We start from the raw sequence: 288,358 nt of genomic DNA, 5'->3' as shown, positions 1-288,358 counted from the left end.
AATGTATCATCTTAGTCATTTTTTATTAAGTTTTAGAGAGAGAGGAAAGGAGAGGGAGGGAAGCCGGGAGGAAGGGAGAGAAACACAGATGTTAAAAGAGCCCAACATTGAGAATCAAAATGGCAACTTTTCAATGCACAGGATGACACCCAACCAACTGAGCTACACCAACCAAGGTGCCATCTTAACCACTTTTAAGTGCACAGTTCAACAGTGTATATATATATATATATATATATATATATATATATATATATATATATATATATATATAAAAAAGGCTAAGTGACCGTCTGACTGTCCGTCCAGACAGTAGGTATGATAGGCACTGACCACCAGGGGGCAGACACTGAACACTGGAACTGCCAAGCAGCAGTGATTAGGCAGCAGCTGTTCTTGGGTGATGCATCCCAGAACCAGAGGGAGCCCGATTCCAGGGTGCATCCCATAACAACTGCCCTCTCACAATCCAGGACCCCTTCGGGGAGTGTTGGAGAGCCGGTTTTAGCCCAATCCCACAGGCCAGGCCAAGGGACCCCGTCTGCCAGAGGGACCCCGCTCACTCCACATATGCCCCTTGAGCCACGGTGTCACCCCAGGTGTGGCTGGCCAGGGAGGAGCCACTAGAGGTTGGCTCCAGGATGTGTTTGGCATGTCTAGCCCAGTCCTGCCCTGCTGGCCACCTTCTAATTAATTTCCTTTCAATGTGTCCAAGTCTGTGTACCAGGGCACTAGTTAAATATATTTAGAATGTGCAACCATTACTACTATCCATCTCCATAGCTCTTTTCATCTTTGTGAAACTGAACAGTGATTTTCAACAGGTACGCCACAAGAATTTTAAAAACGTTCACCACCTGACTATTTAGTTAGGGGCACTGACCTCTTTTTCCTTATATTGTCAAATTTTGAAAATGACAACAGCCAACATGATAGCTGTCCAGTGTGAGTCAAAATATACCTATTTTTTTGGTTAGATCAGCAAAAAATATATTTTTGGTGTGCTGCAGAATTTTAGTAATTAGTCTGTGTCCCAAGAGATGAAAAAGGTTGAAAACCATAGCTCTCTACCCATTAAACACTAACTCTCCATTCTCCTCTCTCCTCAGTCCCTGACAACTACCATTCTACTTTCTGTCTGCATGATTTTGACTACCCTAAGTATTTAAGTGGAATCATACAGTATTTGTAAGTTTTGTGACTGGTTTATTTCGCTTAGTAAAATATTCTCAATTTTGTAGCATGTGTCAGAACTTCCTTTTCAAGGCTGAATAATTTGCTTATCTGTTCATCTGCTGATGAACACGGGTGGCTTCCACCTTTTAGTTATTATTAATAATGTTGCTGTGAACGTAGGTGTGCAAATAGCTCTTCAAGACCCTCCTTACAATTCTTCTCATAACCAGAAGAGGAAATTACTGGATCGTAGGGTAATTCTATTTTCAATTTTTGAGGAACCTTCATACTGTTTTCCATTATCAGATGAACCATTTTACTGTCCTACCAACAAAGCACAAAGTTTCTCATGTATTCATGTTCTCACTAATGTTGTTATTTTGTGTGGGGGTTTTTATAGTAACCGTCTTAATGTGTTGGTATCTTAGTATAAGATGGAATCTCATTGTAATTCTGATTTGTTTTCCATAATGGTCAGCGATGTTTAGCAGCTTTTTACAGGCCATTTGTTTATCTTTTTTGGGTGGATGTTTTGATTTTACTTCATTGTTATCAATCTTACATAGCGATGCGTGGCTAGGGGCTTCCCTATTGGACAGTGCAGCTCCAGACCATCATGATGCTGGAAGTAATTTGGAGACCCAGTGCAATAAGGACAGTGAGCTCTGGAGGCAGATGGACCAAGCCAGATGCTCTCTAGCTCTGCAGATGGATTTAACCAATCACTTAAACTTCCTACACCTCCGTTTTCACATGTGCAAAATGGGGCTAATTCCTCCTACTTCTAAGAATGAAGTCAACAAACATGCATGTAGCCCCTGGTATGGTCTGAGTACATGGGAGAGAGAATTTCAACCAATGAGACATGCCTTCCCCGAGATCCCGGTGCTCACTGAAACTAGATGCAAATGGATTGCAGTCATTTGCCAGAGAAATGGACTTTTAGTTCTAGAAAACAAGGATCTTCAGCTGCCACCACAAGGACTCAAAAATGGAATGGTGGGCTGTGATTTGGAAATTTGGAAAATGTCGCTCCTTTGACATTCCTTACAGAGTCCGTCTTGGCTAATCACTAACAGAAAAGGAAAGCTGTTGGAACTTCCCGGTCTAGACTATAGGGCCGCTCTCCTTGGGGAGGCAGCCAAAAGCACCTGCAGAGGAAGAATCCTTTAAGAAAACCCTCTAAGTCAGTGGCTGGTAAGCCTGGGCTCGAGAGCCACATGGGGCTCTTTGGCCCCTTGAGTGTGGCTTTTCCACAAAATATCATGGCCTGGGTGAGTCTATTTTGAAGAAGTGGCGTGAGAAGAAGTTTAAGTTTTAAAAATTTGGCTCTCGCCGAAACTGGTTTGGCTCAGTGGATAGAGTGTTGGTCTACAGACTGCGGGGTCCCGGGTTCGATTCCGGTCAAGGGCATGTACATTGGTTGTGGGCACATCCCCAGTGGGGGGTGTGCAAGAGGCAGCTGGTCGATGTTTGTCTCTCATCAATATTTCTAACTAACTATCCCTCTCCCTTCTTTTCTGTAAAAAAAAATATCTATAAAATATATATTTTTTAAAATTGGCTCTCAAAAGAAATTTCAATCGTTGTACTGTAGGTATTTGGCTCTGTGGACTAATGAGCTAAGTGAGACATGACTCCGGAAGGTCCTGAGGCTGTTTGGGGGGCCTTGGCCCTCCTTCCCTCATCATGCTCAGACACCCCGGGGAAGCCCAGGTCCCCCAGGTTACCTGCAACTGCACCTGCAGGGGCGCCCACGGGCGGCGGGGGCGGCGGCGGCAGCGGCAGCGGCGGGGGCGGCGGCGGAGGCGGGGGCTGCGAGGAGCCGCCGCTCTCGGTCATCAGACAGGCGTTGCTGCCGTTGTTCTCTCTCTTGACCAGCAGCTCGGCCGCTGTGGGCAGCGGGATGGGGTGGCTGATCCCCAGCTCCTCCTCCTGGGCCTGCTGCCTTCTCAGGGCCACCTGAAAGCAGCAGATGAACCGATAAGCAGGTCGCTGTAAGCATCACTCCTGCAGCTTTGGGGGGAAATACCTGAAGCCCCGCCCTCCCCAGCGGGCAGGATCCAGCAGCTCCAGAGGGAGGGCTGAACACCTCTCATGGCCAGGCACCTGGGATGTGCAGCCAAAGCTGATAACATGGTTGAGAGCCAGTGTCTGGCCCACAGTAGGCGCTCAAAAAAAAAAAAAAAAAAAAAAAAAGTTCAGTAAATAAATTAGCATGTAAAGGAGGAAATAAGGTTGGTTAGGGAGACGGGGAGGGGGGGGGGGGGGAGTCAGCCAAGCAGAGGCGTCCCACCTGGGAAGTCAGCACTCATCATCAGAAAGGCAGGAGAATGGGGTCTCCTTAGCTCCACAAACCTGTAAAAGGCCATCGTGCGGGAACAGCCATCAGCCAGATACGGTAAGATTAAGATGAGATCCCAAGGTACTCACTGTTTTTTTAAAAATATATATTTTATTGATTTTTTACAGACAGGAAGAGAGAGGGTCAGAGAGCCAGAAACATCGATGAGAGAGGATGAGAGAGAGACATCGATCAGCTGCCTCTTGCACACCCACCACTGGGGATGTGCCCGCAACCAAGGCACATGCCCTTGACTGGAACCGAACCTGGGACCCTTCAGTCCGCAGGCTGATGCTCTATCCACTGAGCCAAACCGATTTTGGCAAGGTACTCACTGTTTTAAAAGGAGAAACAAGCCCTGGCTGGGCGGTGGCTCAGTAGGTTGGAGCATCCTCCTGTTGCACCAAAAGGTTGCATGTTCAACTCCCGGCCAGGGCACCACACCTAGCTTCCAGCTGGCACCAGGGCCTGGGCGTGTAGAGGAGGCAAACGTGTGACTCTAGGCAGAAGGCAGAATGTGGCAAACGCCCCAGGAGAGGTACACGCCAGCCCTATGTTCAGAGCCAGCCGTGGCCTCAGGTGGAAGAATCAGCCGGAGGTGGTGTTGGAACAGAGCCCTGAATATTAGAGTGAGTAGGACTTGGGCAGGTAAGGAGACAGGTAAGGGTGAAGGGGCAGAGCCAGGGAAGCGGGTGGGCAGGAGAGTCAGGCTGCTTGGGACACCCTTCAGAGCCTGGGGTGGAGGGGAGGGAGCATGTGGAGAGGTAACAGGGAAGAGGGGGAAAGGGCTGGAGAGGAGAGAGGCTGGAGGTGGCGGGAAAGAGGACAAGTGGATATTCCAGGCAGGAAAGGAGGAGATGGAAGGAGGAGATGGAAGGGACCTAACATACTTCAGGCACTCCTGCCTGGCCAGTGTGGATCAGTGGTTTGAGCATCCACCCAGGAACCAGGAGGTGGCTAGTTGGACTCCCAGTCAGGGCACATGCCCAGAAATTTCGGGGTTCCCTCCCCAGTGGGGGGTGTGCAGGAGGCAGCCAACCAATGATTCTCTCTCATCATTGATGTTTCTTTCTCCCTCTCCCTTCCTCTCTGAAATCAATTTTTAAAAAGTATTTTAAAGAAAGAAACTCCTCCTAGCCCCTCTTCAATTTATCTCCTTTTAAATAACATTGTTAAAGGTTGGGGAAAAAAGAGGTGTGAAGAAAATGAATTGTATGTAACAAAAAGGGGAGACTTTCTGTGGAAATTGACTCTTGGTGAAAGTACCTGTACCTCAGAGTCCCAAAGACAAGCCAGAGTTGAAATCAAAATGGTAAACTGGTTTGCTTTGGATTTTTATTTTTTTTAAATGGTAAACTGGGAGCACAACTACAATTTATATATTGTTTTAGGAAAATTGTAGTCCAAATTCAGAAAGCTGATTCATTTGGAAGAAATTTTTACTCATTATATGAGGAGTTTTCAACTTACAAAAGAATTCTTAAATAATTATGCTTAAATTTTGGACTTTCTATTATTAACCATGAAATTTTAACACATAATATTAAGGATCTGATCAGAAATAATAAAAATACCCACAAACCTGTGCAGTATGCCAATGCCTATACCTTGATTTACACAAATCCCATTCGTGCACAAAACATACAAAATACTCCATAAGCTAAAGACACTTTTACAAAGACCCCCCAACGGTTCTTAGGAAATGTTATTTAAACAGAGAAGGTGAGGCAACTGATTTAAAAAACAAACAAACATGCAATTATTTCAGAGTCCTAAGATCAATTTCAAACTATTTTAGGACCAAAAAAAAAAGGCTGTTACATGGTTTTTGGTTTTTAAAGGTTTCAAAAACAACACCAACCTTCTGACGTGGAAAACACCACCGAAGTTTCACATTTTCATAAAAGTAATCCTGAGTTGCCTTTGCTTTTAACATAACAAAAACAGTTAGTGCCCCTCCAATAAAGCTTGTTCAAAAGTGAGTATTTTTATTGTATTTGAGGAAAATCCCCATCCCAAGCACACTCTCCACACTATTTAAGCCAAGGACTAGATGTTCAGAATATTTTTCTACCTTCACATGCAATCAACATGTTCCTAAGGGGGGTGTGTGTGTGTGTGTGTGTGTGTGTGTTGTTTTTTTTAATGAGCTCATTGTGATGCAATTAAATGCTACACTCAGCTTACTCTTTCCATCCACTGCAGGTGAAACTAAAAATCTAGAGAGAAACCAAGAAAAAAACAACCTACATGTTCATGACTTCAGAATCCATGAAGCCAAAACAGATCCAGTTAAAACCCTTTTTAAAAATAAAAAAAAGGAAGAAAAGGTACATAAAAGTATAATCTCCAAACATTTGTGCCATCCTGTCCAACGCGCTCCACCAAGTCATTTTCCATGGAGGATATTCACACATTCCTCCCCAAAAGTAGCACCGCCCTTGGTAAATATCTTGGGTGTCGTTTCTTTTAAAATAGCCTATCTTAAAAGATTTTTTTAAAAATCTTTTTTTTTTAGCTGGGAAGAAAAAGTTTTTGCTCTCTTCTAAAAAACCCTTTTAGGCTACCAAAGACTTTTCATTTCCGTTTTCGATGTTACATCGCTGCCCTGCCTTTGCCGTTTTAAAACAAAATACTAAACCGCGAACGGCAGACAAAACTTCGAACCCTGGCGTTCCCTCCGCCGCCGCGCACAGTTTTAAAGAAACTCTTATTGATTCTTTTTGAAATCGCGCACACCGCCATCCACCGCCATTCGCGGTTCGGGTGAGTCGGGTCGGGGCCGCGGGGCCAAGATGGCTGAGGCCGCGCGGGGCCGAAAGGGCGCCAAGAGCGCGGGGGCTACGCCGGCGGCGTCCGTCGCGGAGAAGTTTCCAGAAAACACCGCTGCCCGACGGGAAATCCGGCTCGGCGGGCAGCTCTCGGTAACGTGCAGACGGTATCGCCCAGGCCGGCACCCTCGGAATTTAAGCGCAATTCTCCTCCGCTGCAGGGCGGGTCCCCGGACACCCCCAAAGCGCGCACCCTGCACCTCCGCTGGGGGCGGGGGTCCCGGGGACCTTCCCCAGGAAGGCGAACCGCCCACCCCACCCCGCAATTCTCGGCTGGAGGGCTGGGCCAGGGATCCCGATGGCTCGCGAGCGAACCCAACTTGGCTATAAAAGCGGGATCAGCGATTCTGGGGGCTCCTCGAGGGGCGAACCCCGCGATTCTCGGCTGGAGGGCTGGGTCCGGGATCGCGGGGTGCCCAAGCCGAGGGAACCCGCCAGCCGGGATCGGAGCCGCGTCCCTCCGCGCGGGGCGTCGGCGCGCGGCGGGGAGCTCGGGCGGAGCGCGCCGCAGCCGCTGCCTCCCTCCCGCACCCGGACCCCGCGCGGCTCTTTTCCAAAAAAAAAAAAAAAAGAAAAGGTTTGGGGCTCACCTGCGCGGCCATCACGCGCTGCCGCTCGGCGATCAGGTTGCACTTCTTGCACTGGCAGTCCCGCCACATGCAGAAGCGCTTGTGGCCCTTGAGCGGCGACGCGTAGCCGTGGTTCCGGCACCGCGCGCACTTGGGCAGCCGCGGCGACTTCTTGCTCCCGGCGGCCGCGCCCGACGCCCCCGAGCTGCCGCCTCCGCCGCCGCCGCCGCCGCTGCCTCCGGCGCCCGAGGCTCCCAGCAGCGCCCCGGCCACTTTGCCGCCGAAGCCCCCGGCCTTGCCCTGCGGCGGTGCCCCCGGGGCGTTCGGAGGCTCCGACGGCGCCGAGGGCTTGCTGAATGCGTCCTCGTTGGGCATGATGCTCCAAAAATAAAAATAAAAGAAGCGCAAGGAGTCTCGGGTCGCCTCTCCGCTACCAGGGAAGTGCCCAGCCGACGGCTAGGCTTCCGAGAGCGCGCGGGAGGCGTGTGCACTGGCTGCAGCGGGAGGTGCGGCGGCGAGAGGAGCGCAGTCTGTGCTCGCAATGCCCGGAGGAGTGGGGGGTTGCGCCTTTTTATATATTCTTTTGGCGCGCGCGGCGGGCGCAGGACTTTTGGATACTTTTTAAGAATGTTCTCGGGGACTGTCTGGGCGGGAGAGGACTCGGCCACGCCCCCCGCCCCCCAAGTCTGAGCGCTGTGCTCCTGCTGCTAAGTGAGCTTGCACAGTCTGCAAAAACACCAAAGGGCTGCTGCTGCACGGAGCAGCTGGGCTCCCCAGGTTGGGAACAAAGTTGTGTATCCTTTTAAGTCGTGCAAGCTGCGCGGAGGAGGTGCAGACCACCACTCCGTGGGGTCTTGTGGTTCCCTTCCCCCAAAGACACCATTCTGCAAGTTCCGTAGGGCAGACTTTGGGAGAAGCCAACTAGGAAAGTGGTTTCTTTCTTCCCTTAAGAGAATTTAGTATGAGGTTGGAAAAAAGTCTCTGCAACTTAAACCCGCAAATTTAATGTGTGGGGTTCAAGCGCACCAAAAATTGGGGCTTTCTCTTCTCCAGTTCCCCTTTCCCGTGCTTGTGTTCGTTTGCTCACAAAATTTCTACCTGCTGGCATAACTTTCAAATCTGTAGTTCCAGCCTGTGTTGCTTCTCTCACTAAGGCGCATATAGCTTCTTGCTTTTGAGACAGCTTCACTTAGGATCTGCAGGCAGGCAAAACTCAGCTTTAAAAAACAAACAAAAACCAAACAAACAACAAAAAAAACACACCTCATTTAGACATTTATCAAAATTCATTCCACACAAGATGTGTGCATTTTGCTGTACATATACTATAATCATACCTCCAAAAAGCCCTCACTCATCTTACAGCCTTCGCCCCACCCTCACGCTACCCCACCCCACCCCCACCCCCACCACCTCTCATGTTTGTATCTTCTTGTACTTGCACAGCCATCCGTCCCTAAAAGCCTGGTGATCATTTCTTCCTACACACCAGAAAAAGAGCTGCCCATATCACACGCTAGCCTTCCTTGCGTCTGAATCTCCGCAGTAGCTTCCAATATATTCCATGCACACAGCAGCTGCCCTCCCTCCCCCCAGCAGTGACTCCCTTATTGTTTTCCAAGAGGAAAAAAAAAAAAGTTAAAGACCTAAGGTTACTGCTTAAAGGACCCAGAATGATCTCCCTGTGCATTTCTCGGCCTCATATAGTTACCCACCAGTCTGGAGGAGCTCCTTGTTGGCCCTTACGCACCTCTCTGCGCAGGACTGCAATGGCCATGGTGCAGCCAGGGGGTTGCCCTTACACACTCCCCCGTGCTCTTTGCTTTTCCCCAGTGTCAGTACTCAGGTTCCATATTCTGGGATATAAATTGGGATTTTAGGGGGCTAGGTCTACAAAGGATCCTGGCCATCCCACTTTGGCTTCTCATCAAAATGACTGTGTAGTGACCCTCTCTTTCAGCAGGTTAGTATTTTCAGACTGAGCTCTGAAATCCTCTAACCTGCCTTTCCCATTCTTATTCTGAGGTCCCACTTAGAGGCTCTTTTGCTTACTGGATTTTCTCCATTACTGTTTTCTGTCTGAAATTTAGTTCCTAAAGAAGGGTCTAGCTTTACACAATACCTCACATCCTCCCCATCGGGCCAGTGAGGCTCCTCTCTGGATAGAGGCCAGGGTGCGACCATGCCTCTCATTCTGAACCCTGCTAAGTGATAGCCACTATTTTGTTCAGGAATATTCCTCCGTCTTTCGTTAAAACCAACGTGCCAATTGCTGTTATCCACAACTTACTTTTCTTTTTCTATATTTACATTTTAATGCGTTAGCTAGAGCTGAATCATTCCCAAGGCTCAGTCTGTTTTAGAAAGTGACGTAAATGCTGGACACGGAGGCTGTCAAATCACGACTACAGGGGAACCATCCCTGGAATCTGTGACGGAGGAATTTACTAGTAAGCCTACAGAAAATTTGGGACCAGGAATCTATGTGACCAAGGTATTAAAACATAAGATGTTGTGATAAAGTTAATGACCTAGTAAAGTTTTTATTCACAAACCACAGAGGAGGTACCAGACATGAGATGATCTAAAATGGAATTAAGTACACCCCAAGGATGAACAGCGAGGTCCTGGATATTCAGAGTAGTCTGACCCTGTGGTATCCTTTCTTTCCTCCCCTCTTTCCAGAAACCAAATAATATAATAAAAGGCTAATATGCAAGTAGACAGAACAACCCGTTGCTATGACACACACTGACCGCCAGGGGGAAGATGCTCAACATAGGAGCTGCCCTTGGTGGTCAGTACGCTGCCACAGGGAGAGCACTGCTCAGTCAGAAGCTGGGCTCACAGCTGGCAAGCGCAGCAGCGGTGGTGGGAGCCTCTCCTGCCTCTGCAGCAGCAGTCAGGATGTCAAACTGCCTAAGCCATCAGTTGGACATTCCCCAAGGGCTCCCGGACTATAAGAGGGCACAGGCCAGGCTGAGGGACACCCCCTTGAGCGCACAAATTTCATGCACTGGGCCTCTAGTAAAGAATAATGATGCAGATCTGTATTTATTGAGGTAGAAAGATATCCAAGACATGCTGACAAGTGGGGAATGGGGCATGATTGCTGATTCTAAAACATGGCAGGGTTAGGCAAAGATTTCTTAGATATGACACCAAAAGCCCAAGTGATAAAAGAAAAAAATTGATAAACTGATTTAATAAAAATCAAATCCTTTGTGCCACATTAATAAGGTGGCTCAGCGGCTGAGCATCGCATGTGAAGCAGGAGGTCACAGTTCAGCTCCTGGTCAGGGCATATACCAGGGTTTCAGACTCTAGCCCCAGTTGGGGGTGGAGGGGAAGAGGGTTCCAGAGGCAGCAGATCAATGATTCTCATCATTGATGTTTCTATCTCCCTCTCTGAAATCAATAAAAATATAATTTAAAAAAAAAAGAACGTGAAAAGAACCCTGGCCAGTGTTATTCAGTGATTAGCTAATTGGCCTGCACACCAAAGGATTCTGAGTCCAAATCCCAGGCAAGAGCATATACCTGGGTTGTAAGTTCGATCACCAATCTAGTTGGGAATAACTAAGAAACTGTGGGAGTGCATAATAAAAAGACAATCCAATTAAAATTTGGGCAACATTTTGAAAAGACAAGTCATCAAAGAAAATATTTGGATGGCCAATAAGCACATGAAAAAATGCTGGTTTATATTTATATAGGGAAATATTAATCAAAACAATGAGATGTCACTTCACAATCACTAGGATGGCTATAATAAAAAACAGATAATAGCAACTGTTGGATAGGATGTGGAGAAGCTAGAATTCTCATATGTTGCTGGTAGAAATGTAAATTGGCACAGCCATTTTGGAAACTTTACCATATGACCCAACAATTCCACTCCTAGATCTACCCCAGAGAAATGAAAATGTTATGTACACACAAACATTTCTACATGAATGTCCATAGGAGCATTGTTTATTTGAAACAATCCAAATGTCCAACAACAGTGGAATAAATAAGCAAAATGTGGCATATAAATACAACGGAATATTATTCACTATCAAAAGAGGTAAACTAGTGATATGTGCTCCAGCAAGATGGAACCTTGAAAACACTATGCTAAGTAAAAGCAGGTTCAAAATACCACATATCATATATTCTCATTTGCATGAAATGTCCAGAATAGAAAAATCAGTATACAGAGAAAAGTGACTTGTAGTTGCCAGGGGGTCGAGTGGGAATGCAGAGTAAGTGCAAATGGGTAGGAGAGATTTTCTTGGGATGATACAATAGTCTAAAGTGGGGTTTGGTAATGATTATAAAACTCTTTATTGCAAATAAAATTTTTGAATGATTAAAACAAGAATGTAATGGTATATGAACTATACCTCAACAAAGCTGTTTAAGATTTTGAATTAAGGACAAAAAAGATGCACAATATGTTTTCGTGTCTGAAATAGGAACTAATGTGTATTTGTATCTGCTTGAGTAGGTATTTAGTTCTCCGTAAGTCATGGGATTGTGGGTGATAATTTCCTCACGCTTTGTTTTTGTTTTTGCTTTTTCAGATCAGGTCTGTGTTCTTGCTCTCTGCCTTCTGTCTCTTCTGCCTTGGTTGTGTGGTAGGAACTGATGTCTGGGTTTGGGCCTCGCCTGCACAGCCTCAGCCCTGTGATCCAGCTCACCAGCAGTGTTAGCATTAGAATTTGGAACGCATACTCATTTCACAATAAATTATTACATGTTTTGCTTTCCAATTACTATAGCTGTGTGGTCTTATATTTTGCTTATTATCTGAGTTTTAAACCACTTTGAAGGCATTACTTTCACCATCAGATAAAAAAAATACATTATTTTTTGTGTGTGTGAGACAGTATAGCATCACAATTAAATAACCTTAGGCAAGTTTCTTAACCCCTCTGTGACTCAGTTTGCTCACCTGCAAAAGAGTCGTAATAAATACCTACCTCAAAGGATTGATAGGGAGACTAAATTAGTTAATACTCATGAAGTGCTTAGAAAAGTAGCTAGCACACAGTAATATGCCTATTATTATATTACTATTATAATATTACGATAGAAGCCTGGTGCACAAAATCATACACGGGGAGGGAGTCCCCTCAGCCCAGCCTGAACCCTCTCCATTCCAGGTACCCAGGATCGGGCCTAAACCGGCAGTTGGAGATCCCTCTCACAACCCAGGACCACTGGCTTCTAACTGTTCACCTGCCTGTCTGCCTGATCACCCCTACCTGCCCCCTCTCCCTCCGCTGGCCTGATCGCTCCTTACTGTCCCCCTGCTGGCCTCGTCATCCCCAAGTGCCCCACCAGCCAGCCTGGTCGCTCCCAACTGCCCCGCCTTTGGTCCTGGTCACCCCACGCAGCCTGCTGCTCAGCCATATGGTCGCCCCTCACTAACCCTGCTACCAGCTGAGTCACCCCACACAGCCTGTGCCGTCATCCATTTGGTTGCCATGGTCACTTAGGCTCTTATTATTACAGATTATAGATTATTATTTTCTATAATGGAAAGAAAAAACAGTAGGAAAAAAAGAGTAGTAAGGTTACATATACATATAACCTTACACTTATTGGGAAAGCTTGTGGAGAGGAGAGCTGTATTAAAAGCAACAATGATAAATTTCATCTACTTTTCATTTTGTCCAGGGAAAGCAGTCTTTGCCCCAGGATTTTATCCAACAGGTAACGGGGAAAATTCTCTGTGGATACAGGGATAAGCAAAAGTAGTTTTAAAGGTTGTAAGTACTCAAAACCCAGTGTTTATTCTTGTACTATTAATTATTGTATTATTTGTGTTCTTTTTAAAAATATATTTCACTGATTTTTTACAGAGAGGAAGGGAGAAGGATAGAGAGTCAGAAACATCGATGAGAGAGAAACAGCGATCACTTGCCTCCTGCATGCCCCCTACTGGAGATGTACCCGAAACCAAGGTGCATGCCCTTGACAGGAATCGAACCTGGGACCTTTCAGTCCGCAGGTCAATGCTCTATATCCACTGAGCCAAACCGGTTAGGGCTATTTGTGTTCTTATTGTTATTTATTATTTCATATCCTTACTTATGCTTTATCTTTTAGGTAGAGGTGACTGGTAATTTAACCTACTTTTGCCCACCCCTATGCATGAATCCACATGAAAGTCCAAATATACAGCTTGACAGAATATCAAGTGTGGAGCCGTGAATCAGCTGCCTGGACTAAGGACCTGGTGTGCAACTGTGTGTGCTCAGTGCCCCAGGGGGCGGGTGGGAGGAATCCTGGAGCATTTCACTCAGGAGGGCCGTGGGCGAGAGGGAAGGTTGAACGGTGCCCGGTGTCACCAGGTTTGAGTCTGCACAGAGGAGAAAACAGGACATTCTAGGTCGTGGGAACAAGGGACAGAAGGCTGAGCATGGGGAGTGAGCCTGGGGGTTGGGGGAGAGGGCACAGACATGCCAGTCTAGAACAGGGGAGTCAAGCCGGAGCCCAGCGGGAGATAAGGGTGGAGAGATAGTATGGCACCTTGCCTGCCAGTGAGGAATTTGGCATCTATCCTATGGGCCAATGGAGAAGGATGGAGGCTGTGACCTTGAGGTGCTTGAAGAATGAAAGTGAGGGGTCTGCCAATGACTGTGTGGCTTCAACAAGCCACTTACATGTCTCTGAGCTTTGAGCCCCTAGGAGGCGATGACGATATCATAGAACCATGCCCTCCACACAGAATATGCTCAATCATTTGTCGGCAGCTAACATCAGAGTAGCCTGGAGGAGCAGGAGAAATTTGAAAGCAGATAACGCTGGGCGGGGCTGCTCTGGAAGATGGCTTACGCCTGAGGCTGCAGCCGTGAAACTGACTTCCCAGCCATCTTCCTCTGAGTGTTCCAGTTCCCAGCAATACCCACGCAGACAGCGAGCTGGACAGCGTGGCTGGCGTGGAGGAATCCAGACAGGCCTTGCCAAGAGCCAGGCTGCCTGTGTCAGAGTCCCAGCTTTGCCACGTACAGCTATGCGCCAGCTGGGCACACCCCGTGCCCTCTATGCCTCCAGTTTTCCATCGGGAAATTGGAAATAACCTGAGAATTGTGAAGATGCAATGACATGCATATAAAGGGCTTAGATCAGTGCCTGCAAGAGACTGAGCACCACCTCACTGGGAGCTGCTGGTGTTTCGGAATCTGTAGGAGGAATTCTGAAGCACAGATTGACAATGAAGGGACGAGGAGGCAGGTTTAATAGGATTTGGGCCGTTTGCTATTTCCTCCCAAGTAAACCGTTCCCAAGGAGGACAGTAATTAGGAGCCCAGCCGGGAACGTGGAAATTAGTAACAGAACCTCTGAGAAGCAAACACCTGTCCCACACTAGCTGAGCACCTGGAGCCTGGCTCAGGCTCTTAGGAAGACAAAAGGACACCACCAAGTGTCACATCATGAGGAGGAGGAGGATGGCAGAACAATAAAGGTGAGAGTGGACGGATGGCAGGGAGGAGGCAGCACAGCCACAAGCAGGGAAGCAGGTCTGAGTTATCCAGGGCAGAGCCCTGGGGACCACCACGGTTTTGTTGTTATTGTTTCAATTTTTAAATATATATATATTTTATTGATTTTTCACAGAGAGGAAGAGAGAGGGATAGAGAGTTAGAAACATCAATCAGCTGCCTCTTGCACACCCCTTACTGGGGATGTGTTCACAACCAAGGTACATGCCTTTGACAGGAATCGAACCTGGGACCTTTCAGTGGATAGGCTGACGCTCTATCCACTGAGCAAACTGGTTTTGGCTAATTTTTGTTGTTGTTGTTGTTGTTGATGATTTTTAGAAAGGAAGGGAGAGGGAGAGAGAGAGAAACATCAATGTGAGAGAGAAGCACCAATTGGTTGCCTCCTGGATGGAACCTGAGATTGAACCTGTAACCTGGGTATGTGCCCTTACCCAGAATTGATTGTATGCCCTTCACTGTAAGGAATGACACTCCAATCACCGGAGCCACACTGGCCAAGGCTGCACCTCTGTTTTATAAGAAGGTCCAGTGATGGATTTTCACAAATAATCCCCGAGAGTTGTCAACAAAACATTAAACCTTGTCCAGTTCCTTTCTCTCTGTTCAGTAAAGATATAAGTATTCTGGGATATTTCCTAATAAAAATTGCCAAAATGTAAAAGTTTTGACATTTAAAGGAGAAAGCTTAAATTATTTAGGAAACAATAACAACTATAATACACTGAGTGGCCAGATTATTTATGATCTCTGAATGCATGATAATCTGGCCACTCAGTGTATGTGTATGTATTAGAGGCCTGGTACATAAATTTGTGCAGTGGGCCGGCCTGCCTGCTGGTCGAACTCCTGGTAGAGGGGACAATTTGCATATTAGCCTTTTATTATATAGGATATACACTGAGTGGCCAGATTATTATGCATTCAGAGATCATAATAATCTGGCCACTCAGTGTACAAGTTAAATGAAGTAATCTAGAGAAAATGCACTCTAAAGAAATTTAAAGATGTATTTTAAAGATAATGGTACACGATTTTTCAGTATTAACTGCTGTTGGCAATTACTGGCAGCATAATAACCCTTTTCCATCAATTTAAAGAAAAAGAAATTACTTGCCATCACATGTTTTTCTTACAGGATCAATTGCTTAAACTTTAAAGAAGAAAACTGGTTTAAAAATTTTATTTCTACAAAGTTAAATTGGATGGAGAAAAATTAACTACATAGATTTACTAGTTGATATTTGTGAAGAGCAAACAAATATCAAATTGCTATTTTAGATTTTATTCTACAAATGCCTTATTTTAACTGAGCATTTATAAATAAAAGTAACTAGTTTTCAAATTTGATAATCCATCCCAAATTAACATCTATTTAAATATTTTCTTATACAATTGATTCTCTGGTAAATTGAAGCTCTCCCAAGAGTTTTCCTGTGCCTTCTGCTGTAACAGACTTGAAAGAACAGGGAAAACTATGAAGAAAAAAAAAAATCCTGAAATAAAACCTCATTTAAGTGTTTCAAATGAATTGGAAGATTAAAATGTGTATCAACAAAGGTATTCATATACTAGTATACCCTACCTAATCAATAGCCATTCTCTTGCTGATATCTTGGTTTGTTAATAAAATAAAAACAAGACAAAAAGACAGATTATCAGTGCTAATAACAATGTAAATAAACCTGTATTTTTACCACAGGCCGTTTATATGAGATAGAGAGTTGGGAATAGTAAAATGAATATTTTGTGACTGATTCAAAGTTTAAAAACTGAACTCTTTGGTAGACACATAAATATCGGCTATTACGTATTTTATCAAGCCCCCCCCCCCCAAAAAAAAAGAAAGCCTTGTCAATTTTCCACTTTATCAAAGAATGGGGAAAAAACTACACTTAGTTTTAGAGATTATATTATAAAAAATAGTCACCTAATTCCTAAAGATAGAACAATGAGCTAAGAAAGCAAACAGTGAGAGTGACTGTGGTGTTCATGCCAAAAATTAGATTAACTGTACTCATTGTAATTACTAATACAGATTCTTGTAAAACCACCTGCAATTATAAAATGTCAAAAAAAGTAATTCTATTCACTCATACATTTCCGTAATACTACTGATAAATACTGCTTGAGTTGATTATACAGTTATTGTCAGAGCCGGCTGCTGAGACTTGAGGGGCCAAAACCACACCCTTAACCGAATGTGACTTCAGAAATATGATAAAGCCTGTTCCTGGCCCAAGGAAAAGAAGATGAGCTATTTCACCATAGAAAACATTAGAACAGTTCAGTTCCAGAGATGTCTCCAGTTAGTGCAGGAGTCATTACCACCTGGAAGGAATTTTGGAAAGAACACTGAGGACTGGAGCTCCGAGGGAGGCTCCCTGGAAGGCTTCCTGGAAGAGGCAAGCTTTCAGAAAAGCAGCATTTGGATTAAGGAACCGAAACATGAAGGAGTGGTGAACTGATACAAACTACACTGAGGTTTTCATCCCTGAGGTGCCCACTACCTCCATCCCTCGTCGTTCCATGCGCCTCCTCCACTGTCCTTAGTGGAAGCACTCCTCCTGCTTCAACAGGAGGGCTCAGGAGGGCTTCGAAGCCTTTCTTTGCTTCCAGGAATCTTGACTGAGACAAGCCTGGAGCATTTTTAATTAGTACTTATAAATACCACTAAAAGCTGAGAAAAACAACAAGGAAATAATCCAGAGTGCCGTGAATCGACACACCCTGGGCGGCAAGGCAAAGCATAATCTCCTATTTCTCTTCCCGGGGACCCCGAGGAGAAAGGGTCTTGGTTGGGGCTCCCCCAGCTACAGCCAGGGGTGCCCCCACAAGGTAGGGGCCATCTCTACGCAATAGCACACCTTCCCCTCCCCCACCCCCTCGCCAGACAGTGGGTCTCCCCACGTGACCATGCCAGCTCGCACACTAGTCCTAGTGGAGGTCCTGGGAGGGGCAAGGAGTCTCCCCGCCCCAGTCCAGGCCCCATTTCCTGCCTGGAAGACCCGCCCCCTCTGCAGTGATCGACAGGTAGTGTCTTTGGCCCTCTGGCTGCTCCATGTGCTGTCCGCCTGGGAATGTGCATAATTAATTCTTATGGGGGGGGGGGGGTGGCATGGTGGTGTTGAGGGTGATAGGGTTCTCCTGTCAGAGACTGGGATTGATATCCTTACATCTAGCGAGGCAGGCGTGCCAAGTAACGTACATAAATATTGCATGGGTTGTTCTTATACTCAAAAAGATTATTCCTGCCGAAACCGGTTTGCTCAGTGGATAGAGCGTCAGCCTGCGGACTCAAGGGTCTCAGGTTCGATTCCGGTCTAGGGCATGTGCCTTGGTTGCAAGCACATCCCCAATGGGGTGTGTACAAGAGGCAGCTGATGGATGATTCTCTCTCATCAATGTTTCTAACTCTCTATCCCTCTCCCTTCCTCTCTGAAAAAATCAATAAAATATATATTTTTTAAAAAAGATTATTCCTTTTTTCTTTTTAAGGCTGTTCCTTGTTTACTGAAATTCAAACTTAACTGGATGTTCTATATTTTTATTTGCTAATTTTGATGACTCTACTTCTGAGGGTCCTCAGAGACACCATTTCCCCAAGATCCCTTAGAAGCAAAAAAAAAAAAAAGACCCTGCAGACCAGAGGCACTCCTCTGTTTTTGTGTGGCCTGAAAGCTAGGAATAGGTTTTGCATTTTTAAATAGTCCAAAGGAAATAAAAAATAGAATTTTGGTGACAAATAAAATTACCTGAAATTCAAATCTTGGTGTTCATAAATAAAGTAAAAACAAACAAACAAAACACAGTATTATTGGAACACTGGTTCCTTTATGTTTGTAGCTAGCTGCTTTGGAGATGCAAAGGTAGAGTTCAGGAACTGTGACAGGGGCTAAAATATTTACTACCTGGCCCTTTAAAAAGTGTCAGGACCCTCACTGCACACTTCCATTTTTTTAAGGCCCCCAATATGATTTAAAACAAAAACAAAAACAAAATAAAACAAAGATATGTCCAAATGGGGTAATGCATTTGGAAGTATGGCTTTGTCGGAAATGGTAGTCCTGTCTTTGCCCCTCAGATTCCCTACCTGCCTCCACGCCCCTGCTGCCTGGTGGGTTAAAGGATAAACGTGACTTGGGCTCTTTCTGGCAGAGCTCATGACTGCCCCGGAGTTGGCCACCTGAAGAGTGTTCGGCTGGAAGTGTGTTAGGGGAATGTATCAAGGATGGGGAGGAGAGGAGAGTTATGTGGAGCACCCAGCCAGGAAGACAAGAAAGAGCATCCATTTCAGCCAAGCAGGAGGATAAAGTACAGATGCATGCAAGTACATGATGTATTCCTGAAATGAAGTTAAGTGTGGCTAAACCTGAGAGGCAGGGGATGGCAGGTGGATGGGGCAGGCAAATACTTTACAAAGTTCACATGTAGCTTCCCACGTGCCTAACACGGCTATAAAGTGCTTTTGTATTCATTGATTTCATTATCCTCAGGGCCCTGTCGTTGTCCCTGCTTTATAAATGAGGAATCTGCAGTACCCAGAGCTCAGGTGTCTTCCCAATCTAAAAAAATGGAGAACAGGAGGAGGTGGACCCAGGTTCACATTCTTAACCTCATTCTAAAAAGCTCAGACTGACCCTAACCAGTTTGGCTCAGTGGATAGAGCTTCAGACTGCGGACTGAAAGGTCCTAGGTTCGGTTTCAGTCGAGGGCATGTACCTTGGTGGCGGGCACATCTTCCGTAGGAGGTGTGCAGAAGGGAGCTGATCAAAGTTTCTAACTATCCCTCTCCCTTCCTCTCTGTAAAAAATCAATAAGGTTTTTTTTTTTTTTTTTTTTTTTTTTTTTTTTTTTTTTAATAAAAAGGCCAGACTGCTCATCTCTCCTCACTCAGATAGTGGCTGTGGGAATAAGTGAGTCGTGGGAGTGGAGAGGGCAGATATTCCTTGGCTCCCAGACCACCTCAGATAATTGTGTGAATGGTGATAGCAACTTAATTAGGGGGATCTACATTGAGCCCTGTTTGAGCCACAGCAAACAAAACAAATGGGCAGGTAGTCAATTACGGGTGATGCAGACTGTTAAATGTGGAAAACCAAAGAAAAGGGCGCGATGATTCCTGCTCATAAAGGGGCTGTGAGGCGTCCCAGGAGCAGGCCTTTCAGCTGGTCTTCCAGACACTCAGAAACAAGGGCTGTTTCTGCGAGAATCTTCTCCATCTTTCTGGTCCTCCCTGTTCACAGCTGTTCCCCAGCACTTGTTAGGCTCTAGCAGTTCACTAGTATTTGTCCAATGAGGGAGTCAATTTAAAAAATAGCCGAAACCGGTTTGGCTCAGTGGATAGAGTGTCGGCCTGTGGACTGAAAGATCCCAGGTTCGATTCCGGTCAAGGGCATGTACCTTGGTTGCAGGCACATCCCCAGTAGGGGGTGTGCAAGAGGCAGCTGACAAGAGGCAGCTGATCTATAGGTCTCTCTCTCATCAATGTTTTCTAACTCTCTCTCTCTTCCTCTCTGTAAAAAATCAATAAAATATATTTTAAAAATAATAAAAATAAAAATGCCCTGGCTGGAATGCGAGGCGAAGGAGGAAGAAGGGATAGGAAAGCCTACATGTTGCAAGAGTGAAAGGGCTGCCTTCGGGGTGCAGGTCGAGCATAGCGAGGAGCAACAAAAGGCCTACACTTTGGACCTGGCCAAGCTTCCATCTGGCTGTGTGACCTTGGAAAAGCCAGTTCACCTTTCTGTGCTTTGCTGCCTCATTTTAGAAATATAATAAAATAAAATAAAAGTTAGGAGATGGAACATGATGGCCTAGGGTCTCTTTCTCATCTAAAAGTCTACAATTTGCCTCCTGCCTCAGCCGGGGGAGGAGAGGTGAAGGGAAGCCAGAGATAGGAGGAAAGCAGAGATCCCGGCCGGGGCTCTCCCCTCCTCTCTGCCCTGCTCTGCCCCCTGCCCTCTCCTTGAACCCTAGGCCTTTGTGCAGCTTCCCCCAACCCTGGAAGGCCGTGAATGCAGGGGAGAGTGTGAGGGTTGGGTCGGGTCAGGGTCATAAAGAGGACCGGACAGAAGCCACAGTCACAGATACTATTCTATTTTCTAGCACAGATTATAGATCTTGGGAAGGAAGCAACTTGGGAAAATAAATGTAGGGTCAAGGTAAATTCTCCAGCAGAGAGGTGGTTTTCCATCCACTCTTAAGGCCAACTCTGCCAATATTAAGGTTCATTAGCACCTCTAATATATGATAGTGAACTATACTCATGTGTGTGCCTGATAATTTTTTATTGTGGCAATAAAAATATACTTAAAATACCATTTTAACCATTTGCAGTGTACAGGTCAGTGGCATTAAGTACACTCACACTGTTGTGTAACCATCACCACCTTCTATCTCTATTTTTAAAATTTTAAACTGAAGTATTACAAACATATGTGCAAGCATCCTGTGCTTCCCTCCATGAATTTTACATTTGCATATAGGCCAATATACAGATCATTTATTGCATTCCAGAAGGTTCTCTCTGGCCCCCTCCCAGCAATTACATGTTAAGGGTTTTTTTGTTTGCTTGTTTGCTTTGTTATTGTTGTTTTCTAAACCTCTTTGATTGGAAGAAAAAACAAACAAACACAAAAAAGCCATGGTTCTTTTGCAAACAACTTAGGTGGTTTTGCAGATTGCACAGTCAGCATCTTCATGTTTCATTCCTAAAGGTTCAAGTCCCAGTGTACTTGGGCAGGAAGGCACTGTGCTAGGACAGTGAACATGCTGTTCTGCAGAAGGTCCCCTCTCTCCATTGGACTGGAATCCCCTTGTCACGCATCCCAGGGCCAGTTCACGGGCTGAGAAGTTCTCATTGCAACGTGCTCTACATTCTCACTGCAGATGGGATCAAAGTGACAACCTTTCTGCTTAACTGAATGCAAAGGTATTTTCTACGTGCTGCCAGCTAATTTGTTGGGTAAGGCATCCCAACATATGCCCTGCCAACGATATCAACATGCCAGCTGGTACTGTAGCTGGATTAAAAATAATGGAGCCTAGCCCACCTTATCTTCTGTAGCAGAAGCTGGAAGCTCACCGAAGTTAGAATCAGTTTATGGTTGTTTTTATTAGATTTTAAATGTAAATTAAATTTAAATTTTATTAGGATAATAATAATTGACATATTATATTAGGTTCAGGTATATAACATAATGATTCTACATATGTATATATTGTGAAATAATCACCACAATGGTTCTAATTAATAGCCATGACCACATATAGTTATCCTTTTTTTTTCCTTTTTTTATGGTGATGAGGATTTTTAAGATCTAATCTCTTAGCAATCTTCAAATATACAACATCTCATCTATAATCACCACAATGTGCATTACACCCTGAGGAAGTATTTATTTTATAAAGTTTATACTTTTTACCACCTTCACCATTTCCCCCCCAATATTTAAATCAGGGCTATTTGCCTGTAGAGGAAGAAGCAGAGGATATACGGTATAATTCATTGGCCCAAGAAAGCAGCCAATAGGAAACAATGGAAAATGAATAATGAAGGAAACTTGAAAAGGAAAAACTGGAGAAGGATTCTATCAAACCGTCCTATTCAGGAAATCCAGAAAGCAAAAACAAACAAATAACCCTGCCGAGCTCCAACGTTCTTATGGAGAAAGCCCGCCTGCACTCTTCACCCCTCTCTCTCCTGATCTCAACAAAGGTCCCAGCATGCAGCAAGCAGTCAAGAACAAGGAGGCATACATATGTTATTTGCTGTTGCAAATATTGATTCTTCTTTATGGCCAAGTAATATTCTGTTGTGTATATGTACCATAGCTTTTTTTATCCACTCAGTAAATAAAGAACAAAATAAATAAAATTGAAACAGACTCATAGACACAGACAGCAGGCTAATGGTTGTCAGAGAGGGGATTTGGGGAACTGGATGAAAGAGGTGAAGGGACTAGGAAGCAAAAACTTATAGTTACAAAATAGTCACGGGGATGTAAAACACGGCACAGGAAATATAGTCAATAATATTGTAATAACTAGGGAATATAGTCAATAATATTGTAATAACTAGGTATGGTGCCAGGTGGGTACTGGAGGTATGGAGGGGACTACTATGTGAAGCACAGGATTGTTAACCACTAAACTTTATGCCTGAAATCGATTTATTGTATATATATAAAAAGCCAGCTACTGGAACGTCGTAATGACCAGAATGATCAGTCACGATGACGCCCACTGTAGCCAGCGAACTAGCCCGATTTGGGGTGGAGCCGGCTGGCCAACCTCCCTTTGCCCCTCCCCCAAGCTGCCCCGCCCCTGATCGGACTCTCCCACCCTGATCCAGGGCAGGGTGACCAGTCAACCCCCCTGCAGCCCTTCCCCTCGGCTGGCCCCATCCCAATAGGCCCACAGCCCCTGGCTGGCCCCGCCCTCATGGGCCCCAATTGGGGCCAGTGGGTCAGCCATCCTCCCACCACCTCCTCCTCCCAAGGCTTAGCCCTGATCTGCTCCAATTGGGGCTGGGTTGGCAGGACCCACACTGTACAAATTTGTGCATGGGCCTCTAGTACAAAATAAAATGGAAAATTCTACTTGATCAAAATTCAAAACTTTTGCACTTCCAAGGACACCATTAGGAAAATGAAAAAACACATCACAGACTGGGTGAAACTATGTGTATATCATGGGTTTGAAAAAGCTTGGCTTGTGAGAGCCAAGGTTTCGGGTTCGATCTCGGGTCAGGGCACATAACAAGAATCAACCAATGAATGCATAAGTGGGTAAGTGGAACATCAACCTCTCTCTTTTTCTCTCTCCTTTCCTCTTGCTCTCTTAAAAAAAAAATCAATCAATAAAAATTTTTTAAAAATATATATTTTTATTGATTTCAAAGATGAAGGGAAAGGAAGAGAGAGATATAAACATCAATGATGAGAGAGAATCATTGATCAGCTGCCTTCTGCATGCCCCCAGTTTAAGCCCACAATCCAGGCATGTGCACTGACCCGACCAGGAATCAAACCATGACCTTATGGTTCATAGGTCAATGCTCAACCTCTGAGCCAAGCCAGACAGGCTAAAAACTTTTTTTAAAAGAAAGTAAACTAAAAAAATTTAAAAAAAGAACCAGGAGGCATAAGTGGACATATCAACCAGAAAGGCCCATTTCTCACTAGAAAATGGCCAAGGTAGGGAGAGGAGGAGCAGCGGGGAGAGTCCCCAGGGAAACAGTCACTTACCAGAGTGATATGTACCAGTGCTGGTGCTTCCCAGCACAGGCACATGGGAAAAGAAGGAAATCAACCTCAGGGGAATGGTTTGTTTGTTTTTTTTTAAATCGAGGAAACACATGAATCGAGCAATGAATGTCAACTAGACATATTGTGGTGATCATTTCACAATATAGTACACAAATAGTGAATCATTATATTGTACACCTGAAACTATAATATAACATACAATAACGTAGCACAATATAATACAAAATGTTATATGCCAATTATGTGTTGATTTTTAAAAAATCAGGGGAAATAAACACTTCAGAGTTATGGGGCAGAATTGCCCAGGGACTATGAGGAAAAAGCCTTTTCTTTAAATTAACACTAGTGGTTGTGAAGTATATCTCACTGTGATTTTAATTTGCAGTTCCTTAATGATGAATCATGTTGAGCATCTTTCTATGTGCTTATTAATTATGCCTTCATCATCGTTAGGGAAATATCTAATGGGGTTGTCTTTTTATTTAAGAGTCTTAAGAGTTCTTACTCTGGATACAAGTCCTTTATCAAACACATGATAGGCAAACATTTTCACCCAGTCTGTCACTTGTCTTTTCATTTTCTTAATGGTGTCCTTGGAAGTGCAAAAGTTTTGAATTCTGACCAGGTAGAATTTATCGAATGTTTTCTGCTATGGATTGTGCTTTTAGAGTGATTGTGCTGTTAGGGTGCTCTAGCTAAGAAATCTCCGCCTCAACCAAGGAGAGTCCTGCTTCATGCAGTCGGAGAAGGGAGGCTACGTTGCTCCCTATAGGAGGTGTGATTTTATGTGTTGATGTTATTTTAAAATTAGCTTTCTGAATACTTTCTGAGGTATTGGAATCCATCGTTGATGAGAAATAATTTCAGTTTCGTCAATTCACAATGAGAATACTAATAGCTGATTTCTCAGTGCCGGGCGCTTGGCTGAATTCTTTAAATAAATGAATCTCACGTAATCCTCAGATCACACCTGTGAAGTAAGCATTGTTACTATCTTTGTGTAAAAGAAGGGGAAACTGAGGCACCGAGGGGCTCCGTGAAGAGGTAAAGTAAGGGTTGTATCTGAGGTAGCCTGAACCGAGAGGCCATTCTCCATCACTCCACAGTGGGCAACAGACATCTGTCCAGAATTCCACCGAGCCTTGTCTGCGCCAAGTACAAGCCTCCCGATTCCCAGCTACTCGCTGGGAACTACCTGCAGGATCAACCGTCGTAAGTGATTTTTAGGGGCACAGCAAAGGTCTTGCCTGGATACAAGTTTTCCTCACTAGCTCTCTCTGGTACCTGGAATTTTTGGCTTGTAGAGTCATTTGTTTTGGATTGAAGCAATTGCTCTGCAGTGTGAATGGTGAAACTGATTTCGGCGTACTTCTCTGAATGTGTGCCCACTGCAGTCTTTCTCAATGATCATGAACTCCAAGATGGCTGAGATCATGTTTCATTTTTGCATGTGTTTTGAAATTTGAGCCTAGATCTCTGGGCTCATGGTCTGTGGAGCTTTATCTGTGGGAAAGGCAACCCGGCTTGAGGGTATGCTTTTCTGCCAAACACCCCCAAGGGTGTTATTAGTTCAGAGCCACTTCTTGATACTACAATACTATCTCTGTATGGAGGTTCCCAGCCCTCACAGGTAGTATACATTCCAACTCCAAAACTCTTCAAGGACAGTTTGTGGTTACAAATCCTCATGGACAATATTTTCCTTACTCCCCATGGTCGGCAAACTGCGGCTGGTGAGCCACATGCGGCTCTTTGGCCCCTTGAGTGTGGCTCTTCCACAAAATACCATGGCCTGGGCGAGTCTATTTTGACTAAGTGGCATTAGAAGAAGTTTAAATCTAAAAATTTGGCTCTCTTGCCAAATCTGGTTTGGCTCAGTGGATAGAGCGTCGGCCTGTGGACTAGAAGGTCCCAGGTTCGATTCCGATCAAGGGCATGTACCTTGATTGTGGTCACATCCCCAGTAGGGGGTGTGTACAAGAGGCAGCTGATTGATGTCTCTCTCTCATTGATATTTCTAACTATCCCTCTCTCTTCCTCTCTGTAAAAAAATCAATAAAATATATATATTTTTTAAAAACTTGGCTCTCATAAGAAAATTCAGTCATTGTACTGTTGATGTTTAGCTCTGTTGACTAATGAGTTTGCCAACCACTGCCCTACCCTTGTACCCCAAAGCAAGACCCAAGTAGACAAGCTTTCCTGTCATCTTGGCCAAGAGGTACGATTTTCTGGTCCATGCCTTTATTCAGGTATATCCTTTCATTCTGGGCTAATCCTAGCTTTGTGTTGGGGGATCAATTCCAACTCAGTTTTCAGGAACAACCAAAAGCCTTGTGTTCTGGCCCAGTGAGAGTCTTAAAAGAGCCTTGCCCCTGGCTCACTAAGATAGGTGCAACTCACACCAGGGTACCCAAAGAGTCCATTCTCTCACCCTCTGTTTTTTAACCTCTTGTTTGTTCTTTACCTCTGGGGAAATGTCAATACTACCCAAAACAATCTATGGATTCAATACAATCACTATCAAAATACCCATGGCATTTTCCACAGAACTAGAGCAAATAATCCTAAAATTTATATGGAGCTATAAAAGATCCCAAAGCAATCTTGGGAAAGAACAAAGTTGGAGACATTACATCACCTGATTTCAAACTATACTACAAAACTATAATAATCAAAACAGCATGGTACTGGCATAAAAACAGACACACAGATCAAGGAAACACTAGAGAGCCCAGAAACAAGCCCATGCTTATATGGTCAATTAATCTGTGACAAAGGAGGCAAGAACACACAATGGGATAAAGACAGTCTCTTCAATAAATGGTGTTGGGAAAATAAGACAGACACACACTCCCCAGATAAAACTAGACCACTTTCTGAGTCCCTTGTTTTCTTGTCAGCTATGACTTTATAGTATATTTATAATATATTTTTTTCAGAATTTATAAGACTTTTGTTGTGGGAAGTGGCACCAAGTAGCTATCCTGCCATTCATTTTTGGAAATGGAAGTCAGTCAAGAACCATGTTTTTTATTAGCCTTTGCATTTTCCTCAATACTCAACACAGAATTATTATACAGAAGAGAGATGCTTAATCATAAACAATGGTTTTAGGAATGCCTGTGCTAAGCACAAAGGAAAATATATTACATGGAAATTATTTTGTGTATCATATTTTAATTTCAGACTGATGCCAGACTCATTCCCCAAGGAAGGCAGTGCCTGATAGGGGAGTTCAGTGGGGAACAGGGAAGAAATGGAGGCATGGCAAGGTTCAACAGCAAAGGGAGAAGCTCAGGAAAGCCGAGTACAGGATCCCCAGGGAAAGGGAAGGGGTTATCAGAAGACAAGTCGCTGGAGTGCAAGATCCTGGGGTTCAAGAGAGGACCTTCTATCAACCCTGTCCCAATTACTGCAACCTATTACATGGAGGGCAGTTTCTTGAGTATCACTTTCCCACTAACGAAGTCTCTAAACGTTTGATAAGAGCTGTCAGACTCTGAGTAATGCGATGTTAGTGCTACAGCCACGGACAACTGAACAAATTTCTATGGAATTTTGAATTACTACAACATAATGGACATTTTTTTTTTTTTTTTAAGATTGGCCAAATCAAAGAACATGAACTCCTTTCAGCATTCATAAATTAAAGATGGGCAGCAAAAAGGCTTAAAATCAAACTAATCAATAAAATACACTGTGTTGGGTCTTTCCTTTTTTTTTTAAAAAAATATATATATTATTGATTTTTTTTACAGAGAGGAAGAGAGAGGAATAGAGAATTAGAAACATTGATGAGAGAGAAACATTGATTCAGCTGCCTCTTGCACACCCCCTACTGGGGATGTGCCACAACCAAGATACATGCCCTTGACCAGAATTGAACCTGGGACCCTTGAGTCCGTAGGCCAACGCTCTATCCACTGAGCCAAACCAGTTAGGGTGGGGTCTTTCCTTTTGTAGCCAGAGATGTATCAATATGTTCTGCAAAAGAGCCTATAGCAGAATCCTTGCCTTTTCTGTTCATTACCACCCCTAAGGAGAACATTTCAATTTAATAAATTTAAACCAATTTATTGAGTGTAAATAAAGTTAATTTATACAATATAAAATGTATGTTAATTGAATTGCTTCCTAATGAGAGAAATTAAATATTAAACAAATAGGTTTTGTCAGATAGGGTTTGGCTTTGGAGGACCACAGACCATGGTAATATCTAGGACTTTTTTGTCACCTAAGAACCAATTTTCACTTCTCCTCCTGTGGAAATTCATGGCCTAAAGGAGAAGCAAAGAAAGAACACATGAACACACACACACATACACACACATACACACACACACACACACACACATCATAGAGCTATAATATCTGATTAAAAATATTTTTATTGATTTCAGAGAGGCAGGGAGAGGGCAATATAGAAACATAATGATGAGACAGAATCATCCATTGGCTACCTCCTGCATGCCCCACACTGGGGATCAAATCCGCAACCCGGGCACGTGCCCTGATCGGAAATTGAACCGTGATCTCCTGGTTCATAGGTGCATGTTCAACCACTGAGCTACACTTCCTTAAAATTAATCTACTTCTTTTCCTATCCCTCTTCTTTCCTCTCTTCCTCTTTTTTTCTCCATCCCTCCCTCTCTCTCTCTCTTTCTGTCCTTCTCTTCCTCTCTCAATCCTTCTCTCCGCTTCTCATTGTCTCTCTCAGCGATATATATGTCCAAAATCATCTTGGTTTAAAAGGAGGAAAGCAGAGTATATCTTATGTGATTGTCATTCCGCTATCATTCCACCCTGACAACACAGCCGTGTGGTACATATAATCACCTTCACTTCATGGATGAGGAAACTGAGACACAGAAGTTTAGGTAAAACTTGCCCAAGGTCATGAAACTATGATTGACAGGACCCAGATATGAACCCAGGGCTTCCTGACTTCAGAGCTCCCTGCTTTCCAGACAGTAGACCTCCCATAGCTCCTGATCACCAAGTACATGGTTTCAGGTGAGCTCATAAGCCACTGAGAGCACAAAATGATTCCCTAAAAGAGCCTACAAGTGCTAACGCTTACAGAGCACTTGGCCAGGCTGCAAGAAGTGTTACGCTTGCATTATTCATCTGATCTTCATAACAACCTTATGGAGCATATACGATCGCTGCTCACCTTTCATAAATTAAGAGGCTATTTAAATAAATGCTGAGAGGATAAATGCTATGCAGAACTGTGACTCCTACCCTTGTCCCCGGTGACCAGCTGTAACCACTGCATAGAGAGCCTTCTCCAATGTGGTTCCGAGGCTCTAGACAGAGTTTGTCCTCGGGGCCACATTACTGGCCCTTTCCCTTCACTTCCCTCCTGGTTTATTCTTCCCAACTCCCTTGTTCCCATTCCTCACTATAAAACTTATTCATCTTGGGCCAAGGCTGGGAAGCAATCTGCTAAACAGTTATTATGGTTTGGAATTCCTGGCATTTGCCCTTCGACAAAGAATACCTGGAGCCTGGCCAGCGTGGCTCTGTGGTTGAGCGTTGACCTAGGAACCAGGAGGTCACAGGTTGATTCCCGGTCAGGGCACATGCCCAGGGTTGTGGGCTCCATGCTCAGCAATGTGGGGCGTGCAGGAGGCAGATGATCAATGATGTTTCTCTCTTGTCGATGTTTCTATCTCCCCACCTCCCTTTCTCTCTGAAATCAATAAAAATATATATATATTTTTAAAAAGAATACTTGGAAACAAACAAGAATGAATAGGGATTCCACAAGAGGGAGGAAATGCAGGCGTGGGAGGTGTTTGGAGGCTGAATTAGGGTACTGGCTGGAAGTGGATGGCATCCTCAGGGTCCATTTTCAGAAGTGTGAGGAGGGCTCTGAGAAACCACTGCGGGATGATGTGGCACCTTGGGGCCAGCGTCAGCAAGAGCCATTCCCACCTAGACTTGAGGGAGCAAAGGAGGAATGATCCTGGGAACCCTAAAGCTTTGAGGAGGGCTGCAGGGGCTGTGCCTTCAGCAGAGACCCCAAACCAGCCTCCGGCCACTCAACAGGGAGAAACACTCAGAAAAGAAGAATCCTTGCCTTTTTCCTGCCCTCACATGCTATGAGTCCCATTGATTAATCACACCCAAATTGGAAAGAAGGAAGGAAGGAAGGAAGGAAGGAAGGAAGGAAGGAAGGAAGGAAGGAAGGAAGGAAGGAAGGAAGGAAGGAAGAAAGGGCTGAAGTTCAATTGTAGCTTTAAAAGATTAGGGGATTTGTAGACTCTCAGAGGACAGGAATCAACCCATCTTGAAATCAGGGCATGACTAAGCAGTGCAACAACAATCCAGTAGGTGGCGTAAACAGGCCATTCATTTGGAGGGACTTCCATGTCATTGTTGAGATTTGGGAAAAATTTTCGTCCCTTTTCACTCCCCTTACTTAACTTACCAAATGATCCACTGAACAATTAAAATATTTTCTTTTTATATCCCCATTACCCCAGGATTTTCAGGTCAAAATTCATGGTCTCCAGGTATTTCTATGTGCACTTACCATCTATTTTACCAAATATATGCTGCCCATTTATTTCACCAACAGAGATTAGAAGTTGTATATGATGCTAGATTTTGTATATGAAATTAGATATTTTTTAAAATCAAAGCAAGCTACTTACAATTGATATAATAACTAAGCATTTTTCAGAAAGCCAAATGCAAGTATGAGCCCACGGTATTTACTGAAAGATCAATTTACACTGAGGGGTCCCTTCTGAAACCAATTGTCATTATAGAGTTTTCTAGATGAAAGATTAAAAGATAGAATGCTCTTGCATGATTTAACATGATCATTTTCTCTTTGAATTAGATCTAAAATTTCCAAAAGCAGATGCAAGTGTTCTTACTCTCTTTGGGATCTATGAAGTTGGTTACTAAAGGAACAAATTATGAATTTATCATAGTTAGGAATATATATAGGGCTGTCCCTTTTAGGTTCACATGAGCATTTTGGAAGGCAAATTTTTTTTTAATGTTTTCATTATAAAATTGAATAATATGCCAAAACTGGTTTGGCTCAGGGGATAGAGCGTTGGCTTGCAGACTGAAGGGTCCCAGGTTCCATTCCGGTCAAGGGCATATACCTTGATTGAGGGCACATCCCCAGTGGGGGGTGTGCAGGAGGCAGCTGATTGATGTTTCTCTCTCATCGATGTTTCTAACTCTCTATCCCTCTCTCTTCCTCTCTGTAAAAAATCAATAAAATATATTTTAAAAAATAAAATTGAATAATATTATAGAAAACAGGAAAACATTCAAAAGAAGGGGAAAGGAGAAATTACCCTACCCCCAATACTCTTTTAGAAAGTCCTAGCAATTTGATGTTTGCCTTCCCTTTCTTATGCATATTTTCATTCATTCATAGAGCAGATATTACCTGACCAAAGTCTATTCTGGGATCTGGGGGTGTAATAGCAAAGAATAAGCAACACTCCTGACATCACCGAGTACACAAGAAAAACAATAAATGAGTAAGCGAAACACGGAAATGTTCAGTCCTTCACCGGCACTAGGGAGAAAGATGAACAGGTGACAAGAAGACATGAGGTGTCTTCTTTCCATCAGGTGCTCCGGGAGAGACTTGAGTCGTCAGGAGGGAGTTAGCATGTGAAGAGAGGGAAAGGAACATTCCAGGCAGTGAGACAAGCATGTGCGTGGGCCCTGCCAACAAGCTGGCTGTGTGAGGAGCCAGGAGAGGCGCTGGGAGGCTGGAGCACAGTGCGGGACAAGGAGAGAGAGAGGAGATGAGAGCCAGGCAGGGGGCCAACAATGCAGGCCTGGGCAAGAGTGTGGGACTGTATTGTGTTAATCGTTGTATATACATTTGTTAGAACACACTTGTCATCCTGATTTTCCCCTGTGATGCTATTTGCATATACTTTTCCTCAGGCCTTTTTCTAACCTTCTCATGTCAGCTAATTCATTTCATCTTCACAAAAGTCCAAAGAGTAGGCACAGGGATTAGTCCCAGGATAGAGATAAGGGAACAGACACAGAGAAGTAACATGTTCTCAGCCACACGCTAGCAAAGAGCGCACCCAGGACTCAAATGATTTGCCTTTCAAAATGCTCATTTGATAAGCCAGTGTCCATGTCCATTGGTCATGCTAATATGCATGCATACATGTCCTTTGGTTGATCTCTGACCCCCCTCCTGATCAATGTTAAACCCTTCTCTCCTAGTTGTCATTTCCTGTAGTTGTCCCCAGCCCATCACTGGTAGTGACGTCACCGAGGGAAATGGGAGGTGGGCAGCAGGAGGGACAATCATCTCCCTCGGGTCCACGCACAATGGACGGAGGAGAGCACAGCTGAGGGCCACACATATAACCACCCTTCCTTTCCCAAAAGCACTGGAAGGAGGTGACCCTTAGGGAAGACTGACACTGGCTTATACAACACAATCTCTCTTTGGAGGATTCCACAAGAAAGCTCAAAGTCTCAGCACAAAACCAAGTGCAGTGTAACCTTTTGAAGCCTTTTCCCTATTAAAGACTATTTACCCGAGTTGGCAGGTACAATTATGTTCCGGAGGTGAAAACATGGAGGGCAGAAAATGAAGGAATTGTGCACTGCTCAAATTAGATTGTTGTTCAGGCAGGAAACCCATTGCCTGTTGGGGCAGTTGAGGCCAAGGACGCCGACAGGGCCAGGAGGGAAGGAAGGGCTTTCCTGCATTTCCTGCATTTCCAGCATCCACCTCCACATTCTGTTCCCGCAGCCCTGCAGGAAGAGGGGGTTCACGGTGAGCTGGCAGCTGAGTCCCGGGTCCATTTCTGCGCCTTTGGCTTTTCTCTCTCCTTTGGGTCTGGAAATGATTCTGGTTATCAGAACACCTCAGGTGTTGGCCTGTGGAACGCCTTTGCTTTTCGGAAAGCAAGGAAATGACCAAGAATTACAAAAAGGCAAGTCAGAACCACGGCATTTAGAAAACAACCACATTAGTCTGCCAAGAGTGGCCTTTGGAGGGGGAAAATAATTGAACCGGTGACTCTGAATACTGTGCCGCTTTGCATGACTCATTAAACTGCTATTTTCAACACTTCAGTCTCAGACTGTAAGAAGCACAGAATCCTGAAGCGATCTAGACATTTGAATTCTTTTATACCTGAAAAGCCTTGCGGTTACAAATGCCTTCAGAGGTGAGCACAAGCATCAATTGAAATGCAAGACGGCCATAATGGAGCTGTATTTGATAAGCCACTCAAGCGTGACCCAGCCTCTTAAATCAGGATGCACAACTAATTGCTGCTCTTTTATTTATTATCTTTAATCCCTCATTAGATACCATTGACTTGCTACTTCCTAAGATGAGGCCATAGCATAGGTGGGAATGAATAATTTTAAAATTATGAAGCATTTTTTTTGTTTGTTTGTTTACAAACCTGGGCTCGGACAATGTAAATTCTAATCATTTCCTCCTCTTCCCAGCCCAGCAACCTCTGAACTTGAAAAGGGCATTCGTTTTTCCTTCCTTTCCCCATAGTGGGCAGAAAGTCAGGAATATGCAGTTCCTGGAGGTCACTGGTCTTTTTCTGGCCCTCACTAAGGAATTGGCATCATTCCCACAATTCCTAGGGACTCCTCATCCATACCCTAAAATCTCATTACAGGCCTATATTATATTAAAACTGGTAAAACTCTGTGCGAACTAGCACTTTCTATAGCCCTCTCCCATGCCACCTCCGACTTGTTTGATCGGGGTCTGTACCTCGCAGGAGATAAGGAGTTTTTTCACTTTGAATCGTCTGTGGTTTCGAGCTGAGCCAGCCTAATGAATCAACAGAATTTGATGTGAAGGGCATCGAGAAGCCATTTTTCTTCCTATTTTATCCCACAGCTTTCTCCATTGTTTTGATGTTGCTTAAAATTTCACTGTTAGCAATTTCATCCTTTGTCTTGATTCCCCGGTAAAATATATATTCTCTTGGGCAGCATAACACTTTAAGCATTACCAGCGGAGCCTGAATCAGTCTGTAGAAACCTGTCCTGAGAGGAGGCCACATGAGGGGATGAGAACAGGGACTGAGAGCAGCAGTGGTGGGGGAAGGACCACACGGAATGGAGAGACCTAGAGAGCAGACAGACAATCCTTAGCCCTCTCCCTGGAGGTAGCACTGGCCCTAAGGTTGGGAGAAAAGGGTTAGCATAGCTTGAAATATATATATATCTCAAGATGCCTTATTTATTTTTTATTGACTTTTTACGGAGAGGAAGGGAGAGAGGTGGAGAGTTAGAAACATAGATGAGAGAGAAACATCGATCAGCTGCCTCCTGCACACCCCCTACTGAGGATGTGCCTGCAACCAAGGTACATGCCCTTGACAGGAATGGAACCTGGGACCCCTCAGTCCGAAGGCTGACAGTCCATCTACTGAGCCAAACCGGTTTTGGCATCAAGATGCCTTATTTAAAACACACACACACACACAACAAATAAAACACACACACACACACACACACACAACTATTCCTGATTATAGAAGTCATTGACATTGTAGAAACCTCATAAAATATAAAAAAATATAAAATGCTCATAATTTTACAATCAGACATATTTAATCTTTTGCTGCAATTGCATGTAACTGATGTCATGCTTTATGCAAAGTTGTTTTTCATTCTGTCTTTTTAATTAACATTATGTTGTGAGCACTAACACATAGAGATTTTTTATAGCTATATGATATTCCATAATTTATTTAACCAGCTCCCCATCAACCTTTGTCCTTACAAATGCTGATAGCTAGCATTCACAAATCTTTCTAGGCCCTTTTCTAACTGGCTCATGTCAGTTCATTCATTCCATCGTCACAAAAGCCCAAAGAGCAGGCACAGGCATTAGTTCAAGGTTAGAGATGAGGGAACAGACACAGAGAGGTAACATTTTAAAAAATATACTTTATTGATTTTGTACAGAGAGGAAGGGAGAGAGATAGAGAGTTAGAGACATCGATGAGAGAGAGTCATTGATCAGCTGCCTCTTGCACACCCCCTACTGGGGATGTGCCCGCAACCAAGGTACATGCCCTTGATGGGAATCGAACCCGGGACCTTTCAGTCTGCAGGCCGATGCTCTATCCATTGAGCCAAACCGGTTTTGGAGAGAGGAAACATTTTCTAAGCCACACGCTAGCAAAGAGTGCACCCAGGACTCAAATTAAAATTAAGAGCCTGGCCTCTTAATCTTTCCGCACAAATCTGATTCTTTTCTTAGGTTACGTTCTCCAGGAGCAGCGTCTCTGGGCTCAGGAGCATGTTTTCCCTTTTGTTTCTGGCGTGGCTCAGTGGTTGAGCATCAATTTATGAACCAGGAAGACACAGTTGGATTCCCCGTCAGGGTATATATACTTGGATTTCAGGCTTGATCCCCAGTAGGGAGCATGCAGGAGGCAGCTGATCAATGATTTTCTCTCATCATTGATGTTTCTATCTTTCTCTCCCTCTCCCTCTCTGAAATCAATAAAAACAAACACACACATATTCAAGCAAAAAACAAGAAACAAAAACAAGAACACTTGTGTCACTGCAGCTCAATGGCTCTGTTTACATTTTGCCTCTATCGCTGAGCTGACAGGGGAAGGAGGGAGCCTGCTCAGAGGCCTTGAATTGTGGCAGTGTTGGGGATTTCTGAAAGCACATTCTGGGCCTGGCTGCCCTGTTCTTTGCGTTGCTATGGATATGAGGTGAATTATCAGCGTCGCTCCTTGTGGGTTGCCTTTTATTTTTTTTAAAACCACAGTCAGGGAGTCAATGTCAGGCGTCCTCCAGCCCTCTGTCTTCAGAGTACAGTGTGTGCGCCGGGACGCTGGCCTCAGAGAGTGCCCCGCAGCGCCAGGTGCCGGGGCCAGGGTGGTGGGGGGCAGGTGGCACCCTGAGCTGGGAAGCCTGGGTATTCCCCTGGGTAGTTGTTTATTTGTATGTTTATTTGTTTTTGACAGAAAAGATTTTTAAATGTTTCAGTGGGAGATTGGTTAACCGGATTTTGGACTACTCATTCAATGGAATGGTAAAAATGAGGTCATTGGGCATGAATCGACATGGAAAGATGCCCAAAGCATTCTTCTAGGTAGAAAAAGAAAAAAGAAAAAAGAAAAAAAAGAACAAGTTACAGAACAATGCCCATCATACAACCCCATTTTTAGCGTATGCACCGATATAGCAGAAAGAGTTCTCTAGAAACTGGGGTGGCGAGGGCTTAGGGCCTTCCGTTTTCTATCCTGTGCATGCTTATATTCCTTGAAAATTTCAGTGAACATATATATATATATTACTTTTAAAGTGACAGCTGACTCTTGAACAACATGCGTTTTGAATTGCATAGATCCATTTATACATGGATTTTTAAAATTTAATTTAATTTACTTTACATGGGTTTTTACATATAAGTACCTGTATTGTTTTTTATCTGGAGTTGGGAGTCTACAGATGTGGCAGGATGACTGTATACATAATTCTGTGCTGTTTTATACAGGGAACTTGAGTGTCTACAGATTTCGGTACCTTTGAGACCAATCCTCCATGGATATAAAGAGACAACTAAGCTTTGGGGGAGTCAAAAGTTATAAGCAGCCCTGGCTAGTTGACTCAGTGCTTGATTCCTGATCACAAGTACTATGAGTTGCAGGTTTGATTCCTGGTCCTGGGTCAGGGTGTGTTGAGGAGGCAATTAATGTATCTCTCTCACATTGATGTCTCTCTCTCTCTCTCTCTCTCTCTCTCTCTCTTTCTCTCTCTCTCTCTCACTCTTTCCCTCTCCCCTCCCCCTCCTTCCCTCCTTTTCACTCTATCTTTAAAAAATCAATGGAAAAAAATATCCTTGGGTGAGGATTAACAAACAAACAATGTTTTGACTGTGTACTGAGTCAGGGACCCTAACCTCTGCATTGTTTAAGGGTCATCTGTGATATAAAAGCAACAGAGACTTTATAGGAAGGTAGGACACTTGGAGTGTAAATTTTTAACAAACACATAAACATTTACCAATAGGGAAGATACAGAGAGAAGAAAATAGAAGCTGAGGGAATCTAGTACAATTAGTTCAACAGGACTAATGGAGCCAGTATTTGGGGAAGGAAAACCTATTTTCCCCCTGGTGTTTTCAAACATTTTAGTAATCTAATTATATAATAATCACTACACACCATTTACACACTTTAAGTGTAGATGCAAGAAAGCATGAAGTCATGTTATAAGTAAACCCAAGGCAACTCTGAAAGGAAAGGAGCAGGTGTGGACCAGCAGCTAAATGTGAACCGGGGGTCCAGGTTACTTGGGCTCCTCCCCAGGCTTGCTGTGTGATCTTGGGCAAGTCACTTGGCCTTTCTGAGCTTCAGATTCCTTATCCAGCATGGAAGTGTTCAGCCCTGGTTGCACACCAGAATCACTGGGGAGCTTTTAGAACACTCTGTGTCCTGGCTGCTCTGGGCTGGGGCCTAGGCAGGCTCCCAGGTGACTATGGTACTCGGTGAGGGCATCAACCAACCTGGGCTCAGGGAGCGTCAGTTCACTGGCCCTCTCTCTCAACCCAGGCCCTGAACCTACGAGTGGTCATTTTAGTAAGTGAATAAGTAGGTGTTTATGTAGCTCTTGGAGAAGAAAAAAGTTTGAAAGACACCCTTTGGCCTGATCACCTCTTGGTTTTGAAAAGTGGTTGCTCTTTGCTCATAATAATCAATTTCCGTGGGGCTTTTCACTCGGCATTTAGATGTAAAGAGTATGCATTTTTAAAGCTGTCCAAATGCCTATTTATGCAGCAGACCATAACTCCTCTCTGGATGGGCTGCTATGCTTTATCAAGTAAATGATACACATTTACAAAGCTGTCTGGAGCGGCATTTACCTGAGGGACTGTTATTATTGTGTTTGATTTTTTTTTTTTGAGCCCCATGGTTCATTGGGTAAATAATATTGTTTAACCAATTTTTAAATAGACGTGTCTAGCAAGATGCCATTTTATCAATCTTATCCACTCTTATACCTTTTAGAGGGCTCTTTTAGATTGTTTTTATTTTAAATTTCACATTAAGATACTTTACCAAAAATAAATAAATAAATAAATAAATAAATAAATAAATAAATAAATGGATTAAATCTTTAAAAACTGAGTCAGAAGCATGCATCTGGCTTCTGAATCCCCCTGCCCCTTTGGTCGATAAAAAGACTCTCATAACTTTACCTTCCATGGGCTCCTTCAGTTTTAGTGCTAAATTCAAGACATTTTTGCCTTTGTGGGAATGTTTCAGAATAAGGGGGACTTAATTTAGGTAGGACTGTGAAATGGAAGGATAGGACAGGGATTGTGTCAGCATGAGTCATGTGACTCCTATAAGAAATAGACTCCAGCAGAAGGAATCTGTGGCTGCTGCTTCCTGTTCTTTAGCACCTAGGGATTTAGGGACTGGATGCCCGAAACTCTGCCACAGCAGCTCCGGAAGAACCAGGTGCATCTGCCCAGCTCTGGAAACTTCACCCCAGACACTGCCATGAAATCAGACTTTCCCCAGGCCTCAGGGAGCCTTAACTGGCATATCGTCTGGGCTCGCTGTAACTGTTACACAACAATGAGAGAGGTGACCTTTGGCTTAAAGAAAATAATTTCCTCCCTAGCTCCCATTATTTAATTGCAAATTAATAGGAGGTGTTCCTAAAGGTGCCAGAGAGAGTGTATCACTTCCCCAGACTGAACGTTGGACAACATTCCATCCAACTATTTGTACCCACTTCCTTACCATCAGAGCAAGATCTTGATAAATAAATCTTTATACTTAACCCACACCTGTCCTATTAAATGGCATTGCTATAACGGTACTGATTGTGAGGTATATCAGGGCTCTGAACAGCAACTGCAGTCTGTTCACTTGGTGAGATCTGCCCGACCCCAAGGTCTAGGCTGGCCGGGAGGATCACGATTCTCAGGCCTGGTTTTACCAATTCCAGGCTATTTCATCAGTGCTCTGATGAGTGGTCTCAAAACTCCATCTCTGAACAACTGTACAAGGATTTCTGTGGGTCACCCCTAGGGGGAGCACTGCCAGTAAAGGTGTGCCCTGTGGGATTTTGGCAGATGCTCTGTTCTCTCAGACAGTGGCCTTTCTCCCTCCTCCCCAGGGGACCTGCGGAGCCTCTGCTGCCTCACTTTGTCCCCAGGGTGGTCACCACCAGCCCAGAGGCCTGCCAGTCTGAGGTGACAGTGCTCTGCCCCCAGTGTCCACAGTGGGTGTGTCCCCATCAGGGAGGTGGGCCCTCTCTGACATGGAGAGGCCTGTGCACTGCCTCATTGGAGGTGCATGTGTCTGCCCTTTGTCCCGTTAGAAAACTCCTTTCCAGAGTTCTCTGCACCACAGGGAGGTTACACCTTTCTCTGGCCTTGGCTTGTAAGGAATGCTTTTCAGCTTGAGTTTTCTCTTCCCAGATTTCTGCATGTTTCCTGTTGTTTGTGGAGCACAGGAAGAGCCAGCCTTTGCCTGACTGGCTTCTGGCCCTGGGGCCACACTGAGCACAGAGCCTCTATCCCAGGATTATGTACACACTTACTATAATAAAAGGGCTTCTTTTTGTTTGTTTGTTTACATCTGATCTCTAAACCATGTGGGATTTCCCTTTCAAATAACAAAAATGCTATTTCAGATAAACACAAACAAAAATATGTGAGCAGGAACAAAAAAGCACTAAGATTCCATGTGTAAGAAGTGTCCAGAACAGGTAACAGAGCAGACAGAAAGCAGGCCAGGGGTCTCCAGGGGCAGGAAGAGTGCGGAGTGAGTACTGTTGGTGCAGGGTTTCCCTTTGGGAAGATGGAACATCCTGCAACTAGACAGTGGTGATGCTTTCCCAGCATTGTGAGTGTCCTTCAGGCTCAGGAATGACACCATTTAAAATACAAATAATAATTTTTATTTATTTATGGAGTTGAATCCCCCCAAGGGAGAAACAAAGCATAGAATAAGAAAGAAGAATAGAGAAAAGCAAGAAGACCCAAAAATACTCCTAATAATAACAGTTAAAAAAAAAAAAACAATTGAAGAACCCCATGAAGAAAGGTAAACCATAAAAAGGAGGGAAAATAGAAGAAAAAGGTCAATGAGAGGCGGTAGCACCAGTTTTCCTGAGGGGAGAGGACGAGCAGTCTTGGCCAGCAGCTCTGGAGCTGGCCCTGCTGGGGTTTCAGGAGGCAGCTCCTCCTCTGAGGCAGGACCCTGGGCAGGCTCCAGGGAGGGCTCCTCATCCAGGGGGGTTGGGGCCTCAGTCTGGTCTGCAGGTACCTCCCAGGCCGGCCCCTGCTCCACAGCTGCCTCCAGAGATGCTGATGGAGGAGGCTGAACCTCTGGAGGTGTCAACGCCTCCAGCTCTTCCTCCGACTTCTCATCAGACGCCTTTGTCTGGACTTCAGGTGTTTCTGCAGGAGCCTCTTCTGCCTCCTGGGCCGGTGCTGGGTTGTGAGAGGAGAAAAGATCACCCACATGCCTGCATTTCCTGTGCCCCCTTTACCCCCCTCCATTCCCTAGGACAGAACACAGGCCAGAGCCTTCCAGAGAAGCCACAGCCCAGGACCCACCACAGGACGCCCTCCTCGCTGTCAGTCCAGCAGGTGGGTGGTTTGAGGTTGGGCATTGGCCCTGGCCAGTCTCTGGGGGAGCTCCCTGTGTGCCTGGCACTGAGCCCTCCCATAAGCTCACATGCACCACCCCCCCTTCTATTCCCACCTTCCCACCCTTGTGGTCCACCTCCTGGGGCTCCAGGTACTCTGGCCACATGTGGATATCCCTGACACATGCTGAGAACCTCCTGCGGAGCTTGGGCAACTTCAGGTTGGAGCTTAAATCTCTGTTCTGCCTTGGATCCCAGGTTGGAGGCCTCCAGACCTGGTTGGCTTCTGAGCAGAGGGCGATCTCCAGCCTCTCGAGGGCTCTGGTTCTCCAGATCCACAGCTGGCGAAATGCACTTTGGGCCCTTGCTGGCCCTCGGTACTATGACCCAGCTGCCCCTCAGAGGTGAAGGCGGGGCTCGGGTCTTCCTTGACTCGCTGATGTTCCTCTAGGACCTGATGACAGCTCTGCAATGACAGTGACCAGCAGCCAATTCGGAGGCCTTAAGCCCTGTCTGGCCTATTCACTGCCGCTTCTGCCCACTGGACCTTCTGCTCCCAGACCAGGCCCAGCCCTGTGTCTGCACAGACCTCCTCCCAGGGGAAATGAGGGTCACCTCCAGGGCTCAGGATAGACCTCGGGCAGAGGGTGCCACCCACACTCCATGTCCACCCAGCCAGCCTTGACCCGGGGTGTGAACGTTACTGGTCCACCAGGCTTCTGACCCCTCCTCAGCCTGTTCCTGCTCAGGCCCTTTCTATGGGAACCCCCCTTACACACACACACACACACACACACACACACACACACACACACATACACACACACACACACACCCGGAGGGGACATCAGGCTGCTCCAGTGGGTCAGAGTGGTGGCCTGACCCCCACACAACCACCATGGGCCTCCCTGTGTTACCTCTGGCTCCAACTATGTCAAGGGCGACAGGAGTCTGCGCTGAGTCCTGAACCAGCGGCGGCCAATGCGGAACCTGCTCTCATCGCTGCCTCTCTTGGGGCGTCGGGCTCGGTAAAGGGGGAGACAACAAGAAAACATGGTGTCCTCTCCAGTGCCTCTAACCGAGTGAGAGGGGAAGGGGCAGTTATAGAATGTAGCTGCCTGGTTACCGGGTTCTGTTAGGCTCCATCGTCAGGAAGTGAGGTCGTGGCTCATGTCTGAGGAGAGGCTCAGGGTAGGGGACCCACGGGCGACCTCACTTCCTGACGATGGAGACAAAGGAACCCGGTAACCAGGCACCTACATTCTATAACTGCCCCTTCCCCTCTCACTCGGTTAGAGGCACTGGAGAGGACACCATGTTTTCTTGTTGTCTCCCCGTGTCCCGAGGTCAAGGCCGAGAACGAGGCCTCAATGAGAGAGGCAGCGATGAGCGTATATTCCGACGTGCCCGCAGCTGGATCTGGACTCAGTCCAGACGATGCCTGTGGCCCTTTGCACGGAGGGAGCTAGAGGTAACTCAGGGAGGCTTAGGGCAGTTTTGTTCAAGCTGGGCCACCACTCTGATCCCACCTGAGCAGTTCTATCGTGTGTGTGTGTGTGTGTGTGTGTGTGTGTGTGTGTGTGTAAGGAGGGTTCACATAGAAAGGGCCTGAGCAGGAACATGCTGAGGAGGGGTCAGAAGCCTGGTGGACCAGTCAGGTTCACACCCCCGAGTCAAGGCTGGCTGGGTGGACGTGGAGTGTGGGTGGCGCAGTCTGCCAGAGGTTTATCCTGAGCTCTGGAGATGATCCTCATTTCCCCTGGGAGGAGGTCTGTGCAGACACAGGGCTGAGCCTGATCCAGGAGCAGAAGGTCCAGGGGCAGAAGCAGCAGCAACTAGGGCCAGGCAGGGCTTAAGGCCTCTGAATGGCTACCGGTCACTGTCATTGCAGAGCTCAACCCAGGTCACTGAGGAACATCAGCAGGTTGATGAAGACCCAGGCCCCACCTTCACCACTGAGGGGCAGCTGGGTCATAGTACTGAGGGCCAGCAAAGGCCCAAAGTGCATATGGCCGGCTTGGGGTCTGGGAAACCAGGACCCTTTAGTGCCCGAAGATGGAGTCCTCCCCAGAAGCCCATCAGGTTCCTCAGACCTCCATCCTGGAAGCTGCTCAATCAGCAAAGGCGGATCGCAGTTCGCAACTCCTTCCTGGAGTCACCCAGGTTCCGCAAGAGATTTCCAATGTGTGATGCCTACCTGCAGCACCAGGCCCCTGTGAATCACACAGGGCCAGAGGATCTGCAGCCTCAGGGGGCAGAGCCCAAGGGTGAGAAGGTGGAGAAGGTGTGGGTGGGCTAGGAGGTGGACATGGCCTAGATGCATTCAAGCTTATGGGGAGGGCTCAGTGCCAGGCACACAGGGAGCACCCACAGAGACTGGCCAGGGCCAAAGCCCAGCCTCAGACCACCCACCTGCTGGACTGTCAGCGAGGAGGGCGTCCTGTGGTGGGTCCTGGGCTGTGGCTTCTCTGGAAGGCTCTGGCCTGTGTTCTGTCCTAGGGAATGGAGGGGGGTGAAGGGGGCACAAGGAAATGCAGGCATGTGGGTGATCTTCTCTCCTCTCACAACCCAGCACTGGCCCAGGAGGCAGAGGAGGCTCCTGCAGAAACACCTGAAGTCCAGACAGAGGCGTCTGATGAGGGGTCGGATGAAGAGCTGGAGGCGTGGGCACCTCCAGGGGTCCAGCCACCTCCATCAGCCTCTCCAGTGGCAGCTGTGGAGCCGGGGCCGGCCTGGGAGGCAACTGCATACAAGACTGAGGCCTCAACCCCCCAGGATGAGGAGCCCTCCCTGGAGCCTGCCCTGGGTCTCCCCCAGTCCCTAAGCCAAGGCATCAAGAGAGGCAGCGATGAGAGCAGGTTTCGCATTGGCCGTCGCTGGTTCAGGATTCCGTGCAGATCCCTGTCACCCTTAACACAGTTGGAGCCAGAGGTAACAGAGGGAGGCCCAGGGTGGTTGTGTGGGGGCCAGGCCATCCTTCTGACCCCTACTGAGCAGCCAGATGTCCCCTCTGTGTGTGTGTGTGTGTGTGTGTGTGTGTGTGTGTGTGTAAGGGGGGTTCACATAGAAAGGGTCTGGGCAGGAACAGGCTGAGGAGGGGTCAGAAGCCTGGTGGACCTGTCATATTCGCACCCAGGTCAAGGCTGGCTGGGTGGACGTGGAGTGTGGGTGGCACCCTCTGCCCGAGGTCTATCCTGAGCCCTGGAGGTGACCCTCATTTCCCCTGGGAGGAGGTCTGTGCAGACACAGGGCTGGGCCTGGTCTGGGAGCAGAAGGTCCAGTGGGCAGAAGCAGCAGCAACTAGGGCCAGGCAGGGTTTGACGTCTTTGGACCAGTATCTGGTCACTGTCATTGCAGAGCTCAACTCAGGTCCTAGAGGGAGATCAGCAAGTGGATGAAGACCCTGGCCCCGCCTTCACCTCTGAGGGGCAGCTGGGTCATAGTACCGAGGGCCAGCAAAGGCCCAAAGTGCATTTCGCCAGCTGTGGTTCTGGAGAGCCAGGGCCCTCGCGTGGCTGGAGATTGCCTTCTACTAAGAAGCCAACCAGGTCCTGGAATCCTCCAACCTCGAATCAAAACAGAGTTTTAAGCTCCATCCTGGATCCAATTTTCAAGCCCCTTCTGGAGTTGCCCAAGCTCTCCAGGAAGTTCCCAGCATTTAACGACCTGAGGCCAAATGCCCATGGTATTTATACTGGACCAGATTACCTGGTGCCCGAAGAGGCAGAGCACAAGGGTAAGAAGGTGGGAATACAAAGGATGGGGGGGAGGTGCATGAGAGATTATGAGGAGGCCTCAGTGGCAGCCACACCGAGAGCACCCCCAGAGACTGGCCAGGGCCAAAGCCCAGCCTGAGACCACTCACCTACTGGATTCTCAGTGAGGAGGGCGTCCTGTGGTGGGTCCTGGGCTGTGGCTTCTCTGGAAGGCTCTGGCCTGTGTTCTGTCCTAGGGAATGGAGGGAAGTAAAGGGCGCACAAGGAAATGCAGGCATGTGGGTGATCTCTTCTCCTCTCACAACCCAGCACCGGAACAGGAGGCAGAGGAGGCTTCTGCAGAAACACCTGAAGTCCAGACAGAGGCGTCTGATGAGGAGTCGGATGAAGAGCTGGAGGCGTGGGCACCTCCAGAGGTCCTGCCACCTCCATCAGCATCTCTGGAGGCAGCTGTGGAGCAGGGGCCGGCCTGGGAGGTACCTGCAGACCAGACTGAGGCCCCAACCCCCCTGGAGGAGGAGCCCTCCCTGGAACCTGCCCAGGGTCCTGCCTCAGAGGAGGAGCTGCCTCCTTAAACCCCAGCAGGGCCAGCTCCAGAGCTGCTGGCCGAGAGCTACTGCCTCTCATTGACCTTTAAATTTTATTCTTTGTAGTATTTTAGGGTCTCTCTCTCTTCTTCTTCTTCTTCTTCTTTTTCTTCTTCTTCTTCTTCTTCTTTTTCTTCTTCTTCTTCTTCTTCTTCTTCTTCTTCTTCTTCTTCTTCTTCTTCTTCTTCTTCTTCTTCTTCTTCCTTATTCTATGCTTTGTTTCTCCCTTGGGGAGATTCAACTCCATAAATAAATACAAATTATTATTTGTATTTTAAATGGTGTCATTCCTGAGCCTGAAGGACACTCACGATGCTGGGAGAGCATCACCGCCGTCTAGTTGCAGGATGTTCCATCTTCCCAAAGGGAAGCACTGCACCAACAGTACTCACTCCGCACTCCTCCTGCCCCTGGAGACCCCTGGCCTGCTTTCTGTCTCCTCTCTTACCTGTTCTGGAAATTCCCTACACATGGAATCTTAGTGCCTTTTTGTGCTTGTCACATATTTTTGTTTGTGTTTATCTGAAATAGCATTTTTGTTATCTGAAAGGGAAAGCCCACATAGATTGGAGATCAGATTTAAAAAAATAAATAAACAAAAAAGAAGCCCTTTTAGTAAGTGTGTGGGTAATCCTGGGATAGAGGCTCTGTGCTCAGTGTGGCCCCAGGGCCAGAAGCCAGTGAGGCAGAGGCAGGCTCTTCCTGTGCCCAAAGCAAAAAACAAGAAAAATGCAGAAATCTGGGAAGAGAAACCTCAAGCTGCAAAGCATTCCTTACAAGCCAAGGCCAGAGAAAGGTGTAACCTCCCTGTGGTGCAGAGAACTCTGGAAAGGACTTTTCTAGCGGGACAAAGGGCAGACACATGCACCTCCAATGAGGCAGTGCACAGGCCTCTCCATGTCAGAGAGGGCCCACCTCCCTGATGGGGACACACCCACTGTGGACACTGCGGGGAGAGCACTGTCACCTCAGACTGGCAGGCCTCTGGGCTGGTGGTGACCACCCTGGGGACAAAGTGAGGCAGCAGAGGATCCGCAGGTCCCCTAGGGAGGAGGGGAAAGGCCAGTGTCTGAGAGAACAGTGTGCAGCACCTGCCCAAGTCCCACAGGGCACACCTGCACCGGCCAGTGCTCCCCCTAGGGGTGACTCACAGAAATCCTTGCACAGTTGTTCAGAGATGGAGTTTTGAGACTATCAGTCAGAGCACTTGTGAAATAGCCTGGAATTAGTAAAATCCCTAATGTCCATGGAGATGGCATGGGTTCCACCAATCCTGGTCCATGTGGAGGAGGGAAGCAGAGCAGCTGCGCAAGTGGGTGCAGGGGTCTCTGTGTGTTCAGAGATAAGGACCCAGGGGTCCTCTCATGTGAGACATGTGGACCCGATCCCTCCTGTGAGACCACATACATGTGATTTCAACACACAGACCATCATATGTGAAAATGACATGACACTGTATGTAGAGAACCCTAAAGATTCCACCAACAAACTACTAAAACTGATAACTGAATTCAGTAAAGTAGCAGGATACAAAATAAAAATCCAGAAATCAGTTGCATTTTTGTTGACCAATAATGATCAGAAAGGGAAACTGAGAAAACAATACCATTTACAATTACATATAAAAATACTTAGGGATAATTTTAACCAAGGATGTAAAAGACCTGCACTGAGAGAATTATAAGACACTGAAGAAAGAAATTGAAGAAGAGCTGGACCAGTGTGGCTCAGCAGTTGAGCATCAACATATGAATGAGGAGGTCAAGGTTCAATTCCTGGTCAGGGCATATGCTAGAGTTCTATTCCCAGTAGGGGGGCCTGGGGGAAGCATCTGATCAATAACTCTCTCTCAACATTGATGTTTCTGTCTTTTTCTCTCCCTTCCTCTCTGAAATCAATAGAAATATATTTTAAAAAGAAAGAAATTGTAGAAGATACAAGTAAATGGAAGCATATATTGTCTTTATGGATAGGAAGAATTAATGTCATTAAAATGTCCATGCTACTGAAAGAAATCTATAGATTCAACACAATTCTATCAAGATACCAATGGCATATTTCATGGAACTGAAACATATATTCCATAAAATTATATGCAACCACAAAAGACCCCAAATAGTCACACAAATCTTGAGAAAGAAGAACAAAGTTAAAGGAATCACACTACCTGAAAATAGACCATCCTACAAGTTTACAGTAATCAAAACAGCATGGTACTGACACAAAAACAGATATGTAAGTCAATGAACCACAATAGAAAACCCAGAAATAAACCCAGACTTTTATGGCCAGTTAATATTTGACAAAGGAGGTAGGAATATATAATGGAGTAAAGGCAGTCTATTCAAAAAATGGTGTTGGGAAAAATGGACAGATATGTGCAAAAAAATGAAACTAGACCACTTTCTTACACCATACACAAGAAAAAACTCAAAATGTATTAAAGATTTAGATGCAAGACTCATAAGTAAAAAATCCTAGAAGAAAACATAGGCAGTAAAATCACTGATATTTCTCATAGCAATATTTTTTCCTGATATATCTGTTTGGACAACGGAAACAAAATAGAAATTAAATAGGAGTACATCAAACTAAAAGGTGTTTTCACAGAAAAAGAAACCATCAACAAAATGAAAAGACAACCACTAAATGGGAGAACATACCTACCACTGAGACAACTGATAAGTTAATAATCAAAATTTATAAAGAACTTATACAACTTAACACCCAACAAACAGCCCAATTAAAAAATGTGCAAAGGACCTGAATGTACATTCCTCCAAAGAGGACATACAGAGGGCCAACAGACATGTGAAAAGGTGTTCAGTGTCACTAGTCATCAGAGAAATGCAAATTAAAACCACAATGAACTCCCTGGCAAAGGGCAAGGAGACACCTGATTGGTGGTGTTGCTCTCCTATCAGTCAGGGCAAAACAGATGTACAGTCCTTACTTTATTCTAGCTTGATGCCTGTGTTGGTGGCTAGAGTTATTTCATGCCTGGGGCACATAAAAACAAAAACAAACAAACAAAAAAAGACAACACACAGACCACAATGATTATTATCAATAAAACAACAAGTATTGGCAAGGATGTGTAGAAAAGGGAACCCTGGTGCACTGTTGGTGGGAATGCAGATTGGTGCAGCCACTGCGGAAAACAGTATGGAATCACTTCAAAAAATAAAAAATGGAACTGCCTTATGACCCGATTCCACATTAGGAAATTTATGCAAAGAACCCTAAAACACTAATTCCAAAGAATACACGCACCCCCACATTAATTGTAAAGTTATGTACACTAGCAAAGGCTTGGAAGCAGCCCAAGGGCCCATCAGTAGCTGAATGGATAAAAAAGCTGTGGTATGGTTTCCCAGTGGAATACTACTCGGCCACAAAAAAGAGGGAAATCTTACATTTTTGCAACAGCATGAATGTACCTGAATAAACCAGTCCAAAAAAGACAGATACCATATGATTTCATTTATGTGTATAACCTAATGAACAAAATGGAAACAGACTCACAGATAAAGAGAGCTGACTGATAGCTGCCAGGAGAGGGGCGCTGGGGAGGGTTGGGTGAAAAAGGTGGAGGGATTAAGGGAAAACAAAACTAAACGAACCTCACAGACATAGACAGCAGCATGGTGATTACCAGAGCGAAAGGCAGTGGGGCCGGTAGGAGAAGTAAAGGAAGGCTAACTGACGACAGGAAGAGATTTGACTTTGGGTGGTGAACACACAATACAATATCTGTTAAGAATTGTACACTGGAAACCTGTACAATTTTTCTAACCAACGCTACCCCAATACATTCAATAACAATAAATATAAATAAAAAAGTATTGTACTGGTTTCCAAAACCTTGAAAACAAATGGAGAAACATTTATTTACAGCGGCTCTAAAAGGTATTCGTTTCTTTGTGAAAAGAATTTCTAAGTTATTCTGTGTTCGGATTGTGCTTTCGAAAATGGAAGTGTGTTCAATAAAGCTAACAGAAAAGATAAGACCCGCGTTTTGTTTGTTTTACAAAAAGACTTCTGAACCCTCACTCCAAATAGGTGAGGGGGTCCTCAAGGAGTAAAGAGCACAGAAAACTATACTCACTGCCTACGGGTCTTGTCGAGATGATGGTGATGCCTCCTGACCAGCTCATCAAGCCTTTGCGTGCGTGTGTGTGTGTGTGTGTGTGTGTGTGTGTGTGTGTGTATGTGTCCTTCTCAGGAAAACAGCAGCACTTCCTCTGGCGGCTGTGCTTCGCCTGCGGTGTGGTGTGGTGGTGGATGAAGACCTCAGCCAGAATGTGAAGAACTCGGGTTTTGGCTTCACACAAATTACTTCTATAACATCAGGCAAGAATCTAACCTCTCTGGGTTTCCGATTTTGTATATTTAAGTGGGAATAAAAAAATGATACTTGCATCAGTTGATTCTTCAGAGGAAAATAGACAAATCAGTCCACACATTTGACTTTCTACCAGGGGTCCTCAAACTTTTTAAAGTGGGGGCCAGATCACGGTCCCTCAGAGAGCTGGAGGGTCGGACTATATGAACTACTAATTCCTACTGTAACACCTCGGCTGCGCTCACTGCCCAAAAAACCTGGCGGGCCGGATCAGACTCCTCTGCGGGCCGCATGTGGCCCGCGGGCCATAGTTTGAATGACGTTCATTGCATAGAGGAGGCAATGCTGGTGGTCCATGAGTTTCCTTATAATTCAACGCAATGCGTCATCTCTCTCTATGGAATCCCTCAGAACTGACTAAGGCATGAGTCTTGTTGAGAGCCACATGCCCAGCTTTCTGCCTCAACATCCCTACAACACAGTGGGGTCAGGAGATAACTAGATTGATTTTTGTACCTATGAAATCTTGTTTGAAAAAATTTCATTATTTGAAGACTGACTCATGCTTGGGTGTGCCCACTGCTGGCCACTAGGGGGAGCTGATATGTCAGGCTGCACAGAGGGATCCTAAAACTGGCCAAGGGCTTGGAGGAATTGGAGGGAGTGGTCTCAGTGCTAGTGGGGACCTCAGGAAGCCAACACAAGCACCCACACCCCTTAGCAAGCCCCTCACAGAGGGACCAGAGGTGCTTGGTCAGAATTCATTTAGTTGAACAAACATGTCTCCAGTGGATTTAGTTGAGTGAACTTTTCCTGGTTCACTCTCTCCTCGGGGAACCATTTAAATGTAGTGTGTGTGCTTCTCGTTGCATTTTTTTTTGGCTCAGCACTCGGACTTTCTTCCTTTGAAGCAGCACAGAACTCAGCTCAACCCTTTCTGACCTTCAGACGTGTGACTGGCCATCTTCAGACTTGTGTTAAACACCAAGTAGAAGCTGCCTCCCTGAGCAGAAAACCCTGTGGTGCCAGGAACCCTCCCTCCCTCAGTCAAGGAGGCTGGGTCACTTGCCACTTTGGTTGTGGGGAGTGAGGGGTCCTGGGAGGGCGCCGAGGCCGCAGCACAGCCTGGCTCAGCTGATCCTGGACCCAGGCACAGAGGAGATCTCCGTGACATGGAAAGCCAGCTGCATGCGCTGAGGACGCCCTGGCCTGCCCTGGGTGCTCTCCCTGACACAAATGAAACTTCTATCTTAGCTCCAGCACAGCTTCGCCGTCTGTCTGCAGCGAGAACCATGAGGCGTCTCAGCCTTCTTCTGTGAGCACAGGAGGGGCAGACGCAATGGTGAACCGCCATTCTCCAGTGCCTCACAGGTGCCAGCTCTTCCCATTGGCTTCACTTTTCTCCTATCAGCACGGCTCCCAGGCTTGATTAAGTGATGACCACAGCCTGCTCCATCTTTCCAGTAGGACGTGGAGTACATGTCCCAATATTTTGAGATTTCAGTTGACAGCTTATATCTAGAGCAAGCCAGAAGGTTTATAATGCCCTTAAGCAAGGGAGAATTCTTCTCACTTCTCTGCCAACTCCCTGGGCCCCCCCCCCCCACACACACACACATGCCACAATGTCCCTGCTCCTTGTGCTCCTCCTGGCTGGGATCAGCTATGGAAGGGGTAAGGGTTAGCCCTTTAGTAACTGCTCAGAGACAGAGCCAGATGGAACTGGAAGACCGCCGCAGAGCAATTCCATGGACTAGAGCTCAAAAATTATTGCGGGGCCTCTCCCTGTTGGCCACAGGACGAAGCCTGGGGTGAACTTTATGCTTGAAGGTCATGCTTGTCTGCTAAGAGCTTGGGGAGATTCTGACGCAACTCATGCCACTGTCCTCTTTGATCGTGCCAGCGAGGAAGCCAGCGCTGCGAAGGTCAGGTTCCCCTGCTCTCCAGTGAAGGCTCCTCAGTGAGGACTGGCTGGAGCCCTCTATTCTCCCTTCCTCAGTGGGCCTCCCCCTGACCCTCCTCCAAAGCAGCCTTCGAAACGCACCCCCAAGACTCTTAGAACTCTCCACTTCCAGCTGCTTGGGGCTACCATCCCTGTGATTCTCAGGTTACCATCTCTGTCCGCTGCTTAAGTTCACCGCCACGGGGTGCTCTGAGGCAGGCACCTCCAGGGAGGGGCTCCCCCATGGTGACACTGAGGCCTCCACCGCGGAAGAGGCTCTGCCAGATGAAACTGTCCTCACCCTTCCCCGCAGGTATTGGAGGCGTAATGGAAGGATGGCTCTTGAGCATCCTCCCAAATCCCAGTGAGAACTACTCTTGGGGGAGGACCTCACTATGATGAATTCATTGCTTGTTGTTTATAGCCAAACACTCTAGCATGTGGCTTTGCAATTCTTCTCACGAATTCAAGAGGCAGGATTTGTTTCCCAATCTCCTTGAATCCTGGCTGGCCTTGGAACTTGCTTGGGCCATAGAGATGACGAGGTGCCAGTTCTGAGCTTAAGTCTCAAGCAGCCTGGGCCAGTTGTCCTCCTTGTATCTTTGTGAGAGTTGTGAGGCCATGCTTGGGCTACTGGGCTGCAAGACCAGAATCACATGCAATGGAGCTGAATCGCTCTCAGCTCCCTGACCAAAGCCAGCCTGGAACAGCTGATAGTGGGGAGTGCTGGCCAAGGTCCGCGGAGCCATCCCACTGACCACCCAGACATGGAGTAATACATGCTTATTGCATGTCACGGAGGCTTTCAGCATCACTGTGGCCATAATCAGCTAACACACCCCTCCGCCCTAGAAATGAGAGAACGATGCACCCCTTGAAGAAATCATATGTATTAGAAGCAACTTTCACCTTCAAATAAAATGGGTTCCTGCAGGTTACGTCTTCCCTTGCATTGCTTGGAGCTGACAGCTGAATACCGTCCACTGGTCTTCAACTTAGGTGCGTTGAATAGCGTGGCAGAAACCAGAGAAGGAGCACCAGAGCCAAAAGTCACTTTTTATTGGGCATCAAACGAACACACGTGGGAGAAGCAAAGCCAAAGAAAACAGCACCTACTTATGTTTGCATGGACACCGGCTGACATGGGACTTCCCTACCCAGGTGGGGTTCAGTGGGTTGTTTGTAGCAGTTAATATCCCTCACGTTGGCATCTGGAGGAGAACTGTGCATATAGAGGTCAGAGTATGAACCCATTACTGACAGGTCATCTTTATAAAATGTATTGGCGGGTAATGGCAGTGTTAGGCTTCCCTCATTTCAATGAGGATTAGAAGCACAGGAAAAATCTAACAGCAAGTTCATGAGTCAAAGTCTCTTGTGCTCTAGCAACGGCAGGATTCCTGGCCCCCCAAGCTGGAGTCACTGAGCTCTGGCACAGAAAGGTGAACGCTGATTGTCCTGTTTAAACGTGACACAGACTGGACCACACAGCAGGGGCTTTTATGGCCGTCACCAAGCTTCTGGCTACTGGTGATACACGTGGTCATACACCCTAACGATGGCTGAATGAAGCGTGTGGGACAACTTCATTCTGTTCTCTGGTCATTCAACGCCTGCTGTCCATCGGGGTCAGCAAGCGTACTTCCAAAAAGTGAGCCTTTTAAAAACAATTTCTTTATTGATAAAGGTATTACATATGTGTCCTTATTCCCCCATTCCCTCCCACCTCCCATTCATGCCCCAACCCCACTGTTATCTGTGCCCATTGATTAGCCTTATATACATGCATGTAAGTCCTTTGGTTGATCTCTCCCCTTACACCCACCGTCCTCCACCTTCCCTGAGGTTTGATGTTCTGATGGATGTTTCTCTGTCTCTGTATCTGTTTTTGTTCATATGTTGTTCATTATCTTCCACAAATGAGTGATATCATGTGATGTTTTAAAAAATAAATAAATATAAGTGAGCCTTGTCTCTCAGAGATGAATTTGGGGGTTGAGGGGGAGGTGAAGGACATAGACAAGTGGCCTCCAGTTTCCCAGCAAAACACTGACTTCTCCACCCTCTTCTTACTCGTCTCCATTCAGCCTCTGGCCCCAGAGCTATGGACACACACGGCATGCCTCTGGGCAGCAGCTCCCTGGGGGTGGGGTGGGGTTCCCGCTCCCACGGGCCCCGTGGCTTCCCTCACAGATAGATGCCTCTGTCCCCCGACCTTGGCGTGAGCATCCGGGGGGCCGCTGGCCGGGCTGTGTACAGGGGCGCGCTGTGTGCCTCTGCCTGGGGCGGCCCGGGAACACAGAGATGGGATTCAGAGGCGGCAGCTGTGGGAGGCTCCATGCAGCACGCCCTCGCCTCGGCCCGCACTGGGCGTTCTGAACCAGAGGGTGATTCTTCAAGGACTCACGAGGGAGGGAGCCGGCGCAGAGAGAGGCCCCGTGGGATTAGCATGAAGAAGGATTTTCTTTCTTTCTAAGTACAATATGTGTGCCATTTTTCTTACATGGTGGCTGTGACTGAACCCAGCTCTGGATAAATACAGGATTATACACACTGGAGGTATTATACAAACGGCAGAAAGGCCCATTTGCCATTAAACAAGTGCACCTTTGTAAAATTCAGTTTTTAAATCGAGGAGCAAAGGGCCCACAGGAAACTGGCTAACTGGAAGGCTCAGTCACTGGAAACTGCAAACAAACAAAACCCCACAAAGCATACAAACACCAAGGATGCCAGCAGGTGCTGCGGCTGGGATAAGGGACGTCTGCTTGTCATACTGAACACGCCTTCCCCCTGAGCAGCAGTTTTCAAAGGGCGGATTCTGGACCGGCAGCAGCAGCAACATCACACCTGGGAACTTGGGGAAACGCCAGTCCTCGGGCCTCTGCCCAGGCCTCCTGAGTCAGACACGCTGTGGTCTGTGCTGTCACACCCTCCGGGGGGTTCTGGTGTGAACTCAAGTTTGAGAACTCCAAGTTTATGAGATACAATCTGCCTCAGAAGGTACATAGCACATGGCTAATCCTTCACAAAGAGATTTAGCCTTAAGGCCTCTATGGAACATATTACCTTCTCTCCCGAGCATCTAGGATGGGACTGATACAGACCCATCAGGAAAACTAAGAAAAGCATCATTCGCCCGGCCAGTGTGGCTCAGTGGTTGAGCATCACCCTATGAACTAGGACAGTGGTCGGCAAACTCATTCGTCAACAGAGCCAAGTAACAACAGTACAATGACTGAAATTTCTTTTGAGAGCCACATTTTTTAAACTTCAACTTCTAACGCCACTTCTTCAAAATAGACTCACCCATGCCGAGGTACTTTGTGGAAGAGCCACCCTCAAGGGGCCAAAGAGCCGCATGTGGCTCATGAGCCGCAGTTTGCCGACCATGGAACTAGGAAGGTACAGTTCCATTCCTGGTCAGGACACATGCCCAGGGTTGCAGGCCTGATCCCCTATAGTGGGTGTGCAGGAGGCAGCTGATCCGTGATTCTCTCATCAGTGATGTTTCTTTCACCTTCTCCGATATCAATAAAAATATCTTTTTTAAAAAGAAAAGCATTATTCAAAGACTCTTCCATGTTCTGTAAGCCACCTGGTGACAGCAGCACCCACTTTCCATACCGATAAAGAAGACCTGAGCTACGCTGTGGCAACAAACCGCTTGCAGACGTCCCTAACTTATCATGATAAAGGTTTTTGTTTCCCCCTCATATGCCTGGTAACGTATGAGGTCAGCAAGGGAATGCTCCTTGTCACTCAGGAACCCAGGCATGCGGGGACGAGGACATGCCAGGCCTAACTGCCGAAGCAGGCGAGCGGCACCCAGAAAAGGACCTGAGGGAGGACCTAGGACAGCCCGGATGACCACTGTACCAGGTCACGCCTGGGCCACAGCAGCCATCGACGCTACGCTGCGTATTAACGGTAAAGAAAAGGCAAGGCCAACGCTTTTCAGTTTCATAGTGAGTACCTCTTTGTTCCATCTGATCTTCACATCAAAAAAAATCTATACCATCCCCCCACGGTCTTTTTTGACCAAACTTTTCCATTCTTTATATTAAAAAAAAGAAAGAAATTAATATACACACAGAAAAGTGCACGAATCCTGAGGATACAGCCGGACGAGTTTCCACAAAGTGCACATGGCCGTGGACGGTCATCGGGCACTCAGCAGCCCTCAGGCTCCCTCCCGGCCATCTCCTCTCCCTTTCCTAATGGTAACGCTCTCCTGATTCCCAGCATCACGCTTCAATCATTTTTTTTTTTACACACATGCATTCCACTAGCACGTATCAGCTGGGCAGCAAGACTTCTCAGTCCTGGCAGGTGGTGTGTCAAACCCAAGCACAGTAACCAATTGCTGTGAGTGAAGACTGGCTTTCGGGGGGAGGGGGGAGGGGAGAAGGGGGAGGCAAGGGTTGAGGTAACACTATTTCGGACGGGGTTGGGCCATGAGCGCTCTGAACTCTCAGGGACTCAGTCAAATTACTGAGCATTGTCTTCATTACCTGTTCACTTGTGCACACTCCGTATTTCCTACCAGCCAGATCCGTCACAGCCAGAATCGCTGCCGCCTGACAGGTGACGAATAAGTGACCACCCGGTTGCCACCGGTCTCCCGCAGCCGACCGCTCCAGTGTGGAACACGGCTTGTTTTCTCGTTCTCCCTCTTGTACAGCCTGGCCCTTCCAGGTGGGCCTAGGGCTGGGCTAACTGGCTGGGGAACGAGGAACAGGGGAAATTGATTTTGGCCCAAATACAAGATTGGCTTATTGCTTTTACGGATATTCCTATGCAGCTTCCATTACCAGAAAATTAGGAATCTAGTTCCTATTTTCTTGCCCATTAACTGACCAAAGGTCTGCATGGAGAGACAGTGGGCAGTTGGTTTCCTAAAATGCCAGCTTCTCCCCAGATGTCTTCAAACATCAGGACAGGCACGCACCCATAAGCATGGCGCTTTGCTTTCCTCCCTTTCTATAAAACCCCTGCTAGTGTTCTGGCCCCACGTCCAGGGACATCATTAGAAATGCTGACTAACTCCATCTGTCACACTGAAGGGCTGACTGTCCTTCCCAATCTTCTCCCCCCCCCCCCTGCCCAGGAAATGGCCAGGGACTCCGGTGGGTGGGCAGGGAGTGTGTGCAGCTCAGGAACACCCTGTGGCCAACCACTCAGCCACATCCTCTGTGGTTATCATCTTCTGCGAGATGTGCCTCAAATATCCTTGTACAACCAGCTGGCTTCCAAATGACAGCCATGCTAAGTAAGCTCGGAGTTAACCTATGATTAGTAATTTCCTCATGGCACAAAGGAGAATGAAATAATCTCTGGCTGAGGCCATGGCTTAAAAAAACAAAACAAAACAAACCCCATACAGAAACTAAAAAAAAAAATCTGCGCTTTCAGTAAAAAAAGAAAATAGAAATTTGTCTTTATCCCAAAGCCAGAGAGCATCAGGCCATGGCCTTCTTCCTGTGCAGGAACACGGCTGCTTCACAAGGACTCGGGGAAGGAAAAGATTCACAGGAATATATTCCCCGAGCCGTCTACCTGCTCCACTGCTGTCACTCATGTACTGAGCCGCCCCCCCTCCCTGCCCCGTCAACACACACAGATGGATCCTGGCCTTCTAGAAAAGCCTCCTCCAGGCTCCACCCTGCCTACCTTGTTCAGAAAAGAACTTAAGGGTAGTGATCGCATCATTCAGGAGTAATAAAATTCTCAGCACGCACCGAAGGTCCCACTGAGAGTCACCAGAGATGCTCCTTAAGGATTCCGGACCTAAAGCAGCAGATCTGCAGGGTGGGGCCCAGAATCTGCATGCCCAGCAGCTCTCACCGGAGATTCCTAAGCTGCTGTGTCAGGAAGTTCACACAGAGAACCACAAGAATACAGGTATCTCTGCTGGCAGCAGGCTTCCCCCTCAAAGGAGCATTTAAAGGAAGATTACGGCTCGTCTGCTCATGATTTCCCTTGAGGGGAAAATTGCAGTTTTCCTACCTGATTCTGTCTGCAGTATTTCAGTGTTATATAAGTCAGGGATAAAACTGTGCTCCTGGGAGTATCGAAAAATTACCGGGAGGGACCCAACATGTCATTTTTACTGTGGGGACTAGTGCTAGATAGGGTTGGGGATAACTTTCTCCAGTAATAAAAATGCATTTAGTCCTAACAGCAGGATAAGTTGTCAGTTTTACTTAACATTAAAGTCTCAAAGTTCCCATTGCTCTATTCCTTCATCTTGGGGTAGACTCTGGCCTTCAGCTTCCCCCTCCTCCCCCTCCTCCTCTCCTTCTTCTTCTAAACTAGGGGTGTCGAACTCAATCAGAGAAGGGGCCAAAATCTAAAATCCAGCCTAAATTGCGGGCCGAATGGTTTACTGAACAGTCATAAACTGTCATTGTGATGGAAACGCAGCGGAGTGCAGTGATGACAGCGTGGTGCGGGCCACATTGCAAGGCCTGGTGGGACGGATTTGGCCCGCGGGCCTTGTGTTTGACACATGTGTTCTAAACCCTCACTTGAGGATATGTTTATTGATTTTAGAGAGGGTGGGGAAACATCAATGTGAGAAACGTGGACTGGTCACCTCCTGTACCCATCCCGACTGGGATCAAACCCACAACTTAGGTAAGTGCCCTGGCTGGGAATTGAACCTGCAACCCCTTGGTGCATGGGATGACCCTCCAACCTATTGAGCCACCCAGCCAGGGCTGGCCTTCTCCTTCTTCATTTCCAGGGCAAGGGAGCCTGGAAAACTGGCTTTGCCGTAAAGCTGGAAAATAAAACCAGGTCTCTCCAGCCCTCTGCCAGCCTCTCTTGGGGACCTTGCCCAAGCGTCCCCCCCCCAAACCCCTTTCTGTATGTGTGCCTCAATAAATCGCAGCTGTGCCAAAGGGGAGACTCAGGCTGGTTTATACAGTGTGCCAAGACCCCAAGATAAGCACTCAAAATGCCCACCGTGAGCAAAGCAAACACAGCACAGGCAGCAGCTGTTCCCCAAAGAAGACCTCACTGGGCGGTAAAACAAGCACTCGCTTTCTTTTTTGCGAAATTTAGCACCGGAAGTCTGAAATGGCAGCACACAGGTGTAGGAATTCAATCACCTTCCTTTCTCAAAGGCAACAGTGAAAACTCCCCGGCTCACAAGCCACCGGAGATTCAGCAGCCCTCTTTGCTCAAAAGGCATGTCAGGCGGTGAAGAGGCGGAAAACTCACGGTCCCACTTCTCCTCAGACACAGACACACTTCTCTGCGTCAGTGTGCTGTGCGACTTCAGAGGCTGAAGCAACTACCTGAATCTAAGGTTAGCCCAGATCCCCGAGCCGGCAGATCTGTCCCAGGAGGGAAAGAGATGCTCGTGACCCGGCGCCTGTGCCTCCTTCTGCCCAGAGGCCCCGGCATGAACTGAGCTGCCCGTTACTGCCCCTCGTGGGCCTGAATTGCCAGCAATGTTTCTCCAGCGCCTCCAGTGTTCTTCTCTCCACGGTGTGAACATCTGAGCTCATGAAAACAGGCTGTCCAGTGCAAGCACAGCGATGACACACACCTGTTGGAAAACTCCAGTCTCTATCCATAGTTTTATATATGTATATATATATATATATGTGTGTGTGTGTGTGTGTGTGTGTATATATTATTGATTTCAGAGAGGAGGGGAGAGGGAGGGAGGGAGGGAGAGAGGGAGGGAGGGAGAGAGAGAGAGAACACATCCGTGATGAGAGAGAATCATCAATCGGCTGCCTCCTGCAAGCCTCCAATGGGGTTCCAGCCCACAACCCAGGCACGTGCCCTTGACTAAATCAAACCTGGGACCTTTCAATTTGCAGGCCGACGCTCTATCCACTGAGCCAAACTGGCCAGGGCAATCTGGCCTTCTTCTTGAGCTCGATGATGAGTGAGCAAAAGGGAGGAAGGAAGGAGAGGAAGACAGAAAATAAAGGTTGAAGAAAAGCCTCGGCGATCTTTCTGCGATGCACCTGGCTCTCGCGGGTGACCTGGCTTAAAAACCCACCACCAGCCGAAACCGGTTTGGCTCAGTGGATAGAGCGTTGGCCTGAAGTGTCCCAGGTTTGATTCCGGTCAAGGGCATATACCTTGGTTGCGGGCACATCCCTAGTAGGGGGTGTGCAGGAGGCGTCTGGTCAATGTTTCTAGCTCTCTATCCCTCTCTTTTCCTCTCTGTAAAAAATCAATAAAACATATTAAAACACACACACACACACACACACACACACAAACAACCTCCAGCCACTCTGCCCTGACACCTCGTGTGCATTCTGGCCACCGTGCCTCGTCATCTTAAGGAGATGGGCTCGATCCCCATCACTCTTCAGAAAAGACTTGGAGTCAGTGCTGCCGGGCCATCAGCTGTCCGACATAAAAAGCCCGCCTGGCTCCGCCTCTCCTTTCCCATCATCACGGGCTTCCACCGGCCCGGCAGGTGCGGCCAGACTCAGAACAAAGGTGTGCTGGTGCCTCTGCACGTGAGCCGAGCGAGCTCCCCGGCTCCTCTGGGCGATTACCTGTCAGGTGAGCTGCTCTGCTAACGAGGTCTCACGTTTCAGACTCGTGACGTGCAACCCGAGCACTGAGCAGAGCTGAGGCGCTCTCGGGAGGCGTCTTCTGCTGTCTGGAGTCCGTCAGCTGGTGCCACCACTGCTGTCAGTCAGCAGCATCGGGCACACAACTGTCAAGAGATGAAGCAGGGACCAGCGGAGAGCTTAATGAAATTTTATTTTGAAAATATGGCAAGAGTCTAAGGCACTTCAAACATTTAAATACATATAGGGCCATGGTAAGTGTGACACGGCATCAAGGAATCCATAAATACGTGGAGAACTACGCCAGTATTTCTGAGCCAGTCCCTCTAAACACAATTCAACCTCTATCATCAGGTAAAAAGAGTTGTGCAATTATTAATAAAAATATGGTACTGTCGCATGTAGTTCCTCCTGTCTTTTATTACCACGGAATATAAAAGTTGAAAATACTGTGTCAATTTTATATAGATATCTTTTATATTAAAAAAAAAGGCATATAATACATCCACCGAGATAAAACCAACTGAAAAAAGATTTCCTTTTGTATGTGTTATACTTTTTTTTTTTTTTTTTTAAAGAGTTCCATCTTTTCATTTTAACCCAGAAACCTACCAGCCCAGGCTCAAGTTGCTGATGAGCAAAGTCATCTCAACTTGCTTTAAAATAATACAGAAAAACAAAAACATCAACAAAACCATCCTGAAATGGAATTTCTGCAGAGCTTCCCGATAGTCCCTCACCAGCACCTACAAACGCTTGAGGAGAAAGCTAACACACTGTGCGGGCGAGAACCTGACACTCGCTTCAGTGGTGGGGGCGGGCGGGGAGAAGGTGGAGAAGTTGCCTGCTCAGGTTAGGTTACAGTTTCCTACACTGTTCATAACGGGGCAGAGACTCAACAGCAACAGTGCCACCCGGGGGTCAAGTGTGCCCTCCACCGAGGGAGGATGGCTGGAAGGGAGGCGGGATGTGCCCGCCGGCGATCGCTTCCTGGCTCAGCATCCACAGTGGCAGCTCCAGTCTTCTGCCCCTTGGCCTTTTGCATTCTGGTTGCTGGTGAGCTCAGGCACAATACGCATACATTCAGTATCTGTCACCCCGGCAGGAACAGTTAGCAGCTTCGTGGTGGCATGTAAGTGGGTGGCTAGTTGTACACAATCAATCGAAAGAGCCTCGGTGGGTGGGGCCAGGAGATGCCTTCCTTCCAAGCCTCGGGGTGCCCTAGAGACCAGGAAAGGGAAGAAACGGGGGTTAGTATGCGGCCCCAGGCAGATGTGTCCTCTGTGAATAGGAATTCGGGGTCTACCATAGCTGATGAGCTGGAGATAAGAGAGGGAGCTGGAACACGGAGACACACAGGTCCACCAGCAGGAGGCGCTCAGGAGCCAGCTGAGCTCAGCAGTGCTGCGGACCAGCTGTCCTGGGAAGTCAACTCCCTGCTAAGAGTGGATTCTGGGATCACATGTTGCTATTCACATTATCTGCGGTTTACAAAAAAATGGCAGGAACGTGGCGATATGCATTTGTTGGCTCGGGATGTGCCATTTGAATAGTTCTGCTCAGAATAAGCCCTTCATGTGAGGGTGAGAGAGAAAGTGTGTCCCCTGAGGACAAGCAGGGCTCCTTTCTCCGCTGTGCTAACCATTAGCACTCCTGGCCTTCTGAGAGGGGTGAAAGCGATGGACTCTCAGGTTCCAGACTAAAACGTCCATTGCCAGAATCCTCCAAGCACCTGTGCCTCCCCCGTCACCACCCCGGGAAAGGACGACCCCCCCGCTAACCAATGCCAAACGCACAACACTGACCGGAGACTGGGCTTTGGCGAAGTTGACGTGGGCGTAGAGGAGGACGGCGATGTCCTTGTGTCCTGCTTCCAGCGCGATCGAGAGCGCCGTGCTGCCATCCTGAACGACGCAAAGAACAAGCCGGGTTGGATTTCTCAGACGTCCCGACAGCCAGAGGGGGAGAGGCAACAAAACAGAACCCCCTCCAGTAATGGATACGGTCCCCCCCAACGCTAGCCACGGGCCCAGTCCTTTAAGAGGGAACTTTTCCGGACCGCGACGTGCTAAGCTCTGCCAGGACAAGGACAGAGGGGGCACAGTCCGCGCCCTAACGGTATCACAGTCAACAGGACCGTCACCCGTTCCGCTGTCTTCGCCTCACCGTGGTGAGTGTACATAGAGGCCTGCACCCCGTGGGCCCTGGACGATGAGGGCTGGCCATGGAGGAGTCTCATTCAACCACCGTGCCCACCAGCGGGGGACAGTAGGAGATGGTGGAAGTAGAAACGTATTTTAATTCCCCCCCCTTGTAATTACCGTATTTTTCGGACCATAAGACGCACTTTTTTCCCCCCAGAAGTGGGGGGGGGGGAAAGTCCCTGCGTCTTATGGTCCAAATATAGCCTACACATATACTTTAAAAAAAAAGTTTTTTTACTTGCCCGGCTCTGTGTGGTCTCTGTGTGCTTGCCCGGCTCTAAAATGGTTCTAAATGCTGCTGTTTACTTTACAGGGTTGATTACATGTGTTTATGACTGTGATGTTGGGTTTTAATGCACATAAAATATTTTAGGACACTATCTGTTTCAGAATCTTTTTTTCTTCATTTCCCTTCTCTAAAAACTGGTGCGTCTTATGGTCTGGAGCGTCTTATGGTCCGAAAAATACGGTACAAATGAGCGGCAGGCGTGTACCAGGGTGTGTGCTTTGACACCCTGCAGTTTGCCTAAGATCTCTTAATGTTCCTCTTGGGGCGAGCTGGCCCTGCATCCCTGACCACCCCTGCGGAATGCTGGGAGCAACACCCACGCAGAGGCACTGAGTCCTGCTGGCGTGGATCTTACGGAGCCTGGCTGTGTGGCTCAAGTGGTTAGAGTGACGTCCCGATATGCCAAGACCGCAGGTTTGATTCCTGGTCAGGGCACATACAAGAATACACCAATGAATGCATAAAGAAGTGGAATAACAAGTTGATGATTCTCATTCTCTCTCTCTCTCTCTCTCTCTCTCTCTCTCTCTCTCTCTTTCCTCTCTCTCTAAACTCAATAAAAGTAATTTTTAAAAAAGAAATGTATCTTATGGAAATATGTGGAAAACACTACATAGGGCAAAGAAAAATTATCAGCAAAATGTTTGGTTTCTACTAAAACTGCAGGGATTGAGATGGATATAAACGAGCATCAAGGCAAACAACACTATGACTGGGTTTCTGCCTAGTATTGGAATAAAGGTTCTTTCGGGTCACTGGCCACAGGAAACACTTTGCATGAGGTCTGAATCTTATGGCTCCTCCCTCCTGCTCGGCCTTCCGGGAGGCCAGCTGGGTGCCCTCCCACCCCTTTAAGGGTGAGGAAGGAGAGACCATTAGCTGGTGACCAGGATGTCTGGAAGTCACTGTGGCTCTCGGGCCTCGCATTACCATAGCCACAAGCTGTTCTTCGTCGAAAGAGAGTAGAAGCAAAAGCCAACCAACAAGAACCGAGACGCACGGAACACAGTGCTCCTGAGGGGACAGGCTGGAAACGCTCCCTCCACTCGGGCGGAGGCGAGGGAATGTGTCAGGGCTGCGGGTCCGCTCCTGTGCAGCCACCGGGCCGGCAAATCCCCGCCCTGGCTGCTCTTCCTGCTGCCTGGGGCCCACTGGGACCTGAGGTTCATTGTGTGTGAGTGTGTGTGTGTGTGTGTGTGTGTGTGTGTGTGGGCGGGGGGAGGATGGGCATTTTTCTCTCTTTCACTTTTGTGTTTCCAGTTAAGAGGAAGCTTTGGTCCCAACCAGTGCTCCACAGAGATAAACTTTTCAAAACAGAACCAACCCAGCCCCAACTCTGTGACCTCTGGGCCTTTCAACCCTGGCACCACCCAAACGTTAGTTCCTACAGGAGAGGAGCAGCCTTCCTTAGGACGTTCCCAGTCCAGGGTTATCTGGGGGTGGGGGCAGCTGAGCACCTGCGCGAGGAGATTAGACAGATGACGCCGAACCAGCCCGAGCAGGAGTGGAAGGATGTGCTGCAGGGAGCCAAGGCCGGCCAGCTCTCCTGGCAGAGGAAACCTCACTCCCGTGGGCCCTGGTGATGGGCACGCCTGCCTGTACTTCATTTCCCCGGGGAAGTGTTTCTCTGCAGTAACAACGGTTCCAGCCACCCAGGAGCCCCAACCTGTAATGGCTGGTGATCCGGGTTTCCGAATGGACCGGGGACCTGGTCCTCTCGGCGGACTTAGAAGCCGCCTGCACCTGATTCTGTCTTGTAAATCTGTTCATTCCCCTCTAACAGGCTGGTTCTCGTGCCTGCCCTGCACCTCCTTCCTTTAGTGAATTTTGGGGTGAGGTCTATTTATGGCTCTGCCTCTGTCTTCAGTGAAGGGAGTACCAGCTGGCCCCCAATAAATGCTGCCACGCTGGGCATGAGGCAAGGAGGCCTGAGTGGCGACACACATCCCCAAGGAGAACCGAGGAGGATGTGCTTCCTGGCCCCGGCCAGGCGGCACCCGCAGAGCTCCCCGCCGTGCCCCGGCGGGCTGGGCCCCCAGCCCCGGCCCCGGGGAGGCGGCCGCTCACATTGTCCTCCAGGTGGCCGTTGCAGCCGGGCTGGGCCAGCAGCAGCTTGACGATCTCCACGTGCCCATGCTCGCTGGCGCACATCAGGGCGGTGGAGCCCTCGTCGTCCTGGATGTTCACGTCCGCACCGCAGGCCAGCAGGCCCTTCACCATGTCTATCCGCCCGTGGCTGACCGCCAGCATGAGCGCCGTCTGTCCTGCCTGCACAGAGAGACGGCAGTGAGCTTCAGGAGGGCACACTGGGCTGGCAGGGTGTGGCCTATGGGGTGGGGGTTGGGGGCTGGGCTAGGGTAAGGAGCGGGGTGGGTGGGGGGGAGAGATGGAATGGGGGAGAGGCGGGAGTGTGATGACAGAGGGGGAAAAATGGATGTGAAAGCATGCGGGTGGAGGCAGGCATGGAGCAATCGGCTTCTCACGAGCGATGAGTTAACACGTGAGATCATAAAATATCCGGTCAGTTTTCCCCTTTAGCTTGGAGGTTCTATATGTCATTATATCAAGGAGCTGGAAAGTCAGCAGATGGGTAAGCACGTCCAACTACGAACACATCTGAGCTAGGGGCACCCGGCATGCAGACACCAGGCGCCTGGTCGAGGCGGGGACTCGTAGTCACCGACTACAGTTTCCATGTTCACGGCTCCAAACAGGGAGGCCAGGGATGGAGAGGTTCCCAGTGGGGAGTTCAGGCCAGTATTTCATTCAGCGTTGGGTCCTCTGGGGCTGCCAGGCAGCTAAGCAGACTCGGCGTGGGGCCAGTGAGGACTGAATGCGCAGTGGCGGTGTGCGTGTGTGCGTGTGTGTGCGTGTGTGTGCGTGTGTGTGTGTGTGTGTGTGTGTGAAGCGTGCGGGTCAGGGCTGCACTAGCGAGTGCGGACACCACCGAGCCCGGGAAGGACGTGCGCTCACCTGGCTGGCTTTGGCGTTCACGTCCCCGCAGCCAAAGAGCTCCTCCACCACCCGCATGTCCTTCTCCGCGTCCACGGCGGCCAGGGCGGCCAGCATGATGGGGGTGTAGCCCGCCTTGTTCTGGTGGTCCACGTTGCACACGTCTGCGGCGACAGGGGTCTCGTTTAGGGGTCATTCCTCTCCCAACGGGAACCGAGGGGATGGTGTTGGGAAGAACCCAGTGAAATGGCCTCAGAAAGGGTCCAAGCGCAGGAGCGACTTGGAAGGACATGCGAGGGGGTGTTTTTATATCCCGCCCCTCCCTGCCTCACCACGTGGAGGAGCAATGGGGAGGACGGCAGGATGGCCCAGGATGGAGGCACCGACCAAGCACCCTGGGGGGGAGGAGCCCCCACTCCCCACCCCGAGGCCACGCACCCGCGTCCAGGAGCAGCTTGACGATCTCGAAGTTGGAGTGGGACACGCTGTAGTGCAGGGCCGTGTTGCCGTTGCCGTCCGCCATGTTGATGACGTGGCGCAGGACCTCGGGGGACACGGCCGCGAAGGCCGCCAGGTAGTCCCCCACCATGGCCGGGACCGCCGACTTCTGGCTGGAGACGCGGAACCACTCGTGCTGCAGGGTGTTCAGGCAGAACCGCTGCCGAAATAACCAGGCCGGGCCGTGAGCGCTTCTTCTTACAGACTCTACTTACAGAGCCAAAGCCCGAGTCCACAGCACAGGCTGCAGAAACAGCAGCGAAACCCGGAGTCCCAGGGGGGAGGCCTCCACCTACACCCTGGGTCACCCCTCCTGCTTTTAGACTCCAACACAGTGTGACTTCCCTAAGGGGCAAAGAGCCCTATCCGGGAGTTCACCTTCCGGCTCTGCTTCTCATGACCCTGGGGAAGACACACTCATCCTGTGCCTCAGTGTCCCCATCTGCAAAATGGGGACAGTAAGCATACCTTCCCCTCCACGGTGTGTGTGGTGGAATGATGGAGGCAATGCATGCAAAGCTCTCAGGCCTGGCTCTAGTGATTACGGAACTATGAGCGTCATGGAGTCACGCTGGCCGTGCAAACGATCCTCACAGGAACTGGGTCAGAAGACATTACTCAGCCCACACTTAATTATGCCGCTCAACTCCTTCCACATCTCCGCAGCACGAGGCCGGGAGACCATAAGCACGCAGCCAGCTCAGTTCCCACGCCAACGTTAAGGTCACGTTCAGCCCCGGAAAGGGAGGAAAAAGCAGACCTGGGACAAATTGCATTTCCCGTGAGGATCATCTGCTTTGGCTCATCAGCCCCACCAGCCTCCCCACTTAGGGTGTGGACACACGGCGTGTTCTTCATGGCTGACCAGGCCAAACCGGCCCCGCATGAAGTTCAAGAGGCACAGCCAGTGCTGGCGATGGGGATAACTACACTTTTTTTTCATGGGCCCTCTTTTGTACGAGTGTACCATCCATCTGTGCTTTGCTTCTCTTTACAAGATTAAAAATGTGTCAAAGAATGGTGGAAAGTGTATGTCAAAAGCAACAGAACCCAAGAAAAGTCCTCTTTCTATCGGAAGGTTGAAATTGCAGAGTTTCGGTCTCTACCTTCTTGCCGCTGGTTATTAAGTTTTAGCCCCTGCAGCCATATTTTTGGTCACTCATTGAAAGGAGTCCTGGCCAAGAAAGAATTCTTCTATTTCTTTTTTTCTGCTCCCTCTTTTCTTTCCCTCCCCCTCCTCCATCTTTTGCATATTCAGATTTCTATTTCTTTGGAGTTATAACACGGAGGGAAGGGGAATTATGACATCTGGTTGTCCTAACTCTTGTTACAGCTAAATATCCAGGGTCCTATAGGGTTATATGGCCCCTGACATTGTGACCATTGATATGTCCACTACTTTTCACGGAACAATACTTGAAACACTTTGTGCACTAGACCAATATTCAATGAACAAACATGTACCCATCACAGAATGGCAGTCTGGGGTCGTAGACATGTGAAGACTTTCCCTGAAGACCACATGGCCTCGTATGTTGAGGCAGATTAAAGAAAAAAATATATATTATGGCTAAAAAAAATCAGGGGCCTGAAGGCACCAGTTTTAAGTTTAGTATAAACCTAGTGGGAAATAGGAACACACTGTGGCGATGTTTCATGGTTCGCTATTTGTGACCAAGGTTCAGACCAGCATTTAGTGCATCACGAATAGAATTCAGCATGTCACCGTCTCCCCTCAGCCAAGAATTTTATGGAGCATTTCCTTCCGTAAACATCGCTGCCACGCTCCTTTCAGCACACCGACTGAGCGTCAGGACTTGGCTGGCTCTGATGAAGTTAAGTCTCAATAGCAGCACACACAAATATGCGACGACACCATCTTTCTATCTTCCTTCCTTCCTTTCTTTTTTTAATTTTTTTATTTAAATACCATATACTGAGATTACGTAATTTAGTTTGGATAAAAACAAAACAAAAAAACATGAACCAGTACTGAAGTCGGGTATAAGCAGCACTAACCAGTAGCTGCCACTCTAGACAAGACATAATCTCTGGGCCTCGGTGAAAGCAGGATGAACCAGCACGGAGGGGCCTCCTGGGCACACGCCCACGCACTTCTCACGCCTGGGACGGTCGCCGCCAGCTCTTCCTCAGACTGTGTCTGTCCTACAAGAAGGGACTCTAGTGGCCTCTCCAGGGTTAGATAATTCCTCAAATCCCTCTAGCCCTAACCTTTTGGTTTTACAACTCTCTAATGCCGTGAGGCTTATCCATCGACTCTCTCGCTAGCTGCTGACAAAGTTAACCAGCAATCAAACTTCCTATTAAATCTAATGCTAAAACGCAAAGGTTCAGCTGCGCATTACTATCTAAAACAACACACACACACACACACACACACACACACACACACACACACACACAAAAACGTTTTCTCAGCGCACTGAATAGAGCTGTCAACACGAGGGCTGGCCTGACCGATGAAAGAAGCCACACATCGACTTCACCAACGCCTGAGAGGGCGACAGACTTGGCAACGGGCCGGATTCGCCACGGCCACGGGGACGGCCCTGCCCTGGGCCGTGCCCCTCGCGCTCACTACGGCAACCGCCAGCCTCTCTGCTGTTTGCTTCTGGATCCCTCAGCTCGCGAGATGACGACAGGGCAGTTCATTCCTAAGTTTAAAAATAGTGGCAGCCTGCATTCCACACCAGAACATAATATGCAGTTTCATAATTAAAAGGAATGTGGGCCTTGGCCCAGATACCGTTTTTTTCTTTTTCTTTTTTTTTTTTTTAAACCCACACACATATGCTAATGTTAAAAAAAAAAAAAAAAGTCCCGGGTGCTGCTCCCTGGATCACAAGGTTTCGTAAGCAGAAGCAGAGCACGCAGAAAGGTGCGGAGGGACTGCCATCAGCCCTGCCCTCCATGTGCAAGGATGCACCACCCCTGAGAAAAGGGCGGGGTCGGGGAGGATAGCTGAGGCTGGGCCTCCGGGAACGGCTCACAGTGACCCAGGGAGCGGGGCAGCAGGATGCTCGCCCTGCCCACACAGCCTAGAAATAGTCTGGAGGCAAGCGCGCTGGCAACAACAGCTCGGGGGCAGGCCACAGCTGCGTGGCCGCGGCGGCCGCTCGGCACTCTGCACAGACTGGGGGCCGTGAGTGTGGGTGAGACTCACCATGTCCTTGCTGGTCAAAGCTCTGGGGTCATTTATGTTGTTTTTCAGTAAGTAGCACGCGGATAACATCTTTTCACTTAATTCATACCTGAAAGGGGGCGGAAGGGGATAAAAAGAAAGGAGCTAGTGATTGGTCTAAAAGAAAGGCATTTTTATCTCAAGCTCTGTGACACTCTAGAATAGGGGTGTCGAACTCAATCAGAGAAGGGGCCAAAATCTAAAATCCAGCCTAAATTGCGGGCCGAATGGTTTACTGAACAGTCATAAACTGTCATTGTGATGGAAACGCAGCGGAGTGCAGTGATGACAGCGCGGTGCGGGCCACATTGCAAGGCCTGGCGGGCCGGATTTGGCCCGCGGGCCTTGTGTTTGACACATGTGCTCTAGAAGACAAGAGGCCCCGCACCGGGCCAAGCTCGGTGGTCCGTACAAGGTGCTTCCCTGGAGGTGGCCAAGAGCTGGTGCTGTGATATGGAGCTGACACCTCCAACCAGAGGTCACCAGAGACCACGGCTGTTCATGAGAGCAGCGCTAGGCCTCACCAGTTTGGATTTTACGACATTATTGTGGAAGAACATTGGGATATTTTCCACCCTTTTTGTTCTGAGTTCTTAAAAGTATTTTTTTATTCTTATGGAGTTGAAGAGGTCTGAACGACCACATACCCATTTCGCTGACCAGTAAACCACACGTCTGAACTCACATTTGATGACCCAGGGAATCGTTTGTTGAACCCACATGAAGTGCGAACTTAAAAATCAGAGAACGTAAGATGTATATGTACATTATATCTCAATAAAGCTGTTAAAAAATCAGATGGCAAGACATCCAGCCATTTGAAAATACTTGGAAAGATAAAACTAAAAATACTTACCTTGTCTTAATACAGTTAAACTTCCATTTGCCAAATTAAAAAAAAAAAAAAGGCAAGCTTTCTAAAATGTTCTATTTATTACATCACATAGTGAAAAACCACACTGAAATTTCCATCTGTTCGTTCTCTCTTGTTTTATAGGCACTGATGCTGTATTTACTAAGTCTTCAAAATTGACTACATTTTATGTGCGTGTTTCAGCCAACCAGTGTTTGCTTGATATTTCAGCTGCTGTTTATGCTATTTCCAAAAACCACTCTTGTAGTGTTCCCAACCACTCAATGCACAACCAAAAATAGACGTGTGACTGGTGACATCATCTTTACAGCAAATGTGATCTTTGGTTGAGGCCAAAAAACTGTCCCTCGCACTCATGACGATCCTGTAATAACAGTACTGAGAAGTGTATCAAGATAAATGACTAATGGTAAAATCTAAAACCTTAAAAGAAATGTGCTGGGCACAAAAAACTCCTAACATGCCTTTACATACGAGGTGAGTTGTTCAAACAATGGAACCCTTGGAGGCGCTTAGCAGCTCTGTGGACGGTGGCTCCAAGTACACCATTAGATAACAAATACTTAAAAGTTGAAGGAAATAAAGGTGACCAAGTACATCTTTGCCACTGTAAGAGATGTAGGAGTGATCACCTTCTTCTACACTCGCACTTATCAATATCACGACAAGATGTATGCTTCTTTGCCCTAACCGATTTGGCTCAGTGGACAGAGCGTCGGCCCGAGGACTGAAGGGTCCCAGGTTCGATTCTGGTCAAGGGCATGTGCCTTGGTTGCGGGCACAACCCCAGTAGGGGGTGTGCAGGAGGCAGCTGATTGATATTTCTTTCCCATCAATGTTTCTGACTCTCTATCCCTCTCTCTTCCTCTCTGTAAAAAAGCAGTAAAATATATTTAAAAAAAGAAAAGGAAAAAGAGGTATGCATCTCCGAGGAACAGACCAAGTTTAGCTTTCCTTTGGAGATTGGAGAGATTAATAAGCAAATAAACACCATTGCAAAATCTCCTAGATGGCCCACTCTATTGCCAGGTACATTAAACGTGGGAAGAGGGAAGGGAAGGGAGGGGAGGGGAATGTACCACACCTCTCTCTGATTTCCACCTTCTCAGGTTCACATTCTTGAACCTGCACTTCATCTTCCACCCTGGCGGACTTGCAACCTTCCACATTAACTGCTTGGTGCCCTGCCGCCATTCCCCGAGTGTCTTCGTCCTCCTCGTCCTCCTCCTCGTCCTCAGGAGGGTACTCAATGACATCACACTCGTCATCTGACTCGGAAGAAGAGCTTTCCTCTGAGCTGGAATCATCACTGGAAGTGGTCTCATACCTAGGTGGCAATTGGGAGTTCAGGAGATGCAAGGTGTGCCCATCAAAACCCAGTGACAGAAATGTCTACAAAGGGAACGCTGAGGACTGACTCCAGAAACCTCACCAGAGGTTTTAGTCCCCACACCAAGCACGTCAGACTTGCAGTCAGTGGGCTGCATGCCTTGTTTATTTCATATGCTTGCCCTTTGCTGAGCAGTCCGAAGTAAGGTCTATTTAAAATCCTCGTAGTTCTTGCCGAAACCGGTTTGGCTCAGTGGACAGAGCGTCGGTCTGCGGACTGAAAGGTCCCGGGTTCGATTCCGGTCAAGGGCATGTACATTGGTTGCGGGCACAACCCCAGTAGGGGGTGTGCAAGAGGCATCTGGTAGATGTTTCTCTCTCATTGATGTTTCTAGCTATCTATCCCTCTCCCTTCCTCTCTGTGGAAAATCAATAAAACATATTTAAAAATAAATAAATAAAATAAAAGCCTGTTAGTTCTGAATGGGTTCTGACTTAAGAGGGATAACCTGCATTGTCAACTGGTACACACACACACACACACACACACACACACACACACCAGAGGCCCAATGCACGAAATCTGTGCAAGGAGCTTGGCACCTCACAGCCGCGGTGGCTGCCTCGGCCCTTGCAGCCTTGACTTTGTCCAGGAGGTCGTTCAGCTGTCCAGTCTAATTAGCATAGTATACTTTTATTATTAGAGAGAGAGAAAGAGAGAGAGAGAGAGAGAGAGAGAGAGAGAGAGAGAGAGAGGACCTCTTGCTTAGTATAAATCACAGGAAACTATCATATAAGAACTAGGTCTGCAGTTGTTCATTTTTTTCTATCCTTTCAGTATAGATTGATTTCATGGTTGGAAGACCCGACAGGCTTAGCTAATGACTTGTGCCAATTAGAAGAGAAGGAAGAAGCAAGTAGTAAACATTCTATAGAGGAAGTGAAGAACTGACGGCAGACTGCTTTGTTCTTCAGGGGCAAGGCCCTACGTACGACTTTGTCTGCCAAGGCGGAGTGCCGAGCGAAAACCACCCGTGTGGAAGGAGTGGGCCTCTCTCCTTGGCCACAGAGTGACGCTCTCCGCCTCTTCCTGTTAGTGTCTGAGTTCTGATACAGGTAAGTACACGCTGTCCAAACATGCAGGGAACCTGCTGCTTTTTTATTTATTTATTTTTTTCAGATCAAAGGTGAGAAGATGTAAATGGCTCAGCTTCATCAGGTATCCTTTCAAGAGTGACAGATCCTTAAAGATAGCAAGAGGGGGAGAGGGAAGAAGCCCCAGTGCCCCTTGCTTAGGAGGGAGTCTTCCGTCACCAAGACATGGCAGCATCCCAGGCTGGGCGCCTCTGAATATAACGTGAGTGTAGGCAGGAGGCAAAAGAGACAGAAAAACCACGTGTAAATGCCGGCACCACCATCTTTCCTTACCCTCCATTAATGCCGACAAACTGGAGGTTCTTCTTCGCTCCATTTGAATCTTTGCTGCCATCTTTCTTCTTCATGATGGACTTCAGTGTACTTTCGTTATTTGCACACACTGTGAAAACATAAATCAAGGCGGTAAAAATGAACCTAACTCATACCCATACAAGTTCAGGGAATAGGTAATCTTCATGTACATTTAGTCTCCCCCCCCCCAATCATTCATGTAAATATAGATCTCGGCATGTATACGTATATGAGAAACGTGCACAAAGTCATTGGAAAATTGTGTGCATGCAAAAAAATTTTTTTTTCAAAGTTCCATTTAATAACATTCTTTATGGAGAAGAAAAATCATTAGTACTCCCAGACATAACAAAAGCAGCAACTAGCGTGCGCATCAGACTTCACTGTTTATAAAGTGATGTCGTGTCTCATTTGATCTTCAAAAGCCATGTAGGCACTAACATAAGGGCTGTTATTATAACTTTCCTTCAGCTGAAATAACCTGGGGGGAAATAGATGCCTTCCAGACTGTGAAAGAGGGGAAACGCTGTTTAAAATATTTTCTGTTTCCTAAAATCAGGCGAATTTTCTTAAAGGGACCACAGAGCTCTTTCTCCTCCAGCTCTTCTAGGTCCGCCCCCAGGAGCGTGAGTTTATCAGGCACAGGCGCCTCAGGCTGGGACGGGCTGGGCTGGGCGGGAGGAAGGTTACCGTAGAGGCCAGCAGCTATCTGGTCGTCAGTCAGGTTCACAGCCGACAGCGTGCTTTCCTGAGCGGGAAAGGCTTCCTGGCTGCAGACGGGCTCTCCTCCTGTGCACCCCTCCTCCCGTCCCTGTCGGGGTGTCTGCGTGTTCAACGGTCCTCCTGACTGTAGGCCTCCACACCTACAGGTGTATTCCACATTACTTCCTGTCAGGAAGGAGAAGGGGGAAGAAGTGTGTGATTCTGGAACCAAACAAAATGGGCTAAGTCACACATGTCAAACACAAGGCCCGCGGGCCAAATCCGGCCCACCAGGCCTTGCAATGTGGCCCGCACCGCGCTGTCATCACTGCACTCCGCTGCGTTCCATCACAATGACGCGCGGTGACATAGGAGGCTTGTGATCTCGCCGGCCGCCTCGTACTTGCTATCTATTACGCATGCGCATAGATAACAAGTCACACGAGATTCAGGAGGCGTGACCTATAGTCCGGCATCCGATGTGGTTGTGCGGGTGGCAGAGCAGAGGAGAGAGTGAGTGTGGGGGCATAAAAAATACACAGCAGAAGCTGCCAGTTCCTGGCATAAAGTGCAGGCATAAAAATCGCAACAGAATCTGCTATCTGTACCCAGCCAGGCATTTATTGACTGACTTTTTTTTTCTCCACTCCATCTGCCAAATCAAGCTATCCCTGTGCAGTTTTCAACTTTTTCCTTCTAACGCAGATTTCCAATAAACTACATCTTTTACTGCCAATATTGATCCCAAAATGTCCAGGAAAAGAAAAGTTGATGGTGAAGGCAGACAATTTAATGACAAATGGGAAAATGAATACATGTTTGTGCTTAGAGAGGGCAAACCAGTGTGTATATTGTGTTATGAGACAGTGTCGGTGATGAAAGAGTACAATATATATACGTCGTCATTTTGACACCAAACATAATGTTAAGTATGGCAAATATACTTTGGAAGAAAAGCATAAAATTGTTAAAGAACTAAAAGGCAAACTACAATCACAGCAGCAAATGTTTACAAAGGCTACAGCGAAAAATGATGCTGCAGTGAAAGCAAGCTTTATAGTGGCTGAAGAAATTGCCCGTACTTCAAGGTGTTTTTCAGAGGGTGCCTTTTTGAAGCAATGCATGCTAAAAGTGTGTGAGCAAGTATGACCAGACCAGATACAGAGTTTTCAAAATGTCAGTTTGTCAAGAAACACCATTGCAGATAGAGTTCAAGAACTCTCAGGAAATCTATCATCACAGCTGGCCGAACAGGCATGCAGTTATCTCGCTTTTTCACTTGCTATCGATGAAAGCACAGACAACACTGATACAGAGCAGCTGTCCATCTTTATACGTGCTACGAAGACCGACCTCTCTGTCACTGAGGAACTTTTGGATGTAGCTGCCATGCATGGGACGACGACTGGTAGAGATATATTTGAGGCTGTGGAAAAATCTATAAATAATTTTAAATTACCCTGGGAAAAGTTGGTGGGGCTAACTACCGATGGCGCACCTTCAATGTGCGGAGAAAAGAAAGGCTTGGTTGGACTAATGAAGGAAAGAATGCAAAAAAGTCACTGCCACACACCCTTGATTACTTATCATTGCATTATCCACCAAGAGGCTATGTGTGGAAAAGTTCTGGACATGAATGACATAATGACCACAGTCATTAAAACTATTAACTTTATACGGGCACGTGGCCTGAATCATTGCCAGTTCCAGCAGTTTTTACAGGAGGTGGGTGCAGAGCATGGAGACGTGCCATACCACACAGAAGTAAGATGGCTGAGCAAGAGCGCAGTCCTCAAAAGATTTTTTGAGCTCAGAGAACAAATTGCTCTTTTCATGGAAAGTAAAGGAAAGCCCTTGCCTGAACTGTCGGATCCCGCCTGGTTATGTGATTTTGCTATGATGTGTGACATATGCGAGCATCTCGCCCAACTGAATCTGAAGCTGCAGGGACGCAAACAAGTCATCACGAAGATGTCTGACATGATCACAGCATTCCAGCGTAAACTTCAACTATGGAAGTCCCAACTGGAACAGGACAATCTTGCCCACTTTCCCGTTTGTTTGAGTATCTCAACCACTATTTCTGGTACTTTTCCTTGCAGTCGGCTGGCTACCAAAGTGAGCCGTTTACTAAGTGAATTTGAGCGGCGCTTCTCTGACTTTAGAACACAGCACTCAGGCTTTGACATCTTTGCCAATCCTTTTACAGTTGATGTCAACAATGTGCCCCATCACCTTCAGATGGAGATAATCGAGCTTCAGTCTGACAGTGGCCTGAAATCAAGGTTTCAGGATGTTGAAATTGAGGACTTCTACCCTCTACTGCCCCCTGACTCAATGCCAGAGCTCCGACTTCATGCTGCCCGTATTCTATCCATGTTCGGGAGCACCTATCTTTGTGAACAGATATTTTCAATAATGAATCTGAACAAAAACAAGCACAGATCACGCATTACCGATGACAACCTCCATGCTGTTTTGCGGGTTGCTACAGCCCAAGAAATAAAACCGAACATTGACTCATTGATCCGGGGAAAACGGTGTCAGACATCTAGCCAGAAAACAAAACAATGAGCATTTTAGGTACATTCCAATATTACTGTTTTGCTTGATACCAATATTACTGTTTTGCTTGATAGCATGTGAGTTGGTTAACAGCACTGTTAAGGAAAAGATTGTTCCACTCATTTTAAATTCACATTTCTGGTTAACATTGTCAGTTTATGACTGTTCAGTAAACCATTCGGCCTGCGATTTAGGCTGGATTTTAGATTTTGGCCCCTTCTCTGATTGAGTTCGACACCCCTGGTAAGTGGTCGAAAATAAAAAGATCCTTGTAACTCATCGTTTTCTTAAGTGCTTCCCTCCAACCCCCCCCCCCCCCCCCCCGCAATTTCTTTTTGCATAGTAAGTAAAACTACTATCCAAGCCACCCAAATGCAAGCCTCCAAGGCCTTCTTGATTCTTAATCTTTTCCTTTATTAGCATATCTGAAGCTTGTCCTTCTCTCTGCAAGCTGCTACACCTCGCCTTAAGCTGGGCCACCAGCATAGCATCCTGAGGGTCCCACTTCCTCCTTTTCCCCTCCCGCCTGCTGCTGCTCAGCTCACATCCCATCGTCACCTCAGCTAAAACAGAACCTAAAAAGTTCCCCATCGCTCAGGAAACACAGAGCCAGATATTCTAGATCATCTGCAACCTGGCACCAAGGTACCCCTCCGAGTTTACTGCCCTCTGCGCCTGTGGTCTTCTCTGGGACGGGGTCTGCATCCCAGCAGATGGAACTACTTCCCATACACTCTGGAGAGCTCCTCTTCCCCACCTCCACATGGCCAAGCCCTCCCATCATGTCCTCTTCGGAGCCTTCCCTCACCTCCCTGAAGAAAAATATTATAATTTGCCTTTCTCTGAACTCTCACAGCCCATCCTTCATACCCTTACAGGATCTATAACACAAGATTCTAAGTGATTTGTGTGACTGCCTTAGACTCCCCTCTAATCTGTAAATATTTTAAGGACATCAAACAGTTCTAATCAACTTTGTTTCTCTCATCACCTCTACCAGATTGCTTTTGTGCATGTTAGGTACTTCATATTTGTTCACCGACTGAAGCAGGAAAATGGGATGAAGTATTATGCAATTAATGTATATAGGTATGTCACAGTGTTTTCAATATGGCCAACATGGGAAGATATTTACAATATATGGTTAGATGAGAAAAGCAGGTATTAAAATCCTCTGTATGGCATAATCCTATTAAAACATGTTAATATATCTACACACAAAAACAGAAAAGTTATCCGAAAGCTATGATGATTTTAACTTTTCCTTGCACTTGCCTTTATTTTTTCCTATAGTGAACACTGATTCACTGTGCTCAAAATCACTTTTATCAAATGATTTAGCAATTTCATCTCTAGAAACTTTATACTGAAGATGTACAAAAAAAAAATATAGAAGGATAATCCCTATTTCCATGGGTAAAGGAATAAAAAGAGGTGACTATCACAGAGTGCCAGTAAGAAACAGATGTGGTGAGTCTGGTACATTTATCAAAGAAATTTCCCGCAGCCATTCAGAGTGTTGATGTAGGTGGACATTTATTAACATAGAAAGATGAGCATAATGTGTTAATGAGTTTTAAAAATAGCTGTAAAGATTAAGATTACATGAAAATAAAACTAATAAAAAATTAATAAAAATAGGTTATATAAAATAGTATAAAGAAAAAAACCCATTTTGGTAAATAATTATATTTATATGAACGCATATTAGAAAAAGTCTGGAAGGATACACAACAAACCTATTTAACACTGCTTTTATAAGGCTAAAGAATTATGGGTTTTATAATCTTTTCTTCTTTGTGTCTCTATTTTCTAAACTATGCATTAGAAACATAAGCTACTAATACAACCACAAAATTAAAATCTATACACAATAACGTCGCATGATAAGAATTTGATCACAACATTCTTGAAAAGAAAAGCTTTGAAATCCCTTACCTTAGATCCTTAGGAGAAATTTAAGTACAAGGAGAAATATAAGTACTGATTGCATTTTGAGGCAATCGGAAGAAAAAGAAACATGATAAATCTGATCTTGTCAAACTCCATTGTCCATAGGTTCACCTGGGGTATTTGTTACAATGCTGATGCCCAGGCACTTGCTGCCAGAAAATCATTCTATTGGGCATTTCTTATCCCCTCTCTCTCCCCAACCTACACACACACACACACACACACTGACCCATTATTCCCAAGAGATTTTAATGCAGATGGCCCACTTTGGAAACTACTAGTTTAAAACAATACTGTAATAAAAAAAATAAATAAATAAATAAATAAAAGGTAGAGGGAGTAAAAATGTTCAATGTGAGAAATTATGAATTCTGAAGGCCAGGAAGATTCAGTGACTTGAAGTCCCATTTTGTAATTCTGTGAACAGCACTTTGTCCCCTAATCAAAGACACAATGGTCCCTCCTCTAGCTCTGAAGGTACCTCCTGATAATTCCTTCACAAACCCACCTCCCTCCTCGGCACCCACATACAATATTGAATGCAGCTCTCCAAATATTATTTAGTGCCCCATAACCTGATGTGTCTCCCAGCGGCAAATATGTCTAAAACGCCTTTGACTTATTTTAAGCAAATAAACAAAACAGGGGATTTATCATCATTTATCTTCATCCCTCCTCCAAGTACATTCATCATTACTTTGAAATTACTACAGTAACCTCTAAAGTCTCCATGGTAAATCTCCAAGGTCAGAACATTTCTTTCTAGAGAAACACCTTCAATAAGCATGTTCATAATTAAAAACAGCGATTTTTAACATGCAAATATACAGTAATCATTACTATTATTATTATGGAAATCTTAAACATTAAAAAGTAGATGGTGTAAGAAATCCCTGTGTTCATTTAGCGCTGGAGCAGCAGCTGGAAAGGCGCCAGAGACATTGAGGGAGAAACAGAACTGTCTGGCTTTGGGGGGAGGGTTGGGAGGGCAGCTTTGTCCCAGACAGAACCACTGGCACAAGCCATTGTTCCTTTGCCGAGCCCTCCCCCTACAGAGCTGGCAGGAGGGCACCATGTCCGAGTCTCTTTTAACCTGCCTAACACTGTTAACCCTGTCTTGGTGAGACCATGCCCCACCCAACTTGTGGGCCCACCAAGCCAGTTCCAGTGGCTTTTCCATACAAATTGGCCTGTCTTGGTTCATATGCTACAGACTTTCTTAACATCTCTCAAGGGTTCACAACCCCCCCCATAAAGCAGCATCTGGCTCTGGAGTGCCCCAAAGCTCTTGCTAAATAGCTCCAGGCCTGGCATGCTGGCAGCCAGCCTCAGTTCATGGTTTGGCCTTACCTGGGCACCTCCAAGCCTAGCACATGTAGTAGCCATCTGCAGATCGCTTTGTAGCTCATGCCAGATGGTTCCAGGCAGGGCACAGGAAGCGGCTGACCTTGGCCTGCGCCTCTTGGGAGACCGGAGACAGCACTCCTGGTGGACAGCTCCAGACCATGCTGAAGTACCACTCTACCACCTCCATGAGCGACACATTCAAGGGGCAGACTCCAAAAGGGAGGACTAGTTGGGAGCCAGAGCTCAGCTGAAGTGAGCCCTTCTCTGTGGCATGCCAGCAGCAATCAAGGCTCAACTACAACGGGAGAATGCATACAGCCCACATGAGGTGGGGAGTTGTGGGACACAAGTGGCGTTCCTACTTAGGGTGACCAAGAAGGCTACCCCATTGGGCATATAGTTCCCATAAGACTCTTAGCTGGTTCCTCAACAGTAAAACTTTACAGGCCAGAGGGGATTAGCACGAAATATTCAAAGTGATGAAAAGCAAGGACCTACAACCAAGATTACTCTACCCAGCAAAGCTATCATTTAGAACGGGACAGATAAAGAACAGCTCAGTCAAGAAAAAGGTAAAGGAGTTCACCACTACCAAACTAATATTACATGAAATATTAAAGGGTCTTCTTTAAGAAGAAAAAGGATAAAAATATGAATAAAATGACAATACCACCCTATCAACAATTACTTTAAATGCAAATGGATTAAATGCTCCAATCCAAAGATATATGGTGGCTGAATGGATAACAAAACAAGATCCTTACATATGCTGCCTACAAGAGACCCACTTCAGTATAAAAACTCAAAGTAAAGAGATAGAACTAGATATTTCATAAAAATGGATACAAACAAACAAACAAACAAACAAAAGCTGAGGTAGCAATACTTAGACCAGACAAAACATACTTTAAAACAAAGGCTATAACAAGAGACAACAAAGGATCTAGCAAGTCCACTGCTGGGTATTTATCCAAAGAATCCCCAAACACTAAATCGAAAAGACATCTATATGTTCTCTGAAGCATTATTTACAATAGCCAAGATAGGGAAGCAGACTAAGTTTCCAACAATAGGTGAATGGATAAAGAAGTTGTGCATATATATAATGAAATAGGACTCAGTCATAAAAATAAAAAAATAAAAAAATTAAAAAAAAAAGGAAAAAAGGAAAGAAATCTTGCCATTTGCAATAACATGAATACACCTAGAGGGCATTGTACTGTCCAAACAAATGAAGGCAAATGCCATATGATTTCACTTATATATGGAACCTAAACAAAGTATATAAGCAGAAACATTAGATCCGAAGAACACATTGTCATTTCCCAGATAGGAGAGGATTTGGGTGGGGCTAGGTGAAAAAGTGAAGGGATTAGGAAGTACAAATTGGGAGTTACAGCATAGTTTAGTGGATGTAAAGTATAGTGTAGGGAACATAGTCAATAATACTGTAACAATTATGTATGGGGTTAGATGTGTACTAGATTTATTGAGGGTGATCATACTTCATAAGATACATAATAAATGTCTAATCACTGGTTTGTACATCTAAAACTAATATAATATTGTACATCAAACTGCAATTGAAAAATAAAAAAAATGATTAAAAAAAAAAGAAAGGAGTCCTTGTGTTCACATCACCAGCTCCAACAATGATCAGAGCTATATGTCTCATCTTTACTTCCTCCACCCACTCAGAATTATTCTGAAGCAAGAGCTAGAGAGCCTATCACTTTGCATCCATAAATATTTTAGTATATAATCCTAAGACAAAAAGAAAATGCTAGAACTATCAAACCTAAAAATAAATAAATAAATAAATAAATAAATAATAAATAAATAAAAAATAGGATAATATCTTAAAATTACCACATTATCTGGTCAGTATTCAAATCTGTCCAATAGTCTCTTGAAAATTTCTAATAGTGTTTAAATCAGAATACCAGTCCTATACTTCCATTGGCTGCTATGTTTTTTAAGTCTTTTAATCCACTGGTTCTCTTTCCTTTTAAATACAGCTTTCAAAAAATGTTTTAAAATTGAAGTATTTATATACAATAGAATGAAAAAATTTAAGTGTAGAGTTGGTGAGTTTTGGTAAATGCCCATGTAACCACTCCCCAAATTAAAACACAGAACTTCCAACCACCCAGTAAACCCACAAGTCCTCATCTTACACAGCTTAGCTTTGTAAACTAGGGCTTTTTAAGGCTTCTCCAATCAAGATCCAACTGCTCAAGCAGGCATTTGAGGATACTTCTTGATGAGTGTGGATAAATTCTTCTTGCCTGTGGGATTTTTTTTCTTCCTGTTCAGCTACTACCGTCTACTCATTCAGAGTGGTCTAGTGACTTAATGACTCCCATTTTGGTGACCTTCTCTACTAGATTGTTCTACAGGCTTGCAATTTCAGCTGCCTTTGCCAGTAAATTCTATCCATACTCTAATCAAGACTTGGCCCCAATTCTTTTCTCCTCTATGGCTTTTTCCTATGACACCATTCCACTGACACCTCCTTTTCCCTCCTCCTTGTCCTGACTAAAATATATCCTGCCCTGTTTTCTCTGTTTCATGTGAGTCTCCTCCTGGAGAATGTAAGCTTGAGTCCCTGGGTGCCATGTTCATATCTGATGTGCTCTTCGGTGCTTAAAAATAGCCCTGCACAACAGAAAGCCTTTGGTAAGCGCCTATGTTAATTCAACGGAAAGTCCCGAGGATTCTGTTTGGGCTGACGAGTGAGGCAAAGAACAACATTAAATATTAAACTAATTCTCATTCACTGAAATCAGAGGGGACTTGTCACCTTTGTTGACAGAAAATGTGTTTCAGATGGTACTGACACTCTGGCTGATCTTAAAGGGCCACAAACAGCAGTGTGGACTCGTAAGACCCATCGTAGCTATAGGGCACATGTAAGATCATGCATGCACTAGCATGAAGCTGTGACAGTTGACGACTGTGTTTAAGTAAAACTCAGGGAAAGTGCAGCGGAGAAAGCCAGAAATAAAGCGGCCAAGAAAACTCAACGGCCTCAACCTCAGCGCCTTTTAAAATCACCAGAGTTGGAGGTGGCACTTTAAAAAATACAGATGCAATGAACTATCCGCAGGTGGGCCTAAAGATCAGTTAGTTTGTTTTTAACAGGCCCCCCCCAAGTGGTTCCAATGAGCATCCAGGGCTGAGAAACAAAACTCGACTGCTAACCACAAGAGTTTATAGACTTCCATCTGGTTTCAATCCATTAACTTGGGTCATGTGAATTCTTAGGAATTACTGGTAATTTAGTAATTTACAGGCTTGGACCCCAAATGGTAGGAACCCCTGACAAGCAGTAAATACTACCCAAGCCATACGGGCAAAACAACAAACAGGAGTAACACGAAGCCCCCTCAGAATTCTGGCCTAGATGCTCCAAACTCCCACCAGGTGGCAATGGTTTTCACCTGGGGAGTGAGTGAGCTGGGGGGTGGGCAACTTTGGTCATGAATTCAAAATTGGCACCAAGGCCAATAAAGCACAAGCCTCATTTTATGACTTGACCAGATGTGATGACTAAGAGAGCAAGTGACGAAAATAGGATTTTTTCCCCCCTCGAAAATAAGAACCACTTGGAAACATTAACTCTCATTCTCAAGTGTACTTAGTGATTAATATATGGATAGTGATGCAAACTATCATGAAAAATAAGCAACCTGAAAACATTTTTTTAAACTTTATTTAGAAATGTTAAAAGCAAATTTATATGGTAAGAAAAATCATTCAATGAGAAATAGAACTGGAGGAGTTTTAAAGAGATCACCTTCTCCAGTTTCCTCCGAGATGTTTATTTACACAGAATGGGTATCTGTGTGGAAAGAGCAGTGCTTCTCCATCTGTTAATTTTTTATTTTTTTTTAATTTTACTAAAATAGATTTTAAAAGTTGCTCTGTTCACACATTCCAGCTCTTCTGGCATGTTAACTCATATTTTTATTTACAATGTTGAGTGCTTCCTGAAAACATAACTAGGGACAACTAACCATGTTACGGTGCCAATTTTGAGCCAGACACTGTGATATGATTTTTAAGGAACACTTAGCTTACTTGTCAAGAAGAGCTAGGACTGAAATTTCTGAATCATTACGGAGGCCGCTCAATGATTTAGGTATTTTCACAAAGTATAAGAATTCAAAGGGATTTGAAATAGTACTTCTAGTTTTTTCAAGAAGGAAAGAGCTTGCACATGAATTCACCCTTGTCAGCCCACATGTGGGTTTGGGGAACAGACAGAGATTATCTATGAAGGATCACCTATTTTGGGTACCTTTTATGACTTTTTTTTGGGGGGGGGGGGGGAAGGGGAGTATATAGCTTTGGTGGAGAAGGGACAGAAGGGACAATCCCTTCCCATTTCCAGGATCACCTCTCAAGCACTGGCTGAATGCCACTACAGGTGGTCACCAACATAAACAGTCAACTAGGACTGGCGATTAAAAACTTACATGGCCAGAGCTGCAGTTTAATAATAATTTCCAGGGCCACTTTATTTTCTTGAGAAAATGCCAGACAGCTGATATGAATGTATCTAAAAGTGGGTACTCAGAAATTAAAATGTTAAAGTAGGTTAAGAATCAGATCCTTCCTCACCACAACCCCACCCACGTCTAATTACACACCATCCCAAGGCAACTCAGAAAGCCCACACTCACAAGCTGCAGTGGCTGAATCTGGGTTGAGCAGATGTGCTCTCTGTTCCTCAGACACAGAGAATGTCCTCCTCTGCTCCCGAAGCGCACCCCTCCCCTGCCTCAGAGAGCTGGATGCCAGCTGAACAGTTCCAGCACTGTGTATGTGCACACTATTTGGGGGCTAACATATACCGCCCGGGGTAGTCACTTCTCTCTTTGTTGCAGTGGCCATACTTTGCATACAGTCGACACTGACTGCATAACTATCAATGGACCGCAAAGGAGAAGGGTACGGAGCAGACTTGAGACATCTTTATTGAGATATGAGTGACTTACTGTTTAGAAGAAGAATAAACAGCAGTAGCCATCATGCCCACTCAACGATCCCCTTTGTCATTTATGAATGGACGTCAGTAATTCAAAACCATTTTGTTCTCACAAACCACTAATCTCTGTGCTATAGCCAGAAATGATCTGCACATTTTAGGATTCGTTATGAGTATATGAGTGGGCGTCAAAGTAAACCTGCATCTTTTCCCCAGGCGGCACGTGCATTTCACTAGTACCCACTGAACACGATAAAGCATCAGTTTAAAAACCAGGAGGTCACGGTTTGATTGCCACTCAGGCCTGGGTTTGCAGGCTCCCTCCCAGTAAGGGGCATGCAGGAGGCAGCCCATCAATGATTTTCTCTCATCACTGATGTTTCTATCTCTCCCTCTCTGAAATCAATAAAATATATATTTAAAAAAAAAATATATATATATACACATATGTTTTTTTTTTTTTTAAGAGGAAGGTTTTGAAATGAGTGTCAGTCAAAGGGCTCACAAACAGGGTGAACAGATTTTAAACTCTGTGAAAGATTTTTTCTCAGGACTGGAGTACTTTTTCCCAAGGTCTGAAACCGATCTGAAATTTAAATATTTCTCAGGGTCATTATCCCCTTTGAGACTCTGATGAAAATTATGCACTTCCTTCACAAAAACTCCACACACACACAAAGCTATGGATCCCAGGTTAAGAAGCCTCACTCCAAGGCTGTTTATTCCAACACTATTTCCCCTGAAATAGGGCCTGGGGTGTGCTTGTAGGGTTGGTGATGGTGGCGGTGGATGACAGTAGGAAACCCATGGATTTTGGAAACTTTCCCCAGCTGAATCTGATGGGCAGTCTGGTGAAGAGCTAGTTTCATATAAAAATTCTGCTGAAAGAGCCCCCTGCATGAAAAATCTAACGCATCCTTCTCACGACATAGAAGGACATGGGAGCCCAGGCTCCCCCTTTCCACAGGGATTCTCCCAGCTCCTGGGCAGAGGTGCCAGGAGCCAGCTGCCTACCTCATGACAGTACACACTGCAGGTGCCAGGAACACTCTGATGCTCTTATAGCATTGATTAAAAGACAATTATTATTATTATTATTATTATTATTATTATTATTATTATTTTATTTAAAAAAATAGGTACCAGGACAAGTAACTGGTGATTATTTGAACGAGGAGAAAATTAACTAGAAATGGTATTTTTGTAACTATTTATTTCCCTGCTTTTGCTTTGGCTCACATCTCTGCCTACAAAACTGCTTTCACAGTTATGGGGATGACTTCAAGTTCACAAACTTTTTAACAAACCCCAGATAATGAAGAGTGCAAATGTGGAAGCTGATTGAAAACGCAGTTCTTGTGTGTGAGTGTGAGAGAGAAATTTTCTATAGCTCATGTGGCAGGCAGTTCAGTTCCGCCATTATAGATAGCTTTGCTCGTATTTCCTCAGAGACAGTTATAATATATTTAGAGTATTTGTAACTGCATGTCATTTGTCTAGAATTTTCTCTCCTGTTTCCTCTTCCAGAGAGAAAGAAGAAAAAAGAAAAGAAATATTAATCCACTCCTCAAAACAATCCAATTGATTTATAGGAAGCATAACCATCCTTTTCCTAAAGTTTCTTTGATAACAGAAACTTATTTTCTTTTCTTTTTAAAAAAATATATTTTATTGATTTTTGTACAGAGAGGAAGGGAGAGAGATAGAGAGTTAGAAACATCGATGAGAGAGAGTCATCTATCAGCTGCCTCCTGCACATCCCCTACTGGGGATATGCCCGCAACCAAGGTACATGCCCTTGACCGGAATCGAACCCGGGACCCTTCAGTCCCTAAGCTGACGCTCTATCCATTGAGCCAAACCGGTTTCGGCAGAAACTTATTTTCTTCTTAAAAATCTTAAAATTACAATTTCCTTATTACCTATTTAAAGAATACATGCAAGTTCAATTACTAAGAATTAAGAAGTATTTTATAGAATATCTTTGGTCAGCACCAAATTCAGGAAAAAATGTCTGTGATATGTTACGTGACAAATGCATAGAATGTGCAGGATTCAACTTTTGTTTAAAAAAGTATGCCTCTAAAATACAGTCCCACTCACATACACACTTATATACACCAAGCACACACAGGTTACTCCCTGAGGGTGTGAGGGAGAGGCTGTCATTCTTTATTTATGGTCTTCTGAACTGCTATTTGTTATGAGCATGTACTCGTTATAATTTTAAGAAAATGGTAGGCATTTAGGCATAATAATGCTGCTAAAAAATAATGCTCTTTTGCATACCAACAAGTTATACCATCAACTCTACAACCGTACGCAAGTTTAAGAGAATTTTCTAGACTGGACACTAATATACTTAATTTAATTTTGGCTTCGTTTTGGGCTTTCACACAGACTCTGAGTGAGCCTGAACTGAAAATTTATTCTTCCCACTTTGTATTTTCCCATTTTTATCTATATATATATTTTTTAATTTTGGTAAAACTGTTAGATGGGGAGGCATAATATAATTGGGGGAAGAAGGCAATGGCCAGCCAGAATAATGAAGATGAAAATTTGGATTTAAAAACAGAACATCACTTGTACAATTTCTGTTTGGCAATTGGTTCTACATCCACATTTATTTCCACTTCTGGAAGTACTAAAAGCAGTAACAGCAACGACGGCCAGCACTTATTGGGCATTCATATACTCCGTGCTGCAGGCTGTTCCACATGCTTTCCTCTTACTAACTCATTAAATCTTCATTTCAACCCTGTGAGGGCACGAAGACAAGTTGTCCTAGTGGCAGAGAAAGAATTTGAACCCAATGAATATCTGGCTTTGGAGCCCAAACTTAATAGCTCCTTCGCACTGAAGTATTAGGCTGACATAACATACATAATCACTTATATGATCTTTTTGGTAGATGTCAAACCCAAATTCCCTATCATTTTATTTGGGAGAGAAAGTCTGAAATGAATACCTTCCTATAAGTCCAGTATGCCTTTTGGTACAGCAATGCATGAAACACTGTGTGTGAGCAGTGCTGTCTATTACATGGTGTGCACAGTAAACCACAGGGCATTCTGACACATCTTTAATCTTCACAGCTTGCAAGTACCGACACTCTCCCTAGACCACATGTGTCAAACACAAGGCCCGCGGGCCAAATCCGTCCCGCCAGGCCTTGCAATGTGGCCCGCACCGCGCTGTCATCACTGCGCTCCGCTGCGTTTCCATCACAATGACAGTTTATGACTGTTCAGTAAACCATTCGGCCCGCGATTTAGGCTGGATTTTAGATTTTGGCCCCTTCTCTGATTTGAGTTCGACACCCCTACCCTAGACCATGGATCAAGCTGCTTTCATTTTTCAGTTCATGTAACAAAACATTTCACATTCTGGGTTGAGTTCCTAACCAAATTCCTTCTTCATTGGAACTTTAAAAGCAAGACGCTTAAAACACAAATGTGATGTGGGGATTACAGAAATACTTTGAAGTTGTTCCTGTGTGTTCTGAGAGAGAGCTGCCACTATGACCCAACAAGTGTTACTGAATATATTTATACTCTGTTCGCCAATGCTGTGGCGCTTGTGCATTTTAGCCGATGAATTAGGTATTCCTGTGCAGGGTCACATCTAAACAGAGACGTGTGGAACACCGCTGTGACTGGAAATAGACCAAAACACACTGTCACATAGCCAGACACAACTCTCTTCCCCCTCTTGCTGCTCAGGGTGTCAGACAAAGATTACTCCAATGGCTCAGCTGAATATTTTTGGCAAGAATGTGAAATGGAAGCCCCCGTTTGGGGAGGAGGGAGGAAGGCTGGCAGGAAAACGCCTTTATAATGGATGATCTACTGTGCCATCTGTGTCTGGAGTGTATTTAAGGGTTTTATTTTGACTTCAACATCTGACATCATGATTTTTAAAAAAGAAGTGGAAACAGACATATTATTAGCTACTTAAGACTCTTGCTTCAGTCCACATATCATTTTAATCCTGTTTACTCTAAAATGACTCCCCTGGACATTTATGAGACTCCTTTGATTCTAAAAGGCAAAAACGCACACATCAGCTGTCATGGTCACGTCCGTTTTTTCTCCTACAATAAACTGTCTGTTCCCCAGCACAGTTACGAAAAGCTAATATTGATTCAGCATTGAAAGTGGAAACCTAGGGAGACATAAAAGATATTTCAGTTCATTTCAGCTACTACTCCTCTTTAGGCCAGTGGTCGGCAAACTGCGGCTCGTGAGCCACATGCAGCTCGAGAGCCGTGGTTTGCTGCTCTGTTGACTAACGCGTTTGCCGACCACTGCTGTAGTCTATAGAGAGAAACAGAAAGACTTTGAAATTCTTGTTAATGGCTTACTTACAGGTAAGTCTAAAATACTGGGCATTTTCACATAACAATTAGATTTAATGCATATTAGGGCCCTGACCGGGTAGCTCAGTTGGTTAGAGTGTCATCCCGATACATCAAGGTTGCAGGTTTGATCCCCGGTCAGGGCACATACAAGAGTCAATGAATGAATAAATAAGTGGAACAACACATCGATGTTTCTCTTTCTCCATTTTCCTCACTCTTTAAAAACCATCAATGAAAATAAGTTTAAATTTCATCTACATCACACAAATCACACGAAGCATTTACAGTCGTTCTGCATGTCGCCTTTGGCCAGAGTTGAGGATAGGCTTGCAGTGGCCTCCCGAACCTCACACTGCAGGTTAGCACGTCAACAAAGGAAACCACATTCGACATGCTACCAGCACAACCACCCGGACAACAGCAGTGGCCCTGTGCTCCCCGCATGCCAGGGATCAACACGCTGACAACCTTCTAGGATGGGAGCCCTTCCGGTCCCCCTTTTACAATGCCCTGCACAGAAGGCGGACTTTGCTTCCCCAGGTCACGCTGGCTCGTGAGACCAGGACAGCCTGAATGAAGGCCCATCCTGAGAGGGTACTAGCACACTTCGCGAGACACGCCACTTTAATAACAAGAGAAGCCATTTTAGTGAGGCTTCCAGGGAAATATTGTATGTCATGAAACCTTCCAGGCTAATTTCTCAATTATTAACTTCAATTAAAAAAAAAAAATCAGGGGGTGAGCAGGAATCCCAATGAAGAAAAGGGCAAGGATGAGGAAGACAAAAACTGTAAGCACCGATCAAAACAACACAGTGGGCTAGGGCACCCTTCTCTCCGAGTCTCGGCTTCTCAGAGAGGCCTTCCTGGGCCACCCCATCTCACACAGCCCCCACTCAGACCACCGCCCCTCACTATTCCTACACCTGGAGTTCTTTTCTTCATAGCACGTACCACCACCTGATACCGTTTAGGTCTACTGTTTATGTGCCTCCGACTGGAATGTCAGGACAGGAGCTGACACCTACGCCTGAAACAGAGCTGGAATTCAATCATTATTTGCTGGATTAATATGAATTAATGGAGTCTCCTTCCCCTCACAGGAAGTTTTAATCGACATTTTCTACCAGTATTTTTTTTTTAATCAATAATATACTGGTTAAAAAAAATAATAATACACTGGTAATTTGGGTTACAAACATGAAAGGACCTTTTGGTAAGCCTGGCCTAAATTAAATGAGCAAGTAAATAAATAAATAACCGGGAGACATCATATCAAACTAGCAGTCCCAGGAGAGAGAACCCCTAGGCCAGCCAGCATTCGTTTGCTTTTCTTCTTCTAGCCTCAGTCCTCAGGCAGAGGCCGAAGAAAGCTACCGGTCACAATGAGAAACAGCAGATTTAAACCACGGTTTTCAATCATTCTACCAAATCACCACTCCAAGGGTTCTCACCATTTTGAAATGTGTTCTAGAAACACAGTCCCCACCCTTCCTCACCCCCAGGTCCCGCTACCTACCGGCGGCTTTACCCAGACTCGTCTTGGGGAAGTCGGGGTTCCTCAGCTCCTCGGTGCTCGCAGACTTCATGACGGAATTGATGGACGACAGGGTGCTGATGAGCTGCGAGTTGAGAGAGCCAATCTGCGAGTGGGGCTCCCCAAACGCTTCCGCCAGCTCGCTGTAGTTCTCGGCCAGCAGCGTCTGCTGCTCCACCAGCAGCTTCTGGACGCGCTCGATGTAGTGATCCAGGCCGGCCACCATCCCGGAAGGAGCCTGGGGATAGGGGCCCTCCGACAACTCCCCTACGGGCTCATCCCCGACACCTACGCTCCTCCTGCTGGCCGTCAGCCCCACGGTCAACGGGGGCGGCCCGCAGGCGATGGTCCGCATCTTGAGACCCACCAGGTAGTTGTCGTGGATACTGATCTGGCCCACGCCGGACTCTTTGGTCTTCACGGCCGAGGGCCTGTCCAGCCCAGAGCCGCCCGAGAGCACCGTGCCCACTCCGACGGACCGCGTCTTGGCGGAGGGGTTCACGTCCTTGACGCGGCCTTCTCCGACCGCCACGGTCCGCGTCTCCACGCTCCCCGTGCTGGTCTGCTTGTCCGATGTGCTGAGGGAGGAGGTGTTGGTGCAGGACTCGACGAGGGCGGCCGCCTCGGTGCTGGTGGACCGGCTCGCCTGCTCCACGGCCGTGCTGGTGTGCCGGCTGGCGGTGCGGGGCACGGCCATGACGGCGGCTTCCGCCCGGGCCGCGGGCTCCGTGCTCACGCCCCGGGAGGCGCGCTCCTTGGGCGGGCAGACGATCACGTCGACGGAACAGTCCCCGCAGCCGATGGACCGCACGTCCTTGAGGTTCAGGTGGGTCTTGAGCAGCGCCAGGTCGTTCACCGATTCCTCCGTGTTGCTGCCCGTTTCGCAGACGCTGATCTCCGCCCCCGCGCCCTTGTCGCACGTCTCCACCGCCCTCCCCGTGCCCTGGTCACGCGTTTCCACCCTCTCCTTCACAATCCACCAATGCATGGGCAGCTCGGGCCCCGTGGCTTTGTCCTCACACAGGGGCCGGCAGGAGGTGCCGACGCTGCTCGTCTGCACCGAGGTCCCCACGCACGCGTCGACCGCGTCCACGTGGCGGCCCACCATCTGGTCCCGCGTCTGCACCACGGCCTCCACCATCCTGCTGAAGACCAGCGGCTGGGCCATCGTGGCTTTGTCGGTTTTCTTCCTCGACCCGGCGGCCTGCAGCTCCTGCTTGAGCTTGGTCATCTCCCGGTCGTGGGTGGTTTCCTTGAGCTGCACTTCCAGGCGGTAGATCTTCTCCTTCAGGGCCTCTATGGTCTGCTGCTGCAGCTCAATCTCCCTGTCGGCTTCGGTGGTCACCCCGAGCATGGCCTCCGTCACGCCGACCCCGGAATCCCTCGTCTCCGTGACGGGGGTCCCCACGGCGGCGTCTCTCCGGGACCCGGGGCCCCTGCGGTACAGGACCACGTCGTGCATGTTCTCGTCGGCGCCCGCGGCCACGGACCGGCGCTCCGGAGGCCGGCCCTCCCCGTTCTCCCGGAGGAGGTGGTCCGAGGGGGCCTCGTAGCTGCTGCTCTGGATCTTCCGCTCCAGGGCCTGCATGTCGGCCGTGAGCTGCCGGAACTCCCTCACCCGCTGGGTGCTCTGCTCCACGCTCTCTATCTTCTCCTCCTCCTCCTCGTCGTCGATGTGCAGCTCCCCGCCTCTCCTCGGGCCCCGGGAGAGCCGGTCCAGCTGGGACGCGTTCCCGGCGCTGTAGGACCGCTTCCTCACCCCGCTGCTGAGGTCGCCCTGGGACGCGGCCCTCTGGTTCTGGCTTTTCAGCTGCGAGGCCAACTGCCTCTTCTCCTCTTGCAACACCGAGATCTTCACCTGGAGCACGGGGATTGTCCGGACCTGCTCCTCGAGCTCCTTCAGGCGCTTCAGGGCGATGGCCATCTGCTCCCGGATGTGCTGCAGGTGCACGGGGCTCACGTTGGTCACGGGCGTGGAGATCCCCGAGCTCAGGGGGCTGTGGCGGACAGAGCTCCCCATGGAAGAGGTGGTGGCCGCGGTGGCGGGGGCATAGCCACTGTAGTCCCCGTTGCCTTGGTAGCAGCCATTCTGAAGCTGGTGCATGACCGGATTATGGTTCCCGGAACTCATGAAGGAGGAGAGCGAGCCCGTGGAGCCCATGCCTCCGAAGCTGGCCAGCCTGGGCCTCCGGAAGTCGCCCGGGGTCGCCTGCATGGCGGCCCTCTCCTGCTCCAGCCTTCTCCGGGTCTCCATCAGCGTCTTGGTGACATGGAGGTTGTGCTTCGGGAGCTGCGGGGAGGGCGGTGGCAGCTGGCGACTCTCTGGGATGGCAAGGAAAGTGGGCGAGATGTCCAGTGGGGCGGGCAGCCTTGTGACGGGAGTGGATGTCGCCTGGCCCCTGGCTAGGAGGAAGCCGGGGCACTGCTTGTTGTCATTGCTGTTGGAAGAGGACAGGGACTCAGTGGAGGTCCACACGCCCTGCTGGCCGGGCGGGGGCCTGCTCTCCGCACATGGCACCGAGGGCTTCCGCCTCTTCTGGATGTTCAGTTTCTTGATGGTGTTTCCTTTCTGTATGTCGTCCACGTACTTGAGGAAATCCAAGTCTAGTTGATAACCGTAGGGAGTCTCCACGAAATAAGGGTCTTTCTGTTCCTTGTCATGGTCCCCGTTTAGAACATCGTCTGCTTTTCCTGAGGGAGAAAGAGAAGACACTTTTTTAATGCTATGTAATACACAAAACGGCAAAAGCTAATGTGTGTGTGTGTGTGTGTGTGTGTGTGTGTTAAGCTGGTATAATTTAACCAGGTAACTGCCACCATATTTTGAATTTAAGTTAAAAAGGTCTGCTGCTTGCATTTATAGACGCTTATGGTGTACAAATGGTTATGAGTTGAGAGACCTATGTTCGAATTCTGGATCTATAACTTTACAGCTGGGTGAGCTAATAAACCTTTGGGAACCTCAGTTACCTCTCATCCTGCACCACCACCCCACCCCCCCAAAGAAAAAAAATGAAAATGCTAGCATTTAACTCATAAAGCTGTTAAAACAATATAATGAGATAATGATTTTAAAGAGCCAAGAACATAGCCATTCCTTACTAAATAATTTTATTTTTTAAAAGAATCATTAAAAGACTTAAAAGCATTTCCAAGTAGATAATTTTTTGTTGTTGTATACAGCCCCTTGAAGTATGATAGCAGTCACTAACACTCCTATTTCATAAAGTACACTCTGAGGCACAAAAGGCAAAAAATAAAACACAACACACAAAACCCTTAGCATAACTGACCTAGTGCAGATTATGCGGCCTTACTGAACGGTGGCCCAGGGGTCCCAGTGCCCGATCACCTGCACAGGATCACAGCGGGCCTTGACTCCTTCCTCCCTGAGAGGGCTGAGGGAGGAGTGCCAGCAGCAGGGGTGCAAGAACGCAGAGCACACACTTCAACTCTGCCTTGTGTTTTTCCCCGTTTTAAAAACAAAGGCAAACCCTGTGCCAGCCAGAGGAAATAGTTTCTTCCAACTCTGACTTACTTCTTCTGGACAAAACCTCCACTGTCCCAAGAATACCTTGTTTTGTAGCTGTGGTGTAGGCAAACAGATGCAAAGGAGGATGGAAACAAGGGCAAGCCTCCGTCCAAACCCTGGATCATGTGGCATCTGGTAAATGCTACTTCTGCCTAAACCAGACACTTAGCAGAGGGAACACAAGTCCTTTTCAAGGCACACAGAGCTTTGTGGCTGGACCTGAGCTATGCATTTCAAGCTGAAAAGCAAGGCCATTTTTTTTTTGTTTGTTTAAGTCGCTGGATTTGCCTAGAGCTGTCATGAGAAGCGCTGCTGCCTTTTCGGAGCTTGTGGAAAGGACCCAAAAAGCACCGAGAGAAAACACAAGCCACGGGAACACAAGCCCTGCCTGGCTGCTGTACAGATGGGCCCAGAATGTCCAGCAGTTTGGGCTGCCGGCCTGCCCTTCCCCACCGCACCACTGATTCAACATTTCTACCCGATAAGGGAATGCTCTGAGCAATCCCCGGTTTGCCCTCTTTCCTCTGAAACACTGGAAAGAAAAGCACAACCAACAAGGTTGCCAAGCAGGGCAGAGTAAGAAGCTGTGTGCTCTTGGTGCCCCGATTTAAAAACAGTACCAGACTGCTCCAGCTGTTGGAACTCAGGCATTCGCTTCCAATTCTCTGACCCACTTCCAGGGGGTGCCCAGCACCCAGCAATTTTCTAACCAAAGAAGGGTGCGTGGATGCAGAGAGCGCCCGCGCCTGGAAACCTGTGCTCAGGCTCACAAGACGGGCGGCTTGCCATCTCCCCTTCCCTTTAACTCCACATGGACAACACGTCATGCAAAATATGCAGCCGGACCTGTTTTTCCAGCGCTGCCTGGAATTCCGCAAGCGAATAAGAGAAACTGCAGGCTCTGGTGTCAGACGGAGGGAGACAGATCTCCCAGACACCACTGGCCAGCCCGGGGCTCTCTCACCCACCCCCTGCAGGATCCTGGCTCCTGGGGAATCCAGGGAATCCAGCCCCATTCCTCCCCCCACCCCCTCCCAAGCGGCCGGATTTGCTGGCCCGCCCGCCCCCTGGCCAGCCAGCTCCCCCCACACCTACCGGGCACCCTGCGCTCCGCTCCCCGCAGGCCCGCCCCGCTGCGCCGCACACCCCGCTCACCCCGCTTGCTCCGTGGCTCCCGGGCCCCGGTTCTTCACCCCATAAGGAAAGGATCTGGGTAAACTTAGCCAGGGCCACGCGCAGACACCATAGGCCGAGCGTGCACCAATGGAGGCTCCCTCCGCCTCCGGCGGCGCCACCCCCAGCACACTCAGGGGTTCGGCATGCCCTGCTTTCTTAATGAAAACAGGAAACCGGGAGCTTTTGAAAATGCATGTGTGTGCTTCAATCCAGGGCTGCCAGAAGTAAAAAAAATAAAAAATAAAAATAACGCCAGCCAGTCCCTTCTGCATGAAAGAGCGTGTGTTCTTGCGTGGAGGCCCGGCCGCCTGGGCCCCGGGCACCTGAGAGAGGGAGGCACAATCGGCCCCACTGTTCCCTGCAGGCTGAGCGGTGCAGCGCCTGCGGGACTCGCATCGGCACTGGGCGCTCGGCCTGGGACAAGAAGTTATCCTTGAACGGGATTCTCCACTCAGCCTGTGCCATGGATGAACGTTTCTTAAAAAAAAAAAATAATAATAATTTAAACATCTTTTTCCATTTACAAAAGTAGTACATGTTTGTAAAAAAAAATGTCAGGTAGAAACTAAGTCAGAAAGTCACTCATCTGGCCATCTAGTGGCAACTGCTGATATTTCGTTGTTACTCCTAGATTTTTCTATGTCTTTTTAAAAAATATATATATTTTATTGATTTTTTACAGAGAGGAAGGGTAAGGGATAGAGAGCTAGAAACATCAATGAGAGAGAAACATCGATCAGCTGCCTCCTGCACACCCCCCACTGGGGATGTGCCTGCAACCACGGTACATGCCCTTAACTGGAATCGAACCTGGGACCTTTCAGTCCTCAGACCAACACTCTATCCACTGAGCCAAACCAGTTTCGGCTTTCTATGTCTTAACATATTTACTTTTCCCACTTAAGCGTTTTCAACAGGAAAGGTTAATTTTTTTGTTTTTCTCCAAAAATATTTTTTTAAATGCACTCATTTAACATCAGGATTTAAAACACAACAAAACATATCACATGTTTTCAGTGAACTTTAACTGTCACATAATTATACTTGAAGTTTACAAAAGACCAGGTCACGATGGATTACATTCAAATGGACTCTAGACTCCTAAATCTGGGAATCAGGAGAGATTAGAATTTTACCAGGTTAGGATGATTTGCTAATACTGCTTGAATCACACTATCCTAAAGCTTTGTAATTTCAAATTTCATGCTCAGGCAACTAAAAACTATAAGCTGTGTTCTCAATGTGTCATTCTTACAAATGATGTCCACAGTATGAATTGTTTTACAATTAGAGATATCCAGTGTCATTACTTTTTTCCCCCAAATATATTTTATTGATTTTTTACAGAGAGGAAGAGAGAAGGAGAGAGTTGGAAACGTTGATGAGAGAGAAACATCGACCAGCTGCCTCCTGCACACCCCCTATTGGGGATGTGCCCGAAACCAAGGTACATGCCCTTGACTGGAATTGAACCTGGGACCTTTCAGTCTGCAGACCGAAGCTCTACCACTGAGACAAACCGGTTTTGGAAGTGTCGTTACTTTTTATCTCTTGCTTTCTAGTGTACCTTTACAAACATTAACACAAATATGACACACTTATAGGGCCCTGACTGATTTCCCAACTTATCTCTCTATGCTAGACTATAATTATCTTCAGAGCAACAATATAATGTATATTCCCCCACCCTAGCTGGTTTGGCTCAGTGGATAGAGCAAACAGGAACTCACAGCCTGTGGGCGGCCCACCAGCCACGAGTTTGACATGCTTGGATAGAGCAACAGCCTGAAGACTGAAGGGTCCTGGGTTCAATTCTGGTCACGAGCACATGCTTTGGTTTGGGTTTGATCCCCAGTAGGGAGTGTGCAGGAGGCAGCCAATCAATCATTCTCTCTCATCATTGATATTTCTATCTCTCTCCCCCTCTCTGAAATAAATAAAAATATATTTTTAAAAATAAAATAAAGTATGTTCCCATACACATCAATTAACAAGATACTGGGAACAAAAAAAGATGTTTAAAAATGTTTCCTGAAGGAATAATTGAATATACAGTATAAACATATTGTGCTTTAAAAAAAAACACCTTAATGCTCTGTCGACAGATTTGCTTGCCCTGTATTAGTGTTAAGGACTTTTTCTTTTCTTTTTAAAAAAATATATTTTATTGATTTTTTACAGAGAGTAAGGGAGAAGGATAGTTAGAAACATCGATGAGAGAGAAGTATCGATTAGCTGCCTCCTGAACACCCCTTACTGGGGATGTGCCCACAACCAAGGTATATATGCCCTTGACTGGAATTGAACCTGGGACCCTTCAGTCCACAGACTGACACTCTATCCACTGAGCCAGACTGGCCAGGGGTAAGGACCTTTCTTGCACGATGCTGTTTCAGGTGTTACCTTTAGGATGTGGAATCATGGGTGATTTTAATTGTTGATATTTACATTTTGTAAATTTTATAACACATAGGTATTTGCCTTTTAAAAATACGACCCCAAGAAGTCACTATTTGGAAAGCAAGAGAAATGGGAGGCGGGTGAAGGAGGCAGCCATGGCAAAAGTAGCTGGATGCTTTTCAGTATGTCTTATCCCATTCTTCACTGATAGAATTATGTTTAACTGGGCAAATCTAAAGACTATTTCTCTAGCCTCCTTCACTGTTAGTACGGCCATAGCAGACACATCACGTAGCACCCACCGTTAACCTCCCTTAAAAGGGAGGGATAGGGATAGGGATAGGTCAATGACCTCCCTTCTTTGGCTCCTCTTCCATCCCGCTGCCAGGAACGCAGATGTGATGACTGGAACGCTAGCTGCTGCCTTGGACCATGAGCTCACACACAGGGAGAAAGGAACAATGTGCTAGGTGGAGCCCAGGTCTCTAAGAGCTTTGGGGAGCAAAGCTGCTCTGCTCCTTCTAGAAAGCTTATACCTCCATGCTTTTATGGGAAAGAGAGAAACTTCTTTTTTATTTAGTCATTGTATGTTTTGGGTCTCTGTTACTTGTAGCTAAACTGAATTCCATGTGTCTACGGCCCCACACAAAAGAAATTAAGACAGATCTTGAAAAGAAGAAAAATGCTAAATAATATGCTGAGGAGATGTTACAGTAAAGCCTTTTTATTACAGACATTTTGATTAATTTAAGAATTACAGAAGTGTAAAAAGCAACAGTTTAAAAAAAAATCTCTAAGTAGGTTATAAGGAGACTCTTAACTGGCGAAAAAGCCTTATTTTGGACTCACAGAGCTATGCCTGCCCATACACAGCCAAAAACCACTGGCTATGTCTGCAACTAGAATCCTGAAAGTAACAGCTTCCAACTACATATCCTGGAATCAGAGGGCTGTCCCTGGCGTTTACAGGAATTTTCTGAATGTCTGGAAATCCAGTGGTGGAGACTGCTCCTGGCACCACCTCCACCTTCATTATATATAGCATTTACCGAAAGCTTAATTGGGTGCAGAAAATGGTCCTATTCAGTGGGAGGAGTAGGCGGAAGGATTTATAAGAAATAAAATGAGGTAGAGTCTAGCTGGGAGACAAATGCCAAACACCCTAGAAGGAGCCCTAATTGAGATCAGTTACAAAGGCATATTATCAACAAGAACAATATGACAGTATGTGAACGAGTGATCAAAACGTAATGGAGTTAGCCGGGAGATGACTTCTGAAGGCAAAGAAAGGAAGTGATGACAGACTGAAGGGAAAAGACAGGTAAACAGTGAAGGAGAGCCAGGGCGGGGCCTGTGGCGAAGCTCACAGAAAGATGAGTGAGGTCAGGAGAGAGGGGGATGGCTGAGCGCAGCAGAGGCCACCAGACTGGGTCCTGGACCAGGGGAATCTTGTCCAGAGTCACTGCCTCCTGGCACACCCGGCCCTGGGCTAGGGGCTCAAAGGTAGCAATGAGGACCGTCTTGGTAACTGTGTGTGCATTAGACTGGGATAAGGAGAGAGATTGAATTCAAGGGGACGCGTTAAAATGATATAATACCTATGTATGAAGTGAGGACCAAATAAAAATGTATTAATGCATTCAACTTGTATTTAGAACTATTGATAAAAAACGATCTTAATCTTCCCTCCTTCCTTCCCTCCCTCTTTTTGCCTTCCTATCCATTCTTTTTTTTTTTTTTTTTTTTAACCAGGCACTGTTTTAGGAGCTAGGGATACAGTGTGAACCAAAGGGACAAGGTCCCCACTCTCACAAGGCTCACAACCTTGTGAAGGTGGGGGTGCATGGAAGAAACAACAATAAATATAATGCAAGGCAGAAGTGAATCAAAAAGGTAGGACCACCAGAATGTATACCAGCGTGTCAAAGTGAATGGGCTGCCAACAGTGGGCCACATGCTTCTGGGGTTGAAGTCATCCTCAAAGCTGACCTCCTTAGACGCCAAGGGTCTCAGAGTCCCTCTTTCCCACTTCTCTCTCCCCCTACCCAGTTGGCACAGTCTGCAATCTGGGTAACCAAGCACCACACATGGCAGGAGTAACCAGGAACAACTTCCCACAGACAGACCAAATTCCCATGTGTTCAGAAAGAAGGTGAAACCTACAAGCTGATGGCAACTCTACTCTTTATTCATGTATTTACTACCCGGTACAACGTACTGCACTTATGAGAGGGGCTCATTTATAGACTCAAGAACAATTTGAAATTTCCTTGCATGAACCAAGTGAAATGGAGATATATTTCAAAAACCATGTTCATCAAGTATTATATGATTTTAACTTTTCAAGGAAACCAAACTTAACTGTCCAGACAACATTTGGTTTGGAAAGACATAAAATTAATGTACCCACTGGAGGGGAAAAGATTAGATGGTGGAAAGGAGCACGAGTACGAACCCGCTAGTGGGATTCACACCTGTTTGCCTCCAGGGGCCACTGGTTGATGTTTGGAGATATGGCTGGTTGTCTCCACTGAGATGGGGGCTGCTGCTGACGTCTAGTGGGTCGAGGCCAGGGACGCTGCTATCGACTTCCTGCCCTCCCCAACAGAGGAATACCCAGTCCAAAATGCCTCTGCTGAGTACGCCTACACTAAGGACAGTGAGCAGAGGTAAAAAAAAAAAAAAAAAAAAAAAAAAAAAAAAAAAAAAAAATCCACCTACAGCAATGGAGGGTTTGGCCATGCAAACTGTGGGCTTCCGGTCCTACACTTCATGTTCAAGCGACAGGGTGATAAAAACGCCACTTCGAAGTAAGAAAACACTGAACACTCTTCCACACACTCGACCACAAGGAGCCATTCTTTAACACGAGCAAACACGCTGGAAGTTTCTGAAACAGTGTGTCCTGGTGGACTTTTACATGGACAGAACTTGGATGTTATTACTTTAGCTGTTAATTAGGGTACAGTGACTCCTTTGTTCTGGTCTCACACTGGCCTGCACACTCCGGGCCCAATTACTACCGACTAATGGCGCCATGAAAAATAATTACGCCCATGTGCTGCAGCTTCCGCACGCACTCGCTGTGTTTTTCTTCGCCAGATATTCTCCCTGACTGGAGAAACCGAGGAGTGCTGCTGCTACTCCCCATAACTGTATTGTCTCCTCTCACAAGAAGCATGAGGACACGGCTTAAAGAGCTGAGTCAGTCCTGAGAATCACATAATTGTCCCAAGTTGCCAGTGCAAGCATCTTGCTGTTCGAAGCAGTCATAAAAAAGACTCCAGACCCACCAAGGCAGGGGTGGGGGGAAAAAACCAGTAGGTTGACTCCGTGAGCAAGATAAATTCCCATGAAGCTAATTACGCACAGTGTGAAAGTCACCGAATTAGCAAATCAACTTTTCTAGACACGGACCAGTGGGATAAGAAGACAGAGATGCGGAACAGGACCTAGTGAACAGGTTTAACTGGAAAGTTCCCCTGACGACACTGTTAGCATTAGGACCTGCGGACCAAGGAGCTTCCTTGTACCCAACCTACGTGAGAAACTCCATCTGTCAGAGAACACACGATGAAAAGGAGGACGATGTAAGTGTTCTTCACTCTGTCTTAAAATAACGTGTGGCAGGTGAGATTTTCCTATATTGCCCTTGTGTGTGCCAACGAGTCTTTTAAAATGGGCTCTTACCCCACCCAGCCAACACATCCACCCCGTCATCCACGCAAATGCTGGGCACCCACTGGGCATGAGGGCCAGCTCTGGGAAGCCTGCATCCCTGTCCCATGGAGTTTACCTACTATGTTCTCACCTAGACCTCAGCTCGGGTTGCAGCTGTTTCAAACAGTCACCTTAAATGCTTTGTGCAAATAAAACGACAACATTAAGGAAAGCAAAAGTGTGTGCCGGAAGTGCATCGCAAATACCAGGCCGATTGACAGTCACATCTTACCTACCTGCATGGTTTGTTTAAAAGGCTGAGTTATCATGTGGTGTTATTTCTTAGAGCTGTAACTCTTCATCACTCCACCTAGCGACTTCCCCTAAATCTTTCGATTTCCTCTCACAGCTGATCTTATCTCCCGCTTCCTTAACTGTCTCCACAGACTTCATACTCTGAACTCTACCTACACCTCCACTGTCTCCCATCATTACCCTTTCCAAGCTGGCTCCACATTCTGAGCCTGCCCATTCCCACACCCCACAGAGGGAATGCCGATCCAGGGAAGATGCAATCATCAGACTGCAAGATGGTTTTAGTCTTTCATCCACGGTAAATATTGATTAAGTAGCTTCCATGTGCCAGACAGATACTGCCGAGAGGGAAGCAAATCGGACACAGGGCCTGCCTGGGCAAACTTGCCACCTTCAGGAGGAGACAGACAAGCAGCTGCAGAAACAGGTAAAGAACAACTGTGGGAAGGGCTGTTAGAGTAAAACACAGGAGGTAAGCTAGGAGAGAGCAGGGACCCCACTGCGCTGGCCAGTGCTGTGTTTCGGAGTCCACCAGGCCAAGTGTGCAGGGTGTGTGTGCGTGTGTGTGTGTGTGCGTGTGTGTGTGTATGTTTGGTGAGGAGACTGGTATAGGAGAAATTTCAGGCAGAGGAAACAGCATATACAAAACCTGACACTTTTAGGAATCGAAAAGGGGTTTTGCCTGATAATAAGGCCAACCCCCTCAATGATTCAGAGAGGGGGCAAAGCCCCCATCACACAGGGCCCCTGGAGTCAGGTTTCTGGCCCTTAAGTGCATTGGTTGGCTACTAAAAGGTTCTAAGCAAGGGAGTGAAAGGATCAAATTTGCACTCTAACAAGACTTGCTCTGGCTACGTGCTGGAGTTTGCACTAAGATTCTCTTCCGTGTCCTCCATTTGGTTTTCCATGAATTGTTCAAGTCGCCATGAATTTTCCTCGAGGTGTCACAGATTCCTTTGCACCACATGAATTTTACTTATTTTAGCCATAGTGTTAAAACTGCCAGAAGGGACAGCCTGGCTGAATCTGGGACGCCCTGTGGTGTGGTCTACACCTTCCCCAAAACACCGAAGGGGAAACAGGGATGGCCTGGCACATCTGAGCTTCTCGGGGCCGAGCTGGAGCCCAGGAGCAGGCCTTTGCACTCGTCCTTCGGGGCTCTGTCCATGACCTCACCCTGCTAACAAAAAAGAAAATATTTTTCCAAAGGATGACTCACTGCAGGGCGAAATGATGAGATTTCCTTTTCTGAAGGTCATTGAAGTATGATAAACCTAATCTGAAGGGACAAGTGTGGCAAGCACGAGGGCAGGAAGAAAGACAAGGGGGCATTTTAGGCAATGCACACTCTGACTGAGCACACTGAGGGGCAGAGTGCGAACTTACTCCGTATCTGAAACTAAGATGGGAATAGCAGGGACTGAAAATGTCTGTGAAGCAAAAACAACCCTAACCCTGACCCTGGCAGCCGGCAAGTGCCTCCGTGGAGGAGGGAGAGAAAAGGGGGCGGCTAACGACTCTTAGTGCTCCTGGGCCTAGTCCTTACTCCTCCACTCACATCTGACAGGGGCTGATTTACCCAACAAGGAAGGCTAAAGACAGAGGGCAGGGCCTTCGGGGAGGTGGGGGAGGGGTAGCTAAGACTTCTATCCACTAGGAGGTCTCTGTTAGGGTCACCCATAGCAAGATCCTTGCAAGGCAGGCAGATAGCAACACTCAGGTGACATCCAAGCAACATTCTGTCAAGTTGGCTTCCCTCTGGAGTTACCCGAGTGTTCCTATCTGCCTGCCTTGCAAGAGACTTGCTGTAGGTGACCCTAAAAGTCCGAGTTACATGTATGATCCAGAACGCAGACGACATATGCTGCCTGCTAATAGTTGTTCATTCTCGATTGTCAGCGCACATCGCATGAGCTATTTAAGATAGGGTCAGGAATCTGCTTGGCTCAGAAACTCTACTTTGGGCTTTCCCTGTTCAAACGTGGAATAATTTTGAGCATCGAACTAACATGATCAATGACCATTATAGATTACAACCCAGTGAGCAAATTGGGTATCTTGAGTGGATAATGTTGTAATAAATGCAGTCGTGCGCCAGCTAATAAATAATGACGGAACTGTGGAAACAGAAGCCACCATTGAACAACCATTATAACAATGGCTGATTCACGCTGGGAGGATGAATGCACACTGAGGCGAGTGGATAGAGACTGCCCACTTAAGAAGACGACCTTGGTTTGGCTTCAGAAGACCTCCCCCACAAAATACCAATCAATCCCAAAGGGAAACGTGGCGACTCTCAGGTTAGATGGCAGACCAGACAACCACCTGGACCGGGTGATCGAGCTTCAGCATCACGAGTCGGGATGCTCTGAGAAGAGCACGGCATCACGGCTGTGGCGCTCCTGCCCGGAAGGCATGGCCTAAGTCTAGAAACACTGATGGGATCCTACTCAAAAACTATCCTACCAAATAGCAGGCGCCTCTTTTGAAACTGTCAAGGTCATGAAGGAAAGGGAAGGCTGAGGCTGAGACCCGTCTAGATGGGAGAGGATTAAAGAGATGTGACAAATGTACCACGTGCACGTACGCACGCACATAGGCAGAAACGACGGAGCAAATGCAGTCCAATGTTACCCACTGGGGAGTCTGAATCATAGCAGCTATTTTTAGACGGTGTCAGGCATCTATTTGGCTCAGAAACTGTCTTTTGGGACCTTGCTGTTCAAATATGGGATAATTGGAGCATCAAAAGTAACAGTGTTCACCATTGTGCGTGTGCACATCCACATGAACAACAGTAAATGTCCGTGTGCCCAGCCCTGTATGTGAAACCTGCCCTCACTGTGCTGCGGTGTCTCTGGGGTACGTGAGTGCGGCCAGCCAGTCACCAGAAGCACAGCCAACAAGGCCAACACTCCGCTGTTGCTGGGATGTCACTAAAGCAAAGCAGCTTTTTTTTAATTTTTTTTTTTTTTTTTTTTTTAAAAAAAAACAAAAAAACAAAAAAACAAAAAAAAACAGGGGCTGATGTCTCTGCTCTCCAGGAGTACACATTCTTTGAGGAATTTCACATGTGTTTGAGAAATCTCTAAACTTGTAGAGTTCCTCAATCATTAATCTTGCAGACATTGATGTGCCAGGAGCCCCCTTAGGGAGAATGCAGTCTGAAAGATCCTTTCAGTGGCATTAAAAGTCTTCAACAAGTTAGCTCTTCCAGCTCTTCCCCCCTTCCTCCCCAGCCTAAACCTCAGTCCACCGGAGCGACCTGCAAGCCTGCCTGCCTTTGGCGATTCGGTTTCCTCTGCCGGCACACACACCCGGCCCCAGCCTCCGCCGCCTGGCAGAATTGGCTGTTTCCACCTTAGGGCCCGTCCTGTGCCAAGTCTTCACTTTCCTCCAACTGCTCCGTTCTGGGAAGAACTGGTCCCCTCCTTCCCTCCACTCTCCTAAAACACTCTGCCTCTACGTATGGACACGTGTTGTAGTGAGCAGGCACGTGACTGCCTCCCCCTCGCAGACTACGGGCAACCTGGGGGCAGGAGCCACGCGGTGTTTATTTTTCTGTCCCTCCCCGCACAGCATGGTGCTCGGCACACAGCATATTCAATGCTTGCTGAAATGACAACTCCCGTGTCTAGGCATGTACCGATTATAGTAAGTGTGGTGGAGAAGGAGTGTAATGATTAAAATCGGACACTCCAGGGCCAGGCTGCCTGAGTTTGAATCCTGGCTTTTTGCCACTGTCCAGCTGTTGGCAGGACAGATTCTGTCCCGGAGGTGCAGCTGGGAAACACAGTGGCCTGTTCTGCAGTCCTGCTGTGGGCCACGGAGAATGATGCCTACTGTCCTCTATCACTGGGCCACTCTGTAGCCTGGCATCCCGAGATGAGCCAGAACTCCCCTCCTCCATCCTGCCCCGCACTCCCCTACTCGCCTCCTGAGAAGGTAAAGCTTGCAGTGTTGAATTGTTGATTTAAAAAATCAATCGAGACTGCTAAAACCTTGAGGTCTAAATTGGTTTCTGCTTCCCGGAGTGGATGCGGGAGATGCTGGCGGGGCCTGCAGCAGACTGTGCCTGTGCGCGAGGCTACACACAGGCTCAGGGACAGGGGGTGCTGGAGCTGGTCAGGCGGAGAGAGTAATCAAGGCTATAGCACCCATCAGGCATTGGAAGGGGGTGAGATAAAACTAAGCAGAAGCAGGCAAACATCCTCCAACCTTTAAAAGGATTACTATGGCCCAAGTTAAAATACTTCCTTGTCACAGTTAGAGGACAAGGGTAGGCACTGATGTTTCCGAACAACCTCGTTCTCGTACCTCTACCCAAGTCACAGGGGAAAAGCGCTCTTTAACGCAACGCAGAGATGTGTGCCTTAGACCCAAGGGGCACCTTCCCATCCAGCCAGGATGGCTGCCTAAACTGAGCGGGAGGGAGGGTTGTAATAATTCTTTTTTTGTATTGTTGTTAACCATCACCCAAGAATATTTTTCCCCCCATTGATTTTTAAAGAGGGTGAAAGGGAGGGAGGGAGGGGGAGAGAGAGAGAGAAAGAGAAGAAAACATTGATGTGAGAGAGACACATTCATTGGTTGTCTCTGGCGTGGGCCCCAGCCAGGGACAGGGAACAAACCTATAACCAAGGGATGTGCCCTTGACTGAGAATTGAACCTGCAACCCACTGGTTTGTAGGCTGGTGCTCTAACCACTGAGAAACACTGGCCAGGGTGGAGGCAGAATTCTGTTCATAACACAAGAACAGGAGCTGTCAACACCTCCCGGCTCACACACACGCGAGGGGAAGGAGGAATCTGGACTTGCTCCATGCCGCGGTAAGGCCTGGATGTGTGAAATGAGGGGGCTGGTGGGACTTGGTGATTTCCAGGGGTTGCTTCCAGCCTGTGACTCTGACTGCACGGCACCCAAAGCTTCCTAACACCTCACGCTATGTGGTGAAGTGAGGAAAGAGGCTAATTGCAGTGGCTGTCGGACCAGATGGGCGGGCAGGCGGAGCCCGTGGCCTCGCTCGCTTCCCAGGCCTTTCGCAGCACCTCCCAGTTGCACCACAGCACCAGGTGCCACCTCAGGCTCCCCGCACGCCCGTTCTCCTCGGGGCCTGACCCCGGGCGTCCAGAAGCCGGGCTGCAGGTGAGTGGCCGCGAGGGAAGGCGGTGGGAAGGGATGCTGCTCCTGGGAGTGGAACGGGCTGTGCCCTCGTGAAGGGGGTGTTCCATGAAGGAGGCCCGTGACATGATGCTAAGGTGCATCCTATTAAAGAGGCCTCGCGGCTCACACAGTGGCCCTCCGGCTTCTCCAGGGGCCAGTGTCCACCACAAGATGCAGTGACTCTTTACCCCGAATCTGTCTGAGAGCCTAGTGCCAGTCCTCAGTGCTTGCCCTTCACCAGCTTAGGCAGTGTTGCTCTTCGAGGCCCACTGTCTATTGAAAAAGCCCTGGCTGAAGCACAGCCCAAATGTTCATGCATGCGCCCAGGAGAACGAGCTCGGGAACTAAATTCTATTCTCTAAACCTTTTTAAAAAATATCACATTGTTCTAACCCTTCTTTAAAAATATCACGTTGCTCTAAACCTTTGAAAGTATCGCGTTGCTCTCCCTGGCCGGTGTGGCAGAGTTGGTTGGAGCGTTATATCGCGTAAACCGGAAGGCTGTGGGTCAGACTCCATATCAGGGCACCTACCTAGGCTGTGGTTTCCATCCCAGGTTGGGGTGCTTATAGGAGGCAAAAGGTTGATGTTTCTTTTTCTCTCTCCTTTCCTCTCTCTCTAAAATCAATAAACATATCCTGGGGTGAGGGTTAAAATTTAAATAAAATAACAATGCTGCTCGAAGCATAAATAGGAAAACGTGCCAGTTCAAAGGGCAATTGTTGAAGAGCTTGAGAAGAAGCATACACTTGGACTTTGGGACAGAAACAAACGGGGAGGGGCTGAGGGGGCTGCAGTAACTGTATGAGTGTCGGCCCTTGTTTTGCTTTATAGTGTTTGTATAAGAAAAAGAAACCAGCTTTAAAAAGCACACGAGCAGCTCCCATTAGAAACACTGAAAACAAATGACCAGAAATGGATTTAGCAACAAAAAAGGGAAACTCTGGAATTTAATTAAACCATAAACTCAAAAACTCCGGCCTTCGCATACAGTACCACCTTTCACTCCGATAACAATGATGGCTTTATGTGCGAAAGCCCCAGCCCCAGCTGAAATTTTCGCTGAACCAAAAATCAAGCTCTGAGTGATTCTTCCTGGCTTGTTAGTCGGAGCAAATATTTTTACATAACGTACGGAGCCTGAGTTTCTACCCCACCAACCCCCACCGGCAATGCCGCACTACCCTGGTCTTCTTCACTGGGGCTTTCTTTCTTACTTACCCGCCCAGAAACAGAATAACTGATTCTCGGCAAGCAGGAAGCCAAGTCTCAGGCACGCTCCCCTCGGCACTGAAGGGACTACACACACATGGGCAGGCAGAGTGCCCGGGAGCGGCTGCCGAGGATTTATTTATACCCATTTGGAATTTCCTGACCAACCAGCAGCCTCCTGCTGGCCACGGGTTTAATTCCAGGACTCTCCGGGCGTCAGTGAGACAGCAAAAAACTAACTACCAACGAACAAAACTGCTGGGGAGGATCCTAACAACACAAGAGGAGAAGCCAGACCTCTCCCAGGGCCCTTCTAAGTTTCCAAACGAACTGTCCTCCATGAAATGCTAACCTAGAAGTGCAGCCGTGGACCTGCTCAAGCTAGGAAGACTCAGAAAGGCAGCCTATGCCTCCATAAATCCCGCCCTCTCCCCTCCTCCCCCCCAAAGCCTGCAGGGCTGAGAGAGGCTCCCGGCTATAATCGGAGCCCTGGCTCAGCAGCCCTCTGAGGGAGGAAATGGTTCGGTGTAATGCTGAGCCCAGGCCGAGCTGGAGGCAAGTGGTTCCTTTCCTTGGTGTATTTTTATTTAATGCAGCATGCAATTTGAAGGCTAAAAACACTCCCATTTGTACACCACAGACCCAAACCTTTCTTTTTTCCTTCATGTTCCCTTAAACATTTTACCCAAATTACATCATGTGACTTTCTAAAATGCAGAATTCATCCCCCACCCCCCCAAATGCATTCTGTTTTAGGGTGATCACATATTTGAGCAACCTTTGGTTTCTGTGTAAAAAGTTAAAGAACGATATGTCCCTCCAATGGTTTTATTTTCAATTCACCACCACCTTTAAAAAAAAAAAACAAGAAAAGTTTCTTTTAAACCATTCGTCACCTATGCCTAAATATACATACCCTGGGTAAAAGTGGACCTGGAGGAAGAGATTGACAGAGTTTTCTCTACAGGACAAACGAGCAAAGCCAGTTCTAAACAATACGGCAGAGATTACCAAAGATTAGGGATGACTCTCAATGGCCTGCTTTGTAAAGTTCAAAACAGGAGAAAGGCAAAGTTTTCAACAGCTCACTCACTGCGTTCCGTTCGCCTCCTTTGACTGGCTCAGGTGTAGTGTCTGCACCCTCCCCCCATCACCCCATTTATCTTCCCCTTCCATCCTCCCAGCCCACATCTGGGGGCTGGACACTTCAAGGGATTCTCTTTGGCACAGACATCTTTCTCTGTGAAGCTACAAAGATTAAACAAACTTTAAAGATGATGTGGGACTCATTTAGGTTTGTTTTACAAAAATACAAACAAACTGACTGAAAGGGAAATAACAAGCCAAGAACAGAGCTTTCAGGCCCAAGTACAGGGTCCAAATAATTCCAAATTATGTTACCCAGAAATACAGGGTCCAAATAATTCCAAATTATGTTACCCAACACCTCCAACATCAGAGGTGAGATTTGAGTTAGGTCTGTTCTTATGATTTTGGGGGACTTTAGAAAACTTTATTGCGCTATTTACAGTTCATAAAATTCACCCGTTTTAAGTGTACTGTTGGGTGAGTTTTAGTAAATGTATATACCATTGTGCATCGAATACCGCAATCCAGTTGTAGAAAACATCCATCATCCTTAAAATTATCCTCAGGTGTTTTTTTTTTGTGTTTTTTTTTTATCATTTGCTTTTAATGGGTAATTTTTCTTCTGAGGCTTTTGAAAAAAGCCTGGTATTATTTTAGTCACATTAGTATTGTCCCAACTATTGATAGATACAGAATTAAACTGAGGAAAGCAACAGAATGTAGTATTTTTTAATCCTGCAAAAGCAAAGGTATCCTGCTAAATGTATATTTTCTTTTTATTGTGTCCTGGGAAGAATAGAGCTTATTCTACAAAGCAGTTGAAGGTGATGATCTCACATGTGTGCTTCTATGAAGGGGAGGTCTAGCAGAAAAAGTCATTGTATGCAAATAAGTCTCTAGTCCTCTGCTGGGGAGGATGACAAAGGGTGTAATGGGAGAAGAATAAAAAATAGGAGAGGCACAAAGGTTCCCATTGTCATGACTAAGGCACACCTGTCTGCCTTTCCTCTCTCTTAACTTATGTACAAAAGCAGCAGCCAAAATGCAGCCTGGGAGGAGGAGGATGCACGGAAGTCTTTTCCTCGGAGTGGTGGCAAGTAGGCAGAAGGGTGACTCCCAGGGGGAAGGGCAGTGGGCCGCGGACAAAAGCCCTCTGTGCTTCCCAGGCTGGCTGAGTGGGTGCTCTGCCAGGTCTTCCCAGGAGGGTGGCTGCGGAGTTCTCAACCAAGCATACCTGAGCCTATGCTTCTTCTGACGCTTACTTAACAGATCACTGCATAGAGATCTTTCTCCAGAGGGCCTGACCCCAGGTCTAGAGGTAAAGCCAAAATCAAATGAAGTATTGATTGAAAGATGAAACAGAGAGGGCCGGAGACCGGGATGCCAGGACACAGGCTTTTATTGAAGAGCAGAGTACCACTGCCAGCTGCTTCCAGAGAGAGAGAGAGAGGAGCGGAAGAGAGCGAGGCCTGGGGTGCAAGCACTTTTTAAGGGGAGGAAAGAGAGGGGACGGGGCTTAGGGCACTCAGCACACGCTGTTTGGTGGCTTCATGTAAGGCCTATGATTAGGGACCTAGGGACTTAGGAATCGGGGGCTTAGGGTATTTGGCAGGTGCTGATTGGTGGTTCAGTGCTCAGGAATGGAGGTGGAGTTTACCTCTGTCCATCAGTTGGAGGAAGGGAGGATCTATCATTGACTGGTAACAACGAGTTCTATTTTGGACATCTTAAGATGCATATATCCTGACATGGCCTGAATTTACCTTCCTCCTCCTCCTCTCCTCGATTTCTTACCAACTTCCCAGTCTCAGAGACACAGCACAAACGCACCCAGGTAATATCCGTCTCACAACAGCCTCCTTGCCCCGGCCTTTCCCCACCATGCACCGCGCACAATTCTTGACCGCACTGCCCCAAGTGTGTCAGACATTTATATGAACTTGATTAATCTTCACAACAACCCTATGATTGTCGGCAGTTCACAGGTGAAGCTCATGTCAACCATGTTGCTACTCTGCTGCTCCCGCCTACTGGGCTGCTGTATGAATGCTACACTGCACTGGAGAGCCACACACCAAACACCTTCTTTCCTGGAGCCCTTAGAGGAAAGCAAGCTGGGGAAGGGGAGGGGAGCCGGCATTTCTGGTGGATGCTGTTTCCATGCTTTTGCTTGTACCATTCCTTCCCCTTCTGATGCACGCCCCACACCACACCTTCTCGGACAAAATATTTCTCGTTTGCAAAGATCAGCTAAAATATCAGTTCTGCCTGCAGTTGTCTCATCTTCCCAGCCACCGTTTCCAGCCAGGCTCTCAGAGTACCTTGTTTTCCCCCCTGTTCCAACCTGTGCACACACCTTACACTCCTGCCACCTTACAGGAGCTTTGTGCTTTTCATCTCAACTACAGCTGTTGCCCCGGCCCTGCAGGTGCCCAGGACGCATTCGGTCAATTTAATTCCTTCGTGAGGAGCCACACTTGGAGTGTTTCCCCTTAAAGAGCTGCATGAACATGTCAAAAACTCTGAGCCCAGGCCCTAACTTTTCCGCTGAGGCAGGATAATGGGGGAGGGGACTAACATCACCTTTGCCATTCAAGGTGAAGGTGCCAAAGCTGGAACCTCCCAGAGCAAGCATGTCAGAGCCACAAGTTCTCAATCCTGCTGCACAATCAAAAGGCCTGGGCTATTTCTAAATATGCCGAGTCACCCTCCCACTCCCACCCAATGAATCAGAATCTCCTGGGGTGGGGCCAGAGGCATCAGCAAGTTTAGAAGCTCCCAGGTGAGTTTATGCCACAGCCCGGGATGAAACACTGGGCTAGAAATCAAGCAAAGTCTGTGACTCAAAGTGTGCTTTTCCTTTAGGGCTGTGGTCGGCAAACTGCGGCTTGCGAGCCACATGCGGCTCTTGGGTCCCTTAAGTGTGGCTCCTCCACAAAATACCACGGCCTGGGCGAGTCTATTTTGAAGAAGTGGCTTTAGAAGAAGTTTAAGTTTAAAAAATTTGTCTCTCCAAAGAAATTTCAATCGTTGTACTGTTGATATTTGGCTCTGTTGACTAATGAGTTTGCAGTCCACTGCTTTAGGCTAAAAAGAAGCTGAGAGCCAATGTGGGGGAAGCCCTTCAAGCAATTCAAGTGCCTTCAGAGTCCAGGTCACAAGTTCAAATACCTTCAGAGTCCAGGCCAGCAACGGAAAGAAAGGGGTCTGGAGGGAGTTGGGGGAGACCGGAGAGTCCCTGTCCTCTCCAGGTGCCTGTCGACCATTGGAATATATACCCCAGTGACGTGCCAGATCTTTTCACTTTTCAAGAAGAAATCAGTATTTTTCTATGAAATTGCCTAACTTCAAAAACTTTGACAATTGATGGGGGGGTGGGGTGGGGGGAGACTATATTTACCAATAAAATAGATAATAAAGTAAAAAAACAAAATTGGGGGCAATTAATTCAAATTTTATAAAAGCTTTGAGTTGGTCAAACAGAACATACTCCCAGGCCTCCATGTGGCAGCCAGCAAGGACTTCCAGGGATTCATTCGGGATCCAATTTCATTCCTGTTTCCATTCCTCCTCTCCCCGCACCCCCCCCCCCCCCCCACACACACACACTTTCCAAGGGGCCAACTTTTCCTCATTTTATATTGTAGGAGTCCTTGTTGGAACAAGCTATAACAAATTAGAAAAACCATTTTAATTCTGGTGGATATTAACTTAATTGCTTCTGTTTAAATTTAGCTCTTTTACTACTAAGACGTCAAAAGAGAAAAAAAAAATCTAATGGGTACAGACAATAGTGGTTGTGGGGGTGGGAGGGCGGGTGGGGATAAATGGTGATAAAAAAATAAAATAAAGTAAAATAAAGAGAAATAAATGAATAAATAAAGACAAAAGCAACCATCAAAGCAACAGCCCAGGATCCCTTGCACCATTTCTCTCACAGGTAAACTTAATGTGCAAAATCCTGGTTTATAAGCCTACCTGTAAGAAATCATCTTAAAAAAAAGAAACAGATTGAAGGCAAGATGCTGTTACCACCTTTAAAGAGGGCCTGAGTTACTTCTGCTGAATCTGAGACTTCTCCCCAACCCCTGGAGTAGGGGTGTCGAACTCAATCAGAGAAGGGGCCAAAATCTAAAATCCAGCCTAAATCGTGGGCCGAATGGTTTACTGAACAGTCATAAACTGTCATTGTGATGGAAACGCAGCGGAGTGCAGTGATGACAGCGCGGTGCGGGCCACATTGCAAGGCCTGGCGGGACGGATTTGGCCTGCGGGCCTTGTGTTTGACACATGTGCCCTGGAGAATTCAAACACCTTATGAGCTACTTGGCCGGTCTGTTCTCAGACTGCGATGGGTGTGACACCAAAAGCTGGGTGTCTGAGGAAACCGTGGTGAGGAAGAGAAGCGGGCGTAGTTCCTTTCCGTGTCACCACAGCCGCTCCCCCACCCACATTCACCACAGCCTCGGGGACTGCCGGGGCTGGAAGGGATTACAAGGGCAGGTCCAGCGAGGGCTCCCAGCTCTCTCTTGCCCTGGGAGGTGTGCACCGTGTTGGGTGTTGGAAGTGGACTCCTCCTGTGTGGGACAGGGATTAGAAGGAGCTGTTCCTACAGCTGAATGCCAGGGGAGATTTTCCCAGGAGAGGCCACAATCAACGCAGAGGAGGAGGGTGTGTGCCCCAGGGAGGTGCGAGATTCCACTCAGGAGAGTGAAATTAGGAAGAGGACGCTGTGGAAGATGGGCCAATATTAAAAGGCCAGAAAAAGTCCTCTTTCTTCATTATACCCGACTCAACCAAGTGCATTTCCCACACATGTTTGAGCCTGAACACTGGAGTCACAATAAATTCATACACGTTAGGCTTCCTTTTCAGTCTGGGTTGCCCCAGGATTATTACTTTCATCAAATTTAGATAAGAAACTGTCACGCCAGTATTCCTATACTAGTCAAATACCCTGGTCTTATTATACTGTATAATCACAAAGGGAACCAGAATTTCACAAAAGTCTAGATTTATTGTAAAGGATTACTTTATTTTTAAAACAATATATTTTATTGATTTTTTTTTTTTTTACAAAGAGGAAGGAAGAGGGAGAGAGAGAGCTAGAAACATCGATGAGAGAGAAACACCAACCAGCTGCCTCCTGCACACCCCCTACTGGAGATGTGCCCGCAACCAATGTACATGCCCTTGACCGGAACTGAACCTGGGACCTTTCAGTCCACAGACCGACGTTCTATCCACTGAGCCAAAAACAGTTTCGGCTGTAAAGTATTACTTTAGTTATTTCCTTCAACTAATAATAAAAAATAAGCAGTGCAAAGAAAAAAAAAAGAGAGAGAGAGAGGGAGAGGGAGAGAGAGACAGAGAGAGACAGAGAGAGAGAGAGAGAGAGAGAGAGAGAGAGAGAGAGAGAGAGAAAGAGAGACTGTCATGCAATATGCTTTCAATTGAGATTTAAAATCAACATTTAAAAAAATCAAATGGCCCTAGCCAGTTTGGCTTAATGGACAGAACATCGACCTGAGGACTGAACGGTCCCGGGTTCAATTCCGGCCAAGGGCACACGCCCGGGTTGCAAGCTCAGTCCCCAGTAGGGGGTGTGCAGGAGGCAGCAGATCAATGACTCTCTCATCACTGATGTTCCTATCTCTCTCCCCCTTTCCCTTCCTCTCTGAAATCAATAAAAATATATTTCAAAAAAAGTCAAATGACAAAATTAACTGAAGCACAAAACCAAATAAAGGAATTAAAAATTTGAATTAGATTACCACAAAGACTATATAAAGGCTGTAAATAATCAGTGATGATAAGGAACAGTTCTTCTCACCTAACAGGAGTGACAGACCTGCAGAGACCTTCCCAAGAAAACCATGGGACAGAAGGAAGGTAGACCAACCGGCCACACTCCCTCCTGAGAGGTCACCAACTCAGGTTCTCATCCAGTCTCAACCAGCCACCAACCCAGACTAGATACTGGGCCTGGGACAAAAGAAACCAACCAGAGTTCCACCTCCTCTCTCCCTGGCTGGGTTGCTAACAAGCAGAGAAAGAAGAAAAGAGAGAGGCCATGAGAGAACTTTGCGAATGGCCCGTGACAATCACCCTCCTTGGACAACCACGTTATATCAGGTCACCTCTCCCTGAAACCCCAAGCATTTAACAGACACCATCACTGTAAGCCTCCCTAGAGTACGTGATGGGAAAGAAGGCAGATACCAACACTTCCACTTAGAGGAAGAAGCAAGCAAGCAAGCACGTGTGTATGACAAGTGAGAACCACCTGTTCATTCAGGCTGGGAGAAAATGGCAAAGGGCTTAACAATATGCTGAAACCGGTTTGGCTCAGTGGATAGAGCATTGGCCTGCGGATTGAAAGGTCCCAGGTTTGATTCCAGTCAAGGGCATGTACCTTGGTTGCGGGCACATCCCTGGTGGGGGGTGTGCAGGAGGCAGCTGGTCGAAGTATCTCTCTCATCAATGTTTATAGCTCTCTATCCCTCTCCCTTCCTCTCTGTGAAAAATCAATAATATATACATATATATATATATATATATATATATATATATATATATATATTTTTTTTTTTTTTTTTTTAAAGGGCATAACAATATGGACTGGCAACTGGCAGGGCTCAATCCCACAGAATCGTAAGTAGGCACTGTCCTGTGGTTTGCTCTGTATTAGATGCCCAGCAGTATGCCAGCACCAAGTCCGTGTGCTGCAAATATCTGTTGATCACTGAGCATGTTGACTCTATGCTCAGTGCTAAGCAAGCCACGATGGGCACACCAAGACACGGAATCTCTTGTCTTCAGACCTCAGAACCTATATCTTAGTGAGGCACACAACCATAACTCCTACCTAAAAGCAAGCGATGACAACTGCTTATTAGAATGCTAAGCTCCCTGGGAACAATGAAGCGGAAAGGTGACTTTCCACTGGGAGCATCCAAGAACACCTGTTGGAAAAGATTAAGAGAAGAAGCAGGTCATGAAGGACAAGAAGGGCTTAGATTATCAGATAAGGGAAAGACGTCCAGAGGAAGAGAACAGTGCTCTGGGCAAAGCCACTGAGAGGGGAACGGGACAGAGTGTGACTGGGAACGGCAGCTGGGAGGGTGCAGCGGACGACGCCTCTTCCATTGCTCTTTGGGCAGAGCTGGTGTCTCGCTCCCTGGAGCCGCGGAAGCTGGGAAGGCTCACCATGATATCTGCATGCATGAGGACTGGAGAAACAGAAACAGACCCTGGGTTCTACCAAAATAAGGCCAAAGGCAACAGCTCAGAGTTAGGAGGATGGAACAGAGATTAAATTGAGTGAATGATAAAATGGTTGGAGAGGAAAAAAAAAAAAAAAAGTAAGAAAGTTGCATGATCCTTAATCTTGCCAGCCATCCTTAACAAAACAAAATCACAAAGCAGTGAGAGTGAGGCAAAGACAGAACCACTTTCGCAGGCCCTGAGGACTGGAGCGTTCCACCGGAGGGAAACAGCTGCCTTGACTGCCACATACATGAATGTGCAGTCCCTTAAAAGCCAGCTACTGAATAAATCAACTGGCTGAACTGAAGCATTTCTACTAAATTCCAATTCCTTCCTTCCTTCCAGTGATCCCCAAATGACACCCTGATTTAACTTCACCACTATTTGGAAAGTTTACTTTTTCATCATCGAAGTGTCCAGAAGACGGAACACCACAGAATAACACCCTAGAGGAAAAGCCCCCGGCTCTGGGTCCCCTCTACCTTTCTGAAGATGTCCTGCTCTCGGGTTTCTTCACTTAAAAGCAGTATCCAGAGGTGGCGTTAAGTTCCAGCAGCTTTCCAGTGCCCAGAGCACGTCTGTGCACCATTCCTCAGAGATCTCACAGCTTGCGTGCGTGCGTGTGTGCGTGTGAGTGTGTGTGATATGCAGGAGAGTGCAGAAGGCAGTGCTCAGGGTGTGTGTGTGTGTGTGTGTGAGTGATATGTAGGAGAGTGCAGAAGGCAGTGCTCAGGGTGTGTGTGTGTGTGTGTGTGTGTGTGTGTGTGTGTGTGAGTGATATGTAGGAGAGGGCAGAAGGCAGTGCTCAGGATGTGTGTGTGTGTGTGGGAGAGAGAGAGAGACAGAGACAGAGACAGAGAGAGACAGAGAGATGCAGGAGAGTGCAGAGGGCAGTGCTCTGGATCTGCTGGGATCCCTTACGGGACAGGCTGGCACTGCTTCCCCTCACACAGCCAAATGGCTGTCCCTGGGGCAGACGTGGGATCTGTGGTGCTAATGGAAAAATCTGGTGGCCCAGGACTTCGGTGTTTTGCAATGTTTTCCTGTAGGCTGCTGCTGCTGCATTGCTGGGTCGGTCTGACATGCAAACCTTTCCCTCCTCCCCTCCCCGCCTCCAGACGTCCAGGTCTCCACCCCGTGCTATAAAAATTAGTGTCTCATCGGGCTGATTCACCGCTGGCAGGGGCGGAGTCCCGGTGAGGGTGCATGCTGCTGGGAGCCGGCAGGTCTTCTGCCTCCTCTGCCAGGCCGGAGAAGACAAACCCATCTTTGTCCTCACCGCTGGAGGGGACCACGCCAAACAGGTGCCTCAAAAACAGGTCCCTGGTGCGCTCCCGATCTGAATGGAGCATCCCATCCACTGGGTCTGAAATGCTGGGGGAAAGGAATAAATGTGCCGTGTCTTGGCAGGTGTGTGGAATTAGACGAGGGGGATACTGAGAGCAGAGAGACAGTTAACTATTTTTAAATATATATATATATATATTATTGATTTTTTTTAACAGAGAAGAAGGGAGAGGGATAGAAAGCTAGAAACATCGACCAGCTGCCTCCTGCACACTGGGGATGTGCCCGCAGCCAATGTACATGCCCTTGACCGGAATTGAACCTGGGACCCTTCAGTCCGGAGACGGACACTCTATCCACTGAGCCAAACCGGTTTCGGTGAGACAGTTAACCATTTTGTGTGTTAGTTATAAAAATGTCAGAGTTGATGCACACAGACGAAGGTTTTAAAGGTATGAAGCAGCCAGATTATGAATGATTAGAACCGTCACATCTGTCTCCCCTTTTTATATTTCTAATCTGGGAATAGTCTCCTCTCTCTTCTTCCAGGAGACTCTTAAACGTGCCTTCCGGACAGAAACACCCCTAATGCCTTCGCCTGGTGGGCGGTGGATGCCAGAGGAAAGGGCACCAGAACATGGGCAGGATGGGAAAATCCGGCAGGACAAGCTGAATCAATGTTTTCACAAACTTATCTGCAAAGCTGACGGGATTTATCAACTCAACCAAACACCGTGTGAGACCAAATTTAGAGAATCACATCACTTTCTCTTGTTGCTACCTAACAGAAATCTCATCCAAAATATAAAAGAGCCCTTCGACAGAAAACTTTCCCAATTAAGTAAAACAGTGAAAAAGGACCTAAAATGATCTCAGTACTTGTGACTATTAATAACTAATGACTTCCATAAACTCTTACTCTAGTACCAGCTCCTTTAAGTAAAGATTCAACATGTCAAGTTGCAACCACGGCCACAACCTTTGGTCCGGCTGGGAGAAATGTCACGGGCTTGTCACAAACAGGACGGAGCAAGAGCAGCACAGAGGTTCAACTTTCAGGGTAAGAACAAATCCCATGAACCCAAAAACGTGTCCCTCGGCCCAGCTCTCCCACATGTCCAGAGTTCTGCTTTTCTACCTGTTGGTTAGAAAGCCCTTCTAAATATTACATTATTTTATTTAACCTGAATTTTCAGCCATGGCTTGCTCCAAGAACTGCTAGGGTTAGAAATCTAGTCACAATACTTTTCCCCCCAAATCCTCAAAATAGCAGCATGCTTATTTTTAGGTGGTGAGATCACTAAGGTTATATACACAAATGGGCTGCACAGCTTAAAAAAACATCTCATTTTCAGGCTTCCTAATGAACCTCAACCCAAAAGCAGAACCAGGCTTTGCCTCCAAAAGCACGAGCTTAGCCCTAACGCATACGGACATGAGTAAACCAGCGACAGCTCACTCCGAAAACATCCCGCAGGGAAGCCGGGAGGGGAAAAAGGGAAACACCAATTTATTTTTAATTAGGATTTCGAGACGTGTTGGAATGACTCTTATCAAATCTGATTCCCTGGCTGGGTCTTCCTTGAGGTTTTTATTTTATTTTATTGGAGAAGTCTCCTCGGTGCAATTTTAATTAAAATCTATTGCCAGAAAAGAGCAAGAATTCACTACTCCTCTGAATTTGAGAACTATGCTAATATATTTTCATGCCAGATCAAAACAAACAGCTTTTCTTTTTACTTATGGAAAAGGACCCAGGAGCTTCAGTCACTCATTCCCCAAGCTCATACAAACCTTCCTCAGAAAGGACACAGGGGAGAGGAACTGGAATTACCCAGCACACAGGAAGGACGCAAACCCTGGAAAAGAAAGCTGGTGCATTCCACTCCGATGGGCTGAGCTGGCTCACCCACATCCTTCAAGGAAGAGGGGAAGCGCCTGATCAGAAGGCAACGCCAATACTCACGATGGGAAGTCGGTGGGGGAGCAGGAGTAGGACACGCGCGTCCTTGGAGGAAGGGCTGTTTTAATCCTCTGCCCCACGATGCAAGCTTAGAGTGACAGCAACAGCTCAAGGTCTCAACACAGAGAATCTCCTTAAGGGGTTTTTATTTGGTGTTTTTTCTTTCTTGTTGGCACTCACAAAGCATCTAGGGAGAAGTCTCCAACCAAAGGGTATCTTTGCCCAGCACCCGGATCCTGCCCTTCCTATACTTCCTACACTCACTGGAGTACCTTCCTCCGCCTAGCCGGAGAGGGAGCCACCTGTTTGAAATCAGACGCTTAACCCATTAAGACTCGCGCAAGGACTGATTCATTTACCTCTCAGCATAACCATTATGGCTTGTCTCAGTTACGGTTCTTCTTTTTTTTTTCCTTTTTTTTTTTAAAATATACATTTTATTGATTTTTTACAGAGAGGAAGGGAGAGAGATAGAGAGCTAGAAACGTAGATGAGAGAGAAACATCGACCAGCTGCCTCTGCCCGCAACCAAGGTACATGCCCTTGACCAGAATCGAACCTGGGACCTTTCAGTCCACAGACCGACGCTCTACCACTGAGCCAAACTGGTTTCGGCTCAGTTTCGGTTCTTATAAGGATATTTCTTGGAGCACATGATCTCACATATCTAGAGGAGATAATGAACAACATAAACTGATGAACAAAAACAGACCCAGAGAAAGAGAAGCAGCGATCAGACCATCAAACCTCAGAGGGAAGGTAGGGCAGGTGGGGGTAAAGGGGAGAGATCAACCAAAGGACTTGTGTGCATGCATATGGGCCTAGCCAATGGCCATGGACAATGGGGGGGTGGGGGCATATGTGGGGAGGGGTTTGGGATGGGAATGGGGGCATGAGAACAATTATGTGATACCATAATCAATAATATATATATAATATATATATAATATATATATGACTCGCTCAAGGTTTGGAGCAAGAAAGCGTATAGGTGAAGCTTGAATTAAAACTCAAGCTCTGTAAACAGGCCAGCCCTGAGCAGGCACGGACCTCTGAGAGCCTCTAAAGGGGCTACATGAATCCTGGGGTTTTGTTGAACCAGACAAGCAGAATGCCAAAACCCAGGTCTCCTGTTTATAGGTAGTCTCGGCATTTCCACTGCCAGGAGATTCAAGGATAACGGCTTTTTACTTAAAAAAATGTAACTGCCTTCTCATCCACCATCATTGGGAGAAAATGAATTACTCCATTGATCAACATCAGTGTGAAATTAGGCTCCGATAGACAAACAACTAACAGCTTCTTTTAAGGTTGAAATGCACAATCTAACTAAATTCAATTACTAAATGCATGCAAGGTAGTAGATATATTTTAATTGGCCTCTAAGATCATTCACACGAAGAGAAAATAACTTGGCAACATAACCCCTACCATGAAGGACATTTCATTCTGAACCATGCTACTTCCGGGTTTTATACATTTTCTTAAGTTGTACACTTCCCCCTGGATCTGTTTAATCAGAACTTCACAGACACCCTAGCTGGCTTGGCTCAGTGGATAGAGCATAGGCCTGCTGACTGGAAGGTCCTGGCTTTGATTCCAGGACCCTTCTGACTTTAATGTCAACAGAAAGAAGGCCGTACGCAAGGAAAGGAGACTCTTCATACTGAACTCCTGGCTTAGTCATTGACCTTCAGGTGACAGGTCGTGTTTTGTCTCCTAAAAGTCAGGTGGGGAGATTAGACAGGTAGAATCTAAAAGATCCCCCTCCTCTAGCTCTTACAGGTCTTTGTTCCCTTCCTGATACACCACTGAACACACACCACTAAGGGAAGAATGCAAAGCACAAGGAGGAACACACATTGGATCCTTTTGCAAATGGAACCAGGAGACCCCGGAAGGTCATGCCAGCTACCCACGAACCAAAGCAGCCCCCGTTCCCAATCGGCTCACCCTCTACCCTGACCCAGCGCCGACGCGGATGGCACGCCTGGGACTCACCGCGGAGAGAGAACACGCCGCCTCTGCTGTGCCCGGAGATCTCCCCGCAGGCGGCCTCGGAAAACACCAGGGGTGGTTCCAGCCAGACCAGTCCGTGCAAACTGGTCTTGCACTTGACAAACAGCAGGTAGTTCCTGCTGTCAGGGTCACCGCAGTGGGCTCAGAGTTCTGTTTGAGAAATACTGCTGCCCAGGAAAAATATTTACACAACCGAGAGTGGGCTGCAGGCGCTCCACCTGCACTCCAGGAGGCTCGGGCGCTGAGTGACCCGGGGTAGCGGTGGCCTTTGTACCTCCTTGAAGATCAGCGTGGAGTCAAAGCCTGGAGCCGCATCGCTGACAGGCTCACGGATGAAATGAATTCCATTAATTTAGAATGACAACCACATTTTCACGCAACTCAGTGAAGATTTTAATAAGTAAATAATCCATCTGTGTGTGTGTGTGTCGGGGGGGGGGGGGGGATGTATCTAGTTAGGCTGTGAAAGAGAAAGAGCAAAAGAGGGCAAGACTGCAAACAAACTTGAAAAGGCAAGTATTCGCAAAAGTAAAAGATGGTGGTGACAGGCATTAAAAAAAAAAATCGCTCCATGGTGCTCCTCTGCTTGTTTCCTTGAACTGCTGGACTCTGGGCAGCAGTCCAGTTCCTGCCCCAGTTCAGCACCCGCCAGCCTTGGCACTGCGGCACCGGTCCGGGTGTGTATTAGGTCAGGAGCACCGCAGAGACAGCAGAAGGGCAGGGATGCTCTCTGACATCTTAAAAAGTGTTTTTTATGGCTATGGTTTTATTTTTTTTCCTCTCACAACAATCCTGTGAAGAAGGTAGGACAGGTATTATTATCTTCATCTGACAAATAAGCTACTTATTATTTGGCTTCTGAAGAGATTCTAAACTCTAATTAACATTTCACAACATTAATTAGTGTTCAGAGAGGTATCAATCGGTGCTTCCACTTTACAACGTGATTTAGAAACTCGGGGGGAAAAGTGGACTGTCCCCATCGGAAAAATCTGCAGAAATACAGCAATTTGCCTAACCAATGACCCCTCCCCCCCCAGGTACTTCCTAATTAGCTATAAGAGAGCAGTCATAATCAATTATGATGCTCGTTTCCATAGTGTAGTGGTTATCACGTTCGCCTCACAATTATGATGCTCATTCTCATCACATAAAAAAAAATGACACAGGGCCCTAGCTGGCTTGGCTCAGTGGATAGAGCATAGGCCTGCTGACTGGAAGGTCCTGGCTTTGATTCCAGTCAAGAGCACGTGCCCGGGATGCGGGCTCGATCACCGGAACGGGGCGTGCAGGAGGCGGCTGATCAATGGTTCTCTATCATCATTGATGTTTCTATCTCTCTCCCTCTCTCTTCCTCTCTGAAATCAATAAAAATGTATTTTTTTTTAAATGACTTTAGGGTACTCTTAGTGACACCATAATAAAATGTTTTAAATTAATAAAAACAGAACTGCGTCAGTCATCAGAAGTCCGATGAAGGATCCGGTGAAGAGGAGGTAACACCGACAAACGATGGACAGTGACGGGGTGGGCAGGAAGAAAAAAGATGCAGCAGGTCAGGTTGCCAGGCTTAGCAAATAAGCAGAGGACACGCAGTTCAATGTGAATTTCAGGTAAACAAAATGCTTTTACAGACTCTGCCTGGAGAAACCTTACCTTCCTCTCGAAGATAAAATTCTCCAGGGCAGGGATTTCTGCCTGTTCATTGTCCATTGCTGTGTCCCCAGGGCACAGGACAGCACCTGGCACGTGGTAGGTGCTGAGTGATATCACCCACATTTATCGAGCGAGGTGGTATGGGCATGGGTGCTTGCTACGTAACCACTCCCCCATTTTGTGTGTCTGAAATGGATCCTAATACATTTTTGCAAATTACAGTATCAACTAACTGCTCTTACTTTCACATCCGCACCTTTTATCCCATCTCACAGAAGGACGCTCTGGGGAAGTCAGAGCATAAAAGGACTGGTGACTAGTCCCTCACCCAACGGCAGCTCTGAGCAGGGACCTGAACGTGGGCTGATCAGTCGTCAGACAGCTTGGCAGCCCAGGGCACGGGTTGGCCAGGTGGTGTTTTTTTCAGCTGCTCTACTTCTCTGTTTTATTCTGAAAACCATGAACAATGTTTCCTTTGCCAGTGCCCTGACTCCAGTTTCTCATGGGATTTCTTCTCAAGTTCTATGGAGCCCACAGAAGTGATTTTTCAAGGGGATGGGTGGGAGGACCCTTTTTGGGCATAGCACAGCTAGGGGAAGTATAATTTTAAAAGTGCATATTTGATATTATATGATATCTTTGGAAAATAAAAGTAAAAATCAATAACTTCACATTTAAAACTCGTACTAAACTACCCAAATGATTTATCTTTTTCTCAGGGGAAAGATTAGTAACCAGCCTTCATTAAGCTGCCATAAAGCCCTCTTCATCCCATCTTAAGCTGAGGCCTGTAAATTTCATGTTAATTTCATTTCAAAAATTGTTTGAATTTGCCTAGGAAAAAAAAACCAACAGTGGGTATTTAATACAAAAATGGGAAAAGAAAATGTAAAATTATTTTTATGAGCACCATCTTAGCTATGTCAAATACAGGGTGTTCCCAAAAAATGTATACACAAACAGAGTAATTATAAAGGCAGTGTTTATTAAACTATATTTCATTTTCAAAACAGAGCTGTTAAAGTGTATATACATTTTTGGGGGATACCCTGTATATAAAATATAAAGGCTATATGAAAATTGAACAGAACATTCATTTCTGGGTGGTGGTATTACTAGTAATTCCTGCTTTATTTTTTTAGACAATGCTACAGATCTATATTTTAAAATGTTCTACACTGAGCATCATATATATGTACGCGTGCTGCCATGCAGATACAATGTAAATATATTTAGATAGCTGTATGTGGGATTAAAGTAATTGTGTATGACTGAGCCTCTAATCAGATTTACTCTTCAGGCTTGCTAAGGTCATGGTGATGAGGATAAACAAAAACCTTCCCTCGCCTGGTCCAGACACCTGTGTTCGTGAACAATCCATACCGAGACTCAGAAGCCACAACTAGAGAGCTTTCCTTTGCATTCACACTCACTGCCCGGGCCCGTGAGGCAGGGCACAGGGGAAGAGGAAAGGTGATAGCTGGATCATCAGATTTCGGGAACAAGAGAAAAGAGAAACTTTAGGACAAGTCAAGTTGGACAAGGAATTGGGGACAAATGGAGTAGATGTCTAAACCCTTGAAGACAGATATTGCCAAAGACTCCACAGGGTGGAGTTTGGAGCCCCTCCCCGCCACCCAACAGCTCCAATTCCCACCGTCCTCTGGGCGTGGGAATGGAAGGGAGGGCAGGGAAGGGAAGGAAGGAAGATAACAGCATTGCCAGATTGAAACCTGCCCACAAGAGAAATTTCACAATGCTTCTCCCTCCTTATCAACTATTTCACTGGAGAAACCAGTAATAATCCTGACTTTTTTCACTTCACTTAGGTAGCTCACTGAGCTTCATTGTGCTACCACGTAGGGGTGACAGTGCTGGCGATGAGGAGAACAGCGACCCTGCGAGGATTAAGTATGATGATGACGCAGGCAGAGCATCTTGGTCACTGTAGTGTCTATTACATGTTAGATATTGTCAGTAACATTTTATTGTTGACAGCAGTCCTGAGCAAAATTTAGAGAAGTCCCAACACGTTGGGTAGTAGAAAGGACAAGCAAAAGAATGGGCAAAAGAAACAACCGAGTTTTATTTGGGTTTGTTTTTTGGCAAACGACATCATCCTTGCCAGAGCGGATACTTCCTGCTGGGATTGCTGGACTAAAAAGTCACATATGCGTACCTCATACAAAAATAAAACTCAAAATGGACTAAGGACTTAATTGTAAGACCTAAAACTACAAAACTCCCAGAAGAAGACATGGGCGGTAAACTATTTGATATCAGTCTTAGTAACATATTTTTGGGTGTGTCTCCACGAGCAAGGTAAACAAAAGCAGAAGTAAACAAATGGGACTTCACCTAACTGAGAAGCTTCTATACAGCAAAGGAAATCAAGACAAAAAGGCAACCTACCGAATGGGAGGATATATTCGCAGATGATACACTAGATAAGAGGTGGATATCCAAAACATGCAAGGAACTCACACAACTCAATAATGAAAAAATAAGCAATCCTATAAAAAAAAAAAAAAAAAAAGTGGGTCGAGAATCTGAAGAGACATTTCTCCAAAGAGGATGTACAGATGGCCAACAGATGCATGAAAGATGCCCAATATCACTCATCGTCAGGGAAATGAAAATGACCATGAGATTCCACCTCATAAGAAAAAGTCAATAACAAGTGCTGGCGAGAGGTGCACTGTTGGAAGGACCAGAAATTGGAGCAGCCACTGTGGAAAACATTATGGAGATTCTCAAAAACTAAAATAGAACTAAACATAGGACCCAGCAGTTCCACTTTTGGGTATTTACCAAAAAAAAGGAAAACACTAATTTGAAAAGATATATGTTCCCCTATGTTCACTGCGACATTACTCACAATAGCCAAGATATGAAGCAATGGAGGTGTCTGTCAACAGAGAAATGGGTAGTGAAGATATGGTACACATATACAATGAAATGTTATGCATCCATAAAAAGGAATGACACCCCCCACCCCCACCCCCGCTACTTGCAACCACATAGATGGACCTAGAAGGTATTATGCTAAGTGACAGAAGTCAGGCAAAGAAAGAAAAAAGTACAGCATGATTTCAGTTATATGTGGAATTAAAAAATAAATCAAGATAAGAAACAGACTTATACAAACAAGGAACAAACGGATGGCTGTCTGAGGGGTGGGAGCAGTGTGGGGTGGAGAGGTGGGTGAAAAGGGTGAAGGGGAAATAGCCAATAACACGGTGATAAATTTGCACAGTGACAGATGGTTACTACTGGACCATGTGGTGAGCACATCGTAAGATGTATAAATGTTGAATCACTAAGTTGACACCTGAAACTAATATAATATTGTCTGCCAACTGTAATAAAATAATTATTGCTTGGCAGGGGGAGGGGGGAGTCACATACATGGGCTGGATGTGCCCACTTCGGGTCTCTCCTTTCTGCTGTTAACCTTTAAAAGGACCCCTCTCTGTTTTACAGTTTACACACTGCATTTTGCTCTATAAACTTATCCCAAATTTTAGATAAGCAATGTTGGAGTCGATGTGCAAACTATATAGGCCTCCACTGTAACCACGGTGAGAAGTAGTCTCGAGTCCTTTATGATTCAGAGCATGGCTGACTGCACAGTCCCCTGGGAAAATCACGTTAGAGAACATACCCTTCTCTTGCCCCCTCTCCCTTTCCCTCTGGGCAGCACCGTCAAACACACTGCTCGGGAGTAGACACCAGGGATTGGTTTTAAGCATCCAAACTCATTTCCTCTCCCGTCCTTCAGTCCCTCATAAAGAAGCACCAGGGGAGTACACATTACACTGGCATCAGCATTCAGGCTTTTACATTTATCCTTCAACACGTCAATAGAATTGACTGAGGTAATAATTCACCTCACTGATTTCTGTACATAGACTCTAAAGATAAAAAGCAAATTCTTTAAGAGATTAAAAATCAAAACAACCCCTCCCCCCCTTGCAATTTTAATGGATGGAAAATCGCTTTGAAATTCTAGTTATCTGGGCAACTTGCTGTTATCTATCCATTTAGTGAAAGAGAAATTAGGAATTGGTTTGAGCATAGACACACACACACACACACACACACACACACACTCCAGAGCACAGTTACCTGAGGCACAGCCATTAACCTTTGTGATGTGAGCCATGCTGGCTTGAATCCAAGGACCGATCTAGAAAGGAGTGAGGAGTCATGCAAATTTATGCATCAAGTTCCCAAACGCATTCAACCTGAAACAATAAAGAGAGGCCCATCAGAATGGATCATTTAAAAGTATGCAAAACTCTAAATCTTAAGGCTTCTGTTTACAGGGATGACTGTTAGTGGAGAAAGCAAATCTGAAAGGGGGCAGAGAGCCGGTGGCTCAGGGGGGTGGCCGGCCTGGACCCGCCATTCGATAGTGAGGGAGTAGTAACACGCTGACAGGTGCCCTGGTGGACAGGCTCTGAAAGCAGGTCTCCCGTTAATACTCTGATGGGAAACAAAGCTGGTTATCCAGGGTCTTCAAATACAAATGACCACCTAATGTGTATCCTTCTGTAGCACTTCACAAACTTGGCTTTTAAGCTTATCCTCCTTTCGAAATGTTGGATCCGTAGTTTCATTTACTCAAGTTCAACTTGAAAGCAGTCGTTATATCGCATGGTCACATTTTTTTTTTTTTTAAAGATGAACTTCATGGCAATTTTTTGAGATATCTGGAGTCTTTTAACTAAACATAGATGTAATTTAGTTAACCCGCCCCTGTTAAAAAAAAAAAACAAACTTCAATATTTCCTATTGTCCTGTTGGATAAATTTCAAATGGCAGTTTTTTTGTTTTTTTTTTCCAAATGGCAGTTTTGAAATATTAGGGTTCGTGTTGAGCAACATACTGGTATTTATTTTACATTGATTTTCTATTAAAAGTTAACTGAGATTACTGTAACATTACTTGTGTTACAATCATAGAATTTAGAACAAATGGGGAAAAAGGGGGAGGACTAGAAAAAGAATAGAAGAAAACATTACTCCAACCTTTGCAAAGCAAACCATGGTACAGACAGAAGTAGTCCATTGTTCTGACTCTAGGCCCATGAAATCAGAAGAAATTGAGCTTAACAAATTCCAAGCTCAGAACTGAAGTGTCAATTTAAAAATCTACCATATGACTCCCAACAATAGAATGTTAAAACAACAACATATCCATATATATATACTGGAATCCTAATACAGCCGTTGAAATAATTTACAAGTTTTTAAAAAATATATATTTTATTGATTTTTTACAGAGAGGAAGGGAGAGAGATAGAGAGCTAGAAACATCGATGAGAGAGAAACATCAACTAGCTGCCTCTTGCACACCCCCTACTGGGGATGTGCCCGCAACCAATGTACATGCCCTTGACTGGAATCGAACCCAGGACCTTTCAGTCCGCAGACCGACGCTCTACCACTGAGCCAAACCTGTTTCAGCAATTTACAAGTTTTTCATAATGCCAAAAAACACTCAAAGGACATTGATTTTTAAAACTATCCTATCACAAACATAAGTTAATTAAAAACATGTACCAGTAGAGTATATATACATTTAGACATTTATTTAAAACAATTAGAAGTAAATACACCAAAACGTTCATTGCCCCAGGATGCTGTGCAATGACAATTTTAGCTCCTTTACTACTTTTGTAATAATAATTATTAAAAAGAAGCATTAGATACTTTCCTGTCAACTTTGTTTTTATTTGCTTTAAAAATGCTATGCAAAAAGCCGCTATCAGATCCCAGTCATGGAGGTTCTAAGAGGTCAGAAATGTAAGTAAGTAAAAAGGAAGGAAGAGGAAATGGCTGGTCACTTAGCTTGTGAAATCCCCCTCATTGTTTGATGGATCTGTACAGTTCAGAGCTCACTACTGTGCAAGTGACTCAGTGGAAGTGCTAATGAATGGCTGCTGCTGACAGGAGTGGCCCCTGCGCGGCTTTTCCAGCCACAATGACTGCTGCTCAGCTCAGGCAAAGACCCAAAGCTGGGCCTTCCTCCGGAGGCTCCACGTCCCCTCACCCCCTCACCGGCTCCTGGCAGCACACTAGGAGGGGAGGACAGGGGACATGCAATCTCTCTGACTGTGTGGCAATCACCCGACATTCTGCTGGAGAGGGGCACTGGGTCAGGTCCCGGGCATTGAATGCAGAGAGCAATAACCTCTATGCACAAGCAGAGCCAGCTGAACCAAAGAAGGCTTTAGGGGTAGAGTGAGCATCATCTTTTAAAAAATATATATATATTTTATTGATTTTCCACAAAGAGGAAGGGAGAGGGAGAGAGAGCTAGAAACGTCGATGAGAGAGAAACATCGACCAGCTGCCTCCTGCACACCCCCTACGGGGATGTGACCGCAGCCAATGTATCAATACATGCCCTTGACCGGAATCGAACCTGGGACCTTTCAGTCTGCAGACCGATGCTCTATCCACTGAGCCAAACCGGTTTCGGCAAGCATCATCTTTAAGAACAGGAAAAATTGACAAATGTACCTTTGTTAAAAAAAAAAAAATTATATATATATTAAAGAAAGAACAGACACAAATGAGGACTAGGCAGACTGAAGGAAGGGGAGTGGGGAGATGAGGGGGCCGAGAAAAGAAACCCAGCTTCTGGAATTATCCAACGAATTATACTTTTAAAAGCCAACAACAAAGACCCAAGTGAGATCCCTCCTTCTGAGCCTGGTGTGCTTGCACTCTTGCTTCATGGTGGCTTGTCAATACCACCATTTACACTCTCAAGGGCAAGCAGAAGGCAAGAAGGAACAAGCTGCATGGGCTATGGGCGCATGAAGTACGTGTCCAGGTATGTGGATGGAGATGTGCCCAGGATCCTCCTCATCAGCCTTCACACACTGTGGTCCAAGGTTCACTCCTGTGGTTGGAAGAAGATCTTTATCTCGGATTCAAATGGGTCCCCCCCCCCCCCTAACTGAACAATAAAGTAAAAATGAGGGGGAGCTTAGAATTAGGAACTACAAGCCCATCTGTGGTAAAATAACAAGGCATGCCTGTCGCTGGGCGTGGATCCTGGCAGTGTTTGTGCAAAAACAAGTTTTACATTGTGTATCGACTTTCCCCGGGTACTGCTCACGCCTCACATTGCTCATGCCTGACAGGTGGCCTCAAACTGGGAGGACTCCGTCTTCTTAACGACATGCAGATTCGTAGGTCGGGGTATTGGATGAGCCAGACAAGGTTTGGCCAGGATCCATTCTCTGTTACGGATCAATACACTGCTTCTTTTCTCTCTCAGAGAAGCTTCAAACCAGTAAATCTTAAGTGGTACAATGGTGGCTTAGTTCTGCTTACTAAGGAAAGAGCACTTCTTTGAAAGGACTTAGGAAAACACATCAATAGAGAGAGTGAAGCATTTGTCTTCTCTACTTATTTCCAGAGACTGATCTGCACTGAAGAACATGTGAGTAGCTCCCCAAGTACAGTGCAGGGAATAATGCAGAGATTATACGAATTAACCCCTAAATACTTTCCATTAGCTTAATGCAATAAATATAAAAATCAGCTCAAAGAAAGAAAAAAAATCAGCTCCCTAGGTCTTTTCTAAGAACACATCAATAAAAACAAATAGATGAAACTGAGGCCTGCTATGTACTCTAGGCTAGCACTGCCAACCAACCAAATGCCACGTTTCGGTTAGAACCACGATAATGACGACGGTGACACCGAATCCACTGGTGACGACAGCCACTGTATACTGCGCTCTTGCTGCTATTGGTTTTTGGAATCGAAAACATAATCCATGTTAAGGCGCGCCATTACGTAAGGCAAAAATAGTTATTGGTGATTAAATGGTGACAAAATGCTTTTTAAAAAATTACATTAATTGTAAGACGCATCCTCATTTCAGAAGTGTTACCATGTGAAACTTGTGCATCTGAGAATTGGCGAAATTATGTTACACTCAAGGCACTTTTTAAGGCACTGATTTAAACCTCAAAACAACCCCATTAAGTATTCAAATCCTCTTTTCCCATTTTATAGATAGGAAACTGAGGCATAGGTAAGGTGATCCGACGTCCCGCTTTTGGCGGGACAGTCCTGATTTTTAACAAATTGTTTCCCGTCCTGCAGCGTTTGGAAACAGTCCCGATTTTTTAAAATGCCGCGGGACAAACCGGTTTTGGCAGGAGAAACGATTTTGATGTAATAGTTCAAGAATCTCTTTAATAACATATCACTGTATTTTTTCTTCACTTAATGAAATTAAGAAAGCAATGTACACTGAGTGGCCAGATTATTATGATCTATGAATGCATAATAATCTGGCCACTCAGTGTACTTGTGTCTTAAATGGGTACCAAAAGTATTCTAGACTTTTGCTAGAGATCAACCACCTATTTGCCTTGAGCTTTCTATCAGCCAGCCAGTGCAAAGGGGAAAAGTGATCAGATGATATCAAATAAATGAGGTACTCAAGAGAAGTACACTGAATTTCTAGATTATTATGCGTTCAGAGATCATAAAAATCTGGCCAGTAAGTGTAGTTTTACCTAAAATCTGGAAAGGACAGAACATACAAAAATAATAATTTATTATCTCACAATCCTAATGTAGCCATTGTTACCACCTGAGGCTATTTCTTTTCGATATATTGTTTGACTAGATGTATATTTTAATTACCTTAACATATTTTGAAGACCTATAACATTCTAGAATTTGCACCAGCCATTTCTTCTGAGATACGAGAAAAACTAAAGTGCTGAGCCATTCCCAGAAGCTCAGACACTAGCAGTGTGAAACCGACAGAAACAATGGAAGGAGAAAGCCTAGAACAGCTGTGTGCATCATTCGATTCCAATCCATAGTACGGTCTTACTTTGCCCCAAAAGAATGAGTGGCCAAAACATATATTCACAAGAGACCACTGGGCCTAAGTCATAAAGGATAACTGAGTGTGTTTTAGGGTGAGAAAGATGGAAGGCAGAAGGAACAGCACCAGCAAAGGCAGAAGAAGAGAAAGTGCATGGCCAGTACAAGGACAGTGGCTAGAGCACTGTCTATGTCCATGAGGCTCAGTTGTAAATAAAGTGGACTGACTGCCAGAGAGAGAGATGATGTCAGGAGACTGGGTGCTAAGGAGAAATCTGAAGGAAGTAAGTGCTACAAAAAGCCAAACTGAAAATCACACACACACACACACACAGTTACCCTAATTTAAAAAAAATGCAAAGTTCATTTATTTCTTTAATGGAGCCAGAATGCTTTCAAACAGGCACTCAAAAGCCTATCTAATGTATAATATGCCATCTACAAATATCCACATATTTCTGTCAAGAATTGAATGAAAGGTAATTTGTTTAAAAGATAATTTAATGAAAAGTAATTGACACAGTTCATCATCAGGTTACCTTCCGTTGGTTTTAAATATTGGCTCCGACTAGAAGAACTGTGGTGAGTAATATTAACCAGCTCTTGGTTATTTTGCAACCAAATTGCCTAATTATGACCCAATCCCATTTCGTTTCCTCAAATATAGCAGATAGTTTTCTTGGTATGGGTGGGGTATCGGTAAAGAGAAATCACAACCATCAATCCAGATCTAAATTAAAATTTTACCTGGACACGTGTTTTCATTTATAACCTAGGAAAATGGTTGAGTTTTACCCATGAGAGAAATTTTATGCTATGTCTGTCCGGTTATATTTTCAAACTTATTCCTTGGAGTAACATATTGAAGAGGCTGAAGGAAGTGCTTAAACCACAGGGACGATTTAAAATGCAGACAATAAAGAGAAAACATGAAGAAACAAGAGTAAATAAAAAGTTCATTCATTTAACAAATGAGTGCCTATGATGTGCCGGATACTGTTTTTGGCACCGAGGATACAGCAATGAGCAAAGCAGACACCCACCTCATTCCTTTTCCAGAATAATCTATCCAAAGATTGTGCTTTGGGCCCAAAGATAATTTAGGTCACAGTGCACGTCACAGGTCAGCTGTACAAAAAGCCAATTCCTGACTTGTCTTTCTTGCCTCACTTGAAAATATGTTGAGCTCTGCCTCCCTCTGCACAAGAGTGGGCAGGAGCGTGTCCACAGGCACACGGCACCGTGGAAGCACGTCCGTGTCTCCCCCCCAGACTGTGCAGAAGGGCAACGCTGTTAACAAACGGGTTAAAACTGTCTCACGGCCTGCACATACTTTCCGAGCCCTGTGCTGGCTCTGCTCCAGGTGGGTTGCTGGGATCCACACAGCTTCCGGAACACTTAACGAGAACTGATGCTGGCAGATTTTCTTTCCAGGAAATTTTCTGTGATGAAAGTTTATCAGGTCATAACAACCTAGGCTGAAAAACGAACTGCTTTTCTCAAAAGAAATAGGGAACAGACTGGAGAACAGACAAAGGAAAATTAGAATCGTTCCCCTGACTAGTGTTAGAGAGTGTTGGCTCACGCACCAAAAGATCGAAGGTTCCATTCCCAGTCAAGGGCACATATCTGGGTAGCAGGGGCCAGGGTGCCACCTCTCTCTTTTTTGTTGACTTTAGAGGAGGGGTGGGGAATGTCTGGCCCACAGGCCGTAGAAGGCCCACAAAATCATGTGGTCTGGCCCTGCCAAGGAATTAGGGGAGAGTTAATTAAATGTTTGGCCAAATACAGCAGCCTAATTTTTTTTTTAATTTTTTTGTTTTAATTTAATTTAATTTAATTTTTTATTTATTTTTTTTAATAAGTTTTTATTGTTCATATTATTACAAATGTTTCTTTTTTCCCCCCCACCATTGCTCTCCTCCACCAGGTTCCCACCCCACCCTCTGCCCTTTCCCCTCTCCCCATTGTCCTCATCCATAGGTGCACAGTTTATGTTCAGTCTCTTCCCACACCCCCCTCTCCCCTTTTCCCCAAGAATCGTCAGTTCACTCCCCTTCTATACTTCTGATTCTATTATATTCAACAGTTACTATTGTTCATCAGTTGTTGTTGTTTTAATTTCCTTGGTTTTTAGATTCACTTTGTTGATAGTTACGTATTTGTTGTTCATAATTTTTATCTTTGTTTACTTTCTCTTCTGAAAGAACCCCCTTCAGCAATTCATATAATTCTGGTTTGGTGTTGATGAACTCCTTTAGCTTTTTTTTATTAGTGAAACTCTTTATCTGACCTTCGATTCTGAGTGATAGCTTTGCTGGGTAGATTATCTTTGGCTGTAGGTTCTTACTATTCATCACCTTGAATATTTCTTGCCATTCCCTTCTGGCCTGCATGGTTTCTGTTGAGAAGTCAGCTGACAATCGTATAGGTGCTCCTTTATAGGTTACTACCTTCTTTGCTCTTGCTTCTTTTAATATTCTCTCTTTGTCTTTTGCTCTTGGAATTTTAAGTATGATGTGTCTTGGTGTGGTCTTTTTTGGATTCCTTTTGTTTGGAGTTCTGTGCGCTTCCTGGACTTGTAAGTCTAATTCTTTCACCAGGTGGGGGAAGTTTTCTGTCACTATTTCTTTCAATATGTTTTCGATATCTTGCTCTCTCTCATCTTCTGGGACCCCCATAATTCTGATGTTGGTTCGCTTGAAGTTGTCCCAGAGGTTTCTTACATTATCTTCAATTTTCTGGATTCTCTTGCCTTCTAGCTTCTGTGGAGGAGTGTCTTCTGGCTCTTTATGTTCCACATCTTTGACTTGATTCTTGCGATCTTCCCTTCTGTTTTTAGGACTCTGTAAAATATTTTTTATTTCAGACAATGTATTCTTTATTTCTTGTTGATCCCTTATCATTTCTTGTTGACTCCTTATTAATTCTAGTTGATCTCTTTTCATATCCTCATAGGTCTTATCCATCTTTTCTAGGAAATTCTTGAAAAACCTTATAAGCGTAGATTTGAACTCAATATCCAGACGCTTTTTGTCCTCCATTTCTTTCGTTTGTGATCTATTTTGTTGTCGCATTTCGCAGTTACAGATGGGGCGGGGTTTCAGGGTGGAGCCTGCAGCTTTGGCTTCCGTCAGCCCCGCCCTATGCGGGTTCTTCAGTGCTCGCTGCCGGCGCCTCTGAGAGAAAGGTGCCCTTGATTTTCGCCTGCTGCCAAACAGTCTATGCTCTCCCACAATGAGCCAGTATTGGGGTTCAGTTCAGTTGGAAGTGGAGTTGGAGGTGGCGTTCACAGCAGTCTGGAGCCCCAGTCTCCTTCCCGTCAGGGCAATCCCGCGGCACAGCCGACCGTCCCTTCTCTGCGTGCAGTGCGCGCACCTCCCAGACCTCCTTTTGCCTCTCCCCGGGGTTCCGCCTTACAGCCAGGCTCCCTATGGCTGAGCCTGAGTCCCCGGGGTCTGGCCCAGAACCGGGTTCAGAGCAGTTGGGGGCCCAGCACAGTCGGAGTTTTATCTCCTTTCTGCTAGGAAACGCCCGCCAGGCACTCGGCCTCTCTCCTCTCCGGCTTCGTCCTCTCCGTGCGCCGCGGTCTCTGTACCTTGGGCTTTTCCAGCTCCTCCGCGCCTCCTTCTGGTTTTCTCCTTGCTTCTCGCTGTAGAATTTCCAGTCAGTCAACCTTCCTGTAGTTCTGGGCAATGTCCGTTTTATATTTTAGTTGTTTTTTTATTGAAATTGTTGTGTGCGGCTGCGGCTAGGTGTTCACCTGGGCGCAGCCATCTTGGATCTTCAGCAGCCTAATTTTTTGTTGATCATTTTGTATGGCCTATGAATGGTGTTATAAATATCTAAGTGGCCCTTGGCAGAAAAAAGTCCCCCACCCCTGCTTTAGAGGAAAGTAATTTTATGACTCAGGTCAACTGTAAGCACATAAAATAGTCTTTACTGACTTGCTTTGATTCATCTATAAATAGTTTAAAAACAGATCATAGCAGAAACCTCATCCTTGATTTTATAAATTTGCCCATATTAGTGAAGTCTTTGCTCTTTCTTAGTAAGCATCCCTGGTTGAACTTTATGAGTTAAAATATCAGTGCTTTTGCTTAATCCAAATATTAAAGAACCAAAACGTAACAGACACAGATGTAAGAGAATTAGTTCAGGGCAGTTTGAAGGCTTTTGTTCGTTTCCTATTTAAATTATTTAAAATATGCAGTCATTAATATTATTTACTGCTGTCACAGACATTTTCCCTTTCATTCCTCTAGGTCTGGATTCTTGTATACTCTGTGTGATTACTCTAAAATTAATTAATACACTATTAATGACAAGTTCAAGGGTGCCTGGGACTACCATTAGGTAAAAGAGAGCATAATGTTGAAACAGGGGCTCTCAAAATGTGGTCTCCAGACCAGCAGCGTTGGTAAGGAGTTCTGGAAACTTGTTAAAAATGCAAATTCTCACACCATCCCAGCCCTATGAATCATGAACCCTGGGGGTGGGCCCAGCAGTCTGCAGTTTAGTTAAGTTTTCCAGGTGACTGTGATGCAGGCCAAAGGCTCTCAAAACCGCTGCCTGTAAATATTAATTGGTTAGTAAGGGGTGGAGGTGGAGGAGGGATGAAGTTATAAGGCACTTAGAGCCAGGAATGTCCTTCAGTTTTATGAAAATGGTACCCAGTAGTTTAGAAAACAACCCCCAAGAAGCCTTAGTTTTTTCTCCCCATTAATTTATTGAAAATAGATTGGCTGGACACTTAGCATATAGCAGGGACCCCGCTGGGCACCATAGTGCTAAACAAAATAGACTCAGTTCCAGCTCCTTGGATTATAGATAGGAATTACACATATGCACACCAGCAAATTATTAGCAAATCACGCTAAGTACCACGAGGGGGGAAACAGGGTTGAGTATAAGGGAGAATAATGGAGGCCAAATTCCTTGGGACTGAAGTTGAGGATATGCAGGTGAATGGGGTGGGTGGTCTTTAAAGACTTCTCTAGGGAAATGACAGTGAAGATGAGACCTGAGCGATACCTAGAAGTGAGCTGCGGGAGGTGGGAGATAAGAATAGTCCAGGAACAGAATGGAGCTCAGAAACAATGCTTGCATGTGATTTTCTCCAATGGCATGTGAAACAACTCAATAGAAGGAAAGCCTTTTTATTAAAAAAAAAAAAAAAAAAAAAAAAAAAAAAATGGTGCTACAGCAACTGGCCATCTAAAGGCAAAATAATGAAACTTGACCTTAACCTTTCACCTTACACAAAAATTAAGTCCAAATAAATCATAGTCTTGAATGAAAATTAAAAAAATATATATAAAGATTTTAGAAGAAAAACAGAGATCTCCAATTCTTGGAAAGAAGTTCTAGACCTAGACAGAACACCGAAAGGAAGATGGATAAAAGTAAAAATGGATCAGGCGGTCTTCATCAAAATTAAAATCTTTTTTTTTTTTTTTTTTTTTTTCCCTGTGAAAGAATTGCCTGGAAGCTCTGGGGCAGGATAAAGCTCTATGCATGTGAGCAACCGAGTTTACGAAGAGACAGAAAGAGCTCCTTGGGCAGAGCGGAGAGGTGAGCAGAGGCGCCAGTATGAGACGCGGCCACAAGAAGGAGAATGGGTTTTATTCTAGGTGCAAAGTAAAGTCAGGGAGGGTTTTAAAGCCAATGAGCGTCACAGGATAAATGGCCTTATTTCTCATATTTTGCTCAGGCTTCTGACCATCTTTACGGAGAGGCAGGTCGGGGCTGAAGAGCTCTAAGCATTTTATTTTCCACTATTGACTGCAGAAAGGCCCAGCCATCCCTATTCAGAGACTTCCTAGATGTTCTTGTGTTTCCCCACAACTTCCAAGTTCCTAGTTATTTCATGGAAAATCAAAAGGGGGCAAGGGCCCAGGCCAGGAGGTACTCTGTCATGTGCTGCCTAGCAAAAGTTCCCAAATGTTCAACTGTGTTATCAATGCAGCAAATCAGCAAATGCGCTGCGACTGGAAACAGTTAGCTTGTGGGAAAAGCTGAGACCAGACACTGAACGCAGAGACTTCAAAAGGCAGAACCTGCTTCCACTGTGTCCCAGCCACACTCACGTGCACGTGGCCCCTCAGCTTCATACAAGCTGTTCAGGCAAATCCTGGACGGGGCTTTCCTTTAGTTGTACTAAATCGCACTTGAGCTTTCCCCCTTTTCATGGAGGAGGCTCAGAACATTCTGTGCTTTTTTTTTTTTTTTTTTTTTTTTTTTTTTTTACTGTCAAGGGCTTCCCTCCTGGGACAAGCACACTGCTTTCATGACTCCGCAAAAGTGCTGTTTCACGTCCAGTCTAGCCTTGCTAGGCGGCTGCGGGCCAATTTCAGGGTGTGGGCTGGGGTGGGGGCATTGGCATCTGCCACAGAGATCTTATTTAAAAAGAGGAAATGACTAAAAACCCTGCTTCCTGCCGGAGTCCCATCCCCCTGGGGAAATGAATAGCAGTAGGGTGACAACCAGACCAATGAGGCCACACCCAGGAGGGAGAGCCTGGTCCCCTGGGCCAGCATCGGAAGGGAGGACCCCTGGGGTGGGTCACACCAATTTCAATTGCCATTGACCCTTCTGCTGGGAAAGGCAACAGGCTGGGGGAGCCCACTCAGCAGCTGGGACTTCCATCCCTCCCTCCTCCCCGGAGGTCCTGCCTCTCTCCCTTCCCCCTTGGAAAGGCTCTGAGGGCACCCTAGGAAAGTGCCAGAGGGTGGAGCCTGCCAGAGGAAAAGCTTCACCCCTAACCCAGGACAGAAAGGTTGCGCTCAAGCCAGAAACATGGGCTGGAGCCAGTCCCGAGAAGGATGGCTCCCCAAGTGTGCAACCGGGCAGCACAGAGCCAGGTGCCACTAGCTACCGAGCTGAGGGCCTTGGGCACCACTGAACACCTGGCCCCTGGGCAATAACACCGAATGGGCTGGGTCTCAAGCAAAGAGGAAGCCGAAGGCAGGCAAGATCCCAAACTCAGAGTCAACACTGAGATCTAGATAAGGGGGGAAAAGGGGGAAGGAGGAAAGGGGAGGGGGGCACTTTTAGTATATGTGTATCACACTAAAGTAAAATCAATCCACAAACATTTGTTTGAAATTATAGGTAAAGAGGGTAGAGAGAAGCAAAACCAAAACCAAAAATGGATAGCCACCAAAGGCAGGCAAATGTTCACGAATGTAAAACTGTTATTTCCAGGTTAAGGTGTCTGACATCTCATTGACACTGTTCTTATTTGTTCTGCACTTTAAAAAACAAACACAAAAGTTCTGTTGACAGGCACCTTCTAAGCCCCTTTGCTACGCAAAGCGCGGTACCTAGGCTGGTACTTGATGCTGACCTGTTTACAAAGCAGAATCCGGGGTCCCACTCCAGACCTCCTGGGTCAGCATCTTCATCCAGACGAGACTCTCGCCCAGGCGATGTGTACACACAGGGCCGTTTCAGAGGCGCCGGCTTGGCCCTGTTTTCCTCATCAGGCCTTATGCTTCCTTCCGGGTGACTTCCCTCCTGAGGGCCCCCAGCAGTGGCTCACTACCTTGGCTTATCACCGAATCACAGCCCTGACCCACCGCGGACCAATCAAATCACTCTCTGGGGTGGGACTCACACAGAAGTGTTTCTTTGTTATTGTTGTTTTTATCACATGTTAAAACTTTATTTACAATAGTTGCAGAAGCGCAGAAGTATTTTTTAAAGCTCCCCCAGGAGATTCTACTGCACTATGCTTGAGAGTCACTGGTCTATTCCTAAACAGCAATGTCAGCACCACCTGGAACTTGCTAGAATGCACATTCATTCTTCCTTCCCTCCTTCCCTCTCGCTCTCTCCCTCTCTTTCCCCACCCCCTCTCTAAAATCAAGAAATAAATTAAAAAAAAGTTAGTTCTCATGGATGGAATTGGAGAACATTATGCCCAGTGAAATAAACCAGTCAATGAAAGAAAAACACCACATGATCTCACTCATTTATGGATAATAAGGAACATTATGAACTGATGAACAAAGTGTGGCCCTGGACCATCAGTGTCGGCACCACCTGGGCACGTGTTAGAAATGCAGGTTCCTGGGCCCCACCCTGGCACGCTGGGGCAGAAGCTGCAGGTGGGCCAGAGGTGGGTGTGTTTCCTAGTCCTCCAGCTGGTCTGAAAACCGTGGCGGCAGGCCATCTTACACGGTTAAAGTGGAAGGCCCTTACTCTTATTCAAACACCTAGTTTTTGGTGCAAAGAAACGCTGGCCTCATCCTGGGCTTGGCCAGTGTCATTCTGACGGAAAGGGTTGCCCTGTCCTCTGGGAGATGGGTTGCCCTGTCCTCTGGGAGATGCTGAGGACGGTCTTTGGGTGCGATCATGAAGCATTCGTGTGGCTAGCAACAGAGATGAGCACACTGCCGAGTGCTAGTATGGTGGGCATTTAAAAAAAAATAATAAAAATCTACGCTTACTGGATAGACAATCTAACAGCAACAGGAAACAAAGGTCGCACTAATGTGGCAAGGCACGTTCTTCTTCCTAAGTTTCCGTCCTCCCCTCCTCTCTTTCCATACTATTGTTTTGGTAAGAAACATTTACCACAAATGTATGAAAAAAGAGGTCACAGTTCCATGACGTCCAAATACAAGAGAACTGTGTGAAAACTCGAGGACCACAGACAAGAACCATTTACAAAACAGGGACAGGTTCCTGCAAAACCAAAGGCACGGTTTTGTGGTTTTTAGGAAACACACATTGTCCACGGAGCAGGTTCTGCAGCCTTTGTTAGACACTCCAAAGAGGCCAGGACCTAAGGGAAGTCCAGAGCCTCTGAATTTCCACATATTTCACTGGAAACAGATCAGGAAAAAAAGGCCCAACAATGTCATAGTCAACGATCTGAGAGAAAAGGCACTACCTTGCCCGGAACCTCTTTTTCTCTGGACGTAAAAGCTGCTCCTTGTAACTGGGGCTCATCCCCGGGGGGCAGAAATCTGGGAAACACAAAGCGACAGCCTGAAAACCATGTGTTCGTTTCAACACGGCCCTGGACTCCCGCCAGGCCTCTGGGAAAGTGTCTTCAGTGCTTGGGGCCTCCAATGCCTTGTTGCTGGATGAGGACAGCCGTGATGACAGTCCCAGGCCTGACCGGCAATCTCTGGCTCTGCTTACCTCCAGCCCAGGTCCCAGGGGAACTATGAGGCTCCCGAGGGCCCTCGTTGGCAAGTACAGTAAGACCGTATGGAACAGTGTGTATGAGCCAGCAGGACAGGGCTTGCTCACAGGTCCCACTGCCTCTGGAAGGTCCCCCTGGCACAGCGAGACCAGAGAATTCCCTCCGGAGAGTTGCCGAAACAGTAGAGCTCCAACTTCTCCTCCAGCCCAGCTCGCAGGACGGCTGCTTTTTTCTGGCCCTTTTCTAGCTAAGTTATCTCCTCCCCCTCAATGGAATAGTACTACATTTTCAACAATGAAGGGTTAAGAAAGAAAGTGAAAAATCAGCTATCATCCCGCTACTATCAACAATTCTTCCCTGTTCTATTATTATTATTATTATTATTATTATTATTATTATTATTGATTTCAAGAGAGGAAGGGAGAGGAAGAGGGACCTAGAAATATCAATAATGGGAGAGAATCATTGATTGGCTGCCTCCTGAACGACCCCCTGCTGGGGATTGAGCTTGTGCCCTTGACCGGAATTAAGCCCAGGACTCTTCAGTTCACAGGCTGTCACTCTGTCCACTGGGCTGAACCAGCCAGAGCTCTTACCTGTCCTTATGCACATATCTGTATACATATCATTTTTTTCTAAATATGTTATTTTATAACTTCTCACATTATTATAGCCATCTTTCGAAGATAATATCAATATATCTTTTTAATGTCTGCAGAGTGTTCCCTTTCACATTTGTGCTATATTTGGGCCTTACTTTATTATTGAAATATTTAGATTATTTCCAATTTTTTCATGTCACAAGCACTTTGAGGGACATACTTCTACACAGAGCTTTGTGCACTTGTCCAATAATTTGCCATGGACCAACTCCAAGATGAAGAGCTGTGAAACACCGACAGAGCCGGTGCAGTCTGATGGGTGATATCAGGACCCCTGCAGAAGGCACCGATTGCAATTCACCTATGGCCAATGGACCTGGAATCCATGCCGAGGTTCACTGCCTTTAATACAGTCAACACACCTCAGAACAACGCATGGAAATCTCTCTGTAGACAATCAATATGCTTTCATTAATTGTGAATTCAACATAGCCATTTTAGGTGTTCAACATGGGATTCTACGTCTACTCTTCATCCTTGGCTCAGAGTAATTTATATTTTATAAAATTCGACTCCAGTGTATAATCTACACATTTCCTCTGAGGGTAAATTTATAGAAAATTTTTAATTTTCTCATCCACTTGGAGTGCACACAGTTGGACCCACTGTACCTTTTGAAGCAAGCACTTCCTTATCCACTCAAAAGAGCTATTACACATATACCCACCCCCCAAACTAGCAGATGCTTAGAGTAAGTTTTAATAACCCATTTCCAGCTATTGCTGCCACTGTGAGGCAGGATTCCTCAAATTAGTTTCCTATTTATTAATATTACAGAAGAAGTTAATATAGCTAACTACAGATTATATTAAAAAAAATTTTGAAGCTATGAAACTGGAGGAAACTGAAAAATTTCTCACACTTTCTAAGTTCTTATAGCTGGGCGAGTAACTAAATTAACACAACACAGATTTACAGGAGAAAATGTCCGAAATGTACTGGGGCTGTACATGCCAGGGCCATAGAAGGTGAGCCCCCAGGAGACACTGGGAAGTTGAGGATTATAGGTCATTTTGAACAGAGGGAAGGGGGACCGGGGCCTGGGATTTTATCGGGAAGGCAGGTAATTCGCAGAAGGATGAAAAAGCAAACACGTGGTAAATGAATTCTTGCTGGGCCACCCAGAAACAACGGGGACGCAGAGGGAAGTCTAACAAACAGGCTTTGCTAGATTTTCCCCATCTGCCACCTTCAGTTTATAATATGATGCTAAGATGATGCTCCCTTCCGCTAACCAGGTTTTTCCATCTGAATTCCTCTAGGCAGGTAAATGGTGAGAGTCAAAGATCCTAAGTATTTTGTTTCTTCATAACCAGCAAAAATCAATATCCCAAAAGGCATATTATGGGGTGGAAAAACTTTGGTCCTCTTCCTCAAAAACAAAAAAAACAAAAAAAGTAGATTATATTTAAAGAAAGAGAACCAGGTAAATAGGGAAAAATGCCAAATGTATATATACAGGGAGTAGGTTTACCAGTTGTGAGTACACGACACACAGAGTTAATAAAGCTACTCCAATAATCATACCTGGGGTGCCTTTTCCCATACAAACAACTATAAGCCTACTTTTGCCCACCCCTGTCTACTACACACACTTATTTTGGAGGTGCCCTTACGGAAATAAAACCACATTCTTAAAGACAAAAATATATGGTATGGTAGTGTGGTACAGTCATGGAAAACTCTCGGTTGCTATGCTCTAATCATCCAAACGGTTCTGAAAACCGCCCACATTCCAATCCCTCTTTGGTGGGTGAGGGCATTTCCTGAAATAACAGAAGTGAAGGAGCCGGGAGGGAGGGAGGCACGGCGCAGCTTTTTCTCCTGTGATGGAAGCAGGCGGGAATAACACTTTCTCGTCTGGACTTCTTCTATTGTAGTTTCCTATTTATTTCCTCACTCTCCCCCTTCCTCCAAGCCCTTCACCGAGAGAAAAGGAGCAGTTTCTGGAAGTCCACGTCCATGAAGTATGTATTTCTGCATTCCTCTCATGAGCAGGAACATTGAGACAGTTCCTCTTGCTCTGCCCTCCCGCTGAAACAGAGCTCCTGGCAGCAGCGAGGGTCTCGTGGGTGTCACTCTGACTTGCCTGTGGCACAACAGCGCCATCCAGAGTCTGAGCCGGCTGAGGCGCACGCTCTCCCAGCGGCTCTCCCCTCCAGAGGTGGCCCAGGGCCCTGCAGCTCCGGCTCCCCTGCAGCTGGCCAGAAACGTAGAACCTCAGGCCCTCAGCCCAGACCTGCCATCTCGGAACCCGCATTCCCACGAGAGTCCCGTTTCAAGTGTGAGAAGCACTGTTTCCACAGAGATCTTCACCCCGCTCTGGCGCCTCTGGAGATTAGCCCCAAGAGGACCCGAGGCACTGGCTTTTCTTTACTCTCTGGCCGCCCACTTGCACTTGACAGATGGGAGTCATTTCTTCAGCGCTCAGGAGCTCAGAGGCCAACCCCCAACGCCAACAGAGCTGTCCACAGAGAAAGGCCCTTCGTGACACATTTGCTCTTGACCAGGCACAGCCTGCATGGAAACGTTATTCAGACTGCCCTGCTGGGAAAATGCTAAGACTGCACATACTTAACCAGTACAATATCCCCTTGGTCTCACTCATCCCCTTGGTCTCACTACCGGAGCTGCATGGGCGGGGAAGGGGCCAGAGACATGTTGTGCGTCCCCCCTGGTTGGCTGCCATGGGCGAAAGATGGCCAAAAGCAGGATCGATGCCGTACGAATGCATCCGCTCACACGGAATGGAAACCCTGATGAGCCTGCAAGGAGGAATGTTAGCCTTCAAGCTCCAGCAAGCCCTGCCGGAGTGCACACTGCTGAAGTGGCAACGCTACTGCTCTGAGCGAAGAGTGAGCAAACACATGTTTTAGTCTCACCAGCTCAGCACAGGTTTTAGTCTTATCAGCCGCCCAGGAAACCCGCCGGGAAGTGTACTGAACACCAGACACCATGCACTTAAGTCTGAAAGCTGCATTCCAGCGTATTATTGGACCAAATCCACACCCCGCAGCAGTCAGTGCAGTGCCTGGTGTCAGTTATCACAGATCTTTACAACTCCACTAATTCACTAGCTCATTTCATTTTTGCAATGCCGTGAGCCAGGGTGACTATATGTAACTTATGGTCCAAACTGGGACACTTTTGAGAGTGCTAAAATGCTAACTAGATGGGATGCTGGGACAGCAGGCACAAACCAGGACTCTCCCAGGCAAACTGGGTCACATATAATCTCCCTACCTTTAGGGAACTAACAGAACAAAAAGGTGAGGGAGAGGAAGAACAATAAGTACAAACACTGGGATACTGTTCTAAAGACAGTCTAGAACAGACTAGCAAACAGGCACCATGAGATAATACATTCTTATTAATGAGATGCAGTAAAAATGGGTGTGAAGAAAGGCTGGCAATAATGTGTGATGGCAAGTGTGTGTGTTATTCCCAATGCCATCAACACCTAGTATAAGCGCCAATGAAATGAGTTCTATTATAGAATGAGAGGCTCCTAATAATATAATCTCAAACATCCACCTGGGAGCCCAGAGTCTCATAACTGGGTTATCTAAGAATAAATTTCTCCTAGCTTCCATTTTAAACCGAACAGTCACGTCCACAGCTCGACAATGTCACGTGCCTTATCTTAGCTAAGTGTCAAAACAGCTTCGTGAGATACCTTCCCCCGGTAACAGATAAAGGGACTGAGGTTCAGAGAAGGGCGCCCCACGTGGCACGTGGCTCTGAGTCAGCACTTACTGGATTGGGCTTTCCTTCCCAGCATGCCTCTCTTCCCCAGCGGGCTTTCCAAGTGCGTTTTCTGAGTATCCGGCTCACAGAGTCTAGGATAGCCAATGCTCAAAATGCTTTTTTAATTAACTAATTAAAAATTATTTTTCGCATGACTAGATTAATTCTGTAAAAAAAAGGAATTGGTACCTTTCTATTCCTGTGTATAAATGCTCACTGGATGACCCAGTCTAGGCAAATCATATACACAGATTATTTTTTAATGTAGGGAGAGCCTACTGTTAGAGAAAGGTAAGGGAAACCAGGAACATTCCACTACCATGCAGTTAATACAGCTGGAAGGAGAAGGAGCATCTAGAAGTGGAAGTCTGATAGGCAGATGAGCTGTGTGAGGAGAGTATGAAATCAGAGGGCTGAAATGCACTAGATCTACTGAGACTCTGGAGATTTAGGCCCGATATCCTTGGACTTCAACAACGGTTCTGTGTAAAACACGGTCCTCAAACTACCCACAGAAAGTCCTGGATCTGGGCTGGTATTTCATGCCCCTGCCACAGACATGTGGGCCAGCAGGAAAACAGACATTGCTCAGAGCCTTCTTCAGTATTTGCTCCTCTGAGTCAACAAGGAAAAAATAGCTCGAACAGTTCACGAGATCATGGCAAAATCTCTGCACCTGACATTCTCCCTTGGGTGCTTCTCCTCATTTGACACCACAGTGGTTGTTGAAGCTTCAAGACCACTGCCTTAAAGAAAACTGATTAAAAAAAAAAAAAAAGTTTAGGGATTAAATACACATTTAACGGGAAGAGAGTTATTGACACTAAAACACCACACTTGTTTTCTGTAGTTTTCATTAGAAGATCTGACCAGTGCCGAGGATAAACAGAACGAGTTTAAGGTGCATGGGAAGGCAGAGAAAAATCCAAAGAGGTGCAAAGCGACAGTCTTATTACACTGAAGTTTCTGTAATTGCTTGTCTCCTATTTCATCAATAAAAGTAAAATACAGCACACTTGTTTATAATGCCAAGAAATATTACAAAACATCATTATCCACCGAGTACTTGCCTTGCCACTCTGTTTGGATCACTAATGAGAACAGAAAATAATCAAATAAATAGATAAAAGTATTAAGAAAATCATATTCATGAACTTAGCTTATACAGAAACCCTAAGCCCATGGCCAATTCACTCACTCTTCTTTCACATATGGTCAGATTATAAAACCGTGAGATTGTTTTAGAAAGTCTAGGAACTCAAAGAAAAAGTCCTATCGCAAGGGATCACATTAAAAAATGATGCTTACAAAGCAGAAAAGTTGGGGCAAACAGCCCTATAAAATGTTCCTAGGGACACTTATTATTATAGCATAATGCAATAATTATAACTAATAATGATAGACCTGACTTACTAAAAAGGAAGCTTAAATAATGTTCAATATGTATTTTTAAAAGTCTATAAGTGTATAACCAATTTCACAACGTTTTCAAACAAGTGGTTGAAGTGAGAGAAGAACAGAGAAGACAAAATTAGAGGAACAAATTTCCCTGGGCCACTGGGAAAGCTCAACTGTCCAGAATAGCTTCTTCTCTCAGGGAGAGGCAGCACCTATATTTTTACTATAATTTATTTTTAAATATTAAAAAAAAAATGCTTCTTCATGGTGTCTGGTAATATCCATGTTTTCCAAAGATCTGCATGATTGCCAAAATAGGTATCCTATACACACTTAGGAAAACATAAACAAAGGGGCAAGGGATGATGTGACTGGGTGTCTTCCCTGCCCTGTGCTGGTAGCGCCTGGGTAGACCTCCGGCTCTAAGACCTCTTGTTATTCCTGCGCAGGTTTGGTCTAATGCTCAGCACAGACGAAGCATTCAAATGCTTATTGATATAAATATTTAATTGTGTGGCCGAGCCATATCAGTAAGGCCAAAAATGTAAGCTGTGGTCAAATCATGAAATACTTTCTTAACCCTTTACCTTTTTCTCGTTGCACAGATCAATGTACACAGGTGCATTGTTAAATGTGAGGGATTTCATTTCTTAAAAATGGGATTTCTCTTATTTCACTGATTATTAACTTCAGCCTAATTCTTAAAACTCCTAAAAACATCACAGTACAACGTGGCCTCTTTTTTTTTTTACCCAGGTTGATAGTAATTGATGCTTCTTTTCAAAACAGTAGCAAGTCCAATAAAATCATGGGTACTTAGCATCTTGGTTGAAACCATGCTGACCACACTGGTTTTTAAATCTGTGCTTTGTTTAACTGTTCCCCAGAGGACAATATAGTTCAATCTCCAGACATAGCAAGTCGGGATCTATTCTACTTTTGCTCCCTCTATTTCAGAGGCTGAAAAAAAAAAGACTGGCTCACTCACAGACACCTCACGAGGAAGAGCCAATGCAACCGTGATGAAGAGCGATACAGGCTGCACTGGAATATATGTTTTCCCACACGCACAACAGAGCCACGCCAAGCCTCGTTCATCTATGGTAAAGTCCTTTGCTCTTAAACCAAATTCTCGTGGGAGAAACCCCCTAGAATTTGGTCAATTTTGAGTGAACAATAAATTAAACAAAAAATATATATTGCAAGGAGGATTTTATTCTGCAAAAGAAATGTTTAAAGAATTAATGAAAATTGAAAGTTGTTTATAAATAGTAAAAAGCAGATCTGAAGACAACTACAGTGAAAAAGAAGATATTTTCAAGGCAGTGGCTTTGAAAAGCTTATGAAAGCGACGGACCCTTTCATTAGAAAATTCAAATATGTACAGACACACAAACACACATACAAATCTATATGCTTTCAAAGAAAGAAGATGGAAGATTCCGCCTCCCACCCTCAACAAACCTATGGTTCAAAACTCTTGTTTTAAAGTATAAGATCTTTCCCAAATTGTGATCTAATCAGATGCTTAAAAACGACCCTGCCTTCACTGTTCTTGTGTCTCCAGATAGGTTTTTCTCTTCTTTTGTTTATAAGAAAGTTCATAATATTAAATATGGAGTTAAACAGGTGGAAAAAATATAAACTTACATGCAACAAAAAGACGTTCTAGAACCCCATGGATACTTACACCCTCGCCATCATATCGACGCTGGCTTACAGAGAGAATAGGCTGCCAAGGAGAGGCACAAAAATAAAACTCTCAAAATACCAAAAGGAATCAGCACTAGCTTTCTTCCATCTATAGTAGAAGCTCATCAGATGGAAGAGAGAAAAGATGATCAGTACCTATTTACTTGTAAAGGACATAGAGAAATTAATTTCTCTTTAGAAATTCAAATAAATTTAAAGTCAGAACACACACACACACACACACACTTCTGTCTAGCTTGAATTTTTCTCCCTCTTGAAGATGGTGAATTCATGGGAATGCAAACCATCTCTCAGTTCTGGAGAGTGGGTAGGTCCATGAAGTTGAAATTTGGGGTAGGAAATTTACAAAAGCAAGCTTAAACACTATTAATTAAATTTTCCTAATTAAACACCTAAACTTCACCTTCTTCTTTCCAGTTTTTTAGTTTTATCCAAATGTAAGTTGATTCATAGAAGCTGATGTAAAAATGATATAAATTTTTTAAGGTGAGAGAGAAAAAGGGCATGGGTCTGTGCATGTTACCCTCAAAGAGAAAAGTTATTCTCTCCCTCCCTTTGTAAAGCAAATTTGAGGTGGCTTGAGGATGCCTCTGTTCCAAGTTCTTTAAATGCTGCCGTAAGCCTTAAAATTCTTTGGAATCTCAATGCTTAAAATGCCGTGAACGCCAAAAGCCCATGTCCTGGACAGGATGCGAGGAGAACTAATAAAAAGGGAGGATTACTGAGATGGATGTTCTGGGTATCTTAATGACCACAGCCAACATGTGGAGAAGTGGATTCTAACACAGGAAACAATTAGGTAAAAGACTTTTTCATTTGTTTATCTGATAAAGACAATACACACATACATGCCCAGACGACCCTGAACCACACTGCAGCACACACCTAATTGCATTAATTACACTTCCAGGGGAACCTGGTTTCTTACAGCTGAATTGCTCACCCTTGCAGGACTTTCCCCCAAACGGGTCTACATGTTTCAGGCTGGGAGGTATCATTGGGAGTAGACAGAAAATCGGTTTGAACTAGCAACACAGCTCTGGGCAAGTTGTATTAACAACATGACATCAAAACTGCACACTCCCTTTTCGAAGTTCATTGCAGCACAGACAGACATTTTAAAACACTGATGTGTGTCCCAGAGAGGAATTTCATTCAAATGAACTTCACTTTATATTTCACAAAGCACAGGATTGGGGATGGGAGCGTTTTGGTCCCTAACTCAGGTGTGGAGTTATTGTAAAACTAGAGGCCTAGTGCATGAAATTCGTGCATGGGTAGGGTCCTTAGGCCTGGCCAGCTTTCAGGACCGATTGGGCCCTTCCTTCATTACACACACACACACACACACACACACACACACACCATGGTCAGTGCACATTACAGCGAGCAATTGAACTCCTCAACTCTTGGTCTCCCAGTAGCTCTCCTGAGGGGACAATTTGCATATTAGGATTTTATTTTTTTTTTTATTTATTTTTTTTTTTCTTTTCTTTTTTTTTTTTTTTAATAAGTTTTTATTGTTCATATTATTACAAATGTTCCTTTCCCCCCCCCACCATTGCTCTCCTCCACCAGGTTCCCACCCCGCCCTCTGCCCTTTCCCCTCTCCCCATTGTCCTCATCCATAGGTGCACAGTTTATGTTCAGTCTCTTCCCACGCCCCCCTCTCCCCTTTACCCCAAGAATCGTCAGTTCACTCCCCTTCCATACCTCTGATTCTATTATATTCAACAGTTAATATTGTTCATCAGATTTTTTTAATTTCCTTGGTTTTTAGATTCACTTGTTGATAGTTATGTATTTGTTGTTCATAATTTTTATCTTTGTTTACTTTCTCTTCTGAAAGAACCCCCTTCAGCAATTCATATAATTCTGGTTTGGTGGTGATGAACTCCTTTAGCTTTTTTTTATTAGTGAAGCTCTTTATCTGGCCTTCGATTCTGAGTGATAGCTTTGCTGGGTAGATTATTTTTGGCTGTAGGTTCTTGCTATTCATCACCTTGAATATTTCTTGCCATTCCCTTCTGGCCTGCATGGTTTCTGTTGAGAAGTCAGCTGACAATCGTATAGGTGCTCCTTTGTAGGTTACTACCTTCTTTGCTCTTGCTTCTTTTAATATTCTCTCTTTGTCTTTTGCTCTTGGAATTTTAATAATGATGTGTCTCGGTGTGGTCCTCTTTGGATTCCTTTTGTTTGGAGTTCTGTGCGCTTCCTGGACTTGTAAGTCTAATTCTTTCACCAGGTAGGGGAAGTTTTCTGTCACTATTTCTTTCAGTATCTTTTCGATATCTTGCTCTCTCTCATCTTCTGGGACCCCCATAATTCTGATGTTGGTTCGCTTGAAGTTGTCCCAGAGGTTTCTTACATTATCTTCGATTTTCTGGATTCTCTTGCCTTCTAGCTTCTGTGGAGGAGTGTCTTCTGGTTCTTTATGTTCCAAATCTTTGACTTGATTCTTGCGATCTTCCCTTCTGTTTTTAGGACTCAGTAAAATATTTTTTATTTCAGACAATGTATTCTTTATTTCTTGTTGATCCCTTATCATTTCTTGTTGACTCCTTATTAATTCTAGTTGATCTCTTTTCATATCCTCATAGGCCTTATCCATCTTTTCTAGGAAATTCTTGAAAAACCTTATAAGCGTAGATTTGAACTCTATATCCAGACACTTTTTGTCCTCCATTTCTTTCTTTTGTGATCTATTTTGTTGTCGCATTTCGCAGTTACAGATGGGACGGGGTTTCAGGGTGGAGCCTGCAGCTTTGGCTTGTCAGCCCCGCCCTATGCGGGTCCTTCAGTGCTCGCTGCTGCCGGCGCCTCTGAGAGAAAGGTGCCCTCGATTTTCGCCTGCTGCCAGTCTATGCTCTCCCACAATGAGCCTGGTATTGGGGTTCAGTTCAGTTGGAAGTGGAGTTGGAGGTGGCGTTCAGAGCAGTCTGGAGCCCAGGTCTCAGGGCAATCTCGCGGCACAGCCGACCGTCCCTTCTCTGCGCACAGTGTGAGCGCCTCCGGGACCTCCTTTCGTCTCTCCCCGGGGTTCCGCCTTACAGCCCGGCTCCCTATGGCTGAGCCTGAGTCCCCGGGGTCTGGCCCAGAACCGGGTTCAGAGCAGTTGGGGGCCCAGCACAGTCGGAGCTTTTCTCTCCTTTCCGCTCCGGAACGCCCGCCAGGCACTCGGCCTCCCTCCTCTCTGGCTCCGTCCTCTCCGCGCGCCGCGTCTCTGTACCTTGGGCTTTTCCAGCTCCTCCGCGCCTCCTTCTGGTTTTCTCCTTGCTTCTCGCTGTAGAATTTCCAGTCAGTCAACCTTCCTGTAGTTCTGGGCAATGTCCGTTTTATATTTTAGTTGTATTTTATTGAAATTGTTGTGTGCGGCTGCGGCTAGGTGTTCACCTGGGCGCAGCCATCTTGGATCCTTCTGCATATTAGGATTTTATATAGAGAGATGAAGCAGTGTATGATGAGATATGGAGACTTCACACCTGGAGCCCCAAACAGACACATAGACAGACAGATACACACAGACTCAAAAGGCAGAAGGCAGGGGCACTGTTTGGTAAACTCATCCAAGATCAAACTTGCATACAGAAAGAAGATGGGGTCTAGAGAAACTGATTCCTGCCAAGATAAGGAGATAAAATTATAAGGGAGGTGTACATTTAAGTTAAATAGTGGCACATAATCCCAGCTCAAGTAAAATGACAACTTGAAGCTGGTGGAAACAAAGTTTTTACTATCAGATGGCGGGGAGGGGGGGGGATGGGAGGAGGGAGCGCTCTTAAGAGAGTTTTTATGGGGCTCCTTAATGAATGCAGGACTTACACTGAGGTGTGGCTTTTTACATATTATGCATTTTATGAATCTTCTAAATCCTTACCCTTGTTTAGGTGAATGTATTATAATACACAAAATTAAATACAGTCACATCCATTTGCTCAGCCTTGGGTTAGAGGGAGCAGATGGTCCCTACACTGTGGACATCGTTATGTTCCCTGTTCTATCTGTTCCTGGCCGTGGCAGTCAACTGAATGGCAGAGCCATGCCATGGACGAGTCAGAACAGGACATTTCAGGGCTCATGCCGATTCAAGGATTATAGGAATCTAAAGGGAATCTATGAGAGAATTCTAAGGAACCAAGCACTTCAATGGCAGAAGTCAAGCTCACAAAAGACAACAGGGTCAATCCTCTGGAAAGAAGGAACAACTTAAAGTTTGCCCAGAACCTGGGAATAATGAATCAACACAGGGTTTGCTACATGTTCTGCCTCCACTTTACAAGACACATTGGGGCACTTTATAGAGCTGGTGCCAACAACGTCATTTGAATACCAATGGCCAGGATATTTGTATGGGAGACTCCCTTTATACCCAGATATTCCTGACACAGCAGGGGAGGCCAAGCTACAGTCACCTTCTTGAAATGCAAGACAGCAAGTAGTAGCCATCAGAGCAAAATCCCAGGAAAGGTGCAGGAGAGGAGAAAACAGAAGTGGGTCATATGGTGCAACTGTGACTTCAGACTAGGAGGCTTTATTGAAACTAAGGCGTTTTTGGAGGAATGGAATAAAGTAGAAATTGTCAAAAGGCGGCATATAACTGGATTAAATAAAACTCTTGCTAAAGTATTCTTGAAAGCTGCAAAGGTTTGAACAGGGGATGAGAGAAGGGCTGGGTAACTCTGAAAGACTCTGAGAGGATTGCTTTCTGGGCCTAGGGGCAGGTGGATCTTTGGTTAAGGGCTTACAGAATAGAATGCACAGCAGGCATGAAGCTGCCTGGAATGTTCAGGACCCAGACAAAACTGCCTGCTCATGGATGACGACTGAGTCTCCAGGACATCCCTAATGTTGCCTTGAACACTACAGAGCAGAAGGAAGAGGAAGAGATGCTTACAATGGGGGGATGGAGGGGGAGGGGTGTAAAAAAAAAAAGGAAGATGGGTGTTAAACACGCAGGAAATAGCACTTCTCTTGCATGGCTTGGCATGCGAATGAAAACAAACGGTAAGATATGACAACAATCTGGACAAGAATTCCAAAGAAGTTTGAAATGATTCACCAAGAAGGGTTTTGCATATGGATACCTAAAGCCAGAGTTCTCGACCTTAGCTGCCCATTAGAACATCCTAGTTCCCATTTTATGAAGACAGACTGGGCCCCCACCCCAGACTACCTGCCACTGAACCTTTGAATAGGATGCTTGAGTATGCATACTATTTTCAAAAAGCTCCTCCAATAACTCTGATGTACCACTGTCTGAAAATATTAGGAAAATGGTGAAACTAAGAACACCCACAGCCTAATATGTACTAATTTAGTTTGTGACTCTTTATAAAAGGGATAAGAAAAAATGTAGGTGGACGAAAAGAGAATTATTAATAAATTGTGAATGCTACTTTTACATTTTCCTGTTCCACTAATATGGAATTCTTTCTCTTCTAGTAACAGAAGGAATAGGAATGCATAGTCTATTTTAAGAACTGCCTCCAGTCTTAAAAGGGATTATTATGAATAGGATGTAAGGACATTTTCTTCCGTGGATTATATTCGTCTTAATTATATTTGAACGAATAAATTCAAGGTCTAAGGCTCTCTAAAAAGAATACTAGGGAACAGCGAGATGCACAGACACGCCCTAATAACCTACGAAACTAGCTGCAGAGATGTGGAATTCACACAGGTGCCAAATGAGCAGAACAAGGGCAGTTCCATGAAACAGAGGGAACCTGGGTGAGAACTGGGGGGTGGTGAGGGTGGAGATCTGGAGGGATAGAGAGGAGGAAGGGTGGAAGGCAGGTATAAGCCTTTGTAGGGACACCACAGAAAGGCCACAATGGCTGAGGTAGGTATGGGAAGGTAGGATACACAGGGGGGGAAGTGAGGAAGCCCTGTAATCCAGGCCTAATGGCTGACTCTCCACTTCCGTTCCAGTCAGGTTGGTTACCATCTTAGGCCCATTCCCGTTGCCAGTGAGCGGTTCAGGAAAAGCCATGTGACTCAACTCTGGTCAGTGACACAAGGAGACATTCTCTAGGGCACGTCTGGGAAAGGTTTCCTCCCTCCTGCGCGGGACACACAATGTTGTCCGGATGTGATCCTGGCAGTTCTGCAGCCATTCTACCACCAGGCGGAGGACACGCCAGCAGACGGTGTGGTGCACAGTGGAGAGGAGTGACAGTCACAAGCTGGGCTTCTGCTGACATCATTAGGTCACTGGGCCAGCCTCAAGAGCTGCTCTCTGGACTTCTGCTACGGAAAAGGTGGCCTTTCCTTTCTGTATACGGCAATTTGATCTGGGGTGTTCTGGGGTTTTTACTTGCACCTAAAACTATTCAAACATCAAGACTGGAAAGATGAGTTGGACTGAATTCTTAAAGACTCACAGGCCCAGTTTAGCAATCGGGATTTTGCAATATGAGCAGAGGCATTATTAATGAGGAGTTATGAGTAAGGGTGGCACTACTGGTGGGAACCTGAATAGCAAGGGAAAGCGTAATAAGTATTATTATTTAATAGTCCATAAAATATTTCATTCCCTAATTGTCTTGTGGGACACTAAAAAATTAGCGTGTGAAAAAAGTCAAGATTGGGCACCAAATGGTATAGAAATGCACAGCCTATGGATGGAAAGAGCCAGGTGGCCTCGGCCTGTGTGCTTTGCTAAAACACCCACTTTCATTATCTTCTTTGATGGGGCACCCAGGACCCCACCCTGTGCTAATCAAAGTTGAACACTCAACATAGTTCATCAGAATGGAGATCCCCAAACACACACACACACACACACACACACACACACACACACACACACACAGTCAAGCTACTGAATTCATTTTAAAGCCCCACCCAAAAGGAAGGCCATCCTCTGTGCCTCACACACGCTCTGTGAAACCTACACAGGAAAGTAGTTGTAAAAAAAACAAAAACACAAATAATACCACCCGTGTAAGCTGATTTTGCATGAAACCTTCATTCACACCAGTTACAGTACATGTCATAAGCAATTATTTTCTCCATCCCAATAATTATCTTCTCTAACCAGTTTTTAACATATTTCTCATGCAACTCTCCTTTTAGGATTAACAATGCAATTACTAAGCCAGCGATTCCTTTAACCTCCTCTGTTAGAATCACAAGGTAAAGCACAATTATCCAGACAAATAACTGCATGCTGTGAATGTACCATCCCAGAGGCAAAAATCTGGAAGTATGGAATTTCAGTAATATTTTTGGCCAAGGGAATCTGGAATAGGTGGCTGGTGGTATCTGACGTGAAAGGAAAATGTGAAATCTGACCTTAATAGAATTTCACTGCTCCTTTCTAAGGCTGGATTAATGCCTTGTCATCCTTAACTTGAAGGCCAAATACCCCTTCCTTTTCATTCAAAAAAAATTTTTAATATATTTTATTGATTTTTTTTTACAGAGAGGAAGGGAGAGAAATAATTAGAAACATCGATGAGAGAGGGTCATCAATCAACTGCCTCCTGCACGCCCTCTACTGGGGATGCGCCCGCAACCAAGGTACATGCCCTTGACTGGAATCGAACCTGGGACCCTTCAGTCCGCAGGCCGACGCTCTATCCACTGAGCCAAACCGGTTTTGGCCACTCAGATTTTTTTATGAAACGACTATTGAGGGCCAGATACAGTGCTCGTTTCAGGGAGGAGAGGACCAGTGCTACGGCCTCTGCCCTCCTGGAACAAGGAGTGACGGAAGGGAAGTTATTACAGTTCTGTAGTCTAACTGTATGTGACTTATCCCCCTGATGTGAGCTGAGAGCTACAGAAACGCAGAGGAGAGGCAGACACCCCAAACTGGGGTGTGGAAAAGGGTCACTGGAGGACATGGCTCTTGAAGGGAGTTTTAAGGATGGGTAAGTCGGCCCCGAGCAGGAGGAGGTGCCGTGCTCAGAGAAGACCTGCAGCAGATGCACGGGCAAGAGGAGACCACAGGTCGGGGTGTGCATCGGGGAATCGTGGGAAAGGAACTCTGCCAAGGCTGCATGACTAAGGGCTTTGCATGCCAAGCCAAGGAGTTTGGATTTTCTTCTGAAAGCAATGGGAGCCACGGGAAGTCACCTGAGCTTTGAAGCCACAGCACTGGGTTCAGGTTTTAGGAATTCCTAAATTTTAAAGGTCTTGCCCAGTGGAGGTGTACAGGAGTGGTGGGGGTCTGAGGGAGGTCTGGGCTGGAGGTGCAGATGAGGAGCAGAGCAGTGTGGAACGGCTGAGCCCAAGAGCAGAGATGACAATCACCCCTGAGAGAGAGGAAAGGGGAAATCTTGAATCTTGGGGTGGAATACTGTGGAGATCATGGGACGCTTCTGGTTAAGGCTGCCCAGGAGAGACGCCCCATGAATCCTGGGGTGCTAATAGGGCCATTTTTGTGTGTGTGGGGGGCCATATGACTTTCATCAACAATTCTGTTTGCTGGGCATAAACTGTACTGTGTATTTACTGTTTCCAACTCAACTTGTGAATTCACACCCTTGGTCTCAAGGTGAAGGAGTGAGACAATATTTGTAGACGGCATGCAAACATACTAACACTGAGCAGAAACAACAACAGACCCCTATCACTCCTAGAGCTGCTTATACCAAGATATCTGTTCCCACCAACCGGTCACACCTGGAGTTTGCCTTTTTGTTACACGACCTTCAACAGTCAGACCTCAACTAAGCTTTTGGCAGCTTCGCGGTTCCCTTTCGTCACCTTTCCCCAGAAACTCGTCCATGCTCTCAATTAGTTATTACCTTTTATTCCTATCATTATTCCCTTGGTTGTTAAAAGGAGCACTCATAGTCCACCAACAGGAGAGCGAACGTATGTGAAATACCTAGTACAGTGCCTGACATATAGCAGGCACTCAGTAAAGAAGTTATTATTGCCGGAACCAGTTTGGCTCAGTGGATAGAGCATCGGTCTGCGGACTGAAAGGTCCCAGGTTTGATTCCAGTCAAGGGCATGTACATTGGTTTCGGGCACAGCCCCACTCGGGGGTGTGTGGAAGGCAGCTGATCAATGTCTCTCTCATCGATGTTTCTAACTCTCTGTCCCTCTCCCTTCCTCTCTGTAAAAGATCAATAAAATATTTTAAAAAGATTATTTTTTATTATTATTATTGTTTGCTGTTTTCAACACTTCCCTCTCCCTCCTCATAGGTCTTGGCAGTCGATCAGGCCAATTCTCCTCTCCACTTTGTTATACTCATTCTCTCCGTAGACACACAAGGAGGTGTATCTCCAACATGTTTTGACTGCAGATTGCAACTGTGAAACACAACGAGCTGAGCGAGTGAGAACTGAGTATCTATTCTGGACCTCCCCTGCGAAGGGAGAACCAGACATCCTTTGCTATTCACGTCTGCTTCAAAGACCAGTGCGTTTTCTGTAGGACAAGTGTTTGGATGCATGTAATTTGTTTGTCTACGATGCGATTACAGGAGGCACAAGAACAATTAAGCTACTGAATCAGAAAAAAAAGTCATTGTTTTTCCTAGCATCCTATCCGAGCAGATGGCAAACGATTATTTTTACGGCTTGTTTCTCTATTACATGTAGATGAGTATATTAACGTTATATTTCTGTCACCTGTGTGCGCCCAGCAAGAAGCCAAGTTAGGCAGCTGCCCGGAAGGCTGGCAGGGAGAGAAGTGTCTGTCTTAGCAGGGGAGCAAGGAACACCCACTTACTCCCCCCTAAAGCAAAAAGAAAACAACAATGAAGAGTGGCAACACAAACAGCCACCCAGGGTTACTCCCACCACTTAAAGTCCCATTTCCCCAACTCGGATTTGTCAACACCACGAGAGGAACAGTCTGTATGTGCCTCTGAGGAATCAAAAGCACCTGAGATGGAGAGTTGAGGAGGGAGGCTCACATGAAGCTGGGGCCCCCAAAGGCCACAGAAAAGGGTGCCCAGGCACCCTGGACACCTGTGTGCGCAGCTCTATTTCAGGATGTGTCCGTTAAGGCCTATTTTAGATACAAACCAGGTAAAGGCAGATTCCTGTCCAAGACACTAATTTTCAAAGAGTGATTAAACAATCTCAACGTCTGGTCTTTTCTAGATATGCCGTACAGAAACACGCACTGTAGAAATAGAAAACTTTAAACAGCGGATGACTATCAAAAGACCCAACCCACAAGTTTCCTGTGGATTAAAAGAGAGGAAAAAAACAAAACCATGGAGACCTGGGCTCTGCCCAGTAATAAGTCGTTTTTTTCTGGGAAACTTGGAAACAAGGTTTATGTCACCTCAGGCCAGCATTTTTGTTGGACTCGAGTTCTTTAAGATGTAAATGTTTCCTATTCTCATCTGTTGGCTTACAGCTAACTCTTTAAGGGTTTTTATCTGGGGGCCCTACTTGATAAAGACTTAGGAAAATGTACTAAAAACTGTTTAAACAAATCTTTCTCCTGACAGAGGAAATCTGGCTTTTAATTGCTAATCTGTGGGAGTTTGCTGCCAAAAAGGAGACATCTCTCTGTGGGCTTATGGGGTCTGCCCTGGACATGAATAACCCTAACTGTGTATAAACCATAGTAGCACCATTCAGATCCCAGAACACCTTACAGATGCCAATTTCTTGGACATTCAGGTTAGGCTCATTGCCAGTTTATAATTTAGAAATTAAGGAACATAAAAGTTGAGTAATTTGCTCAAGGGCATAGAGTCAGTCCATGTCAAGACTGAAGCTTTAAACTAAGGATTGTCTTCACTCAGAGATGGGCTCTCACTGGTGGTTTAATAAAAAGTTTATTTTGTTAGTTTTTAGTTGCATTTTTAAAGAAGATACTGGCTTGTTGTTTGTTAATGCAACTTTTAGGGTGCCTTTTGGCAGCTCTCCAGGTACAAACTAGATTCATTTGAGATTTAAATGGCTATCTACACATTGCTCACTGCTCCCAATGGATTTTAAGCTTTTTCCAGGAAAGGACCTCATGCCATATTTCTCCTTGAAGCTTTCTCTCACACCTAGAGCAGTGCCCCATCACACAGAACCTGAGAGGGGCATGAAGCGATAAGATACACCGATGACTAGCCTCTTTTTGCTCCAAGGGAAGTCTGTTATAGAGACTGAAAACCCAAGTCACCAATTCCAAATAAATATAACCAGGTTTCAGGGATTCCTCAACTGGAGCAAATTAGACTACTACTCCCTTCTCCCCTTCTTCCCATAGTTGTTAAGCTCCCATGACACAGCAGGACAGCAAGAGCTTTAAAAGCTAATTGCACCTAGAAGTTTAGAGCAACTTTGAAAAAACAATTTTAATGAGAAATAAATTTCATATAAAAACAATGAATGAATTTCAGTTTTTGAAAATTACAATTCAGCTTTTGGCTCTCTGAGCTGCACCCGGGTGGCCGGCAAGAACGAGCGCCTTACAAAAGGCAGCGAAAGGGAGCCAAGGAGAAAGTGGTTGGTCTGTTTTCTAAGAAATATTGGTGTGGGTCCACTAACCTAACCTACCACGGCAATCCCTGTGCTCCTTAGAACTACAGATGCAAGATGCTGCTCAACCAGTGGGTCCACGTTTCCATTCTGGGAGAGAAAACAGTAAGTAATTAGGCTCATTTTACTGGAGACAGAATTGTGCAAAAGCCCTGTGACATGCTGAGAGGATTCCACAGAAACTAGTGCACGGCGGGGAAAGACAAATCCACCCAGAAAACCTCTTCCAGATATCCTCCTAACCTTCTCTTGTAGGCTCTCCCTCCAAACAGTTCAAGGGCTTCCATATTAACTTCAGGAGCTTCTATAGGGTTAAAAAGCAAACAAATCCAACAGGTAAAATTTTAGTTATAAATTTTAAGGAGGAGGAGGAAGAGGAGGAGAAATCAACTTTGGCTGGAAGAATGTCTGTTAGTCGTGGGAAAGAAAGGAAGAGATTACCATGAAGTTTTAGACTTTTCATCTCTAATTGCCTAGAATTGCTGGTTCTTGAAAATTTAGGAACAGAGCCGATTCATCAGTATGAAATGACGGAGGACTGAGGCTGTTAAGTGTTTCTTTTTCTCAGGATAAGGTGCCACGTGATCACAATTCTCTGTGTGAACTTTGTCATGACTTGAAAATTTCCAGAGTGCTAACACATAATCTGAGAGCTGTGTCTATTCAGTTACTCTTCTCAGCTGAGGCCCAAAGGTAACATTCTTTTTTTTAAAAAAAAATAGGATTTTTATTGATTTCAGAGAAGAAGGGAGAGTGAGAGAGAGAGAAACATCAATGATGAGAGAGAAATCTTTGATTAGCTGCCTCATACATGCCCCACTCTAGGGATTGAGCCCACAACCCGTGCATATGCCATGACCGGGAATCGAATCAGTAACCTCTGGGTGCATGGGATGCTCAACCAACTGAACCACACCCAGCCAGGGCCCAAAAGTAAAATTCTTAAGTGGGCTTTAGGTAGGAAGACTGAAAAGAGGAGAGTGAATTAAATACCTTAGGTTTCTGGTATTGGTCATTCTGATAGCACATTGACAGTTTGGCTCTTAAATAAGGATTCAGACAGACTAGACGGGAGGAAACAAATAAGAAAATTTGACCCAAGAGGCTTAACTCTGATAAATCAAGCAATGACTAATTTCAATTTGGAATTTGATCCATTCCACTAGCAAACTGGTGCCCTATATTCAGGTCAAGAGTAAAAATTCCCACAGGGCTATAGTCACTGAAAAAAAAAATGCTGCTTCTTATTCCTTCAAATTTTATATCCCTAGTTCTACTCTATCCTCTTATCTAATGGGGAAAAAAAATTCTTTCTTGCAGAGAATTACTTGTTGCCCTCGTGGGCCCGTGAAGAAGGTGTTAGGAGAGGAGTGGTGAAAGAGTCCTGTTCCGTTCCAAGAATTGTGGGGAAAGACTGGGACGTGATTGCTGACACTGAGTAATGGACAGTTAAGGGCATTTCAGAAGACAATAGTCCTGAGCAAAGCCTCTGGCCTGCCTAGACCTGAGCTAGACAGCTGAGAATACAACAAAAGAATTTCAACCAGCTAAACAGATTTGGGGAAACAATACCACCAAAGAAAGATTCTGTTTGAAGTATTTTAGAATTATAGCAAAATACTCATGTTTTAATCAATTTTTAACTTTTTAATGTGAAAATTACTATATGTGAAAATTACAGTAAGGCTGACTGGAGGAAATCTGCATTCTGTAGTCCGTGTGCACCCCATAAATTAAAGACAAGACTTGTGGATCATCCAATATCATTCCTCTATCCCTCACAAAGCTATAATGAGTATGTCAGAGCTCACTTGATTCTAAAAGAAGTGTAGATTCAGCTCTTCTTTGTGTAAATACTACACATTTTCAAAATTTAAAGCAACTGGATCAAACCAAATATGATATGTAAAGGGGAAATTGTGTATAGCTACCTGTCCCAAGGAAGAAGTTGCTATGACAACAGCTCATTGATGCCCATCTTGATTTCACCCAACCTATTCCTTCACCTTCCACCCAACTAGATAATTAAGACTATGCATCCTGATACCTTTAAGAATGTAGGGCTTGAAAATATAACATTTATAAAAACTATTCTTGAGACATGGATAAGACCCCCAACACCCTGAATTTAGAAACACTATAAACCTCCCCTACTCCTTTGAGAAAAATATAGACTCTGAAGAATGAACAAGAGATTCTGCCCTTGGCGGGGGGGAGGGAGGGGTAATAAGGGGAGAGAGAAGGTTCTAACAAACTAGGTAAGAGCATTTCTTTAAAAGAGAAAGCCCTGATGAAACAGGTTTTGCTCAGTGGATAGAGCATCACCCTGCGGACTGAAGGGTCCCGGGTTCGATTCCAGTCAAAGGTGTGTACCTTGGTTGCGGGCACATCCCCAGTGGGGGGCAAGCAAGAGGCAGCTGATCAATGACTCTCTCCCATTGATGTTTCTAACTCTATCTGTCTCCCTTCCTCTCTGTAAAAAAAAATCAATAAAATATATTTTTAAAAATAATACAAATAAAAAATAAAAATTGAAAAAAATAAAAAAGAGGCCCTGCATTTATTTATGGCCATTTCCCCCTGCAAAGGGTGCTGTGGATTTTCAGGAACATACAGTGAAAGTATTAAGTCCACATTTAAAAATTCTTAAGTCATGCCGAGACCAGTTTGGCTCAGTGGATAGAGCGTTGGCTTGGGGACTGAAGGGTCCCGGGTTCGATTCCGGTCAAGGGCATGTACCTTGGTTGTGGGCACATCCCCAGTAGGGGGTGTGCAAGAGGCAGCTGATCGATGATTCTCTCTCATCGATGTTTCTAACTCTCTATCCCTCTCTCTTCCTCTCTGTATAAAATCAAATAAAATATATTTTAAAAAATAAATAAATAAAAATAAAAATTCTTAAGTCACAATGTAATCAAATAAGTAAAGTTTGGTCATTAATTCTCTACTTCTCAACAACTTTACTCTCTATTTTAAGTGGCAGGTACTTTTTTTTTTTTTTTTTTTTTTCAAACACCAAGAAGTCACAGATTGTTCCTGGGATAACAGGGTGGAGTGGCTTGGCCTCAGAACAGATAGGAGAGGCTAGGAGCCAGGAGATAAAAGGCTGCCTCCCCACCCAGCTGTGCAGAAGCTTTCCTCCTGAATCAAAGCATCCTTTCCCAGGTGACAAATAGGGGTGTAGTGCTGGAGATGTATTTCTTAAGTTGAGCAAGCTCTATCATTAACTATCATTTAGAGATTATTTCATGATGCCTACTGTGTGTGAGAAACCGTGAATCAGATGCTTAGGAGTCAGCATGTTTTTTAAAAATTGCACTCTGGAAAAAAAAAAAAAAAAAATTGCACTTTGTAAAAAGAATTCTGTCCTGATAAATATTTTGGCAAATGAGACAATACCTGTTTTTCTTGCTTAAAAACGGATTCTGGAACCAAAAACACTCTACCCTTTTCAATGAATGCCACAGCTTTACACCAAAAGGGATTCAGATTCGTCTATTTGACTCTCGGAAATGCTGTTCTTTATCCACAGGAAGCTGAGCTCCACGGGCAGAAGCAGCGGGAATAATCTCCAGGATGAAGTCCTGTGTGTGGGGTGGATAACAGCAGGCAGGTGGGCCAAACTTAACTTCTTTGATAACTGCCCACAATACGCGCGGCATCCGGAGGGGTGGTGCCATAAACACTGTGGACTGACAACAGCCAGGATTCTTTTCTTCCCCCACTCTGCCCACGCCCCCCCCCCCCCTTTCTGTAAGATACGGTATTCCATTCTATAAACATGTGCTTTCTTCTTGACAAAAGTGATTAAGTGGAGCCTACTCCTGAGAGCAACCTGAGCAGAAGCGAGGAAAACCGAGCAGGCCGTGCAAAGTGCGTGTGGGTACGTGTCAGGAACCGGCCCGCTGATCTGAGTGTCTGCCAGGGAAGATAGGTGTGGGGCGACGGCCTATCTGCCTATGTTGATGGTGGGAACAATTCAGCCCAGGAAGCAATTTTTCCTACCAGCCCATTTTTGCGAGTACACCCTTCTCCCCCCAGCCAGGAAAAGAAGAGAAGCTGGCTCCTTATCAGCACCCAGCCGCTGTAACGGAGACACCGGGCTCCCTTCCTGCCAGGCTGGCTTCTGGCCAAGAGCAAAGGTAACTTTTAAAAGTAAACAGGTAGACCCACCAGAGCAAGTGCTGGCATTTATTTAGGGAGGGGTGTTATTAAGGAATTAAAACCCAGGGTATCAGGCATGTGTCACCTCTCATTCCTTCTTCCCAATCCTTTCCCTCAACTGATTCCATTTAGCTTTGGAAGGCAAAAGATACGTCTGGTTTTGGAAAATAAATGTTTAACAGCAAAGCCAACAACTGACAGTGGTAGAATACAAATTGTTAAATGAAGCTGCTGATAACTGATAAATTAGGCCACAGTAAAATAACTTTAAAGATAGCTCAAGCATATCATACTATTATGCTTTATTAAACATAATAACAGAGTACTTGCAAGAATGGGGAGGAGGGGAGAAATATCAACCTAATTGATTCACCATTCTCTTAATGATACTGAATTTTGAAAACTACTCTCTGAGGATATTGATATCTTCCAGGGTGGGAATTGCATTTTTAGACATATTGTAAATTAAGTCACTATTCATCAAAATGTCCTGTCTCTTCCCAAGGGGAAATTACATATCCCCACACTCCTGAGCTCAAGCATGGCCACGTGATTTGCTTTGGGCGATGACCACGCATCAGTTCTCTCTTCCTCCTCTGCTCTGAAGAGGAGTAATGATGCAGACAGAGCTGCTCCATCAACAGACTGAGGTCAATTCAGGGCAGGGCTGCACCTGACCCACTAGGAACACGCAGGAAGGACAACTGGGCCATCAGTCTTTGTTTAGAGAGCCACCGAGATTTGGGGTCATGAAGTATCACTGCCATCTTGACTGATACTGAGTGTCTTATACAGGGCACTTAATAAAGCTTGGGTGAATGGTTGGATAAATGGTAGGAACTACTCAATGGTAAAATCTGGTAGGTATCAACTGAATATAAATCAAATGTTTCCTTACAGGGTGTGGAGACCACCAGCTTTTAGGTCAAGTGACGGCTTAGAGAAGTGGCAAACAAAACAAAGGTCTTGTAAAGCAAAATAAAGATCTGGGTTCTGCAGTATGATAGCCACTTATAATCAGCATGTAAAGTGTCTACAAGATCTGCCCTCTTTCATTCAGTTGCTCCTAACAGGGTCCAAGAGAATGCCAACCAACCCCTGAGGAGCCACTGAAGTGATTGTCAAAACAGCTTCATTTCAGTGCCATGGATGTATCTTGCAATAAGGCAGCTCTGGGGACTAGATAAATGTTAAAAGCCTAGTAACCCAAACAAGTCCCCGAGATGACCTACTAAACCTTGGAAGTCCATCTTGTTGACTGAATCCTTTAGCAGTAAGCGTAAATTCTTTATTGGGCTTCACTGGGAGGGAAGGTTGGGAGGGGAGCCAGTGTGGCTGGTGAGATAACACTGGAATGAAGGGAGCAGAAGAGTCCTTGCTGCTCCTTAACACGAGAGACTTTCCTTGGGCTTTTGAGCCTGAAGAGTTTGTCTGGGCAGGCAAGTGGCATCAACTCAGGTGCACAACATCCATTATCAGTTGGCACTGCCTTTGGACCTTGGCACACCAAGGGCCCAAGCAGGCCAGCATCCTTCCACCTGGATTCAGCAGCTGTCTTCCCTCATCTCTCTTTCTTACTCAGGGATACGTTGTTAGGTCAGGTGCCATTGGGATCTCCTCTACCCCTATCTTCTATCTTCATACATCAAAGGCAAGATACAAAATTTGCTCCTGCCCTGGCTGGCGTGGGTGTCATGCCATGCACAGGAAGGTTGCCGGTTTGATTCCAGGTCAGGGCACATGTCCGGACTGTGGGCTTGGTCTCCAGTAGGAGGTAGCCAATTGATGTGTTCACTCTCACATTGATGTTTCTCTCCCTCTCCCTCTCCTTTCCTCTCTCTAAATATAAATTAAAATAAATTTTAAAAATTTAATTACAGGCAGGTTTTTAAAAAAATTTGCTCCTTTCCTCTCTCTAAATATAAATTAAAATAAATTTTAAAAATTTAATTACAGGCAGGTTTTTAAAAAAAAAATTTGCTCCTAATTGTCTTGGACATACTTTATGGTGACCTAACCTATATCTAGAAGCTGATGTTAACTGTACCCATGCGAAGGCCAACCAGGGAAAGTAAACTGGGAACATCCAACCACCCAAGGCTTTACCTACGGACAGGCCCACTGCTAGGTACCCTGTGAACAATTAGAAAATCTCAACTCCAGGCCTGAAGCTCAAGTGGCAGTTTTAGTCCAGTTGATGAGAAAAAAAAAGGGAAAGAAGACAGATTACTCCTCTTTCAACTAAGCACCACCTAAAATTGAAAAGGCATTTGGGGATGCGAACCACCCTCAAGGGCAGGTGACATCAGAGAACAAAAATAAGGCTTCTTCCCACTGAAAACAGTTATGGGAGGGCAAAGGGGGAGTTGACAAAAAGAGAACATATGATGCCAGATGAACTAAAGCAGCAAAGAATTCAATTCAACCCGAGGTCATTTATTAATAATTTCAATTAAAATGCAAAAAGAGACTTTTCAGATCTCAAAATGATACTAAATTTCACAGGAGAAAAAAAAAATAAATGGTTGTAAAAGGGGAATGAGAAGCAAGGTGGAGGAGAATGGATTATCTGGACATGATATGTAGACTAATAAAAAAACAATAAGGAGTATAAGAAAAAGTACCTGATAAGGTTATGTAAAAAGTAAACCCTCACCCTGGCCGGTGTGGCTTAGTTGGCTGAGCATCATCCCATGCACCAAAAGGTCACAGGTTCAATTCCTGGTTAGGGCACATGCCTGGGTTTCAGGATTAATCCTGAGTAGGAAGCGTGCAGGAGGCAGCCGATCTATGTATCTCTCACATTGATGTTTCCCTCCCTCCCTCCCTCCCTCCCTCCCTCTCCCTCTCCCTCTCCCTCTCCCTCTCTCTCTCTCTCTCTCTCTCTCTCTCTGTCTCTCTCTCTCTCTCTCCCCCCCCCTTTCCTTCCTCCGTCTTCCTCTCTCTCTAAAATCATTTTTTTTTTTAATTGTTTACAGAGCCTGGCTGGTGTGGCTCCATGGTTGAGCCTAGATCTATGAACCAGGAGGTCATGGTTCAATTCCCAATCAGGGCACATGGCGGGAGTGTGGGCTCCATCCTCTGTGTGGGGCATGTAGGAGGCAGCTGATCAATGATTCTCATCATTAATGTTCCTCTCTCTCTCTTCCTCTCTGAAGTCAATAAAAATATTTTTTAAAACAATTGTTTACAGTGTACCCTCCTGAGATTATGTATGCAAGTTTATGCTTTGTAAAAAAATGTGTTTATGTAGACTTAATCGGAATCACAACCCATAAATAAATTCAAGTGGGAAGTTTAAGGTATCAGAAAGTTATTAATGTACAACCCTTTAACGAGTTCCTACATTCCACAAGTTCCTTTACTTACACAAAACCTCTAGTCGCAGCAGCTCTCAACCCTGGGCAGCACCACCACCTTTCCCTACCGCCCTCCAAGGAGACCCTGGACATGTATATGCTATTGGGTGGCATAATGACCTGGGGACATGGACATTTAGGAGTGAGCAGGGGCCAGGGATGCAGAATACCCTGCAGGGCAGGGGCCAGTGCCACACAATGAAGGACTGCCCCCCTCAGAACACCAGCAGCGCCGCTGTGAGGCGCCTGGAGGAACAGGTCAGAGATCCATGTTTCTATGACTTCTCGCGGGCCTCCCAAGACACAAGACAGAAACCCTCCAATTCAACAAATACCATTACCTTTGTGCCGTCCTGATGTAAAAACATACTTACCTTTTTCATTTAAAGAAGCATGAAAAAAGCATGTCATCTCTCCTCAAAGGTGGGCATGGGCAAAAGATTTTTGTGTCAACAGAATGGAATCACTTCATTTCCTCACGTTGCTTTGATAAAGGAGCAAACGCTGGAGGTCTGAAAAGTATCCCCACTGATTAAACCTGTTTGCACCTTGTCAATGCACCACGACCCCACAGCTGGTCCCACGATTTGGCCAGTAACTCCAGCCCCACAACACCTGAGGCTCAAACAGAAGCAGCAAAGGAGAGCAGCTGGAACCTGCTGCCTCGGGCTGCACAGAGCCCAGGGCCTGCTGGGAAGTGCGCTCCTGGGAAAGGGGCCACCCAGACAGGAAGGCAGCTGCCGTGTACAAGCAGCTCCAAAAGCAAAAGGGAGGAGGAGATGGACGCTTCTGGTCCACGCAGAGTGCTAGAAATGAGATCCTGGGTGTTCAGTTAAGCGGCTTTCCTGATGGCCCACGTTTTCAGCACTTAGGATGACTCGAGATCCTGCTTCACTTCCAAAAGCTGTTGACACTGCCATCTAGTGAACACAGTCCTTTTTACACCACAAGTCAGCCATTTAAGAGCTCCTGAGCCCATTCTTTCTAAGTGGAGTTTGGGAAGTATAATAAGTAGTGTATCCTGTTTTTCATCTCACCTGAAGTAGCACTTATTTTACCTTGAGAAGAGGGGGAAAGTTACCAATAGAAAGTTCGCAGTCTACGTATTGTTCTATGGAACAAATAAAAATAAGCACAATAGGGTCAAACAAACACTTGACTGTGCATGTGCGGGAGGCAACCAGTCAATGTCTCTGTCTCTGTCTCTGTCTCTCTCTCCACCCTCCACCCTCTTTTCCCCCATCCTTCCTTCCACTCTCTCTCTAAAGATCAATGGAAAAAAATACCTGGTGAGGATATTTTTTTAAAAATATATTTTATTGGTTTTTTACAGAGAGGAAGAGAGAGGGATAGAGAGTTAGAAACATTGTTGAGAGAGAATCATGGATCAGCTGACTCTTGCACACCCCCTACTGGGTATGACCGGAATTGAACCCGGGACCTTTCAGTTTGCAGGCTGACGCTCTATCCACTGAGCCGAACCGGTTTTTTGAGGATATTTTTATAGCTTACATCAGGGTGCTGCTGCCGGCATGGCCCACTTGTTCCCTGTGCCATGGGTACTTGTGCTTTTCCTGAGTAACCAGGTTACTGAACCTTAGAGAGCCTGTGAGCCATGCCTCTGGCCCCATTCCCTCTTCATCTTGGTTGCTGAAGAACACAGAGCACGTCAGTGGTCTATTTCCAATGTGTTTACAAGACCTTACACAGTACATGCTAGCTCTGTCTTCAGCCTCACTTCCCTCTGTCCCAATATCCTTATCCACTCATTTTTAGTTTTATTTTGTATGGCCTTTTAAGGCACCATCATTCCTCCCCCCTACCCCCGAAACAAGACTGGGTACATATAAAACAAATGCCATGCCCTAGCTGTTTTAGTTAAGTGGATAGAGTGTTGGCCTATGGACTGAAGGGTCCCAATTTCGATTCCAGTCAAGGGCACATCCCCAGGTTGCAGACTCAATCCCCCATAGGGGGGCGTGCAGGAGGCAGCCGATCAATGATTCTTTCTCATCATTGATGTTTCTCTCTCCCTCTCCCTTCCTCTCTGCAATCAATAAAAATGTTATAAATCAAAAAAACAACAACAACGCTATTACTGTTATTTGTATGATGGTTCTGCTGGGGCCCTGATCATGAAACCACAAGTACATGGAAGACAAATATCACAGTCCATGGTGATTCCTGCCTGAGGTGACTCTTAGGGTTCCCTATCCACTAGCTAACTCCTCATTAGCAGCACTGCTGATGGCCTACACTGGGGTTAAAGTGCTGTCATCTCAAAGGCACATTTTCACTTGTAACTGCTGTCTTCATCGTCCAGCTCAGCGGTTGCCAACCAGTGGCCTACGGACCACCGGTGGTCCATGAGCTTCAAAAAGTCGGTGACCGCTGGTTTAAGGAAACCTCTGTGATGGCCTCTTGCCATGTCTGTTCAAACGCCTGACGCTTCTCCACCTGAAGGGACTACTTCTTCTTTTCCTCTATCACAAAAACACTGAGACACACTGTTTTACACTTTGTCCCATATATATGATTTATGACTTTAAATTACAAAGTTTTTATATAATATTTTAAAAAATATTGGCATGTTCAAAGGCAGAATATGAATTCATGGCCATGGGCATGAAGACGACAATACTGAAACCCCAAGTGCTCTCCTTTCTCTCTCAAGAAGTATGTAGGACACTGCTGGCTACCTCATCACCACTGGAGCACACATGGCACTTATCTATAGCCCTGCCCACACGCCGTGGAACTGCATTCAATCACTGCTGTTTAGACAGCACGCCCAGTGAGAGTTCACCCCTGGGGCATCTCAGACTGCATACCAAAATTCCCTTTCATGCCTCCAATCACTGGCTATTTAAAAATACAGATTATAAAAACTATATTCTCTCCCTGGTTGGGATGGCTCAGTGGGTAGGAGTGTTGTCCTGTATACCACAAGGCTGTGGGTTCGATCATGGTCAGGGCGCATGCCTGGTTTGTGGTTTCAATCCCCAGTCAGGGCATATAGAATAGGCAATAGGCAACCAACTGATGTTCTTCTCTCTCTCTCTCCTTTCTCTTCTTTCTAAAATCAATAAGCATGTCTTTGAGTGAGGAATATATATATATATATATATATATATATATATATATATATCTCCTCAATCCTACACCCAAGAGTAACAACTCTTGGCTCTGTACTGTCAAAAATGCACATACAAAAAACCCCTAATAATTTCTTATTAGCAAAGTAGAGTGAAGAAAGTTTGGGTGGGTTGGTGTGGGAGGTAATATAGGTAATCTGTGTTCATTTTGTAAACAAGATAAGATTTTATTTTAAAACATCATATTTCACACAAAAATGATCAAAGTGATGAAGGTCACTGAGAGTAGCCATCACTGCTTATTACTCTGAGGAAAACAAAAGACAGGGGGATAGGGAGAACGTCTCTGAAAAATACTACATCTTTTTTTTTTTTTTATAAACATCTAATGTATATTACAAAATTCTCATCTTTGGTCGCATCCTTCTATTCCTACATGTTTGGCTTTCTTTAAATACCTGAGAAATTCAACAAAGTCATCAGCTGAAGGTCAGAGAACTGGCATCCGAGATTCTGAATTCCAGACATACTCCTATCTAATGAGGTAGTCACTCTATTTTATTAAAAAGTGCAGTGAAGCGTAACTGTCCCAGTGGCTTCTTTGTTTGGAATCCAGCTTCTGTGCAGGCAGCTAGTGCTGAGGCATGTCCGAAAAGCTTAACAGACGGGGGACTCGGGTGTCAGCCGTCCCCTGAGGCCTCCGCCTCTTCCCATCTAAGTCCTAGCCAGAATCCTGGAGGTAAGTCCAGACACCCAATTTCAAACGCGGGAAACGAATGCAGAGTCATTGAGGAACTTGGTCCAGTTAGCAGGAGTCTCAGCTGAGTGGTAATTATGTCTATGACTGACCAAAAGATTCCCTAGTTTGCCTGTTGTTTTATGGAAGAAAGCTGTGAGCTGAACCCAATGCTAGCAAACAGGACTCTGGACTAACAGCTAACATCTCTAAAGGTCAAAAAACCACCATGCGTGTCAGGCCAACCTTCCCTTCTGACTCGGGGATGGAGAGACAGCTGGTGGGAAGAGCGATAAGGTCACTTAGTTACATTCAGGCCAGAGTAGCAAGTGAGCACATATAGGACACAGAGGATGCCTCCTTTTAGAGGCAAATAATTCAAAACAATTTAATGAAACAACCCAATGGGAGAATATCATCGCATTATTCTTCTAAACCAGTGGTTCTCAACCTTCCTAATGCTGCGACCCTTTAATACGGTTCCTCATGTTGTGGTGACCCCCCAACCATCAAATTATTTTTGTTGCTACTTCATAACTGCAATGTTGCTGCTGTTAATGGATCATAATGTAAATGTCTGTGTTTTCCGATGGTCTTAGGCTCTACAGCAGCGGTTCTCACCCTGTGGGTCGCGGCATCAGAAAGGTTGAGAACCACACTGTTCTAAAGGCTCGTGGAGGAAATGAACACGTTTGTAAAGAGTGGTCTTATAAAATGGTTTCTTTCCCTTTGCTCAGCCACAATTCCCTACACATGGGAAAGACCAAAAACTTGATTTCTGCCTAGAAAGGTGAAATCTAGAAAATGAAATCAAATTTCAAAGAGACACGGGTCACAGGCCAGAAGCCTTTCCCTCTTTAGCACACCCACCTCAGCTGCCTCCACGGACCCCCCCTTCTCCCCCAGCTTCTCAAGTCTAGTCATCACTCCAGGGCCTGGAATATACACTCCCTCTCTTATCTACAAGGATTCCTCAATGACCCTTAAACCCGGGAAAGCTGGGGCCTGCTGCTTCCAGCCATCTCTTCTTAATCAGAGCCAAGGGGGCACAGTCGTCACTTAACGTTATCTGACACAGGAAACTGCACTTTCTCAAACCAGCTGCTTATAACCAACACCAGTCACCTCAACATCTTGTCCAAAGAGGGCACTGCTCAGATTCTATGGTTACAATCATACAAGTAAAGCAGTCCTTCTTTTTACTGTTTAACTAGGTAGCACACGTCACCACTTGCACATCATTCCACTGCTCAGAACCTTCTTACCCCATTCTATACAATCTTTGCTCACATGGGAGTGTGGGACTGAGGTCCCACAGAGAAATTTTATTTTCTCTTGCTTCCATACCATTCTAGTGTGTTAGGGTGATTATGTATTATTTTTATAATCTAGAAAGTCTTTGATAAATAAGCCCACCAAATCAAAACATGTTCATACCTGTGACCTAGATATTCCTGTGAATTTATCCCAAGGAGATAATTTATTACAACGTAAAGACTTCACTATAATGATATCTTATCTAACGTAGCAAAGAATTAGATACAATCTACATTGTAAACACGAGAAAGATGTTTCATAGATTGTGGTACACGAATGCGACTGAATATTATTTATCATTATAATTGTAAAGGCTTTTTGAAAATGAGTGGAAAACTGTGATAACTACATTGAAAGTAGTATTCCAAATAGAAAGTACACCACATAAACAAAATGTAACTAAGATATATAAGATCAAAAAGTGTATGAGTGCTAGGATTTATAAGCAATTTAAATATGTTACTGATTTTCTTTAACAAATGAATATAAAATACTTGCTCACCTGTGATGTGATGAAAATTAATTTTGCCATAATTCCAAACTAAGGTATTAACCAACTTCTCCTTTATTTAGAGTTAACTTTTGTGGGAATTTGTAAGCTTTTCTAAATTTTACTTAAGTCCACTAAAGGAATTGGAAAAAGTACCAATGGGTTAAAAGTCGAAATAGGGTCTCAGGATCCATGTCTATTATACCTATTTTTAATGGACTTGAGGTATCAATCAGAAGTTTAAGAAATCCCCTAAGAATTTACAAACCCATTTAACTTATAAGCTAATTTATCAAAGTACTTTCTAAATTAAAATGCTGCCATAGTAACTACTACAGTGATCAGTTTCATAACATGGTAAATCTAGTCAACAACAACTATTTGTATATATGCGGAAGGCCTCTTTTAAAAAAAAATAATAATACTGTTGCAACCAACTTCTTGAAGGGGTAGAAGTCAAGTTTTCCTTCCTTTGGGTTCTGAGAACTTAAGTATTTTCAATGATCTTACAAAGGCTCACGTCCCAGTGGGCAGCTGGGGGATGGAGGGCAGGAGGGGGCCAGCAGTGATCCCGAGAGCTAACAAGAAGTGTGAGTGCGTGCTCAGGAGCTGTTTCCCATGCTTCCATCCAAGAAAAGGCTGTATTGCAGTGATGGGTATGAATGCACCCATTATGTATCACCACTGTGGCCTTATCCCACTCAGAGTCTTAACACTGGCTTCGTTCTCCTCCCTTGGAGACAATCTGGACCATCAACTGGGGTGGAGGCGCTTAGATAACTTTATGAGTTGGCCTCATCGAGCCAGCTTCTCAGGTGTGGCTCCACAGCCACGCCCTAAAAACTGAAAACCTTTTTATAACAATTTGTCAAGTCTGTTTATCCCGTGGGCTTGACGAAAGATGGATTGACCAAGTCAGCCTGGATGATAAGTGCACTCTTCAGACAAGGCCCACCCTTTTCAACCTGAATGCTCTTGATGGTTAGTGCCCACATGCCAAGGCCCCAGGTTAACCCTCTTCATCTCATCTGCTCGGAAACAATGACATTTTTCTATTACTTATAACAATGGTCAATAGAGATTTTTACAAAGCCGAAATCCTTCTTATAGGTTTTAAGAGAATACGCAAATATTAATAAAAGAGATTTGGTCTACTGTCATGTAGAATGTGATTCAATTCAAATAAAGTCATTATTACTATAATTTTCATACTTTTCCTTCAAAGATTCCAAGGTACTTCTCTCTCTCTCTCTCTCTCTCTCTCTCTCTCTCTCTCACACACACACACACACACACACAGAGATTTATTTTTTAAAAGAAAACAAATGTTACATTACAGACAACTAGGTAAAGGGCCAGGAACATGAAGGAGGATTGTTATGGTGCTTCCTAGAGAGCCTAAACTCAGCACCACATCCATTTCAATATTCTTTCTTTGTCCACAAATCCTTGCCACCCTTCCATGATATTCCCCCCCTGCACAGTAAGTTAGGGGAACAAGGAAGGGGAGAAGCTACAGGAGTTCTTACAGTCCTGGAAGCAGAATCCACCTCTGGGCTGGGTGAAGGAAGAAAACAGGCTGGCCTCCTGGCCTGGGGTGAGGCAGGTATGTGCAGCTGGCCCTGGGACTGGGTGGAAGCAGGAATCCATGCAAGAACCAACAAGCCCACAGGAGAGGTGCCCAATTGAGCCTGTGTTGAGCAGGCTTAACCTTCTGTTTTCAAGTGGCTCATGATACGCCAGATTTAACCTTAGTGCCATTCTGAATGACCCAACGGCATGCAAAGAAATTACGCAAGATGAAAGAGGGTATCGTTTATTAATTATGGGTCTAAAACCCAGTGTTAAAAAATGCCCCATGAAAACTCATAAAATTTCAATTTAAATCCTAGCTCCAATTTTTTTTCTAAAATCTGAGTGGACAACTATATTTCACCAGTTTCTTCTTAGTTTTTAAAACAACTCACTAGTCTGTCTTACTTCATCCAACCACTAGAAGGTAAATTCCATGAAAAGTAGGAACTTTGGCTTTTAAAAGCTCATGGATTCTGGTCCTCCTTTCTAGCTGCAGTGGTCATATGAAAGCCATGACTTATAGGGCATCTTTTACTTTTTATATGTAATATATACAATATATTAAAAATATAGTAAAATTTAATGTTAGATACTGGGGAAAAGCTCTATAGTTTTTCTCCCCTGTGGTCTTTTGTTTTATTTTTGTTTTGTGTGATTTTTTGTTTGATTTTTGTTTTTGTTTCTCACACTCTGGTCTTTTAAAGAGGAAAACATACTTAAGACTACTCTGATAAAATTGGCTGAATGGTTAAAACCCACAACCAGCATTCACTGTGTAGCAAAGCTCATTTAACCACCAACCACTCTACTAGGAAGAGTCAGCACATGGGGCCCATGCTGTGGGCCTGGTGCTTCCCCCAAATTTCACGTGAGGTACAGAGACAAGCTAGTATTTTTCCGAAAACAGCATATCTTTGGCAACATTTTTATTATACACTCATGGTGCACTCTGTCTAAAACATATTTAGGACACATTCTTACAGCAAGATATTCTGTGGTAATAGGTATTTTAGACTCTTTGCAGATGGTACCCTGTGCACTCCAGTCACAACACGCTGAAGCTGCTTACTCCACTGCTCAGAGTTTAATTTTCCTGACTTGCCATTCTTACTACTGCTCATTCTTCATGGCCCAGAATCAAATGCCGCTCTTCCACGGAGCCTTCCTGATCACAGTAGACAGAAAGCATCCCTCATTCCTCCATCCCCTCCAGCACTTGTCTCGTTTGTCTTTGTATCATCTGCCAGAGTACCAGATGCCACGTGTGGCACATACACAGCAGATGCTCAACAATTGCCATAGCAAGAATGGCCCTTTCTACATATCCCTTAGCATTTACCATAGGGAAAAACTAGGAATAGGCTAAACAAGTATCAAACATGGGGGGGGGGGGGCGCTTAGCAAGAACCATGGCACATCAACATAATAGGATATTATGTTCCTAATAAAGAAGACCATTATATGACTTCTGGCCATTCATATAAAATAATGCTGTGTGGAAAAATACACAAACTGCATATGAACCACTGCCCCATTTTTAAAAATTTCTGGATGCACATGAATAAGGCAATTTGGAGTCAAATCAATAAACTTAACATTAATTAGCATTTTAAGCTTACATGCATACCATCACATGACATCTTAAATTCTCCTGCATTTAATATGTAGTTAAAATAGCTTCACCACCCCAGAAATCATCAAAAAAAGTATCTCCAGCCGGGACCGGTTTGGCTCAGTGGATAGAGCGTCAGCCTGTGGACTGAAAGGTCCCGGGTTCGATTCCGGTCAAGGGCATGCACCTTGGTTGCGGGCACATCCCCAGTTGGGGGTGTGCAAGAGGCAGCTGGTCGATGTTTCTCTCTCATCGACGTTTCTCTCTGTCCCTCTCAATTCCTCTCTGTGTAAAATCAATAAAATGTATTTTTTTTTAAAGTGTCTCCAATGACCAATGGCTGGGAATCCTCTTAAGAGCTTTAATGTAAGATTACTGTCTTATTTTTTTAAATATATTTTTATTGATTTTTTACAGAGAGGAAGAGAGAGGGATAGAGACTTAGAAACATCAATGTAATAGAAACATCAACCACCTGCCTCCTGCACACCCCCTACTGGGGATGTGCCCACAACCAAAATACATACTCTTGACAGGAATAGAACCTAGGACCTTTCAGTCCATGGACCAATGCTCTAGCCACTGAGCCAACCCGGTTTTGGCTAACATTATTGTTTTAAATCCAAATCTCAAAATGGACTCAGAGAAGCTTGATTCACTAGTCCATACCTACTGGAAACGTACCTTATCTGAATCCATCAAACCAAGTCATACAAAAAGCCTACCCTCGAAGCTGACTTCCGTACCCCTGTGTTTTGTTAAGAGCAATGGGTTCAATGAAGAGGAGTGTTAGGCCAAGCACAGAGTGCTAACCAATCAAAGAGGAAAGGTTGAAAACCAAAAGGGGGCAGAGAGAAAGGGCCTCTGCATTGGTGCACACAGTAAGGAGGACCAAATTCACACTTCTTCCTTGAACACTTGAATTTCTCACTGCACTGGGATCACTGAAGCCAAATGTTCAGAAACAAGAAAATTCTAATGATATAAAGTGAATCCCATGTCATAATGTATCTGACTTTAGGAAGGCAGGCTCCAGTAAATTCTACTTATGTCAATTCCCCCCAATTTTTTCTACAAATAGCACATATCTGATTATAACAACCTTTGTCCTGCTACTTCATTTTCTAGTCACTTTTTTAGGTGTGATTTAAGATATAAAGTGGTAATGACAAACTTCCCAGCACCACCACCACCACCACCAACAAAAAATCCAGACCAGAAATAACTATTTCTTACCAACACAGTTGGATAATTCAGTGACAGGAACTTTCTCTGAAGGATTAGTTGTAAGCCTGTGGTTCTGTTATCCATCTCAGAGGTACATACAGTAAATACAAGATACTCAGATAATTAGTTTTTCATTTTATATTCTAAACATCACTCACATGAACATCATGTGATTTTTAATACTTCAACCCAATAGCCAGATTGTGTCTTTCAGTGTTAAAGTTATTTGTGATTGCTGTGTTTATTATCTCTGCCACTCCTCTTCTTAGCCCAAAAAGGGAGCTTTCAGATTATGTAAGCTGGATAGTTCCTTTAAGTCCCAAACTATCTGAAGTCACTTAAACTATTTTGCATCTTAAGACCAACACCTGTACCCCACTTATCCAGACCCGTAAGGCAGGTTTTTAATTATATGGAAATCCATACTCCTCCTTTTCCCAAGAATCCCTTCTTCCAAAAGAATATGTCACCATGAGCCCAGTATAAGCAGAAACTCACACATTAGAGATCTAGGAAGAATAAATGGGAGGTTGGGGGAGGTTTGAAGTTCGGGCTTTTTATTTACCGCAGACAGGTTCCCAACTGCATCATTGTGTTGGGCTTCCTAAATCCAAACTCCGTACAATGTCACTGTCTCTAAGGTAAGGCCAGCAGCATTCACACTAACGGTGAAAGCAGTTATAACTGACTAATGTTTACAGCCTACCTACTGATGTGTTTAGTGTTTTATTTTTCTCTGCCATTAAATACTGTGTGACACCAGCCCAAAGCCTAAAGTCTCCACTCACAGAAATTAAGAAAGTCCAAGAGAAAAGTTATATTCAACTTTAAGAAAAGTCATAATTTTACCATATGGGAGCAAAATTACCCTCTCTCATATCTAGTATTCGATGCCTAGAAACCAAAAGCCCAACAATAGCTGGACCCACAAAAATCTAGCATTTAAAAATCATTGAAAAGAACTCTGAAGTTTTTTACAAATTTAAAAAGATTCTGAAGGAAAGGCAATGATAAAAATACTCTCATCTTTATGACACGAGGACAGCCATGGTATAATACATGGAATGAGCACTGAACTAGAACAAAATACAGTTATCTGACCTACTAGCCGTGCAATCTCATGTCTATACTTAGTGCGTAAAAACACTTTAATAGGTATCCTTCAGCTAGCATTTACCTTCTATAACTAATAGAGGACCAAAAGTTATTCTCATTAGCTTAAAATAAGTAATGGACTAAAAATGAGAGTCAAAAATACAAGAATGTTAGGGATATCGAAATGCTAACACAGGCCTTTCACTATTAAAGCACTTTTCCACAAAAAGTTAACCCATTCAATTTACAGTTAGAATACCTACTACTAATATTTCTCTATAGGCCTCCCAATGTGCACTGATGTTTAAAATATATATATATCTTTTTACTGATTTAACCAATGAAAAAGAGAATCATTGATCAGCTGCCTCTTGCGTGTCCCCTACAAGGGGTCGAGCCCAGAACCCAGGTATGTACCCTGACTGGGAATCAAACTGTGGCCTCCTGGTTCATAGGTCAATGCTCAAGCACTGAGCCACACCAGCCAGGCTGTGCACTGACTTTTAAAAACCCATCAATAAGTGGCCTAATCAAAATGATCTTACATCAAAATGATTTATTAACCTGCAGTGTCAAAAGCAACTTTCTGTCCTGCTACATTCATGCTCACAGGGAAGAATTTGCTTTAAAACTGGTGGAAGTTAAAAGCACTGGCACCCCAGTTGCAATGTGCACACCTAACACACAGACACTGGGTTCTAAACACCATTCTCCAATAAAAAGATCCAGGATTCTTGAGGAAATGATTGACTCCAGGGCTAGGGCAAGGAAAATATAAAATAAGGCAGAATACCTGGAGGTGCCACAAAATGAGAAAGGATGGGAACATGTCAAAAGATATTGGGGCCAATCTAAAGGAACTCCCAATGGCCAACTCTGGAACAATTTAAGCAATTAAATAAAATAATGATAGAATTGGATTAGAATCCATACAATAAGGTAACTATCCATGAGTCCATACTGCCGTGTGTGTGTGTGTGTGTGTGTGTGTGTGTGTGTGTAAAAGAAAGGGCAGCCCTTTCTTACAGAAGAATTCCAATAAATATATAAATGTATATGATTAAAGGAGACATGGAGTCACTATTAAGTAAATAGTATAGTGATAACAACTGCAGGTAAGATCTAACCCTGGATGCTAAAATCAGTGGGTAAAAGCTTGAGAAGAAATAGGATATCTGTCCAGACCTATAAGGTAGGTTTTTAATTATAAATTAAAATTTTAATTTGCATACTCTCAGAGTATCTTCCCCCAAGACATTTAGAGTGGAGAAATCCCAGAGAAACTACCTGAATCAAGGGATCAAGGTCAGCATGGCCTTTACTAAGAGAACACGACGTCAAGGCACCACTTGGGGGGAAAAGAACACATCATCGCCTTTGTGGTATTCTTCCCCAAAACACATAACCTCACAGTAAATATTAGGAAACATCCGAAAACCCCAAATTCAGTGTCATTCAACAAAATAAATGAACGGTACTGTTCAAAATTATCAATATGATGAAAGACAAGGAGAGACTGAGGAACTAGCTGTGGTCGGTCTGAGGAGACAGAACTAAATGCAACGAAGATCATGGATTAGGTCCTGGAACTGGAGGAGGACATTCGTAGAAAACCAGATGAAATGCCAATAGGTCTATAGTTTAGCTAAAGGTATGGTACTAATTTAAATCTGATTCTGGTCATTATACTGATTACAAGATGCTAACACCGGCAGGAGCTGGAGAAGGGCATATGTAAATTCTGTACTATCTGTGCAGCTTTCCTCCAGGTTCAAAATAAAAAAGATTTTAAAAACTGTTGGCAGAGGGAAGCAACTATGTGGTTACCCTTATTCCTCACTTCCATTTGGCTTTCTTTTCTTTGGCATTTGACTAGAAAGGTCTTCCTCTGCTTTACTTAGTCAACCATGGAAAAGCATAAAAAGGCATGAGACAGGAGGCTCAGATACACAGAACATCACAGTGACTGTCTCTCCTCCAGGAGAAGGTTGGCCTGTTGGTCCTGAACAAAACAAAGTCATTAACTTTAGAATATGGTAGTGAATTCCCAAACCAGGCTTGGATGGTGCCAAAGAAAAGAACACTGGGTATTCACAGAATCTGTCAACAGCAAAAGATCTTTTGGCATAAAATCCAAAGCTGTTTATGAAATGACTGCCAGCAATCTTGGGGGCTGGGGGGTGGGGGGAGTAGACAATGAAAGATAGGCTAGTAGTGGGGTGGGTTTGTACAAAGGGAAGAAGAGAGAAAAGCCCATGAGGCACATATGTGCTACTAGGTACTTCATCACCTAAAAATATCAAGTCAGACTAACAATGCTTTGAAAACCGCCTTCTTTACACAGCTCATAAACAAACCCAAAAGGAATTCATTTTTTACATTCTATTTAAATTATTGTATATGTGTTACCACATTGTATGACAATAAAAAGTTAGACACACCCTTCCTTTCTCCACCTTTCCCAAGCATTTCATTACTCACTGTGACATTCTTAGGTAATAATGACTAGCATCTACATCGGTAATACACAGGCAGTTAGAACAAAGCAAAACAAGATCTCTTGCTATCCATCTAAAGGTAACATGCACATAGGTTTGGCCCTATCAATTCTACTTATAGGCAATTACCTTAAAGAAATACATCAGTATACATTGATATAGGGACAAGATTGTTCATTGTTGCATTATTTAATCATAGAAAAGAAGCTGAAAACACACTAAGTGCTCATTTAAAAAAAAAAATACTTAGCCAGGACCGGTTTGGCTCAGTGGATAGAGCATTGGCCTGCGGACTGAAGGGTCCCAGGTTTGATTCTGGGCAAGGGCATGTGCCTTGGTTGCGGGCACATCCCCAGTGGAGGGTGTGCAAGAGGCAGCTGATCGATGATCCTCTCTCATCGATGTTTCTAACTCTCTATCCCTCTCTCTTCCTCTCTGTAAAAAATCAATAAAATATAATAAAAAAAAAAGTTTAAAAAAATCTTAAAGTATAGTACATATGTACAATCTGCAGTATTTAAAAGGAATAAGTCGCCGGGACCGGTTTGGCTCAATGGATAGAGCGTCGGCTTGGGGACTGAAAGGTCCCGGGTTCGATTCCGGTCAAGGGCATGTACCTTGGTTGCGGGCATATCCCCAGTAGGGGGTGTGCAAGAGGCAGCTGATTGATGACTCTCTCTCATCAATGTTTCTAACTCTCTCTCTCTCTCTCTCCCTTCCTCTCTGTACAAAATCAATAAAATATATTAAAAAAATAAATAAATAAAAAAAAATAAAAGGAATAAGTTAATTCTAGACATACTGAGACAGATATTCATAATCTATAATGAAGTAAAAAATAAATAAGTTAAAATGTAGACAAAGTATATTATAATTCTACTCAAAGGAAGAAATTGCATTTGTACACATATGCATAGAGATGATGTGTTGTGGAATTATGCACCTGAAACAGGTATAATTTTGTTAACCAGTGTCACCCTCAGTAAGTTCAACAAAAAGGAAATCAATGGAAGGATACATATCAAACTGAAGAGGGACCATGCGAGGGAACATTTGAAGGGAAAGTGGAGTTCTTACCGGCTTTTAAAAATAACCAGTGGAGACTACGGGTTGTTGTTTTTTATTTTAAACTAATAAAACAAACACACACCTAACTTAGTCTCCCCTTCAGAGGGCTTCCTGGGCAACAGAAAGTCACACCAGAGAAAGCAGTGGCCTCCTAGCCACTTATTTTCTGGGTCATACAAATAGACTTTCAGTTAATCCTTTTCTCAACTGATACCAACAATCACATTCTTATTTACGCTATTTGGTTTCAACATTTCAATGTGATTACTAGGGAACAAACAAAAGAACTTCAAATCAAGAGGCAGCTTTTCAACACTTTCTATTTGGAAGACATGTAGAACTTATAAATCTTTATTTGTTAATTCTCTTGATAGGAATAAGTAGGTCATCATCAATACAAAGCAGCTAAATTAAAAGAATTTATTTTACATGTTAAAGCAGGTTGGAAGAAGAGGGACAGGGAATCTTAACTCTCCAGATTTTTATGTTCAAATTGTTTTTTTCAAATTTTTGTCTAATTTTAGGTGCCATTATTAAAAATTACTAATGCTTTAAAAAACAAAACAAAACAAAAAAAAACTCCAGAACAGTTGACATCCCATTCAATGTTTTGACTACTGAAAAATATCTACACTTATAGATCTGATTTTAAAGGGGGAAAACGTCACTCATGAATACTCTAGTTTACTGCATTAAATCATAAGACATTTTACAAAATATAAATAATCTCAAACTTATTAACAATTTAAGATTTTTAAAGTATTTCTGCTTCACTTTATAATCCATGGCAGGGCTGGTTCCCATCATTCCATCGAATTCTTGAAATGAGAACTCTATGCTAAGGTGGAGGATTTAGAGACTTACAAAGTCAAAAAGAAATCATAACTCCTGCGTTTTTAATCATCCATCCTCCGGGTGTATGATTTACCTCATAATTCCCTCACAAGCAAATGAAGAAAGTTTTGAAGAACGAGTTATTCTCAATGTAAATCTCCAGCCAGCCTCTGTCAATCATGCTAGCCTTTCCCCTGGTTAGCTTTTCTCCACCTTCTGCCTGAAAACTACACTACTATTTAATTGCTTTGTGATTTCCCATTTTATAAAGAGCTGAAACTAGGGGAGAAGCCCACTGCCGTAAATTGTCCCCCTAAGCAATGGAACTTGCCAACCCAGCGTAATAAGGTGGGCAGTAAGGCGGGCACAGTGGGAAACCTGACAAGTGCAATTCTGCCCAAGTCCAGAGCCCCCATCACAGAAAGCCTCACAGTTAGTCCTCTGGAATGCAGTGCCATCCATCAGAGACCGGGCCAGCCAAGGACAGGTTTTCTCATGCCTGTGTGAAGGGCACAGCCCGGTGAGTCACTGCCCTCTGCCTGACTCCATCCCAAACTTTACCGTCTGTTCTCATGGACCAGACCACCACCAAAAGGCGAAAGAGAAGGAGAGAGACGGTGCTATGAAAAGATGTGTCACCTGACAGCACCCCGTCTGCCATCCCGTTTCCCTGGAAACCAAACTTATGTACTTGTTACACGTAGAACGCAGTGAAAAACATTTCGCTCAATGTATGCCCTCGTGAACTTAGGGAGAATTTTCTCCACTGGCCTCCCTTGTCAATCCCTCCTTTCTTCCTCTGGAGTGAGAGGGAAGTCATGATCAGATTACACCACATTCCTGAAGGTGCCCGGGCCCCTGCCCTCCAGAAGATTATGGCCAGGGCTTCCAACACACCAGGCAGGACGTGGTGTCTGAAACCCTGGGAAAATATCCACTAGTGACTTCTCGAAGACGCTGCCAGCCAGGAAACAAAGGCCGCAAGTGTTGTGAAGGCCCATTGACATGTATAAGAAAGTGGGTTTATGACATTGTTCCAAACAAATGAGTGTGTGTGTGTGTGTGTGTGTGTGTGTGAAGACCTAATACAGAGTGGGCAAAAGTAGGTTTACAATTGTTCATATGGAAAATAATACGATTAATAAATAATACAATAAACTTTCACGTACTCACAACTGTAAACCTACCTTTGCCCTAGCTTGTATATTTACTAAACATAAAAGAAGTCTAAAAAAAATACACAATAAACTCAGCAGTGGTTATATTAAGGGAGTGGGCCAGAAAGTGGGAAGCAAGAGTCAATTTTTTTCAGTGTACAACTTCTATGGCTTGAATATGTGACAATGGGGATATATTATTTCTGTCATTAATTTTAATTTTAAAAGTTAGAATATGGAAAAGCCCGAGGCAGTTTGGCTCAGTGGCTAGAGCATTGGCTTATGGATTGAAGGGTCCTGTGTTTGATTCCCAGTCAAGGGCACATGCTCAGGTATCGGTCTCAATCCCCAGTAGGGGACGTGCAGGGAGCAAGCCAATCAATGATTCTCTCTTATCATTGATGTTTCTCTCTCTCCCTCTCCTTCCTTTCTGAAATCAATAAAAAAAATATTAAAAAAAATATATATATAGATATATGGAAAAGAGTGGTGACCAACTTTTCCAAACCACAAACTATAATATAATACACGGTCTGCCAAAGCATTTTTGTTCGTCATCTCACTGCAGGAAGCAGTTAAGGAAAAGTTAAGTAGTCATCAGGATGTGTGAAGTTTCTAGGTTTCAATTGGGTTTTTTAAAGGACAGACTATCTAAAACAAGCCTATGTGAAATACCTAGCAGTTTTCGGCATTACTGGTAGATATGGAGCAAATGGGACAAGTCCCTGCACTGGGAACGCTATGTCCCCCTCTTGGAAGCCAGGCTGTGGCAGTGACCCCAGGAGCATCTTTCCTGGTCGGGGCAAGTATGCTCACGAGAAACTTGACTCAACTGGATGAACAGTTTCTGTATTTACTTTTTGCAAAAGAATTTCTCAAGAACAGAAAAAACAAACAAAAGAAACATCAGAGTTCCTCAGAACTATAATTTAGATTGAAGCTTTCTTTAAAAGAAATTGCAAAAGCCCAGCTGGCATGGCTCAGTAGTTGAGTGTCATCCTAGGAACCAGGAGGTCACTGCTCGATGCCCTATCAGGGCAAATGCCCGGGTTGCAGGCCTGAAGCCCAGTGGGGAACATACAGGAGGCAGCTGATCAATGGTTTTCTCTCATCGTTGATGTTTCTATCTCTCTCCCCCTCTCCCTTCTTCTCTAAAATCAATAAGTACCTAAAAATAGACAAACATGTAAATTGACCATACCTTCACTATGCCACCAGCCAATCAGGAGAGATATGCAAATTAATCCAACAAAGATGGTGGTTAACTTTTATACATAGGTGCCTTAGTTATGGGGAGGGACGCAAGTGTTCTGCCACAGCCCTGGTCTCTCAGGGCCTCTGGAAAGCATGGAAAGGCGGGGCCAGGGGAAAAAGGGGCAGCTCCAGGCCCTGAGTAGAAAGGGGCTGGGCTGGAATGGAAAGGCAGTGCCGGCAGCCAGGAAAACGAAAGCCCATTCTAGCACGAATCTTCGTGCATCGGGCTTTTAGTGTGTGTGTGTGTGTGTGTGTGTGTGTGTGTGTGTGTGTATTTTTTGTTTTGTTTTGTTTTGTTTTATTTGTTTTTTTAAGAAATCACAAAAATTGCAATTAGCTACTCATTTGGGGGGGAAATTACTTTTCATTCCTATCTCAAATTACACTTCAAACTAACTTCTATATAGATGAATTACTTTATAATGTGAAATAAAACCATCATACTACAGTAAGAAAACGTTGGTAGCATTTCTATGCAATCTTGTGGTTGGAGATGTTGATTTTCATGCATTCATTCTAGAAACTCTAGATGCCAAGCAGCAGAGAGCTAGCTGTCGAAAACAGACACAGCCCCTGTTCCCTATGGAGTCACAGGCTAGAGGAGGAAATTGGAAAAAATAATAAAATTTACATAATGATGCGTGCACAAAGGGGGGGGGGGAAGCAGAACTAAAAGGAAGAAAATACTGAGGAAATAACTAACGTTGGACAGCACTCTGACTGAGGTGAGATTTAAGCTGACCATCTTGTTAACAGTTACCATGGGTGTGCACTTCTACGCACAGGGCAGTTTTCTAAGAGCTTTGCATGAATTAAACCACATGGCCCTCCGAAACTCTGAGACAGGTACTATTATGATTACGATTCTTGGGTTACAGGTGAAGTAGAGGTAGAGTAACTTGCCCAAGGAAACAGCTAGGGAATGGGGCAGCCAAGGGGACCCAAGCAGCCTGCTCCAGAGCTCTCTCTGGGAACTGCCTCCCTGGACAAGGAGGAGTCGGCCATAAGAAATGTGTGTGTGAGAACATGTGTCCAAGCACGCACCTGCACATGTTGCAAGCAAAGGAACAGCACCCCAGGGGCAAGAAAGAGCTTGGCCTGTTCCCTGACTTGAAAGGAGGCCAGTGGAGCTGGAACATAGTGTTCTAGAGTGAGTAACAGAGCTGAGGCTGGAGAGCCGGCGAAGCCAGATCATGCCTGGCCTTGCAGGCCTCGGTGTGGAGAATGTCATGCTGGGCTCAGGCAGGGGTGTGCCAAGCCGTGATTCCACTTCAAAGAGATCACTCTGCTATGTGAAGAACAGATTCGGGGGACTACCATCAAGGCATTCCTGAGTCCATGTGGAAACCATAGGTCAGTGGTCAGCAAACTCATTAGTCAACAGAGCCAAATACCAACAGTACAGTGATTGAAAATTGTTTTAAGAGACACATTTTTTAAACTTAAACTTCTTCTAATGCCACTTCTTCAAAATAGACTCGCCCAGGCCATGGTATTTTGTGGAAGAGCCACATTCAAGGGGCCAAAGAGCCGTATGTGGCTCATGAGCCGCAGTTTGCCTACCACTACCAAAGGGGACAGACTCGACTTCTAGGCCTGGGTATCTACACCTGCGCCTTCTCAGTCCATCTCTGCAATGAAGCAGTGAGATTTACAGACACCCCTCTCTGCCACCTACCACATCCATGTCTTTAAGTGAGCAAGTCACTTCAGTCCTCCAGGTCAACGTCCTCCTCTGAAACCGAGGTTAATAATAGCTGCTCCACCTCCCTCACAGCTCTGTTGTGAGGATCAGGTAAGACAATGAGTGTGAAAGTGCTCTGTGAGTTTATAAGGTGCTTTAACATCCTAGTTATTCCTGTTAGTTGTTTCCTCACTATCCTTGACCTCACAGCACCAACTGAGCAAGGAGTGGTTATCTGTGATCTTCAGGTTGGCCATGGTGCTAACACAATAGTACAATGTCAGCACTATGTGTCTACTGTTGATTACAAATTTGGTAATGATCCTATTTCATTCAAAACAAGCATAACCTTTGGTTTTTAAACGATACAAGCATGGACTTCTGGAAGACAACGGTAGTAGCTAACAATGGTGAGCATATACCAAGAATCAAATAGCACCACGTGTACTTTACATCAACTAGCACCACTACCAGAGCGGCTTCATCACTATCATTTTATTGATGGGGAAACGGAGGCAAAGCAATACACCCAGTATTTGAACCCAGGCAACTAGCTCTAGAGCCCAGACTTTCACCCTCTGTCCTGCAATTCTGTTGTGACAAGATGTGGTCTAGGCTGGAGAGGAAGAAACCGGTCAGGGGGCCATGGCTCAAGTCTTAGAGGCAAGAATATGGACCTGACCAAGGACACTGGGGACCTTTTGAAAAGGCCAGCAAAAGTGTCCCAGTTGCTGACTACCAATACTGCTGAGAACTTAGGGTCACCAGGCACTTCCATATACTGCTAGTGAGACTATAAACTGGCACAACTTTTTGAGGAGACAATTAGCAGAGTGTATCAAACCCTGGACAGTACATTCCCACGACCCCATTCACTCAGCAATGCCACTTACAGTAATCTGTCCTGGGGAATTTTGGCTGTGCACGAAAGACGTGCACTGCAATGTTATTTCTAACGTAAGGATAGAAAATCAATTAAATGTCCAACAGAAGCAGAGGAGGATAGAGAAGCCACCGCATTGCCATCGTGAACACAGTGTGCTCATTTAAAATCCCATTAGTGTAGACTTTGGTACCTGACTAGTACTTCAAGTTCTGAGTGGGTTTGCCAGCAGTGCGGGCATAGGCAAGTCATTTAATTTCTCTGAACGTCAAGTTTGTTATGTTTAAATGGGGAATGAAAATGTACCAACCTCACAGGATAGCGAGAATTAATGAATTAATGTACGTAAAATGCTTGGTACAGAGCCTGGTACTGAGTAAGTATGTGATGATACTCATTTGAAAACAATCTAGCAAATGAACACATACAACACACATATCATTACAAGTACTTGTGATACAAACATTACAATTAATGCAGTACCGTTTTAACCTTGATTATATCTGGGTGTGGAATACCAGATTTTTTTTCCTTTAAGTTCTCTGTATTTCCTAGGTTTCCTATACTTGAATAAAGCCAGCAATATATTAGTATTTTAAGTATCTCCATTTTTTTTTTCAAGTAGCCTTAATCATACTCTTTTCCATCTATTGATTTTTCTCTAGCATAATCCACTCCATGCATATTGCATTTATGGAAATGGGATATTTTATTGATTTAACCTGAAGAGTAATACATTTTCCTTGTTATTCTTCAGAGTCAAACAGCTTGCTCATATTTCATCCCATAAATGTCTTTTCTGCACCCCTATCTACATTTGCAGATTAGGGGCACTCTGAAGGATCACTGGGGCACAAAAGGTAGGGGAAAGTGGATTAATGTCCCTTAAAAAGCACAGTTAAGAGAGACAAGCACAGCAACTCCATGACGAGTATACGGGAAGGAGTATAGCTTACCTCAGTTGTGTAAGGCCAGAAATTACTGCAGTAAATATTTCAACTCCATGGACAATTTCCTCGTGTGCTCCAAAGACGGAAGGACTTCAATAGCTCAGCAGTCTGTCCAGTACAGTGACAATCATTCTGAAAGACAAAAGAATCCGGTTGAGGGAAATGTCATGGAGAAATAGTCCTTTCTAGGCTGCAGAACCTGCAGCAAGAATGGAGAATCCACTGTGAGTGATGGCTGTGCGGTTCAGGAAGCCAAGTACAGCGAAGTGCTTTTCCTGCTGGGGTGGAAGGGGCAGGCCAGGGCGAAAGAGTCAGGCAAACACAGGTCTCCGTGGCTTTAGGTGACAGCTAGTGGCTGCTCTTGGGGTGAATCTTCACCATCACCGTGAAGACATAGGCTCCTCCTCATGGCCTTTCACCTTCACGTCCCCTGCTGTTCTCCATGCATTGACCAATATACATCTCATGGAAGCCATCCATTTTATCGTCTAACATTGGTCATTTCAGTCAAACCACTCCATAAACAACACATGGCCTTTCTCCTAAACTAGCTCCCCTGAAGACTCACTCTATAAATGGCAGTCCCTTGGGATTAACTGCGGGATTACTTCCAAGTCATCGCTCTCCATCCTCCTTTACTCCATGATCGGTCCACCACAGCATTCCCTTGTCTGTCCTTCCGCGCTCTACCGCTTTTTCATTCCAATCCACCACTATCACCAAATTCTTTGGCACCCCTACCTGTTTGTAACAGCAGGCTCTAACCTGTTCTCTCTCTGCGGATCGCCACCTATCCCCTCTCTCTTGCAGAACAGTTGCTTCCATCCCATGTCCTGTATAACCTTGAACAGCCCCCTGCTTCCTGGGTCTCAATTCTCTTCACTGTAAAACTCAGTCCATCCTCACTGTGCTTTGAAGGCATATGTCCCTGGGCTTGGATCCTGGCCTAGGCACAGGCAGAATTTAGACAAATTCTATTTCCTCAAAACTCAGTGTGTTATGCATAAAACCGGAATAACATCATCTACCCTTATGGTTGCTGTAAGAATAAGTAAGGGCTGTGAGATCTTGCACCTGACATACAGGAGGTACTCAACACATACCCACCCTACCTTACAGAATTATCTCCAACTTTGAAGCACTCTGTTCTAATTTCCAAGTCTTGCATTCTATTATATCCTTATCCATGGTGGTAATAAATTTCTCTTCCATAAAACAACCAAATACCAAATATACAAAACACGAAGTTCAGTCTAGATCTGCTTTATCTTATCTTCCTCCAATTTCCAACAAACACCCTCTGTTCTGATCAGATAAGTCTGCTCCAAAGAATGCATACACCCAGCCTTTGCAGCTCTCATTCCCCTGGCAAGACACAGCTTTTCTTATCCCTTCTGGCAAGGCCCACCCACCTTTCAGACAATTTAACCCTCACACTGAGAGGGTTAACAGAACTACCCATTGTCTTGTGTTTATTGAGCCAGTTGTCCAATTTGAAAAGGACTATTCTGATTATTTTTAAGTTAGTCTTGCATTTCAGCATGGACAACATTAGGATTTTTACAAATCAGGAATTTTTTTGCATCAGCTCTGCAAATGCGTTTGAAATTTATAAACATTCGTGCCTTAAGGTAAGATTCTTATTCATTACACCATTTTCTTTTTCTTAATAAAAAAAATTATTGTGGTAAAATGTAGATAATGTAAAATTTAACATCTTAACCATTTTTTGAAGTATGCAGCTCAGAGATATTACATGCATTCACACTGTTGTGCACCGAGTTGACACAAGAAACTTATTCCACCATCATGAGTAGACCTTCACATACTGAGTAGACCTTCACACACAATCCAGGGGCCTCTACATGGAGCCAGGAGAGGAGCTCTAAGTATGTCCAATGTGCGTAGATTTTGTGTCAAAGTGGATGTATTCTAATTCCAAACAAACATTTTATGTCCAAACTCCCAGCAACAGCAGGGATGATTCCCAGCAGGGAAAGACTGTTCCTTAGACTCTGAACTCAAAAAAGATGGTTGAAGGCCCAAGACTAAATGAAAATTCTAAGGGAACTGAGTAGAAGATAGTGAAGGATGAAGAGAGGTAGAGGAAGAACGCATAAAGGAGGCACAGAGGGGTGGTTACAGAGGTAGGAGAAAGACCAAGAGAGTGGAGAGATAGATTAGCCCAAAGACAGATGAGTGATGTCAACAGTTGTTATACCGTTTTGTCTATCAGAGATATTACTAACAGTAATGGAGAGAAGATGGCATATTCATTGGGAACCTTTGGCTACAAGGAGCAAAGCCCATTCAAGCCTATCAGAGTCAGAAAGCATCCTCACCATAAGGACACGGGGTAGGTAGCCTTGTATCAGGATACTACATACAAACTTTGCTTTATGTGTTGCAAATATGTGTTCCTCATTTTTAAAATGTTATCTCTAAAATGGAAATACCACTACTTCACTGGTCTATTCCGAGGGTTTAAAGAACATGAGGTAAAGTCATGACTGGAAGTAATCACTGTTAAAACAAACAAGAAATTGTTATTACTAAGGTGCTTTCCCCCCTTCCCCTCCCCCAAAATCCTCACCTGAAGAATGCTTTTTAAAATTGATTTTTTAGAGAGAGTAAAAGAGAAAAACACTGATGTGAGAGAGAAACACTGACTGCCTCCCACGTGTGCCCGACCTGGGATCAAACCTGCAGGTGGCCCAGTTGGCTGGAGCATCGTCCCCTGCACCAAAAGGCTGTGGGTTTGATTCCCTGTCAGGGCATATAACTAAGGTGCCTTATTCTTACAATCCTTTGGGCAGGTGCTATCATCCCTCTTTTCCAGGTAAAATGTAACAGGCATCCACAGCTAGCAAATTTATAATTAGATTTTTATTTTACAGATAAGCATTGTACGTATCGGTCTATTTTTATTGATTTCAGAGAGGAAGGGAGAGGGAGAGAGAAACACAAACATCAATGATGAGAGACAATCAAGGATCTCTATTGGCTGCCTCCTGCACGCCTCCCATAGGAAATCAAGCCCGCAACCCAGGCAAGTGCCCTGACATGGAATCGAACCATGACTTTCTGGTTCATAGGTTGATGATCAACCACTGAGCCACACCAATTAATTGGATGCCATCCATTCCTTTAAGTTCCATGTGAAAACTCTCTTCTTCTCCCTCCTCTGTGATGTGTTAAAGTGCCGTTTTGGTAACAAAATAAAATTTTTATGTATAGGAACCAGGGCCACTTTATTAGTCACTACAAACCTAACCCTAGGACAGGTACCTGACTTTTTGACATTCCAAATACCATTCAAGGTTCTTCAGCAGCTCATCCGTTAGTGATGCCTGCAGTAACAATACACACCTGAACCTGTGCTCTTGTCAGGGGTGAAGCAGCACGGTGCTATGTAAATATTTTATGTACTGCTTGAAATTCTAGATGAAGAAGCATTCACAGGTCCTCTGCAACCCCCTGGTTGCCCTGACAGCATTTTAAAACATATATATTTTTTGTTGATTTCAGAGAGCAAGGGAGGAGAGATAGAAATGTCAATGATGAGAGAGAATCATTGGTCAGCAGTTTCCTGCATGGCCCATACTGAGGATTAAGCCCGGACCAGGTTCATATGTCAACCCTCAGCCACTGAGCCACGCCAGCCGGGCCCTGATAGCATTTTTTAGGATTAATGTAATGGTCAAGCTTTACCATCTTTACCTGTTTTCAGCTACAGCATTTTATTAAATCAAGCTATGACAGTGAAACTCCAGGAGTTAGACTGCTCTATTATCGGTCCTTCCTCTTGGACAGGCTTGTCACCTTAGCAAAGCTTAGATCCATGGTCGGCAAACTGCGGCTCTTGAGCCACATGCGGCTCTTCGACCCCTTGAGTGGGGCTCTTCCACAAAATACCACAATCTGGGTGAGTCTATTTTAAAGAAGTGGCGTTAGAAGAAATTTAAGTTTAAAAAAATTTGGCTCTCAAAAGAAATTTCTGTCATTGTACTATTGATATTTGTCTCTGTTGACTAATGAGTTTGCCGACCACTGGCTTAGATCTACATCACAAACAAAAGTTAAATATACAGAGGGGAGAGAAAACAGTTGTCTAGAGAACTGTGTTTTCTGACAGATAATGGAGGGTAAGGTTAATTTCTCCCATGAACATTCAAGTATAATTTCTCCAAATTGAAAAGAATGTGGTAATACCCAACATGGTAATGAGTATTTTCAAATTTCATAATTAATTTTTCCTTTAAAATATTGCACTAATGTTGTTAACACTATAGAAATAGCTAGATTTATACATCAATGTATATATGTTTTTTAAAAATCAATATGAGATACATTCTCAAACTGTTATATGGTTCAGAGGAAAAACATATTAGATAAAATAAATATACTCATTTTTAAAAATTTTGTACAGAGGATTCAAGGAAATACTTTTTTCCTTTAGGATTAATAAATCAGAAAATGAAATGTCTGACTGACTGCTATCCATGCAAAAGATACTGCTAATACTTTTTTTTTTCTTTAACCTCAACTGCTTGGCAAAGGCCAAAAAAAAATCACCCGAGAGAAATTATAGAGGGAATAAAGGGCACTCAGGCATCCAAAGCAACTTCCTTTCCTGACCTTTAGATATATAAACTAGGGAGAATATTTCCACTTGAAGCAAAGGAAACAAAGGCCAATTTTTTTTTTTTTTTTTTTTTTTAATGTTCAGATTGGAAACTGGATAGAGGGTTTGGTCCCCAGTTGGGGCATGAACAAAAGGCAACCAATGATGGGGTTACCATTTGGCTCCGATTTCCCCTTTAAACCACAGGCCCCAGGACAGAAAGCTCCGATTCTCCAGTGTTTCTCCTCCTTCCGTTCTCTGTAGAAGAAGGGACCACACCTGGGGTAGCCGAGGGTGCGGTGGCAGGAGTTCCCTTGCTGTACTCTGAGGGAATGACGTTCTAGTAGGTAATGACCAGCAGGTGGCGCTGTCAGGTGGTTTGGAAGATGACATATGGAGCTTCAGTGTGTTCTTATCCCCAAAGTTTAAAAGAGAAATATCTTAACCTTCCCAGAGGATTATTTATAAAGGCACTGTTAGCCTGACTGCTGTGGCTCAGTGGTAGAGCATAGACCTCTGAATCATATTTTTAAAAATTCCTTCCTTCCTTCCTTCCTTCCTTCCTTCCTTCCTTCCTTCCTGGCTCCTGCTCCTCCTCTCCCTCTCCTTTAAGCATATCCTCCAGTGAGATTTAAAAATAAATAATATGTACACAGATAATAATAAAATAATTAAATAAATAAATAAATAAACAAACTAGATAAAACCAAGCAAATGTTATCTATCTCAAAATTATGAATACCCTGAAAAGATGCTTTTAATTCTTCCTCGTGAAAACAAATGACTTCAAGTTCTGCCGTGTGTATAAAGACAGAATGCAACACATACAGACTCCCATTTAAAATTATATATATATACTTAAAAAAGAGAGCAGTAGTCTTTTTCAATAAAGAACTATAAAGCAAAGGCTTCTTCCCTGTTGAGAATGGGGCAGTGCAGGTGTTCGTTTCAATATGAACCACCATGTAAATGCCACATTCCACTCTGGGGAAGAGAGAGAGGAAACTGAGGCCGGTTCCCCAGAGTGGCCCCATCAACTGGGTCAAGCTGTAAAGTACGCCAAGGGAATGTTCTCTCTCAAGCCTCATTAGTCATCAGAGCCCGGGCTCTGGTGTTTTAGCACAGACAGCTGGCGCCCTGCCCAGTCACCATCCTACTGCTCCTTAGCCTTCCTGGAATGCTGGGCCCAGAACTTCTGTCACCTTTCCCAAGAGAGGAGTGAGTCTGAGGTGAGCCATTCAAGCAGCCTAGGAGCCTAGGCAAGAGGATGCTGTCAGACAAAACGACTCCTTCCACCAGCAAGACAACCCGGATCCCATGGCAAACACCCTGGGAGCGCAGAGCAGAGGTGGGTGGGCACAGCCCCCCTGGTCCTCCTGCCTGACCCCTCCAAGCACCTGCTAGCCTTCTCCTCTGAGCCTCTAAAGCTCCGTTCAATGACAAAAAACAACACGTGCCCATCTACTGTTACCCTGGGCTGTTAGTAAAGTCTCAGAGGACACATGCATCTCCATTACCAAGTAACGGAGGAAGCCTGACCCCTTCTCCATCAATCACTCTTCTACAAGGAAGTAATTCCCGTCTTTGCACGCAGGATTGTTAAAGCAAGCATCCATCAATCTCAGGTGCGATGGGGGAGTTAGAAAACACTGTCCACCATTTCCCTGTCGTCTTTAAAATAAGAAGAAAATGCCTTTGACGTCATCATCCCTGCTCCCCTCACCACCTTCCTTTTCTCACCGGCAGTGACTTACATGACTTCTGGCCTTAAAAAAAAAAAATTGGCTTATGTATTGGATACATTTAGAGACTGGTAAGGCAGCAAATTTAATTGCTTGACCTAGGCCCTCCCCATTCACAAGTGCTCTCTCGTTCTTCGACGCGAAGACGGCCGTTGGTGATGGCGTTCACTCCTTAGGAGGGGAAGGAAGCGCCTGTCCGGATACGACAGCATCGAGGTTTCTGAGAGTCAGGATCTTCTGCCCACCAGTAATTAAAACCTGTACCAGCTCAAGTATTTTTTCTCTAGCAGGTAATGACCAGCTGGAAACAAATGACGAGTCCCTGTTAAACCCAACCTTCACTGCACTACAATAAGGACTGCGATCAGGCAAGATGGCAAAGAATGAAAAAAGCAAGTCCTAAAGAGGTCTGCCACTTGATACAACCTCACCACGTCCTACCTAGACCAACAAGAAATCATATTTCAGCCCTGGCCTGCATGGCTCCGTTGGTTGGGCGCTGTCACTGATTCGATTCCCAGTCAGAGCACATGCTGTGGTTGTGGGTTTGATTCCCGGTTGGGGGGTGAGCAGGAGGCAGCCGATCGAAATGTTTGTCTCTCTGTCTCTGTCTCTCTTTCTCAAAATAAATAAATAAATAAATAAATAAATAAATAAATAATTCAAAAATTTTCTAAGAAAGAACGGAAGATCTTTCTGCTATAAACAGCCATTGTTACCTCATCAGTTAAAACATACTGATGCAAAGAACGCACTGGCATACTAAAAATTCCTGCTGGACAGGTATAGGTGTCCCAAAGATACACACTTTAACAGCTGAGAGCTCAATTCTGAAAATGGAAATGTTTTTTTTTTAATAAACACTGCCTTTCTAATTATTCAAAGTGTGTCTACACATTTTTTGGGGCACCCTATATATGTCCTTTAAAAATTACACATGTATTTGTAATCGCTATTTATTGCAAATACAAGGTGGAGATATATAAGCGGGGGGGGGGGGGGGGGGACACTGACTTGCCAGTTCCAACTTGTTTCAAACCAAAAGACCTGACAAAATGAAAATGGACATGTCCTCCCAGCGACCTCCTGGGTGGGACGGCAAACGCGCGCCCAGGTGGTGCTGCACCCACACCCACACCCACGAGTTAGCTGGAAGAATGTCTCGGGGTGAGTTCAGGACTTGATTTTATGAGCCAAAAAGACGAAGGCCAATATCTGCGTCCTTACCAAATACTCACCAAGCACTTTCCTAAAAACCCATCTTTATTCTCTGAATAATCTGTGTACTGCCTTTAAACAAAATCAACTGCCTTTAATTTTTCTGATAAGTTAAGAAGCATCTCACTTTAGGTGTCTAAATTTCTCAGCTGGTGCTCTGTGCTCCAATTGCATTTCAGCAGTCATTAAAAAAAAAAAAAAAGCAGAACTGCCCTAACCGGTTTGGCTCAGTGGATAGAGCATGGGCCTCTGGACTGAAAGGTCCCAGGTTCGATTCCGGTCAGGGGCATGTACCTTGGTTGTGGGCACATCCCCAGTGGGAGGTGTGCAGGAGGCAGCTGATGGATGTTTCACTCTCATGGATGTTTCTAGCTCTCTATCCTTCTCCCTTCTTCTCTGTAAAAAAAACCAATAAAAGATATATTTTTTTAAATTGAAAAGAAAAAAGCAGAACTATGTGGTTTCTTACTGTAAATTTACATGGGATTACAAGTGCCTGGTTTTCACTTAATTTTAATGCATGTCTTGCTGTTTCCTTACTAGAAATGTGTTCTCTCTTTAATTTTAATTTTATTTTAAAGTGAAACATGGCTATTTCCTTACATATTATTTTTAAAAAAAGAAGAAAAGAAACCTATCTATTCAACAACATAGGATCTCCTTTATTTAAAACTTAACAATCAATGCATTCCTAAGGCTTTTTATGTTATTACTAGAGGCCTGGTGCATGGATTTGTGCTGGGGGGGGGGCGCACAGGGAACCTCTTGGTGGATGTCTGACTGCTGGCCTAGGCCCGGTCCCTCCACGGGATCAGACCTAAGCCAGCAGTCAGACATCTTTCTCACAGCCCAGGGCTCTTGTAGTCTGGGACACCTCACTCCTTACCGCCCACCCGCCTGCAGTGGAGGCAGGAGAGTCTCGCACCATGGCCACTTCTGGCTGAGCAGCACTCCCCCTGTGGGAGCACACTGACCACCAGGGGGTAGCTCTTGCATTAAGCATCTGCCCCCTGGTGGTCAGTGTGCCTCATAGCGACTGGTCATTCTGTTGTTGGGCTGATTTGCATATTAGGGTTTTATTATACAGGATTATATAATACGTATTTCCCCAGTGTGGGTGTTCAGTATTTTCATTTAAGAAGGGCTCCAACATTAGAACAAATCCATGAACATGTGCTGCCAAAGGAACTATAGGTAACTTCTGCACCGCCATAACCTCTAGCAATTGTCAACAATCCCCCTGGTGAAGGCTTTCTCTGGCTCTGGCGTGTACATAGCGGCATCAAATATCACTGTTTGCCCTGGTAACAATGCCTTTTCTTGTGGAGGAGACACATGACACCACCTTGTCACACAAACACCCCACAGAGGAGCGGGTCCAGGATGGAGCCTGCAGCCGGGTGTAGGAGTACCAGAATCATCTATCTCTCCCCCCACCCATGGGCTGATCTACAGGGAGTCGGACACTCACAGACCACCATGGGGGTGGACACAGGTCCTTCCCTTTTTAAAAAGATATCAAACCAGTAAAATGCATCAAGGGCCTTTAGAGTGGTTACAGTTTTAAAAATAAATATAACTTCTGACCCTATAATTTTACTTCTAATAATACACACTACGAAAATGTTTAAAAATAAAACCCACAGACTCAGACACAAACATATTCACTGCCCAACTATTACAGAAACCAAAGTCAGAAACTTAAAAATTGTTAATTAAACTATTTTGTAGACATTAAAGATTTATGAGGATTTTATCAAGATGAGCAAATACTTAGTTTGTAAAGTTAAGTGAAAACTGGGTATGCAGTTTGAAGAGTTGACATAAAAATATGTAAATGATTGAAAAGAACTACACTGCTTTCTTAATAGTTTGTTCTTGGTCTAAAAACAACCTTATGAAACTGATTTTTAGAACTTCTGAAACTAAAATGTGGTGAGAAGGAATAAAGTAACGTGTGTTAAAAGCTTACCACCACTGGCAGATAGCTCCCTAGGAGAAATGTACGCTCTCATCACACAGAATCACCTTCTACCGCACACCTGGCCTAATAGTCTGGGACTTTAGCCAAATGACAACTTCTAAGCTTTGTCTGCCCGCCTGTAAAATGGGGATGATCATAGTTACCTCTTAGGGGCAAAGATTAAATAAAACAAAAAATGCCACGTGCTGAGCTGAGGCACTCAATGAAATGATAGTTCTCTTTCTCTCTATCTTAGAAGATATACATTTTGTTCATGCTGGATAGTCTTGTGCCAATTTTAAAAATTAAGTCTAAATTCAGTACACACGGGCACTGAAAGTCATAGAACAGCAAGAACATATTCAAATGAGAAGGTCTGGCTCTGATAAGCTCATGCATTTCTCCAGGGGCTCAACAGCGTATAAAATGGGCCAACACTGCACTGAAGTTCGACGAGAAACATTCCCCTGGATGCATAAATGGGTTTCGCATTCCCAAACATGCGCTTCATTTGTATGGCAGTTCCAACCTGGGAAATACTGCAGATGCTTTCTTTACTGGCTCCTCTCCATGCAGAAGGGACTTAAGCGAGTGGTGTTCTGCACAAGAAATCTGTAAATCTGAACGGGAGCAAACACGAAACCAGTCTTTCCTATTGCAGGAACGATGGGTTAAGTCTTAAAGATGGCGCCGCTACTATTTCCTCCCAGCAGTAATGAGATAGTTAAGGCAGATGTGTGGGTGGGAAAGATCTTCAGAGGCATAAAGGGTCTCTGGTTTATTTAAATTACAAAAACTTTGCTTAACATACCTAGTGGTCCTTAAGAGGACATCGGCACAAATTTGCAAAGAAACAACAGAGTCACACTGTGGTGGCTCTTCTCCCACAGACGTATTAGGGCAACGTGGGGCCGGTCACCATTTTGGCCACACCAAGCCTCTTCTCCATAAAGCTGCCCCACCCACACTCCTTGCTACCTGAATGGCTATGTCTGTGCCAAGTGATGAAGTCAAAACCAGCACTGTTTATCAAGGAGACTTACATGAGTTGACCTGGCATAAGGTGAACCGGACCAATGAGACCATGAATCTCCAGAATTTGAATTAAGTGTAGAGGATGTTTAACAGTGAGGGCATCTGCAAAAAGGGTATTAGGAGGCAGGAGGGGAGCCACAGAAAGCCAGAACTGGTGCAGGCCCAGGGATGAGGAGGACAAAGGTAGGGATGGACAGAAATAAGACTAGATTGTGCCTTTTTAAATATTAGCTAATGTGGCCGAAACTGGTTTGGCTCAGTGGTAGAGTGTCGGTCTGCGGACTGAAAGGTCCCGGGTTCGATTCCGGTCAAGGGCATGTACCTTGGTTGCGGGCACATCTCTGGTAGGGGGTGTGCAAGAGGCAGCTGGTCGATGTTTCTCTCTCATCAATGTTTCTAGCTCTCTATCTCTCTCCTTTCCTCTCTGTAAAAAATCAATAAAATATATTTTTTAATAAATAAATATTAGCTAATGCGAATAGGAAGCCATCATGGTTATCAATGCATTTTAAAACGTGACTTTTCATCTTTCTTATTTTAGCACTAGAGGCCCGGAACATGAAATTTGTGCACTCTGGGGGCAGGTAGGGGGAGTGTCCCTCAGCCCAACCTGCACCCTCTCACAGTCCTGGTGCCCAGCCCTTGGGGGATGTCCTACTGATGGCTTACGCCAGTTCCCTGCTCATCCTTAGTGCTGCTGTGAAGGTGAGAGAGGTTCCTGCCTCCGCTGCTGCACTCGCCAGCCGTGAGCCTGGCTTCTGGCTGAGCAGTGCCCCCGCTGTGGGAGCACACTGACCACCAGGGGGCAGCTCCTGCATTGAGTGTCTGCCTCCTGGTGGTCAGTGCATGTTATAGTGATCAGTCATTCCAGCATTCGGTCGATTTGCATATTAGCCTTTTAGTATATAGGATTGCTATTATGGGTACTTTCTATTATCATTATAAAACAATCTGAGCACGTATCTTCAACATAGATATATACATGTATATAAATTTATAAACGTGCCTATCTTGAAGACGTGCTCAAACAGCTTTGTATGAATGGGGACATCTAATCAAGAGTTTAAAGACTTCTACTCTGACCTAGACAGTACATGTTGTATTACTTGGGAGACTGAAGTGAGAGAAGTCAGGATGCCAAGGAATGAGTAAAACATAGTCCTGGTCTTCTTTCTAGAAGCTCAGGGACCATAAGGTGTGATTTCTATTTTCTCCAACAAATATTCATTTAGCATCTACAAATATAATACATGGTACTAATCTAGGTACTTCCTATCACTTTTTAGTGACATGGTCATTATACATCAAAACAAGCTACCAGGCTGAAATGAATTTGCTGGGTCAGTGGACCCTAAACATTTCTGAACCATAGAGTAGTTTGAGATTCTGATTAAAAAAAAAAAAAAATATATATATATATATATATATATATATATATATATATATATGGAATCTCTTTCTAGCAAAGCACACTTATCTATACTAATAAATCTATACTAATAAAAGGACAATATACTAATAAGACCGGGTACACTTCATCTTCCAGTCATCTGGTCCTCCTTCTGGACAAAGCCACAGTGGCAGAGGCTGAGGCAGAGGCGGTTAGGGGCAATCAGGCTGGCAGGTGGAGGTGGTTAGGGGCGATCAGGCCTGCAAGCAGAGGCAGTTAGGGGTGTTCAGGTTGGCAGGCAGAGGCAATTGGGGCTATCAGGCTGTCAGGCAGAGGAATTAGTGGCGATTAGGCAGGCAGAGGGGTTAGGAGCCAGCGGTCCCAGATTTCGAGAGGGATAACCGGCAGTCAGACATCCCCTGAGGGGTACCAGATTGGAGAATGGCCAGGGTGAGGGACTTTCCACTGCCCCCCATGCACAAATTTTATGCACCAGACCTCTAGTATACACATAATTCCAGATATAATTTCACTGATACTTATTACCTAAAACTCTAAGTATAAGACACTGATGGTTCTACCTATTTGAAATAGACACATATATAATCATATAATCCTAAAATGAAAGACTGTTGTTTCAGCAATGAAAGCACTTATGAGGTTTATTCATAGGCTTATCTTTTCAATGTCATATTATTAGTGGCAATGGGAGAAATCCCATCAGAAATAAAACAGCACATTTATTCTCAAACACAATGCATGGAACTGACAGACGAAGTATCACTCCAGAGACACAAAGACTATTCACAGCTCTCAGTTAATAGAATAGTCACAGTTTAAGACCAAACACAATGCACAAAGAACAGAAATACAAAGTTGCCATATTAGGGACATGGATAACAGAATTAGCTTTCTCGTAATAGAGACTTTGGTGAGGGCAGAAATAACACAAAATAATTTTCTATTAGTGGTCAGTAAATAATAAAGTCTGACAAATATTTCATCAGTTTCCTTTAAATGGTTTTACCCAACAGAGCTATGGTAGCACAGGTTTGTTTCACATTTTCTCAAACAATCAAAGAAAGTACTTGATTAGAAATTACTGAAAATGCATGATCTGGCTATTGGAGTGATTTGAGGATCAATAGATCTGTTTCCCCTTTTGTAAGATAGAAATAATAGTACTTATTCCACAAAGTTTTCAACTTTGTGGAATAAGTACTATTATTTCAAGGGGGAAAATGTTCTATACCAGCTCAGCCTACATTACACAAATATTTCCTTAATTCGTAACAACAAATATTTAGTGAGTTGCAACTATGCACCAAACATTAAGAACACAAAAACTGCCCGGCTAGTGTAGCTCAGTGGTTGAACGTTGATCTATAACAGTGTTTTTCAACCTTTTTTGGGCAAAGGCACACTTGTTTCATGAAAAAAATCACGAGGCACACCACCATTAGAAAATGTTAAAAAATTTAACTCTGTGCCTATATTGACTATATATAAAGTAATTCTCTTGAATAGGAATCAAATAAACACAAAGAAAGTATTTTATAATTACTTTATTATGAAATATTAAGTAAACAAAATAGTGAAAAATTATAAAATTCTTGTCTTGTCTGCACCTACGGCACACCAGGCAACATCTTGCGGCACACTAGTGTGCCGCGGAACAGCGGTTGAAAAACGCTGATCTATAAACCAAGTTATGGTTCAGTTCTTGGTCAGGGCACATGCCCAGGCTGTGGGCTTGCTCCCCAGTGCAGAAGGCAGCCAATCAATTATGCTCTCTCATCACTGAAGTTTATATATCTCTCTCCCTAGCCCTTCCTCTCTGAAATCAATAAAAAAATAAATAAATAAATAAGAAGAACACAAAATCAAGAGAAACCGGGCCCAATTTCTTCCCTGATAAAGCTTACTATTGTCTTCATCCATTAGAAAGATTTAAGGCTGAACGTTCCATTAGCTGATAGTGACAGCTAACATTTGTGTAGCGTTCTACAGATTATAAAGTACTGTTCCACATATCATGTCATGTAATCCTCACAATAACTCCTTGAGAAGTACTGATCATCGATAATGATTCATCTCATTTTACAGGTTAAGGAGCTAAGGCTTGAGAGATCATGTGGCTCAGCCCGGCTCTGGAATCCACCGCCCGGGTGGCATCAGTGCACGGTCCATCTCAGGGGAGCTGGGCTTTGGGTTACAGGGATAAAACATGTGCTAAATCATTTTGGGCTTTCTATTAGGAACATGACCCACAGCAGCCTTCTGCCTCTTTCTATCCTCCCCAGAAGCAAAGGTAATGTGGGGAAAAATGCAATCTACATAGATTGGAGAAACTCAATCTACGGGTAATTTTCCAATTGTTACCTGCCAGGGGATCTCGGGGCTGAATGACCCTTTGCTATTCCTATCACACATAACAACCTCTCAGCATTGGGTTGCAACCTGAGATAGGCCTTCCTTCACTGGTTGATTTCTTTTTTTTTTTTTCTTTTTTCTTTTTTTAAAAATATATTTTATTGATTTTTTTTTACAGAGAGAAAGGGAGAGGGATAGAGAGTTAAAAACATCGATGAGAGAGACATTGATCAGCTGCCTCCTGCACACCCCCGATTGGGAATGTGCCCACAACCAAGGTACATGCCCTTGACTGGAATCAAACCTGGGGTCTTTCAGTCCGCAGGCCGATGCTCTATCCACTGAGCCAAACCAGTTTCGGCCACTGGTTGATTTCTATAGTGCTTTAAAAAAAATGCCTTTAAACTATTTTTAAATTTTATTTTTCAATTACAGTTGATAGTCAATACTATTTTGTATTACTTTCAGGTGTACAGCATAGTGGTTAGACATTTATATACCTTTCACAGTGATCTTGGCGGAGGACGGGAGAAGCTGGAAGAGGTTAATTGGGGGGGGGGGAGAGGATCTTACTATTACAGAAAACAAAGTGCTCCCCATGATAAGTCTAGTACCCACCTGGCATCATACATAGTTATTAGATTATTATTGACTATATTCTCTACGCTGTACACTTTACATCCCCAGGATTATTTGTAACTACCAATTTGTACTTTTTTTTTCCTTTCATTTTTTTATTAAGGTATTATATGTGTACATATATTACCATTAACACACACCCCACTACTATACATGCCCCTCCCCAATTTGTACTTCTTAATACGTTCACCTTTTTCACCCCACCTCCCTTCCCTTCTCCTCTGGCAACCATAAGTCTCTCATGTCTCTACAGGGGTGTCGAACTCAATCAGAGAAGGGGCCAAAATCTAAAATCCAGCCTAAATCGCGGGCCGAATGGTTTACTGAACAGTCATAAACTGTCATTGTGATGGAAACGCAGCGGAGTGCAGTGATGACAGCGCGGTGCAGGCCACATTGCAAGGCCTGGCGGGATGGATTTGGCCCGCGGGCCTTGTGTTTGACACATGTGCTCTACAGTGTGTTTTGATTGCAGAAATCTTCTGCATTATTTTCTTTACAGACTCTTAATAATTAGTTTGCTACAACGGTAGGATTGACATGCTAAGACTGAAACATGACATGCCTGGGTAAAATAATCACCTGATCCTATGTAAAATGTCTGTGACAGCCTTGAAGGGATCTTAGATCACTGTCCAGCATACAGCCCACTGCCCAAATTCCTTCTACTGCACGTCTGCCTTGGGGTAATGCAACTTCTTCAATACTTCCAGTTCTATTGGATGTGCAAGGAAGTTTGGTAAGGTAACCCAAAGCTTTAAAAAATGTTTTCAGAAACTGGCTTTGACCTCGCCATTCCGTTTCTGAGAATTTGTCCTAAAAACATATCTTGACAAGTACAACAATGACTAAGATATTTCAAAAACGTTCATTGTAGTGTTGTTGATGGTATTAAGAAGCTGGAAACAACCAAAATGACTATCCATAGAGATGGTTTTAGTAAAACAAGTGTGTGCATTCATAAAATGAAAGGCTATGCAGCCAATGGAAATGACAATGTAAATCCATAAGTATGAACACAAAATGATACACATTACTTTTGGTTAAGAAAAAAAAAAGTCAGTTACTAAATAGCGTCCTAGTATATGCTCCCCATTTTCTGTGTGTACACACAGAAAACAATCTTGAATTAATTGACATAGAAAAGAATGTTCTTCTATCTGAAAGTTCTAATTCGGCCCCTGAGGCTGAGGAATGTTTGCTCTCCTTTCCACCCAAAGGCCTTTCAACTATTCATGTAGGGCAAAATTTCTAGCCCAGTTACCTCCCTAGCTGGCCTTAAAACTTCAGAGCTCCGCTGAAAGCAAGCCCTCAGAGGCAGCCTGGCCAAGGAGAAAACAACGGGACGATTCTCTCCTTGTCCTGAACACTGTAGCGTTAACGCTGCCAGAGGTGCCGACCACGTCACAGGATTGGCTAAAATCATCCCTCCTTTTTAGCATGAGCTTCTCTAGATCCAGGTCTCCCTATTCCACAACACACAACTTCTTTTTCCCCCCTATCCTATAAATAAGGAAGTGATATTCAGTGGTATTCAGTAATTCACTGTATATTTGCTCACCTTGATCCTCTTAAGTTCTGAGGCCTTTTTCTATCCTGATTTCTAACATCCAGTTGGTTCACTTCCCTCCCATCACTGGGACAGACACAAATGTGATCCACCATTCATGATTAAGAGAGAAAGAGAGAGGGAGAGAGAGGGAGAAACATAGATGATGAGAGAATCATCCATCAGCTGCTTCCTGCACATCCCCTACTGAAGATCTAGCCGCCACCCAGGCATGTGCACTGGCCAGAAAATGAACTTCCACCTCTTGGTTCATAAGTCGATGCTCAACCACTGAGCCTCGCCGGCCCGGCTGATCCATCATTCTTTTTTATCAAAGAGCAATTTCTCTAACCAGTCCTTTTGGAAGGGCTACTGAAACCATTTTACTTCATGATAATTTGAACTATTTTTAAACCAAAACAAATATGGGTATGTTGAAAATAAAATACGAAGTGGATTCATCTTTGTGCAAAAACATGAGACTTTCAAGGGCATTTAGCTCCTGGTTATGCTTCCCGAGTCCCCCTGCATCCCTGACCACAATCTACCCCTGCACCTTCCACAGCACCACACTCTCCCCCAGAAAGTATAAACTTCCTTCCCTCTTCTTTAATGGAAAAATTAAAATAGCATTGGCAAGGTAGTAAATTACACAACATAAAATAGTTATGAACCTGCAACACATTATGTATTTTATCATCACGTCTCTATTTTCTTTTCACTTTATCTATAAAAGGATCCTAAACACCTCGTGTTACTCTGATATCTCCCAAACTGACATTACTCAAACTCTCTCTTTAATAAATAACTGATTTAAAAAGAAACAAGCCTATCCTTGGAGAATGCATGTTGACTTTTTACAACCACTGATTCTTTCCTTCATCATTACAACCTATCCCTTCGTCCCTCTATTTATTCCATCCAAGATGGTTTCACACTTACTGTTTAGAAGACACTGAACTAGATCCATGAGAGATAAACAATGAGTAAGACAGACCTTATCTCCCTGGAAAGGGAGAGATGACACACATTCACATCAGTACGACACAAGATGAAACTGCTCCAGGGTCAGAGAAGCACTTATCTGCAGGAGCGAACAGCTCTATCTGGCTGGACCACAATATGCGTGAAAGGCAGTCGTAAAGGTAAAAATAGGGCACAGGGCAGATAGTCACAAACACATCTTACCTAAGACGACTCCAGCCCTACCTGGTTTGGCTCAGTGGACAGTGTCGGCCTGGGTTCAATTCCCGTCAAGGGCACATGCCCATGTTGTGGCTCAACCCCCAGTAAGGGGCGGGTAGGAGGCAGCCAATCAATGCTCTTTCTCATCACTGATGTTTCAATCTCTCTCTCCCTTTCCCTTCCTTTCTGAAATCAATAAAAATACATTTTTTTAAAAACAAAACAAACAAACAAAAAAACAATTTTGCTAGGGAATCACCTTCGAATTTTCTCAGCCAGAGTTGGAAAATCTATCATTTTCTATTTCAGAAAATTAAAATGTTTTCCAAGATTGCCAACAGAAGCCTACAAATCATAATATGCCCTAAACTTGTGTCAGTATTTTTAAGTTTATAAAGCATTTTAAAAGGGATTACCTCTGACAAGACTTTTAAGTATCCTAAGATATGATTAAACTAGGCCTGGACACTCAAATTCCATTCACTACATACTCGACCACCTCTCCCACCCTCAACATCCACCCATTTTCACCTACATTTATTTTGCCCTTTCCAATTAAAAATCATCATCCTTGAATTTTCAGTGCTGACTGCAGCGTACAAAAATTTTAATGGATAACCACTGCAAAATATTTGCAAGAAATTCTAAGAGGCCACTATCTTTGATTTTTAGAGTTTAAATCTGAAAGGCCATAAGATCAGACTAGATAATTTACAAGAAGCTGACAAATCTTTTGGGGGGGAAATTCAACAGCGATGGGTAAGTTACCCAAAAAGGCTTGCTAAAAATATATTGGGTCGGCAGCTAAGTAATTGCGGGTTTCACACATATATGGCTTCAGTTGAATTTTTAGGTTTGCAGACGTAGTACAAATGTAAAACACATTTTGTTATTTGATAGTTGGCTATTCAGCTGTTAATCAGTAAAAAAAAGTTTTTTGATCTGTTTTGTAGTTTTTGTTTGGCGTTCGTTGAAAAATGGAAAATCAAAAGGAACATTTTCGTCATATTTTGCTTTTTTATTTCCGCAAAGGGAAAAACGCATCGCAAGCTCATAAAAAGTTATGTGTTGTTTATGGTGACGAAGCCTTAAAAGAACGACAGTGTCAAAATTGGTTTGCCAAATTTCGTTCTGGTGATTTTTCACTCAAAGATGAAAAACGCTCTGGTCGTCCAGTTGAAGTTGATGACGCCCTAATCAAAGCAATAATCAATTCGGACTGTCACAGTACAACACGTGAGATTGCAGAGAAGCTTCATGTATCACATACATGCATTGAAAATCACTTAAAACAACTTGGCTATGTTCAAAAATTCGATACATGGGTTCCTCACGAACTGAAAGAATCACAGTTAACGCAACGCATTAGCAGCTGCGATTTGCTAAAGAAACGTAATGAAAATGATCCATTTTTAAAACGACTGATACCTGGCAATGAAAAGTGGGTTGTTTACAACAATATCAAGCGGAAAAGATCATGGAGCAGGCCAGTTGAACCAACTCAAACAACATCAAAAGCTGATATTCATCAAAAGAAGGTTTTGTTATCAGTTTGGTGGGATTACAAAGGAATTGTCTACTTTGAACTCTTACCACCCAACCGAACGATCAATTCTGATGTCTACATTGAACAACTAACGAAATTAAACAATGCAGTTGAAGAAAAGCGGCCCGAATTGACAAATCGAAAAGGTGTTGTATTCCATCATGACAATGCAAGGCCACACACATCTTTGGTCACTCGGCAAAAATTAATGGAGCTTGGTTGGGATGTTTTGCCACATCCACCATATAGTCCTGACCTTGCACCATCTGATTACTTTTTGTTTCGATCTTTACAAAACTCCTTGAATGGTAAAAATTTCAATAATGATGATGATGTCAAATCGTACCTGATTCAGTTTTTTGCTAATAAAAACCAGAAGTTTTTTGAACGTGGGATTATGATGCTGCCTGAAAGATGGCAAAAGGTCATTGATCAAAATGGGCAATACATTACAGAATAAAGTTATTTAGTTCCATGAAAAAATTGTCTTTGATTTTCTTTAAAAAATCCGCAATTACTTCTTTGCCGACCCAATAGTAGATCCTCACTTATTATTCAAGTATTCTGTATTTGCAAATTGGACTGCTCACTGAAATTCATTTGTGACTCCAAAGTCAAAGCTCATGGTGGTTGGTGGACATGTGCAGAGTGGATCAAGATTCACATCATTTGACTCACACATTCCTAGCCGAAGTCAGACAAGGCTACACTCTGCCTTCTTCTTTTAGCTCTCATCCCGTGAACAAATATCCTTTTCACAGTTTGCATTGGTGTGCTTTTTGCCGGTAATTTTGTTGCTTAAAATAGCCCCCAAAAGTAGTGCCAAAATGCTGTCCTGTATTCCTAAGTGCAAAAAGGCAAGGAGGTGCCTTCCAGAGAAAAACACGTTATGTTAGGTAAGCCTGGTTCAGGCGCTGAGTTATAGTGCTGTAGGCCCTGAGTTTCAGTGTTACTGAATCAACAATACATCTTAAATAAGATGTCTTTAAACAGAAACACACACACAAAACAACGCTATGGATTTGATCAGTAGGCGAAATGTTATGACCAGAAGCTCACAGGAACCTTAACTTGGCTTTTTTTTGGTTTGGTTTTTTAAATCTCTAGTAGCTATGGTTCAGTATTCACTAATTCATTGCTCATGCCACTTTACAGAACATAAACTAAGCTAATAATCCAAATGATGTCAACAGTGGGGGGAAATGGGGTTTCCTCTCAATTTTTCTGAACTTCCTACAATGAGCAGTTTTGCTCATTCTGGAACTCCTGTTACATTCCAGAACAATTCTAAGTCCTGGATCAACTCTTTCTTGCTATTCTCCACCTCGAGAAACTTTTCAATATTTCCTAAGGCAATGACCCATCCTAGTCTTGGCCTTCTCCAACTCTTTCACAGCTTCTAACTCTTCACCTTGGTTCCCGGACATTCCCACCACCTTTCCCGCAGGTTCCTTTACAAAGCAGAGCTCCTCAGCAGTTCCTGGGTGGCCTCTGTGACTTCTTGGGCTTCCTTTCCCTGCCCTTCCTCATCCAAGGATTATGTCTTATGAGTCTGTGGCCATCCATTTGCACCTACATTTTTGCCTAGTTGCTTGAAACCCATTTTTTAGTAGCAACCTGCCAGATAGCTCAATGTATTCAGAATCCTTACTTTATTTCTCTTGCAAAAAACAGCAATATAATAATAATAATAATAATAATAATAATAATAACAACAATAATGTCATGCAATTTATCCAGATGACAGCTAACATTCAGATTATTTACTAAGCCAGGCACTCTACAACCACATGATAACACCTATTTTTTAAAAATATTATTTTATTGAATTTTTACAGTGAGGAAGGGAGAGGGATATGGAGTTAGAAACATCAATCAGCTGCCTCCTACAAACACCCCACTGGGGATATGCCCACAACTAAGATACATGCCCTTGACCGGAATTGAACCTGGGACCTTTCAGTCCACAGGCCAATGCTCTATCCACTGAGCCAAACCAGTTAGGACAGAACACCTATTTTTAATGCTTATTTTACAGTGATGGAAGCTAAGACTTCATGTTCAATGATAGTGTGAGGATCACATCTAGTAACTGAAAGAACTGGGCCTCCAAAACTGGCTAATAGTTAACTCTGGTGCCTAAGACTCAATCCACACTCATTCAGAGGCTAGCACAATTCAGAAACCAGGGTTCCCCATGTTTTATTGGGATCATTGAACGCACACTAAACTTCTCCCTCTGCAGCGGATACATACATACACACACGGGACGTTTTTACAGAGGCAATTCATGTTCATTCATGAAAACATGAGAGCCGAAACCAGTTTGGCTCAGTGGACAGAGTGTCAGCCTGTGGACTGGAAGGTCCCACGTTTGATTCCAGTCAAGGGCATGCACATTGGTTGCTGGCACATCCCTGGTAGGAGGTGTACAGGAGGCAGCTGGTCGATGTTTCTCTCTCATCGATGTTTCTAGTTCTCTATCCCTCTTCCTTCCTCTCTGTAAAAAAACCAATAAAATATATTAAAAAAGAAAAACATGAGAAAAAATTAAACAGCATAAACTCAATAGTAAATACTAGTATGTCTCAAACTTTTAGAGTAAGCAGAGATCTGAAAAGGTTTAATGATTACTTTAATATGGTCAGAGATGTTGGTCTACAAACAAGTTAATCCTATATAATAAAAGGCTAATGTGCAAATCGACCAAACGGTGCCATGACTGGTCACTATGACACACACTGACCACCAGGGGGCAGACGCTCAACTCAGGAGCTGCCCCCTGGTGCTCAGTGTGCTCTCACAGAGGGTGGTCATGGCTGGTGAGCGCAGCTGTGGTGGCAGGATCCACTCTTGCCTCTGCAGCAGCACTAAGGACCCCATGGGGAGCAGGCTTAAGCCGGCAGTTGAACATCCCCCGAGGGGTTCTGGACTGCGAGACGGTGCAGGCCTGGCTGAGGGACATCCCTCCCCGCCCAATGCACGAATGTCGTGCACTGGGTCTCTAGTGATAACATAATGAAGGTTAAAAAGTTAATGATGTTATAACACAATGAAGGTTACTGGTTATTTTTTAAATAGAAAGGTTTGGCAACATCTTTTTCACCACTAAAGAGTAATTTTAGCATTTCAAAGGAATTGTTTCCTAATCATATTTTGGAAAACGTATTTTCAAAAACATTTACATACTGGGAACCTACAAATCTTGTTAAGTCAAATATTTCATATTCCAGTGCAAGTCTGGGCACATCAAATCTGGAGGAATTTCTTAAGGCTTACTAAATCACCCTAAGTGATTTAATTCCCAGCTGAAGGGGAACCTGAAACTTTTAGATTATTGCAGCTAATAGTCAGGAGCAGCGGGGAGAAGAGGAGAAACCCATCAAAGCTTTTGGCACTGAAATGTCCCGGAGGAAGGACAATCTCCATAACGTACTCATTAGAATTAATATTCTAACTATCGATAATTGGTTCCTGGGTACTGAATTATGTTTCCTCATTGACTTATTCAATTTAGCAATGTGGGCAACTGTCATTCACCTAGCAACGTGGGAGCGTTTAATCATTGTAGGGTTTAGCAGCGTGTACATCTGGCATATCTAAGTCATGTGCCATCATGTACGCGGTGGTTGGGGAAGGGGAAGGTCACCTCACCATTTCCCAAAAGTGGGAATGGCTCCATGGAGTCACTGTCTCACTTTCTACCCGGGTGGACATCAGGACAGCATTCTGCTTTGGGCTGTGGATGTGGTCTGAGCCTGGGACATGGCTTTTTCAAGGGCTGGCTACTGGCCCATCTACTTTCATTAGCACTTATTGCTGCCCCCATATTAATGATTCTCAAAGTGTGGTCCCCAGACAGCAGAGTCAACTGGGGACTTGTCAGAAACGTAAATTCTCAAACCAGTTCCAGAACTCTTGAATCAGAAAGTCTGAGGGTAAGCAATCTGTTCTAATATAGCCCTCAGGGGATTTGGGTGAGCTGTACAGTTAGAAACCACAGCTATAAATACTCGGTCATTTATTACCGTGGCCAGGTGGCTCAGATGGCCGAAGAGTCATCCCATACAACAAAGGGTTTCAGGTTTGAGTGCTGTCAGGGCACATACCTAGGTTGCTAGTTCGAAACCTGATCAGGAGGCAACAGATCAATGTTTCTCTGTCTTATCAATGTTTCTCCCCACCTCCCCCCCCTTCCGCTCTCTCTCAAATCAATAAAAACATATGCTTGAGTGAGAATTAAAAAAATAAAACAAAACAAAATAATAAAGTGATCATTCATTAAGACTGCCATTATAGTCTGGCCAATGTGGCTCAATAGTTAAGCACTGACCTATGAACCAGGAGGTCATGGTTTGAGTCCATCAGGGCATATGCCAGGTTTGTGGGCTCAATCCCAATAGGGGGCATGTAGGAGGCAGTCGATCAATGATTCTCTCTCATCACTGAGGTTTCTCTTTCTCTCCCTCTCCCTTCCTCTCTGGGGAAAAAAATAAATAAATAAAAATATAGATATAAATATAGATATAAATATAGATATAAATATAGATATAAATATAGATATAGATATAAATATAAATATAAATATAAATATGAATATGTAATTTACATTAAACCTATTAAAACTAATTCATTGATCTTCCAATATTCCTGTGAGTAAATTCAAATAGAGGGATATTTTGAACTTACCAAAAGTTTAGGATAAGGGAGTGATTAATATGAAAGTTGAGGAATGAGTGAAAAAGGTGAACAGGATTAAGAAACATAAATTGGCAGTTATAAAAACAGTAGCAGGGATGTCAAGTTCAGCATAGGAAATATAGTCAATAATACTGTCATAACTATGTATGGTGTCATTTGGGTACTAGACTTAATGGAGTGAACATTTCATAAGACATATAAATGCCTAATCACTATGTTGTACACCAGAAACGAATGTAATATTGTATGTAATAAAAAAAAATTTTTTAAAGCACACTGCCTGGCACAAAGCATCCCTCACTCCACAATAGTAACGGTATTATTAGCTAACAAAACTATTCAATTTTAAATACTTCTGAACATACTTACGTCTCTAGAAAGTAAAGGCTGCAAACATCCAAATCACTTCCTATAGAAAAGCCCCTGATAAATGATTTCTTAAATAAAGGTGACAAAATTACAACCGCATTCATTCCTAACAAAGGATCCCAGGACTGAGAAAACAGCTCATATTACAATAAATGCAGTATGCACAGTACCTTACCGCGAACACTCTGATCAAGAGAAAACATTTCAAAATATTTACTTTCCAAGATCCCTAAGCTGCCCAGGCACAGTACCGACTTGCGCAGATTAGTCAAGAATGTGATTGGAGGAATGAAAGAAAGTACGTTTTGGTAAGGCTGAAGAAGGGGGCAAAATTTCAAGTTTCTGCGGGTTCATTCAAATGAGTACTTCCCTTCCTTCTTGCAGTTCATAATTCAGTGCACATTTCACAGTGTAATTAAAAGATCGATAAGCCACGTCAGAAGAAACCTGTCCGTTAAGAATCTTTTAAATATGTTCCAGGTCAGTGGTTAGCAAACTCATTAGTTAACAGAGCCAAATATCAACAGTACAACGACTGAAATTTCTTTGGAGAGCCAATTTTTTTAAACTTAAACTTCCTCTAACGCCACTTCTTCAAAATAGACTCGCCCAAGCCATGGAATTTCGTGGAAGAGCCACACTCAAGGGACCAAAGACCCGCATGTGGCTCCAGAGCCGCAGTTTGCAGACCATGGTTCTAGGTTAACATGAACATTACTATCAAAAGTTGTTTGACAAGCACTGAGGAGATGCTGTCTCACCTTCCTACAGACCTGGGTTGGAGTGAAGGCGTGGTCATTCACCAGCTAACGGACCGGTGGGTAAGATCCTGAGCTTGCTAATTGAGGTCCTGCTTCAACCTTTGTCCTCCCGTCCGTCCTCCTGTGACAGCAGCCACAGGATCCTAATCTGTTCCTCCAGGGGGCGAAAGCCTCCTTCCGACCTTGGCACATGCCATTGCCCACTGTTCCCCTGCTCAGAGCATCGACTCCCAGCCTTCACCCAGTCTTCGGGTAGACACACTTTGGGATCGCTTAGGTTTTCAGACACGCAATGTTGCCAGATGAAAAAGTAAATTCTTTCAATATCTTTCTGGTTTCCCAAAACAGAAGCTGGTGAAAGCTATAAAAAAAACTCTGGACCTTCTGAGTTTAAGCTCAGATTCAAAATTCTGGGACTTGGGCTGGTAAAACCGAGAGACCCAGTGTACAGAAAACCACCATGGGTAATGACTCTTTCTCCCACCTAGTCATTCTGGATACAAGAGGGAAATAAGGAAATGTTTGTCCTTCTCCCACCCGCCGCCCCAGCTTGCCTTCATTCTCACGTGTCACTCCTCCTTTATTATACCTGGGGGAAAGCTCTGGGGAGGGGGCGAAGCTTCACGGTCCTCTTATCACAAGCTTGGCTGTACAGATCCACACACGAGGGATTAGCCAGGAACTGCCATTCCCCGTGCCCCGTTCCTTATCCATTTCCCTCAGTCTCCCCTGGCCCTCGTCTCTTTTCCAGCTTTCCCACTCAGCTTCTCTCAAGATGTGCAACAGACACGGTGACATGGCAAAACGAGGCAGGGGGTGGGGGTGGGGGGAGATTTTAAAAAGACTCCTGGAGCTACATTCTCTTAGAAATTATCCTGGAGCCTAGGAAAAGGGGAAGGAGGATAAAAAAAAAAAAAAACACGTCAAAAAATAGAAAGTTCAGGGAAAGAATGGAGAAAGGAATGGGACGAAGTGGAATGGGTAACTGCTGGGCCACCTGTTTCTTATAACTAAGCCCATACCTCTCACCACCCGAGAATCAAGAGCAGAGAACGTGTAGGCCTTCCCAGGTGTACAGCCTCTGCCTCCCACTTCTGAGAACACTTAATCTGATCAAGGAGTCCAGGTTCCTTTCTGATAATGGTGTTTTGAGAAGATGACCTGTCTGTTCTTGCTGCTCAGCCTGAAAAAATATATTGTTAAAGGTCTGTAGTCGGCTGTATGTATAGATGTGGGAGGAACAGGTGGCCAGCACCATGTTATTAAATAATGAGTGTTTCGGGGGTAATAAACACCTTTAATGGCTACCATAAAACCTGATTAAAGATTGGGACTTCTCTCTGAAATTACCAATATCTAAAAAAGATACTAAAAATTAGGACCTCCTGGGGAACCTACCATAGTTTAAGTCGGCTTATTTATCCCACCTGCACTGTGTGTCTTTTAAACAGGGACTCATTATTCTGACTATGTGCCTCCAGCCCCGTGCTATGGAGACGGCGGACATTCCAGACATGCTCACCTCAGAGAGCAAGGTCAGGCTCCAAAAGGCCTCAGCACTGTGTGGAGAGAAAAGACCAAAGCCCACAAGGAGGTTATCCCCAGGGGACTTGCTGACCACCGGGCTGTGTGTGTGTGTGCGCACACACACAATCCGCCAACTCCAATTAAGGGTCATTTTGCCTCCTAGAAGCTATCAGAAGATGAAAGCAGTCCCTGGTCCCTTCCTCCAGACAGACAATCGGCAGCCACCTGCTTGAGGATTTAGTCACCAGCCTCCGAGTTCCTATGCCGTGGAGTCACGCAGTCACCGACATTTGTACTCCAGAGAACAGGAGAAGGAGGAAGAAACAAAGGGGCCAGGTGGCTGGGGCAGAGGAGTGCAGGGGGATTGGGGGGGGGGTCTTTCTCACACTCCCACAATGCAGCAAGGGGCTTGGGGAAGCCTGGTTGCTCCCCATCTCCAGCTACGTGTTGAGACGGCTGTCTGAGCTGGGTCAGGAAAAGGAAGGAAGACAGTCTTCTCTCAGGACTCCTTTCTGAGGCCTGCCTCGTCCCTTATCTAAAGGGAACAAGCATTGCTCAACACGAAACAGAGCCTGTCCTGGAGCGTTCCTCTGCAGGCTTAGTTAGATTCTGCCATGAACAGGTCCTCAGCAGCCCTCTTAACGGATACACGGGAGAACCTGCAGCTAAACCAAGTCACCCCAGGAGAGAGGCAGGATCGCCGTGCACTCAGCGAAGCACTCTTTTCCCATCCGGCCGAGTGGGGTGTTAGGGAGGCAAGTGGCCCACAATCGCACTTGCTACAGGAAGGTAGGGGACTGATCTTGCAGACGGGTTTTGATGGGGCATCCTATACTCGCTGTGGAAGGCTTTGGGATAAGGGGCCTGGGGGAAGAACTATCAACCAAGAGAAAGGAAGAAATAAAAGCAGAGAAGAGCCGAAACCAGTTTGGCTCAGTGGATAGAGCATTGGCCTGCGGACTGAAAGGTCCCAGGTTCGATTCCGGTCAAGGGCATGTACCTTGGTTTGGGCACATCCTCAGTGGGGGGTGTGCAGGAGGCATTTGATCTATGTTTCTAACTCTCTATCCTTCCCCCTACCTCTCTCTAAAAAAAAAACCAATAAAATATATTTTTTTAAAAACAGAAGAGCCGGGACCAGTTTGGCTCAGTGAATAGAGCGTCGGCCTGTGGACTGAAAGGTCCCAGGTTCGATTCCGGTCAAGGGCATGTACCTTGGTTGTGGGCACATCCCCGGTAGGGGGTGTGCAAGAGGCAGCTGATCGATGATTCTCTCTCATCAATGTTTCTAACTCTCTATCCCTCCCTTTTCTTCTCTGTGAAAAATCAATAAAATATATTTAAAAATAATAATAATAAAATAAAATAAAAACAGAGAAGAAAAGTTGAAAATTTGCCTATGTGAATTTTCCATTCTGTGGAAAAATTAAAGAAACGTCTTTGGAATTATTGATGAAATTAAAACAAAAATATTAATTTTATATGATATCATCTAGAATCTCATGCAATGTATACTGTGTAACCAGATTACAAAATTCCTGCCATTTATATCTTTACTTATCTTCCCCCTCTATTTTATTTGTATTGGGTAAAATATAACATGACCGTTACAAAATGTTTTAAAATCCTGATCAGAAAATTTTAAATTACTACAATTCCAAAAGAAACTTGACCACTGTTAACATTTTAGAATAACATCTAGATATATAAAAGCCTAAGCCATCAGATGACCAGCTAGTAGCTATGATGTGCACTGACCACCAAGGGACAGACGCTCTATGCAGGAGCTCCCCGCTGGTGGTCAGCTGACAGATGGGCACTGGACACCAAGCTGCCAGCTAGCAAGTGCAGCTGCAGTGGCACAAGCCTTCCCCATAGACACTCTTCCTGCGCGCCTGGCAGGCACAGCACCCAGCCCGGGCTCTAGCTCCTCCCCAGCCACCTGCTGCTTCACACACTACTTTGCTGTGCAGGACTGACGTGGACAGCAAACTGGAGCCCAACTAGCCAGCAGGTAAGGCCAGGCTGCGGTGGTGCAGAAGTCCACTGGTCCTCACAGGCCAGGTTAAGTAAGGGACCCCACCGGTGCATGGATCTGTGTCAAACATAGACACACAAATAAATACGTGGTGAGTTAGTTAGGGAGATGTTGATTTATAAAAATTTCCTCATACTATACACATTGGATTTTTTTTTCACCGGCGTTGTAAATATCTATTTGTTCAAATAAATATAAATTTGTTTGCATCCTTTTTTTTTTTCTTTTTAAGATTCTTGGCAAACAGCTCTGCTATTTACTATTATAATAGTCCTATGGAGCAAACAGGAGCATCTGTATGTACTGCTGAAGTTTAACAGCATAGGAAGTACCAAGTTCACCTGCAGCAATCACAAAATCAGGAATCCCTTCTATATCACTGACAAACCTTTAGAAAGCCCTCCTCAGTCAACAACTAAAATGACACCAAGAACAGAGTTTGGATTCTTTCCTACATAGCTTCATCTGGCTGCCTAGAGTGAGAAAAACCTTTAGTAATCTTTTTCACTGGGGGCTTACAATATGGTTTAGGACAACTACTGATATTATAAAGGTATAAGAAAGATCTTAATTAGTTTCCCTTAATTACTTATCCATTTAAAAAAAAAAAAGACAAATAAATAGTTTTTTTAACCATAGATAACCATATGCTATTGTAGTTATAAAGATTATAAATTTCATAGTATGGAGAGGTTTAAAGACAGGATAAATGTTTACCAATATTTCCCACAGTCCTGATTAGGGAAAATGTGAAAATGTGAGATGATCACCAGTTCTTTCTTAACTCTATGACCAAAGACTGCCATAACTGGAAATAAGGTTTTACATCAACATTCTTCAGCCCCAAATTTCCTGCTTCCAGCCCACCACCATTTCCCCCTTTCATAAAATGGGCTGGTCTACTACAGAGATTTAAAAGCTAGAGGGAGTTTTACTATTTTAGGGGGTTGTAGACTGAGTAGTTAGGTTGTATGCATATAGATACACAACAAGCACACCTATACCGCTGGTATAACGGTACCATAAAGGAGGATTATTCTTGTCATCAGCCCTATCTTTTAAACTAGTTGAGAGACAATTTCATAGAAAAGAGTTTAAAATACATCACCATATACAGTAAGTTATTCAGAAAGAACATGCCCACAACCAAGGCATATCTCACATTCAATGTGGCCAGTAATTCATTTTAATTCATGTCTGCTGCCATGCTTTTCTTTAAAAAAAAATTTTTTTAATCCTCACCTGAAGACATGCTTAGTGATGAGAGAGAGAGAGAGAGACATTGATGTGAGAAAGAAACATTGATTGTTGTCTTTCTGACCAGAGATCAAACCTGCAACCTAGAAATATGCCCTGACTGGGAATCAAACCTGCAACCTTTCGGTGCATAAGACAATGCTCATCCAACTGACTGGATAAGGCCATCGTTTTAAAATTAGGACACTTCCTGTTCTTAACCCATACCTCCTCCTCATCTTGAACACACTCTTTGCCAAAACTTAAATATTAAGCTTGTTTTCATTTTTCCAAATGGGTTTAGATTTACCCACTGTTGCTGGGTAAGATATTTCTGAAAACAGAAAAGGCAACTTTGTCCTTTTAAACTTACCCAGGGCTGACCAAAGCTGTTCTGTGAATTCAAGTGCTTCCCCATGGACCACACATTACAGAAAATGTTCTTGTTCACTGGACCCAGGACACTGTCCGCCTCACATCAGAGGGATCAAACATTTAGCCTGCAACCTTTTGTCCCGTGTCAAACGCACATTACCAAGTGAGCAGCCAGCGTGTCCGGGGGCTTTGATGCTGCCATCGGAGAAGGCTGGAAAAGGACACCAGGAGAAGGAGCTGCTCATTAGCCCTCCTCCTCAGCAGCCAGCCCCAAATGTTCCAACAACAACTAATCTGGCAACGGGGTTCTGATGTCGTTGAGATAACCACTTGATTTGTTCCCCAAATGCTGGGAGGGCTGCTGCAACCCTATCCGGCGAGAACCAGCTGTGCTCTCTTCCTCCCAATGCCAGGAGCAAGGCTTGCTTCCAGAGACAAGGGCCACTTCCTGTCTTTTTTCCCGCCAAGCGAGACAGCCAAGGAGGTGCCTGGCCAGGCACGAAAGCCTTTTCAACCTGACACTGAACCACACACTCTGCTCTGGAGGAGCCTAAGCTATGTCCCTCTCTTGGTTGCCAAGAGAATTTCCTGACCAATGGTATTAAAATACAGATGTCATATAAAGACCAATGGTATTAAATGACCAATGGTATTAAAATGCAGATGTCATATAAAGAGGAGCCCGGAAACAGAAATTAGGATACAGGGTTCCCGTGCCTTACAGTATTTATTGGGGGGCAGGAGTCGGGGATGGGGGGAGATAGCTAGTGAAAATGGCTACTAAAGAATAAATGGCAGATGAAACCGGTTTGGCTCAGTGGATAGAGCGTCGGCCTACGGACTCAAGGATCCCGGGTTCGATTCTGGTCAAGGGCATGTACCTTGGTTGCAGGCACATCCCCAGTAGGGGGTGTGCAGGAGGCACATGATCGATGTTTCTCTCTCATTGATGTTTCTAACTCTCTATCCCTCTCTCTTCCTCTCTGTAAAAATCAATAAAACGTTTAAAAAAAAACACATAAAAAAAAAATAAACGGCAGAAGAACTACAACCTGAGTACGAAATTATACAGTAGAGAGGTGAGGCGGAAAGATGAAAACTGGCACCAATGAGACTGCAGGCAAGTGGCACTGTCCCCAGGCCCAATTTAGCTACCACCCCCTCCTTCCCTCCTCCTCACAGAACAAGGTCTGGAAAGGCTCGCCTACACCTCAGCCTCTGAACCTTTGCACCATTGGCATTTGGGGCGGGACAGTTCTCTGATGTGGGCTGCCCTGTGTGCTGTAGGATATTCGGCAGCATCTGCAGCCTCTGCCCACTCGAGGACTGTAACACCCATCGCCCCGGTTCAGCCGTAACCTCCAAAATGTCTCCACACATAACCAAATGCCCCTGAAAGGCTGGGGGGAGGCAAGGGGGCAAAACTGTCTCGGCTAAAGAACCACTGACCTACCCGAAGTCACTGTGCACGGGGGGTGCAGTCTGCACAGTAACCAAGGCCCCAGCTAAGGTGGCCGGTGAGAGCTGAGGGCTCGTCCATGGTCCACCCACTAACTCATGCACCACAGGGCTGTGCCCACCCCGAGGGGGCACCGCCTTTTCTAATGCCCTCCAAGGGCCACACAGGCCAGCAGAAGCACCGTCCTCACACCCCACTCCCCTTCCCCCCCTCTGCCCTGGGTCCATTCGCCATCAAGCCCCAGAACTGTTCTTGCTGCCAAACCCACAGATGGGTCTGGATTCCCACGCTCCAGAGCACTGGACACTGTAACTGGCCCCTCTGAAAGGCAGGCTTGCAGGTTTCCTCCAGCCTCCTGGCCGACCCTCCTCAGTGGTCTGCTCTTCAGGGCTGGGCCCTAAGCCCTCTTTCCCACTCTACATCCTCCCTACCCTTCCCCCATCCTCCCATTCCCACCCCAGCTTAGTGCTCTTATTACCTCACAGCTGCAATGATCATCAAGGAGCGGGAGACTCCCAGAACCCAGCTCACTGTGCCCTTTCTCTTTTCTCATCTTTAAATGCACATTTCCCCTCTGACATCCCGCAGGCCCTAGAACTCAATCTGTCCCAAACTGAGTTCCGTGTCCTCTCTCTCTCCCCCACACTCCCCCACACCTCCCAGGCTTCCTCTCACTGAGCAGCAGCTGGACTTCCCAAAACCTGGGCACTGCCCTCGACGCCTCCCTCTCCTCAGTCAGTCAGCTCAGAGACGCTACCCAAAACCCCACCTTTCCCCAGCACCGCGCCCCTGCTCTGGCCCAGGCTCTGATGCCCCTCCCCTGGGGATCCCTGCAGGCACCTCAGCTCTCATACCCCCAAGCCAAGGGAACCTTCCTACCTGCACTTCTGATTGTATCACTTGCCAGCTTAAAACTCTCCAGTGATTTCCCACCACCTTTGAGATAAATTTTAAAAGTTATTAATATGGGCTGCACAAGTAGCTCAGTTGATTAGAGCATTGTCCAACACAAAAAGGTTGCAAGTTCAATTCCCAGTGAGGACACATATGAGAAGCAACCAATGAATGCATAAGTTGGTGGAACAACAAATCAATGTTTCTCACACTCCTCTTTTCCTATTCCTCCCCACCCCCCTCTAAAATAAATAAAATAAAATAATCAATCAATCAATACAAATAAATAAATGCATTAACATGGTTCACCGGGCCCTTTATGATCTCTTTCCCCACCCTACCCCCCTATGCACACACCACTCCACCCTCCAGTTTGAAGTCACAGACTACTCTCTTTGGTTCTAAACACAGGATGCTCGGCCCCCTCAGCCTCTTCCCCAAATCTGCCCCTTCACCCAGCTGACTCCACCTCACCCAACAGGATTCAGCTTAAGCTTCTCCGACTCCCACCTTCCACTAACGTTCCCGGTGTTATGTGCCCATAACAGCCTGTCCTCCTTCAGAGCACTGACCCTGCTGATCTGCCCTCCTCTCCACCTATCGGCATCCACTTTACTTAATCCTCTGTACAGTGTTAGCCAGATCCTCTGATTAATTTCTTATCTCAAGTCTGTTATGGCTCACCATCAACAGCAAATGTAAGTACCAAGGCTATAGAACACCCCTCTGTGTCAAGTATTACAGGGATATCAAAACACATGCATGGCATGGAACTCGTTTTCAAGAAAAATATCAAGGCGAGGAAACAACGCAACATGAAATGTTATACTTCCTAAGCAGCATGTCTGTCTACAAATGCACATCAGTGGAGGCAGCTTGAGAAAACACGTAGTTAGGAGACGTAAAGTTTAGACATTATCCGCAGGAAGTACAGACAATGTGGAGGGGAGAGATCAACCATAGGACTTGTATGCACGCATGTAAGCATAACCCATGGACAGACAGTAGGGGGGTGAGGGCATGTGCTGGGGGATGGGAACTGCCAGGGAGAGGTTAATGGGGGGGGGGGGGGGGAGAGACATAAGTAATACTTTAAACAATAAAGAATTTAAATTAAAAAAAAAACTGGGAAAATTTCAAACAATAACTCTCACAGGTGTGTTTATGAAGTATACTTACTGTGCCAGAGGCCTCACAAACACACCTTCATTTTTATGTTTATAGCCATCTTCCAAGGGGAGTATTACGATGTCCGTTTTACAAATGGGACAACTGACGCTCTGCTCTGAACAGAGACAGAATTCTCTGTCCAACTGACTCGGATCTCCGTTCTACGCTGGCTCCCAGATGAGTAACTGGCCAGAAATAGCTTTTGTCCGAGAGCCCCCCACTGGGAAACCCACCTGTTTGAAGGAACTCCTGCAGGTTATCTATAATTAAAAGTCTGGATTGTTCCAACTTGAACTAGTAGCTGTCAGTTTTAAAATAGCTCTGGGCCTGAGGCAAGCCATGCCTCTTATGTACTTCAGATGTTTTGTTGATCTTTACTTTCAACAACCTCTACTGAAAAGCTGTTAAGCTCTTTCTTTCTCCTTCCAGGAGAGGTGAGAACAATCCCTGAAGGCTGGAGATGTCTGCCTCTCCTTTATATGCAATTTTTTATTAAAAAAAAAAAAAAGGGGGGGGAGAGGAGGAAATCTTTAGGCCCCTTGGCCTTTGCTGTGGTCTCCTAATCAGTTGCCTGGGCAAGTAAGGCACTTACTGAACACTTAATACATGCCAAACACTCTGTAATACCATCGCTCTTGAATACATAGGATACCATTGTAATTCCCTAGTTATCAATAACAGGAAAGGAGCAAAGGGGAGATAGGTGGAAACCCAGTAAAGCGGGAAGGATTAACGAAGGTGCTTTCCTGTCAGTCACACCTGGGAATAAAGGTCATTGGTCAGAATGAGTGTGCTGTGGCCATTGCGAATGCGAGGAAATTTGGGATGCTTAATTCCCTGAACAAAGAAGCTCACGTTCCTGCTGCTTGTGTGCTCTTGGTTCCTCTTAAGCTCTTGGGGCTCTCACTGCATGGGGCGTGCTCTTCCCGTATTCCCGTGTTCACCCACACTCATGTATTCACCCACACGGCACACGCCCGCGCGGACCCCACACACACTGGACTAATGGACTGCTGCTAGCCTGATGCTGAACTGGACCCAGGTCCAGCCTGGAAAGGAAACTCTGCCTCCAGCTCTACGGAAACCCCAGCTACACTTCTTCTGTGCCCGGAGGAAAAGAAATGGGACTTTAGAAACTCAGAGATGCAATTCCACACAAATAAAAATCACTCAATCTCCAGTGCGAGTCTCAGGAAATTCTTTTTTTCAATATATCATAGGGACTCCATCCCCAGCACGCCCTGGGGAAGAGGATAACCCGGTTTTTCTGGTCCCACAATCACCCTCAATTAGCTCTTTTACTACCTCCACTTTGCAGACAGGAAAGTGGAGGCGGGGTGCAGGCAAACTCTCCATACCGTGCTGACTCTGTCCAAGTCAGCTTGTCAGCACGCCCCAAGAACTGTGCTTCTGAGGGGAGAAAAGGATGGAACCTTAACAAAGGTGGGAGGAAAGGGGGGTGGGGGGGGAGCCAACCCAATCGATAGATGTTTGAGCCAAAGAAGGGCAAGTTGCTGTGATGAGTGAGAACAGAAGAGAAATGGACCCTCAGAGAAATTAAATCTATGCGCAGTGTGAAAGACACATTCAAATAAATGGAAAACAGAAGGCGGTCCCTCTGCTTTCTCAATCCTCAGCACTGTTGACATTCGGGGCTGGATAACTTGGTTGTGTGGATGTTTAGCAGCACCCCTGGCCTCAAACCACTAGCTGCCAGGAGCACCTTTCCCCTGAATCGTGACAACCAAAAATGTCTCTGACATTGCCAAAGTCATCCTCTCCCCCCAGCCCACCCCCACAAAGCCCCTTGAGACACATTGCTCTAAAGGAGTTAGGTGCTGAAATAACTGGTTATTTTAGGGCCTTATCTTGGGCACAAGTCTTCAGAGTACTTTTCCAACATATTAAGACACGAGCCAGTCAAACACAGAATTATAATCTTGGGGGGAAGAGAGCCCCGAAAATTACTCCTTCACCAACAACATCAGCAGCACTTCGGAGACAATGTTTACGTTCTCGCAGCCCTGTGGTCTGCTGGAAAATTAATGTCCCCCATGCATGCTTTGATTTCCTAGCAAATTATTTCCCGAGACAAGATTTAACTTGTAAGGGCCGTCCAGGCTAACCAGCTAGTGCCAGCGGGAAACCAGCACCGAATTCCAGGCGGGGAGGGGAGAGGGCCTTCCCACCCTCCCAAAGGGACCGTACTCAGTAACTCGCCAAATGCCACCCAGGGGCTCAGTATTCCCACGAAAAAGACGTTCAAACGACGACAATGCAGCATGGCTTTGTGCCCGACGGAGAAAGAGCCGGCTAGGAGGAGGGTCAGTTTTACATCCCGGCGCTAGTCCGCATTTCGTTAGGAAAGGTTTTTGCTGCTGTTTCCGTTTTCTTTCTTAATGTCACATTAAAGAGGAGGAGTCACAACCCATGTGGCCCCCTGGCTTCCGTGGCCTGTTTTCGCTGAGAGAGGGGAGGGAGCTTCCGGCCTTTCCACAGCTCCCGCACACCAATCACCTGTCCCGGTGCCGCTAGCCGGCTGGAACAGGGGAGCCCTGGAGAAGATGTTTGTTGTATGAGTAACCACGTGCTTGGCCTATAGGAATGCCGGCTGCAAACAAGACCAGAGATTAAGTTTGCTGTGTGTGTATATACCTTACCTTGTGTGGTAGGCAGAATGACACAGGCAGGCAGAGAGAGAGTCAGGCAGGCAGACACACACCCAGAGGCTCAAGTCCTAATTTCCAAACTTATGTAATTTACGTTACATGGCAGAAAGGACTCTGACGATGTGATTAAGGTTAAGGACCTTTAAGATGAGCAGATCTGCCTGGGTTATCCACATGGGTACCTGTAGAGGGCCTCCTGGGAAGGCACATGGACATTCTTTAAATTGTCAGCTGAGCCTCAGGCACTGGCAGAGTCCTGTCCCCCGTTACAGTGTCCACCCCCCGCCCCCAGAAGGAGGGGGTGTTATTCAGTTTCTGACTTACCTTTGTCCAGGTGTCAGCTGGGGCGGGTCTAGATATGTAAATCCAGTAATGCTGATCTTAAGCTTTGGTGTTACTTCCTGGTATTTTGGGATATAAAAATAAACCTGCTGAGGTGCTCCCTGCCTCTCCATCAGAGAGAATGGCGCCTACCTAGCTCCCAGCTTTATGAATCTATTTCTGCCTCTGGTCTCTTTTTCTTTCTTTAATTTCTTAATCCCCAGCTCCTCCACTCAAGAACCTGACTGTTTCCTTTTCCATGATGGAGACGGACACGGAAAAGAGAGAAACACACACACACACACACACACACACACACACACACACACCCTCCCAGTAGCAGGTAACTAGAGGAGTGCTTGAGAGCAGACAGCCTTTTCTGGCTGTGGTCAGAGAAAGGATAGACAACAGAAGAAGGAGCAGGAGAAATCAGGAGCATGAAAGGGACTCCACTTGTCATTGGTGGCTGTTAGGATGGAGGAGGGGAATCAGGAGCTGTGGACCCCGGGAACCAGCCCTGCCCACCCCTGGATTGGATTCCAGTGAGCCCTGCATTGACCTTCTGACCTACAGAACTGTGAGACAATACACCTGTGTTCCTTCGGGCTTTGTTAATGATGGGGTAAAAAGCAGACAGAGTTTGGTGCCTGGCAGTGGGTGCTGCTGTAACAAACACCACGAAGTGTGGGGGCGGCTCTGGATTGGGCAGTGGGTGGAGTCTGGGAGGAGAATGACAGAAAAATCTGAATTGCCTGAACAGAACTGTTAATAGTCAGACACATGGACATTGAGGACTGCTCCAGAGGAAGTGAAGAGCATTGTAAGCAAAGCACGTATTATCCTGGAGAGGCCTACACTGCTAAGAGCAGAGGATGTCACGGATACCTCTATCCTACTACACTGCTGTGCACCACGAACGTGACGCTCCAAAGTGGGGGACCAGCCCTGCCACCCACTGGGACGAGCCTGCCACCCAGGGTTACTGCACAGCCCACCTCCCTGCTTAGTGAGCCAACTGTTCTCTCTGGAATGCCACTTCCTCACCACGTGAGCCGGGCAGACGACCTCGGAACCACACTTGGGAACAATCCTAGCACCCACACCCCGGGACTGGTATGAGGGATTAATGAGGTCGCACAGGGAAAGCCCTGGAGCGCGTAGGAGAGCACAGGTACTCAGCGGTGTGAGCCATCTTTCTGGCCTGTAGGAGAGGAAAAGGTGGCTGGAGAGGACACTCTCCCTCCTCCCTCCCCGGGGAGCATCTGGAGTCCTCCCTGGGGAAGCAGCCTTGGAGCCTATGCATGAGAGAAGGAAAGAGCTGGGGGCATATGCATGAAAGAAGGAAAGAGGCCAAAACTGGTCTGTCTCAGGGGATCGAGCGTTGGCCTGCGGTCTGAAAGGTCCCAGGTTCGATCTAGTCAAGGGCATATACCTTTGTTGCAGGCACATCCCAAGTAGGGGATGTTTCTCTCTCATCAATGTTTCTAACTCTCTATCCCTCTCCCTTCCTCTCTGGAAAAAAAAAAAAAAAAAAAAAAAAAAAAAAAAAAAAAAAAAAAAAAAAAAAGAAGGGAACAGGCGAGCCTGGGTGATGTTCAGAAAGCCACTGCTCTCTAATCTATGGCAGTGGTCAGCAAACTCATTAGTCAACAGAGCCAAATATCAACAGTACAGCGATTGAAATTTCTATGGAGAGACAAATTTTTTAAACTTCAACTTCTTCTAACGCCACTTCTTCAAAATAGACTCACCCAGGCCGTAGTATTTTCTGGAAGAGCCACATTTAAGGGGCCAAAGAGTCCCATGTGGCTCGCGAGCCACGGTTTGCAGACCACTGATCTACAGCAAGGTCTGGGGCTCAATGGGGATATTCCAAAATGCAAGGGACAGATGGACTGAGGCCTGGGGAGGCTGCCCCAGACTTCAGAGAAAGAAGAAAAAAAAAGGGGGGGGGGGCGTTTTGAGTTGTTTCTCTGGGTGACTCCATTGCTGGAAACTTGCCAGCTGCATTTTGAAAACACTGGGCAGAGATACTGGGCCAGTGTCAGTGCCAACTTGGACAGGAAGTGATGCGCTGGGTCCCACGGTCCAGAAGCCAGCAGGAGGGGGCAGCGGGGGCATTCTCAAAGAAAGATATCAATTCTCCAGCCTGGCGCCCCACCTCAGCCTTCCCTCTCCCCCCCACTCCCCTCCCCCGCCCCCCATCTCCATCCACGGAATTAGAATAGGCATCGAAAAGGAAAGGACCACAATTGTTCCTACAGGAGCAAGGCAAAGTCAAACTTTACAGAAACTCATAGAATTTTCTACTTAAGAAGGAGAGGGTTTTGTGTGTTTTTTTCCTTATTGTAAACATTTTTTTTAGTTTTGGTGCTTTCCTAAGGTTTCTGGGAGAAGACATCATGGGGATGGGGAAAAGGCACTAAAAGCATCTGAATATCTCTCTGTCTCTTCACATCTGATCCCCGCCCATGAATTACAGTGGCTCACTCCCCAGGATGAACAGTGGGTGGTTAACTGTCAGCCAGCAGGCCATTGCATCACGAAGAGGGGGGGGGGGGGGGGGGGATCACCTTAGGAATGATTAAGATAAAGCCGAGTGGTGAAGAATTAAATCTCTCTCTGCTAGGATGTTCACCACACAGATGTGTCTGCTGCCAACACAGTCAGCATTTTCTGCATAAAAGCTGGGATTTCCCCGCTTTGTTTCCTCCACCTTTCCCCCCTCCCCCCCCCCAAAAAAAATCTCTTCGTGCTTGTTAAAAAAGACATCAGCTCTTACATTACTTTCGTTGGTCGTAAAATCCACAGCTCAACCCCGCCAGCAATGTGGTTAAAGCACACATCTTTTATGAGCAAAGCACAAGTACGCACTGAGCACAATAATGCTTTCAAAAAAAAAAAAAAAGAACAAGTCTCAAAAGTTCTTCCAACAATCCCATTGTTTTGGATCCGCAGGCTGGAGAAACGTACATTTCTGCAGGACATTTTCTGAATTTCCACACGTTGGGTGGGTCTCGAGGCTCATTCTTCACACTCCCACTGTTCCGCCCTTCCCCAGGAAACCCAGACAGGCTGCTATCCACTGAGCTGATCATAGGCTTCGCCCACCCCTTCCCCCTGCCCCCCCCTGTTGCAATCCCCCGCTGACCCCTGTGAATGAAAGAGCCCAGTGGCAGCAGCTACCCAGTGGCTTTTATATTCTCCTTATCTCAACCCAAATCTGTAGGATCAGGGAGTGTCAGCTAATGAGTCTCCAGATCCTTCTAAAAGGATGATGTGAGTGCCTAGTAATTTTGTTTTGTTTTTCATAAACATGGGAAAGGGGAGGTATGGCTTGGAGACAGTTGGATAATGAACTCAGTCTCTGAAAACAAATGCCAGCCTACTTTCTGCAGAGGAAAAACAACATCGTGGGTAGGCACTGTCACATGACCTTGGCATTGGCCTCCCTCCCTCTGTCAGGAACCAGAAGTGCCCCCGGGTTTGAGGGACTGGCTGGAAGAGCCGCCCCTGTTGTCCCTGACTTCTCACTGGGCAGGACGGTCCTCCAGGCAGATGGTCCAGACATCTGACTGTGAGCCAATAAAAACAACTTGGTATTCAAGTCAGTCAAGTAATTCAGGATTGGAAGATTATAACAGTGTTTTGAAGGATAAAAATATATATGGTATGTATAAAACTTTCCATTTTATATGCCTCATCTAGGGCCTAAGAGGTTTCCTGTATTAAGTCCGCAGACTGTTGCCAGACACTTTAAGTGTGTTATGCATTATTGATCTGTTCCTTACAAAGAACAAATTGCCTCTCTGTGTTCATTCTTCAGATGAGGAGACAAATTCTGTGTTCAGAGCTGAAAATGCTAACTGTGTTGGCAGCACACATACATGTCCTATAAATACACTAGCGGAGAATAATTTCATTCCTCACCACGTGGTTTATCTCAGCCACCATTCCTAAGATGCTTCTTTGAGGCGTAGGAAGTCACAAATCAGCACACCTAAAGTTAGAGCCGGCATTCATGCTCTTACCCTGGGATTCACTTTTGGGAGGTGCCATGATCACCAAAGGATTCTTAAAAACAGTGAAACCTCCTCCAAACTGCCCTGGGAAGGCAACAAACTCCATTGACAAAATTAATGATTACCTCCTTTTTCCAACAACCTTTGTTCCTGCCTAGGAAAGCCTCCCACACCCAGCTCTGCCTTCAGACCGGCAATAAGAACCAATATCTTCCTGGCACTGGTTTCAAAGCAAAGTGAATATTCAAGTGTCTTTCTCTTCAAAGAATCGCCATCCCTGCGGGACAAAATCCAATTCCAAAGCCGCTGTGACCATCGCCTGCATGGGGCCAGAAGCCCCATTATCTTCCGCAGGCCCCCGGGCCTCTGAACACAGCCACCTCCCGGCTCCCTCCTGCAGCTGTGTACACAGGCGTATTATACCCCAGCCCCAGCTTTTGTTTCCCGGCCAAGAGATAAGAAAAACACGGTTGACTGAGATGCCACTGCTGGCAAGGAAATCTCTGATCGACTCCAGAAATCTGAGGTGCATTTCTTCATTGTGAACTTAAGCTGTTTTTACCCTCTTCCAAGTTACTCCAAAATCAGCGATGAAGACTGCATGTTAGCCCCAGCTTAACCAACAAGCTGGATGCCCAGGCCAAGGCGCTAGTGAAGAGTCTCAAATGAGCAAGGCTTAGCTTCTGAGTATCAGTTAGACAAGTGGAATGGTGGTTGCCAGGAACTAGGGGGAAGGGGAAATGGGGGTCAGTTGGCATGGGCGCTGAGTTTCTGCCTGGGATGATGAAAAGATGGAGATGGATGGTAGTGGTGGTTGTACACCCACGTACATGTACTTACTGCCACTGAATTGTACAGGGAAAATGGCAACAACCACAAAATCATGGTAACAGTCAAGCAGATGCTTCGCTTCTTTCCTGAAACCACTCCCTTCTGAAGGGAAACGAGACCATGGTGCCTTGTCACATAAGTCACTGAAGATCATGGGCCCATTCTAGGCACTACAGGGAAGACTTAAAACACAAGTGTTAGGCTCAGCGCTTCTAAAAAAAGATAGTGCTCTCTCTCTCTCTCTCAAGTTACTTTCTGATCTGTACACACTGTCTGCCTTAAGTGGTGCCTACGTCCCCTGCGTAGAGGCTTGTGAGAGAACTGGCCACAGAGGCTCTAAGCAGCCTACTTGCTGTTTTACACTCTGATTACGGACTGAATGCCTGTGTCTGTCCCCCTCTCAAAATTTGTGTGAAAGCCTTAACCCCCAATGTAACAGAAACGGCAGGTCTGGCCTTCAAAAACAGTTTCCAAAATGACTCGTCAGCATGCACGGTGGGCACCAAGCTCAGGCGGGCATTCGGACAGGTGCTCTTCTCTCTCCTGGTGTCACAGTCTAATATGGGAACAGTCTGGCTCACACAGACACGCACACACTTCCTGGGCTGCTTCAGAGGGATAGCTCAGGAGAGATGCCAAAAGGCTGTCCGGGTTCAGAAGGAAATGGTCTGCAGTCCGCTGCCATCTCCTCTTTCGTCGCAGACAAAAATAGAAGCTTCTCACTCAAAGGAAATCAGCGCTGCTGTTGCTGCACTCCCCCTGACTGCTGATGGGTGCTCTACTTTCATCACCTGAGTGAACCAAGAGCTGCATCTCAAATGACCGAGTCCCCACAATCAAGTCTCTTCATCCAACTCTCCAACTCAAGAGTTCGGCTTTGCAATTATTGACCTATTTAACCCCCCTCTCCCCCCCTTTTTTTTTTCATCCCTCGAGGTTACATGTTCTGACCCGGAAGCCAATCTTGATCCCCAAAGTGAATAATTTAAGTCCTTCTTACCCCTGGTTCTGGCATTCAGTTTGCCCTCATTGGAAAAATAAGTAAATAGCAAACCTTGAGTTAGAAAACTCTGACTTTTACCTACTTAGCTCAATATAGTTATTTTGAATTACATGAAATCCTGATTGGTCTTCTTTAAATTTTGAATAGTTCATTTTCAAATGTCACTGCAAAATTTTTTTGGTTAATATCAACCCCAACAATAAAATAAAAAAACTGATTCTCACAAACACAAAAATATGTTAGGAAATCCTTAACAATGAGAATAGTAGTACAATTAAAACATGAACAGATGGGCAGGTCTGCCGGGAGCCATAAGGAAAAAGTCCGGTCTCACTTCCTGGTCAGTTCCACTTCCTGGTTGAGCAAGAGCTTCGCGACAAAAAGCCCGCGCACCAAAACTGTTATCCCTCCCACACTGGAATAGCCAACCAGCTAAGAACAGGTACCCACTGCCCAGGCAATCACCTTGTGACAACCCCCCCCTTTCCTACCTCTCCTCTCCCAGCCTGAGAGCTTATAAACTGTTGTTCTTGAATAAAATTTTGAGGCTTGATCAGAACCCTGTCTTGCCTCCGTTCTTCACGTTCCTTGTTTGCTTCATTCTCTTAGGTGGTTTCCACGTGCCCTCGTTGTTGCCCCGCGGGTGGGAGCACAGGTCCAAAGAACAGAAGAGGCAGGAGACGGAAACAAAGAGTCAGGGATTTGGTACATGATAAAGAGATAAATGGATGATCAAATAAGTGGTTGAGAGAACCAGAGGCCATCTTTTAAAAAGTAAATTGAGCTCCCTACTTACAAAAATTAATTTGAGATGGATTAGTAATATATATATATATATATATATATATATATATATATATATATCGATATAAAAGGCTAATATGCTTAGTGTCCAACTGTCCAATCAGTCGCTATGACACACACTGACCATCATGGGACAGATGCTCAACACAGGAGCTGCTGTGACATGCACTGGCTATTTACAGAGAAACAGCACTGTGGACCTGGCACCCACAAAGCAACACTCGGCTTCCCTCAAGTGGGACACAAGCCCTGCCACCACCCCAAAGCAACAGCCCACCCACCAAATTGCAGCTGATGCTGCCAAGACCCCATGGTGCAAAATGCGGCCCACAGGCCAGCCCAGCCAAGCTCAGCCCAGAAACAGTCACTGTGTTCATCTGGCAGATGTGTCCGTCCAGGTAATGACATGACGTCATGTAGCAACACTCCACTTCCTCTCCCTAGTGACTAGCCTCCATGTAGTTCTTCAGCCCAGGAACACGACATGCTTTATAGCCAGGTGCAAACATTTTACACTTTTACCAAATGTCTGTGAAGCATTTTCACATGCCTCATCTCATTTGATCCTCACAGAAGTGCTAGAGTAGGTAGATAGGAGACTTGGTGGAATCCTATTTTCTTTTCATTAGCCGGAAAACAGAGATTTAGAAAGCTTAGAAACTTATCCTGAATGAAAAGAAGAAATGGTGGACCTTGAAAATGATTTCAGGTTTTCTCAATGCACACAATAGAGTCAAACAGTGCTGCAGTTAAGTATTTTACCCTGTGTTCTCCCTGCGTGATCTACAATAATAATCTGGCTCATGTTGATATTTACCGATGTGTTGCTGACAATTACCTGAAAGAGAAGTTGGAATGCTTCACTGGGCTGGAAAAAGTTTAGCTAAATCAGAAATCAAGTCTAATTAAGCAAGTTTATTCTATTATATATAAAAGGCTGAGTTGACTCGTGCATGCATGATACATATAAAGCTCTTACTGGTGCTAATGGCGCACATGTGTTTTTTTGTTTGTTTTTAAAATATATATTTTATTGATTTTTTTTTTATAGAGAGGAAGGGAGAGGGATAGAGAGTTAGAAACATCAATGAGAGAGAATCATCAATCAGCTGCCTCTTGCACTCCCCCTATTGGGGATGTGGCCACAATCAAGGTACAGGCCCTTGACCGGAATCAAACCTGGGTCCTTTCAGTCCGCAGGCCGATGATCTATCCACTGAGCCAAACCGGTTTCGGTGCATGCATGTGTTTTGATTTGTCATTGTCGATCATGAATTTGGTTGACACTTCTATTATGAAGGTGAACAGTGACATTAAAATATTCTAATTATTTTCCTTTCAACATGCATGAATTTGTGCACCAGGTCACTGGTCCTATAAAATAAAGAGGTAATATGCAAATTGACCATTGTTGGGAATTAATTCCAGCATGTAATAATTACAAAAGTTCCATCAAAAGATTGATGGCACTTGGGGGGCTCAACAAGGATGAGCACATATGTAGTTTCCCCCAAATCTGAATAGGACTGCCAGACAGCTCAGGACATTTTATTGTCTCCTGTTGGCCAAACACCTGAATAGCCGTAGGCTATTCCCCAAACTGACAATGCTTCTGTAAACCCTTTGAAGCCTTACCCTTTGAAGTGTATATCTCCACCTTGCCTTAGAACAAATTGTGTTAAATAAATAGCATGAGGTCCTTAGGCAAGTAGTAGTCCTCAGTTCCTTTAGCTGAAGATCCTCTGACCCCCAATGCCTTTCAAAATTATCTTTCGTCTTCAGACTCTTTAATCATCTACATGCAGCCCCTTTCTCCAGAATGCTGGACCCTTTGTAAGGCTGGAAAAGAATCCTGGCAGACCATCACTCCAACACACAAGATGGCCTCCCCCCTGTGGACACAAGATGGCCAGCAGGAGAGGGCAGTTGGAGGCAACCAGGCCTGCAGGGGAGGGCAGTTGGGGGTGAGCAGGCCTGCATGGGAGGGCAGTGGGGGTGACTAGGCTTGCAGGGGAGGGCAGTTAGGGGCAATTGGGCCAGCAGTGGAGCAGTTAGGTGTCGATCAGGCTGGCAGGGGCATGGTTAGGGGATGATCAGGCTGGCAGGCAAAGTGCTTAGGGGCAATCAGGAAGGCAGGCAAGCGGCTGGGAGCCAGCAATCCTGGATTGTGAAAGGGATATCCGACTGTCCATTTAGGCCCGATCCCACTAGGATCGGACCTAAATGGGCAGTCAGGCATCCCATGAGGGGTCCCAGTTTGGGGAGGGTGTAGGCTGGACTGAGAGACAACCCTCCCACCTGTGCACTAATTTCATGTACCGGTCCTCTAGTTTAAATAAAAAAACTGGGACCAAAGAAGAGTCAGAAGAAACTGGACAATTAAAAAAACAATTTTACAATGGGGAAGGCCTTTATGGCATTAAATTTTAAAAGGTATTAAAATAAACAGCTGATAAGTTTGTCTACATGGAGAAATGCAACACAATTCAAGTCAAAAGATGAACAATAAACTAGAAACAACGCATTTCCTTAAACATAAAGTGACAAAATTTCATTGCTAACAGCCCAATAGCAAAGGATGGGACAGTTCACAGAAAGGCTCTTAATGGATTCATGAAAAGATGCTCACCTTTCAATGAGGAATACAAATGAACACCACAGCAGATTACATTTTTCACTTATCCAATTGGCAAAGATTAAGAAGTTTCCTTATATCCATGTTGGCAAGGAAGGGGAGTAACAGGTACTTTTGTATCTTGCTGGTGAGCCCATACCTATTAGCACAGCTTCTATGGAAGACGCTGGCGGTGACAGCTATTACAAGTACAAATGCAGAGCCTTTCACCAAGTAATTCCATATTTAGGATGTTCTCACATGTAAACAAAAGATAGTATGTACAAAGTTATCCCTTGCAGCACTGCTGCAAATAGCAGAATCAATAAGAAGCCGATTTAACAAAATATGGAGCCTTTAAAAATAAATACGATGCTGCTATGTTTAAAACTATAAAAATAGCCTGGCCAGTGTGGTTCAGTGGCTGGGTCAGGAGTCCTTTGGTTCGTTTCCCAGTCGGGGCACATGCAGCTCCATCCCCAGTGGGAGGGGTGTGCAGGAGGCATCAAATCGATGTTTCTATCTTTCTATCCATCTCCTTTCTCTAAAATCAGTAAAAATCTATTTAAAAATAATAATAATCTAGACATGACAAATCTCAAAACATGTGTATCCCTCTAAACCTCTCTCGGAAGCTGCTGGCCATGCCCTCTACCTACCAACGTAAGAGACCAAGAGAGGCCGCTGGGAAAGAGGACCCCATGGGATCCAGGAAAGGAAAATGAGAGCACCTCAGGGCTGAGGAGGACAATTCAAAAGGGATGCCCTCAGGCACTGATCAAACAGATAACTGCTGCTCCTTCAGGTGACAAATCCAGTTTGCTAATAAACTGGTTGTGTGGTTTCTAAGGACTCACTTTGAAATTCCCAATCCCCAGTCCTAAAGGCTGAGCCACAGCCAGGGGAGAAGGGTGACGGCATAACTGGGCATAACCTCGTGTGGTTTTCTCTCCTACATCCTGCCACTAACATCGCCACAGGCTGCTGATATAAAAGTCCAACTCTTAATTAGAGTCAGTAACTCAATGTTGGCCAACTCAGAAATGGGAAATTCTACACATTTTTGCAATCTATGTGACAGCACTTGCTAAGACTGCTCGAATTCTAAAGAGAGTTCTCCAAAAATTTCAAGCAGAATTGAAGTTCCAGGAAGACGGTTAAGCCTATGGCTAAAATTGCCCCCATCCGAAAAGCACACGCTAGGATATCCATTTGTTCAGACTGAACACCCTGCCATTAATTTAATCCTTTTGGGGTTTAGCCAACAATTCCTTTTATTAAACAGTGGCAAGAAATTCTTTCAATGGGTGTTATGTCAGAAATGAGGGTCCTTGGGCTTAAGAAGCAAGAGTTTGGGATTGACAGTAACAATGTACAAGTATATTAATATGTGTCTAAGTGTAATTCAATCAAATAGAAGCCCACAGAGAAACAGAACACCCAGAGTTACTGTTTCAGAACACTGATCAAACTAGTAAGTTGCATACTACCAGAAACAATGGTGCTGACTCCTGCTGAAGTTCAAAAGAAAACCAGCTATAAGCTAAGACAAACACATCTTTCATAAACCACTTACAAAGGTTATTTATAGGGTCTAACAAGAAAAGACTGTTGTTGTCAAAAATGAAAATAACTACAGAACAGGTTTTCACCCAGTGAAGACTGGATAAGGGGGAAAGGAGGGGAGGAGGGTTGTCTGTTTACATACTGAAGCAGAGAGTCACTATCACAACTGAGCATAAAACCGTGTTTTTAGCATTCTAACAGCCAAAGCAGAAAAGGAAATATGACTTAAACAACTTTCATAACTGGGGAAAATAACAAAAGCCCCTGTCCATCAAGGAAACAAATGTTTTCCTAAAACTGAAGCACACACTTCCTCACAGGAGGGGTTCTGAAGGTCTCCTGAATCCTTCCTTTACTCAACCATCAATATCTCGTCAGTGCAGCCTATCTTTCCAGAGCCCGTCCTAGGAATTTGGCGACCACCAGCCAATAAACCAGATAAAGATCCCTGCCCCTGGGAAGCCCGCAGGCACTGCTGCAGTAGATGGACAACACACACAGGAGGTGAATGACACACTATATTGTTATGTTAGGGGACAATAGAGGAGGAAGGGCTGGAAGAGGGAGATCAGGAGTAGCAGAAGGCAGACTGTACCTCTGAATGTTAAGGTATTGAGACAATGGACAGGCCAGTAAGGACGGATGGAAGAGTAAATCTGGAGATGAGATTGCTTCAGGTAAAGGCCCTAAGGGGAAGCTTTTGGGTGTGTTTGAGGAAGCGCTAGGAGGCCAAACCCCAGAGGGGGAAGGGGAGGGAGAGGACTGGGTGAGGAGAGGAAGTTAAGGGAGAAAACGCGGGAGCAGCTCATGAAAGCCAGGGAGTTCACTGTGAAAACGGTTCCTCTTATGGAAATGGGAGACCAGCAGAGGGTTTGAGAAGTGCCACCATCTGACCTTTGTTTACAAGGCAGAAGCAGGGAAACCAATTACCAGGCTACTGCAGCAGTGCAGGTGAGAGAGGATGGTGGCAGTGGAAACCAGGGGAAGGAGGCAGAGTCTGGATATATTTCTAAGGCAGAGCCAACAGGATTTGCTAAGATTGAAGGTGGAGTGTGAGAGAAAGAAGAGTGAGGATGAGCATACCATTTTTTGGATTCCATCATCCGTCAAGACAGGGAAGACTGTGGGAAGACTGAGACTGGGGAAACCAGGCACTGTTCTGGCCAGGCTGAGTTTGAGGCGCTGTCAGACATCCAGATGAAGATAGGAGCAGGAAGGTGGACATGGAAGAGTGGAGTTGGGGAAAGAAGTCAGGGCTGGAGAAATAAATGTGAGAATAACCAGAATCAATAGTAACTAACACCATGAGATTGGATGACATCACCAAGGGAATATTTACAGGAAAAAAAATCAAGGACTGAGCCCTAGGGTCCTCCAAAAATCAGGAAAATGAAGAACCAGACAAGGAAACGGAGGCGTGGCCAGTGAGCCAGGAGGCGAACCAGCAGGTGTAGAAAAAGTGAAAATGATCACGCTTTATGTTGTTTACCAGTAACAGCAAAAGGAGCAATATCAAGTCGAACCAAGTTCAGAGAAGATGCTTCTAGGGGCAGCTACTGCACAGCTGTCCAGGTGTTTAGCTTTTGGTCAGTTCTGGTTAGATCACCACAGCCGTCAGCACCAAGGAGGAGGAGGAAAAGAAAGGCCAGCGCAGGCCGGAGGCTGGAGCTCAGGAGAGCACAGGCAGGCACACGCTGCAGTCCAAGCGGAGCAGAGTTTGGAGATTCCCTGGGTTAGATGCCAAAGTAGCTCCCTGGGAAATACCAACTCCAAACCCAATGGTTACTATGCCATCTCTTCCAGATGGGCCCCTACAGAAGTGCCCACTATAGCACTGGCTTCTGCCAGTTCAATCCCACCTGGGTCCCAGGCCCCAAGCACAGAGGCCCTGGTACGCCAGGGGCCCCTCCCTCATTAGCAAAAGGGCCCTGAGTCTGAGTACAAGGGACTCTCTTCCCCAACACCCCCCTGAGCACACAATAAAGGAGATAAGGGGAGCACAGAAAGGAGCATTATCTGGTATTCTCTCTCTCTCTCTCTCTCTCTCTCTCTCTCTTTCTCTCTCTCTCTCTCTCTCTCTCTCCCTACTTCATATGAGCATGGCCTCTCTTCAAGCTTTCAAATACACCAAGTAAGCATGATATATATATATATATATATATATATATATATATATATATATATATTCATATCCAGCCTTGTTCCAAAAACGTCTTCAGGCAAATCTTAAAACTAGATTGAACTATATTGGCCTTAATTTTAAAATCAGGAAAGAAAATATCAAATTCAGAGCAAGGGAAAATACAATGGAATCGTAAACAAGGCCTAAGTTAGTCAGCAAAAAAGATAGCATAACATCCAACCTGGCTGTTTGCCAGTGGGATATACATTTGGCCAAGTATTGAAATCACAATCTCTTACAGGACTCACACTGTTCAATCAATCAAATGTCTTCCCAAGAAACATCCCAGCGTTACTCCACCCTACAGCAACTTTTCTAATGATTCTTCTAAAAAGGGCTGCCGAGAGACACAAAGTGGATTGGGAAGCGGGAGAGTTTCCTGTGGCTGCTTCTTATACTATTTCCCATCCTCAATCATGCAAGCTGAGATCACACTTATTAACTCCACAGAAGAAATTAGAGGGAACAGGAAGTACGGCATTCCACATACCCCATATTTCGATGGAACAAGTGTGTAAAATAGCATTTTCGTTAATAGCTGGGGCAGGTCAAGTGTGCAGAAAGGACCCCGAGTGTAGCATTCAACATCACCAATGGAGGATTGGTCCACCTACTGTAACAGGCAGCCAAGCAGAGATTCTGACATTCACATCAAAACTGCAGAAGCTGCCTGCTGGGCTGACTCAGTGGTTAAACCAGGAGGTCACAATTCTATTCCCGGTCAGGGCACAGGCCCAGGTTGTGGGCACGTAGAAGACAGCCGATCAATGATTCTCTCTCATCATTGATGTTTCCATCTCTCTCTCTCCCTCTCCCTTTTTCTCTGAATCAATAAAAATATACTTTTTAAAAAGAATCTCATCTTGTACTTTTTGTTATTGTTAGTCCTTATCTGAGGATATTTTTCCATTGACTTTTAGAGAGTAGGAGGGAGAGGAAGAAACAGAGAGAAAGAAACATCATTTTTAGAGACACATCAATTGGTTGCCTCCCGCACATGCCCGAACCAGGGCCAAGGATTGAGCCTGCAACTTAGGTACGTGTCCTTGACTAGAATCAAAGCCAGAAACCTCCACGACCCAATGCTCTATCCAATGAGCCAACCCAGGTAAGGCTGATTTTGTACTTTCTAAATGGTAAGATAGACATTTCCCGGTAAGGATATTAGCAATAGCTCAGCATTTTCACTTTTGGAAGAAAACATACCAAGGCATATTTACTTGGCCCTAATAAAAGACCTCCATTTCTCTACCCTTCTCTTGACAGAACCATCTGCCTTTAGTTGGTGGCCAAGACCCTACTAATTCAAGTGGTTAAACAAAACAAAACAAAAACAAATAAATAAATAAATAATGACCAATGAGACAGCAGTAGTAATACATGAAAAATCAAGAACTAAAAGTCAAGAAAGTAATGAGTAATTTCTTGATTAAAGTACAGGCCTAGATCTTTGCAAAACAATGAGTGGAAAGTTACCAAACTGCAGGCACAGCTTCCCAGCTCATAAAAGATTAATAAGTCCCGTGCACAAAAATTAGACCCTATTTTCCGTATCTACGCAGATTTCTGAAGCATAACCTTTTCAAAATACACCCTGAAATACAGGTTTAGTCAATTCTAAAAACTGTTTCTGCATCAGCATACAGGCCCTTAAACCTCTGAATTAAATATAGCGTGCCACTGTGGCAGATTATGTTGTTTCGATAACTTGCTGCCCTCCCCATGAGAGAGGATTAGACCTCCCACTGTGAGGGGACAGTGTCCTCAGGTGGAGGAATGATTCTACTTCCTGCTTCACCGCTGGGTAGGCTTAGCCAAATGACTGGCTTCAGCCTCCGTACTTTCCTTCCTTACCCTTTGCTACTCCCAGGAGATTATGGCCCAGACGGGGTGGCCTGTTCAGCCTAGACCTAGAGTGAGGAAAACCCTTGGAGCAGAGCCATCGCTCTCATGCAATAGGAACACAAAATTAAAATGTTCTTTTAAGCCACTGAGCATCTAAGCTGAGAAATGAAACCAACACTTCACTTTTTAAAATGTTTAAATGCTCAACGGAGTAATTAATACCTACAGCAGCCTAATGAAGGTAGACGGACAGGTAGATCTTACTGGCAGTGGATTTTTAGCTGCTCATCTGCATAACAAATATAATAAACTGAAAATAACACCTCCCTTTTTCTTTTTTCTTTTTTAATATATTTTATTGATTTTTTACAGAGAGGAAGGGAGAGAGATAGAGAGCTAGAAACATTGATGAGAGAGTAACATCGACCAGCTGCCTCTTGCACACCCCCTACCGGGGATGTGCCCGCAACCAAGGTACATGCCCTTGACCGGAATTGAACCCGGAACCTTTCAGTCCTCAGACCGACGCTCTACCACTGAGCCAAACCGGTTTCGGCAACACTTCCCTTTTTCTAATTAAAGTTTTTGCCTTATATAATACATATATGCTTCAGGGGAAAGGGGAAACTTTAAATTACTGACCTTTAGAAGACCTTCTTAAGAACAATGGTAGGTTCAAAGAAGATAAAGTTCAACAGCTCACCGTCCCACAGTCCCGCAATTAATCTCTAACTGATAGGGGGATAAACAAGGATCAAGGTTATAAATTTAACCTGTACACCAGTCTCCCGGCAAAACAAGGAAATGTAACTGCCTGGGATTTTATGGGATGTAGAAATCATCCTCCTGAAAAAGCTGAGGTTCATTTTAGCTTTTTATTATTAGTTAGTCCCTGCCCGGGAGTCTTACCAATAAGATCTGATACAAATAGTTTTCCAAGTGATTGGCTAAAACAGAGCTGGATGAAAATGACTAGACCTCTCCATGACTTTTCTGGAAGCCAAAGAAAAGCAATACCCCGAGATAAGACTCCTCTCATAGCTACTCTGATGGAACACACAACGTCACTGAAAAGTTAACTTCTGAAGGAAAAGCATTCAACTCCACTTCTCCCAAATGTGCGCTCGGTCTTGGCAAGCTCAAGTCCAGAGGAGCGCAGAAGCTTGCTAGGATGAAGCTGAAAGGTTGTCAGATCCAGAGGCTGTGGGGAGAGTCTGTTTTCAGCAGCAGGAAACAAATGGAAGGTGCCTAGCGAGAGGTGAAGGGCAATGCTAAGAAATCCCATACAGGCATCTCCAAGTCAAGGACCTCGGAAACTGTAGACCCAGTTTACCCAAGACACAGGGAGGGAGAGAATGCTACACTCCGCTTTGTACCCAGGGCCCACGGTTCTCTGCACCAGCCTTAGCAAGCCCAGACTAGAGATCAGAAAGGCTATTTGCACTGCTCAGTTTCAATCAAGTTTGGAACAGTATTTCCCATCCTCTGAAACAAAGTTATACCCAGGAGATGCGACTCTCCATGTATTTGGGAAATTAGTCCATACTCCCCAAAATGGTACAAAGTAACAGAAGCTCCCTCCACAAGACTAGTCCGAGGCGGGTCTTGGTAAAACCAGAGTTCAGGGAGACTCCACAAGAAATCAGGGTCAAGCTTCTGGGGTGCCCTGTGTGGTAGTTAGTAGACATCAGAGTCTGATGTGGCTGGGAGGGAGCAAAGAATTTCTAGGGACTTCCCTGATCCCCGCTCCAAATACTGCCTGGACAAAATGGGAAGAAGCCTACCTTCACAGCAAGAGAGTATGTGGTAAAATGGCAATCTTTTTTTTTCTTTTTCTTTTTTTCCTCACACACACATTTCCCTTTCCAGAAAAATCTACCTGTCCTTAACCTTGGCTTCTTTGTTTGCTACCTAATCCCAACCCCCGTGGCCACAGCCAACTGGACCATAGGGGGGAAATGAAGCCAATCAACAGGGAGGGAGAGAAGGCCAGAAAATTTTTTATATTTTTTTATTCATTTCAGAGAGGAAGGAAGAACGAGGGGAGAGAGATAGACCATCAATGATGGGAGAGAATCATTGATTGGCTGCCTCCTGCACGCCCCCAACTGGGGATCGAGCCCACAACCCGGGCATGTGGCCTGACCGGGAATCGAACCATGCGTGACCTCCTGGTTCATAATTATCTATAATAATAAAAGCATAATATGCTAATTAGACTAGACAGTCAAAGGACCTCCCGGACAAAGCCATGGGCCAAGCCCCTTGCACAAATTTTGTGAATCGGGCCTCTAATAAGGTATAAAAAAGGAGTTAGGCTTGAAATGGGAGATCATGATAAATGAAGGCTGGGCTGCCATTTTCCACCACATGTGAGCTGAAGCAGAGAAAGAGGATCTCTACAGAGAAAATGGTGCAAATGCCGGAGACGCGACACCATGAGTGCCTCAAAGAAATCATAACTCACGCCCTAACTCCCCAACGCTCAGGAGGACTGCAGCCTACAACCTACAATGCTGCTGAGTTTCACTGGGTTCCTTCCAACAAATTCCTCATTGGTGATGCTGGTATGTTTAAGCCAGTTTAATTGAGCCCTCCCCTCCCCTCCCCTTCCCATTCCCTCCCCTCCCCTCTTCTCTTCTTCTTTCTTCAGCCAATAAACCTTATTGGTTTATTTATTTTAAAATGCTTGATCTTAATAAAGTTTCTAAATTAGGAATGGCATACCTACAATAAAATAATAAGTCTTAAATATTTACCATGATGAATGCTTAAAATAAACATATCCATGTCATCAGCAACCAAGTCAAAGACAGAGAATATCATTGGAGTCCCAGAACCGCCCTCATACCCTTGTCCCGTCATGACACTCCTTGCACCATCTCCTGCTCTAGCTTCTGTCACCATCGCTTATTTTTTGCCTCTTTTTGAGCTTCATAGAAATGATTCATACAACATGTATGCTTGTTTCTTACTTCTTTTACTCAGTGTATAAGAGATTCATCAAGTTGTTCTATGTAGCAGTAATTTGTTCTTTTTTATTGCCATTTGGTATTTCATTACATAGCCATTTATTTGCCCGTTCGCGGATATTTGGACTGTCTCTATTATGAACATTCTTGTAACTGCGTCTGGTACACATATGCCCTCATTCTGGTTGGGCATCTAGGAGCATAAGTACTGGGACATGGGATATGCATTTATTCAGCTTTATAGATTAATCCAAATACATTTCAAAGTGATTCAATCAATTTATACTTCCACCAGCACTGTATGAGAGTTTGAGCTTCTCTGTAACTCCATTCATGGTTGGTTATGTGTTTTTATTTTAGACATTTGTGTGAGTATATCCTATATAATAAAAGGCTAATGTGCAAATTGTTCCCACCACTGGGAGTTTGACTGGGAGTTTTGACTAGTGGGCGGGGCCAGCTGGCCAACTGCCTGTGGCCCCTCCCCTGAGCCAGCCTCATCCCCAATCACCCCCTACCCAATTGGGGATGCATGAATTTGTGCACTGGGCCTCTAGTGTAATATATCTCTAACATATTTGAGGATAACAAAACCTTTTTAAAAATGTCAGCGATGCCAAAACTGGTTTGGCTCAGTGGATAGAGCGTTGGCCACACTGGCATTTTAGAGTTGTTTTAATTTTGCATTTTCCTGATTTTTTTTCTCTTTAAAATTAAGGTTTTTTGTTTGTTTTTTGGTTGGTAGCTGTTCTTTACAGATTCTGCACAAGATGCTTGTTGGATATAAGGATGACAAATATATTCTACTTTTTGATATTCCTTTTCACTCTTAATTTTTACTGCTGAATGAAAGTCGATAATTGTCATGAACATGAGAATAGGGAAAATAGTTCGTGTTACTATGAGAAACAGACCCAATCCTCTTGGTCTCTACAGTCACTGATTTATGGGAAAGTTAAGGACCTGGCCTGCTTATAGGCCCCGGACTACAATTACAATGTTACCATCCTCACTTCCCCAAAGCTTCAGACACAAGGACTCACCAACTTAACCTGTAGCTTATCAAGGAAATGTATGCGTTATATCCTGGAAACATTGTTATACATAATGAAGGACTTGAAACACCAGCCCTTAAAAGTCCCACAACATGCTTCCAGCACAGCTCAGCACAACCAGCATTTCTGTAAAGCATTTCCCAGAAGAGATGTTCCCAGAGCCAACTACCCAGCACCTCCACGACTTCCCAGCAATGACCGAGACCCAGTTATTCTGAACAACCAGCGAACGTTTCCTTGGCAGGAGGAGCAACAAGCTTCTCTTCGAGTGAGCAGATTTCAACAAAGTCTCACACACATTATCTATGACCTCACTGAGCCTCTCAGCTCCTCTGGGTACTGTCTCTCTCCTCCTAACCATGTTATAGGCAGTGAAAGATTATTACGCTCAGTCAGGACGGTGGAAGAGCCTGAAGAGAAAGCAGAAGATGGTAGCACTTCATGGAGTTGGGGTTTCCCCGCCCCACCCCCCTACTCCCCAGCCTGCCTTTGCCCTTTTACATGTCCCCAGGGTTCTTCTTCCATCGCCTGTGAGTGACCTGAGATCACAGCCCTTTCTCCGGCCATAAGCAAACAAGACAGCTCTATAAGAATTTTCCTCCCAGGGAGCTTTACAGTCAGGAAATACTATATCCTGAATGTTCCTTGCTTTATCTTCCCTCCCTGTTCTTCCTGTCCCTTCTCTCCTCCTCCTCCTCCTCCTCCTCCTCCTCCTCCTCCTCCTCCTCGCAAGACACAAACACAATGGCTTAATGATATTAATGTTTCTTTTCAGGCAGAAGCAAAGGAGCACATGCCTGACGGGAAGCAGCAGAGTTAAGAGTCTAGCGCCCCAGAGTCTACCCACTGCCCCATATTGAACCTCCTCCCTTCAAAATGACCAGACTAAACGAAACAGTTAAAAATGGGGAAGAACTAGGGAAGACAAAGCTCTTCTGGTCCCTGAGGGCCAAAGAAAGAAAAGGAGATGCTCGGGATGAAGCTGGAGTTGGCATCTTCCACCCTGCCTGGGGCCCAGGCAGACCTCACATGTGACTCACAGCGGTTCGTCAGGACTCTGAGCAGGTGAGCACAGGTATGTTGGTCAAACAGCGTGTAAGGCCAGAGTTTTACAACACCTTTTTCTTTTAAAGAAAACGGGTGATTCATCAACCATAAACTATATAAACCTCAAGCCCCTTCAGCAGTATTTCCTGCCTTTGCAAGGAAAGTTGACTGAGCAGGAAAGAGTGACAGTTTTTTCCATTGTACTAAAGCAAATACTTTCCTGAATCTTCACGGGCTGACTAAGAGTCCTCAAGGCCTTCTTACTCATTCTTAACTTCTTCAAGAGGTGAACCGTCGGCACGCCACAGACCAGAGCCGGACTCGGGGGCACTGCTTCTGAGTGGGACGCCAGGGTTCTCCGGACAGCGCTGAAAAGCTCTGTGAGCACATGGGGTTCCGTGAAAGGAAAACCGAGGCCCTTCCAATTAGGTTTTCCCGGTTTGCGTGAGCATCCAAACAGTGGCCTTTTCTTGCCTGGGGTTGGCTAAAAGAACTCCCTTCCTGTCCGCTCCGCCCACTGCCCCCCAAAAAGAAAGGGGAAATAGTCTCTTTCTCTATAGCCTAAACATTGATTAAAATTCTCCTGAGTCCCTAGCCGGTTTGGCTCAGTAGACAGAGCATTGGCCCATGGACTGAAGGGTCTTGGGTTCGATTGTGGGAGGCAACCAATCCATGTGTCTCTCTCACATCAATATTTTCTCTCTCTCTCTCTCTGTCTCTCCCCCCATCTATCCTTCTGTCTAGAAATCACTGGGGAAAATGTCCTTGAGTGAGGATTAACCAAAAATAAAAATAAAAAGACTCTCCTGAAAAAAGAATACACTGAACTTAGGGAGGATAACTCACAGCACCCTCGAGGCTCTAAGTGCACACACATGAAATGGTGTGACTGGGGACCAGTGGTGGAAAACAAACAGCAGACTCAGACACACACCTGGCAGGTAGGGCCCAATCTTACTAGGACAGATCTCTTTATAAACAAAATGTGTCAACTGCAGCGGACAGAAGCATGGCACTCCTGATGACCTACAGGCCAGGTGGCCATGCAGTGGGCACCGGACCACTATGACAGCTGATGAACGTAGGCCCTCATGCAGCTCAGCAGCCTTAGTCTATGCCACTGATGACATGACACACATTCATCCAACTACCACCTGGCCAGCCCATAAAAAGGCTGTTCCTCAGGTCTCTGCCCTGTGCCTCCCACCCACATCGCTTCATCCCCAGTGTTATGACCAGTTCCCAGATCCCACCACTTCTCCCCTTTCCTCCATGCCCCCCCCCCAAAACAAAATCTATTAGAACATAAGTCCATATGATTTTACTGGAGGAATCCCTGCAACTTAAAAAAAAAAAAAGTTTCAATATGCAAACTTTTCATACCAGTAACTATTTGAACCGCCTCTCCCACTTGCTACTGAAACCCTGCCAAGGCTAAGAAACTTAGTAAATAAAGTTCAATAATGTCTCTCCCAGGCTCCTCTCCCCTTGAAGGGATTCAGCACACTGGACTCCCACGCGTGAATTTTAATTCTGAACTGAGATCAAAGGGTGGTGTCTCTGGAGGCAGAGAGATCTTATTCCGTCCTAAAGGTCGGAAGCCTGGGTTCCCCAAAGACACGTTCAGCATGCCCCCCAGGATTTAATCCTGCCTCGAGGGTGCTGTGAGTTATCCTCCCTAAATTCAGTGTATTCTTTTTTCAGGAGAGTCTTTTTATTTTTATTTTTTGGTTAATCCTCACTCAAGGACATTTTCCCCAGTGATTTCTAGACACTGTAGGCAGTGGGAGGGGAAAACAGCACTGGGTGTAAGACTGGTGGGGGTCTGACTGGGCCTGGCTAGGAAAAAATTCAGAACCAAGACTCCAACTACAAGAGAACATTTATTCATACAATTACAGAGGTAGAAGAAATAATTTGTAGACGTGGACTGAGGAGATGAGTTATGGAGGCAAAGGAAGGACCCTAGGAGCTTGGGAGTGAGGAAGGCAATGGTAATTTGTGGGGAAAGGGGAAAGGGGGGGAGGGGAGAGGAGGGAAAAGGAAAGAGAAAGGGAAAGGGAAAGGGTAAGGGAAAGGGAAAGAGAAAGGGAAAGCTGCAGGCACGCTCTCTGCTCCCAGGAAGAGCGCACTGGGTCCTCCATCCTAAGGGTTTTAGAGGGGAGGGGGAGGGGGGGAATTTTAAGGGAGGTTCCAGGACACAATCTCAACTGAATATTCATCAGCTTTCCAGGTAAGTCCTTTCAGAGTAGGGATCTCCCTTGATTGGTCAGCACCAGGGTTCTTATCCAATGAAGCTGCTCTTGAGGTCAGCTGTGGTCTAGCCTGTCTGTTTTTGCTGCTTTGCTGGGCCAGGAGCTGAAATACAACTGAGGCCTAAATGTTATCTCTAGGGAGGAAAGGTGGTGTGGGGGAATGAGGGAGGGGGGGGGGGGGGAGAGGATGTCCAAATCACGTGACCATGGACTTGCTAGGGGAGGCAAGGCCACCCTGCGGGAGAGGTCCCACACTGCGATTGTTCTTTGCTAGGCACCTGGGGTTTTCCACCCCGGTGGCCTTCTGTTTAGTCCTTAACTCTGCTCATGTCTGTAGCATCACATGATATGAACAATCCGAGGCCCTAAAAAGGGCTTCTTTTAATTAGTTTTTTTTTTTTAAATAGGAACAAGCAGCTCTGTTGAGAAGAATGAGTGAGAGAGAATGAGAATGAATGAATTCAAGCTTGCTTTCTACTACTTGCTCTGTTTTTTCATATTTTCCCCCCCGAGGTCAAAGTAAGATAGGCTAGTAAGCCAGGAAAACGGCATAGGGAAACTGAGACAGTTAAATAGCCAAGCATCTTATAGCCATCTACAATAGTAAATCACAAAAGTCCTATTATCCCTAACCCAAGGACACTTAAGAGTAAATGATGTGGACTTCTCCCCAATCGGAGGGTAAATAGCTTAAATCACACTACCCAGGGTGACAGTTAACAGAAATCCAATTGGTGCCACTTGCCAACCACACGCAAGGTCAGATGAAGTTAAAGGAATAGATTGCTTTTTGACACATTAGCATAAAGTGATGAGTATTCCATAAATCTGATGAGTATTCCATTCAGATCCTCCCCAAGACCTTCCCTAAACCTCCAGCCTTTAAAAACCCTCAAAAACAGAAGGGTCAGTCCTAGCCAGTGTGGCCAGTCGGTTGGGCATTGTCCCATGAACCTAGAGGCCGCCAGTTCCGCTTCCAGTCAGGACACCTTCCTAGGTCGCTGGTTCAATCCCAGCAGAGGGCGTGCAGGAGGCAGCTGATCTATGTTCTCACCAGGATGTTCCTCTCTCCCGCTTCCTCTCTCTAAAAATCAATTTTAAAAACCTTTAAAACAACAACAACAAAAACCCCACCAAGGTCCCAGTTCCCAGCATGCTCTCCCTCCCAGGATCACATCTATGCCTTTCCCTGTTGTCCCCTTCCATCCCCCTAAACTCTAGGGGACCCTACAAGGCTGGCAACCAGGGAGCAATGGGCAATAGCAGCTTTTTCCCAGGCTAAACCCCTGTCCCCAAGACCCCCTTTTCTCTGACTTCTTACTGAGACAAAGCAGCCCAGCCTCATCTCCCCTCGAGTCAGTCCCTCACTAGTTGCTTCTTCTATCCTAGGCCCTTCCTTGCTTTTGGTCCCCAGCTTTAATAAACATCCTCGGAAAGTCGCCTGGACTCCTACTGTGAAATCTTTCCTGCACACAGCCAAGAACCCACACAGACCTCCGGCTCACAGATTTCAGGGATGATGAAGCACGTCACACCCAGCTACAGGGTCACCTGCCATCCAGATGGCCTGGAAGGCCAAGCCTAGGAGACTCACTCCTCCCCACTCATCCGGACAGGAGAATCGGCATGACAGAGGACTGAGAAAGCCCTGGGGGTGAAGCTGCCAGAACCTCTTTGAAACTGAAGAAACTAGCAAAAGTCTCGATGATATCTGTGTGGCAAAAGCTTTGGAATGCCCTCTACCTGGGACTCCAGCCAGGCTCCCAGATAAGCTTGGAGGTGACATCCATCCATCCTACATGCATCTGTGATCACCCCCAGATAATGGGCCCTTTGGCAAAAAAAAAAAAAAAAAAAAAAAAAAAAAAATGGCACGGCTCTGAGGAGGGGCCGACTGAGCCCTTGGAGCTGTTTGTCACAAAGAAGAAACTATGCAACGCCTACGGGAGCTGACTGACCCGCGGGGCAGCGGCAGCTTTCTGAAGAACAGGCCTGGGCCAGGCCACTGGCGATGAGGAGGCCATGTTCACAGATGCCAAGGGCTGCCTCCCACAGCCGGCTCGGGCGCAGGCATCCACCGAGTTTCTCACGGACCCCAATACCAGTAAAATCAAGGAAGCACTGCTTCCTGCCGTGAAACCGGAAGGCAGGGAGGAAAATGTAGCAACTGCTGATACACTGGAAAGCAAAACAGCTGGTTAGAAAACAGTAACTGCAAGTCACGTGACTCTGGCATCTTTGCATTTCTGCAAAAGTTCAAGGACTGGCAAGGAGTTCTTATATGTGGCTGGTCATTTGGCGCTTGCAGCCACCAGGCAGAGAAAAAGGGAAAAAGAAGGAAGACTTCCTTTTTCACCCGTTGTTACCAAATAAACCATTTGTCTCTAAAAAAATAAAACAATAAAACAGGTAAACCAATAAGAACAGAGGTTCTCGTGTGCTTCTCAGGGGACCAGATAATTATAAAAAGTGGGATTAGAATGTCTCCTGAGAGTTAAACTAAGCCCCATCGCTCAATCCCATTAACTAAATGGATCTAAAACAAAACAAACAAAAAACCCAACAGAGCTACAGGCTTCCTGACACTTTGAAATACATAACAGTTTCCAATTAACTGATTGCCTCTGTAATGAAAAAAGCGTGGATTAAGTCACCTGCTATGCTCACGCAGAGTTCAAACTCACAGGCAACTCACATGTCTAGTGGCTGGAGGGTTTTATTTAATAAGAGCCTCATTGTCAGGCTTCCCCTACTCAGGACAGTTCTGTTTTCTCCTTCAGTGCCTCTCCCAAACACAAGATAACACACACACACACACACACACACACAAGCCAACAAACCTGAGTTTTCCACCTCTCCATGGCCTGGTCAAGTATAAAATGCTTTACTGAAAATTATAAAGGTAACTAAAAAAAGAGGGAAATCTGTAATAAGATAAAAATAAGAGGGTATCTTCTAATAAATTCTGTACTGGAAGGCAGAGGGCAGAGGAAGAGAGGGGAGAGGTAATATAACCCCCTCATCAGGAAATTGATAGCTACCGTCAAATTTGCAAAATCAAGTAGTACAGACTGGGCCAATTTAACAGGAAGGCTGCAAATTCTTTGACATTCTTCTCATCAAGGGGAGGGTCTATGTCCCTTCCCCTGGAGTCTGAGCAGGCTTGGTGACTGCGCCACCCCACAGAGCTTGGTAAAAGGGAAGTCATGTAACTTGTGAGGCTCGGTCCTAAAAGGCCAGGAAGCTTCCCACCGGCTTAGGCGAAGTGCCCACAGCTTGAGTTCCCTGTAGGTGTCAACAAGAAGGGTGTTTGGAGTGAGATCAACATTTTAACAGGTGAACTTTGGGTAAAGCAGATTGCCCTCCGTAATCTGGGTGGGCCTCGTCTAATCAGATGAAGCCTGATGAGGGATTCTCCAGCAGACAGACGGCCTTTGGTCTTCAGCTGCACCACTGGCCCTCCTGAGTCTCCCCTTCGGGAGCCCACATGGCAGGTTTTGGACTTGTCAGCCTCCATCATCACGTGAACCAATTCCTTATAATAAGTCGGCTTCTATAAACATATACACATCCTATGGTTCCATTTCTCTACCGAACCCTGATGAACAGTCATTCCCTGCATAACGATGTTTCAGTCAGCACCCATCACATACTCCATGGAGGTCCCCTAAGGTTATACTGGAACTGAAAGTTTCTTTCTTTCTTTTTAAAAAAAATATATTTTATTGATTTTTTTTACCGAGAGGAAGAGAGAGGGACAGAGAGTCAGAAACATCGATGAGAGAGAATCATTGATCAGCTACCTCTTGCACACCCCCTACTGGGGATGTGCCCGCAACCAAGGTACGTGCCCTTGCCCGGAATCGAACCTGGGATCCTTCAATCCGCAGGCCAATGCTCTATCCACTGAGCCAAATCGGTTTCGGCTGAAAGTTTCTTATCACCTAGTGATAGCATAACCATCATAAAGTTACAGCGCAATGCATTATTCATGTGTTTGTGGTGATGCTGGTGTAAACAGACCTATTGTGCTGCCCATCATATGAAAAAATAGCACATATAACTGTATAGTATGTAACACTGATAATGATAATAAATGGCGATGTTCCTGGTTTATATATTAATATGCTCTATTTTTCATTACAATTTTAGTGTACTTGTCCTACTTATTAAAAAAGGTTTGCTGTGCCCCCGCCAGGTAGCTCAGTTGGCTGGGTGTCATCCCAAGCACAGAAAAAGTTTCAGATTCCGTTCCCGGTCAGGGCACATACCAGGTTGCAGGTTCAGTCCCTGGATGGGGCACATACAGGAGACAGCCAATCAATGTTTCTCTCTCTCTTTCTTTCCTTTCCTCTTTCTCTCTAAAATCCATAAAAAACATATCCTCAGGTAGGGATTTTTAAAAGAAAGCTTGTGCCTTAGCCGGTCTGGCTCAGTGAATAGAGAGTCTGCCTGCGAACTCGAGGGTCCCAGGTTCCATTCTGGTCAAGGGCACATGCCTGGGTTGCAGGCTTGATCCCCTGTAGGGGGCGTGCAGGAGGCAGCCTGATGTTTGTTTATTTCTTTCTTTCTTTCTTTCTTTCTTTCTTTCTTTCTTTCTTTCTTTCTTAAATATATTTTATTGATTTTTCACAGAGAGGAAGAGAGAGGGATAGAGCCTTAGAAACATCGATGAGAATCATCGATCTGCTGCCTCTTGCACACCTCCTACTGGGGATGTGCTCGCAACCAAGGTACATGCCCTTGACCGGAATCGAACCCGGGACCTTTCAGTCCGTAGGCTGATGCTCTATCCACTGAGCCAAACTGGTTTCAGCTAGCCTGATGTTTCTATCTCTTTCTCCCTCTCCATTTCTCTCTGAAATCAATTAAAAAAAAAAAAAAAAAATATATATATATATATATATATATATATACACACACACACACACATATAAATATATATATAAAATATATATATAAATATATATATAAAAAAATATTTTTTTTTTTTTAAGGAAAGTTTGCTGTAAAACTATGCTGTGTTATGCAGCCAGCAGCCTCATACTTTATCTCCTGATTGTATCACTTTCTCATGTGCCTGACTTAATCTTGTGTTTTGTACAGTAACATGCTGTTCAAGTGTTTGTAGCCCAGGAACAACAGTCTAGGTGTACAGAAGGCTATACCATCTAGGTTTGTGAAGTGCACTCTTTGATGTTCGCACAACAAAACCACCCAACAGACTGTACCCCTATCATTAATTATGTCAGGGGTAGGGAGCCGTTTTTCTGCCAAGGGCCATTTGGATATTTATAACATCATTCCTGGGCCATACAAAATTATCAACTTAAAAATTAACCTGCTTTATTTGGTGAAACATTTAATTAACTCACCCCTAATGCCTTGGCAGGGACAGGCCAAATGATTCCGCAGGCCTCATGCAGCCCATGGGCCAGACACTCCCACCTCTGCATTATGTGGGACATGACTACACAAGGAGGAATCTGGTGGCCATGTAAGTAATCTGACATCTAGGGCCACCATGCTTAAGTTATCATATAGGTATGTCAATAGTCAACATTGAGCCCAGCCTTCTAGCCATCCCCTGCCAAGGGGTACAGAGCCTTCTGAGACCCAGGCCGGCCCCTTCACCAGCGAAGTGCCACAGGAACCTCAGACATCATGCAGAGCAAAGGCACCCGGCCAAGCCCTGCCTGAATCCATACTAGCATGAAACAATCGGTTAAGCCACTAAATGTCAAGGTCATTTGTTCAATGCTAACCACAAAGACCTAAAAACATAGTCGACAGTTAAGACAACTGAAAAGAGACTACACTCTGAATTAGGATCAGAGGAGTGATGGGATTTTGTTTTCATTCTAAACCCTTCTTTATTTATTTATTTATTTATTTTTGCATTCTCACAATGTGCAAACATGATTTCGGAAATTTAATAACAAGGTATTATATAACTGAAACTTGCTAAGACAGTAGAATTTAAGGGCTTCTAACACACACAAAATACATATATTGATGATGTGTTAACTAAGTCTGTACATCTATCAAATCATCATAATGTACACTTTAAATATCTTACAATTTTATCAATTATACCTCACTAAAGCTGGGGGGTAGATTTTTTAAAATTAAAGGAACAATAGCGAGCATGCTTAGCACATACTGTGTATCAGGCAATCTTCTAAATACTCTGTGTGTTTTAACTCCTTTAACCCTCCCAACAACCCCCTGAGAGGAGGGTGATTTTCTTTTGCCCATTTCAGACGTGGGACATTAAGGCACAGGCAGGTTCAGTAACTGTACCAAGATCACACGTCAAATGGCAGAACCTGGATTCCAACCCGTCAGGCTGGGTCCAGAGCTGGTGTATTTCTCCACAAAGATCACCAGGCTCGCGCAGCAGTCACAAGCCACTGGAGAACGACGGTGCAGTCTCAAAGTGCACTCACCTGGTCTCCAAGCATGTGACTGACCACACTTGCTACACGTCAGGCACTGCCGGACCGCCTGGTTTCTTCCCAGCCTACCTGAGCGGCAGTGCTCACTCCTCTCCACCTGCACAGCTTTCAAGGCCCAAGGTCCCCAAGTATCACCCAAATCTCTCCACCCAGCATTCATTTCTCCACCCCTTACATTTCCAGAATGAACCATTAATCCGTCTGACTCCTACTACAGTTCTGTATCTATCTCTCCCACTTGCTATGAACTCTGGAAGATTCTTTGCTCTAAACATTCCTTCTACCTTTATATTAGTTTATCTTCCAGACAAAGAACGGCCAGGAGACAGCAGCAACCCCAGGGTCCAGAGTCTATGAACCGTTAATCTCTCCCCTTGAGATGGCTCAGTGGTCTCTTTTCTTTAAAGATACCTGCTCCCTAGCCACTTTCTTTTTCTTTTAAATTTAAATTCTTTACGGTTTAAAGTATTACATATGTCTCCTCCCCCTTGACCTCTCCCCGACTGCTCCCACCCTACTTTCTAAAGACCTCTTTAAAACTCAGCTCAAGTCTTACTGTTTATGGAAGCCCTTCTTAACCAGCCCCGAAAGAAACCAGGCAAGTTTTGACTCAGATCTCATATAAGCGTCCCGTATCTGTTAAGAAAACTAAACACTCCTATGTCACCTATAAGAATTCTGCCTAAGTGGTATTGTTAATTCTTATACAGAATTTCTGATCATACTTATGGTATGGTTCTTATATCCCCTAAAGCTCCTAGCTTCGTACCTTTGCAAAAAGCATCCTATAAAGAAAAATACTATGTGATTAGTACATGAAATTACAACAAAGACACATTTACACTATTTATCAAGAAGATATCCGGGTCACCGGCTGGTGTGGCTCAGTGGTTGAACATTGACCTAGGAACCAAAAGTCTGGGTCCAGAGCTACATTTCCACAAAGATCCCCAAGCTCGTTCAGCAGTCACAAGCCCGGGCTGTGCACACGCCCGAGTTGCCAGCTCAGTTACCAGTATGGGGCATGCAGGAGGCAGCTGATCCATATTTGTCTCTTGCCAATGTTTCTATCTCTCTATTCCTCTCTCTTTCCCTCCCTTCCTCTCCCTCCCTCTCCTTCCCCTCACCTCCTCTCTCTCTCAAATCAATACAACATATCCTCAGATGAAGATTTAAAAAAAAAAGAAAATACAGTAATTAATAAATAATAATACAAGAATAAGCTGCTTCACATACAGCGGTAAAACTACTTTTGCCCCATCCTATATACCAGTAATACTACAAAATTTAACACACATTTCCAATGTTGGGTAAATTATTAAATGAAAACATAACCATGACATTGTGGACCTGTATAGGAATTAAAAGTCATAAAAACTGGAGCAACATTAAGATATAGTGTTAACATACAAACAATATACAAAATTGAATATCAGAATTATGACTCCATAAAAGTATGAACAGACATAGAAAAGCACTGGAATTGAACACAACAGAAATAATCAGTCTGCTGAGACCGATTAATATGGGTCACCTTTTGTCCATTTGCCAAAATCTCCTTAAGTCTACTGCTTTTGCAATTTAAAAAAAGGATGCGACAGCTCTGGCCTGTGTGGCTCAGTGGGTTAGGTGTCTCCTATGCACTGAAAGATTGCTGGGTCGATTGCCAATCAAGTACATGCCTGGGTTGCAAGTTCAATCCCTGGTAGGGGGCATGCAGGAGGCAGCTGATCTAGTGATGTTTCTCTTTCACATCTCTCTCTCTCTAAAAATCAATTTAAAAATCTTAAAAAAAAAAAGGGGGGGGGGAGAGTAGAACAAAACTCATAATGCTGGTTGAAGTATAAACTATATTGCAATTTGTTTAGCAATATATGCTAAACTGAACACTAGAACTCAGCAATTCTACTCCTGAGGACATTCCCAATACAAATACAAATGTGTACATGTATATCAAGACATGTATTATTGTAAAATGTTCAGTCACAGGATTCACTAATGACAAAATTTGGAAATGACTCAATGCCCATCAACCCTAGAATGGATAAATAAATCAGGGTAGAATTACACAATGGAGTATTGGCCAGCAATGATAATTATTGAACTACTAAAGGCTCAGTGCACAAAATTTGTGCACAGGGGGTGGGGGGCGTCCCTCAGCCCAGCCTGAACCCTCTCGCAATCCAGGACCCCTCAAGGGATGTCCGACTGCCAGTTTAGACCCGATCCTGCAGGCTCCTCTCACAATCCGGGACCACTGGCTCCCAACTGCTGGCCTGCATGCCTGCCTGATCACCCCTAATCCCTCTGCCTGCCTGCCTGATCGCCCCTAACTGCACGCCTGCCTGCCTGATCGCCCCTAACCGCTTCTGCCTCGACCCCTGCCTTTGCGGCTCTGTCCAGAATGATGTCCAGAAGGTCGATTGGCTGTCCGGTTTAATTAGCATATTATGCTTTTATTATTATAAATAGCCATATGCAATCTTGAAAAAAAGAAATGATATATAGCCATTTCTTATGGATTATTAGGCAAAACTAACCTATGGTTGGTTAGATTATCCCTTGGGGATAGTGATTGGAAAGGAGCACGAGGGGCTTTCTGCAATAAGGCAGAGCACAATGTTCTGTTCCTGGATCTCGGTGCTAGTTATAAGTTTACGTTCATTTTGTAAGTATTTGTCACATTGATGCTATAGTACAATTTTGTAAATTACACTTGAAAAAAAAAAAAAGAGAGAGAGAGAGAGATGGCTTAAGCCAAGCCACCCACACATGAGGCATAAAATTTCCTGTAACATTTGAAACCAGTTGGCTTCTTTATTTGACTGGAGAGCGGAAGAGAAGTGTGGTGACTGTTGTGTAATTCACCTTGCTTCAAAATGATTTTTTAAGAGTATGCACAAATAATCCAGCAAACGCCTGAGTACAATACATGCTAACTTTTTCCTGAGATCCCCTTGGCTGCCTCTGCATCTGCTCATCCCACAGCCACTCCATTTTCACAGGCCTGGGCGCCCACAACACTCTGCTTTCAGCGGACTCCTGTCCCCTCCCCCATTCCTTGAATTTCCTTCAACTAGACCCTTTCCACCCTCCACCTCCTCCCTGGACTAGGGGATTAATGCATGAGCAGTTTAGTTCATGTGATTATCTGTGAGTAGATGCTGATACTCACGAAATGAAGCTCTTCTACTGGCCTTTTGTCTGTGATTTCTTTCTTGGGGGCCATTTTGGATGATTTAAAACAAAACTATTTTTAAATTAGCAGTCCCCTTTTCCCCTCTATCATCTCCCCCCTTCCCCCCACCCCCACTCACTTTGGCTGAGGCAGAACCTCAACTAGAGTGATCTGTGGACTTGGCAAACAAGAGAGCAGAAAGTGTCCCAAAGCAACCCTGTGCCTGTGAGGATAAATCACATTCCTAATTTGTGTATTCTTATATATATTTCTTTCTTTTTTTTTTCATTGATTTTAGAGGGGGGGGGGGAGGAGAAAGAAACATCAATGTGAGAAATATCAATTGGTGCCTCCAATACCCACCTAGACTGGGGAAGGAACCAGCAAACCGGGGTATGTGTCCTGACCTGGAATTGAACCCAATTAATGGGACAACTAAGCCGCACTGTCCAGGGCTAGTTTGTGTGTCCTTAAAGGAAGCATTCGTCCTCCCCTAGGGGATTCTCCTCCATCCTTACACATTTTCTCAAATATATGTATATTGATTTCAAAGAGAGGAAGGGAGAGATAGAAACATCAATGATGAGGGAATCATTGACCAGATGCCTCCTGCACGTGCCCACACTGGAGACAAAGCACGTGAGCAACCTGGGCATGTGGCCCGAGGGGGAATGGAACCATGGCCTCCTGGTTCATAGGTCCTCGCTCAACCTCTGAGCCACGCTTGCCAAGCTCCTTGGACAAGTTAATCTTGACATAGGACAGCCCATACCTAATTTTTCTTGCACTGCCTCAGCAGCAGCACCTTCCCCCAAATCTATGAAGTGGACAAGGGCTGAAGGTAACTTCACAGTTTGCTCAATTTCTACCTTGGGAAGACTTCACCTTAAAATGAGGGAGGACTCGGCTGGGGAGGAGAAATGGCGAGTGACTGCTGATGGATCACTGTGAATGGGTACAAGGTTTCTTTTTGGAAAATGTCTGGAATTAGGTAGTCACGGTGACTGCATAACTTCGTGAACATACTAAAAAAAACCCCTACATTGTACACTTTAAAAAGGGTAAGTATATGTCATCTTTATTATATCTCATTTTTTAAAAACAAATTGAAGGTGGATGAGTGCCCAACTTCTTTAGAAAAAAAGATAAAAGGAACGCTAACAGGTGAAGTGCTATGTACTGCCTAAAAATCAAATGGAATAAACTCGTGAATTAAAAATGAGAAAACCGGCTCCGATTTCAATCCAGCTCAGAGGTAGGGGATGAGGTGAGAGGGGGTGGGGAGGAGAATGAGTGAAAGTGAGGCAAGAAACTGCACAATGACAGACCTGCATGAGGAGCCTCCCTGGGTAGTCTAGTGCTCTCGTTCTAACACATTTCCTTCATACAAGATGAACCTCCGAGGAGACGATATGCAGAGAGGGAGCACGGGGGCCACGCCATAAGTTGTTTTTCATGATTAACTCGGCCAAAGCGTTCACCCAGTCACCCCGGCGCAGCAGAGCTCTGGCTGACCTGCCGGACTCACTGCCGAGAGGGGCCTCGGGAGTTCCACGCGGAGCCGGCGGGGAGGATGAGATGAGAAGGGAGGTAGTGGAGCGGGGGTTGGATGAGCAGGAAGGGGGGAGGTAGCGGGGAGGGGGGAGGTAGCAGGGAGGGGGAGGTAGCGGGGAGGGGGGAGGTAGCGGGAAGGGGAGGTAGCAGGTAGGAGGGAAGTAGCGGGGCGGGGGGAGGTGGCTGCCCCAGCGCAGCATTCCCCGCGCGCCTGCCTACGCGGGTGTTGGAGGGGGCATACAGGGGCCAGCCCCGCTTCAGACCACGCGCACCCTCCCTCCCTCCCTGGACCTGACGCTGCGGATCGACCAGGAGCCCACGCCGTCCCGACCAAGCTCTGCGGGCCGGAGGCCGAGTTCCCACACCCCTCCCCCACCTCCCGGCCGCTCCGACCGACCGCGGCCGGAGGCACCTCCGAGGCCACCTGCCGCTCCGGAACAGACATGAAGGGGCCGCCCGTCCCTCCCCTTTCCCCCCCTAACCCCCCCGTGGAGCGGAGAACTTCTGGGGAGACATCTCGGAGGGGATCTCCCGCCCCATCCCGAGCGGATGAAAGCGCCCCGGGGCCATCAAAAGGCCGTGCGCTCCGCTCCGGCCGGTCTGTCCCTGCCGCCCGGAGCCAGGCGCGCCGCGCTCCCCTGCACCCGGACCAGCCCCGCGGGCGGCGCAGCGAGCGCCCAGCCACCCGGTCCGAGGCCCGCGCCAGGGCCGCCTGGGGGGGGGGGGGGGCAGCCAGAGGGACCCCGGGAACCGGCCAGAGGGACCGCGGGGCTGCCCTCCGCCCGCCACGGCCCCGTGCGCCCCCGGCGCGCGCCAACTTGGCCGGGTTGGGCGGGGGCCGGGCGGGCGCAGGAGTCCGGGCCCCGTCGGCCCGGGCCCACCTCGCGGGGAAAAGGGCACAGAGAGTCCCGGACGGCACTCACCTCCGGGCGGGCGCTCCTCCGGTCCTGCCTGCCGCGCCGGGCGCCGCTCCGGCTCCGCGGCTCCGGGATCGGGGAGGCGGGGCGGAGGGGCGGGGCCGGCCGCTGCCCGGCGCCAGAATCAAACCCCGAAGCGCGCGGTGGCCACCCGGCCCCGCAAACGCGGCCATGGCGAGGAAGTCAATCTCCGACGCCGCCGGGTGGGGAACGCCTGTGGCTGCGTCCGGAGCCCGGCGGGAGGGAGCCCCGGAGCCCCAGGCGGGACCCCCTGCTCTGCCAGCGCTTTGTGCCCCGGGACCGGCCGGCGGCGGCGGCCTCAGTGCGCCTGCGCGCGGACCCGAGCTCCCCGAACCCACCAGGCGCCTCTGCTCACCTCGCCCGAGGTCCCCGGGACCGGCCCGCCAGCTTCTGCACCCCGGAACCAGGCCGAGGAATTCCCCCCGCGCTTTCCTCCGCCCACGTGTGTTTGCTTTTACCCCCGAGGGAGGGAAATAGCCCGTCCCCAGCCCCCTGGAAACTTGCTTTTATCTATTATCTATGACGGAGGGGGTGGGGGAGGCATCCCTGGACGCCGCAGGGGTGGCAGGTTAACACCCCATCCTGTGCCTTTTTACTGCCGCCTTTCACTCTACCAGGAATTCGCTGGGGGGCTGTTTTCTGGGGTGAGAGGGGGATTAGGGAGCGTGCAGGGGTCGCGGCTCCTGCAGGTGCCTGAGCTGGACTGTCTCTGGGGCTTTGGCAGCCTCCCGCCTTTCCCCAAACCGGCCTCGTGTCTTCCCAGTGTCCGCTCCCGCCCCACTTCGGGACGGAATCCTCGGTGGGAAGCAGAGGGTGCCTGTCCGGAAGGGCGCAGGTGTTAGGGCGACTCCAGGGAAAACGCAATGCCTGCCTTGGGCACCAATTACTGAACTAGGAGGTCTGACAGTGGATTCCGGACAATCTCTGGGAGCAGGAGAGACGAGTAGGGATGAAGAGGCCTGGATTTGAGTCTTCTTTCAAACTGAAGATGGTTCGAATAAACAGGACGGAGGACCGACATAAAAACCAACTAAGACAAAAACCATTAAAGCCAGCTCTCTGATCACCGACTTTCTTAAGGGGAGACAGAAGGGGACTCTCCTGCGGAGCGCACACCCAGCTGGGCCTTACACACGGCACAACTTTTTGCTAGGAGTTTAGAGTGAAGAGTCATCAAACACCACTAGTTGAAATGCTGGTCTCTGCGGGGAAAAATCGATGCTTCTCTACTTGTGCGTGGCAGAACACACCTGCAAATTCCTGAAATTGATGGCCATTGCCTGGTAAGAGACAGGCAAGGGGCAGCTCAAAGACATGGGACAGGATATCTTATTTTAGTCTTCCTAGGTGTGCCGGCTCACCAGGAAACAGTAAATAAACCTCTGGGCCTGTTTCTTCATCTGTAGAACAGGGTGTATGGATTCAGTAGGTCCTTTCTAAAATACCTCCCCCCAGCCCCACCCCAGATGTCTATGAAAAACACAGAGAAACTTCTTCACAAGGTGATGAGTGGGGAAGGGAAAATGGGGGAAAGGGGGCGTCAGGGTTAGGGGGCTCCTGCATATACAAAGTGACTGCACCCTGTATTTCTTCTTCCTTACAGTCAGTAAGCATTTATTTCAGAGGCCTTCAAATGATGGCAACTCCAATCAATGAAAAGTATGGCAGATCCAGAGTTTTTCGTGGATTTATATTTGAAAAGTCTTCATTTTTCAGTCATTTTCCTATTGATAGATACAATTCACATAAATTTACTCTTAAAAGGTAAAACTTGCCGAAACCGGTTTGGCTCAGTGAATAGAGCGTCAGTCTGCAGACTGAAAGGTCCCAGGTTCGATTCCGGTCAAGGGCATGTACATTGGCTGCTGCGGGCACATCCCTGGTGGGGGTTGTGCAGGAGGCAGCTGGTCGATGTTCCTCTCTCATCGATGTTTCTAGCTCTCTGTCCCTCTCCCTTCCTCTCTGTAAATAATCAAAACATTAAAAAAAAAAAAAAAAAAAAAGCCATGGGTTATCTTAAAAAAAAAAAAAAAGGTATAACTCCACGATTTTTAATTATTCACTAAGTTATGCAACCATCACCACTTATCAGATATAAGGATCTCTTACAACTCGATGATACTTCCAGAACACTGTCAGCATTCCAATATAAAGAAATCCAGCCGAAACTGGTTTGGCTCAGTGGATAGAGCGTCAGTTGTGGACTGAAGGGTCCCGGGTTTGATTCTGGTCAAGGCCATGTACCTTGGTGTCGGGCACATCCCCAGTGGGGAGTGTGCAAGAGGCAGCTGATCAATGATTCTCTCTCATCGATGTTTCTAACTCTCTATTCCTCTCTCTTCCTCTCTGTAAAAAAAATCAATAAAATATATTTTTTTAAAAATCCATTACAGTCATTCCTTGTCCCTCCACCTCACCTTCAGTCCCATAAAACTACTTTCTCTCTCTATGGATTTGCCTGTTTCCACATTTCATACAATAGACATCCTTTGGGTCTGGCTTCTTAAATTTAATGTAATATTTGCAGGGTTCGCTTATGCTGTAGCACTGGTACTTCCATTCCTTTTTATATGTGAACTAGAGGCCCGGTGCACGAAATTTGTGCACTGGAGGGGGTGTCCCTCAGCCCAGCCTGCACCCTCTCCAATCTGGGACCTCTTGGGGGATGTCCGACTGCAGTCAGACATCCCTCTCACAATCTGGGACCCATGCACAAATTTCATGCACCAGGCCTCTAGTCTTTTCATAATCTTACTGGCCATTTGTATATCTTTGGAGAAATGTCTATTCAATCCTTTACCCATTTTTAAATTTTTATTTTTGAGTTGTAAAAGGTCTTTACTTATAGCTGATAAGTGATACTAGTCCTTTATCTGATATATGGCTTGTAAGTTTTTCTCCCATTCTGTGGATTGTCTTTTCACTTTTTTATAGTGTCCTTTGAAACACATTGTTGTTTTTTAATTTGATAATCACTAACACTTATAAGTTAACACAATAGTTTTTCAGACTACAATAGTAATACATACCCATTATAAGAAAAAAAAAAAAACAACTTTGGAAAAATATAAAACAGGATTAAAAAAATAATCACTTATGGCTCCATCTCCTAGCTATAGCCACTATTAAGATTATAGAAGATTTCCTTGAGCCCCCTCCCTTTTTTAAACTTTATTTTTGCCAAAACCGGTTTGGCTCAGTGGATAGAGCATCAGTCTGCGGACTGAAAGGTCCCAGGTTCGATTCCAGTCAAGGGCATATACATTGGTTGCGGGCACATCACCAGTGGGGGGTGTGTAGGAGGCAGCTGATCAATGTTTCTCTCTCATCGATGTTTCTGGTTAGCTATCCCTTTCCCTTCCTCTCTGTGAAAAATCAATAAAATATATTTTTTTTAAAAAGAAAAAAAACCTTTATTTTTATTGTTGACACTATTACAGATGTCCCCATTCTTCTCCCCCTTTGCACATCTACACCCAACCCTTGCCTCCCCTTCCCTCTAGCCACAGGCCCTTTTTTCACATGTTATTTATTTACTTGATATCACCCCCAATGGCCCTGCTCTTTACACATGGAGTCATAATGAGGACTGTCTTTATGGCAACATTCACCCATGTTCAGAACCTTCTCCTCTCCTCTTCCCATCAAACCTAATCTGGCCAGTGTCCATTCCCTCTGGATTGAGTTAAGCTAATCAGGTACATTAATAACACACGTAACCACGAATTATACAAGATTTGCAGTTAAAGAACATCTGCCCTGGTTCTTTGATAGACTTTCTTGCCTGGTGGACCTTCATGTAACACAATTAGGTATCTGATGTACACTAGGAATTGTGTGCAAATAGCAGCAGCCAGCTCCTTGCCTATGAAATGGGACTAACATCACTGTGCCAGCTTAGCCAAATCTCAGCGAGGATTAAACCTTGCCGAATGAGTGGGCCCGGAATGGGCCTTGGGTATGTTGCAGATAGGAATCTAGACCCCTGAGTGTCCTGTACACCAGGCCCCTAAGGTCCATGGCAGCGAGATCAATCAGGAGAGCGTGAGGAAGACGCCCAGGCAAGAAGTCACCGAAGTCCTACCAGACCTTGGGGGCAGGCCCTGGAAGGAACTTCTTTCCTCATACTTGTCTTCATTTCTCCTTTTTTTTTTTTTTTTTTTTTTTTTTTTATAGTGGATTCCACAGTTATCGCTGACATTTTTAAAAAGGTTTTGTCATCCTCAAATATGTTAGAGATGTAAGGGTAGGGGCTTTATCTGGCTTCATGAAAGACAAACTGTGATAGCAAGAGTATGAGTGTGTGTGTGTGTGTGTGAGCGCGCACACACACTCCTGCCCAAGCAAACCTGGGTCACAAGTGAGACTCAGAGAAAAAGTAAACTGGGGAGCAGGGAGGACAGTGCAGTTGCCATAGCAGGATTCACCACCTGCGATCCTTTTCCGATGTTGACCTTGGGGTTCTAGATTTTATTAAGGAAAGCTGTGTGTTTCCTCACTCTTGCCAAAGTCTTACTGCCACTAAAGAGTCTTCTTTTTAAGGAACATATATTAATATTACAAAAGGCACTGAAACCCATTTGGCTCAGTGGATAGAGCGTTGGCCTGCGGACTAAGGGTCCTGGGTTCAATTCCGGTCAAGGGCATGTACCTTGGTGGCAGGAGGGTGTACCCAGTAGGAGGTGTGCAGAAGGCAGCTGATCGATGTTTCTCATCGATGTTTCTGACAGTCTATCCCTCTCCCTTCCTCTCTGTAAAAAAAAAAAAAAAAAAAAAAAAAAAAAAAAAAAAAAAAAAAAAAAAAAAAAAATCAATAAAATATATATATTTTTTAAAAACTACAAAATGCTAGCCTGTGACTCACAACCTGGAAGACTTGCCTCCTGCCAGTGGTTCTTGGTTTCCTCTTCCAAAATAGTGCTGTGACCTGCCTGGTTGGAGAAAGCTAGAATGGGAAGCAGAAGGGAATGGCCCATGTGGCAGGCTCTGCTCTTTCCTATATCTCCAGAGCTCAGACCTCAGATTTCACCGGTTGGTTTGCCACTTAGTTATAAGCATTATGAAGCTTAGGAAATGTCAAAGTTAGTTCCTGCCTAAAATCAGAAAACACATAAGGTAGGGGGGTGGGGATTGGTAAGGTATGTACACATATAATACCATAATAAAAAAAATTTTTAAACTAAAAAAAAAGAAAACACATAAGGTAATTCATCTAAATCCAGAGAGAAAAGAGGACCTACTTTATTTCAATCTATAACGTGATAGCCTCACACTTGTGGTTCTTGGAAATAACCATTGGAAAGGGAAAGGACTCGATTCATTTGCTCTCAGTATTTTACAAGTAAGTTGCTGTTCATTATGCTAAAGCCCTGTCTGAGTACATTTTATATGTTGCTGAAGGACAGGACCCTAGTTCAGGAAATTTGAGCTAAGAATAGTCTTTATTCATAACTATAGTCTTCATTATTTCATTGTTACTATTATAAAATATTTATAGAGGATTCAAAAGGTATATGACATTCTCCTAAGGATGCTGAGTGGAGGGATTATGTGTCTCAGCCTGTCCCTGCAGAATCACTACATTTAGAACATTTATTTATTTGACAAGTATTTATTGAGGGCCTATTGTGCCCAAAGCACTGGGTTCAGCTTGATCAAGGACAAAATAACCCCAGGAAACTACCTGTCCTAATGTCCCTTCATAAAGTTAAGTGTCGCTCCCTTTAACCATGAATTATGTTTGCATGTTAAAGAGGGCTTGCTTACCTAGCGGTCCTCAAAACCTTGTGAGGAAGGTGGGCAAAGTCAAAGACTGAGCACCAGGACTGACCAAGGAGGAGAAATGATGGCTCCCTACTCGGAGGCTCTGGTTACAGACAGAGCCATTGACTGAATACTGTACTCAAAGGAGACCTGATGCGTGTAACGTAGTGTTGAATTTCAACAAAGAAGGGCTTAGTCCACTTTTCTCTTCCGGGCACAATTGTACAACCTGACAAAGCACAGCCAAAGGCGGGGAGGAGAATGTTGAAGGGGGACAAGGCAGACACAGGGTCTGGGGACAATGGCTTTAGTTAAGGGGTAGAACCCTCTTTGAAATTCAGCTTTGACACTTGCAGCCGAGGCAGTTCCTTATAGGATTTTCCCAAGGTTTAATTGTCTACTGTCATTCCTAGGAATGACAGGAAATACACAGAGTTCTAGAAAGCTGTTATCATTATGATTTTACTATTATTTTAGCAAGTCAATTCACCCAGCTCCTTTGCATTCACCTTAGGTTAGCCTAATGGGAAGTTCACTTATCTAAGCACATATTGTACGGATTTACTACCTTTGTACTTAGGAGCATGGTCCTCTCTGTATTGTCCATCGTTTATGTATCTAAGAGCTCCCGGTACATTGCTTGGCTAATTGGAGCTATTTTTTATTGTGCCAGTTATTATTTTGTTATACTTTGCAAACTGAAAGTAACACAAATGTTCTACAATAGGGAATGTTTGAGATGGCATAGGGAAGAATGCTAGATAGCCAGTAAAAATGCTAAGAATGTTGAATCTGTTAGTACTTGTGACATAATTCTAAGGGGGAAGATCAAATACCAGGTAGAGTGTAAACACTGATAACAACTATGTCAAAAAATAAATGCTTGTGAACTACCAAGGACAAGGAGTGATCTTCAAAGGTTGAAAGTGATTGAAATAGGTTATGGTCTAATACATTCTTTATCTTCAAAAGCTAATTAAAACATATATATCATTGTATTTATAAGTTATGTTATTGCTGTATAAACCAATCACCCCAAGACTTGGAAGCTTGAGACCATAAACATTTATCATCTCACACACAGTTCCTAAGGGTCAGATTCTGGGAGCTGCTTAACTGGACGGCTCTGATTCAGGGTCCCCCATGAAATTGCAGTCAAAATGTCAGTGAGGGCTGCTGTCATCGGAAGGCTTGTCCATGGCTGTGGGTCCACTTCCAGTAAGGCTCTAACTATTCCTTATCATGGGAACGTCTCCTCTCCACAGAGGGCCTCTCCATAGGGCTGCTCATGACAGGCAGCTGCTTCCCCCAATGAGAGAGAGAGAGAGAGAGAGAGAGAGAGAGAGAGAGAGAGAGAGAGAGAGAGAGAGACAGAGGAAGAGAGGGAGAGAGAGAAAGCTGCAATATCTTTTTTTTAAATATCTTTATTGATTTTTTTTTTTTCCAGAGAGGAAGGAAGAGGGAGAGTAAGAAACATCAATCAGAGAAAATCATCAATCAGCTGCCTCCTGCACACCCCCTACTGGGATTGTGCCTGCAACTAAGGTACATGCTCTTGACCAGGAATCAAACCTGGGACCTTTCAGTCCACAGGCCGACGCTCTATCCATTGAGCCAAACCGGTTAGAGCTACAATATCTTTTTTTAACCTAATCTCAAAACTGACCTACCATCTCTTCTGCCATATTGTATGTTCACATAGACCCACCCTGGGACGATGTAGCTGGAGACTAAACAAAGGACAGGGGTGAATACTCAGAGACAGGGGTCACCGGGGATCATCTTGGAGGATTGCAATTATTAATAACAATAACAGGGCTCAAAAGCATGTTTTGGTTATTAAATATACATTTTAGGTATACACTGAAACATGTTTTTCAAAAATCCTAATCTTCCTAATTATATATATTTTTTAAATAATCATATTTATTTAGTACTTTCTAAGTGCCAAGCATTTTCCACGAACCCTCTCCTACAACTCTCACAACTCCAAAGGAGGTGCTGCTAGTTGCCCATTTCACAGAGGTGGGACCTGAAGTACAGAGAGGGTAAGTGACTTGCTCAAGGGCACAGTAAGGAAATCAGAATATGAACTCTGATCCGTGAAAACACATACAACATCACTAAGCTATCTGGATTCCCTCTAGTCATGGTTTTGTGAAAGAAATCCCTAACCTACCCATGCTTTACAGGGACACAACCATCACTCTAGGTAAGAGGTTCAGGATTTCCTTGCAGCCACAGAGTAAATAAGTAAAGACTAAAAATTGGAGGTTAGGTTCATGAGGCCCTTTATCATATTTAAGACAATAAGAGTTGCCTAAACCAGTTTGGCTCAGTGGATAGAACGTAGGTCTACGGAGTGAAAGGTCCCAGTTTCAATTCCATTCAAGGGCATGTACATTGGTTGTGGGCACATCCCCGGTAGGAGGTGTGCAGGAGGCAGGTGGTTGATGGTTCTCTCTCATTGATTTTGTTAGCTTTCTATTCCTCTCCCTTCCTCTCTGTAAAAAATCAATAAAATGTGTATTAAAAAAAAAAGACAATAAGAGTTACCTGTCTTTCTTTTTTATCTTGTAGGATATACTCTGGTAAGGTGCATCATATGTTTTTTAAAATATCATTTTATTGATCTCAGAGAGCAGAAGGGATAGGGAGAGATAGAATCATCAATGACTAGAATCATTAATTGTCTGCCTCCTGCATGCCCCCAACCGGGGATCTGGGGCATGTGCCCTGACTGGGAATTGAACTCCTGACTCATAGGTCAATGCTCAGCCACTGAGACACACCAGCCAGGTAATTTTCTTTTTAATGAACATTCTACATTTGTTGCCATGTATGTTATTTTTTAACCAGAGAAGATGTGTTAGAAATTTCTAGAAACCACAAATACTCTAGAAACAAAAGATGCTTTTATCCTAGAAGAGAAATGAGCTCGGTCAGGATTGAAGTATTTCCAAGAAATAGCTTGTCGCTCTGTAAAGTGATCCTATAAAACCTGAACAAATATTTACCTTCAACATTAGAAAAGGGCAGGCCAGCAAATGACATTTCATAAGAGATGAAAGAACTTCCTTCCTTTATTCCTTTAGGTAGTATGTTCAGTTTCCCCAGACATAGAGGTATTGTTTGATAAAAGGTCAGCATTCAGTCTAACTTGCCCAGGTCTACCTAGGACTATTATTTGTATGCTTGGTCATTTCAGAAGGCCAGCTTACTATTTGACAGTGTATTCAATAAAGGTCTCATTGATACTGAGTTTTTTTTCCTTAAACCGATTAAATATGTCAACCATAGTAATAACCGCTAAACTTTATCAGGTTAAGTGCTAGCCGCCATGACTATATTATCTCTAATACGTTCAGCAATCGTACAGGATAGATACTGCAGTTACAAAGCTCAATGAAGTTAAGCAATTGGTGAAGCACGCACAATCAGGGCAGAGACTCAAACCAAGATTATCTGTCTGATTCCCTAAATCTGGGCCAGTTTCAAGGTGCCATCAGACTAACCAGTAGCCTTACCTCATTAGCTCTGTATACGTTGGAACAGATTTACACTAAAATGGACCTTTTTTATCTGAAATTCAAATGTCTTGTAATTTCATTTGCTAATTCTGGCCTCTCCAGGTGGAAGGAAACTTGGGGCTCCTTGAGGGTATTGGCTCTCAGCCATGGGTGCTTGGCAAAACATATACAGGTTCTACCCCATATCCATGAAGCTTATAAAACGGATCCAGGCCCGTGAATTTTCAAAATGTCCTATTCATTCACTAAAAAATATCTATTTATGAATACCTACCCCGTATCAAGTGTTTTTTCTATGGTTTGGAAACAGAGCAAGAAACAAAATAAAATTCTACTTTTGGGAATCTTCCCAAGTGACTCCACAACTTCAACCCTGTTGAGAAACAATGGGTCCAGCACCCTCATTTTACAGATTAGGGGAACAAAGGCCCACAATGGTATCATATTGACCCAAGATCACTGATGGAGGAGGGACTAGAGATCAAGTCTCCTAACTCCTAGACCAGTATTTAAAAAAACAAAAACGTGCCCAAACGGTGTGGCTCAGTGGTTGTGCGGCGACCTATGAACCAGGAGGTCACAGTTCAATTCCTTGTCAGAGCACATGTCACAACTGGGGTTGTGAGCTCAATCCCCAGTGTGGGGCATGCAGGAGGCAGCCAATCAGCGATTCTCTCTCCTCATTGACGTTTCTACCTCTCCATCTCCTTTCTTCTCTGAAATCAATAACAATATGTTTTTAAAAACAACAACAAAACCTCTCTGCCTTCAATTTTCCAGAGTACATTCCTTTTGTATTGGATTTTCTTTAAAATTACAATCTTTGGTTTGCAAAATATGGTGTTAGAAGCAAGGTCATTCTTTTTTTTCCCCCTCATTTTTTTTTTATTAAGGTATTATATGTGTACATATCTTACCATTGCTCCCCCTACTCCTATATATGCCCTCCCTCCCCAGAGTTTTGCGTCCATTGGTTATGCTTATATGCAAGCATACATGTCCTTTGGTTGATCTCTTATCTCCCTACCCTCCCCGCTGTAATTTGACAGTTTGTTGCTTTAACACCAAGATGATAGTTGTCAACAGAAACCTGTAACAGAGAATCCTGACCCCAAAGGACAGTGGCAGTCACTATTGGCACTCCATTCTTTACCCAGCAAGTGAGCAGCATTTTCCACATGCATTGACTCATGCATTTTCCCTACAACCCTGTCTCCTATAAAGGAGGCAGAAAAGATAGTATTATAACTGCCCTTTACATTTGAGGTAACTGAGATGAGATCACACATCGAGTTCAATCAACTCACAAATGGCAGAAACGGGACTCAAGTCCAGAATTTTTCTCTCCAAGTTGGAATAAAATAATCTGAGTGTGAATGACAGTTTTAGCTTCTTTCTTTTCTTCCTTCTTCAGCAGGAAAGGGCAGCAAAGGAGAAACCTATTGCCAGTGCAGCTCTAACCTGTCCGCCTAATGTGAAGCCTGTCCCTCCCCTGCAGCTCTGTCTCTCCTCTCCAGCTTCACATTCCAGCCACTGGACAGGACTGTGTGAGAGCATACTACTGATGGCAGGAAAAGCCTCCATCCAAACGCACACAAGGCATTCAGGAACTGTGCCCCACACTGCCCCTATGTTTGCAGGGATTGACGGAGTATATTAACTAGTTAGTACTTCATTTGTAAAAAGTGAGTGGGCACACTGGACTGTGGCTTCTTTTTGTTTGTTTGTTTGTTTTTGTTTTTTACAAGATGGATATGAAATCGTGCAGGGCCGTGGAAGAAGGAAACAGGGAAATGTGAGCTTGGAGAAATGGGGCCTAGGTTTGCTGGGGAAGATGCTGACTTCCATTTTCCTGAATTCCCAAGGCAGGCACACCCTTTCCACACCAACTTAAAAAATAAAACTGCCACAAAACAAAAAGCAAAAACAAACAAACGAAAAGAATAAAAAATAAAACTGCCAAAGCCAACCACCTGAGGCCCTCAATAGAGAAGCGCAGATGGAGTTGGAGCCTCCTGCTTTAGCGAAATCATGTTTCTCCAGTATCTCCTCAATGCACAGGGGGTCCGGATCTCCACCCTGAAGAAGTTTGATCCTCTGGGACAACAGACTGTTCGGCACATCCTGCTCCGTTCTCCCCAGACGACAAATACTCTCGACACCGAGTCCCCATCAAGAAACGTTTCCAGGTGCTGACAACCCAGAGACCACGCGCCCCGTACTGTAAAGGTCCCTTACATTTCATGTCTCTCTTGCCACCGGCGACCCCTCTGAGAATTTTCCAAAACCAAGCTTTTCCGTCTGTGAGCCTTGAAGCCTTCTTACTTTGAGGAGTTTTAAAGGCTGGGCATTTTGGGAAGGTCACAGGGGAGTGTCTACATAGAATATTCCTCATCTTTATGCTGATGTGCCAAAATGAGGTTTATTCTCTTAACCTCATCTGGCCTTGGGTGCGGTTGGCAATGGCACTAATTGGATTTCTGTTATCTGTCACCCTGAGGAGGGTGATTTCAGCTATTTACCCTGTGTTTAGGGAAGAAGGGAAAACCATTTACTCTTAAGTGTCCCAGGATTAGAGAAGATAGAATTTACTAAATGGCTGCAAATTGCTATTTAACTATCTGCCTCAGTTTCCCTATTTGCTTGTCCTAGCTTACTGGATTGTCTCAATGATGATGACGATGGGGATGATGATTTGAGGGAGAAAGACAGGATCAAATTCTGGGTTACACAGAGCAGAGGACTTCTTCAGAGTCTGCTGTGTATCCTGGAAAAGCAGTTTACCTAGCAGGTCTGGACACACATTTGTGAAATGGCTCTATGGTCATGTGTAAAACTATCCTATAATTACTACAGACCTGGAGAAGGGCCCTTCTATCTGAGTATTCAATTGATAAGGGTTTCAGCTAGTCATCAGAGTCATTAGAGTCTGAATTGATTCCTGATGCAAGAGATGGGAAACCCCGAGTCAGAATGGCTTAAGGTAAAAGGGAATTTGGCTCCTGTAACTTATGTCCGGAGAAGCACTGGCTTCCGGTTGGGCTCCATCAGTCTCAACTAGTGACGTCAGGACGCAGTGCTTCTCCATCTCTTAGATCTTCTTTCTGAGGTAACTGCTTCATTCTCCGGTTCTACAGGAAGGTCCTTTGTAGCTCCAGACTCTTGTCATCATTACTGAAAACAGACCCGGCCAGAAGGAATGTGGGAATCCCTCCCAACTCCTCAGCTCAAGTCTCCTAGTCTCCACGAATGGGCATGAGAGATCTTTTAGAGATTGTGGAGATGTTCTAACACCAGACTGTTGGGATGATTACTCTGTAAATATATTATTATTTTTTAAATCACTAAATTGTATACTTCAAAAGAGTGCTTTTATGGTATATAAGTTATACCCCAATAAAACCATTAAAAACAGATTTTCCTTGTCTCTCTTTGGCTGAAAGGGTCACATGCCCATTTTTGAACATCTCACTGGGTCAGAGAAATGTGCTGCTCAGAATGGCCAAGCCACGTGCACACCCTGGAGACGTCGGCAAAGTCAGTTTCAGCCAAAGCACAGGATCTGAGATGGGGAGAGGGTGGTTTGCTGGTTGAAAACTGTGTTAATGGCCGAAACTGGTTTGGCTCAGTGGATAGAGCATTGGCCTGTGGACTGAAGGGTCCTGGGTTCGATTCCAGTCAAGGGCATGTGCCTTGGTTGCGGGCACCTCCCCAGTAGGAGGTGTGCAGGAGGCAGCTGATTGATGTTACTAATCGATGTTTCTGGCTCTTTATCTATCTCCCTTCCTCTCTGTAAAAAAATCAATAAAATATATTAAAAAGAAAATTGGGTGAATGGATTTTGCTCCCTAAATACCCAAAGACTAAAGTTGACCCAGAACTAGTCCAGGCTTTCAGGGCCTCGCTGCGCTAACACTTGGACCTGCCATGGGCCAAAACACATACCTACCTGGTGAGGCCTATCTTTTGTTTTGCTTGACTTCTCCATGGCAAATGCCAAGTAGAATGAATCACATCACGTGCAGGATTCTTCTTCTTGGAAACATTGCCAGTAGCCGTCTACAGATAAATCAGAAAGTCCTCTCCTGGCTCAACACTCATTGTTTTCCCTGGTGTTGACTGGGCTTGGGCGCTGCCCAGGGCTCACGGGGCCCTCCGCGGGATAGAGCGAGGGGAGGAGTCCTGTGTCACCTCTCTGCGCCCCCGCTAAGCAAGCCAGCAGCCCCGTGGCCCCTGAGAAAGAGCCAGAAACAAACCCTCTGCCTTTATTTTTTTGTCATTTTACACCCTTTATCTCACCTCTCACTATCTCTTGCAAACTTGATTCTCAAAGCTTGTGACTGTGGGGCCAGAGGAGGGATGAGGTAATGGGTTAGAATGAGCTATATAGCTCGCATTTTAACTGATTTTCCAGGGCACAGGGAGAGACAGTGTGCTCGAGGCTCCTCTTACTTGGCTGAAGAATGGCGAAACCGAACAAAAGCGGACACATCCGGAGGGCTGAGAGCAGAGGCACTGTGCTGAGCACTCTATACCCGTGGTTCTTTTAGTCCTTACAGCAGCCTCCAAAGGTGGATCCTCTCATCCACATTTCACATGTGAGCAAGCTGGCTCGGCATGTAAATAAATGAAGGCAGCACAGCTAGTCTGAGGTGCAGCTGGGCTTGGAGTGGGGACTGTCTGTAAGACGGAACTTTTAAAAATATATATATTTTATTGATTTTTTTTCTTACAGAGAGGAAAGGAGAGGGATAGAAAGCTAGAAACATTGATGAGAGAGAAATATTGATCAGCTGCCTCCTGCATACCCCCTACTGGGGATGTGCCTGCAACCGAGGTACATGCCCTTAACTGGAATTGAACTCAGGACCCTTCAGTCAGCAGACCGACACTCTATCTACTGAGCCAAACCTGACAGGGCTGTAAGGTTTGGCTTAGTGGCCTAGCTGCCTTTCTGCTTCCTACAAGTCTGGGTGTTGTCTGCAGGCCCCTTCGCTGTCAAGGCCCGGCTCCTGGACCCTTGGCTCCTCTCAGAGCTCACCTGGGTGGGAGCAATGAGGAGCTACTGACCTGGTTCTGCAAGGCTGCTGCTGCTGCGGCTCCTGGGACCACAGACAGACCCCGGCCTGCTGCAGAGGGGCACAGCTGGGTCTGTTTGGCCAGCACCATATTGTTAGGGGTAGCCGCTCTCATTTGCAATAAACTTGAGAGCCCTCCATGGGGCATCCTCTCTCCACTTCACTCCTGATTTCCGCATTCCTTAGAGCATTTGCCCAGTTATTTCACACCTGTCTGTTAGTTGTCTGACACTCAAAAGCACTTGCCTTGACATCTACTGAAGAGCTAGCAAGTTCCCAGGAGGGCCTGCCCAGCCCCCTTTTCTGCCCTGTGGTGTCAGAAGGCCTGAGTGGAAAATAGGAAGAATGCATGTCCTCCTGTAACCAATGGTGCATCTGCAGGAGAAACTAAACATTTCAGTCTTATTATGGATCAATGAGGCTGTTAGGGGCAGGACCATTTGCCCTCCCTCTACCCCCGTGGTTGGCAAACTGCAGCTCGCGAGCCACATGCAGCTCTTTGGCCCCTTGAGTGTGGCTCTTCCACAAAATATCATGGCCTGGGCGAGTCTATTTTGAAGAAGTGGTGTTAGAAGAAGTTTAAGTTTACAAAAGTTGGCTCTCAAAAGAAATTTCAATCGTTGTACTGTTGATATTTGGCTCTGTTGACTAATGAGTTTGCCAACCACTGCTCTACCCTAATTCTCACATCAGCCCTATACAGCGCTCATTCCTGTGATTCCTATTTGACAGGTGAAGAGCGAGCAGAGGCAGAGGCCTTTACAAAATCAAGCCCTAAGCCCTGGCTCTCCACCATTACTCACCGCCTGTGCTCTCAACCCTGCTCTGCCCAACAGGATCGCCTGGGTGATGTTGGAGGACACAGGGTCTGATTCAAATCCTAACCAAGTCCATCTGAGTCTCCAGGGGCTGGAGGTGAGGCACCCTTGGTGGCTGAATATTTTTTAAGTGCCCATGTGACTCTAATGTCCTCAGAATGTGGCACTCTTTGAAGAGCAGGTGTTACACATTTACATGCATATGGGGGTTTTGGGGGGGAGAAGGTAGGGGATGCTTACATCCGGGGTTAGGCCAGCAGACGCCCTGAGCCCTGGAGGGTGTGTTTACCCACTCACAGGAATGGTGCAGTAACAGGAGGTAGTACTGTGCAATGGTTAGTGGTTTGATGAAGACTTGGATTTGAATCTGTACCCCTCACTGATGTATGACTTTGGGCACCTCTGAGCCTCTGTTTATTCATCACGAAAGAGGGGGAAGTAATGGGCCCTGCCTCAGAGGCTGTTGTGAGGAGGCAAGAGAGGGCATGCAGGTGCTGAGTTCAGCACAGAGTCCGGCACCCTGTGAGCTGTGAGTCACACTGTTAGCTGCTGGTGGCAATTACCACACCACTAAGTGCATGCTACAGACACCAGGTCGTTTCAAAGACTAGTTCAAATTCTGAAAATGGTTTCTGCCTCCTCACGTCTGCTCATCAAGATTTTAGAATGGGCCGAGACCGGTTTGGCTCAATGGATAGAGCGTCGGCTTGGAGACTGAAAGGTCCCGGGTTCGATTCCAGTCAAGGGCATGTACCTTGGTTGCGGGGATATCCCCAGTGAGGGGTGTGCAAGAGGCAGCTGATCGATGACTCTCTCATCGATGTTTCTAACTCTCTATCTCTCTCCCATCCTCTCTGTACAAAATCAATAAAATATATTTAAAAAAAAAGATTTTAGAATGGGTCTCTTCCCTTGAAAATGGAATCCATTTGCCTGGTGGTTAACAGCAGGATAAATGTCCTGGAGGCGGCCGAGGTGCCGCCTGTGGATGAGCCTCAAACAGGGAGTAGTGCTGGGTGTGGAGCAGGCAATAGAAGGGGAGCTCTAAGGCTCTGGCTGCAGGGGTGGGGCCAGCTCGGGGACCTGGGGCTCCGGGGAAAGGTAAGGGGCTGGCTGGAGGCTGAGGAGGAGCTGGAACCAGGGTCAGAATGAACGGGGGATGGGAAGCCAGCGTTAGAGACTGGGAGAAAGCTGGGAGGTCTTTCATAAGGATTCAGGGACCCTCCCTCTTCCCACCTTCCCACCTACCTTTTGCCTTTTTTTCTTTTTTCTTTTTTTTCTTTTTTTAACTGTTCTCACCACCTCATAACTCTGCTCTCCATTTATCTTAATGTTGTTAATCCTTTTAAGCCTAAACCAATGTTAACAATGCGGCTCTCTGTGGGCCAATTGAAATGCAAGTTCCAAGTGTTTCCTCAGGCGTCGATGGGAGTTTGCCTAGCACTGTTAGTGGTATGAGCATAGCTCATTTAAAAATAGTTTTGAGTCTTTAGAGGATAGAGATCACATTTTATACTTCTGGGGCCAGCCCGCCTCCCCTACCACAAAGGATAGCACAAGTGTTTGGCTCTTCATAGATAAAACTGCATCATTTCCACGTGCAAGTAAAAAAACTGGCAAATGTCCTCTTGATCCACAGGCCACATATCCGGCAAAAATGTTTTATTTGGCCATCTTTTTTATTTTTTATTTTTTTTTAATAAGTTTGGATGCCTGCACACAGGTGGGGTGTGCATGTGCATTCCCCACCATTTAATCTTTTTCCTAATGCCTTAATATTTCACACAATCTGCCTGCCTGACCCCTAAAGGCATTTGAGTCTGTAAACCCTAATTTTAAAAAAAATGTTATTTTTATTGATTTCAGAGAGGAAGGGAGAGGGAGAGAGAGAAACATCAATAATTCGAGAGAATCATTGACCGGCTGCCTCCTGCTTGCCCCCTAATGGGGATTGAGCCCGCAACCCTGGGCATGTGCCCTTAACCAGAATGGAACCTGAGACTCTTCAGTCCACAGGCCGAAGCTCTATCCATTGAGCCAAACCGGCTAGGGCTGTAAACCCTAATTTGATTTTTGTTGTTGTTGTTGTTAGTTAATCCTCATCCAAGGATATTTTTCCATTGGTTTCTAGGGAGAATGGAAGGGAGGGGGAGAGACACAGAGAGAGAAACATCAATGTGACAGAGATACCTTGATTGGTTGTCTCCTGCTCAAACCCCAACCAGGGCGAGGGATCAAGCCTACAACCGAGGTACGTGCTCTGGACTAGAATCGAACTCGGGACCCTTTAGTTTGAGGGCCAGTGCTCAATCTACTGAGCTAAACCAGCTAAGGCAGTGAGCCCTAATTTTTGAGTCCAGCTCCCCAAGTTCTTGGATCTTCCCCACAACATCTCTAATACATGGCTCTCTTTCCTGTGCTTCCAGAGGTAGGAAACTTATGAGGAATAAAGAATGAATGAAGAAATAAAAGAGTCATTATAGTTAAACTGCTAAATTACTAAACTTAAGTTGGCTGAGTCATAAGAAAATAATTCTATTCTTTCCTAAGTAGCTTGGGAATCTATGTATAAACACATACTATACATAAGCCTCTGATTACTCCCTGAAGGAGACTTAGGAAAGAATGTTCATGTGTCCAGACCGCCTGACATCCATTAGCCAAGCTCATGCACATCTGGAAGACTATCTGTGACCAATCCAGAGGCTACGCATGATCCTTCTCAAAAATGTACTTTTTACTCTGAGAACTCTCAGCTTTTCTCTCTGGTTTGGAGCACTCTGGGTATTGCTCAGCTGTGCTTATGATTTGCAAACCTCCACGCCCCTTAATAAATCTTTGCTTTTTTATTTCTAGCCAAAGCCTCCTGACTCTTTGTGCCAGTGGATAGGAAGTTTGTTCCATTGGTGGAAAGTTTCGGCGATAAAGAGTTCTCCCTGAATGAAAATCCTAATTTAGAGCCAGCAGCTGAAATTAACCTATTACAAATTAACTACTTTAAATCTTTTTTGGTATCTCACTATTTCCTGCTGAGTACTTTTCCTATTCCCGAGCATTCCAACACGAGATGGAGTTAGCCTACTGGGTACATTTTCCAACCTGTTTTTTTTTTTTTTTCTTAAATATATTTTATTGATTTTTCACAGAGAGGAAAAGAGAAGGATAGAGAGTTAGAAAATCGATAAGAGAGAATCATTGATCAGCTGCCCCTTGCACACCCCCTACTGGGGATGTGCCCTCAACCAAAGTACGTGCCCTTGAACAGAATCGAACCTGGGACCCTTCAGTCCACAGGCTGAGGCTCTGTCTACTGAGCCAAACCGGTTTCAGCACAACCTGTTCTTTAGGAAGAAGAGAGGAAACTTAGAACCACATGTGACTGTCCTGCAACTACGTTCATCTGAAAATGACCTTAGTAACTACTCTTCTTCACTCCTGTAGAATAGTGCCTGTGTGTACCTACCCAATCTTTTGTACTTAAGATTGAACTTTCTTAGTCAGCTCAGGATAATCTTATGTCTGTCTAGCTCATCAGATTCTGGGTGAGTTGAGTGTGCTAGGCTGCCAGGCCCCCCCCCCCACCCCCTCCAGAAGGCTGCAATTTGAGGCTATGATAGATCTAAGTAGATGTTATCTCATATCGTCCCATTAAGCCCAGACATTTTCACAGGTTTATGCTGTACAGAAGTGAGCTTGTGCCTGAATGCACAGGAATGCAAGCCCAGCAATTATTTACCAGATGGAATGTGTTTTTTGTGTTCCTCTATGTCTTAAGGGAACTCTTTCAAAGCGTTTGGTCCTAGTTTTGACGGAGTGGATTGTAGACCTGTTATAACCTGATGAGTGTCGGAGGGTGGGAGGGGGGGGGATTTGGGGGGAGGGGGAGAATTCCATATTTTTCTGTTTTCAGGAAAAATAATCTCTGTGTGAAGAGCCATCTGGAGAACTGGGTGTATTATAAATCATTGTTAACACCAACTACACTCAACGGGAGCCCAGTTATTTTCTTGCAAGTAACGACAGGAGGATACAGTATTGGCTTCTGAAAACAATGTCGTGGTGAACTTCCTTGTGGGAGAGCCAGGGGTCAGAGAGACCCCATGCTGTTTCTCTGAGAAGAAAGAAGCTGCTATCCTGGGGGAAATGAAAAGCCATTTGGATTTTTCTCTTCTCCTTCATCTGAAGCTCCCACAAAAGTCTAATGTTTTTATCCTATGCAGCTTTTCTTATATGCCTTTAGAACTATTTGTAGTAACCTGCTGATCTTAATTAAGATGCACATTTTCAAGTCAATCTCACTGAATTACCTTAAGTGGGCCATCTAACTCCCTTAGCCTCTCCCATCCCATCTGGCAATATGGCTAATGGAAATGAACCTAATGTGGCTAACCTCCTGACACAGAGGCAATCAATACACATCGATTCCCTCCTCTTGTAAGTAAGAAATCCCAAAGAAGAGTAAGTCTACCTGCAAGTTATTTTAAATAGCATCATTTCAAATAGCAAAATAATCGGATACAATCTAAATGTTAGACGATAAGCTGTTTAAATCAGATACGTATTGTAGATATTACCCCTCTTCCATTAACACATTCCTGTTTCCCCCTTTCCCCCATTAAATAAGTGGAAAATCCACTCAGAAAGAGCCTTTGTCTCCCTTCTTTGTCATCATAGTGATTGGTCCAGGATAGACATATGATCCAATCCAGGTCAAAGGCCTTTCCCTAGATTTTTTGTTGAAAATACATTGTCTTCCCTTTTTGGTGGCGAGTTGTATAATTGACCCCACATTTGCAGGTGACACAGTCCCCATCGTGTGGAGAATTCTGGGAAAATGAGCAATGAAGAACTCTGGTGACTCCAAGCCCCTGGCTCCCAATACTGAGGAACCCAGGGAAGTGAGGTTCTGACAGTTCAGTGAGCAACCCCAGTATTTTCCCATTGAATTCCTCTTTCCCTAAGGTAGTTGGAGTTGGCTTCATGTTAGTTGCAGCTGCAAGAGTTAACATTGATACTTAGGAAGGCTACATAGCAGCAAGAAAAAGTGATTTTGATGAATTTTACAAATAGCACCATATAAAATTATGCAGCTATGTAAAATAATCATGCATATGCAAAACAAGTGGAGGAGACATACCTTAAAGGTGTAATGGATATCTAAGCATGATAGAGTTACAGGTGATTCACTCCTCCCCCCCCCCCCCCTCATACAATGGGGTGAAAAACTTATCCAGCTACCTTCACTGTGCAAGGGAAATGTGCCTTGTTTCCTGCAAATGACTCAATCCTCATTGACTTCCAACACATTGACCATTATTAACCGCATCTTACTCTCTTTTGTTAGAAAAAGAGTTTTGTTTTAAAAGAGTTGTTTTGTTTTTTGTTTTAAGGCAACTGGCTAGCCTTGCATTGCTTCCTGCCTTTTGTCCAAGGCGATGCCTTGGTGTACTGTGGTGACAGGTATGTGGCCTTGTGGTAACAGAGAGATTGAGTTTTAGGTTTGCACCTATGACCAGGGTTGGTGTCACAGACGGAATGTTTGTGTCCCTACAACTCACATGTTGAAGCCTGAACCCCAACGTAATGATGTTTTGAGATGGCGTCTTTGGGAAGTAATTAGGGTAGATGAGGTCATGAGGGTGGGCTAATCCCATTAGTAGTGGGATTAGTGACCTTATAAGAAGGTGTGCCACAGCCTGTTTGGCTCAGTGGATAGAGCATTGGCCCGAAGGCTGAAGGGTCCAAGGGTTTGATCTGGTCAAGAGCATGTACCTCAGTTGCAGGCTCGATACCTGGCCCTGGTCAGGGTGCAGTGGGGAAGCAACCAATCGATGTGTCTCTCTCTTATCACTGTTTTTCTTTCTGTGTCTTTCCTTTTCACTTCCACTTTCTCTAAAAATCAAATGAAAAATATCCTCTGGTGAGGAGAAGAAAAAGAAGAAGAAGGAGGAGGAGGAGGAGGAGGAGGAGGAGGAGAGAGGTGCTACTCTTTCTCTGCATGCACACACCCAGGAAAGGCCATGGAAGCACATAAGTTGGCCATGTACAAGCCAGAAACAGAGCTCTCACCAGGGACGGCATCATCTGGTACCTTGATAGACGTCCCAGCCTCCAGAACTGTGAGAAAGTGATGTCTGCTATGTCAGCCACCCAGTCTATGGTATTTTGTCCTTCTCCTCTGTACTATGGAATGTCACTATTTTGCTTAAGGCTGACTTAGCATTTAACCTTGACCTCATGCTGACCTGGTGTGATAAGTTCACGACCCACAGGCAGACAGTCAGGCACCTTCCTACACACTCACTCACCCATTGCTAAGCACATCAAATTTTCTTAATATCATCCCTACCAGAAAACCAGCGAATGCCTCATTATAGGGCACTTCTAGGTCACCCAGGATCATAGGAATGATGGGAGAGAATGATGAACTGTGCTGTGATGGCCCCCCATTAGGGGTCTTTCCCATGGTGATCACTGCCCTGCCTGCCATTTCAGCTATGGGATTTGTGAGGAAACTAGAGGAAAGGTTGCATCAGATTTTCACCCAACGACTGTGGGGCCCATGCCCCCTTCCCTGGATCTTCCTGTTTCACTGTAGGGATATTATACGGGTCTTGGAATCAGTCAGACTCAGATTCAAATTCTGCCTCTGCCTCTTACTCTCCATGGAGCAGTGGGGCCAGTCCATCGCCCACGAAACTGCAGTGGCCTCTCCTGTAAATGGAAACCACAGTGGGTTGTGGTGAGGATCAGGTGAGCCGGCACAGGCAGAGCACCAGCACGAGTCTGGAAGACAGCGGGAGTGCAGTCACTAAATTCTGTCCTCCTGCTCCAGTCAACTATGGCTGGACACATCCTGTTCCAAGTAAGTGGCCCTAAGGACTATTCCATGTGCCACGAGAGCTTCACCTGAACACCCACCAGGTGTTTGCTCATGGTTCTGCACCTGAGAAGGGCTCAGCTGAGTGGTGTTTCTGCTGGCCTCACCTGGAGTCATTCCTGCACTCATGCCTCTCACAAGAAGGCATCCATGGGATAAGACGGTGGTCGGCAAACTCACAAGTCAGTGGAGCCAAATATCAACAGTACAACGATTGAAATTCCTTTGAAGAGCCACATGTTTTAAACTTAAACTTCTAACGCCATTTCTTCAAAATAGATTTGCCCAGGCTAAAAACTGACTTCTGGGCATGGGCCACGAAGTTTCAATCACACTGTACATGTGCGCCTGCATGTGGTATTTTGTGGAAGAGCCACACTCAAGGGGCCAAAAAGCCGAGTGTGTGTGGCTCATGAGCCACGGTTTGCCGACCACTGGGGTAAGAAATCCAGGATACTTTTACTCTAAGGTGACCAGACGTCCCACTTTTGGCGGGACAGTTCTGATTTTTAACAATTTGTCCCATGTCCCCGCGGCGTTTTAAAACTGTTGGCGGGACGTCTGGTCACCTTACTTTACTCCCATGCCAAGCATCTAGACCGGATGGCTGGGAAGCAGAACCTGGCCTGGATCCCTCTTTTTCCACCAGGTCACTCCCTCAGGGTGGCCAGCAGGGCCAGCTTTGCAGCTGTGCAACAAGTGCAATCACACAGGGCCCTACACCTAGAACAGCCCCGCTTGGTTTAATATTCTGTGGCCACTGCCTTGAAATCCTTAATATGTTTGAAACAAGGCACCCTGCGTTTTCATTCAACACTGGGTCCTGCAAATTATAAAGCCAGTCCTTGTGGTCAGATCTCTTTCTACAATGGCTCAGAGCTCCAAGAAGGTAAAAAAAAGAAGTTGGCTAGCTTGTTAAGACGTAGACAACAACTCTCACAGCACCACCTCACTGCACTCTGTGGGCCAAAGCAAATCACAGGGCCATTCAGATTCAAGGAAAGTCTGTATGGCGATCCATGTCACTTCCATTTCCTGTTTTCTGCATTCCCAGCAGCAATCAGGTCCCGTGCAGTACCAAGAAATAGAAACCCACCCAAGCTACCTCATAAAAAGAGGGATCTATGGTAGAGCCTCACAGAAAGGAAGGTAACCTTTGGAAATAAGTGGAAATAAGAATGAGAAACTCAGGGCCTGAGGCCATGCCTCTCACGGATCACACTGGTTTCCTTTGTCAGTCAGCTCCTGTGAAGGGGGAGCCGCAGGAACTTGGTCACTCAGAAGAGACAATTGTACATTCCAGAAACTGTAGGCAGGACAGGCTCTCAACAAGGGGCTGTGGATAAAGACGACCATATTGTCTGACAGAAATGCCTTCTTCATTTATGAAGTGCCAGTAGTTATGTTCAAGACCAGGCCTGGACCCACAGGGATATAACTCGGCCCTAGAGGAGAAGGGCCCCTTCTTTTCAGTCACCTCAGGGCGTTTCTTGCTACCTCTGACTGAAGTGAAGGGGAGGATACCGGCATCAGGTTTCTTTTTATTGTTTCTTATGCCCAGTGAGTGAGTCCTGGTCCTTGCTGGCTGGCTCACAAGTCCTCATGTGGCAACTCCCACCTACCCTGGAGGTTTAGGGGAATGACTTGGAATGACAATTAACCTCATCGAACAGTGGAGTGAAGAAGGACCAGAAATTGTGAGTTCATCTCACTTGATTCTGTTCACTCCAGGGAAGGTGGCAGAGTTGGGCTCTACGAAGGAGGGATTCTTACGCGAGTAGCCCCATCTCTTGCCCTCTCTCCACAGTCTCTCCTGTCCTGCCCCTTGCAGTGGCTTCCTTCACACCCTCAATCCAGTGTCCTTACCTCTCTCTTGGGAAACCCCATCTCTTTGCCCCAGTACATGGCATCCCTCCTCCTTTTTTGGTGCCTTCAACAGCCTCCATTTTTTTTTTACAGCCTCCATTGGTGCTGGGGTTCTCCCCGTGCCCAATTTTGTCAGCTCTGAAAGACAGAGTTCAGTCTAGTAGGCGAAGAAGACGTTGGTGCAAAGTCTGTGTGGCCATCCACCTCACCTCCATGATTGTAAAACAGTCATCTCAGCATTGTGTAGTGGAAGGAGAATTTAAAAATGTCCCATTGTCTAGTTTCCATAACAAGAATCACCACATGAGGTTTGTTAACCAGTGTCACCCCAATACATTCAACAAAATAAATAAAGGAAAAAAGAATCACCACATGAACTACTAACAGTTCTGTCTTAACTACCCCGGTTGCTGGTGTCTACTTTAGGTAAGAACTTCCTGATCTTAAATCTCTTCGATGACACAAACAGGGAGAGTTCCTGGCCCCCAGTGAAGAGGACAGTCCTATACACAGCTAAAACTGAGGCATAACAGGCCAGTGAGGGGTGGGTGGGAAAGAGAAGACATTTTCAACTAAGTGTGGGGTGGGGGATTAGCCTGTGACTGGGTTCCCATTTGGAGCTCAGGTACAATGGAAGGAGAGGAGTCTCTCAAACCTCACAGCCCTGTGCACATATGCGGCCCCTCTGTTGTGGGGTGCTCTCTCGGGGGGTACAGGCTGGTGCTTATTTCCTCACCTCTGCAGGAAGGGCGTCCGGCTGCCCACTCAACTGTGCTGGCTTGCCAGGAGAAGGAGCGTTCAGGCAGGTGGAAACCAAGCCTGGACACAAGTGGAAGTTCCTCTGGGGGACTTCACCACAACCTGCTCCCCGCTACTACTTCTCACCTTTCCATTCCAAGGACACCTCTAGCTGCGGCCTCCTGGTTACTCCAGCTGGAGGGGCCCAGGAAGGCGGTTTGAGAACTATGCCCATTTTGCCATGATGTTACCTTACTCGAGTCTCACTTCAATCCCGTTTTTCTGCAGCTTTGCAACTCCTGAGGGAAAAGGCCCCGACGCTCCGTGAAGTCCACAGTTGATGCTGCATAGCATCTCCCTTTTCCAACTTCCAGCCGCTCCGGCGTCCCAGAGGTGGAAGTCTGTGCACAAGCTGAAAACACCACGTGCGCATGCGCATGAAGCCCCACGGTCTTGGGTGGGGTTGGGTGGGGAGGAGGGTGGAGGGGTTTAAGGCTTTACTTCCTAAACTCCATCTGAACTGCTGCACTTGCTGGAGCACCCTTCGCTCAATCATCAGTGGATTGGGGCCAAGGAGTGTCTTCATGGTTGGGCTCTGCACAATCCTTTTTAGAAACTTTCTGCTTAATAGGCACCTGGAGACATTCGCGTAATGGCTGCAAAGTTGGAGCCAATGGAATGAGGCCTGGGATCCCAGGCCAAACTCCCGGCTTCCAAAGGAGCAATGCCAGCTTAATTGTTGTTGCAAATCCGTCATGGCTGCTAAATCTAAATCCTCTTTCTTCCTTAGTACTGCTGGGAAACTTGCCGCTCAGTGGCTTTGTTTCAGGTGGAGGTCCGTATGCTCTTGATATCCTCAGAGAGCACTAACAGCCTGGGACGCCGCTGGGCTGGGCTGTAGGAACCAGTGTACTTACTTCCCAGAGGAATGCACCGGGAACATGGGCAGGCGAGAAGGGAAGCAGGGTCGGATTGGGTTTCCAGGTGCCTTGCGTACCCAGTCAGTCCCACTGATAGCCTTCTAACTGTGGGCCCTTGCCAGTCAGTGTATACTAACTAGTACACTGCCGCTGCAAGTTGAATAGACCAGGCTCTTCTCTGGCGCCTCAGGCCTCTGACCTGCTTGCACCTTTGGCCTGCTTTTACTTAGACATTGCCTGGGGCGGATGCCACCGTGTGGGGGCCTGGCCACACTTTCTGGAGGTGTCAGTTGTAAATAAACAGTGCTGCCTGACCTTTGGGATAGCACTTTTGATTTGCCAAACACATTCCCAGGAATTCATCATCTCACGGGATTTCCACAGCAGGTTGGGAGAAGACGGAGACCCTCTTATTCCTATTTCACAGGGAAACATCCTGAAGCTAGGATAGGTATAGGGCAGCGGTCAGCAAACTGCGGCTCTGTTGACCAAGGAGTTTGCCGACCACTGGCATGGGATTGGCCAGAGTTCTTGGTCCAGAGGCTTTTAAAAGTCACCATCCTTTTTCTTTCTTTTTTTTTCTTTTTTTTCTTTTTAAAATCTTTCTAATAGCCTGTTGGGTGACAGAAAAATATGTTCACCCCTGTCTTGTTCTCTCATTGTATAAAGGAACTGATAAGAGGAAGGGGAGCTGGTTTATCACCTGTATCTTTAAAGCTATACCTCCTTGAACATCACTCCCTTATCCTCGTTACCAGTGATTTGCCGTATTCCAATGTGTGGGGAGATAGTAAAGGTGGAAGCCATTCTGCTGTCAAGCTGATGTCACAAAGATCGTCATTAAACAGGAATTGGGTTGGATTCAGTGGCATCATTCCAGGGACAGCAATGCTCCCCAGGACGAGTTCCAGCATCAAGGCCTTAGGGATCAGGAATGTGATCATCCCACCCGAGGCTATGCTGCATTTCCTCCAGTAATTCCAAGGCTGAAAAACCTTAGTGACCAGCTGAGATTTGGCTTTTTAATCAGGCTCTGTGAGGTTGGGTTTAAGATTATTAAGGATAGATAAGGTCTAGGATGATTCAAGGGAAAGCACCAGGAAAGAGAAAAAAAACAAGTCCTCTTAATTCTTGTTCACACATTGGTAATAGGTAAAGTCAACAGGATTGGAAGGTTATTCCTCTGTGGCCAGTTGACCATCTTCTTCCTCTTTTAAGAGTGGTTTATAACCTATTGCTACAGCCTCGCTGAAATCATCCCTGAGATCTATCTACATTCAATACTTGGATCCTTTACACCACATGTGTCAAACACAAGGCCCTCGGGCCAAATCCGTCCCGCCAGGCCTTGCAATGTGGCCTGCACCGCACTGTCATCACTGCACTCCGCTGCGTTTCCATCACAATGACAGTTTATGACTGTTCAGTAAACCATTCGGCCCGCGATTTAGGCTGGATTTAGATTTTGGCCCCTTCTCTGATAGAGTTTGACACCCATACTTTACATGCATTCATTGAGTGTCCAGCATGGGCCAGGTACTGGGGATACCATGAAAAGCAAAAGACCATTTTGATATTTGACTTTCCCCACTCAAATCTAATCTTATTCCGTTTCCCTATTCCCCCATTTTCCTCCCAGTGCCCCCCCTCTCCTTTTCCCCCCTCACCTCTATAGTTCTGACTCCTCACCATTTGCACTGTTTTGGCAAAACACTCCAGAGTATAAATTATGGTTTGGGAAAACATCCTGCTCTATCTATCCCAGTCCACACTCTTCTTCAGGGTATGATAAGCCCTGGGGTTCTCCTTCATATACTTCAGATCCCTTTATTTCCCTTCCAGAGGACGGTCCTACCAGGTCGAGGGTTGTGAACATGATATGAAATGTCCACACAAGCTCCTTCTTCTGGATGCATTTTCTTTAAAGCAAAATGTGCTTCAGAGAGCTCTCCTGGTTTGTGTTCCATCTTTCAGCCTTTCTTCCTTGGTCCCTGCAGAACCGCCGCCAGCTCCTTAGCCAGGTGGATTGAGTTGTTATTGATCCCACTTCTAGTGCAAGGAGAGGAGCTTGCTTATCACAAACCACTCCAATTAGAGTGAACCTAGGGAATTTTACTGGGAATTCTGCAACACAGAATTTTTCCTCTTTGTGGAAGTGGGTGGTGTGAGGTTGTGAGGCTCAGGGCTGCATTTGTCACGATAAATGAGTCTGGAATTTCCAGGGACCACTGCTGAACGCCTGAGGACGGGGCCAACCAAGAGGAAACGAACCCAGGAGATGATGCATGGGTCCCGAATCAAGCTGGGTCTGAACCATGACTACTTCTGGACTATTCAACTAAGTGAGCCAATGACCTCAACCATTCATTTAAAATACTGGCTTAAGTTTGATTTTTCTGACTCTTATAAAAGATCACCATCTTTAGGGTGGAGCTTGCCAAGACTGTAGCAGTGGTCTTGGTTATAGATGTTTCTTGAGGGTGATTGCCCAGCCTTCTGGGAGGGACTCAGAGCAGCCAGAGCTCCAAGGCTGGTCATCTCGAGCTTTGTCCATTTATCCCAGTGAGATGACAAATACAAAAATTTAATGTACACTATTACGGTGATTTTAAAATATGTTAAAATTATTTAATAGCCCTCTGTTCAAAATTTAGAGCCTAATTCTCCTCCTCTGTGATGTGGACTGATCTTGGTGGTTTGCTTCCGGCAAACCTGAGGGAGTTGGAATTCTGAGGCCAGGCCATAAGAGATAAGGCCACCTTTGTTTTGTTTCTCTTGAACCACTTCCTGAGGGAAATAAGTTGGTCATGTCATGAAGGCTCCCTGTCTTTGACAACAGACTTGCAATCATAATGACCAATGCCACCCCTAAAAGGTTTTTGTTAAAATAAATCTATTGCCATGGATAGGCCTGAGCAGAATTATAGACTTTAAGACAATGTATATCAGGAAAGTCCACTCAGGTTTATGCAGTATATTCATATTTCATTTTTCCTTAAGTGACAATTGCACCCTTTACCTTGCCGAAGGACAGGAGGCATGAAATTAACGCTTTTAAAACTGGACTGTCCAGTATAGTAGACACCTGCCACATGTGGCTATTAAGCACTTGAAATGTGGCTAGCCTTAATTGATATTAAGTGTTAACTGTAAAATCTGTAAGTGTAAAATATATACATACATATTTCAAAGA

The 288,358-nt window shown here is 45.2% G+C and overlaps 3 protein-coding genes and 2 pseudogenes across 16 annotated transcripts in view; 3 read left to right on the top strand and 2 right to left on the bottom strand.

Annotated features, from left to right (window-relative positions):
* Positions 1 to 7,295, bottom strand: part of DMRT1 (doublesex and mab-3 related transcription factor 1) — a 95,845-nt gene extending 88,550 nt beyond the window's left edge. For 2 of the 5 annotated variants that reach the window (XM_036433908.1, XM_036433905.1), the window contains exons 1-2: positions 6,942 to 7,295; positions 2,966 to 3,138 (exon numbers count right to left, since the gene is read on the bottom strand). In XM_036433908.1, coding sequence (XP_036289801.1) covers positions 2,966 to 3,138; positions 6,942 to 7,295 — 527 coding nt within the window. Of the gene's footprint in view, positions 1 to 1,352; positions 1,371 to 2,965; positions 3,139 to 6,941 lie in introns of all 5 variants that reach the window. The other 3 variants (XM_036433904.1, XM_036433906.1, XM_036433909.1) reach the window with 2 other exon arrangements.
* Positions 7,296 to 47,492: 40,197 nt separating this feature from the next.
* Positions 47,493 to 47,636, top strand: LOC118716796 (annotated as a pseudogene).
* A 12,002-nt stretch (positions 47,637 to 59,638) lies between these two features.
* Positions 59,639 to 240,901, bottom strand: KANK1 (KN motif and ankyrin repeat domains 1). Of its 10 annotated transcripts, none has more exons than XM_036433901.2 (13): positions 240,758 to 240,900; positions 188,471 to 188,596; positions 126,592 to 126,710; positions 89,701 to 92,409; positions 72,950 to 73,183; positions 72,239 to 72,347; positions 70,566 to 70,808; positions 68,590 to 68,677; positions 65,346 to 65,565; positions 64,929 to 65,071; positions 64,023 to 64,223; positions 61,268 to 61,366; positions 59,639 to 60,683 (listed from the first exon to the last, which is right to left on the bottom strand). In XM_036433901.2, the coding sequence occupies exons 3-13, from the start codon at positions 126,626 to 126,628 to the stop codon at positions 60,621 to 60,623; spliced, it is 4,146 nt and encodes a 1,381-aa protein (XP_036289794.1). In that variant the 5' UTR covers positions 126,629 to 126,710; positions 188,471 to 188,596; positions 240,758 to 240,900; the 3' UTR covers positions 59,639 to 60,620. The 10 variants fall into 10 exon arrangements, 9 of the variants coding, with proteins under 9 accessions (XP_036289794.1, XP_036289795.1, XP_045436101.1 ...); XM_036433902.2 differs by having other exon boundaries at positions 72,950 to 73,147; XM_045580145.1 differs by lacking the exon at positions 240,758 to 240,900 and adding an exon at positions 189,033 to 189,143.
* Positions 143,870 to 266,725, top strand: LOC123652171 (collagen alpha-2(I) chain-like). Its single transcript, XM_045580295.1, has 5 exons — positions 143,870 to 144,007; positions 145,750 to 145,832; positions 259,367 to 260,014; positions 260,262 to 261,074; positions 265,326 to 266,725. The coding sequence occupies exons 1-4, from the start codon at positions 143,870 to 143,872 to the stop codon at positions 260,539 to 260,541; spliced, it is 1,149 nt and encodes a 382-aa protein (XP_045436251.1). The 3' UTR covers positions 260,542 to 261,074; positions 265,326 to 266,725.
* Positions 266,726 to 270,896: 4,171 nt separating this feature from the next.
* On the top strand, positions 270,897 to 271,195 carry LOC118716720 (annotated as a pseudogene).
* Positions 271,196 to 288,358: the final 17,163 nt, after the last annotated feature.

The sequence above is a fragment of the Pipistrellus kuhlii genome, unplaced genomic scaffold (genome assembly GCF_014108245.1).
Source record: "Pipistrellus kuhlii isolate mPipKuh1 unplaced genomic scaffold, mPipKuh1.p scaffold_m20_p_12, whole genome shotgun sequence".
NCBI lineage: Eukaryota > Metazoa > Chordata > Mammalia > Chiroptera > Vespertilionidae > Pipistrellus > Pipistrellus kuhlii.
Note: the sequence above shows the minus strand (reverse complement) of the source record. Positions and strands in the feature narration are given on the sequence as shown.

Excerpts from the sequence above, each read along its gene's own strand:
- LOC123652171 (XM_045580295.1), top strand. The coding sequence starts at position 143,870 with ATGCCGTACGAATGCATCCGCTCACACGGAATGGAAACCCTGATGAGC. Across the intron at positions 145,833-259,366 it reads GCAGAGAAAAATCCAAAGAG|CCAGAGGGACCCCGGGAACC; the intron begins GTGCAAAGCGAC and ends GGGGGGGGGCAG. Across the intron at positions 260,015-260,261 it reads CCGCGCTTTCCTCCGCCCAC|GTGCCTGAGCTGGACTGTCT; the intron begins GTGTGTTTGCTT and ends CGGCTCCTGCAG.
- KANK1 (XM_036433901.2), bottom strand. The coding sequence starts at position 126,628 with ATGGCTCACATCACAAAGGTTAATGGCTGTGCCTCAG. Across the intron at positions 70,809-72,238 it reads TTTGTCGGCATTAATGGAGG|GTATGAGACCACTTCCAGTG; the intron begins GTAAGGAAAGAT and ends ATTGCCACCTAG. Across the intron at positions 64,224-64,928 it reads TGAACGCCAAAGCCAGCCAG|GCAGGACAGACGGCGCTCAT; the intron begins GTGAGCGCACGT and ends CTCTCTGTGCAG.